Here is a 259,880-nt window from a genome sequence, read left to right on the forward strand (position 1 = left end):
GCCATCTTGTGACTAAGTCTCAGGAGTCACTGCCCCGCCCGCCACGTCCTGTTCATCGGACACGTGACATGAAGTCCAGCCCCAGCCCCGCGCAAGGGGAGGCCGGGTGAGCTCCCTGCCTTGGAAGGAGGGTCACAAAGAAACTGGGGCATCTTCACGTTTCTGTGAAAGTCTTCCTGTATTTTCTCTATGCTTGCTTACGCCTATGGATGTAAACATCCGTGTTTTCAGAATTTGGCTGTGGTCCGATCTAGACTGATTTCCCCAGCCGTGCCAGGGGCAAGGTCCAAGGTCTGTGAATAGATACTTGTCACTATTTTTGCCCAGACGCGGAGTATTTCAGGTGCCGTGGTGGCGACTAGGGGCTTATTAGCTCTTTGGGTAACGGACACATGTCTGGTGCACCAGGAAGGGCACTTAACGTGCACAGGACGCTGAAGCGGGAGTCCATGCGCCGTCGGGGCAGAGTGGCTGGGGCTCGACTTGTGTTTTCTTCCTGCAGGGCACACACGTGTCCCAGGTGCCCTTGGGTGGGGTGTGACCACGTGCCAGAGTCTGGCCGATGGCACGTGAGAGGCAGCGACGTGTCTGCTTCCAGTCGGCCGCCCCCCGTCTCTCCTCTCCACGGGCTGATCTGGAGAGGAGGGCAGTGCCGGGAAGCATCTGGACCGCGCGTAGTCACGTGCATTGCTGTGTGGGGTGAAGGCCCTGAAATGTGGCTGCTGCCTGCCCCCCACACCCGAGGGCCCTTGTCCAGTGCTCTCCCGAGTGTCCTCCACAGGCCTGTGTGGGGACCAAGGACACGTGCATCCTCAGTGTTGACACAGTCACGCTGCCTCCACACGTGACGGCTTGTCCTCCGCCCCAGGGCTCCCTGTGGCCGGGCCACCAGCCCCCGCACGTGCCACAGACGAGGCCGGGGTTGGCGCTGAGTCCCACCCTGTCCTCAAGGCTCGGGGCCGTCGCCTCCGACCTGGACTGTGGGTGCCCCGGAGGCTGACGGGCCCTGCTCAGCACTTGCCCAGGGCCTCGGTTTTGAATAAGTGAACAAGGAGCCTGCTCCGTGCCCGTCCTGAGGGGTGGCCATGCGGGGCTGCCTGGCGCTCGAGGCCGGGGCCGCCCCACCCCTGCTATGGCCCCACCACGTTCCATCCCACCGTCCCCTGGACGCTGGGCGTCTGGGGGGGCAGCTTCTGCTCAGTCCGACTCAGCACACAGCAGGTGCGGGTGCCATTTATGTGTGAAGGAAGGAAACCAGCACTGAGTGAAGAAACGCACGGCCTGAGGGCGATGTGATGGACCAAACGCTGTCCCCCAAGTTCCCCGGTGTCGTCCTGACCCCCCGGACCTCAGAATGTAGCTGCACTTGGACATGGGAACTAAAGCCATGATCACTAACATGAGGCTGTGGGGACGGGCCCCGATCCAACGTGACTGTTGTCCTCATGGAAAGGGAGATTGGGACGCAGACACGGAAGAGGGAGGATGGCACTGTGAGGACGCAGGGTGAGGACGGCCGTCTGCAAGCCCAGGGGCGGGGCCGGCAGGACCAGCCCTGCCCACGCCGGGTCTCGGGCGTCGGCCTGGGGGACGTGCAAGCTGCCGGCCGAGGCGCCTTAGTGCTGCAGCTGAGCGGGCCGGCGTGGGGCTTGTGGAAGGTGCTGGCAGGTCGCGTGGCCGAGGCAGGTCCAGTGGGACGAGGCGGGTTGAGGTCAGGAGGCTCCAGGGTGGTCCCTGTCACCAGTTCCAGTAAGCATGGCCCTGGAGGCCGCCCCCGCCTGGCTGCGTGGGCCGGGGGCTGCCCTGCCGGCACCCGTGATTCCGGTTTGGTCCCCAAGCCCGCTGACTTGCCCTCATTAGCTGCTCCGGGTCCCATTTTTAGCAGCTGCACTCCCACACTTGACACCGCGTGTCCCACTTCCCTGCGAGCCCGGCCCCCGATGGCCAATTATCCCCGTTCGGAACGCCGTCCTCAGCAAGGGGGCCTCACGTGGAAAGTGCCCCATTTTATTTCAGGCAACTTGGGAGAAGTCATGCCCAGGATGGGCTAGTGGGAGGGGTGCACGTGTGTGTGAGACCGCACGTGTGTGAGGCCGTGGGACGTGAGACCACACGTGTGTGAGACCACGGGGCGTGTGCTGTGCACGCATGTGAGACAGCAGGGCGTGTGTCTGTGTATGTAACTCAGGCCGGGGATGCCCTCTGCGTCACGGGGCCTGTCTGCTGTGACGGGGACCTCTCGCTCTGGAGCTGGGGACGCTGTGGGCTGACTCGGAGCTCAGCCCCCCGCGTGACCAGGGTAAGTGACCTCACCTGTCTGGGCCTCGGCCCCCCATCTGTGAGGGGGGTGGCAGCCTCCCTGCAGGGGCAGGAAGAGCCCTGCACCGCGCCTCCCCCTGTGGCTGACCACCTGCGCTGTCATTGCCAACGCCCGTCCTTCTTGATGAGCCCGTGAGGTGGTGGGAGACCCCGGGCTTGGGCACCCGTTATGTGGAGGAGAAAGTGGGGTTCAGCAACACCGAGCGGGGTGCTGGGCTGGGCTGGGCTCGGGTGCTGCGTCTGACCTCACATCCGCTGCCCTTCAGGACGTGCAGGACGGTCCCCAGCTCAGACAGGTGGCAGGGAGCCCGGAAGCTCCCCACGGGCAGCGCGTGGCCAGCCCAGCATCTATGGGGAGGCTTTCTTCCTGGCGTTTCAAGTAAGGCCACGCTGTCGGCGCCTTCCTGCTCTGAGCGGCTGCGGGCCCGTATCTAAGGCCATTTATGCGCCTCTGTGGGCAACGGCTCTGGGTGACAGAGGCAGCCTGTGTTTATTGTGAGGCCGGCCCTCTCCGAAGGGCTCCATGCCGGGGGAGGAGCACAGAGGAGAAGGCATGACGTGAGGCCGTCACGTGTTTCTCTGCGGAGCACGGTGACCTGCAGCCCCATTGACGTGCGGCTCGCAGGAGCACAGGTGCCGTGGTGGGTCCTGGTGCCACAGCCTCCCTGTGGGTGTCCGGGGCAGGTGACCAGGGGGGGTGTCTTCAGGGAGAGGAGGCCCCTGCACCAGGCCCCGGAAGTGGCCCTGGCTGTTAGTGGGACAGAAGTGGCGATAATTCCGCCGCCTCCCTGTGCTCGGAGCACCTCTCCAATGCCGCTGGAGACCGCCGCTTCCGTTTGCTCGGTTGAAGTCTCAGCTTTTTTGAGGGGTCGTGCATCAGCAAAAACCACACACATGGGATGGGTGTGTCCTGATGAGTGTGGACAGAGGCGCACACCATGAGCCCATCCCCCCAGAGCTGCCGCGTGTCCTCTGCTGGGTCCACGCGCTGCTGCAGGAGCGCTTTGCACGGAGCCCTGCAGTTCGCAGGGTGTGGGAGGGCGGCACGGACGCCGGGGCTTCCTCGGCTTGCGGAACAGGAGCTCACACCGGCGAGCGTCACTCCCCTGGGGAGCCAGCCAGGGCTGCAGGCGCCTCCCTACGAGTGGGACAAGTGCTCACAGGACCCTCCCCTGGGCAGAGCGCCCTGCGAGGTGCACAGGAAAGACCAGCGTCCAGGCCTGTCCGTGGGGCCTGCGGGCCGGCCGGGAAGGTCAGGGCTGCCGGAACATCCTTAGTCACCAGGAACTGCGTGTCCACGTGCAGGAGCCGGGGGCGGAGGGACGGTGGGGGATGGGAGGCCCCGGGCCTGCAGGAGGGGCCCCGGGAGCTGTGGATCCCGGGGGCCCGAGAGGCGATTCGCTGAGTAGCCAGGGCTGCGTCCCCAGGACGTTTGCGGCGGCTCCACTGGTCTGGGCTCCCCGGTGTCCCAGACTTTGGGGTTTTCAAAGCCACAAAAGACGTCCTCTTGAAAAGTCTGTCCTGTATTTCTGGTGGTAGGTGCTGTGATGTTAGCATCTTATTGGACCTTCAGGAAGAGCTCTAGACAAAGAATCAGAAGTCCCAGGGCCTGGTCTCAGCTCAGCCACCAGCCTTTTCTGTGTGACCCCGGTCACAGCCACCTGTGATGTCACCTGCCTGGTGAGGAGACCGAGAGGCTGCGGCAGTTGGTCTCAAGGGTGGGCCCGATGGAAAGTCCTGCAATCGGATGACACAGAGTGGCGTTTAGGCCGGTCGGGGCAGCTCGGCCTGGATTAGGGGGAGCGCTGCTGGTGGCTCTCCCCCCATCTCCCCCCGACTCTCCCCGACTCTCTCCATGTTGGGGGAGGCCAAGGAGGCCCTTCTGATGCTCTGCACACCTTCCAGGCAGCTGGTGGTGGCATCGGCTGTGCGCTGGCCCGAGACGCCACGTCAGTCCCCCGGGCGTGGGCGGGTGAGCGGAGGCCGGGGGTGGGGGTGGGGTGGCACACAGGAAGCAGGGAGCAAGGGCTGTCAGCGGCCGCGCCCAGGAGCAGAGACTCTGGTCACGTCCTTTCAGCCAAGCGGCTTTGACAGAAGCCATCAGTGGGTCCGCAAACCGGGCTGTGTCACCGCGCCTGGGAGGAGAAAGGTCACCGTGCCCTTATCTGTCAGCATGGCTCTGCAGAAAAGGCCCAATTACTGATTAAAACCTGCTTCTTGGGTTGGAATGCTAGTCCTATATCTCCGCAGGCCTCCATCCCGCCTCTCCCGGGGAAGGGGGGGAGGAGCCCTGGGGTTCCTGATTGGCCCTTCCTCGGCTCTCAAAGCCCCCGGAGCTTGGGGAGCTGAGCTTCCCAGCTCTCTTCCCTGGGGCCACACCCAGGAATGGGGTCCCCGAGGGGCTCGGGGCCTCTTCCCTTCCATTCGCCTCTCCCTTCTACCCAGGGAGTGCAGGCCTGGCTGGGCCAGGGCCATGGGTTCCCTCGAGGGCCCTGCAGTCTGGGTGTCCCCACGGGCAGTCCTGGGGTCTCCTGCCTCAGTTCCCCTACTCTGCTCACACATCTGGTCCCCAGGACCCTGCAGCCAGGGCTGGCAGATGAGGGTCACTGAGGGTCTAGAAAAGTGGGTTTCACAGGCTCTGTGGGGCTGTGTGAGCAGTGAGGTGGGGACCCTCCCAGGGGGGCCTGGCTGAGGGTGGCCAGGGCTGCTCAGGTCACTGCCCGAGATGTCTGGGTAGGTCAAGGTTGGCACGAGCCTTGTCATCCCCAGCCCGGCCCCGCGCCACCTCCGGCCTCGGCACCTGCCTTCCACCTGCCGGGATAAAGGGACTCTGCCCTCTGTGGGGCAGAGCACGCGTGTCTTCCGCTTTATGAAGGGCAGGGCACCAGTTTGGCCTAAGCGTGGATTCGGCATTACTGGGCTTTCAGCCTGTTTAAGTGGGCTTTACATGGGAGCCAGGCTGCCCAGCCGTGGGCGGCGGTGGGTTTCTGTCGTGTGACCTGCCTGGGCTGTGTTACTGCCCGGAAATGCCCTCCGGCACCAGGGCCCTGGGTTGGTCCGACCCCCCAGGGTAGCTGTGCCGGGGAGCTGGGAGGCCGTGACCTGGGACGCTTGGAACTGGCATGGGTGCGGTGGCAGTCTGGCCCGCTGTCACGCATGTGCCGGCACACCTCGTGGGCATCGGCAGCAGCGGCAGTGCCCAGCGGACTCCGCCCTGGGGTCCCCACCACCTGGGCCGGTGCGCTGTGTGGCTTCCGACAGGGGGTGGTGGGGATGGGGCAGCGGCTTCTCCAGCAGCGCGCCCGGCGTGGAAGCCATGGCTGTGGGGCAAGGCCACCATCCCAGCGCTCCCGGCTGTCCCTCCCTCCCAACCTGCCGGCCGCCCTGCCACTCAGGCTCCACAGCGGGCTCCGGGGCGACAGCCTCCCGTGGACCGTGCCGCCAGCTCCCGCAATGGCATCAGGGCCAGCGGCTGTAATCAGTCCTTTAAATCCGTCTCCTGGCGGCCCTGCTCTCTGATCAAAGACGCGCACAAGCCTCATCCCGACACAGTGAAACCCCGCTCCCCAGTGCAAAGGACAACAAAGAAGTCCTCTGTGGTGTGCAGCTGTCCCCAGCAGAACGGCGACTCTGTCTGAGGCCAGCAGACGGGCCGCTGACAGAATCACGCAAGGACACCCTGTGAAATTCATAGAACCGCCTCTACCCTTTGAATGCACGGACCAAGGCCCCATCCAGACCTGCGGCAGCTCACCGCCTTGGGACAGGCCCACGAGGGCCAGGCTCCACCAGAGCACATGTGTGTGCGTGCACACAGCCAGCACACATGTGTGTGCATGCATGCCCAGACCCAGGTTCAATGGCCGGAGCAAACGTGTGTGCATGTGTGTATGCACAGAGAATTGACCAGAGCACATGTGTGTGCAGGGATGTGCACATACCCAGGCTTGATGGCCAGAGCCCACACGTGTGCATGTGTGCATGCATGCATACCCTTGCACACAGAGACGCACATGCAGACACATGCATGAAGATGCACAGCAGCCCCATTTAGAATTTTAACTACTGATGGGAGAGTGGCTCCTCAGGGGACTCCTGGTGGACGCCTGTCGCGCTCATTGATACTTTAGAGCGCAAAGAGCAGAAGACCTCAGAGAGGTTACTCCGCCCTGCCTTCAACAGGGAAGAAAGATACGACCCAGATGGTGGCTCCTTCCCGGGGAGCAGACTTCAAAGCTCAGGGTCAGGGGTGGCAGGGGACACGTGCAGAGTGTGGGTCTTTCTTCATGGAGCCCACAGCGCGGGCAACACCTCCCGTGGGCTGCTCCTTCGCCGCCTCCCTCCCTCCTGCCCGGGACCTGGTGTGGATGCTCCAAACCACAGTGTCCCTGGCTCAGGCCGTCGGTCCGTCCCGGCTGCTGCTTCTGCGACAACGGCCGAGCGGGCAGAGCGAGACTGCGACTCCGAGGCCTGTGGCGGCTGCATCGGCGGGCCACGCTGTCAGGTTGCAGCGGCTGGCAGCCCCGGAGGGACAGGGGCCATCACGCTGTGCTGTGGGCTGTGCCTCTGGGCTCCCGGGGACACCCGGCGGGAGAGTGTCACTCTGCAGCCCTGCCTCCCACTCACCACCGCGCCCAGACCGCACCCAGACCGACGGCCACTCAGAGTCTTGCGGCGCCATGGTGATGCCCCACTGAAATGCTTGCAGTGAACTCTGCGGTGAGTGCAGGAGTGTGTTAGAGCGCAGAGTGGCAGAGCAAAACGTGTCCACGTTTTAATGAACCGAGGTTACCCTTCATCTCGCAGGAGCATTGTTATCTCCAGTGACAGAAGCCAGGGCTTGGAGCCAGCTCCCGGGTTTCCGGGGCCCCCAGCCTTGCGCCAAGGGAGACTTCACCCCAGACCCAGGTGTGGGGTCCCTCAGAGCTCAGACGAGTGACAGTACGCACCCCTCTGCCTCGCTGAGCCTGCCTGTCCCCTGCTGTCAAACGCAGGTCCCGAGGCCAGTGTCCGTGGTCCTCTAAGGCGTGGACACACGGCAGGGTCCCCAGGGCTGTGGGGGGGGGTAGGACCTTCGGGGTGTGCAGTGTGGGTGCCACCAGCCTGCACTGCTGCTGGCTGGCGCCTCGGCCATTGAGGGGCTGCATGGAGGGGCCCCTGGCAGAACTTAGGAGTTCGGGGCTGCATCCACCAGGTGGCCTGGGTCAACCCTTTCTTACCCCGTGCCTCAGTCTCCCCTTTGTGCAGGAGGGGCTCCATGTTCTCTGAGGTCCAGATCAGCTCTTAGAGGGGCCACGGCCTCTGTTTCCCCAGGAGGGGCCCAGGGCTGGCAGCCTTGCCCAGCATCCCAGGACCCGGGGGAGGCCACCGAGGGGTACACAGTCTGACGTAAGAGAAGACAGGCTCCGTCCAGGAAGACCCTCTCTGCCCACACTGGGGTAACGCGACCTCTGGGCTCGGAGGATCCAGTCTTTATTCCTGGAAGATTATCCGCAGAGAACCTCAACGCGGAGCCCAGTTCAGACCAGCGCTGCCCCCACCCCCAGCCTGGGAACGCCCCCCCAGACCCCACCCTCCCTGCACCAGCACTGCCCTCCCTGCCAGGCACATGGGTCCCCTTTGGTCTTTGATGGCAGGTGTAGGGTGTCAGCTCCGGATTCTGCGTCAGCTGCTGGGGGTGGGGAGCAAACGAAAAGTTTAATTTATCGCCCGTGCCCAGAACCAGGGGAGAAATAATAATAATAATTCTGTCCCGAGCGCCGGGAGAACAGTATTTACAGCCTCGCATGGCCACCACGGAGCGCACGGCTGCTGGGCCCCACCGGGGAGGCAGGCGTCGGGGCCGAGAGGACTTCGCCGTCGCTGCTCAGGGAGAACAGCGAGACGGGCAGCGTCCCGAGGCTGCCAGTTCCAAACGCGGGGACCGGAGAGGAGGCTGCTCTCTCTTCACTGAAAATAACCGTTTTATGGGGTTGCGGCAACCTGGCCTGACGGGGCTGCAGCCGCCACCGATGCTGCGCTCACGAGGTGACCGAACGAGTCTCACTAGGCTGTTCCTAGTCTGCGCCCTGCAGGGGCCGGGGCCGGGGGCGGGGGGCACAGCTCACTCAGTTAACCTGCGATGGCACTGCTGGCCCCGGGACCGAGGTGATTAACAATCAGCCAAGAACAGCTCTGACGAGGACAAATATTCTCCATCCCTGAGACTAATTGTGGCCTAGCGGGTGGCCCGCAGCCGTGCGGGGACTTCGTTACCGCAGTCGGCAAGATGAGTCTGCTCCGCCTCCTCTCAGGGGGGACAGTGGCGCCGCAGGGCCCACGGCAGGTTCCTTCCGGGCGGAGATGGAAGGCGTTTCAGCGCCGGAGAGCGTGAGTGGGAGCAGGGGGAACAGAAGCCCCGAAGCCGCAGGCTCGGGGCGCCCGGGGGCACAGAACGGCTCTCAGGCTGCTGGGAAGGAGTGAACCTGGGTCCTCCCTGGCTGGCAGCTGAGCAGCCTCCGAAAGCCCGTCCCAAAGGCGGGGTCAGCATGGACACCCGCAGATTTGCTTCCGCGCTGAGTTCCCACCGACTCCCTGCAGGTAGCCCCAGCGGGGCCTTGTGGACACTTCCTGAGGCCCCCACGCTTCCCTTTCTGAGGCTCTCGCAGGTAGGCGGGGCCGGAGTCCTGACAGCATCACTGATAAGCGGGTAAGCTTCCGCCAGGTGAGGCTGGACAAGAAGGGCCCACACAGAGTGCAGGGACAGTCCCCGTTTGTGCAAGTGGACATCCTGTAACACCTGGTGACCTTCAAGGGGCCCTGTCCCTCTCTGGTGCCCTGCGGTCCGACTGGAGGCCCGGAAGACAAGGCAGGCACCTCCCAGACAGCTCACACAGCCCGGGTCCCAATCCGGGTCCCCAAGCTCCGTGGTGACTGCATTTCTGGGGGTGACAGGCAAACAGCGTCCTCGAACGAAGCCTCGGTTTTGTCACCTGGAAAGTGGGGCTAATAATAGGACCTGCTTGAAAGGTGAGCAGTGACCCCCCCTTGAGCATCCGTGGGGCTGGCAGGTGCAGGTCCGCCCCCTTCCTCCTCCCCATCTGCCCCAGCGCCCCGTCTGCTTTCTGTGAGCAAGGCCAGGCCTGCGCCGCCGCCCTCCGGCCCAGAGCAGGGGGAAGCAGGTGGGACCGCCCTGGGCCCCTGCTGCCGTTTGTCAGCTGAAGAGGCCCGAGGTCCAGACTTGCAGCCATGGAGCAGGCCAGGGAGATGCCAAAGGGACGGGGTGGGGCCCTCAGCTGGTCCCTGTCAGCCTCCTGCTCCCACTGCATCCATCACTGTCAGCTGCCAGGTAGCTCAGTGGGGCCCACGCGCCCGCCCACAGCGGTGCGCCCTGGGGGGACCAGGGAGCTGGCAGGGAGGGCCCTCAGGGACCACCAGCAACAAACGCAGCTCCCACTGGTGGGCAGGGCCCGGCAGCATTCCGGAGTCCCCAGGGCCCCCTGCAGAAGGGGCGGGGGCCGGGCCTAGGGTCAGGGAGGTGTCCTGACGCAATCAGCTACCTCCCGGTCCTCGGTGATGCACGCTGGAGAAAAGGGGGAGCCCTCCAGGAAAGATTAAGCTTAATCAGTCTTGAAGAGAGAATGTAAATTATTTTAATCAAGTGATTTTCTGCATCCACTCAGCTGAGCTAAACCAGAGAGATTTCGCTGGAGGGAGCAAACCTAATTTGAAATTGGAGCCTTCCAGGGAGAGGGCCCCATGAGGATGCTGGAGCTGGTTTGGGCGGCGGGGTGGGGGGTACCAGGGGACAGCGGCTATGACCTGAAAAAGGCAGGGTCTTCCTTCTTGCAGAGCTGCGGTCGGAGGCCCCTCCTGTGCCCGTTGGCTCGGGCGCCTCAAATGAATAAAGCGGAAGGAAGGCACCCCCGCCCCGGGTTTCGAAGGTGAAGAGAAGCAGTCAGGTTCTCGGTGCCGCCCCAGCCAGCCCTCAGTGGGTGGCCCCTATTACTACGTCGCTGTGGATGCCCTTTATGTCACAGAGGGCTGGCACCTGCCTGCGGACGCGCGGTCAGTGGTGGGGCCTCCGTTCCACAGTGCCTCGTGTCTGAGGTGCGCCCGGGCCACTCCAGCCATCGGCAGGCTCACAGGGGCCAGGGCGGCCACGACAGTCTGTCCTTGCTGTCTGTGCAGGTCAAGGGGCGATTCCAGGGCTGCCCGGCCTTGGTCCTGAAGGGGAGGAACTGAAATGTCCCAACATCTGGGCTGGGCTGGACCCAGGACCGCCTCCATCGGGAAGGGGAGCTGCTGTGACCACTCCCCTCCCTGGTCACCCTTAGAAGGACGTGTCAGAGTGGGGACCCAGCAGTGGCTGATATTGAAGCATGTGGGACCCCAGATGTTAACTGCGCTGCTCCTGGCCGGCCACCCTTGAAAGAGGAACTTGGGCTCCGGTTCCCAAAGGGCGGTTTCGGTTTAACCAGGGGCTCAGGCGGGGGTCCGCACTTGGCCAGAGTAACCCCAGGCCGCCCTCTGACCCTGTTTCAGTTCCTGTTTGTCGTTCCTTTCTGAAGTGTCTCTTCTTGAAGCTCTTTGTGGGGAAATCAGCCAGATGAAATGCTCGAGAAGCAGATTATGACTTCCTCACCCAACTCTTTAACTTTGGAAATTTCTAGATGGATTCTTGAGTTTTAGAGTGACCCACCTCCTGGTCTGGTGTGCAAAGGACTGCAGGTTTTCTGGGACATGGAACTTGGCTGAAATGGGGACAGTGCCAGGCAGAAGAGACCTGTCGGAGCCTTGCTCAAGGTCCCTATGCTGGCCCGGCAACACCCCCCTCCCCCACCTTTACCTCCATCATGATGATTGGCAAGTGGCCAGCCAATCAGAGGCTTCCCTGGGATTCTTCACTTGGAGTTGCTGGGTCATACTCTCTCTGTCTCCCCAGTCACAGAGCAGGATGGCAGTGACTCACCTGTGACCGTGGCTGGTTCTCTCTGCCTCCCGGAGAGCTGTCCTCTGTAGAAGGTGGGGAGGAACCCAGGCAGGGCCCATGCTTGTGTGAGTCTGGAAACTCGCCCTCCTGCCCTGCCGTCTCTCATCACTGGGATGACAGGGTTAGGGGTGCTGGGAGGATGGAAGGAAGCTCTGTCTGTCCAGACCCTGTGTCCCCCTCCCCTGGGCAGAGAACCTACTACACCAGGTGATGCCCGGAACTGAGGGAGGCTAAGAGAAGGTGCTTACGTGCAATAAATATTTCATTGCACCCCGTACTTCTCCCGTGGCAACGCGTATCCGGGACTAGTTTTATGCACCCCACCCACACCCGGGTGCGCTCAGCAAGGCTAATCCTGCCCTAATGCGGATTTAAAACCGAAACCCACGGCTGTGAGCAAATGCGGGCAGCTGCGGGCCGCTCTTCTATGCGGAACATGTATGTTTGCACAGTGGCTCTGGGAACAGAGCCGCAGAGCGGATACCGAGCCCGTTCAACACAGTGGGGTCCCCGCACGTTCGACATGCCAGTCCCGGCCTGGTCTCGCCACATGCCGGCCAGCGGGCAGCGGCATGTTGGCAAGACCAGGAGCAGAGCAGACTGTGAACAAAGACCAGGGGACGGAGAGGGGATTTGATGAACTGGTTTAATTGAGGTCAGGCTGTGTCTGGATTTCTGTAGTCTGTTCATGAGCTTTAGAAATACACTCCAAAACTAAACCCCCACACACACCCCAAATCTCTACTTCCTGACACCTTTTCTGAGTTTCCAGAAGGTGACAATGACCTTTCTCCCGTGCAAATCGGGAGGATGATGGTGCAAGATTTGTTTGCTCTCGGTGTTCCGGGGCTCAGGGGCTCAGTTAAGACGTGACAACAGGACGTGGGTGAGCAGGTCCTTCCGCGGAGCGCTGCCCCGTGAGTCTGCACATGGCCAAGGGCTCAGGCTGTGGACGGCAGGGAGCTCCGCAGAGACGATCTGCCTCCTGAGATATAAGTTCCAATTTACGCTGACATAAGCTATTACCCCGTGAACAGCTGCCATCTGTCACCAGGCGCCTGGCGGGCACTGCTCCACATGGTGCGTTATCTCAGGGAAATTAAAACAGGCCTCCGGGAGAGGGGTGCTTCCTGCGGAGCCCCAGGGACTGCGTGTCCCCCACTGGCCTCCAGCCGCCCGATCCTGGGTTTCCTGCCCCCTCTCCGAGCCGGGGGGCCGCACAGAGAAGGGGCTGACGAGCCTGGGAGGAGCGTGGGGAACAGGGAAGAAGCAGGAGTCTCCTCACTCAAAACTCGAGGCAGGACACGCTCCCTTCTGGGTCTCTGGGGTCCCCCCACCCCTGCCGCCCATCTAGGGGTCTCCGTGCCACAGCCATCACCTTCCTCCCAGCATGCTCTCCTCCTTTTATAAACAGCCTCACCAAGACCCAGCTCACGCCTCGTGAAATCGCCCATCTCAGGAGAGTGCGCAGCTCAATGGCTGGGGCGCCTTCACGGAGCGGGGCGGCCACCCCCGCATTCTAGCCTCAGGACGTTTCACCCCCTCAAAGGATACCCACGCACAGTATCTCCTTTGTGTCGGAGACCACGACGCGCCCACGGCTTTCCCGTCACTGGCGCGGGGCGGCCCCTGCCCCTGGCTGTTGGGCGCAACGCTGCCGTGAACATGGCGCACGTGCCTGTCCTCCCCACCCTGGGGTGCACACAGCCAGCGGGGCTGCCTCCCCAGCAGTTGGTATTTGCTTTCGCCTCAGGTGTGCAGACAGGCCACCCGGGAGCAAGAGCATCTCTCACTGGACCCCGTTCCTACAGAGTTTAGGATGTTTTACCCCAAACAGGACCCTGATACAAGAGCCAGGGAGAGCTAGGTGCCCGGTGAGGCCCTGCGGAAGGAAGGCTGGGGACCCTGGGCGGAGCCTGCGGCCAGCTGTGCTGGGGCTGTGGCGGCATCAGCTTCAGCAGACAGGGTCTGAAGGGACATCCAGTTGGGGGAACTGAGGCTCGGAGAGGGTGGGGTGTCCTGGAGGCTGCAGATGAGCCTGGACAGAGGGACAGGCACTCAGTCTCTCTCTGGGCCTTCCCCGCAGCGCTGGCCACCTCCAGGAGGATCCGAAGTGCAGGGAGGCGTGTCCTCCAGAGATGTTTGCCACCAGGGCCTGGGGACGTGTTCTGCTCTTGCCTTAAAACCCAGCAGGCCCCTCCCTGGCCACCCCAGGAGGAAAAGGGGGTGTCAGGTGCTTAGGCAGGAAGAAGAAACGCAGGCAAAGTTCATCCCTTTGCTATGGTGACTGTTCAGATGCGTGTTCCGGCCAGTCCCAAGCCCCAGGAAGACAGGAGCCCACCCGGTGTCCCGGCGTGCGCAGTTGGCAGGTCGTGTGCTGTGACACCCAGCAGGACCCTCAGGACTCTGCAGGCAGAAGAGAAAACGGTTGTTTCACACACGTGTGCATGCATGTGCGTGGGTGTGTGCACGTGTGTTCTAGAAATGTTCTCGTTCTAGGAGGAAGGGGACTGGGCTTTTTTCATCCTCATTTTAGTGAGTTTCTGAGGTTCCTCCTGATCAAATGGTTTATCTAGAAAAAGGCCGATAGAATCAGCAGACACTTGGGGCATCTGTCGGCCGCCTTGGCCTCGTGAGGGTCAGTCGCGTTCATTCTGGCCAGCAGCAGTCAGTGGGAAGACGTGCTTTTCAGAAGGCCCCGCTTTCGGCAGGAACGGGAAGTCCAGTGTCTAGGACTGAAGCTAATGAAACCCTAGGGCCCTGGCACGAGGTGCAGGGGCAGCCGGAGCAGAGACATGCCCCACGCTTCAGTGATAAAGATGTCGCCATCTCTGATGAAAAGCAAGGACCTACAACCAGGATTACTCTATCCAGCAAAGCTATCGCTTAGAATGAAAGGGCAGATGAAGTGCTTCCCAGACAAGGTGAAGCTAGAGGAGCTCATCACCACCCAGCCATTATTATATGAAATGTCAAAGGGACTTACTTAAGAAAAAGAAGATCAAAACTATGAACATTAAAATGACAACAAACTCACAGCTATCAACAACTGAATCAAAAAATAAAAACAAAATCCAACTAAGCAAACCAGAATAGGAACAGAACCATAGGTATGGGATCATTTGCAGGGTTATCAGCTGGGAGGGGGGAGAGAGAGAAATGGGGAAATGGTGCAGGGACTAAGAAACATAATTGGGACTTCCGGCCAAGATGGAGGCCCAGGCAGACATGCTAAGAAGGAACACAGCTACCTCAGAACTAGAGACAACCAGAAGTTCCAGAAAATCGAGCTGCATGGAAGTCCAGCAAACAAGGACATAAAGAAGAAATACTCACCCAGACAGGTAGGAGGAGCGGAGCCGGGCGGAGAGGACCTGATGTGGTGGCGGCAGGAGTGCGGGCCCGGGGGAAAGCGCAGTCATACTTTTTTTTTTCTTAATTTTAATATTATAATTTATTTATTTATTTGTTTGTTTACTTACTTTTAGAGAGAGGGGAAAGGAGAAGGAGAGGGAGAGAAACATCACTGTGTGGTTGCCTCTCACTCGCGCCCCCAACTGGGGACCTGATATGCAACCTAATCATGTGCCCTGACTGGGAATTGAACCAGCAGCACTTGGCACACAGGCAGATACTCAATCCACTGAGCCACAGCAGCCAGGTTATACATTTTAAAAAATTAGTAGGAACACCTGGGGAGCACTCCCAGGACTAGACCAGACCCCGCAGCTCACGGTCCCAGCCCCGGGGAAAATCAAGCCTCATTGCTTCTGACTGTGCAAACCAGTGGGGGTCGGGGCGGAGGCAGAAACTGCCGGTCTCTCAGCAGAATCTGCTTGTTTAAGGGCCCCCACGGTCCTAGAACATCCACAGACTCACCCACTCTTGGAATGATGGCCAGGGCAACAGCTAGAGTGGTGCCAGTTCTATATGGAAGTGGGAGAAGTGCCTGGAAAAGGGGCGAGTGCTGAGCAGGTGGCATTGTTTCCTCTCACCCCTCCCCCACATGCAGCACCACAACGTGGTGAAATGGGTCACCCTGTACTGACGAATCCCTAAGGCTCCGCCTCTTACAATGGAACAGGTGCGACAGCTCTACCTAAGATATAGAGACAAACACAGGAGCCTGTCAAGATTAGGAGACAGAGAAGTATGGCCTAAAAGAGGGAACGAATCAAGGTTCCAGTGGGAGAACTAAGCGACGAAGAGATAGCCAACCTAACAGATGCAGAGTTCCAAACACTGGTGATAAGGATGCTCACAGACTTGACAGATATGCTTGAGTATGGCAAATGCATAAGGGAAAAAGTCAAGGCTATGCTAAGTGAAACAAAGGAAAATCCACACAAAACCAATAGTGAAGGGAAGAAAACTGGGGTTCACATCAATGATTTGGAACATAAGGAATAAAAAAGTAGTCAACCAGTGCACAATGAGGAAGCAAGAATTGAAAAAATGAGGAGAGGCTTAGGAACCTCTGGGACAACTTTAAATGTGCAAACATCTGAATCATAGGGGTGCCGGAAGGAGAAGAGGAAGAACAAGAAATTGAAAGCTTATGTGAGAAAATAATGAAGGAAAACTCCCCAAATTTGGTGAAAAGAATAGATGTACAAGTCCAGGAAGCACAGAAGGTTGCAAACAAGCTAGACCCAAGGAGGACCACACCAAGACACCATTAAAATGCCAAAGTTTCAAGATAAAGAGAGAATCTTAGAAGCAGCAAGAGAAAAGCAGAGAGGTACCTAAAAAGGTGCCTATAAGACTCTCAGCTGATTTCTCAAAAGAAACTTTGTAGGCTAGAAGGGACCAGCAAGAAGTATTCAAGGTGATGAAAAGCAAGGACCTACAACCAGGATTACTCTATCCAGCAAGGCTATCACTTAGAATGGAAGGGCAGATGAAGTGCTTCCCAGACAAGGTAAAGCTGAAGGAGCTCATCATCACCAAGCCATTATTATATGAAATGTCAAAGGGACTTATTTAAGAAAAAGAAGATCAAAACTATTAACAGTAAAATGACAACAAACTCATAACTATCAACAACTGAATCTAAAAAATAAAAACAAAACCCAACTAAGCAAACCAGAACAGGAACAGAATCATAGGTATGGGGATCATGTGGAGGGTTATCAGCTGGGAGGGGAAGGGGGAGAAATGGGGAAATGGTGCAGGGACTAAGAAGCATAATCGGTTGGTACAAAATGGACAGGGGGAGTTAAGAAAAATATAGGAAAGGGTGAAGCCAAAGAACTTATATGCACGACCCATGGACATGAACTAAGAGGGGGTGGGATTGCTGGAGGGAAGGGTGCACCAGGCAGAGAGGCAAAGGGGAAAAATTGGGGCAATTGTAACAGCATAATCAATAAAATATACTTAAAAAAATAAAGGCGTCACTAGAGGTCAAGATATCCTCACAAATGCAGGAGTGACACCAGGGACGCTGGCCGGGGGCTGTGGGTGGGGCCTCGGCGCTCTGGGCACAGCCGAGTGACTGCAGGACCAGGGACACACCCGAGGGGAAGGCCGTGGTTGGCCGAGGGTCCTGGACGCTGGCCCATGAGGTAAAGGATAACGTGGGGGCCCTGAAGGGAGGGCCACACTGAGTGCCACCGACAGCCGAGAGGCACGTGAGTGAGCTCAGTAAACCCGACGCGGGGGCCCTCCTGGACTGAGGAACCTGACGGTTTCCTGGACGAAGCTTTAAAAGCAGAGGCGATAAGCTCGGCACTTAGGGGCGGAGCTCGTGGAGAGCTCGCCAAGCAGAAGAAGACACCTGCCACCTCTCCGACCGTCACCACGAGGAGGCAGCCGCCCCCGCACCTGGGAGGAGGCGGGACAGTGCGCAGGGCGGGGGGAGCGGTGGGCCCGAGGCGCGGTGACTTGTTATTCAGTCACAGTGAGACTCGCAGTGCCCACGGCCGGCATCTCTCGGGGCCCATGCGGGGAGGTCCTCCCAGGTGCCCAGGAAGATGCCACGGCAGCCCTGGGGGCCAAGGCAGAGAGTGAGGCTCCGGGCCGCCTGGATGACGGGCGTGAGGATGGCCAGAGATGACGAACCCGCACTTTGAACGTGACTTGGCATTTGAAAGCACAGACTAAACGGAGATATATGTCATCAAGGCGATGTCGCTCAGAGTCCCACCGTGCACACACGCCTGGGCATACACCTGTGCACACACACCTGTGCACATACCCACGCGCATCTGCACACACATGTCCATGCACACATACCTGTGCACACACATGCCTGTGTGCACACACCATGCACACACGCCTGGGCACAAACCCACACACACCTGCACACACATGTCCATGCACACATGCCCTACACACGCACACCCATGCACACACACCATGCACACACGCCTGGGCACACACCCACACGCACCTGCACACACATGTCCATGCACACATGGCTGGGCACACACAACCACACACACATGCCTGTGTGTACACATCACGCACACACGCCTGGGCACACATCCACACGCACCTGCACACACATGTCCATGCACACATACCCGTGCACACACACCTGCACACACATGCCTGTGCACACACCCACGTGCACCTGTACACACATGTCCGTGCGCACATGCCCTGAGTGCACGCCCATGCGCACACACCCACGCACACCTGCACACACATGTCCGTGCACACATGCCTGCACACACACCGTGCACACATGCCCGTGCGCACATGCCTGCTCACACACACACAACACGAGCTTTGTGGAAAAGGCGGCGTTCAGACTGAGCTGCAACAACGGCCCCTCACCGAGGCTGGGGGCACAGGCACAGCACTCTCTGCGGGAACACGGCCACCACGGAAAGACGTCCGCGGAGCACACAGACAGCAGGGCAGGCGGCGACCCAGGAAGGAGCGAGGCCGAGAGCCCGGCTGGGACCGTCCCGCCACGTCCGCGCCCGTTGCCAGGGTGCGCAGAGCCCCTGACCGCGCTGCGGGAGGCTCCCAGGAGCGCCTCAGGACTGGCCCCGCTGGGCTGCCCTCAGGGCTGCAGCCTGTAGGGAGCGTGGCTGCGGTCACACCTGGGCCAAGACGCCCTCCAGGCCACGGGGTCCTGGGACGGTATCCTTCTCCCCGGGAGAAGCTTTCTGTCGGCGCCAGCTAGGACCCTGAGGGCGCTAGCGATGGAGGAAGACCCTGACGGGATTCTGGAAGCTGAGTTTCCCCTGGGGACCCTTAGATGTCTCAGAATCAGCCCACAGGGTCCACGTGGGGCTGACTCCTGATGCTTCGGCCTTACGCTGAGCGTGCAGCCCTCAGCCCCATCCCCAAACCCACCCCCCTGACAGGCCCTAGACCCCAACCTTTGACCTTCAGCATGGCAGAATTGTCAAGGCAACTGATCAGCCCCTCAGCTGTCTTTGGCGGCCGGCCCAGAGAGACCCCAGGGGCTGGTGAACCCTCTTCAGATTTCTATGCTCCAACACGGTGAACCTGACTACGCCTTCAAGCAAACCTCTTCCTTACCGTTTGTAGGCTCACACGCCCAGGACAGACGGCCCCAAATGCCTAGACTGCCGTCCCCAGAAGTCAGATGACCTTCCCTGATCCAACGGTGTCAATCAGTTGCTGTTTGAACTTGAGAAAACCTTGCATTCTTCCATCCTTTTAGGTCCACCTCCTCTTAGGGACATTAAATTGCCATCTGATGGACTTGTCAACATCGACCTGATATGCATCGACCTTGCTGTCTCAGTCCCTGTCCCGCCTGCCACCAAGTGAGCCCACCCGGAGCGGCTGCCTCCCATGCACGAGGTCACACCCACGCCGGGGACAGGCTGTGCCCCAGGAGCGCAGGGGACTCACCGGCTCCCAAGGCGGTGCGCCCTGCTTGCTCCGCTCTCTCAGTAGGCGGGAGTAAAGTCTAGGGTCACTGCGGTGCCCGAGGAGGGGACCTACGGCCCCCTGTCCCCTCTGCCCTGGCTGCCCCATTTGTCTCCTCCTTGGGGACCATGAGTGGCTGGGCTGCAGCCCCTCTCACTGGCCCGGAGGAGTTTTGAGCTCTGTTTCTCCCGTCTGGTCGCACCCTCTTCTCCCCTAAGTGACCGCTGCTGCGTGTCCCGGAACCCCCACCCACAGTGTGGACGAGCTGTGACGCGCAGCCTCAGGGGCTCGAGGGAGCAGGACACGTCCTCCGTTCGGGTGTCATGAGCAGCCCCAGGACCCCAGGGCTGCAGGCGCCCTGACTTCGATCTCTGCCCCTGAGCAGTTCCCACAAGGCCACCCCCCACCACCACAGCCCGGTGTCCGTAAGGCTCAGGACGTCCTGGGGGCTCAGCCCAACGACTGGCGCAGACCTGGAATATTCTGAAAACCGGATGAGGAGGGTGGTATCTGCAGCCACCCTACGCTTCCCCCCGCCAAGGCCTCGGGTGTTGTTCGGGTTAGGGGGCCAGTGAGGAGGGGCCAGGCTGGGCCTTCCTGAGGCCACGGGCGAGGCAGACCCTGCCCGGCCGAGGGTCCGGGGCCCTCCCGCAGGCACACGGGGTGGCCTTGCTTGGGGAAGGGAGCCTGTTACGTGGACATCTTGGTGGGGCCCAGGGGAGGGAACACCCTTCTTGACCCCGCTGTAACCCGAGTTCTTAGGAACTGGGCGTCGCCCTGGGGGTTGGGAAACTGGCCGGCGTGGGGCTGACTTCCCTGCTCCAGACGCTCTTGGAGGCCAAAGACGGGAGGACATGTCGCTGAGCCGGGTCGCCCTGGCCCTGGGGCCCGCGGGCCAGCTCCTCCTGCTCCTGTGTGTCAAGGCCCTGGCCGCGCAGCAGGCCGACACGTGTCCAGGTGAGACGGACCGAGCGCCCCGGTCCCGGCTGCGGCCGCTCCACGCACTGCCCACTTACAGCGCGCGGGGTGCGTCTCCACACACGGCCCTCTCTCAGGCGGGGTGCCGGCGGCCCGAGCTCGTGTAGGTGGGAGGGGGAGGGGCAGCGGGCGTCGGGGTCTGCTGGCCCCCAGGCCCCTGACAGCCCCACGGAGCTTTGCTGGTCTCAGCGGCCACCAGGAAGAGGGAACTGCCTTCTCGGTGGCCTCCTGGGGCTTCCTGCTCAGGTGCCCTGAGACTCCAGCCCAGGGGCTTCCGTGCTTCCTGGGGCTGTTAATGCAGATTTCTGGCCCCCAACCCAGACTCCGATCCAGGAAATTCAGGGTCCAAAGGGAGCGGGGTCTCCCTCTGGTTCCTGGGCAGGTGGAGTGGGCCCACAGCCCACGAGAGGCTGCTGCCGAGGGCAGGCCCGCCCCCGAGGGGCGCCTGGTGACATGGTGGCCTAAGGACGGAGGCACAGCCGGTGCCCTCCAGCTTCTGCGCGGGCAGAGTAGAGGCAGGAGGCACCGAAACCAGCAGCGGGGTCCCCGGTGAGGCACTGCGTCTCCCCGAGTCCCCAGCTCGTCTCTCCCGAGGCCATTTTAGTTGGTGAGCCGCACACGCAAACTCTGAGGAGCAGGCAGAGCTCTGGCTCCAGTTCTGCCGGAGCTGGCCCCGTGTCCTTGGGTCGGAGGGACCTGGGCGGACCCCTCCCAACTCAGGCGTTCCAAGGTCACGTGCCCAAGCAGTGAGAGGAACCCAAATCCCCCAACTTCCTAATAAATAATTGCTATTTATTGGAAGTACCTACTGTTTATGAAGCTCTTCCTAAATGCCCGGAAGGTTACTAAGATTTGGAAATCCTGCATCATCGACTCCGTTCCTCCCCAAAGCCTTATTTCTCTTCTCCTGTTGCAGCCCAGGCACGGAAGCCCTGAGGGGTGGGTGACTTGCCTGAGGACACCCAACCCCAACGTGCAGGGTGGGCTCCAAGGCCAGGGCCCAGCCCTGCGTCCCCTCCTTGCCTGCCCAGCAGCCTCGGCGGGAGGACAGACCAGTCCTCAGTGGGGGCGGGGCACCTCACTCCCAGGCTGACCCTCCAACAGAGGCAGGTGGCTCTGGCCACAGCCGTCTGCCGGGGCCCGAGGTCGCCATGGTGGCAGACGCCCCCAGACGGGGCCTCCCGTCACCAGCTCCGCAGGTGCTTGGGCCCGGGGCAGACACACCGACGGGTGCACTGTGCTTCTCCGCAGAGGTGAAGCTGGTGGGTCTGGAGGCCTCCGACAAGCTCTCTATTCTGCGAGGCTGCCCAGGGCTGCCCGGAGCCGCAGGGCCCAAGGGAGAGGCGGGCGCCGCTGGAGGGAGAGGTGCGTACTCGGGATTGGGGGTTGGGGGGGCGGGCCCCGAGCCCTCGTCCTTGCCAGGTTAGACGCCAAGCTGGTCCGTGTCCCTGCAGGTCTTAGGTGGGGCCTTGGGACCCGCCCTGCTCAGAGCCAGCGCCCGCCCGGGGTCTGAGAACAGGCCAGGCCTTGGTGTCCTGTGGGCTCACGTCTGGGCCCGTTGTCACAGGACATGTGATCCGGTGCTGGCTTTCCCGGGCCTGGGCGGGCAGGGGACAGCAGCCGGCAGGGACTTCACGTTGGAGATGGGACACATGCTCGAAGAGGCGTCCAGGCTCAGGGGCCTCCACATGGCCCGTGGCGTCTCTCTGGAGATGGATAGAGCCCCCACAGGGGGCCCAGGGGCTCGGACAGAGTGCAGAGCCGGCTCCTCCCTCAGGGACCACCGTGGTGGTGGGGGGGGCTCGCCATGTCCTATGGAGACCTGGTGACAGGGTCTCCGAGGCCGCGCTCCTTGTCCCAGGTCCCTGACTATACAGTGGAGCTCTGTGCAGGCGGTGGCCCTGGGCTGGCACCCAGAGGTCAAAGGCCGGAACCCTGAAGGGACCCCAGGTTGCTGGCCGACGCCCTGGGGCCCGAGGGCCGGTGCCATCCTGCTCTGCACTGTGCAGCCGGCTGCTCCGTCACCACCAGTTGGGGTCTCTGCCAGGCTGTCCCCGGGCAGCGATGTGAGGGTCACGGGGGCTGGGAGGGATGGGTCAGGACTTCACCCCTGGGAAGATTCTCAAGGAGAATTGTTCGCTTGCCTTTCCCTCAATGCTGTGTGTTTGGAATTTGCAGGAGAACGGGGTTTCCCTGGAGTCCCCGGGAAGGCAGGGCCCCTGGGGCCCAAAGGTAACAACCCAACCGAGAGCCACGACCCCTGAGTGGGACCCCTGGAGTCTGTCCACAGGGAAATGAGAGAGAAAGACAGACCGAACACAAAGAGAGAAAGAGACAGACAGACGGAGTGTCAGAAAGAGAGACAGAAACTGAGAGGACGGAAGGAAGGAGGGACAGAAGGGGAGACAGACAGAGGGACGGCAACCTGGCCTCAGGGTCCCCGTCCAGTTCCCGGAGTTCCTGCCACGTTAACACCTTTGTAGCCAACAGGGCGACGAGCAAGGAGCAGCAGGCTCGGGGTCCTCTCCACGCACCTCGAGAAAGCAGGGCAGTGGGGGGCGGGGGGGTTCCTGGCTGGACGGTCTGGGTCCCACTGAGCAGGTGCCCTGGGCATCAGCGGCCCTCTCGTCCTGTCTTCTGCAGGAGATCGCGGGGAGACGGGTGCTCCCGGAGAGAAGGGTGCCCGTGGAGAGAAGGGTGCCTGTGATGAGAGAGGTGAGCTCCTCCTGCCGTCCCGGGGGCTCCATGGCCGGCTTTGTGCGGGGAAGGCCTCCCCAGGAGCCTCAGTCATGTCCAGCACAGTCCCCTGGGGGAGGGTTTCAAGTCCCCGTCCCTCCAGGCAGTGGGGGCGGGGGCAGTGGCTGGGGAGACCTTGGGGTGACCCAGTTTGCTGTCACCGTCGGTGAAGGCTCCGAGCCCAGCACAGACCCACGTGATTGCCTGAATGTGGACAATTTACTATTTATTTTCTGATTCACGCTCATGTATTACACATTTTATGAAAATCAGAAAAGGCATCTCCTGCTCTGTCCACAAGTAAAAAGTGCAAGGTTGGGGCCAAATGCCCGCCCCCAGTGCTGTCCCCAGCAGGGACTCTGCCGGACTCAGCGCTGAGCTCGGGTGGACCAGGGCGGCCCTGGACATGATGGCCGTCCCCCGGTCCGGGCCCTACTTTGGGGGGCAGGGCTGACGGTCAGCCGCAGGCCACCCCAGGCTCAGCGGGCGGAGCTCAGGCAGGCGGGGCCTGACTCCCCCAGGGACAGAGTCCGTGACCCGCTCGTTCGGTTGGGTGCTGTGTGTCCCGGGAAGACCTCTCTCTGTCGGGTGTTCATGGAGCCGTTGGGGCTGAGAAGGACGGGGACCCTGGTTTCCATTCGTGTGACTTGTGTGTCCTCTCCTCTCTCACAACCAACAGGAGACCCCGCGCGGCCCGAGTCCTGCGCCACAGGTGACTGACCTGCCACTGCCCGGTACCTGAGCTGGACCTGCTCCTGGCTGGGGGGCGGTCTGTCAGAAGGCCAGCTCACAGACAGACGGGGCAGGACCCCGATGACCCACAGCCCCGTTTCCTCCTCAGCTGCTTGAAGGATAGGCCACACGTGCTTAGGAACTCTGGTGTGGTCCAAGGACGGTTTCCTGGAGGCGCCATTAACATTCCCCGGTGGCCCATGCCCCAGGACCAAGATGGGGCGCCCTAGGGGTGGGGTGGCCTGGGGCGGAGGGGGTCCCTGTCTGTCCCAGGCCTCAGAGTGCCCCTGCCACAGCAGCCGCGCCCCGGTCCCCTCCCCAGGCCCTCGGACCTGCAAGGAGCTGCTCACCAGGGGACACGTCCTGAGCGGCTGGTACACCATCTACCTGCCCGACTGCCGGCCGCTGACCGTGCTGTGCGACATGGACTCCGACGGCGGGGGCTGGGCTGTGAGTGTCGGGGTATCAGCAGCTCTGCGGGCCTGGGGCCGTGGCGGCCGTGCCCGGGGCCCTCACTGACAGGGTTCTGCCTGGTGGGAGGAGGCGCACTCTGTGGCCTTTGTCCAGCTGTCCCATCCCCTTGGTCTCGGCTACCCCCCTTTCACCGTGAAGCCAGGCCGCGGGGCGAGGCCCGGAGGGAGCCTGTCCCCTCCAGCCGTGTGGCTCTGGGAGTGATCCCCACTGTCTCTGAGCCCCCACGTCCTCCTGTGTCACCTGTGGGCACCGCCTGAGCACCCCCGGTCTGTGCTGAGGCCCAGGCGGCCGCAAGGTGGTGCTCCGCGGTGCTGGTCAGCCACAGGCGGCCTCCTGCTCCCCGGCCCCGACAGGTGTTCCAGCGGCGGAGCGACGGCTCCGTGGACTTCCAGCGGGACTGGGCGGCGTACAAGCGGGGCTTCGGCAGCCAGCTGGGGGAGTTCTGGCTGGGCAATGACAACATCCACGCCCTGACTGCCCAGGGTAGGCCCAGGGCCGGGCTCTTTGGGGGTGCGGGGCCCTGAGACCCACGTGCTCTGACCTTAGACCTGAGCCACCTGGGACGGAAGACAGCCCCGCCTCCACCACGCATGCTTACGGGGACAAGCTGGGATGTGGATTCTCTTAGACGCTGACTGTCCGTGTCAGAGGCTGTGGGTTTTGGGGGTTCAGCCCAATGCCTAGCCCTGACCTCACCTCCCACTGTGTCTCCTACCCTGAAGCGGGGGCTCAGGGGGAGGGAAGCTGCCCCCACCCCATCCTGCCAGCTACTAAGGGGACCCACCTGGGAAGTCTGGAGCCAGGATAGCGTCTTCAGCCTCTGGCTTATGTGCCAGGGTCAGCGTGTCGCTAGGCCCGTCCTTTGCTCCCTCCCCGCTTCCCCATGACCCTGTCCCAGGATAGCACTCCAGACGAAGGAAGAGCGGTTTCCCACACGGGGCCGTGAGTGACGTCACGGCCCCTGTGTTTGCGTCACCTTCTCCCCAGGGACGAGAGTGGGGACTTGGGGGCCTGGTGAAGGACCCGTGGGAGTAGGAGTCCACACTCCCTTAATAACCAAGGACTTTCTCTATGACCTTGAGGACCCTGGATGCCAAAGTCAAATAGTCCCTAGAAACGCAGCCAGGTTCCAGAGGCAGAGGGCGCCTCGTGCGGGGACCTGAACACCTTTGCCCGCAGGAACCAGTGAGCTCCGCATTGACCTCCTGGACTTCGAGGGCGGCCACCAGTTTGCCAGGTACCGGTCGTTCAGGCTGGGGAGCGAGGCCGAGAAGTACAAGCTGGTCCTGGGCGCCTTTGCGGAGGGCAGCGCCGGTGAGTGTCGGGCCGGGCTGGCGAGGGCCGGGAGCAGAGCGAACGCCGCTCGGGGTCTTGGCTCTGCGTCCGCTGGGCGGTGCTGGGCGGCAGCTTCTGCTCCCCACGGCGTCTTCATCCACCGTTAGGGCAGCGTGGCCCACGCCTGCTCGTCCCCACGGAGACGGCCGGGGGTACAAAGTCCCGTAAGGAGGGGTGTGACCCTTCATCACCATGGAGGATGATGATGGAACAGACGATCAGGCAGTGCCGCTCTGTGTCCCCTGAGCGGCCTGGGGCATCTCGGGCAGTGTGGCCTCTCCTCTAAGAGGCAGGGGGCCCGCTAGCGGGGCCACAGGCCGGACAGGCGCTGCCGAGGCCGCTGTGCCCCTGGGCCACAGGAGCTGCGCCCCGGACTTGGCGACGCTCAGCGCGCACGGCCGGGCAGCCCGGGCCTGGACTGGCACCCAGGGCCTCCCAGCGCCGCGTGCAAAGGCCCCGCTTCTCCTCCTGGGCAGGCGACTCCCTGACGTACCACAAGGACAGTGCGTTCTCCACCGAGGACCAGGACAGCGACGGGCGTCCTGAGAACTGTGCGCAGCAGTACCAGGGAGCCTGGTGGTACAAGGACTGTCACGTGTCGAACCTGAACGGCCGCTACCTGGGGGGTGCCCACGAAAGTTTTGCGAATGGCATCAACTGGAAGTCGGGGAAAGGGTACCACTACAGCTACCGCGTGTCGGAGATGAAGGTGCGGCCCGCGTAGCGCCGGGCCGGCCTCCGGGAGGGCTGCTCTGCCCCCCAGCACCGCGGCTCTGGGAGCCTCCTTCTGTCCCCAGCAAAGGACCCGACCACACGTGCCTGCGACCCCTGACTCCGCCTCCTCCATGTAAAACCTGCCCCGTCTGAGCCCCCCCCCCCCCAGCCTCCCCAGAAGGAAGAATCGTGGTTAGTGAAGCCTGGCTTTCTCACAGACTGGTTTCGTGGCTTTTCTCCTGGCTTTAACCTGCATTTCTTGAGCGCCGGCCGCTTGGAGCGTTTTCCCCAAGTTGCTCAGCAGCAGTGGCACCCGCCCTGGCTCGGTCAGGGACAGTCGGGGGGGGCCCCGGTCGCAGCTGAGACCGCTGGTGTCCCTGAGGGCAGGTGGCTTTTCCAGGGACGACCTTAGTTGACATGGGGCAGTACTTCCCTCGCCCCAAAGTCCCCTCACCCCTCCTGACTCACAGCATCTCCACACATCTTTCAAAGGGTCACAGTGCGAGCCTGGAAGCCTCTCACTAAAGAAGGGGAAGTGGCCCTGACGGCTGGGGCTCAGTGGGCTGGGCCTCGTCCCGCAAAGTCAAAGGTCGCGGGTTTGATCCCCCGTCAGGGCACAGGCCCGGGCTGTGGTTTCGGACCCCGGTCCGGGTGTGTGGGAGACGTAACCAATTGATTCCTCTCCCTCCTTTTCTCCTTCCCTTCCCCTCTCTCTAAAGATACATGAATGGGTAAAATCTTTAAAAAACTTGGTGGGGGGCATTAAGCAAGGACATTTAGGGTTTCCTCAGGGCAGAGTGGGTGCTGTGGGCCCGCTGCCCCCCAAGAACACCCCTCTCCGGTCCATGTGCGCTCAGCAGCGGGGGGTCCGCCGGTTGTCCGCAGCCAGGGCGCAGCAGCAGCCCGGCCCCGCACACGCCTGGGTGCGTAAAGGTGACCAGGCCAGCCGGGCGGCCGGGACAAGTTCCCAGTCTCTCTTAGCCGGGACTTCAGAACCCTGGGCGCCCAGGGAAGGATGGACGCACTTGACCCCATGAAAGTCAGAGCACCTCCAAAGACTCCAAGGAAAGTCACGGAGGGAACAGATCACTCAGTGACACCTCCGGATCCATTTCCCGGGGCTGCCGCAGCTCATGGCCGCAAACCCAGGGGCTCCCACGGACTGACATGTGTTAACGGCTGGGAGTCTGACATCGCTGGGCTCAGAGTGGGCTGGCTCCTGCCTGGGGCACCTGTGGGCTCGGTGTTCTTCCCCTTCCCACCTGGGAGGCCTTGGCTCGGGGCACCCCCCTCCAGCTTCCAGGCTCGCGACGTCAGGCCTGCAACCCCGTTCTGCGGCCACGTCTGCCTCTGAGCATAGCCGGGAAGGGGCCCGCAGTTCGGAGGGCTCGTGGGATCATTGGGGTCCCAGGGCCACTCAGGCTCCCCCCTCTGACTCAAGGTCCCCGGATGGAGTTACACTTGCCGGTCCCTTTAGCTCTGTGAGGCCACACCCCCAGCTCTGGGGGCCAGGGCAGGAGGTCTCGGCAGAATGTTATTCTGCCCACCACACCCTGTTCTTTCACTTTAAAACTACAGTTTCACACCCAGAATAGCTGAAGAACTCCAACAAGCCCATGAAAACTTACGACAGCTCCGTAAATGTGGAGAAGATGTAAACACCCTGCACAAAGGTGATACCTGCAGGACCAACACATTTTTGAAAAGCTTCTCCGCTTTATCAGTTCTTGGAGAAATGCAAACGGTCACCAAACGAGAGGCTTTTACATGGTCCCCTGGGCGGCTAAGACTAGTGACTGACCCCACTGAGCGCCGGGGACGCCCCGTTCAAGGGAACTCCCATCTACCTCCGTAGCCGTGGGAATCAACGTTACTGACGGGGAAAATAGTTTGGGGCTCTTATTATTGAAGAAGCGCACACTCCCACAACCTGGCCCGTGGGCTTTCTGACGTGAAAACCCCTGATGTGGGCCCATGGGTGTGACCAGGCTCCTCGCAATAGCCACACTGTGACCCCCACCCTGATGCCATTGGGAAGAGGGTGGGCGTCAAAGGCCAGGACGTCCAGGCAATGGACCGCCACCCAGCGACGCCCAGCACACGGTGGCAGCCACGCGCGGGGCGGGGCACCTGGAGAAGCCAGAGCCAAGGGCGTGGGATGCTGACGCCCCTTCCCACAGAGTGGTTCTCAAACATAAAAATAACCCGCAGTATTTAGCCCCTAACCAGGCAGGACAACGGGAGGGTGACTGCCTTTGGGGGCAGACAGGGGGTTCCATGACCAGGAAGGGGCGCAGCGGGCCTTGGGGTGCTGGCACTGTGCCGTTTCTTTTTCTGGGTGGTGGCTACAAGAGTGACGGCCACGTGGCGATGAACACCTTCCAGCGATCCACCTTTATGGGCCGGTCATGCGTGCAAGTCACAAGTGACGTTTCAAGGGAGAGGATCTGGGGAGACGGGCAGCAGAGCGTCTCATCCTGGCGTCTGGGGTACTTGACTGGGGGGCTGTGGGGGGGGCAGGGAGGACCATACCCCCGGGGCCCATGGCAGAGCTTTTCTTCCCTAGCAGACAAGCGTCTCGTAAATGCGGGAGGACTCAGAGGTAAGCCCAGAAATGGGGAGTGTAATGAGCGTCATAGATTTATGGCTTTCGGAGTCAGGGATCTGGACAGGCTGGATATTTTATAGTCTTGTAATGTTTAAGAATCTGGTCCGTTACAAATAAGTCTCATAAATCTGATTTTAAATTCGTTCCTGACTGACTTGGTCTTGTGTTATGTGGCTGTTTCTAAGATTTTTCTTTTAAAAAAAAAAAATATATATATATATTTCATTGATTATAAAATCGATGGAACCCCCTCCGCCCAGTACCTCCTTCCCCCCAGAAATCCCACCCCCCTTAGTTCATGTCCATGGGCCGTGCATGTAAGTTCTTTGGCTTCACCCTTTCCTATGTTATTCTTAACTCCCCCCTGTCTGTTTTGTACCAACCGATTATGCTTCTAGTCCCTGCACCATTTCCCCATTTCTCCCCCTCCCCCCTCCCAGCTGATAACCCTCCAAATGATCCCCATACCTGTGATTCTGTTCCTGTTCTGGTTTGCTTAGTTAGATTTTGTTTCTATTTTTTAGATTCAGTGTTGAAGGTTGTGAATTTGTTGTCATTTTAGTGTTCATAGTGTTGATCTTCTTTTTCTTAAATAAGTCCCTTTGACATTTCATATAATAATGGCTTGGAGATGATGAGCTCCTTTAGCTTTACCTTGTCTGGGAAGCACTTCATCTGCCCTTCCATCTAAATGAGAGCCTTGCTGGGTAGAGTAATCCTGGTTACAGGTCCTTGCTTTTCATCACATTGAATACTGCTTGCCAGTCCCTTCTTGCCTGCAAAGTTTCTTTTGAGAAATCAGCTGGTATTCTTATGGGAACTCCTTTGTAGGTAACTCTCTTCTTTTTTTCTCAATGCTTTTAAGATTCTCTCTTTATCTTGAAACTTTGGTATTTTAATTATGTCTTGGTGTGGTCCTCTTTGGGTCTAGCTTGTTTGGGACTCTCTGTGCTTCCTGGACTTGTATGTCTATTTCCTTCACCAAATTAGGGAAGTTTTCTTTCATTATTTTTTCAAATAAGCTTTCAATTTCTTGCTCTTTCTCTTCTCCTTCTGGCTCCCCTATGGTTCAGATGTTGGCATGTTTAAAGTTGTCCCAGACGTTCCTAAGCCTCCTCATTTTTTTAAAAATCCTTTTTTCTTCTTTCTGTCTTGGGAAAATTTTATTTCTTCTTTTTGTTCCAAATTATAGGTTTGTATCCCAGCTTCCCTTCCATCACTGTTGGTTCTCTGTATATTTTTCTTTATTTCACTTTGTATAACTTTCACTTCTTCCTTTATTTTGTGGCCATACTCAATCATTTCTCTGTGTGTCCTGATCACCAGTGTTTTGAACTCTGCATCTGATACGTTGGCTATCTCCGTTTTGTTTAGCTCTTTCTCTGGGGTTTTGTTCTGTTCTTTCACGTGGGCCATGTTTCTTTGCCTCTTCAATTTGGGAGCCTCCCTGTGTGTGTTTCTGTGTATTAGGTAGAGCTGCTCTGATTCCATGTCTTGGTTGTGTGGCCTAATGTGGTAGGTGTCCTGTGGGGTCCAGGGGCACAGCCTCCCCTATCACCCAAGCTGGGTACTCGAGGTGCACCCTTCATGTGGGCTGAGGACACCCTCCTCTTGTAGCTGAGCCTTGGTTGCTATTCACAGGTCACTGGGAGGGATTTACCCAGGCCAGGCAGCTGCAAGGACTGGCTGTGACCAGTGACCACCAACCTCCACCCTCGGTGGAGGATCAGCTGTGCAGGGTCAGGGCGCTGGTGCTCTGACGTGGTCTGTAGCTGCCCACTGGGTGTGCTGGCCCTGGGGTTTCCCAGGTAGTGCAGGCCAAGGTCAGGCCCCACCTGTGTTTTTACCAGGGTACCCTGCCTGAGCTGTAAAGCAACCTGAGATGGCTGCTACCTGTGCTGGGTGTGGAGGTTCCCAGGTGAAGCCAGGCTGTGAATCTAGGCTGGCTGCTGCTAGTGCTGGGCCTGGGGCTCCCTGAGGCCAGCTGTTGCTTGTGTGAGAGGATTTAGGAAATTGTGTAGCCTGAGCCAAGACCAGCCATTCATAATAAAAAGCAGCTTGGGTGGGCCCATTAGTTGGGTGGGGTGGAGTCTCTGGGGATCTCCAAGGTGGGTGAAACAGAGTTAGCCAGGTTGATGGAGCCTCGGATATGGCTCCAGCTTGCTGGCTCTGTTTGGGGTGGGGAGGGTTCATAAAAGGGACAATGGCCTCTGCTTGCCTTGATGCCAGACACTTCAGTTCCTCCCTGTGCACCACTGGGGCTTTATAAGCTGCTACCCTTGCGCTGGAGCTCAGAGGGAGTGAGTCTGAGCAGGTGAGTCCGTGTGCGGGCTCTTTAAGAGGAACTGCTTGGGGCTCCTGAAGTTTCTTCCACCAACCCAATCCCCGCTGGTTTTTGCAGCCAGAATTTGTGGGGACTTATCTTCCTGACACTGGAACTCTGGGCTGGGGCTGGCAGACCTGGTTGGGGCTGGGACTCCTTGCTCCCGAGGTACCCCTCCCAAATCTTTATCCGCCACACGTGAGTGAGAGACCAGCCTTCCACGTCTGCGCCCCTCCTGCCCGTCTGGATGGGTGTGGTTTCTTTAATTCCGTAGCTGGCAGACTTCCATTCAACTTGATTTCTGATGGTTCTGAGTGATGGTTGTTCCCTGCTTTAGTTGTATTTTGATGTGGTTGTGTGCAGAGGCGGCCGCGTCTGCCTGCGCCGCCAGCTTGACCGGATCTCTGTTTCTAAGATTGCTTTCGACCTTGGGGGTTCCGCCAGGACAGGTCCGGGCAAGGCTGCCTGTGAGCCTGGTCCTCTTGCCCCGCCCCCAAAGAGTCACACACAGGGGCACGTGGGTGTTGTTACCACGCCCCATGTCTCGCCTGCTCTTTTCTGCATTTTTATTCTTTCTTTCTGCTCCACGCCAGCCTGGATGCGGTCTACGCACCTGGGAAGCCGGTCGCCAGGGAAGCTCTGCCGGCCGCGAGGCTGCCCCCGCTCCCGCCCGGCCGCGGCGAAGAGGCCACACGCACCCGCCTCTGCTTTCTGTGTCCGCTACGCCCTGCCCTGGCCATTCCTCTGTCTCCTGGTCGCCCTGAGGGCTTACCAAGGGGACCTCTGAGCTTGGTCCATGTTTTGTTTGTTTCTACAGAGTTCAGTTTGGTTGTGACCGGAACTGTAAGCGCACACGTCCAGTTCAACGGCTCACGGGCTGGCCCTCCCACGTCCCCGGAGCCCGCACTGTTAGCAGTTTTAGTGCCACGTGGCACCTGTCTGAGGAAGGAAGTGGTCGCACTCCTGGGTCGGGCGCTCGCATGAGCGCTTCTGTGTGCCAAGCTTTTTCCGGCCGGTGGAGTTTTCTCTAGAAGTAAGTTCCCCAGTGAGCCTGCCAGCTGGAAGGGAGGGGACTTTCCTCCCGACAAGGGACACCGTTTGGGGAAAAGGAAAACCCTGAACCTCGCCACCAAGCAACAGTTTCTTTAAGGCACAAAGAGGGTCGCTGTCATTAACCTGATGCCAACTCGGCGTTTTCTTGATCCTTGAAGTGACCTTTGATTTGGGTTGTCCGTGTCTGGTCCTCTGCGGAGTGGCTGGAGGAACTGCGGACAGGGGGCCCACGGAGGCCTGGACGTGGGGCTGGGGACAGGCTTGTTTGTCCCCTCCGTTCGCTCCTCCTCTGGCTCACCGTGAGCGGCAACAGAAAGCCTTCCCAAAACGGATCCTTGGAGTCGCCCGTGAGGTTGGGGTTTTGTGGGCCTGCGACGGCCCCCGGCACGTGCTGCTTTCTGGGCCTCGCAGGTGGTTCTGATGGGTGGTCGGGCTCAGGAACCACAGGTGGGCTGGTTTCAGGGCAAGCCCGGGATGGCCCGGACCCTCTGGCCCGTCGGAACCACACGGGCGTGAAAGACGACGGGGTGCTGGGAGCGAAAGGCCGCCGAGCGCAGTGGTGCAGACCAGACTCGCCGCTCACACCTCCGGGAGACACGGGGCCGCGGGCCCAGCCCCCGTCCGCTCAGGCAACAGGACGACATCAGGCCACGGAGGACGCCTGAGCTGCGCACACACAGGGAACCCCGAGCTACGCAGCCGCTGTGCGGGGGGCCTGCTAGCCTGTCCCACACTCGGCGGTGGGCCTCTGTTTCTGTTCCGTGGGTTGGATGCGTCCCTGACCGCCCTGCCCTGGCCGCGGGCCCAGCGGAGGCCGTGCTGAGGATACGGGGACAGCAGCTTCCTGCCGACAGCTCCCGCGGGGCAGCTCCGACAGGAGGAGGAGCTGCCGGTGTCCCTGACCAAGCCCCAGGCCGCCCTGCACAAGCCCCAGGCCGCCCTGCACGCTGTCCCCGATGGCAGCGACTTCTCATGCCCTCGGGGCTTTAAGCAGGGACCCACGGGACTGTCAGGAGCTTCGGAGGCGCGGTCCCCGCTCTGCAGGAGACCAGGGCCCGGCAGCTGCGCCTCATTTTCTCTTTCTCAGATTTGGTGATCGATGTTCCAACAAGAACAGCCCTCCGGCTGTGGACGGCGCGGGGCTCCGGGGGCGCTGAGCTTCCTGCGTCGGCAGAGATGGACGGCTCCAGATGGTCCCTGGCTCTCACGCCTGCCTGGTGGGACTTCTGCCCCCGCTGGGGTGGGTGGTGAGCGTCCCCGCCGTCTCTGAGCTCCGGGAACCAGATCGCTGTCCACGCCCCCACCCACATGGCCGGTTAATCACCGTGACAGTGACAGCCCAAATAAATAGCTCAAGTGGGGCTCAAACAATTGATGGGGGCAAAGCTGGCTCAGGCCAGGACGAGAACCCAGGTTTCCGCCCCCGCCCCCTCCCCGCATCCCGGCCCTTACCTAGGCACCTCTTTGTGAAGGCCAGTGACAGCCAGCAACGTGACAAACAGCCCTCACATGTCAGGGCTGGAACACAACATGGGCATGCGTGTGCGTGTGTGTGTGTGTGCGGAGGTCGCGGTCCGCTGCGGGCCCGGGGTGGGCCCTCCTGCCGCCACCCGGCACGCCTGGCCCGTCCCTGTCCTGGCTCCTGGTCCCCTCGTCCCCTCTTCTGAAGATGTCTCACCTGGATTTCCTACTGATTTACCCTGTCACCTCACGAAGGCTGGCAGGAAGGACGGTCACCTACCAGGGGAGTCACAGTACTTCTCGGCCTGTGTGATGCCAGGGCTCTTGCAAACCCCACCTCTCCCTGTTTGGGGTCCCGAACTGTTCTGGAAAATTCTCATGCTGCAAGACCTCGGCTGCCTGGATTCTTTATTTTTCCCGCTTGCGAGGGGCTCCGTCCTCCCCAGTCCTGCTTTTCCGGGTCAGATGGCGCAGACCCCTCCGCCCAAGTTCTGGGTCCCAGGCTCTGCCTTGCATGGGACGGCCAAGTTATCGGAGACAACACTTTTTTTTTTTAATCCCCACCCTGAGGACGTCTTTCATTGCTTTTAGAGAGAGAGGAAGGGGGGGAGAGAGAGAGAATCGATTGGCTGCCCTCTCACACGCCCCCAACTGGGGACGAAGCCTGCCACCTGGGCACGTGTCCCAGCCGGGAACCAACCCCACACCTTACGGCGCACATGACGGCCCTCCCGCCCGCAGAGCCGCACCGGCCAGGGCTGGAGGCCGCGCTGCCATCCCGCGGCCACCCTCCACCCTCCCCGCCCTCTGGCTGCCAGGCCCCGGCCAGTGATCGTAGACGCGACAAGCAGGGCTGCTCTCTGACATCAGTTTTTGTTTAAGACGCGTGCGTGGACGGCCATAGTCACAGCAGCCGCAGCACCAGTGTGGCCCTGAGACGCGGCAGCCACGCGGGTCGGCCCAGGGCCTGGGGTCTCCCCTGGGAGACTGCACGGAGCGCTGTGGGCCGTCCTACGGGGCGTGGGGGTGGGGTCTGCGCAGGTTCTGTCAACGTCCCCTGCACTGGCCCTTCGGTGTGGAAGCCACTCAACCAGACGGGGCGTGAGGCGGTGCCGGGGGAGCCGGGCGCCCACAGAGCCTGTGTCCCAGGCCTTGCGGAAGTGCCTCGTTCTCCGGTGAGATGGGGGGCTCCTTCTGAGGGCAAATTGATTCACCTGCGCTCCAGAGAGGGCTTTGCACGCTGGGCGCCCCCGGGGCAGGGGGTGTGGGCCCTGTGTCTTCTGTCTTCATCGGCTGAGTGAACAGCGCGTCCCGTGACAACGGCGGGAGAAGGGCCGCCTTGGCCTTCCCTGCCTGGAGGAGAGGAGGCGCGGATGTGGGGACCTTCTCTGCGGCCAGCGATGGGCTGCTGTGTTCTCAGTGACTGAGGCTCCTTGCGGAGGCGTCCTGCCTGGAAGAGGCGTCTCACACCTGCACGTCTGAGCTCGGCCGACGGGCAGCTTCGCCCTGGACACGCCCAGCCAACCGGGGTCTCGCCCTCACCCTTGTGCTCGGGGCGGCCCTGCCTCCTGCCTGATTGCGCTTCCGTTTCTGTGGTGAGGGATTTGCAGACACGTGGTTTCCTTTGTACCACGTCTCACGGGGGAACCGGGGGCCTGGGCGTGTGGATCTGAGAGAAGAGCCGGGGTGGCCAGGAGGCTGAAACAGGACCGGACACCTGGCTAGGACATAACTTGGGTCCTGTGGTCACATGGTCCCTGTCTCTGATGCTCTGCTCTGCCTGCAGCTGGAGGATGCCAGGGACAACAGATCGCAGCCACGGGCATGGGGACACCATGGTGGCCGCGTGCCCTTGAACTTCATTGGCACACAGGCACCATAGGCCCCGCTTTGCTGACACCCGTCTTAGGCCACCAGAAACTTCCTACGGTGCCACATCACAGGGGGACACAGACGCGTGTGCGGACATGGGCCCATGACCAGGGACCAGCACAGTGCGATTCGTGACGGCACCCGCGTGTGCCCAGGGAGTGAGCCAGCGTCTTCATTGAGAACCGGTCGTGGGCTATCCGTCCCTCTGATCCTGGCAGGCGGGGCGAGGGGGCTTGCAGTCTGTCAGGGGCGTGCGCTGAGGGTCCCTGAGACAGAGCAGGGAGCAGGATAAAGCTGTTCATTTCCGCGGGGAGAGGGACCCAGGGCCTGGCGCCCCCTTCCTCGTGAGGGCTGGGGGCCTGGTCGAAGACACACCAGCCTCCTGCCTGCGCTACGCGGGCCGCGCCTTCATCTCCGACACCCGGTAGCTGTAGTGGTACCCTTTCCCCGACTTCCAGTTGATGCCATTCGCAAAACTTCCGTGGGCGCCCCCCAGGTAGCGGCCGTTCAGGTTCGACACGTGACAGTCCTTGTGCCACCAGGCTCCCTGGTACTGCTGCGCACAGTTCTCGGGATGCCCGTCGCTGTCCTGGTCCTCGGTGGAGAACGCACTGTCCTTGTGGTACGTCAGGGAGTCGCCTGCCCAGGAGGAGAAGCGGGGCCTTTGCACGCGGCGCTGGGAGGCCCTGGGTGCCCGTCCTGTGGCCCCCGGGGCACGGCGGCCTCGGCAGCGCCTGTCCGGCCTGTGCCCCCCGCTAGCGGACCCAGAGGCGGATTTAACGGCGGGAGCACCGGGTGCGCACCCTGGGCCCCGACCTCTGAAGGGCCCTGCAAAACCCCAACTTCACACCTTTTTCTAATGACACCAAGTTTGGTTTATTATGTGCATTTTTAATTACATACAAGTTTACAATTGGCGGCAAAGCCTGATAGTATGTTTGTATTCGCTTATTCTCATTATTTCATGACCACGCTGCACACGATACACACACTGCGCTGCGCAGGCCCCGCGGCTGCACGAACGCTCATCGGAGCGATGGGCTCGCATTTGCCACTTTGTACGCACAGAGGCTCTCCTGTGGTGCAGACTTGGGGTACATGCAAACACGCAGGGGTGCACGTTAGTCTGTGGATCCCTACTTGTTTCATTTACGGCTTTAAAAATAGTTTTCTGTGTGTATAAATAAATATTCAGGTAAGTTGAAATTATATTAAAATAAAATTAACTCCTATTGTTGAAATTACATAAAGATAAAATTAATTCCTGTTGTTACATCAACAAGAAAAAATTTATTTAAATATTTTCACATTTGTAATTTTAATTTCCAGTAAAATTCTATGATATTTTTGTTCAAATTTCTGATTGTTACTCCTATTATACGTATACTATCATTAATTATAATTATACTTTTACATCTGTTCAATTATTAGTTTGAAACTTTGTGATTATTATGATGCTATCGTTAATTACAGTATACATAAATTTATTCAAATTTTATTGGAAATAAAACATTAATAGTACATAATATTTTTTATTTATTTAAAAATATGGTTAACATGTGTTTTTATTTTCCCTGTCTCTCTCTTTTTTTAAGGGGCCCAATATTTTCTTCTGCGCCCGGGGCCCCGAGTGACTTTAATCTGCCTCCAAGCGGGCCCCCTGCCTCTTAGAGGAGAGGCCACACCACCCAGGATGCCCCAGTCACTCAGGGGCCACAGCGCGGCGCTGTCTGATCGTCTGTTCCATCATCATCCTCCATGGTGGTGAAGGGTCACACCACCCCTTGCGGGACTTGGTACCCCCGGCCGTCTCCGTGGGGACGAGCAGGCGTGGGCCACGCTGCCCTAACGCGTGGCTGAGGACGCCATGGGGGGCTGAAACCACCGCCCAGCACCGCCCAGAAGAAACCATGGTGCCTAAGCCTGAGCGGGCAGTCAATGGGTCCTTAGTGAATGAACGAATTTTCAGGGTAGGAGGGGGAGGTGAGGGCAAGAAAGGCAGAGGGGGAGCAGGTTCCCTGCAGGAGTCCCTCTCCGGGGGAAGGCCCCAGAGCTGAAAATACCCCTCCCCCCATCCCCCCTAAAAGGGGAGAAGATGTGGGGCTCTGCTCCCCCAGCAGGACCGCTGGCGTCCCGGGTTGCGTCACCAGCCTATCCTGGACCCAGACCCAGGGTCCCTGACTGGCTGAGGCAGAGACGTTCCCCACGTCTGTCTCCCATCCAAAGGGAGGCACCACCCAGGGCAGGCTGGAGGCCAGGGTCCCGGCACATGGGAGGGACCCACCCGGAGGGACCCACCCCGACACCCGGGGCCCAGGAGCCCCAGCTCTGCAGTGACAGAGGCCCCGCCCTCCCGCCTCCCAGGCCCAGCCGTGCGCACACCTTCCTCCCCCTCCCCCTCCCTCCTCACTGCTGTCACTGGAGGACACCCCGGTCACGCAGCCCCCAGGCTAAGATGAGGGCCGCTGAGGACAGCTTTTCCGACCCGGGAAGGCTGGGCTAAGATGGAGGACAGTGAGCCGCCCGAGGGGGAGCTCCCAGCCCGCCCAGGGCTCCCGAGCCCCGTGCTGTGAGCTCCGATACTCAGCCCCTCTGCAGCGGGGCCTGGGCCGGGCACCCTCCCGTCTCCCAGGACTGGGAGCAAAGGCCAGGTGTCACCTCAACTCACTTCTCCAGAAGACCCGGCTCCGGACCTGGGCGGCGGCAGGCGCTTGGTGAGTTCTTGCTGGCCAGTCGCCGGGGACGTGACGGTGGGGACAGGAGAGCGGCGCCCGAGTCCCGCTCCTCTGCCCGGGTCCCGGGGACACCCCCGCGTGAGCACACTGGGCGCCGGGCCGCCCCGCGGCACCACACCTGCAGGCTCTCGGCCTCCAGCCCCGGTGGCCCGTGCTCACCGGTCCTCACCCAGGCTTCCGGGGGAGGGGAGACGCACGGAGACTGGGGGCCCTGCAGGGCCTGGCGCCGGCGGGTCGCCCCGAAGCCCCTCCATCTCCATGTCCAGCACCACCCTGCCCCACCCCCTCACCTGAGGTTGAAGCCGCAGCACCTGCCCCCAGTAAGGGGCTGGGACCCCTCTTCTCAGGCCCATCACCCTCATGTGCGGGGCAGCAGCTCCGCGGCCTGTGCCCCTGTGACGGTGACAGCAGGCGCCCAAGAGCCCCCGACCCTGCGGCCAGGCAGGGACTCTCTCTCCCGAAGGCAGGGCGCCCCGTGCCAGGCCCAGGCCACGGCCCCCCGGCCCCCACGGCCCCGCCACTGGCTCCCTCAGCTTCTCACGGCCGCCGCCACGCCTGCCCGGGTTGGCTGGGAGAGCCACGCCGCGACCGTCTGTCCATCAGACGCGCCAGGCTGAGCTTGCACTGGTGCCGGTCTCTCGAGGCGTCTCTGCTTCCCCTTGAGCCGACGATGCTGGGGGTGGCTGTCTCTTCCGGGCCAGACCACCCTCCAGGCTGCGGATGCTGCTTCCTTCCGTTCCGGCCAGTCCTGCAGGGGCGGTGACCGGCCCGCTGTCACAGGTAGCCAATGGCCGTCTGCCCACGCGTCTGTCCTGGGGGTGGGGAGCCCCCCTCCCCCTCCCACAGCCCCGCCCTGGGCCTGACCTCAGCATGGTGCCCACTTCCATCCTGTGGGTGTGCAAGCTGTGTCCCGGTCTCGGTCTCCCCGCCGCCCCTCCTTCAGGGTCGCCTAGGCCAGTGGCCCTCGGCCCTGAGCATGACCTCGTCAAAACCCAGATGTCGGCCTCCCTGGAGTGTGTGGCTCAGCAGCAGGCCTGCAGCGGCAGGGCCCAGGGACCTGCCTAACGAGGCCGTGCGGGGCTGCCAGACCCTGGGCCCCATCGAGAAGCACCGGCCTGGGCTCCGCAGCAGCGACGACTTCCCCGCCGGTGGCTTCAACGAACAAGAGTGTCTCCCCGTGGCACTACAAGTCCATCCATCACAGGGAGGCCGGGACACCCTCCGGGACCCCAGTGGGGCGCAGCCACTGTGTGGACGTGGCTGGTGACATGCAGGAGGGAACTGCCACTTCAAAGGGCCACGCGTCACTTCTGCGCGGGGTCATTGACCTGGACAGCCACACACACACACACACACACATGCACACACACACACACACACACACCCCACTTAGCAAGGGGCCAGAAAGTGAAATCGTACGATGTGACTGGACAGTGGGGCAGGATTCCCCTGGGGACACGCTGGCCCAAGGCACCACCCTCGCCCCCAAGAATGAGGCAGCCCTGGGAACGTGGGAACTTGCCAGGGAGCCTTGCGCTGGCGCCCGGTCACATGCTGAGGACACCCAGAAAGCCACTGTGTCCCAGGCAGGCCCGCTGCCGCCACTCTGGGGGTTGAGCTCTGTGGGCAGCTGGCCTGGGCCACGCCTGCCCTCCTCTCTGAGTGACTGTTGTCAGGATTTGAGTGTCCACGGCCCAGAGGCGGGAGTGGCCCTGGTCACGCTGAAGAAGACAGCCAACCGTGTGTGCTTACAGTGGAAACAGGAAACGTGATTTATTAAAAAACTACTTCTCTTACATGGGCTTAAAATATTTTAAAATGGCTTTCCTGCGTTACCAGGTAAAATGTGCGAACACGTCTACTGGATGTCTGGGAGAGGCACGCCACCGTTTGACATTATGTCCTAAAGGGCCCGGCGTCCCTGAATTGTTACCACGGGTTTTCTGTTTCCCGATTCTCCTTTGTGTAAACATGCGCCCAATGACACAGATCAGGAGGGGGAAACATCACGCCAAAAGAATTTCTGCAAATATAGAAGTAATTTTATTGCAATATACCGTAGCTAAGTGTCTGGGGAGAACGAGACATGTCTTGACTTCAGTACAAATTACAACAGCGTGGGAGAGACCCACAGAGGCGGGAAGTGACAGGACAGAGGGGGGCGGAGGAGAACTCCACCCGGAACCACATGACCTAGAGAAACCCACGGTGCGCAGGGCAGCCCGGGGCGCGGCTTTGCTTTCGAAGGGGTGAACGTGGCCATCGCTGGGGCGTGCTGGGTTCGGGAGTCTCTCGAAGCCAGACTTTTCTTTGGCAAGAGCGGGGCTGGGTTTCCACGGGCGGTCGGGAAATCCTTGTGGGTGGTGGTCTGTTTCTCCGGGCGGCTGCACCATGGTTTCTGAAGCAGGGGCCACGACTGGCCAGGGCGGGGTGGGTGGGGGGGCAGCACCAGCCGTGACCCATCACAGCTCCTCCCGAGGGGCCCCCGCTGGTTTCTGCCACCGTGGAGGGAGGGCAGCGTTTCACAGTTAAAGGGTGCCTGTCCTCGCCCACAGAAGGCAGCCCCTCCGGCTTGTCCAGGGAGAGGGGCTCCAGGGCAGCCGGGGCCGCGCCGGGCTGTTGCAGACGGAAATCCCAGTTGTGTTCGTGGGCCGGGCCCCGCCGAGACTCCCCGGGTTCATTGCACGAGTCTCTGTCTGCGGAGGCCACGCCGGAGCTGCCGCCGGGCGGCACAGGGGACCGCTGAGGGGCTCCGAGGCCGTTCTCGGAACAAACGCAGAAGTTAGCACCACAAACACGTGGCAACCGAACACAACCCGCTAGGCTGACTCTGTGGACGACGGGGAAGCCTCCTGGTGTGTGTGTGTGTTTTCAAACCACAGAAACACAACCGAGTCCTGGTCACAGGCCTCAGAGCGGCCACACCGCAATCCGCGATCGGGGGCCTGGCGGGAAGGGAGGGGCAGGCACTGATCTCAACGTCCTTGGCGGGGCCCGGGCTGTGGCGGGAGGCGGGAGAGGGGGGCGCGGCCAGGCACCCGGTGTCGCCTCCAGGTGTCGGAGCAGGTAGCACCACAAAGCGAGTGTAAAGTCAGCACCAATCTTCACGTCGTCATCATCTGCGGGACGCGCGTCTCCTGGCCGACACTCACGCGGCAGGAAGACAGGCGGGGGGAGGAGGCCGGCCCAGGCCACAGCCCGCCTTTAATCTGAGCGCACGCAGAGAAGGCGAAGTGGGAAATCCTCTTCTTCCTCCCCATTGAAGAACCCAGGGCGCATGGAAAAGCTGTCGGAAGAATGGGCCCCGACACCTGCTTTTCCAACGCCGGTGTGAATTCCCGCTGCTCTGGGCAAATTTCCAACGCAGGGCACCTGGGTGGGGGCGGGGCCTCCCTGCCTCACCAGAACGGACTGCAGCCAGAGGGGACGCCCACCCCCCGTCCCCTGCGCCCAGGGCGCCAGGCTGGGTTTACCTGCATGATTGAAAGTCGGGGACACTGAACATCGAGGACAATACAATACAATATTTACTTACGACTCACAAAAACAGAAGCACCGTCAATTGATCAGAAAGGCACATGAGGAAAGACATCTGCCTGTGACTGGATTGTGTTCTGGGGTTGGAGGCTCGGGCGGGGGCGGGGGTGTCCGTGACACGGTGTGCCTCGGAACATTTTTTGAATGGGGGATACACGTCTTTAAGTAGAATTTTAAAAAACAATAACTCCAAATACTGCAGCCCCTCGGCCCCATGAACCCCCCGCCCCCGAGCACAGCTGGCGCGTCCCGTGGCAAGAAGTGGGGCCTGTCCCCACCCCCGTGGGGTGCCGGGCAGGCGAGACAGGGCTGGGGACAGCAGCGTTCGGGCCCCGCAGCGCTGGGACATCTAGGTCATGTGATTCGGCTCCGGGGTGAGGACGTGGCTCTTTCCCTTTGCTCTCTCTGGTTTGGGTGCGGCCCAGCGGGGTGCTGAGGTGCAGATGAGGTCGGGGGCGGGGTGAGGGGCCCTCACTGTCCAGGACACCCACAGGCGGCGTGCTGAGGTCACGAGGTTGGTCGCAGGGCCGGGGCCGTGGCTCCTAGCCCAGGAAGCAGGCGGGCCCCACTTCAAAACCGAATTTCTGGGACGCCTCCCCGAAGTCGTTGAACATGATGTCCACGACGGGCACCTGCTCCACCTTGGGCGTGTCGATCTCCAGAATCGTCTTCTGGTAGCCTTTCCTGGTCTGGGAGGGGCAGGAGAGGCGGCGTGTCAGAGCGGCGGGCCCTCCCCGGGTTCCCCGGAAGGCCACGCACCAGCCCGTGTCCCATCCCGTGCCCCCCACAGCTGCGAGGAGGGCGGTGAGAGGGTCTGTGGCCGTTTGGACCGATCCCCTCCCCTGCCAGGCGGGACACCCCCGGTCGCACCAGAGACCTTGCCCAAGGCGACCCCTCCCGGACGATAGGTTCCCTGAAATCAGGGCTCCGCATTCAAACACTAAGGGTGACGGCTGCTCCCCAGCCCTGTCCTTGGCCACTCAGAAGGGGATTCACAGGCCAGGAGCGGAGGGGGCCTGGCCAGCCGTCCGGTCCCAGGAGGACCCAGCACACGGAGGGCAAGGGTGGCACGGGGCAGGAGCAGCCTGCTGGGGACTCGGCCCCTCCCCTCACCCGGGCCGTATGCTCCGTCCTCTGTGCTCTGACATGACCCTCTCTTATCACCCGCAGTCCAACCTGACCGACAAGTTGGGGGAGCCTCGGAGCAGTGACAGGTGTCCCGGGAGAGGCCTCTTCCCTCCCCGGGGCCGCGTCCCAGAATACAGGCAGGGAAGGCGCAACTCCGCCTGGTCCCGAGAGCCACCCCCACTCAGGGTGAGGCTAACCTGGCCCTGCCCTCCTGCCACTGCCCCCGAAACCAGGGTCCCAGGCACGGCAACCACAAGCCGCTGAGGTGCCCACCCGCCTCCTGTCCTGGACAAGCGGCTTCCCGCACCGGGGACAAGCCCGAGTTACACCGTCCGGTGGGCCTGGCCCTTGGGTTGGTCTCCCTCCAGCGCGCAGGCCCCAGCGACAGGGTGCCCGGGCGCAGACGCAGGGCCTCCTGGGGCCTCACACCCCTCCTGCAGGATGGGCCGCGTGCCCTCCCCGGAAGGCCCCGACTGCCACCTGGACGGTCCGAGGAGCTCCGGGTGCGGCACGCAGGTGCGGTGCTGCTAGGTGACCTGGATTCCGTCCGGCCCCCCACCATCGGGGTCAGTCCCGTGAAGAGGTGTCCGGGGGGTATGGCCTCCTGAGGGGCGTCCTGAAGCCGACCTTCTACCCCAGCTGCCACCTCATGGCACCCCGTCAGGGGCTGAGTGCCGCGCCCCCCCAAGTCCACATGTTGAAGCCTGACGCCCCCATGAGGGGTCCGGAGGTGCAGCCCCTGTGAACGGGACCGATGCTCTTAGAGAGGCAACTTGGAAGAAGCGAGCTGTCTCCCCGCCGTGAGCGCCCGGCCAGAAGGCGGCCATCTTCCCCCAGACCAGGGGCCCCACCCGTCCCCACCACGCCGACACCCGGGTCTGACTCCCAGCCCCCGGAACCGAGAGGAAGCAGTGTGCGCGGTTTAGGCTGCCGGGCCGTGGGGTCCGATGCTGAGCCCCGCAGCGGAGCCACACCGGGTTCCGACCCCCAGACACGGAGTCAGACAGCAAACACCTGCTGTTGGAAGGACCGAATGTGGGGTGACTTGCTACAGGCCACAGGTAATGAGCGCTCCCTGCAGCTGAGGCTTCTGACCTGGAAGTGGGGTGGTGAGAGGAGGTGAAGCCTGCTCCATCCAGGGCTCCGGGGGGGCTGCCACCCTGTGTTCCATGCCCTCACCCCACAGACTGGCCCCCCCCTTACTTAGTAAGACGCGCTGGGTCAGGCTGGGCTTGTTTTTAAGCGGGACTGGCCCTTCAGAGCCCACGCGCCCCCAGCGAGCTTGTCAGCACAGCGTGAGCCAGCGCCGCCCAGACCGGGGCTCAGGGGCTCAGGGGCGGGGTTCACAGCCCGCCTTGGTCACCGGCATCTCAGACCACAGTGATGTATGTGGGGCACAGCCGCCCTGTGCGGGCACTGCCTGCGGGACCTGTCACGGAAACTCAGCAGCGCAAGTGCCGACAGCCTCAGGCAGTGTGGCCGCGGCCTGGCAGGGCACAGCGGGGTGGCCGCTCCCGACGCCGCCTGCGGGGCTGCTGCCGGGCCCAGAGGGGGTGTAAGGGCCGCACGCACCCTGCGGCTGCTGGGAGGGGCTGGGAGGGCAGCAGGGGCAGGACCCAGTGTCCGCAGAAATGACGGCCACAGGCGCCCCTTCGGGAGTGGCGCCCTGCGAGACAGCGGACCCCTCGCCCCTCCCCCAGCCAGGCCAGCCCCCCTGCCTGCGCCCTGTCTCTCTGGGCCTCGCCCCTCACCTGTCTGACCACCGACCACCGTAGATGATCAGACAGGACGGCTGGCTGGGCCTTTGCTGTCACAGGGAGCCACGCGACCTCAACGTCTGAGCGGTCCCACACCAGCGAGCTGACGAGCAGGGCAGCACCCAACTTCTCTCCTCCCCACGGGGAGGGCGGGCATGTAGGCCATTTGTGGGGCCAGCACCCACCTCCCCTCCCCACACAGGGGACAGGGGCGCTTGCCGAGCCGGCAGGGTGGTTTCTCCTGGATTTACAGGGCTCTGCCACTCCAGCAGTCAGAGCGCTTGCGGGGGCGGGCGCAGGGTGTGCATTTAAGCAGGCCGCGCACACGCGGCTCCGTTGCCCCGTTACTATTTCTGAGGCATAAACAGCCATCACAGGCCAGCGATGGTCCCCAAGGGCGTACAGAGCTGCACAAACAATGGATTTATGTGACGCAGCTCAGGGGCCTCTTGCCCAGTGATACGAGCCTCTCCAGAGGCAGGGACGCTGGCGGCCGTCACTCGGTGACACGGCCACCGGAGGCCTGTGGGGGAGTCCCCCATCTGTTGGCCCTTGTTACACTGTGAGCCCAGCAGGCCAGGGCCCAGGCAGGCCCCTCCGCTTATTACACGGCGGGGTGGGGGTGGGGGGACGGGACTCCAAACTGTGGCTGAACTTCTGGGTCGGGGTGAGCAGAGCATGGGGCGCTCCCGGCCCAGTCACTGCCCCTCCTCCATGTCGGCCCACCCAGCCCGGCTTCCCCCGCCCTCCGAGTCCCCACTCCAGTCGGCCTGCAGGACCACGTTCTCCATCAGCGGGTCACGGTCCGGAGTTGTCACCGCTCCACCTTTTCAAAGCTGGACTCCGCCGCCTGTACCAGATGGCGGGGACGGGCCAACCGAGGGCTGCCCTTCGTGCCCTGGAAGCCGGGAAGCGCCAAGGCAAGCTCCAGGCTGGGTCCCCAGGGCTGCCTCTCCTTCATGGGCTCCCCACTTCCCTCTGCACTGCTGCCCTTCCGCCAGCCACCCTGCTGCCTAAAAATAACCCCAGGAGCAGGGATTCTCCTTCGGCGTATCGTGGGCCGGGTGCACCTCGCGGCTCCTTTGGGGCGTGACGGGCTGAGCTCCAGAACCGGCCTGGGAGCAGGTGCTGTTATTATCTTCCCTCGTAGGAGGTGAGGCGCAAGGTAATTTTACCGCTGCCGCTCGGTGTCTGGGGCAGCCTGGGGTGCGGGTCAGGAAGAGGGACGGATGCCGGGTGACTTCGGGCGCCTTTCCCAGGGACTGGGTCCCTCTGACCTCACACAGGGATAAGTCCTTGGTCAGATGTGAAGAGGGGGCCTCGCAGACCCAGGCCATGGAAGCAGGGAGCAGAGGCGGGCCCTCCACGAAGACTGCTTGGCTGGCAGCCAGGCCCCGCGCTGGCCCCCACGCTGGCCCTGTCCACGGCCACCCACCTCTCACCCTCAGGGAGCCGTGGGGCGGCCGTAACTAGACACTTTCATGGGAGTTTCTCTGGGCTAAAGGGCACAGCTGGTCCCAGGACCAGTCAGGGGACCCTGGGCCCACGGGGCCCTGCTCTTGGCACCCACCCTGTGCCAGCCCCCTGGGTCGGCCCTGCCCTCCGGCCTCCACCTGACCCTGCCTGCCCGAGGACCTGCCCCAGAACACGGCCTGGCCTGCCTGCCCCAGACCGCCCTCGCAGACACTGGCCGGGCCATACACCCCCGACCTCCTTTGTGGACAAGAAGGAGAAGCCCTGCCCAGAGGGCATCCTGCACCTGCGGTGGGACCCACGGGAGTGGGGGCGCCGGCTACACGGGCATGTGGGCGTGGCTCAGTGCTCGGGACACCCCTGGCCCGGCATCACTGGTCTGTTGCTTTGCTCCTAGTGGGTGGGGGGCACCCAGGACCCCAGCAGCCAGAGGGGTCATGGCTGGTTTACTGCTCTGGAAACCCACAAGAAGGGCCTGCCCGGAGCTGGGCTGGTCGTCAGAGCATCCTGGCCAGGTGACGACCGGCCCAGTGCCTGCAGAGGGGTGGCCCTGGCCGGGCCCAGGCTGGAGCCACACAGGCCTGTCCCCTATGGGATCTGGCCTGGGCGGGGCCTCTAAAGAGCAGGTAGTGAAGAGAACCGGGATCCCAGGTCGGGTTGGGACAGGAAGACCCACAGACACCGACTCCATCCTTAAAAGGCCACATGAGGGACATGTCTAAGGATTTCAGTAGGACTTGCAGACATAACTCTGACCTGGAGGTGCAAACCCGAAGGAAGGACCCTGGGCTGAGAGGGTGCAGCCTGGCTCTGGGGGGTCACACATGGGGTGCAGAGCTGGGCAAGAATACCCAGGGGCCCAGGGGCTGCAGAGTGAATAGGACCCAGCCCGATGGCCCCTCCTGCCGGCGGCACGGAGGCCGGGGAGGTGCCCTAACATGGGCGGGGAGGCCCGGGAGTCTGTAACTGCAGCCGTCGCGGCTGCTGCTGGAACCCCAAGGCCGCAGGCCGCTCCTCAGCATGGCCGCGTCCTCAGGAGCAGGCCCAGTCTCAGCTTTGGCCACTCCCAGAACGAGCCTGTCTAAGAAGAGGGAGTCTGCCTCTGGAGCGGACGTCAGGCCGGGCTGGGCTCATGGGCCCCGGACCCCTGACCCTTCCTGTCATGTCTCAGCTTTGCCTTCCTGACCCACCGTGGGGTGGCCACGTGCTGAGAGCAGGTGGCCGGGGCCACGCCTTGTCTGGAGACTCCCGGGGCACCTGGCGCACAGGACATGTCCAGTGAATTCGTGTTGACCGAATGAACAAACCCCTCGAGGTGTGACCAGATCGCGCCGCCCAGTGGCGAGGCCCCAGTGACACTCACAGCACAGCCGTCCACCACGGCGTGGATGTAGGGACTGTTGTCATAAGACATCTCCTCGTCGTTGGAGCCCAGGAAGCGAATGGCCTTGTCGTAGCTGCCCGTGGCGGCGTCCTGCCAGGCGACCGACTGGTAGCAGTTGTAGGTGATGTTCTGGTTGGCGGAAGCGCTCAGCAGACGCAGGAAGGTCATCTGGACCACGCCCACGGGGTTGCCCTCGATGTCCACGTAGGAGAGCTGCGAGGGGACAGGAAGGCGGGCGCTCAGCGGGGCGGGGACACACAGCACACACAAAGGCCCTGGCAGGGATCTCACCAGCATTATCTATGAGTGCGCTCCTCCGCAGCACGAGCCACGTCAGGGCCGCTGCCTGGAAGCGGCCTCGCACCCGGCCCCAGAGGCCAGCATGCACTGGCTCTCAAGGGGTGGGGGTTCCCAGAACAGAGGGAGCCATACCTCACTTCTTTCAGGAGCCTGAATAACTCACCCACTCCTTGTACCTGGCTGAACCCTGCTCATCATTCAGGGCTCAACACATGCGCCTCCTTCTCCAGGAAGCCTGCCTGGGTTAGGTGTCCTCACTCCCGACCTTGGCCCGTCTCAAGGTCCATCTTCCCTACCAGGCTGTGCGGCCCTTGGCACCAGCGCTGGACCCCAGGGGCATGTGTTGTAGGTGCCTGGACTGGGATCACCCTGAGGGCAAGTCCACTCCTGAAACTGCCCCAAGGCCGGCAGGAATGCTCGCTACGGTATATTAATAAGGGAAAACCAGTGATGTGCAAGGCCCTGGCCAGAGGCCGTGAGAATGGGGGTAGAGGGGGCAGGGCAGGAGGCCCGGGGAGTAACTCAGGCCAAAAGCCAGGAAGGCTGGCCCCAGCGACCATGAGCAGGATGGCTGGGGTGACCAGGCGCCCTCCAGGAGCCTCAGGGGAGCCCTGGGATGGCACCCAGCACAGCTGTCCCTGCCTCTGCCGGGGACCCGGCACCCAGGGCAGCGCAGAGAGGCCTTCCTGCAGCCGGGGTGGCTGGCCTTGCCCATGCAGACCCGTGCAGCCGGGCTCCCAGCTCTGCCCACAGACCCAGGGCAGGGTGCCAGGGAAGGAACATGTGCCTGTTCTCAGGAGACCGCTCCAAAACAGGGCTCTGCAGCTCAGCGGGGTATCTGTTTCTCCATCTCTTTGCAAACCCCAGCTTTCTGAACCCTGGATGCTGCCCAGGGACACAGCTGCTTCCTAACCCCGAGATGGTCCATCTCTCCTCCCGCCCAGGCCCCGCCCCGAAAGCCCTCTGCAGGAGCCGGGCTCTCCTCCTGCTCAGACACCTGCTGGGACAGAGCAGACAAAGGTCAGGGTCTGAGGCCAACCTGGCCCACCCTGAAAGAGCCACACGGAACACTGGAGGAGTTTCCGGGGACCCCGCCTGCTCCTTCTGTGTATGTCATCACAGGGCTGAAGGTGGCAGGGCCAGGCCTGGATCGGCCCTTCCCCGGGCGCAGGGGGAGCCCGGGGCCACCGGCCCATGCCAGCCGTTCATGCGGTCACTGGGCCCCTTACAAGGGCCTTGAGGAAGAGGACGGAATACCAACCGCAGCCTGGGCCATCAGGTGCTCCTCAGGGAAGACACACGACTGACTCGAGAAAGGACGCATGCAGGCAGAGGCAGCGGGCGGGCTGGGCACAGAGGGACCTGAAGCGCCCGTGCTGAGCGGGACCCGTGCTGGAGCCAGACCCCAGCCTGCCCTCCAGGGCCAGGCCTCTACACTACTGTCACATGGCATGTCCAGGGCCATGCAGCCCAGATGAAGCCCCTATTCCTTCAGGGGGCACCTGCCTCTCTGTCCCATCCACCCACGATATCACAGACGGCCAGAAATAACAAGTGGGAAATACACAGGCACGCTGAGGTTTTTCCCGGGCTATCCCTTCCGCTCCATCCTCGGAGGGGGGCTCGTGGGCTGGGGGCTGGCACAAAGGCTCCCCAGCCTGGGTGGCTCCCCCCGACCTCTGCCCACCTGGCTCGAGCACCTGGGTGCCGGGCCCCGCCCTGTGTGGGCCCCCACTTCAGGTCCCCTACTTCAGGTCCCCTGCATGCAGCACTCTTTCTGAAGGAGCACTAGAGGTGGAGGAGGGAACAGAGTGGCAGAGACAGGAAGCCAGAGAGGAGGCCTTACAGACGTGGCCAGGCGCGCGCCAGCCTCTGGGGTCTGCAGGGACCCGGGTGACTCAGAAGCGATGACACGAGGGCATGAGATGTTAATAATTAGCCACGAAGGGCCATGAGGTTTAGAAACAAAGGTCTTCAGAGGTGTGACAGGGCAGAAGCCACCTGGAAGCCACCGCTCCCAGCCCGTGGGGGACCAAGGCCTCTGTGCCCATGTGAAGAGGCTGGGGGTGGGGCTGATGGCGATGGTCGGGTCTGAGGCCATGAGGCCTGGGGGGCAGCTTCCCAGTGACAAAGGACCTCCTCCTTCAAGGGCCACTCAGGGCGGGACGACCAGACCCGAGGAAGTGTCCACAGGAGGCCTAGTGCGGCTGTAGCGGCCCTGCAATAGGTCACGTTCTGGAAGCTCGGTCGTTTAACTTGCTGGGAAGGGGGCACAGAACTCTGCACTTTGTTCCAAAAAAGGGCTCCGGGAGCCGGAGGGTGCAGGGCCAAGTGCTCCACTGGGCGGGGACAGCTACGGGGCTCACGTGAGCAGACCGGCTGCCCCCAGCCTCTCTACCGGCTGGAAGAGTCTTACTCTGATCTTTCAAAGGATGCAACCAGTTTCAGGGAAGGGCCACTTAAGATGAGCTCCCGTTTAAACAGGGGCTGATGCAGACATTGCGGATGCAATCAGAACAGCCCCTCGAGCCAGGGAGGGGCCTGCGGGATGTGTCCATGAGCCCCATGGTTCAGTGACCTGGGACCTGCACCCCGGACCGAGCAGGATAAAGCCCTCCGCTCCCACGGGGCTTGGTCTCAGCGCCCGGCAGCTGCGGCTCTGGGGGCCCCGCACGCCAGCCAGCCCGCGCCCTAGACTGAACGGAAAACCATGCGCCTGCTTCCAGGCTGAAAGGCCCTGTCGCGGGGGTGGCGGGGTGGGCACGATGCTGCGTCCGGCTGCCATGTGCCGTGGAGCGGTTTGGTCAGAGTGGCGAGAGCAGGTACGGCCACGGCGGCCACCAGTCCCATGCAGAGCCACGAGCCAGGCCGTGCGGCAAGCAGGCAGCGCTGGCGGCACTTACCAGGGACCCTCGCTTGTACTGACTATACCAGGTGGAAGGCTGCTCTTTGGGCCAGCGGGCCATTTTACTCTGTAAGATAGGAAACGGGCGCGTTTGAAGGACAACCGCGGGGGGGCCGGGGCCGCCTTACCAGTTTACCGCGCTTGAATTCACTGAACCAGGAACCCGGGTTTTCTTTGGGCCAAGAAGTGATTCTGGCCTAAACATGGAGCAGGGCAGGTGCAGAAGGAGAGAAACAGAAGGACAGGGTTACTTATCCTGCCCCTGCGAGACGCGCCCCCTCCTGCAGACACGCCCCGTCCTGCGGGCACGCCCCTTTCCTGCGGGCACGCCCCGTCCTGTAGCCACGCCCCGTCCTGCAGACACGCCCCATCCTGCGGGCACGCCCCATCCTGTAGCCACGCCCCGTCTTGCGGGCACGCCCCATCCTGTAGCCACACCCCGTCCTGCAGACACGCCCCGTCCTGCGGGCACGCCCCTTTCCCGCGGGCACGCCCCGTCCTGTAGCCACGCCCCGTCCTGCAGACACGCCCTGTCCTGCGGGCACGCCCCTTTCCCGCGGGCACGCCCCGTCCTGTAGCCACGCCCTGTCCTGCAGACACGCCCCATCCTGCGGGCACGCCCCATCCTGTAGCCACACCCCGTCCTGCAGACACGCCCCCTCCTGCGGACAGGCCTCCTTCCCCATGTTAGCCGCTTGCCCAGCACTGAGGACACTGCCTGGCCTCAGTGACTGCTGAAAAGTGCGTGTGGACTGAGTAAACCAGTGAACGCATGAGCGAGTGGGCTGTCACCGGCTGGATGACGATGACGATGATAAGAGGAGCCAACATTCGCTGACGGGCTCAGGGAAGGATGAGCGTGCAGCCCCTCGTTGGAGCCCTGGCTCTGAAGGCTGTGGCTCCGTCTGCAGGGCCTCCCGCTGGGGACAGCGTGTCGGGGGACCGCAGCAGGACCGGAGGTGGACCCCCAGGTATGAGGTGTGGGTGTGCGCGCTATGTGTGCACCGTGTGTGCATGATGGAAGCGGTGTGTGTGGCGGGGCGCCAGCATTGCTCTGTGGGCTGCCATGGACCCCTGAGGAGCTAGCACGGAGCAGAGGCGTCCTTGGGAGGGGTGGCACCTGTCCCCCTGCTGGGAGGGAGGGGCCCCATCTGGGGTTTGCTCTCTGTGGGGCCGGAGTTCTGCCATGGAGTCGATGAATGGTGGGAGGTGGGAGGGGGGGACACCCTGGAGGAGCCGTGCGGCCGTGTGGCTCCAGAGCAGAGGTGCCCAGCTACGGCCACCGTGTGCCAACCTGCTGCAGGACAGAAACCGGGCCAGCCTGTCCCCAGGTCCCACGGGCCTCTGCCTGGACGCCAGGTCAATATTCTTGTCCCCGTCCCCTGGCTCTTGAGCTGGCCTTGGGCAGGGGCTGGGAAAAGGGACCCCCCGGAGGAGGAGGGTATCCAGTCCGCCTCCTGCCCCCTGGACTCCCAACCCTCTTGTTTTCATTTCCAAATCTGTGGCCGTGGTGACAGGCTCAGAGGGTGGTCTCGTCAGGGACAGAACCAGAGATGTGGGCAGGTGCTCACCTTGCCCAGCTTCTGCCTGGAACCCAGGTGACCGGGCAGAGGGTTTACCTGCACATGGCTGTGGCCGTGGCCTGAGCCCAAGGCGTCAGCCCGTGGACGCCTGGTTGGACAGCGCACGTGCAGACGAAGGGGGCGGGGCGGCGGGGTCACCCAGCACCCTGCCTACTGTCGGCCCCACTGCACTACCTGCTAGGGCTCCCGCGTCAGAGGGTGTCCTGCTAGCTGTCTGGCAGTGAGGCCGTTTGCAGAGGACAGACGGTGACAACAAGGGCAAGAAACAGCATCTTTTGCACCTGCCTTTCCTCCTGGGCCTTTGCCAGGTGGAAGCCCTGAGGCCGGACCCCAGGCTCTGCTGCTGGGAGTGCAGGTGACCAAGGGGCTCAGCTCCCACGTGGGGGAGCGCACCTGCGAGAGGCCCTCGCGTCATCTCTGTCCGTGCGGAGCCGCTGTTTCCGCGAGCTCCCCGCGGCTATGGCAAGACTTAGGGCTGGGACCCACCCGGGAAGATGGAGCTGCTCTTTCTGCGGAGGACAGTGCATCTGGGCGCTGAGGCCACCAGGGAGCTGGGACAGCAGGCTGCTGACTCCTGCCGGCCCGAGCCCTAATGGCACACACAGCTTCCAGGACACAGTCACCCCTGTCACAGGACAGCTAGCTGTCTGAGAGGGACATACGGAGGAGGGTCTGTTAGGCCGGTGCAGAGGGCACTGTGGCCGATGTCCCCATGACCTTCCTCATTAGAGCCCCTGCCCTTCTCTCCTGTCCTGGGCCAATGTGGGCCCAGCCTCAGACTCACACTTCACAGAAAGCAACACATGTCTACCTGTTTATGCACATGCACACCACCCACACATCTGTGTACTCACCATCCACATGTCTGTGCGCACACCATCCACATGCCTGTGTGCATACACCATCCACGGGTCTGTCTACACACGCACACCACCCACACGCCTGTCTGTATGCACACAAACACTCACACATACATATTCCCATTGTCCACACTCACCAACTCCCAGCAGGTGGGGCTTTTGAAAAACCAGAAGGAACATAAATTCACATCCACAAACGAGCAAGGGATCTGAACCTTGCTAATGAAAACATTTTACTACACAAAGTCCTGAGCTCTGACTGCACTCAGGGGGACAGCAGCAAATGGTACAAAAGTAACTGACAGGTGTCCTGGCTGGCGTGGCTCAGTGGATTGAGCACCAGCCTGAGAACCAAAGGGTCATTGGTTCAATTCTCAGTTAGGGCACAGGCCTGGGTGGCAGGCCAGGTCCCCAGTTGGGGGCGCGCGAGAGGCAACCACACACTGGTGTTTCTCTCCCTCTCTAAAAAGAAAATAAACTTAAAAAAAAAATTTTTTTTTTAAAGTAATCAACAGGAAGCATTCAGGCAGACGCTCTCTGTTCAAAGGTGTGCTGGGGCCACTTCTGCCCCAAAGTCCTCCGGGCGTCACTTTAGCGGGGAGCCGGCCCACTGGGATGGGGCCCCAGTCGGCCTCCAGCCACTTCCCTAACCTGGGCTGTGTGAACCCCATCCCTTTGATAAACTTTCTCCTAAGGCACCTGGAGGGTTCCTTGTGGAAGAAAAACCTCCTTTTAGCAACAGGCCCCTTTCCGATTTGCATTCTGAAAGCCTACTGACCAGATGAACCCCAACTGACTGTGGGAGGGCTGAGCCCTGGGCGGGGCCTCTGCAAAGCAGGGGCGGGCGGGCGGGCACTTACCCCCTCGGACTTCTTGTCTGGGAACACGCACGTGGCCCCTCCGGCTGTGAAGTTGCAGTAAACCTTGAAGGAGTCCCTGGAGCAGCCTTGGTTTGGGTCGACCCAGTATTCACCTGCGGTGTGGGGGCGGGGAGCGTGAGCACTGTGCCCGACAGTTCCAGAAGCAGCTGCCATTTGAGGCCGGCGGCTGAAACGCACACCGGGCCCACGTGCCGCCGGCACAGCCTTCCTGGGGTCTGTGGGGTGCGTTCTGCTTTTCCGACTGGGCCCCTAAAGGCACGTGGGCAGCCCGGCCCCAAGAATACGGCCGGACGTGGGCCTGTGGGGCGCAGGCCTGGGGAACCGGAGGGCAGGGTCCCTGTGCTGTGGATAGAAACGTGGGGACGATCCCGTGAACTCTTGGGAGTTCACGCAGCTGGGATCGGAGCTGCCTGACCACGGGATTGTCCAGTGTTGTAGGAGAGACGGCAGACTCCCCAGGGGGAGGGCAGGCCGGGCGCTTCCCCTGCCAGCGGGGGGCAGAGTGTGGCTTCACGCGGTGAGAACGGGAGTGGTTTGCGGGTGCACTACGCTCTGCAGTTTAAGGGGACACTCTCAAGCGCAGCGTCTAATACCGACGTTAACGCCAGCGCTGATATCAACAATGATCCAGACGCCGACAGCAGCAGCCGCGGCCGACACTGAGCACAGGGCTGGCTGTGGCCCGGGCCAAACGCATTTACCCAGCACCTCAGGCCATCTGTCCCCTGGTGTGTAAATCCTCCCACTGGACAGACAGGGACATGCGGCTCTGGGTAGAGCCTGCGAGACCCCCCGGCCTCGCCCCTCTCCCAGCCTTGCCCCACAGGACCCAGTGTCGCCTCTCCTGGTGTGATGTCTCCCTCTGGTTACAGGCCAGAGCCCCGGGCACCCCCACTGCACGGACGGAAGGCTGAGGCTGAGCGAGGGCCGCGGTGGCCCCAGCCCGCCCTGGCCCGCAGGCCCCGCCGCGCCCCTACCATCGGGGAAGTCGGGGTGGCAGAGCTGCAGGTCCTTGCAGGTGCGGGCGGGGTTCTCCTGCGTGCCCAGGGGCCGCTTCATCTGCTCGATCTCCAGCTTCAGGGAGTTGAGCGAGCCGAAGATCTCCTCCATGCCGTCCGCGTAGTCCACGTAGCTCTCGCCGTCCGCGTCGTCCATCAGCTGGCTGGCGTCGATGTTCCGCCGCGTCCTGGACGCCTGGATGGGCAGGGGCTGGATGACCTCGCCCGGGGGGCCCTGCGGGCGGGACAGGACAGAGGCGCCCATCTCAGCGCGCTTTTCTTCCCTGCCCCCGGCCTCTGGAGCATCCCAAGCCCACCCCCACTGCCAGGCCTGGTGCTCGCCTGTCTGTCCCCTGCTACACCCACGGCCCCCGGACCTCCTCTCGCCTCTGCTGCCCAGCCTGGCCTGCACACGCGGGGCTTCATTCACGCTGGCAAAGTGCAGAGCCTCGGCCTCCTGGGGCCGTGTCACAAGGCCCCAGCCAAGGATGACAAGGAGTCCAGCTGCACTGCCATGGCACTCACCGCCACCCACAGGATCCATCCTGCACCTTAGGGCACTGTCTGGTGTGGCCCACCCCATGCGTGTGTGACACACGCATGCACGTACACAGGTACACATGTATGTGTGCGCGCACACACACGCGCCTTCCTCCTCTCTCCACGCTCCCTACCCCGTCTCTTGGCCAAGCAGACTTCCCAGGAGCTAGCCTGGGTGACACGTCCTTCGGCTCCATCCCAAGGACAAGGCCCCACCCTGCTGCACCCAGGGGCTCCCTAGAGCTGCAGATCACGCCCTCAGGCCCTCAGCATTGGGAGAGACCCCGCCCCCACTTCCAAGTCTTCCAAGGCTGCTCACCGGCGGGCCGGGGGGGCCAGGGTGGCCTGACTCTCCCTTTGGGCCGGTGGGACCCTGGGGGAAGAAAGAGAACCAAGTCTGAGCACCGGGACCTGCTGTGACGCCAGCGCCCCAGAGCGCTGAAGGGTCCCTGACAGCCCATGTGGAGAGGACGGAGGGACAATCCAGCCTGCTCCCCTCTCCCCTCCGCAACGCCCTGCGATGGGTCCTTTCTGTGAGGCCGGGGGCCGCAGCCCGAGCCCTGGGTCCAAGACAACAGGCGGGAGGTGAGCCCGGTGAGAGAGGGGAGCCGGGAGGCCCCACCGCCCACCAGGAGCCAGGGAGGGGGGTGTGCAGGGCGGGAGTCGTCCAGGGGGCACATGCCCTCCCCCGAGGCAGCAGGGCCCCTTCAGGGAATGGACCACCTACCGAGGAGCCCTTAGCGCCTTTCGGGCCAGGGGGACCCTGCAGAGAGAGGGACGGAGAGAGGGGCAGAGCGTCAGCGGGCTGGGCCCCTCCGCCCCGGGCGTCTGCCCGCCTTTGACCCGTGTGGGCCGGGCCTGGTCCCCACCCCTCCCCGCACCCCTGTCCCCCTTCCCAGGCACCCACACTGGCACTTGCTTAGCTGGGGAGGTGGGGAAGGGCCTGGGAGTGGCGGTGCTCGCCCATCCACACCGAGGCCGGCAGGTCCTGTCCGCCCAGGCTACCCCCCACTGCCCCACCCAGGAAGTCCCAGTTCAGGCAGCCAGTGTCCTGGGGCAGCGAGGGCGGCTGGCTGCAGGCCCTGATGCAGTGCCCCTCCGGCCCCTGCAGGTGCTCGCAGCGGGGGCAGTTCCAGACTCTCCGGGGACATTCTGGCCATGTGGACCCAGGCCCTGGCCCTAGTGGGCGTGGAGGTTGACTGGGTCGGGCAGGTAAAGACCCCAGGCTGTAGGGATGATGCTACCGCACTGGGTCTCCCACCAACATGCGGAGGCCTGGGCTGGGGGTCCCAAGGAAGGGGCCCAGCTCCTCGTGTCCGGGCCAGGCCAACCCTGCCTGGGTGACAGGAAGGCTCATACCCCTAAGCCTCCGCAGGAAAAGCCCTCGTTCCCTGAACGTCCAGAAATGGGGGTACCCCAGCCCTGCCCCGCCTCCTGAAACCAGGGCCTGGGACCCGACTTCCTGGCTTCACCTCTCGGAACCCCCATGGGGAGCAAGTGAGCAAATCCACTCACTGCCCCACTCCCTCGGGGTCCCACGCTGCCCTGGGGTTGTCTGCTGCACAGGGGCCCACGTGGCCCATCCCCCTTCCCTGCTCTCCCAGCAACAATCGGGGTTCACACACCCCTCCCAGATACACACCGGCAAGCCGGGAGGGCCCGGGGGGCCGATCGGGCCGGAAGGACCGGAGATACCCTGTGAAGGAGCAGAAAATGCAGTCACTGCCAGGAGAGGAGGGGCCATGGAACCCGCATCGCCGACCACGGCTGCGTCTCTCCTGACAGCTGCCCTCCGACTCCGATGCAGGGCTGGCAGACCTGGGAGAGGAGACCCCCCCAGTGTGAGCCCGCAGGGCCCGAACGCCACCAGGAGGCTGACCGTCCCCAGGCCTGCTGCCCAGGCCGGCTGGAAGGGTCTTCTAGCATCGACAGGGCCACAGGGAGGTGACGGCGCATGAAGCCGTCCCTTCTGACATGGCAGTTTGGGATCCGGACGCGATCGCTCTGACATCCTGGCCCGGTGCCCTCGGGCTGCCTTCTGCCACCGGGTGGGCCTCCCCACTTAACAGACCCCAGGGGATGGGGACAGCACGTGTTCTGGAGTCTTGTCTGTCCATCTGTCCTGCCCAGCCTCTAAATGTGCCTTTCCCATGCCTGGAGCCTACAGCCTCAGGCCCACTCTCCCTGGTACCTATAGCCCTGATGGCAGGGTCACCCGCTGGGCGGAAGGGAAGGGAGAGGGGCCTCTCCTGGGAGGCCAGGGCCTTCTCCCTCTATGGCTGTGGAGCAGGGAGTGGGTATCAGGGATGGGGATGGGGCATGGGCAGACGGGACATGGGTCACTGTGAGAACCCAGACTCTCTGGCAAGCATGGCCCTCAGCGATGCTGCCAGGACCTCCCTGGGCTGAGGGCACAGAGCGGGAATAATGGTGGCAGATGAGGCTGGGGTTCCCAAGGACGCCACCCCAGAGCCGAGGACAGTTCTGCTTCGTTCCCTGTCCCACGGCTCTGCCCCTCCAGCCTGTCCCCTTGCAGGCCAGACAGGGCACACCCAGGGGCCTGCGTGTGCTCCTGTGACTGACAGGCAGGGACGAGGCCTGTGGCTCTCACGCTGCTCCGCCTGGGCCACTGGGCCTCCCGCGGCTCCTGGTGCCAGGCGGGGCGGCCCTCACAGGCTACAGCCCCTTCCCTGCGCTTTGCTGGGGTTGCCAGCTCCAACCAGCTGCGGGGCTCCCCGGGAAGGGCAGGGCCAGGTGCGCACACCTGGGTCAGGGTGCAAGCCCGCCACGTCCCTGGCAAACAGGGCTGAGAATCGCCATTGACCTCCTGGGCAGTGAGCTACGTCAGAGGCTCCTGCACACGGGTGGCGTGAAAGGTCTGCACCTCTGGGGCCATGGCGGCCACGCGTGGCACTCCGCCGCAGTCAGGGCCCGGGCTATCCTGCGGGCCATCCCAGTGTTCTGTGCTCCGGGGAGCTGTCCTCAGCTCTTCCCGTCTGGACTGCATGGACATGAGGATGTCCTTCTGTCCTGGCTCTAGCACGTTGCCTTTGGGCACAGAGGGCTACCACGTGGAGCTTCGCTGGGACGGCCACGCCACACACCTGTTCTCCCTTAGGTCCGGAGGAGCCCTGCGGGCCGGGGAGGCCACGATCACCCTTCTCGCCCTGCTCCCCGGGGGGGCCAATGAGTCCGATCAGGCCTGGGTGACCCTGTTGGAAAAAAGGGTATGAAGGGCCGCGGCCGGGGCAGCGCCTCGTGTCCAGCCATGCGGGGCAGCCCGCCACGCCCCGGGATGCCCCCGGCCACCAGCCAATGTCTCCTGGACAGAAAGGGCAGGTCAGGGGGCCCAGCAGCTGGTCTGATGTGGAGAAACCCTGAGAAACAAAGCCACAGAGCCAGACCTCACGGGTGAGGGCCCCGAGTGACAATGTCACGGAGGCACATTTTCCAACACGTCCGTGGTGGATGCACGCGAGCACGGGGCAGCATCCGTGGGCTCAGGTGGGAAGAGTTTCAGACCATTGCAGAGACCACCACTGTCTTGATGTGTTTTTTTTTAAAGAAAACCCCTCTGCACACATTCCCATGAGATGGTTTGCTGTCTACGGGCCCGCAGAGAGTTCTGAAAGGGCCCCTCCAGCTTCCGCTACGTTGTGGGCTGGGTTGGGCGTCGGAGTGGAAGAGAAAGACCCCCCGTCGCCTTCTCTCTCAGCCATCGGGCTTGCCAGAGAGCCTTCCGCTTATAAATGAGTCACCGTCAGCTCAGGAGTGTCAGCCCCGAGAGGGAAAACGAGGTGCTTGCCCCCCAAGCTCCCCGCAGGCTTCCCGTGGGCAGGACCAGAGACCCCGCATCAGAGCGAGCGAGCGTCTCCTCCTCGGGCCCTGGACGCCCGTCAGCAGGGACCCCCGTGCTGCGCAGTGGCCCAGTCCTGCTGCGTCTGAAGCCATGGGGGGCGGAGGGCCGCGAGCAGCCACGCAGCGGCACCTGAGGGCACTTACCTTTTCCCCTTTGGGGCCAGAGTCTCCTTTGAGGCCGGGGAGTCCTGGGGGACCCTGCAGGGGGAGGGTTAGGGTCAGGCTCTCTCCCAGCCCCACCCCCCGCCCTCCTCCAATGCAGGGGGATCCTCGGGGACGTCACTCACCATGGGGCCGGGGGGGCCATCGGGGCCCGGGGATCCCGGGAGGCCTTGTTCACCCTGAAACACAGCCGTCCCCCCGTGTGAGTCCCGCGGTCCCCATGCCTGTGCCCACGCCACCCCCCGCCCCGGCCTCCCGGTTCACTCACCACGGGGCCAGGGATCCCTCGCAGGCCGTCCGGCCCGGGTTTCCCAGGGGCCCCCTGGGGGCCGATGGGGCCAGTCTTCCCAGGAGGGCCTTCCAAGCCGGCTTCCCCCTGCAGGGCGGCAAGGCCGACAGAGTGGGGTCCACGTGCTGACGCCGGGGGCACCCTGGCCCAGGACGCTACTCAGAAACCCCGGGGAGTCCTGGGGCTGCCCCGATTCCCCACGTTCCTGTGGAAGCGGCCTGGCCTGCTCTCCATCCCACCAATTCCCTCTGCCAGCTGGGCTCCCCGTCCCCAGCGATCACGCCACGACACTGATTGTGGCCACCACAGCAGTGACAGCCGGCCCTGAGCAGACATGGGGCCCAGTTGTGACGGGGTGTTTCCAGGAGGAGGCTGACGGGGCACCGGGGTCCTGGGGGAACGGCCCCACGGGTGCTCTGGGTGCTGGCTGCCAGCGCCCTGCGTGGGGGTCCGGCACCCGCCTTCTCAGCCCCTCGTGGGCACTGTCGTCACCTTGCCGCGCAGGTGAGGGCGCAGAGGGGTGGCCAGGTCAAACGCCAGCGCCAGGTCACACAGCGCCCCATCGCCCTGACACCCGCGCCCACTCCCCATCCCTCGGGCGGGCGGGACAGACTCTGGAGCCCGGCACCCACGGCCACTGGCGAGCCGCTTCCAATTTGGAAAAGACCGACTGGCCCAGGTTTGCAGGGACAGCCAGGCCTCCAGGGCCCATGGCTCCTCCCTGCCCCCAGGACTTTCCAACGTCAGCCACGCCACCTCCCACCCAGCCCGCCACCAGGCAAGCGGCTCTCTCTGGACGTTCTATACGCACAGTCGCGGCCGGGCTGAGGGCACGTTACCTTGGCTCCCTTCTCTCCCTGTCGGCCTTCAGGGCCTGCGGGCCCGGGGGGACCCTGGAACAGCGAGAGAGACACACGCGGTGAGTCGGCTGTGGAAGCCGAGGGGCGAGCGCAGGGTCTGCAGGGGACGGGCCTGGGCGTGGAGGTCGCGTCTGGGTCGTGCCGGGCCCCGGGCCAGCGCACCCTCAGAATGAGCCAGAATGACTCAGAGCTGGCAAAGGCCTCGGGGTCCACGAGGGAGGCGCCCGGGCTGCTGTGAGCACCGGGCCAGCCGCCTCTCCTGCGCCTCCCACCCACAGCTCGGTTTTTGTGACACCAGCAAAAGGCTAATGAGTCAACATGCAAAGGACTTCCTGGCAGCTTGTGGTGACCTTTGTGAAGGTCTGGCCCTGGGGACCGGGCGTTTTTCAGCTCCGTGGGTGTTTTCCTCCCACGGTGGCCATTGCGACGGAGCCAGCACTCGGCTTCTCCTGAGAGGCAGAGGCGCATGGGCCCGGCAGGTGTGGGGCTCGATGGTGCGGCGGGAAGGCGCGTGGAGAACGCACTTCTCACCGACGCACCTCCCGGGGTCCGAGCCGAGGGTGGGGGCAAAGCAGGCTTCATGCGGCAAGTTGGCGGGAGAGGACGCGTCTGCAGAATTATTTACCCTTTTTCCTGGAGGCCCAGATGGACCGGGTTCACCAGTGGGGCCCGGGGAGCCCTAGAGTCAGAGAGAGAACACGGGACTGAGGGGTCGGGGTCTGCGGGCCTCAGGCGGGCAGCTCTGGGCCGGTCCGTGGCTAAGAGAACACACTGGGTTTCCACCAACTCTGTCCCCGCAGCCCCGACCCTGCCCCCTCGCCCCGGTGCTGGCACCACGGGGTCCAGGTGATGTCATCCTGCAGTTCTCTGCTTCGACCCCCGTGCATTGTGGCGCCCGGCCGCGGCAGCGTGGGGAGGCCGGACCCACGCCCCGCCTGCTGCAGCGTTTGGGGGAGCCCTGGCCCACTCATCACAGTCGCCCTGACATCCGGTGACGGGCTCCAGCCACACCACTGCCCGCGGGCGTCACCTGTTGCAGGCGTGGATGCTGAGGCAGAAGGAGGACCCGTGTCGTCCCGGGTCCCAGGCCAGGGCCTAGTGGTGGGGACCCGGCCGCAGAGCTGGTGTCCCTAAGCTGCCTCTGCTCACTGCTCCCCTCACGTCAGTGACCCTGCGTGGCACACCCCAGCAGCACTTGCCAGGTAGGTGCAGGGTGGGGACCGGGAGAGCTGTGAGGACTCAGGGTGGGCCCCACGGGGCACCCCACACAGGGGCTCCATGGGGTCTGCTCCACCCCAGGGACACTTGGCCTGAGCCACATTTCAAAAACCCAGCACGAGGCGCAACAGGTCACGGCAGGTGTGATCTCAGCTCCAAGTGGGAAGAGCTCGTTGGAGGAGGGACATTCAGGCCGCCGGCTCAGCAGAAATAAGCTGCCCCTGCGGGTCGTGGGTGGCCACTGGGGCGGGCCAAGGACGCCCGGGCGAGAAAACTCTGGGAAAACGGTCCCTGCTTTCAACAGACCCTCAGAGGAAGCCCACGGCCCGTCACGGTCACGGACCAATGATACAAGGGGACTGGCTTTGGGTCGTCCTCAGACAGGAACAGAGCGAGCCGCAGACCCCCAGAGTGCGTCCTCCCCCGGACCCCCGAAGGGCAGGGTAGGCTCACCGTTTGCCCAGGCTCGCCGTCGTCCCCTTTGTCACCAGGGGGACCATCTTGACCCTGTGGGGACGAAAGCAAGTCCCTTCAGCCTCCTGGTGGGCCCGAGTCCAGGCGCTGACACCTCAGTCCCGTCCCGAAAAGCCAGCCCCACCCAGTGGGGCCGGGATACAGCGTTCGAGGTGTGGACACGTTCCCCAGCAGGTGCCCAGAACGTGGGTGCCACGTGGGAGGACCCCGTGCCCCAAAGAGCGTTCGTGAAGGAGAAACCCCAAGAAAGCAACAGCGCTGGCAAAGGCGGGTCGGCACGCGGGCACCGGGCGCCGCGGCCTCGGGCACCTACCGCGGGGCCAGGCTCTCCGGGGGGCCCGGGATCTCCGGGAAAGCCGACAGGGCCCTGAAACGACAGAGAGGCACGTCCATCCACCCGCGCAAGGCCCGGCGTCGCTGCGCACAGGCCGCCTCCCCGCCAGCCCCCCGCGAGAAGACCGCAGCACCCGCCGCAGCCTGCGGGCCCTTCCTGGGACAGCGTCTCATCTGAGTCACGCGCCAAGCCCTGAAGCGGGCAGGCAGGACCTGTCCTCTCGTGCTCGGAGGCCACACTTTCTGTCCCCGAGCTCGGAGCCAGGCCGGCCTCAGGAGTGGGGTGTGGCACGGAGCCCGTCCCAGCGCGCCGCCTGTCCCCACTCAGCCCCTCCGCTTGGGCTCAGCAGCTGCGTGCAAACCTCCAAACTGGAAATGCCCCCGGGGTGCGGGGTGGTCAGGGCGCTTTGGTGCCCTCAGGAGAACAAGGCCGGTCTAGACGCAGGGCCCCCACCCCACCTTGGGCGCTGCAGCGTCCTGGAGCTACTCACGGGGCTGCCCTTGGGGCCGTCGTCTCCGGGGGGGCCTTTGGGTCCGGGGGGTCCGGCAGCACCGGAAGGGCCCGCCTCGCCCTTCTCTCCCCTCTCTCCTCTGGGTCCCTGCAGGGAAAGGCCAGTGCCCATGTGCCCAGAGCCGACCTCGCTGTTTCCCAGAGCGAGGCGCTGGCACGCGTGTGCCCCGTGGTGGCAGCCCTCTCTCAGGTCACTGGAGCCCGGCTGTGGGCCAGGTGCCGGGCAGGTGGGGCTCAGCAGCTGCCTGCGCTGCCCCTGAGAGCTGGGCCCTGCTGGCACTGCCGGGCGGCCTGCAGCGCGCCCTGGCTTCCTGGGGCCTCTGAGGCCGAGACTCTGCCTCTGGATGGGCTGGATGGCGGGCATCGCGGACCCTGAAGGGGGGCCCTCTCTGTAGCGCACAGGTGGAGGGAGCCGCTGGATGCCCAGGAGGAGACCTCTGTCCATCAGAGGCCTGGAAGAATTCGCACCTGCCTGCAGGGCTCTGAACACTCCGGGTCTGGGCTGACAGGGGACAGCGTGGCCCCCCATTTACGGCAGCCTGCGAGGGGCCCGGGCGCCACAGCCGGCAGAGCCCCCGGCAGCCACGGTCCTGAGCGTTCCTTGCTAACGTGATTTGTGTGCACACACGTACACACGCAAGGACGCAAACACACACACACGCTCACAAACACACAAACACATGCATGTGCGTGCAAACAGGTGCACACACGCACACACAATGTGAGTGCGTGTGCACACGTGCTCCTGTTTTGCTGTGTCCCATGAGGTAGGCCCCAGAGGACATGTGGCTCCCATCCCATGGGTGGGAGCTCTGATGCAGAGCGGGAGCCGCTCGCCCAGCCCCCCCCGCGCAGGGGCCCCGCCCCCAGTGACCACCACTCACCGGGGGGCCCCCTTCTCCGGGAAGACCAGGCTCGCCAGCTTCGCCGGGCTCACCCTAAGGGGGAAACACAGTGGTCACGGCGGTGACGGGGGCCTTTCACATCCTCCCTGACGTCGGCCCCAGGGCAGGGGACCGGGGCTGAGACAGTGCTCGCCGCCCTCCGGGGGCTCCCGGGATGGGAGGAGAGGCAAGTGAGGAGTCCAGCGGTCACGGTCAGGGACAAGGCGGCGGCACGGCCGGACGCAGGAGCAGAGTGCACGGGGTGCCGGCGGCCCCCCCGAGCGAGCGTCAGAGGACGGCCATGAGGTGCTGGGGGCGGGGCAGGGCCACACCGCGCGTGGGGGGACGGCCGGCGGGGCAGAGAGAAAACCACACGGGGCTCAGCGACGGGGCCATCGGACAGGGTCAGGGGCGCGTGCGGGGGCAGGGCTCCGGGACACGGGCTGGCGTGGGGCTGGGGCACTGAGAGGAGGACGCGTCTGAGCAGAGGCAGCGCACGTGACTGGTCTGCGCTCGCAGAAGATGGAGCACTTCTCAGTGTAATGGCTGACGTCTGAAAGAAAGTTCTGGAAGTGGTGTCCAGGGAATGCAAATGGATGGAAGCGCCGTTCTTCCTTTCAGCCCCAGGAGCGAGGCTAAGTGCTTTGAAAGCAGAGCGAGCTCCTGAGCGTGTAGTGGAGCAGATTTGAGCCCCATTACGTCCACCGCACGCACGTGTGAAGAAGCGTGCACACGGGTGTGCGCACACACGAGCAGGCGGGCTCAGGGCCAGCCCCGGGACCAGTCGGTGAGGCCCTGGGCCACGGGCTTCAGGGAGCACACACTCCTCCCTCTCAGGCTAGGTCCCGCGCGAGGCAGCCGGCCCCTGCGGCCTATCGTTTGTGAGTTCTGCACACGCTGCCGTGCGGGAGCTCACAGCCCCTGTCCCACTGCCCGCGCCTCCGAAGCGCCCCCTGCCCAGCACCGCACCTGCACGTCTCCATGGTCCCGGCTGCACGCACACACAGGAGCGCACACATGGACACCCCCCCACCCCAGGGTCTCACACACGCACGCGTCGGTCACAGGAACAGGTTAAGGGGTGTGAGGTACCTTCTCTCCCACGGCACCAGGATTGCCTATTCCGCCCGGGGGACCTTGTGGCCCGTCAGCTCCTGGCGCTCCAGAGGGTCCCCGGGGGCCGGGAGGACCCGGCGGTCCCTAGGAGGAGGAGGAGAGCCATTGAGCAGAGAGTTAACACCCCCTTTTATGGAAATGGACATCAGCTGGGTCCTGGCACACTTACCATCTGGCCCACGTCTCCCGTCTCGCCCTTCTCTCCCGGGGGTCCCGGCAGGCCCTGAGAATGGAGGGGGCCAGGGCTGAGCAGGGCAGTGCAGCCCCCCCCCCCCCGGCACACACAGCTCTGGGCTCCCCGCACCACACCACCCACGCCCCCGCAAGCATCAGGAGCTCGGGAAGGCGCTTCCCAGCGCGCCGTGAACCACGAGGACACCCTGGGACTCCAGGTCTGGGAATCGGCCCGAGGAAGGACTGAGAGGTGCGTGAAGGCTGACGGGCACCGTGCCCCGCGGCGCCCGCCAACCAGTGAACCCGAAGGAGCCCGCGGTGGTGGGGTGTCTGCAGTAATTCCGGCACCAACACACGCCGGAATGCTACGCAGTGGCTGCGAGTCATGTTTCCAAAGGTAAATACAGACCGATGTGGGCAGGGAACAGCGAGTGACACTGGCCACGCCGCACGGCGCGCAGTGACGTGGGGGAAACAGGGCCAAGCTTCCCGCCCACACGCAGGATTATGCAAAAACTAAAGCGTCGCGGGCGCGCACACGTGGAGCTATGGACGTGAGACGTGCCCAAACGTGTGCGGCTGCCATTCCTAGGTGACGTGTTTAGAAGTCATTTTTGTCTTCTTTTCTTACAATTTATCAGGGGTTGCCAATGTTTCTACTATGACCACGGAAATAAAGGTCACAGATGAGAAGTTATCACGGGCACATCTGGGCCTATGGGAGTTTGCGGCACCTCCGATTTATGGGGGAGCCCAGGAGGCCCCTGCAGCCCGGCCTCTGTGGCCTCATTCTCAAAAAGACGAGAGGAAGGAAGGCAGGGGAGAGGGGGCGAGGGTGGCGGAGGGGGGTGGGGGGGGAGGGGGAGGAGGGAAGGGCGGGGGAGGGGGAGGGCAGGAGAGGGGGGAGGGGGGAGGGAAGGGCGGAGGAGGGGGGAGGGCAGGAGAGGGGGAGAGGGGGGAGGGGGAGGAGGGAAGGGCGGGGGAGGGTGGCGGAGGGGGGAGGGTGGGGGAGGGGGAGGAGGGAAAGGCGGGGGAGGGGGGAGGGCAGGAGAGGGAGGAGAGGGGGGAGGGGGAGGAGGGAACGGCGGGGTAGGGGAGAGCAGGGCCGGGAAGGGACAAGCACAAGCACAGGAGCCACGGGGGTCGGCCACCAGCCGCCGTCCAAGCTCTGCAGTCACCTGCAGCCCCACAGGTCCGGGGGGCCCAGGAAAACCTCTCGGACCTTCGTCCCCTTTCTGCCCAAAGAGGCCCTGCTGGCCCCGAGGCCCTGGCTCTCCGTCGGCTCCCTGCAGGGGACAGGGGAGCAGGGGTGAGGACTGGTTCCTGGTGCCACCAGCTCCAGGGGCGGGCTGCACGTGTCCCTCACCCGATACTCACAGAGGGGCCTGGCTGTCCGATGGGGCCTTGGGGACCCGTAGGCCCAGGCGGACCCTGCGGGGAAGAGGCAGACACAGTTGCACACCGAGTCCCAGTGTGGGCCCAGCGAGGGGGGCTGGGTAGAGCAGCCGGCCCCGTCCTCGGCCATCAGTCCAGTCCCCACTGGCGGCCGTCTTGCAGCTCTGAAGCCGGTGACACTCTCGGCTCAACCCTGAGCAGTGGATGCCACCAAAGTCCTGCCGGAGGCCACCAGGCTGCAGCGCAGCTGCCACCACACGCCCACGACGTGGGTCATGGGGGCTCCGCCTAACAATCGCGGACAGTGAGCACGCAGCTCATCCGTGGCTGAGCTGGGGCCTGGTTCCAACGTCCAGTCCTGACGCCGTGACTCCCTGTCCCTGTGTGTGTCCCCAAACGCAGCTCACTGTCAGCACAGGGAGCGTGTGAGGCAGGGAGGCGAGGGGGACGGGGCACGGCCATCCTCGGGACCCGACCGGCACCTCCGGAGGCCCCAGCAGGGACACGGCCACCCACTGCCAGGGGACAGATACGCCAGGTGGAGAGGACCGAGGACACAGCAGGCAGGACAGGCCCACGGCCCCGGGAGAAGCTGGCAGCCGAGGGACAGATGAAACAGAGACAAGAGGGGGAGGCGGGGAGGCGTGCGGTCACACTGAGCCTCCGTGAGGTCCCGGCAGCTCAGCGTCGGGGTGTCCTCGCGCCCACAGACCCACGAACCTCACACACAGGAGGGCTCTGCTTCCCCTGCTGCCCGGGACCCGCGAGGGCCTGCTGATCCTGTGTCAACAAGGGGTCCACGCACGGACAGACATGCGCACACAGCTGTGTGCTCACATGTACACAGGTGTCACACATGCACACACACACACACGCACGGGGGCTGAACAGAAACGAGAGGCGTCAGCTGTCCTGTCTGTTCTCAGCTCCCCGTGGCGACAGTAATCACAGCAGCTGATGTCGGCAAAGACGGCCCGCCACGCCCCTGTGCCGTGACCGCCCCGCCACGCCCCCGTGCGGTCCTCACCTGTTCTCCTTTGTCCCCCTTGCTCCCCTTCTGTCCCGGCTCCCCGATCTCTCCCTGCGGGAAGACGCGGAAGGTATCAGCCTCCAGACCACTCGGCCCCGATCTGCTCCCATAATTCATTTCTCTTGGAGAGGAAGAGCCCTGCCCCTCCAGGGAGTTCTGCAGGCTTCCCCGGAGGAGGCGCTTCCGTCCATGAATTTGATTTCCTTTACGGAACTCGAGGGGATTTGAAAACACGGTGAAACCGTGGCGAAAATATTTGCTTTGTCTGTCAACGCAGCCGACGAGGACAGACACCACGGTCACTGTGCTTCCAAAGACGCGGTTCCCGTCGCCCCGCGTCCCCGTGGAGCGGGGCCGGCTCCACCCTTGGAGGCCTGGCGTCCTCTGCCATGAGCTGACAGCGCCGGAAATGCCACCAGGGTTCTTGTAAATGGAAAATTAAACCGAAGAGCTTAATTCGGTGTCCTCATGAAGCCAAGCAGCAAACGCCAGGTGCGCAGGGATAGTGCTGGACTGTGAGGCAGGTCCCCGCGACAGGGCCCTGTGGGCTGCAGTGGGACGTTTGAAAACAGCCGGTGAGCAAAAGCTCACTGAATCGGGTTCCGAATTCGAAAGGATTTGGGGACCAGCTGCGTTCCCCTCGCTCTGCCGCCGACGGCAGGAGCCCCCGCGAGAAGGAAGCGAGCAGTTCCTTGGTTCGCGCACGCTCATTAATCAAGCGGACGGGGATATTTATTACGACATCTCGTAAGTGGGAGAGGGCTCGTTTGTCACCACTCCTGCGTGAGCTGCTCCAACACCATCCACGAACACGGGGCGCGCAGAGCAGGCGTGGGGGCGCTCTGTCCCCGGAGCCCCCCTGTTACCCGCACCCCTTGTTTAAAGCGACCGCCAGCCTGGCCGGCACCGTTCGCAGGCAGCAGGGTGTCTGGCTCCCCTCACCTTGTCTCCGTCTTCTCCGGGGGGGCCCACGGGGCCGGCCGGGCCGGGCAGCCCCACGGGGCCCTGGAGACCGTCCCGGCCAGCTGGGCCTTGCGGCCCTTTCTCGCCCTAAAGAGGAGAGAAGATCTGTGATCAAATGTGGCTGATCCCCCAGGGCAGGACCCTCGGGCCGGAGGCTGGCAGTGTCCAGGGGGTGACCATGTCCGCTGTCCCGATGGATGGCAGCCAGACGCTCGGAGCCTGCCCTGCACCACCCACGTCCTGCATCGGCGCGTCCCATCCACGTCCGACCCAGGAAGCGCTACAATTACGGGGAGGAGACTGACGCACAGGGGGGCAGTAGAGCCAGCACTCAACCGCACCAAACGGGTCCCTGAGCCGTGAGCAGGGCCCTCTGAGGCAGAGTCCTGGCCTCTGCACCTTCATGACCCTCAGCCCTCTGCAGACACCTCCGTGCCAAACACACACATGCACACTCACACGCCACACACATGCACACCAACACACACATTACAGCCACACTCACATGCACACACACTCACACATTACACACATGTACACCGATACAGGCATTACACCACCCACATCCACACATGCACTCACATGCTACACATGTGTGCTATGCACACATGCACGTTTCAAACAATGAGCACAACATATGCACGCTCACGCTCATCACACATGCGCACATGGATGCACACAGCACACACTCATACATGCACACATGTCACATCCTCATGCATGTGCATGCTCGTACACACATGCACGCACACACTCAGACGTGTGTACTTACATGTGCATGTTCTTGAGTATGCATGTTTGTGCACACACCCATGCACACACATGCACCCACCGATGTGCATGCATGTGCTCACGCGCACACACACAAACAGACCCTGTCCTCCTTCCCTCATCACCGTGGCTCACGGCTTGGTACCCGGCCCGGTAACACCCCTCACTAAGCTCCCGCTCCGCTCAGTGCTCCCGGTCTCCACGTCATGCTGAGCGGCTGGGATGCGCGCACCTGAGCTGATCATCCCTTTCCTCCCGTGGGCGTACAGATGAGGGGGTGCGCGCTGGCGTGGGGACGCGGGAGAGGTGGCGCCCACTCCGTGTCAGGGCTCAGGGCCGCGGCCCCTCCGGCACGGCGCTCCCCCACGTGAGCCCCTCCGCCCGTGCAGCCCACGCCTCACACCCGCCTCCCATGGAGCGGCTCTGCCCCCTCACTGAGCCCGCGACGCCGGCCCCTGTGCTGGGGGCCCTCCGCCCCACGACACCGGTCAGGCGGCCACGCTGGGAGACACCTGACCTTCGCCCAACCTCTTCTCCTCTCTGCAGCTATTCCAGGGAACGACACGCTTTCTGTGGGTCCTGCTGTTCTCGAGGTTTCTGCTCCAATAGTTACTGCATTTGTGTGAACTCAGTGGGCTCCGAAGGCCCGCCAGACGCCAGGTTTCCAACAGTGTTGGGGGGACTGGCGTCCCTGGGCGCCTCACCAGAAATGATCAGGCGCCATCAGACTGCCAATAACACGCACATGGGTCCTCGATGGCCCAGGAGTCCCCAGCGTGGTTCAGTGGGGAGTTCTCCCCGGAGGAGGTGACCCGGGCCCTCAGTCCACCCATGAGCCTCGCAGAGCAAGATGCACGAGGAAAACGCCACTTTTCTAACCAAATCCATTGGCACGGGCACTGTCACTCCGGCGGAGACGGGTTGCGTTGACATTTGCCCGTCGCCCCAGAACCCGGCCCGCTCTGGCATTCTGAATTCAGGAGGGACACTGAGCTGAAGTCTGTCCCCACAGCTGACTGCATGCGCGGCAGGTGGCAGAGTCAAACGTGGGGCTGAGTGTAGCTCAGGGAAGTGAGGGTGTTTGTGGGTCATCAGTGGGGGGCAGGGGAGGAGGGGCTGGCAGTGGGCTCCCCAGGAGGCATCTAGGCAAGAAGGGGACTCCGTCTCCTTCATGGAAACTGAGGCTCAAGAAGCGCCCACCCCTGAGGTCTCGCAAAGCCTCCGCACTCTTGGGGTTCCCTGGGGCCATGGTCATCTCCCAGCACATGCCTCCCATCCCTTCTCTCCACGCCTGTCCCCGGCCAACCGAGGAAGCACCTGTCCCAAACATGCACCTCTGTCACACACAGCAGCCGCTGTGGCCCACCCACAAGTGGCACCCAGAGCCTGGACCAGACGAAGGCCGAGGCCACGCTGGGACGCACTGTCCCCAGCCCCTCCCTGTGTCTGCACGTGCCGGGCACAGACGCACAGACGCGGCAGGCTGACCCTTGCCTGGGACGCTCCCAAGTGCCCCTGCAGCTCAGGAGACTCCAGGAAGAACCTGGCCCACTTGGGGAACCCGTCCCCTGGACCTCAGCCAGGACTCTGGGAACACACACGCTTCCCTGGAGGATGGCCTCACACTTTACCTCCTCCCATGCCCCGTAAACTCCCAGGGAACCATCCGTGGTGGGAGCTGGGAGCAGGTGGGCAGGCACGGGCGCAGGAGTCCCCACCGCCCTGTGCAGTACTTACAGGCGCTCCTTTCTCCCCAGCAGGCCCTGGAGGTCCCTGCGGCCCGGGCCTCCCTGGAATTCCGATGGGCCCCGCAGCGCCGGCCGGACCTCTCTCCCCCGGAGACCCCTGGGTGGGGCGAGGAAGAGGTTCATTTCAAGGCTCTCAAACTGCACCAGTGTGACTTCCAGAGCCCCGCTGGTCGGTGCCCCCCACCCGCTCCCGCTAGCGCCCACAGCAGCCACACAGGCCCTTTGCGAGAACGAAGTGCTTGGTCCTGCATCTGAGCCTCCGCGTTTCTGACACATGTGTGCCCCCATCCCGAGTGACTGAGACCGCTCCTCCTTAGGAGCATCCCGGGAGCGAGTCTTCCAGGAACTGACCCCCCCCCCGCCCCCATGCGGGGTTCACCCGCCCACCCAGCGCTCTTCCCGCCAGGCTCCTGCAAGCTTTAGGGGGCCTGGCCCCGGAGCCCTGCGGACGGGTGGGCATGGCCTGGTTGCAAGGCATCGTCCTACACACGGCCTCCGTCGCAGAGAAAGGTGACATTCCCATTTCCAGCCGCCTTCCGTGCCACTGCCCCTCAAATGGCCGTAAGGGGGCTAGGGGCGGGGCGGGGTGGGGTGGGGAGGAGCTGTTTCCTGTCCTCTCAGTCCCAGCCAGGGGCCGGAGCTGCTCCTGAAGCCCCGCATCTGTGCAGCTGAGCGTGGCTAAAGCAGAGGTTCAGTTTCCATGAAGCATCAGCCAATAACGGGGGTCCGGGCCGGGCCTCCTGAGGGTGGGCGTAGCCTCCCGTGGCCCCCAAGTCCGAGACCACAGCCAAGGGTGAGGAATCGTAATGTTGGGGGGGGGCCATTGAGGTTAATAGCAGGTAAGCAGACCCTGGCCCACAGCTCTGGGTCGGACCCCCCACCCAGGCTGGCTCACCTGGGCCCTGGGCGTGTGAACAGCCCCCCTCGGAGCCCCGGCTTAGAGGCCACGGAGAGCGCCACTGCCTCTGGGCTGCTCCTGGCCCAGACCCCGCTAAGCGGGCCAGGTGCTCCCTGACCCTCACAGACACACAGGGCACTCAGCCCTCCACCCGCCGTCCCTCACACAGCCTGCTCCTGGGCCCTTCGTCACCCTGACTGCCAGGGCGCACTGCCCACACCCCTCTGCAGTCCACGGCCTCCCGAGGACCCAGAGCGGGACCCCGTCTCCCCTGCAGAGCACGTTCTGGGCTAGAGGCTGGCGCCACTCACCGCAGGGCCTGGCGGGCCGGGGGGCCCCTCGCTGCCTTTCAGTCCAACTGCGCCCTGCAAAGCAACGAGATCGTGGTCAAGGGCATCTCTGGGCAAGGCCTTGAGGGCTGGGAGGGTCCCACTCTATTCCCCGCCTGGCCCTTCACTCACCACTGGGCCAGGGAGCCCTCGGTCCCCAGGGAAGCCGCGCAATCCTGGAGGGCCATCTTTCCCAGGGAGGCCGACGGGGCCTGGGTCCCCCTGAAATCAGAGCCACAGGTTGGTTTCTGAGCGATGCCCAGCGCCGGGGTCTTTGGAGCAGGGTCGGCGTGGGGCTTCCTGGGCGCTCGCTTGTCGAGGATCTGAGTTCTGACTTGACGCGCTGGCTGGAAGTGCCACGCGCTGAGCTGGCCCAAGCTCATGCCTGGGAGGCCTGTGTCAGGCTGCTGTGTGTGCTTCTGGGGACCGGCTCCATCTGCGGCTCTCCCAGAGTCCTTCGGGGCCGCGGAGGCGGCATGCAGCTGAGGGCCGGGTGCCTGCTCTGCCCCGTGTCTGCCTTCTCAGGGACGTGGGGCCCCCGGAAGGGGCTCCACAGCCAAAGGGTTGGAAGCATTGCCCTAAATGGCACATCACTGGGGACCGGTGTCTCAGCCCCAAAGCACATTTGCAGAAAAGATACACCACCCAAGCCTGCACCTTCTGGGAGGTACATCAAAGCCTTGGTCTCTTCTAGTATTTTCTCTGGGGCCCAACACGGCAGCATAGGGCTCCCCAAACCAGCATGACCTGGGCCTCCTTCCCAAACTCGGGGAGGTCTCCTTGGGCCTGGGATCTATACCTGCATCTGGATCCACCTGGGGACAGTGTCGGTTTATATATCCTACGCACACACACGTCTGTTTTTCAAGTGTATGTGTATTCAAATATACGTATACATATAAGCACACATATGTGCGCATACTTTTTTCAGTATTTCCTGATTGGCTCTGCTGTACTTGATTGTTAAGTTCACTGTGTGGGGCCACACAAAAGGCTGAGCGCTTATACGTCCTTTGTCTCTTACTGAAAAGCTGAAAAGGGAAGGACGACTCATTTGTATGCTGATACACAGGAGTAAGGACCCAGCCTTCCAGAGGGACAGAGAGGGGACACAGAGCTGGTACTAGGAGGTAAGATGGAAATGCATCCCTCCTCTATTTTTATCACTTATTTGTTGTCTCTAATGGTGGGGAATTCTTTTAAAGGTTACTTTCTAGGAAACACAGACGTATGGAGTGTCAGAGCGTTTTATGTGTTTCTAAGAGCAGGTGTGATAGCTGGGGAAGAGTTGGGGACAAGACAGGGCCCCGGGGCAGGAGGCCAAGGACAGTCTGATCCCCACACCCTTCACACCCATCCCTGCAGTGGGCCAGCTCAAGTCCTCTTTCAAATTAGGCAGAAGTGGAGCCAAACTCATGGTGGGGCAGTGGGTTGGCACAAAAAGTGTCTGTCTGAGAAATTACACGTTCACCAGCCCAGAGCAGCGGAAAACAGAGGCAGTACCAAAAGGACCCCCAAGGACACGTCAGGCCTGGCGTGGAAGGTCTGAGTACTCACCTTTGTGCCTTCTTTCCCGGCAAGGCCCGGGAGCCCCTGTTCACCCGGGGGGCCTGGAGGCCCAGGGTGGCCACGCTCACCCATCGGGCCGGTTTCTCCTGTGGGACCCTGTGGGGAAGGTCAGCGTCAGCCACAAATTTCAAGGGACATACAAGGGAGTAACCTTTTGTCCCTGAACGAAGGGCAGCCTGGCCGCGGCAGCGAGGGGCCCACAACATGCCCGCCCCCTCCACGTGGCTTTGCCCGTCTTCCCCTTCTGGTAAAAACCCAGGACGGAAAAGATCCAAGCAAACTGGGAGGACGTGTCCAGCATCCGCCGCCTGGTGCCACACCCAGGTCTGCGTTTCCGGGTCTCACAGGGAAACGAGGGCTGCAAGGGGCAGCCACGTCTGCACAGGAGAGGCGTGTGGCCATGTCTTCCGCAGCCTGTGCCCCCAGTGGGTGTTTTATTTCCCACGCCACCAGGTGTGAGCATCCAGGAAACAGGGTTACGGGCCCGCCTCTTGCTCTAAGCCGTCCGTCCTGGCGGCCAGCGACCCCTGACGGGTCTGAGGGCTGGCAGAGCCACAGGCCCACAGGCGCTGATGGGACCCAGGGTGACAGTGGGGTTGCCGTGGGCACCAACAGCAAGAACGCAGGCACAGACAGCCGGGCCCACGGGATGGAGGCTGAACTCCGAGGCGGCCCCCTCCAGCCCCCACTGCCGGCTCGGAGCACGTCTCTGAACGCTAATGGGCATCGCCAGGCTTTAGCGTCTCTATGAGCAGGACTGACGCCTCTAGGATCCTGGGGCCGCTGACACCTAAGCCACGCCCCTTCTCGTGTGCATGCAGGTGACACAGGATGACCCGTGAACCCGGGACGCTGTATCTCACCTGCGGGCCGACCACACCCGGGGGGCCTGGGGGGCCGGTCTTGCCTTGGAAGCCCTGTGAAGAGAGAGAAGGCTGAGCCACTGTGGCGGCCCACAGCACCCCCGCCTCTGCGGTCCCCATCCCCTGAAGCCCCAGACTTCATCGGAGAGGGCCCATTTCCCTCGCTCCGTTTCCGTGTTCAGGCATGAAGGTAACGAAGCCAGACACGCGGGCCCCACCAGCTCACGCCCACCGCTCCGCTTCTGTGCTGAGAAACGCGCTTTAAAACGTTCATCTTTAGCGCTTCCCTGAGGGCGTCCGCTTTCAGAGCAGGCGTGGTGCCGTTTACAGCGGCCGCAGCTGGACTTGGGCGCTTCCTCCAGGCTGAGTCTCCTTCGCGACTGTCCTGTTCACGTCACCAGCACCGCAGAGGCAGGACAGGCGGCTTCGCAGCGCGCCTCCGCACGCGCTTATACCCGGACGGTGGGCGCAGCTGCTTTCCTAACACGGCGCCGGGCGTGTGCTATTAGCTCAATTCGGTGGGATTTCCTGTTTCTGCTGTGTGCACGGCCTCCTAAGCAGGCACCCCGCTTCAATCCAGCACCGGCGGTGCCCACACCCCCCTAAGCGGAGAAGGTGCCCCATGAAGCTGCAGAGACACACGGATGCTGCCCAGTCTGCGGAGGGACGCGGTAGCTTTACATCCCCCGCCGGACCTGGAGGGTGAGTGGAGGGGGCTTGGTGTCCCCTGGGAGGATGGCCAGCGCGCGGGCACGGGCGGCTCCACACTCAGCCAGTGGCCGGTGCGGCATCTCTGCCTCTCCAGGAGGGCTCCCCTGTCTTGGCCCCACGGCACTGCACGCACTGGGCGGAAAGGGCCACATTTGAGGCAGTGTTCTCCGTAGGCAGCATTTACAGGGACAGAAACCCGCAGCTGGACGGGCCAGGGAGGAGGCGCCTGCGTGGAGGCAGGAGCCGGGGGGAAGGCGAGCGGACCCCGCGTCGTCCGTGGTCAGGGACCACCCGTGGCTGCTGAGCACAGGATCCGTCTGTTGCCGAGAAAGGGGCTCTGGGCTCGGGAGAAGGAATGACCTGGGCTGCTTCCATTTTAGAGGCGGGACCTGGGGAGGCCTTTCTGGACCGCGTGTCTGGTTGCCCGCGGAGGAGGCGTCCGCCCCACCCGGGTCTGGAGATGGGTGTCCTGCGTCTGCGGGACAGCGGCGTGCACAGGTGGCCAGAAGCACCGCGCTACTTCCCCGCAAAGACAAGCAGCACAGCTACCCTGCCGGCCTCAGTCCTGAGTCGGAGGAAAGCCCAGCTATGCCAAACCTCCCATCTGTCTCCTCCTCGGAGCAGCATTAGGGAAAAACAGGCTCAGCTCAGATGAAATGCTTTAATTTTTCTCTATAAACAAAGGAGCAGAGCAATCTCCATGAATCAGCCGCGTGAGCCACGCGGCAGAACACGGGGAAGGTATAATTAAATGAGGTTCCGTCACGAGGAACCAGAGAGATAAAGGGATATTTTTTAAAGCCGGCACCAAAGAATATATTAAATACGGCATCAAACCTCCCTCCAGGAGTGGGCTGCTTCTGGGGGCCCCTTCAGAGAACTGGGACCCAGGGAAAGTGCCTGCAGAGACGAAAGTGCCTTTCTGTCAACGCCTGCCAGCGCGGTGGCTAGGAGGTCACCAGGCCCCGTGAGTCCAAATGGTCTCAGCCTGGAGCCTCAAGGTCACAGGTGTGTCCAAGGTCACAGGTGGCGCTGACACCCATCCCCAGGACACGGGGCAGGAAGTGATCCCACTTCCGATAAATGCTTTGTCTTAACGCCAGACCTGTGAGACTCTTCCGACACCCAGACACCGAAGCCCACCATGGGCGTCACTGAAGGCAAGGTCGGAGGTCGGCTTGGGTGGCCAAGACGCTGGGCAGGGGCACGGCTGGTGCCCACCGTCCCGCCCGACGGGCCGCCTGTCCTCACTACCGCAGAGGTGGGTGAGGCAGCGCTCAGAACCCCGTATGGTCAGCCCCGAGCCGGAAGGGCCGGCTGGACACAGCCAGGGCGCGAGCCAGGCCCACGTCCCTCCTTGGACCGGTCATAGCCTGAAATAGCCGCCCAGCTGAGCCGGAGCTGGAGGCCCTCCCAACTGTGCAGTGAGGAAGCTCGAGGGGCCGCACCCAAGGTTATCCTGAGGGGAGGAAGGTGGGCCGTGCAGGACTCAGGGTGCTGGTGGCGTTTCGTGTGCACGTCACGACGTCTTTACATGTGACCTTTGAAGCTGGCACCTGGCATCTGCACAGATGTCACATGTGCGGCCGGCCTGCAGGGCTCCCCCCAAGCTGGCAGGGCAGCAAAGGCAGTGCCCACGTGTGGACAGAGGCCGACGCCAATCCACCCCTTGCCCCCCGCGCGGCCAGTACTCACGGTCTCGCCTCTCTGTCCAGGGTGTCCCGGGAGCCCGTCCTTGCCCGGAGGACCCTGAGGAGGAGGCACAGGAAGGACGTGACCTTCCTTTCTGAGAAGCACGTGCCCTTGGGCCCTAATGTCACCCGGGCAACAAAACTGCCACCTCGTTTCTAAGGTGATCACTGCAAAGTCCTGGGGACCACGTTCCAGTGGAGCCCGGCTCCTGCCACACCTCCTGGAACCCCGGCAGCCACCGGAGGGCCACGCTGCTGTCACCCTCGTCTCCCAGGGGGAGGAACAGAGGCAGGGGGTGGCCGTCCGCTCCCCGAGGTCCAGCCAGCGCAGGGCACGGGGCCCGGGGCCGCCGGCGTCGGAAGCCAGCTCCTTCCTAGGCACTGCCCGCGAGCGCGCCCCGTCAGGCAAAACCCCGTCAGCTGTTTCCTCCTTCTGGGGAGGGAGGCCCTACCTCCAGCGGCTGGTCACAGACGCCACGTGAAGGCGCAGGCAGAGGTCAAGCCAAGGACCGCCAGCACCCCTGGGAGCTGGGACAGGGGCATGGCACAGAATGCCCCCGAGCCTCTGAAGGAAGCGGCCCTGCCTCTGCTAGATTTTGGGCCTCTGGCCTCCAGACTGTGAGAGGGAACCTTTCTTGGTGTCAAGTGACAGGGCTCATGGTACTTCGTAATGGCAGCCCCAGGACCCGAACAAAGGACCCAGTTAGAAAACGGGACGGCCCAAAGGAGGAAGGGGTCCACGCTTCCCAAAGCGCGCTCCTTCCCCAGCACGGGAGGGTCAGGCAATGACCGCGCCGCAGACGCCGGAGGGCAGCGCAGCCGTCCTGCTGACCCCCTGCCGCCGTGAGGAGGCTGCCCGGGGCCCCTGGGGAAAGACAAGCGTCTCCAGAGAAACCCAGTGTCAGGGGAGCCAAACCAGGACAACGCGTTACTTACAGGGGGGCCCTTGGGTCCAGGAAACCCGGTGGGTCCTTGGGGTCCGTTGGGTCCCTGGGAACAGAGAACGGCCAGTTGGAGGGTGGAAGTCCTCTCGGCAGCTCCCCTGCGTCCCCCCGAGTCCTTCTCCGAGCACGGGCCCAGCTCCCCACTGTCCCCGGGACCTCTGCTCCCCTGGCTCCAGCCCCTCCCTCACCAGAGCGGAACGGGGCGGGGGGGTGTTGGTCAGGGGCCCCAGGAGGCCAGGACACAGGACACGGTCCCTCGGGCAGCACGGGGCTGAGGACCTGGGTTCCCAATGTCTCGGCCACGCCCACATCCCCAAGCCCAGGGCCAAGAGGACGGGCGGCCATCCTCCAAGACAAGACCTGACTCCCAGTGTAGCTGCCACTGCTCCCCCTCCAGACTTTGGGGGGACCTTCCCTGTGGGCAGAGGCCGTCTCTCCAGCCTGCCCCGCAGGAAAGTGGTGGTGCTTACCCGTTCACCTGGAGGGCCAGCCGGGCCATCCCCTCCAGAGTTGCCCTAGAGGGAGGGAGAGAGGAGGGAAAGCTTCTTGTTTTTGTTGTTATTTTAAAAGACTTTATTTATTTATTTTTAGAGAGAGGGGAAGAGAGGGAGACAGAGAGGGAGAGAAACGTCACTGTGTGGTTGCCTCTTGTTTGCCTCCAACTGGGGACCTGGCCCATAACCCGTGCCCTGACTGGGAATTGAACTGGCGACCCTTTGGTTTGCAGGTCGGTGCTCAATCCACTGTGCCAACCAGCCAGGGCTGTTATTATTATTGTCACTGTGTCTGAAGGAAGACTGGTCACACCGCCCTGTGCCCAGCTGTCGGACCCCATACAATGCACCGTGGCCTCCAGGTGGGTACGTCCGGGTAGGGAAGGGACAGGCCAGGCCAGGACCTCAGCCAAACAGAGGTCCATCTCCTTGGCAGGACTACGTCCGGGATGGGGCGGGGGCCGCGGGGCTGAGGTCCCCTCCACACTGACAGTCGGAGAAGTCGGTGTCCCTGCCCCCGGACGGGGCAGATGTGGCTCAGGCGCTCACTCGCGATAGTAACTTTCTTTAGATTTCGGGCAAAGACCTCTCAGCAGCTCTCAATCCCCTTTTCGGGAAAAGAACTGAGGCCTCCGCACCAGCCTGGACGGGGCATTTGTCCAAGCCCAGCTGGCCTGGCCCGGTGGGCCCGTCCTGTCCACGCCTGGCCTCGGCCACGTGACGGGCCTGACCCAACTCGTCCGAAGGCAGCTCCTTAAACACTCTGGGGACACTTGGTGCTCCCTTCTCCTTCACCCAAAAAGGCCCTGATGACTGTGGGCGCGCCTGTGGGTGCCGCTGCGGGGGTCCACACCTCTGCCCCGAGCGGAAACTCACCTTGGGGCCAGGCTTCCCGGTGATGCCCCGGGGGCCTCTTTCACCCCGCGGACCCTGGACAGAGGGAGAGAAGAAAGGTCGGCTCAGGCCGTCCAGACTCCCCGAGACCGCCTTCCCCTTCCCCCGGGCTACTGCCTGCAAGTTACCGTTGGGCCTCGCTGCCCCCGCGGTCCCGGCTTCCCCGGTGTGCCCTGGAATCAGAAAAGGAGGTCAGTCCCTGCGCATCACAGCCGGCACTGCGGCCTCCCCTGGTTTATGGAGCGACGGCTGGGAATCAAGCCAGGAAGGACCCCTCCTCATCTGTGTTTTAACAGAGACTTTTTTGGGGGGGAGGGGGTCACTGCGCCTTCGCACACAGAGCTGTGTGTCCCGGGCTCCCACACGCGCTCGCTGAAATCCAATTTTCTCTCTGCATCTGATGGATGCTCCCCACCCTCATCTGGCTTCTCTCCTGGAAGCTTCCAGCCTCCCTCCACCTCCCTCCTCGTCTCTCTCTCTCTCCCTCTCACCAGGGGTGGGGAGTCATTATTGCAAGGAGAGAGAAGAAAGTCAACCGCCTCATACATAATTTACTTCTGCTACAGTTAAGAATATTAGCCATTAAATTTTCAGCAGGCTCCGCAGACCAGCAAACTCGCAATTTAATACATAAACCCTCCATCCAGGGGCTGTGCGCGTCTCTCCTAACGGGCCCGAGGCTCCTTTGCTGTGGTCCTGCGTTTTCCAAACCACAGAGAGGGCACAGGGGCAGCGCTCCGTCCTCTTCTGAGGCAGCGCCGTCCGAGCTGGCGCAGGCAGCTGGCCCACGGCACGCGGGGCCACGGACGGCCCGGCCCCCCGACCGCCACCACTTCTCAGGTCCTTCTCCAGGACTTCACTCCGCCTGAGACGGGGCCTCGTGCTCAGGGCCCCCTGCAGCACCTCCTCTCCATTCGCTTCCAGAAAAAAACTGTCTTCTAGTCTCCCGTGTTGAAAGAAATGGAATAAAACTGTTTGTCATGATGAGATAATTATGTTGCTCCTTTGTTGTTTTTTTTTTGAACAATGCAAGATCCTCTGGCTTTAAATAAATATTTGCAGAGAAAATTAATGAGGATTCGCTTCCTCACCTGCTAGACTTCACCGGCGGAGACACTGTGACCCACCGTGACTCCCTGGCATGTTCCGGGGAGCGTGGCTCCCACCCTCCACCAAAACCCAAGCCCTCAACCCTAAGCTGGCGCCACCGCGACCCCAGATCAGTTTAATCCTGCAGCGTGAACGGCGCGCGGTTCCAACCGACACCCACTGTGCACAGGACAGTCTCAGCCACGACTCGCGCCTGGGGCTGCCACCTGGCTCCTCAGTCTTCTCTGTAAACCAACCCAAACCAAAGAGTCGCGGGTCCTGGTGACGGACGCTGCTGCACAAAGCGCCCTGACCCACACTGCCTGTGAGCGCCTGTCCCACGTCCTCGCAGTCCCGGAGGTGGCCTTGCTCAAGACAAGACGCCACATGCAGGTGGAGAAGCCTCCTGGTCACCAGAGGGGATCCGACAGGGGCTGGGCCTTCCGGGGCAGGGCCGCTGGGCCCCTGCCGAGGCCCAGGGCAGTGGCGGGCCACCATGTGGCTCCCACTATACCGGCTGCATGGGGACACTCAGGCCGCTGGTGTCTGTCATGCTGAACCCACAGTCGGCTGTCCCAGAACCTGCACCTCAAAGCCAGGACGGGGCCAACATAAGGGAGCCTGCCAGCTCATGGCGACCCGCAAACCAGAGGCAGACGCACACCGGTGAGTGCACACGCCATGGGCCAGGCCTGGCGTCCCCATCTGAGCACAGCACCCCAGCAGAGTCCCCTGGAGTACAGCCCGCGCCCCACATGGGGACCAGAGCTACTTTAAGAGCTTCCCATGTCCCTTCCCTGTGCTGGGCTCACACCATGAAGGAGTGCACAGCCCCTGCCAGGCTCTGCTGCCTTGCCGTCCCCTCCGGAAGCCCTGTCTCCAGCCAAGACATTGGCTTGCAAGGCTTAGTGCCACGTCTGCCTCCCCTACAACTTCCCCTGCCCGCCCTCCCCACCTCACCTATCCAACTTCTAGCCCTCCTTCAGGCCCCACGGAATGTCACCGCCCCCAGAAAGCCCTCCCTGATTGACAGGTTAGGCTCCTGTGAGAACTCCTGATTCACCCTGTGAGCCTCTCCCCTCTCAGACCCATCATTTTCATGAAAGCAGGTCACTGGCTGCCCTCTGTGGCCAGTCGGGTCCCCAGTGCCGGGCACGCTGCGGGGACTTTGGAAGCATTTGCTGTAGAGGTGAGTGAGCATGGATCCCCAGTCACTGAACTCCAAAGCCAAGAGCAAGAGGAGGACAGCAACATCCAGGAGGCTTCGGTGGGGTCACCAGTTCCCCGGGGCTCTGAGGAGAGACCTGCATCCGAGGTGACGCTCTGTGGACCCGGGCTCCTGAGCAGGAGGCTCGGGAAATTCCGATGAAAGGTGATGGTGGCCACTCCATGTGGTGTGCAGATGCCACTGTCCTGTGCTGAGGGGAGGGAGGGCCGTGCCCTCGGCCGGCACCCACGCCGCGTTCGGGCCAGGAGCACGGGCAGTGCCCCAAAGTCCCCGATGCAGCAGCCAGCTGGGCCCCATCTGTGGGGTGCCGGGTGCCGGGAGGGTGCCGCAGGTCTGGATGACCCAGGACTTCTGTTTTGCCTCCAGCCACTGTCCGGCAGTTCCCTGAAGACTGAGCCATGGCGACGCCAGCGCAGGAGGCCAGCCGAGCATCCCTCCAACCTGAGTCTGCTCTGGGGCCTTCGGGGGCCTCTTGCGGGGCCGCCCTCCTCCTGGGCGGGGGTCGGGCTCCAGCACCTGGGCCATGGGCTTCTTTCTGGTCCTTGTCACCTTCCCCGCGGTCCCCACCCAAACGCCAGGGATACCCGTCTGGGATTTCTGGGAAGGACGTTTTAAATGCGGCCTGGCACCTTCAGTCGGGGAAAAGACCTCGCCAGCTGCACGGGGCAGCTGTGAATCCTGGGACCCCACACCACCGGCGTCTGCACCCCACCGGGCACCATCCCGGCCCCGCCCACAGAGTGTGCTTCCTTTTTTGGGGCGACAACAAAGGGAATGAAGGCATGTCACACCCTGAGGGTTCTGGGCAGAGGCAGCGTGGGAATGGCTTCTGGAATTGAGACTACAGCATTAGTGAGCTACACGCCGAGTGAAAGCTTCCCGTTTTCCCTCCTTTTAAAATTAGCCTGGAGGAAAAGTCACTGAGGAGGGATGCAGCCGGGTTCGCTTGTGTCCTGCGGGGGCTGCAGACCAAGTGTGTACCAGGGAGCTGACTTTCCCCTCTGCCCTGACCCTCACCTGCTGCCCTTCCCCCCGCATCACCGTTGGGCCGGGCAGAGTCACCCCGCTTAGTGTGCCGTCCGCCAGCTTCAGGCCGGCCGCTCTGGGGAGCAGTGCCAGCGGCCCAGCTGTGAGGAGCCAGCACCACCCTGGGGAACATGCCCACCGAGTCCCAGGGCAGCAGAACAAGCTGCCACCGGGGCCAGGCTGTCCTTACCCTGCCGCCCTTCTCGCCGTTGGCGCCGGGAAATCCGGGAAATCCGATAGAGCCCTGAAAGAGGGAGTGAAGGAAGGAGCGTGAGTGCCGGGCCGCAGGACGGGCTCTGGTGAGTGGACCTGGGGGGTGGGAGCCCGTTATGATTCACAGCCTCGGACACTAACTCCACCTACTCATGATCGGTCCGTCCATCCATCCACCCACCCATCCATCCATCTGTCCATCCATCCGTCCATCCATTCATCCATCCATGATTAATCCATCACCTACCCTCCCTCTCACCCTCCCACCCACCATCCAGCTCATAAATACATCCTTAGCATCTCAAAGACTCCAAATCTAAAAACCAAAACCAAGACTTAACGACATCCCCCTCCCACCCCCGATAGCCGTGTCCCCTGGGAGAAAAGGGAAGGTGCAGGACCAGAGCAGCTGGAGACAGAGTGCGTGACCCGCACCCGGGGCCGGCGGCCCGCTGCGCTGCTGCTGGGTTTGCTGTGCTCCTGGGACAGCTCTAAGCAAAGCCAGGCAGCTCGCCAAGTCGGCAAGGCATGGGCGCCTGCGCCCCGACTGGCGGCCCGCGATGACACCAGAGCCCCACGAGGGGCACGTGGACAGAAGCAGCCCGAAACTTCCAACTCGCAACCGCTCAGTGCCTGCTGGGGGTGCTGCCGCTGGCGTCCCACTGGCCGCGGACGTGCCTGCTGTCCCCCGAGGCCGCTGCTCTCGGAGGCGCTCAAGATCCTGACCTGAGCACGTGCGAGTTCCCAGACTTTGTACTTCGCACCCAGGCGCGCCCTGCCATCAGACAGGAGGCACCCCAAGGACACCGGCGTGCAGGTGCCACCGTGCCCTGCTCAGGAGCTGGGTCAGCACCGTGCGGGACAGCCGGCTGCGTCCTGTCCCTGGGGCAGCGGCTGTCCGGGTGCCCCCTCTGCGACAGGGCTGAGCACGGGCCCGCACGCGGCCGCCGAGGGCGGCGGAATCGCAGGTGCAGCCCTGAGACAGGGCACGGCTCTCCTTCCAGGTTACTTACGTCTCTGGTGCAGGCCCGCGGTCATTTTTTAAGGAAGGGCCATGAATAATAAATGGTGAGATTTTAGAAGGAAAATCGGTTTTAAAGGGTTTCCAAAGCCTGACAGAGCTGTTTCACCGAAGCAGACTTCGCAGGAGGAAGATTTCGTCCTCGTTTATACCAGTTACAGGCAAAAGGCCTCCCAGTCTCCAGGGCTGTCCAAGCCGGGACGGATCCCGTCATGAGTTCCGGGTGTGGGAAACCCGTGACCAAGGCCCCGAGAACCCTGGGGGTGGCCCGTGGCTCAGGCGGGGGGTCCCCTTCTCTGAAAGGTTCAACTAGCTGCCACATGAACGCCGAAGTCTCTGCAGAGTGCGGACGGGGCACAGGGTGGGGAGGAGCCGGGAGCATCCCGTCGTACGTTACCTTTGGCCCTTGTCTTCCTGGGTATCCCGGTAACCCTGGGACTCCGAGTTTTCCCTGCGGAGAAAAAAGGAGTTGCATCACGTGGCAGCATGGCGCTCTCTCCCCGAGGGACACGGTCATCACCGGGGCCCTGCCTGTCCTCCCGGGGGGGGTCTCTCCAATATCCCCCGCTCGCCCCGCAGTGGAAGTGGCCCGAATCCAAGACTTCTCTGTGGGTGAGACCTTGCTTCACCGTGTGGTAAAACAGTTCCAGTCCCTTTCCTGGGCGGGGCCGAGGGGGGGGAGGGGCAGGGGCAGGGGCAGGTGTCAGAACTGCACCGAGAGAAGCCGGTGGGAGGGTGGCTGGGCTCAGACCCCGAGCTCTGTAGCTCCTGGAGGAGGGACCCCGCAGGGGACTGGCAAAGTGCTCCCAAGGATCACACTCGGGACAAGAAGGGAGGAAACTGTCAACAGATTTGCTGTGCGCGCGCGTGTTGGGGGGCAGCAAGAGTGTCAGGATGAAGCAGATGGGACAGAAGCCCGTGTCAGGCACCACAGTGCCCCTCACATGGAGCTCAGCCGACCGAGTCACCGGCCTGGATGCCTGAGGCCCCCGGGAGCGGTCTGTCCCCAGGAAGCGGTCGAGCACCCTGTGTCACGTACCTTCTCCCCAGTGGGTCCAAGAGGACCAGGGTCGCCATTCGGGCCTCCGCGACCCTTAGGGCCTTCGGGGCCATCTTCCCCTCTGGGGCCAGGTGGGCCGATCTCCCCCTGCAAGTCAGCGAAGATGAGGGAGACAGAGCCAGGCCTCTGGGCCCCGGGCTGCCTCTGGCTGCGGAGAAGGTGCCCTGCGGCCCCAAACGCCCCGGCCCCTCCCGGGCCCAGAACACTCACCCGGTCACCCTTGATGCCCATGTCGCCTTTGAACCCGGGAAAGCCGTCTTCCCCCTGGACACCGGGCGAGAGAGGGAGGGGCTGGGCTGAGATGGAGAACCCGCCTCCCAGGGGCTGCCCCGCTCGGCACGCAGCACCCACCCCCCAGCCCAGAGCCTCTGGGCCGCGGCACAGCGCCGGGCACGTGGGGACGGAGGGCCCGGGGGCCGCTGTCTGAGGTGGGGTGACTTGGGTCGTGTCCAGCCAGCCGCCGGGCCCGCGGGCCTCATCCTCGGTGCCCAACTCACCAGCAGCGGCCGCAGGGACACTGAAGCCCAGGGACATGGCCCCTCCCCTCCCCCACCTCCTGGGGCCACTGGGGGACAGAGCAGTATCTCTTCTGGCCAAGAGGGGTCCCCCATGCCACCCAACCCACAGTCTCTCTGGCAGCCCTGTCTCAAGCTAAGGGACAAATGTTACAAGATCAACGTGGCCAAACTGGGGCTCTGGGAAGCCAGCTCCCACAGGACAAAGGTCCTGGGACCAATGGGTGGGGACCTCAGGGACCGGCACCTGTCAACAGCCCTGCCAGTCGGGACTGTGTCTGCCCCGTAGGGAACGTGCGTGACCGCACCCGACAGGTTCTCTGTGGAAAGCAGTGTCGGGGGAGGGGGTGGAGGCAGCCCCAGTTCCCCCGCTTCCCGAGTCTCCCAGAGCGAGGGCGGCTTGTTCACAAGCTGTGCTCAGGGCTCTGCCTGGCTCTGGGTGCGTTACGGCGGCAGCTGAGACACTGTGCGTGGGGGTGGGGGTGGGGGTGGGGGCTTCTTCCACAAAGTGCCGACTGAGGACGGAGACCGGGACAAGGATGCCTCACGCACGCCCTGGCGCACAGACTGTCCGGCTTCTGTGCCGAACCAGTCAGCACGGCCACCTCGGGAACGGCGGGTTCCGTGGACCAGGGTGTGTGCCTGCCCCGGCCGGGGGCCCGGGCGGCCTCCCCCTCCTGCCTGGCACTGCTGTGGCTTAAAGGCTGCCCAGGGAGAACTGCTAACAGCTAAATCCCAAGAGGGGAGCAGGGAATGTCTGCCCGCCCCTGCAGAAGAGTGTGGGGGTTGTGGGCTGCATACAGCCAGGGGCGTGGCCTTGGGCAGGGGCGCAAAGCCCCAGACCTCGGCCCACCAGGGGATGCACATGTCCTCCTTGACTTGCTGTTTTCCCTTTGCAAACAGTGTGTCCCCCGGGTGGTATCAGTCCCCTTACTCAGTACACAGAGGTGACACCCACGTCACCTGGCGTTGGAGCAGACACCAAATGAGCCCAGCTCTGGGCCGGGCCGGGCCGCCACGGGGTCAGGGTTGGGGGGGACTCACCTTCTCGCCCTTCGTGCCCTTCAGACCACGGATGCCATCGGCCCCCTACACAAGCGAAAGGGGAAGTGAGCACTCACAACTCTGAGCCCTGGCGGGGGTGGGTCCAAGCCCCCAGCACCAAGGCAGGCTGAGGGCTCAGCGGCTGAGGCGGGAGCCCCATGGGTCCCCGATGCAGGAGGGGGGAGCCCCGCGGGCTGGCGGAGCCGCCTCCCGTCCCCACACCCACAGGTCTGCCGCCACGTCCTCCTGTTCCTCCGAGGCTTGAGGAGCACAAGGATGAGGCCTGAGCCTGTGCTCTGGAGCCAGCCGGCAGGCTCGGGCCCCGGCCCCACTCAGGGGCCTCCGGCAACGTCCCCGACCCCTGCGAGCCCCTGTTTCCTGGTGGAAGGGGACCATGCCCAGCACGTAGTAGGTGTTCAGTAAACAGCAGCGACGTGCCATCTGATTACTTTCATTCTCGTTATTATCAACGCCTGGCTGCACAGTGTAATGTTACGAACGACTAATTGACTCCAACAAGGATTGTGAGCAGCGAAGTCCGCTCAGGGCACGTGTGGTCCCCACGGGGAACAAAAGCCGTGAGGGCGGGACGTGTCCTTCCTCCGATGCCCCCCCTGCACCAGGTGACTCAGCCCCCAGATGGAGTTAAGCAGCGGCCCCTCCCACCTCCGCCAGCTGGGGGCTTTCTCAGGCCACCTGCCCATGGCTCCAGGGGCCCCAGAGAGAGGCCAGCCTCCCGATCCCGCCCAGCCGAGGCTGCAGCCGGGGCGGCAGGGCCACAGCCAGGCCACTGAGCTGCCAGCTGCCCTCTGGTGGCAGGAACTTGGAGTGATGGTGCGGCTCCGAGCCTCTTCCCGCGGAAGATGGACCCAGACAGACGCTGAGAGGAGTTTGGCCTCCACCTGGGGCCACTGTGACCCCACCAGTGCCCTGGGCTCGTCAGCCCTGGTGGTGAGAAGCTTTGGGACAGAGGACCGGTATACAGCCACCCTGAGTCCCAGAACCCCCGAATCCCTGAATCGCGGGGCCGCAGCACCAGCTCCCCCCTTTCTTGTCGGGCGGGCTCCCCCTGCCTACGCCCTTCTGAAAACAACAGAATAAGACAGAGAATCCCTAGAATCCTCCCCGACCTAAAGTTCTGCCATTTTCTGCCCCACATCGGAGGCCAGGGCCGCGGGACCCACCAGAGGGCGTCTCTCGGCCCTGGCACTGCGGACACCTGGGGCCAGCGTTTCTCACGGCGGGGCGGCCCCGCGCGCTGTCCCACAGTGAGGAGCGCTGAGCAGCGAGCATCCCTGGCCTCTACCTGTTAGATGACAGTAGCCCGCACGCCCAGCTGTAACAGTCAAAGTGTCTCCAGGTGTCCCCAGGTTGAGGACCCCTGGACCAGGATGTCCGCAGTGGCCCCGGTGGCCAGCGCTGGGGCCACAAGAATGAAGGAACCAGTGCCACCAAGCGGATGCGGGAGCCCAGGAGGGACGGGGCTCCACCCCTGGCCTTGCGTGGGTGCACACTTGCAGCCCCCCCAGCCCACGCTGCCGCTGCGGCTCAGTGCGGGGCGGCTGGGACCTGCAGACACTCAGGCCTAAACGGATGCCCCCAGGACAGGGTGAGACGGGGGCTGGCAGAGGGTGCCTAAGGGTCAGGGAAGCCACAGGACAGCAGGGGGCCCCTTCTCCGGAAGAGGGCGGGACTCCGCGCAGGACTGCTCCCCGCCACCACCCAGGGGCCGCAGGTCCCCTGGAGACAGCTCGCCCCACCCCCCGCATCACCCGCTCCCGGGCCGCTGCTCGCTCACTGATCTCGCACGCACAGAGGATGAGAGTCTGGTTCTTCAATGAGTACATCACCCAGCGCTCCCCCCCCACCCCACTTCCAGGCCTAACGGATTGCTCACGCCGTGACTGCATTTTAATCAGACACACGAGAGAAGAACATTCCTCATGCGCATTTCACAGCAGAGACACTTCAGCTGGCAGAAGCAGCCCGTGCCATCAGCCATGCGGGGGGCCCGGCAGAGGCGTTCGCTCTGCCGCAAGAACGTGTAAAACAGACGTGCACGGAGCCCACACATTGGCAGTTCTGGGGAGCTATCACCCCCGCAGCCCTCACAGAGCGCCCTCGGCCAGGGTGTGGGGCCTGCCCGCTGCCCAGAGGAGCCAGGTTGTCCCCGGCTCCCACCAGGGACTCTCTGCAGCCGCTCATGAGCTCCTACCAGCCCGGTTCCGGGGAAACGGAAGTGGGGCCACCTGGTGTCCAGGAGGGACACCGGGTTGGAACAAGCAAGTCTGGGCGGGGTCCTGAGGGCGGCACCGATTATTATAGGGGCGTTTGGGGCACACCACGGAAAGCTGAGGGCTGGGCCCTCCGCCCCCGTCCCTGGGGTGGCCACACACAACCCTGGGAAGGCACAGAGCACCTGAGCTCCGCAGCGGGGGCTCAGGCACGCAGGGGTGTGCACACCCATCACTACACTGTTTCTCTTCTTTACGTACATCCTTACGTACTTTCCTTTGCAGCCAGGCAAGTCATTTTGAAGGAGAGATTCCTCACCAGCTTTCTCAAAACTGCAGAGGGACCGAGAGCTTCGGGCCTGGGTGCAGGCCCACCCTGGAAGAGGAGCCCGCCCCTGCGCGCGTTCCCTGACATCTGCCTCCCAGGCCGCACGCGCCCGGCGCATCCTGAGAGCGGCCTAATGGGGCGGGTACCGTCCGCGGCTCCAAGCAAACCCAGTTAGCGCCGCCGGGCCCGGCAGGCTCCGTGCTGGGACACCGTTCCGGAGCTCCGCGCCCGAGTAGCATGATCCCAGGAGCCATTCACACGATCATGAATAAACAGACGTCTCCCACGGACGCGTCCCTCCGCCTGGGGCCTGCCCAGATGTGGCCGATGGGCCGACTCTCACTCTGGGTGCGCAAACAGCCCGGATGGAACACTCCCCGGGAGGACGCCGGGCTCTGTGCCGGCTGAGACCCCGGTTTGCGAGGGGCCGCCAAGTGGCAGGAAGCTCGGCAAGAGGCGACAATAGAAGCCGCAGGGGCCACCGCCCTGACACCTGTGTCGTCACAGACTCACTGCAGATGGTCCCCGGCTACGATTCGCCTCCCTGGCTGCGGCCGCTCACTCCCTGCTCTGCTCAGGCCCTCGGACCAGGACGCAGCGTCCCCCATGCAAGCGGGGAGGACCAGGCCCGTGCCAGACTGGGCAGCAAAGAGAGAACTCCCGGGGGCTGGGCACGCCCTGCCCGCAGTCCCATCCCGACCTCCAGAAGACCTGCAAGAACCTCACCTTCACGCCTCGGGGACCGGGGTAGCCGATGGGACCCTGGGGACCAGGTGGACCCTGAAACCAAAGGGGGGACATCGTTAGCACCTTCTTGCGGGTGGAAGGGGCGGGGACCGCTGTGATGTCCAGGCCCCTCCAGGTCCTTGCCCACCAGTGGGAAGCTTGCTTTCCACCCGCAAAGCCCCCTCTCACTGTGAGCAGAGGGGACATCCCAGGTAAGACCCTCAGAAGAGACCACCAAAGGAGACAGGAGGCCCGTTCCCATGGGAGGGCACACACCCAGCCCCACGCCAAAGGCGTGAGCTGGCCGCATCTTCACGGGGCGGGGAGGGGGGCGCTGGGGCCAAGCTCCCCACGTGTTGGGGAAGCAGTGAGGTTTGGAAGGGCTGTGTCGCCATTAAATACACGCGTTCCCAGCCGAGGGACCTCGAGGCAAAACAGGTCAGCTTCTGGCTGGAAGGAGGGGACAGGGCTGGTCGCCCAAGGAAGGGATGTCCTTTAACAGCCAAAGGGTCTTGCTGACGATGGTTCACGGCTCCCCAGGGTGAGTGGGGACCTGGGGGGGCCGGGAGCAGCAGGCAGGCAGACGTGGACTCCAGCCGCAGACAGCACAGCAGGCAGGGTCCCAGGAGCTCGGGGGTGCCGGGAACTCCAACGGCTTTGACCCCCCCCGCCATGTCTTGGGCCCAGAGCCCACATGTCAATGGGTCAGGAGGAGCCTCGGCCCAGAGCCCACAGGGCCACCAGGTTCTGCTCTGCCTGGTCAAGGTCAGGCTGCGGCCACGCCCCCACGTGCAGTAACTGAGGGGGGGCAGGGTCCAGGGACCCAGATGGGATGGGAGGACCCGGCTCAATGGGGGAATGTCCCCACGGCACAGCCATCAGGAAAGGGCACAGCTGCCCCAGCCCATCCCTTCTGCAGGGGTTGTACCTGGAGCAGAGACAGGCAGACAGGCCTGAGGCCCATCCTGGGGGAGTACTGGGGGGCCGGAGCGTGGCTGCACTCACCTGGGTCCCCTTCTCTCCGGGAGGTCCCTCTTTGCCAGGGTGCCCCTGTTGAGAGAGAGAAGGCCTTCCGTCAGTTGGTGCCCATGGTCGTGAGGCTCCCCGACAGCGGGCCTGCAATGTGAGTGGGAGGCCGGGGTCCCGCCCAGCTCCTTCCCGCCCACACACAAAAACGGGGAGAGTGCGAAGTGAGGACAGCCGCTGAGCCCGGATCGGTCCCTCCCAGCCACGTGGCCCGAGCGAGTCCTGTAGCCCCTGACCCTCGGCTGCTTCTGGGCCAGGGCATCGTGCCAGGCCTTGGCAACACCTGGAGTTGACCATGGAGGGGACCGTGTTCCAAACCCACAGGGCTCTGTGTCGCCTGACTGCCCTCAACTGTGGTCAGCGAGGGCGGCGACGACAAAGGCATTTGCTCAAGGTCACCCAGCAAAATGCATCTGTGGCCGAACGAGGAGCGTGAAGTGGGGCCGGGCCCCAGGCACCCTGCTTCCGGGCCCAGCGACCGGGGTGCTTGCTGTCTGCAGACCAGTGTCCTCTGCTGGGGAGGGGATGAAGGCAGGTGTGCGTTCCTTGTCCTTGTCACTGGTCGTGAGACTGGACTGGATGTGGGAGGGTGGCGAGCTTCTTTGTGGGGTGGGGGTGCGCTGGGGGAGCCTAGAGGCGCTGGCCTATGCGGGAAATCAGACACGGGCAGGGCCACACATGCTTCTCCGGCCCAGAGGGGACACACTGCTCCCCCTGCCTTCCATAGACAAGGCTCACAGTGCCTGCCCCTCATGGTGGCGGGTGGGACCCAAACTGCCCGGGAGAGGGGGTCCTGCCTGGGGGTGGCCGGGAGGGAGTGGAGCCCTGCCCCCTCACTGCCACATGGGTTTCGGGGGCCTTTACTGCAGTTCCAACTACAGACACTTTCCTGTTCCGGAACTGAGGTGGAAGGGAAGGCATGGCGGCCAAGCCCCAGGGTCCGGGGGACACCCTAGGGCACAGACTCCACATCCCAGCCACTCGGGGGGCAAGGGGCCCTCCCTGTGGCGGTGTCCTCACTTCTGGGGTGGAGTCACCAACACGCCTGCTGAGGGCGTGAAAAGAGCGTGTTGGTGAGACCCACTCGGGATGGCGACGCCCATGCCGTGAGGGAGACAAAAGTTAGCCGCCGTCACAGGCTTGCTGTTGTTTGACGCCCAGCTTCTTCACATACGTGTGAAGTCGTGCATATGGGACGTGAGCGACTGTTGGTGGGGCGAGGACAAAGCTCACTTATTCAAGACGCTTGAACAGAATGGACTGGAAGGAAATGCACCAGAGCGAGGTGATTGCTTTTTCTGCAACGGAAGGACAGGTGGTTTCCCTTCTCTGTGCCGGCCTGCCTTCTTCCAATATTCTACAAAGAGCACCGCCTTTATAACGGAAAACTAATAAAGCTGAAGTTATCGGTGTTAGCTATTTTTCTGATTAAAAAGGGAACTAAAACCCCTCCTAGGCTACCCCGCGCAGCGCGACGGCCCGCTGTGAGGCGGGGCCCCTCTGACCCTCTCTGCACGCGGGCCGGCAAGATGGGCATCATGGGACGTAGTTTTCCTTCAACACGACATGGTAGCCGTTCCTCCTGCCACTGGGCACCGCTGGAATTCCATCCTCCTGGCCCCAGAAGGCTCCTCTGGGGCAGAGCACACTGCCGGGAGCCGTGTGAGCCGGCCCGCGCCGCTGACCGCTCGGTCTGCCTGTCTCGGGCCGGCTCAGAAACACCTGGGACGTCTCACGGGTGTTCATAAATCTTCCTTCCTTGCCTTCTTAAGCCAAAGCCAAAACCAAACCAGACCAACGGGGCAGGGGAGAACCTTCCCTTTGAGCCGTCAGCCGTAGCTGCCCTGGGAGGAGAATGTTTAAACCTCTTCCCCCGTGAGTCCCCACCCGGGGCTGCCTGTGCCTGGGGCTGCATGTCCAGGTCCCTCCTGGTCCCTGGCTTTGAGCGCCTCAGGGGCTGGGCCAGCACCTCTTCCACACTGTGAAGTTTACACGCTGGTGGGCGGACCCCGAGGGCGTGAGGCTCAGTGGGACAAGCCCGGCGGGGAAGGGGCAACACGTGGGATGTGAAGACCAAAGCAAGCTAACGGCCCCGAACGAAAGCAGACTCACAGCCGCAGAGGCCAGACGGGAGGGGCGGGGCCCGGCGGGAGGGGCGGGGCCCGGCGGGAGGGGCGGGGCCAGACGGGAGGGGCGGGGCCCGGCGGGAGGGGCGGGGCCAGACGGGAGGGGCGGGGCCCGGCGGGAGGGGCGGGGCCATATGGGAGGGCGGGGCTGGGGGAAAGGCTAAGGGCGTGGGAAGCACAGGTGGGTGGCGACAGAATCGTCCCCGCGACGTGAAGCCCAGCACAGCGAATAGAGCCCGTAATGCTGGGGTAACTGTTTGGGGCCAGGCTGTGCTGGAAATACCGAGGGAGCCCCGTGTCAATCCTATAAGTTCTAACCACCAGGCCGGGCACCTGAAGCTAATGTAATACTGAATGTCAGCTGTGATTGAAAAGCAAGAAAACAACGTTTGTTTTTTTAAGTAAATAAATAAAGTTTCAGTGTTGGCTTGGGAAGACACACGGGGTCTGTGAGAGGCAGCCTGCCAGCTCTCCGGGAAAGGGGTCCCCAAAAGGCCCGTTTCCCCTTCAGGGACCCCAGTGCGCTGGCGGTTTCAACGTGGGGAGGGGGTCCCGCGGGGGTCCTGAGGTCAGGGAAGGGGGTTCGGGCGCCCCCCTCCCCGAGCCCGTGTCCTCCCTGCAGGGCCGCCGGCCTGGCCGCTGAGCGGACACTGCAGGACACGCCTCCCGCGCCCTCAGCCACTTAACTCCCGGGGCGGGATTGGGGAGGGTTTTCACTCGGGTGTCATTCCGTTTACCCCCTAATTTTCCACGACAAAATGTGCTGCTTCATCATCAGAAGATGCCATTAAGGACGTAAAGGACGTGTGGCAAACTGCCTGTCACTTGGCATCCAAACTCCCAGGAGCCACCATGGCCGCTCCCGCGGGGACGGAGGTGGTTGGAACCTGCTGGCCCAGGCCCAGAGGGGACAACCCGTGACCGGTGACCACGGAGCCCAGCGCCACTCAGCCGTGTGAACAGAAACGGACAACCGCGTGTTCAAGTCAGGCATCAATTATCAACGTGGTTAAACTTCCCCGCTCCGTTCTTAATGGCGTCATTAAAACAATAAAGTGCTCCGTGTCTGAAATAACTAATCTGGCTCGTCTGCGTTTCCAAAGTAGGCTCTCCATGTATCAACTGGACACTCCAAAAAACCCCAAACCCACTAGCAACTGACAAAGAGCAGCATCTGCAGACAGACCCTGACGCCCCCACCGCACCCCCAGGCTCGGAGCCTCGTCCCCACCCCCTCCTCCATGCAGATCGGATCTGTCACGAACTCGCCGTTTCTAAGCGGCACCCAATCTGGCTCCACAGCTGTGCGTGCACACGTGGCACACGCGTCTGTTAATGCCCCCCTTCTTGGCACGTGAGCCCTAAAAATACACTCGGCGCACGCCGCCCCGGCCTCCAAACACCGGGGACACGTGCGCTCGCTGGAGCCCAGCCAGCAAGGCTGGGTTCCAACAACCAAGCCGCGCACCCTAATAACCAATAACGCTCCCGTGCGAGCAGTCGCTACCCTTCATGGAAACATGTTCTGGGATCATCCCTGGGCAGCCGGCCCGAGCTCTCAGACGGGTCTTCGCCAAAGCAGGGCGAAGGCAGTAAAGGCGCCACAGAAGCACGGCCATCCCTAGAGCCGTCCCCGGGGCGGCCACGGGGCTGGGAGAAGGGGTGAAGTGAGCAGGGTACTCACCGGGGGTCCGTCAGCGCCGGGCATTCCTGGGAGGCCTGGTTTGCCCAGGGGGCCCTAGAACAAACCGGACTCTGTGAGCAGGTGCCCAGGGCTCCCTGGGCTGCCCATCTGCTCCCTACACCCCGCAGTTACTTCCCAATGTTTCTGCTCAAAGAACGTGTGTTGAGAAGGATGTTCAGAGGTGCCCCACCCACTTGGCTTGGAAGCTTCCAGCACCTGAAGCACCAATGAGGCGCTGTTTCCAGGGCCTTCAAGTTTTGTAATGGAAACAAATGTCCCGGCCAGGTGAATACAGGACCGGCCAGGTGAGGACAGGACCGGCCAGGTGAATACAGGACCAGCCAGGTGGGGACAGGACCGGCCAGGTGAACACAGGACCAGCCAGGTAGGGACAGGACCGGCCAGGTGGGGACAGGACCGGCCAGGTGAACACAGGACCGGCCAAGTGAACACAGGACCGGCCAGGTGGGGAAAGGACTGGCCAGGTGAACACAGGACTGGCCAGGTGGGGACAGGACCGGCCAGATGAACATAGGACCTCGGGCCCATCGAGCTGTTGGAACAAGGCCCCCAGGAGGCCATGTGCACTGAGAACCACCCAAGAGGTCACTCTGCTCGTCCCACCCAGCGCTCCGTCCCCAGCACCTAGGGCTCAGGTGCCCAGGACATAATCAGGGTTGCCAAGTCTAGCCTAAGCAGAAGAGATAGCAGCAAAAGAAGATGCCCGGTTACACCTGGGTCTCAGCGAGCACAAGGAGCTCAAACGTAAAGAAGCGCCGCTGTTCTTTCCCCTTCCTAAGTCTGGCCGCCCTGCGCCTGGCGGGAGAATGAATCAGTGAATTTGTAAATCACTGGGTGGCAGAGACCCACGACCTCCCTCTTGGGCCCTGTGCTCAGCACTTTGCCTCTGGACCTGCCCCACTCGAGGGAGCACAGAGGCTCCACCCCAAGCTGCCGACACTCAGCGCCCCGCCAGAAGGCAGGGGTGCCCCCGCGCTGGCTCAGCCCACCTACCTTGTCTCCTGGAGGACCGATGGCGCCCTGGGGGCCGGGAAGACCCTGGGAGGGGGGAGAGTGGGGCGGAAAGGTCAGGAGCTGGTTGGCCCCGAACCTTTCCCTGCCACCGTGCCGTCTCTCATCCCGGCACCGAGCCGGGTCCCACGCAGGGGCCCCTCTGGGCCGGCCCGCCACTGAGGCAGCGCTCATTGGCGGCTCAGGCCCAGGGCACCGACATGAAGTCCTGCGCCCACCGCTGCCCACTGCCCAGACACCCGCACCCCGCTCACGTACCTGGGCACCTGGATTACCCTGCTGTCCTGGGGGGCCAGGCTCCCCCTGAGGGCCCTACAGGAAACAAAAACACAGGCACTGCAGGGGGGCTCTGGAAGGCGGGCAGGGGTGACTGCACCCCCTTCTCAAGGGGCCCCTGTCCCCCATCCTGGCCTCCCGTCTGTTTAAGCTGCTCTCATGCCCGACCATCGCCAGGGGAGGCTGGCCGGTGGGGAAGGGCAGGGGGCACAGGCAGAGCGCGGGCCAGCCGGCCGCCAGGGAAGCACGGGAAAGGGACGGAGCGGAGGACACCCCATGGGAAGAAAACTCCCAAACCTTCCCGCCACTCACGTCCGCCAGCACCCTGAGAGCCGACGGGCGCCCGTGGGGCGCTGGGTGTATGCTCACAGCCCCACGCAGCGAGGAAGGGCATTCCTCCACGCCGGACAGACACGCCCGTGGACTTGGGTGGGTACCATGCCCCCGGAACCTGGGGTTGGGGCTCAGCCACCTCCCACACGCCCCCTGGTTCCGACCATGACAGAGCGCCCCAGCATGGGGTCACCGTGAGGCCGGCAGGTAGCGGAACCCCGAGACTCACCACGTTTCCTTTTGGGCCCGGCTGGCCGTCCATGCCCGTCACGCCCTGGATGAGATTAGAGGGGAGGACTGAATGCTGAAGAATGAGCACGCAGGAGGGAAATCCCACTCAGCGCGGCTCGGCCCTGCCCACAACGGGTCACAAGATGCACCACTCTGGGGGAGGGGCAGGGCTTGACCCCAAATAAACCCCAAAGCCTTGATCGGCGAGGGGTTAACGGAGGTGCCAGGGCCTGTGCTGTGTGGGGCAGGCCCAGAGTTCCGAGGAGGGTGCACAGGGGCCGAGGAGGGTGCACGGGCCACGCCCGGCCCTGGGAAGCCACCCGCTGGGATAGAGCCCCGCGGGGACCATAGGCTTCTCCTTCCTTCCAGAACTTTCCAGAAGCTGCTGGAAGTGCTTTCAAGCAGGGAGGCCATGTGGTGTCTGGGTCACTGGAACAGCATATGCTGTGGGCCTGAGAGGGGAGAGCCGGCAGCCTGCACCTGCAAACCCGCACCTGCTGCAAAGCCCCTTCACGTGGGAGCCTCCGCGCCCCACTGGGCAAGTGTGCGCAGCGGTCAGTGCCGTGAGCCACAGGCGGGCTGCGGGGTCTCAAGGGCAGGGGTGGGGACAGACATGCAGACCGGCGACAGGACTTACGGGAGGTCCGGGAGGGCCCGGGGGACCCTTCGGCCCCAGCAGACCGCGCGGTCCCTGAAAGAGGAAAGAGCAAGGGAGACTGAGATCCTGCGGCCCCACTCTGGCCCCCTCCGTCCAGGCTCTCCGCTGCCGCACAGGTCTCCACGTTTGCCAGCGAGTGCGGCCAACAGACACTCCTGCCCTGGCTCCATCTCCCTAGCCTGCCCCACCTGTCCACCTGGGGTCCCTGGAACGGCTGGGGGGCTCAGAGGGGAGACTGCAGGGCGCCCTGAGGGCAAGGGAGGTCCGTTGAGCAACTGGTGCCTTTCACAGCCGCCCAGGGCAGGCAGGCCCACAAGCCCCCAGGCGGACACAGCTTCGCTCTGCTGCACGGGGCACCAGGGTCCAGAGCTCATTCCCAGCTCGCCCGGCCACCCCTCTGTCCAACATCGTGTGGCTGTGTCTGATAGCAGAGCCCGCAGGCTCAGGGAGGACAGAGGGAGCAGAATTAGGTCTCGTGGGGGCGTTGTGACCACACGTGGGAAAGGGACCCCGAGCTCAGACCTTCTCTGGGACGGCTGCTGTGGCTGGAGCTCGGCCCCCCGCCCCAGGAGGTGAACGGCATGTGTGGGAATAGGCACTGGGACAGGTCTGAGATCCAGCGGCCACGGGAGCCCACAGCCGTGACGCTCATGCCCACCCCGCCTCCCAGGAGTCATGGAGCCTTTGCCCGAGACCCAGTGACTTCAAGAGACTTAATTCCAAAGGGACCTTTTCAGACGCGGAGGATGAGCAACGCTGCGCGTGCGCTGCACTTAAGTGCGGCCTTCGCTCTTTCACCACCTGCTCGTGTAACTGTTTTTTAGGAGCTAATGACCTAGCGGGGACGGCTCAGACACGTGTTGAGGGGGGGAGCGGGGCTGATGGATTCTCCTTCGTGACTAATCAGACATCGAGGGTGTAATTTAGTCCCAAATGAACGAGCCAACGCCGACCCCCGCTCTCCTCCACGCGGCGTTCACAATATTTCTCCCCAATTAGCATCGCCCGAGGCGTACGGCCCCGCTGGGGTCGATAAAAAGAAATGAGACGTTCGAAGAGTAACAGTGAGTGAAAAGTAATTAATGTCCTTTGTTGTACAGGAAATTGGTGGCTTTGTCCCGAAATAGAAACGAGCTTTGGGAACAGAGCTCTCTGACGCCCGGGCGAGGGCCGGCGACAGGAGGGCTCCTTCTTAGAAAGTGTGGCCATTGGAAAGGGTGGCCGGCTGGGCAATCCGGGTCCTGCAACTGCCTGCGGACGCCCTCCACCGCCCTCGGGACCCGAGCTGCCTCCTCCAGAAGCTCAGATCGTCCTTAGAGTCGTCCCACCAGCCTCCCCGCGGCTCCTCCTTTCCCTCCCAGGGACACCCCCAGATTCGTTTGTGGGTCCCAGCGGCTGAGCCTCTCACGCCGCCCGTCCCCACGGCAAGAAGACACAGAATCCCACGTGGTCAGCAGACTTACGGGTTCCCCAGGCAGCCCTCTGGGCCCAACTTCTCCGTCGTCACCCTGCAGAGCAGAAAAGGGCAGGGCTTTAGGGACAGGCTCCCAAGCCTGGGTGCCGGGGGACGCTTCCTTCTGCCGCGCACAAGGGCCCTGGCCTGGGGCTGCTTTGGCTCACTCAGCCAGGGTCACGCGTCCCGTGCCCATCGGGAAAGCCCAGGTGCCCTCGCTCCCAGGCAGCTCAGGTAAAGGTGAGGCCTGGGGCTCTGTGACACGGCTCAGGGGACGCTGCTCAGCGGCCCACAGACCTCGGCCCCAATGACGGGGAAATGAGCAAAGCACTGAGGACAGACACAAATGACAGAACAATCAAGGGACACTAGACAGAGGCAGAGGACAGACGCAAGATGGACAGATGGATGGACACGCAGGCAGGTGATAGACTGGACTGTGAATGATTAAAAACGGGGTGGGGAGGAATCTGGGGAGAATCGCCATGTCCCCTGGCCCAACGCTGAGGGCGCCTCATGTCTCTGCCAGGGCCCTAAACACGGCTGGACAGCAAAGCAAGACCCGACTCTGGCTCTGGAGGGAGATGGTGCCCTGGCCAGACTGGGTCCGGGTCAGGGTCAGGGTCAGGGTCAGGGTCAGGAGCTGCTGGCCGACCCTCGGCCTCTCTCTGTCACACGCTGTGCCCTCCCTGCCTTTCACTACATGTGTGTGCATCCACACAAACACATCGTGCCCACACATACATGCACAAACACATCCTGTCCATCACATGCACACACATGCACACCACAGCAGCACACATGCACATATGCATGTATGCGTGCACGCAGAGGAAGCCCCTCGCTGTCCCCCTCCCGCAGGGAGCTATGCCGAGGCCAGACAGGAGGTGCCCTGACCGTGCCGACCTGGGAGCTGGTGAGGACAGAGTCGCTGCCAGGCCTGGCCCCGCCACCCAGCCCGCTCTGTCCCCTGCACCAGGGCTTCCACACCTTTTCCTCCAAATACCCCAGCAACAGGGAGACTGCCCAAGTGAGCCAGATGTGTGGAGGGCGGGGGTTCAGGTTCCCCACTGCGGTCCCTGCTGCAGGGTCCCTGCGCTTTAGTCTGAGGATGGCACATGGCCGGCGCCCAGGATGACACGCCTGACTCGGCCGGCTCGGGAGCACGGCCCGCCGGAGCGGCCACCTCCGGCCCAGGCCCCCAGCACCAGACAGCGGGCCCTCACTGTCCCCACACCCAGTCCCTCTGCCCTCCCACCTCTGGGGCTACACGGTCACCTGCTAGACGCTCCCCCCAGGCTCTGCCCCACCAGCTCCGATCACTATCCCCTGGGGCACCCGTTCCTGGAGTGAGAGGCCCTCTTTCTAAGTCCTGGGTGGGTGCAAGCCACCGCGTGGCGATTTGCTTTGACCTCAGAGTCTGGGCGGCCTATCTCTGCACCTGCCCTGCCTCCCCCTCACTGCCCCGTCTGCCGGCCCACCCTCCACACGCCGGTGTTGCCACCGCCAGCCGTCCCCCATGCAGTTTTCCAGCCAAACCCCGAGACACACGGGCTACGTACCCTTTCTCCATCTTCTCCTGGAGGACCCGGTGGGCCAGAAGGGCCGGGGTCACCCTGGAAGTCAACCAGAGCCAGGATTAGCCACGCGGAGCAGGCCACGCACGCCTGCGCCAAGTCCCCTTGGGGTCTGTCTCTAATTCTGAGACTGAACACCCCGGACCCGCGACAGCCATTCCTGGAGTCACAGGCCACCCATCGGAGACAGTACTGGCTGTAAAGGCTGTCACCTGCGGGAAGCGGCGTCCTGGGGCAGCTGTGTTAGACCAGGCGCCCAGCAGGTCACCATGGCGGGGTCGGAGCTGCACCCCACGGGCCCTCCCCTGCCTCACATGGCTCCCCCGAGAGGGCCACCGCCCTGAGGGTCGGCGCTGGCCCACCGCCCGCCCCGCAGCTTCAGGCCTCGCACGCAGCTGCTGCTCCACACCAGCTCCTCAGCCAGACAGCTGGACAGGCCCAGCCGCGGCGCTGCCCCCTTCACGTCCCGCGTGGCTGTGGGCGGACGTGGGCCCAGTAGCTCTGCCGAAGTTGCAACAGCCATTTTCAGTGTGTTATGGAATGTGACAGGCAAACCTCACCGACACGCATGTGCGTGTGCATGTGTGTGCATGTGTGCAGTATGTGGATGTGCATAAGCAACGCATGTGTGTGTAGAGTGTGCGCAGACATGCTTGCATGTGTATGTGTGTGCTTGTGTGCATCGACACGTGCATATGCACGCACCAGGCGTGGTTATGCATTTACACAAGTGCATGCACGTGTGCTTTGCATGCACGCAGTGTGTGCAAGCATGTTGTGTGTGCACATGTGCTTGTATGCATGTGTACGGTACATGTGTGCACGCGCACATGTGTGCGTGTGCACATGTGTGCGCGCTGGGTGAGTTGCGTTGTGTGAGTGCATATGTGTCCTTTGTGTGTGCATGTGTATGGAGCATTGTGTGTGTGTGTGTGCGCATGTGCATGTGTGTGCGCATGTGCCTTCGTGTCCTGAATGTGCCGAAGTACAAGAGGTATCACCTACATCAATGGAAAAAACATGCCTAATGGCTGTCCACACCCATCACATGGAGCCCACTCAAGTGGATGGAGATCAAGGCCAGGCCGCCAGGGTCCAGCCGCAGCCGCTGGCCTGGCCCCATCTCCCAAACTGGCAGCTGTGGGATTCCCGAGGCCGTGAAAGACCCTGTTCAGCAGAACCTGGGCTTCCAGAGGCGCCCGCTCCCTGCCCCGTTCATGCCCCCCAGCGACAGGCCCGCTGGCCTCTCCGTCACCAGCTGCAGAGACAGACTGCTCCTTTCGGGCCGACTTTCCATCCCCGCCATCACGTTGCGTTTGCTTCCACCCCAACCCCGCCCTCAGCCCCGGGGGCTCCTTTCGTGGCCGCCCAGGAGACCCGAGGCGTCTGGAAGGGTCCCCATCAGGACCGGGAGGCCGGCAGCTCTCACACGGCAGCACGTACCCTGTGGCCCTTCTCTCCAGGCAGCCCGGCCAGGCCATCAAAGCCACGGTCACCCTGCAAGGAGGACAGAGAGCTGCTCAGGGCCAGGCCACACACAAGGATGGCCACCCTGCCTCCTGCCATGGTGCAGGAAGTGTCACGCACCCTGGGCCCCAGGACCCCACGCGGGGCACGCAGGGGCACCTGCCCGCCCCTCACCTCACCTTCTTCCGCCTTGGGGCCACATCCCCACCTCCTCTCCCCCAGACACCAACAAAGGGTCTTGTCTCAGAGGCATCCCCTCTTGTTCCCCAGGCACTCGAAAGAAGCAAATGTGCCCCCCAAACTAACCCCACTGTCACATGTGCTCACGAAGTTCGCCCCGCCAACCGCAGACTTCACACCAGCATGCCAGAGTGGCCCACACGGAACCCCCGCCCCCCAGGGTCCCACCCCCAGGGCGGGCAAGTGTCGTGATGTTGTGACTTGTCGTCACAGCCACATTTGTCATTAGAACCATTGTGGTGGCCACATCGTCACCATGAGCAACGACGGTGGCCCTACCTTGGGGCCTGTCTGCCCGGGCATCCCTCTTGCTCCATCACTGCCAGGCCGCCCCTGGAACACAGGAGAGCAGAGTCAGCACAAAGCGGTGGCTTCCCAGGAAACCAAGGGGACAGTGCCCAGCCCGTGTGGCCAGGATCCGGGGCCGGGGGCTGCGGGACGCCTTCCACACGGCTCTAGTCTTTCTGGGCCTCTCCGCCTGCACTGCCAGGGCAGGGAATGCACGGGCCCCTTCCTCTGTGTGATCAATGACGGCAAGAGGTGGCAGGCGAGACCCCACTGGAGGACCGTGGGCTTGCGGCTCAGGAGAGAGGGTGGCCTGACCTCCGTGCACCCCACTGTTCCTTCCACCACGCAAAACTCATGTCCAAGGCTGGGTCATCGTTACAGGGCGAGGGAAAGCAAGCACCTGCCTGAGGGGGAGACTGAGGCCGAGGACTGGCTTGTCTCACTGAGGCCACACGGCCAACCAGAGGCAGGTCCGGGCTATAAGCAAGACACTCTGTCCACAGCCACCCCACGGCCATTATTTCCAGCTGTGGACACAGCCAAGGACAAACCCACAGTCCCCACCTGCCAGGCCACGGCTGCCAGGCAGGACCCGGACCTACCAGTGTCCACTATAACCTCCCCACAAGCACCAGGAGGAGCCCAGCCAGGCTCAAGGCCACCTTGATGGGGACAGGGACTCAGCCAAGAGTCCACTCGCTGACAAGGAATGTCAGCCAGCAGAGTGTAAAGCCTTGCCCAGATCAGCGGCGTCCCTCTTTGCCACAACCCGTGTGCACCTGAACAAAGGAAGCTGTCACCCAGTGATACGTGACAAGCAAGGACAAGGTCTGGAGAGCGGCTACTTTGGGTCTCAAAGCCCTGCAGACAATAAGGGCAGCACCAGGAGAAAAGGAGCCAGGGGCCCAAGTGGACCACAGGAGGTGGTCTGTGCACCACCCCCCCCCCCCACTGAAAGGTTCCCGGGAGCTGCCAGGAAGGAAAAGTCATCTCAGGAAAGGCGCCCAAGCCACACAGCTCTGGGGGAAATGCAGACGTGACACCAGGCAAGGGGGACACGAATGGGGAGCCTCTCCTCGAAACTCCACATTCAGAAATCAAGGGAAACTGGTCAGAAAAGTTCACACGATGTCACAGCGTCAGCAGAATATCCAGATGCCCCTGACACGCACAGTGACGGGCTCCTTGCAGGGCCCCAGCAGGGAAGCGCAGACCCTGGGGATGCCCAGCCCCCAGCCCCTCCCCCGCGGTCTTTTCTGGATCTTTGGCACAAAGGTCACAGCCCTGGGGCCGTAGTTTAAGGCTACACCTAGTCTCCTCACTAATCATCCCTCTTATCTTTTCTCTTCTCAGTTTCTACCTGGGCTGAGTACTTAGATGCACAGAAAAGCTTAATGAAATAAAAACACTTTGCAGAATGAGATCCAAGATAAACCACCTATTTATCCACCAAGGATCACTGGATCCTGGCCTTGCGGGCACATTTAGAATGGTCTGGTCCAGCCCTGGCCTGGTGCCTGCAGCCCCGATGGGCCGGCGTGAGGACACCGCGCTGGGCCGTGGCTCTCTGGGTCACCACCACTCACTAGGGACACTCATCTCCAGAAGGCGAGCGTCCCTAATGGCTCAGGACTCCCTCCTTCTTGGGTTGGGTGCCCTGAAACCAGAACAGGAGGGGGTGGCTTACGCAGACAGCGCCCTTGGAAGAGGTTCATCCTAAATAAACACTGGTGAGGGCGTGTTGTGGGTTAATTAGGATTCCCCGAGCTCGTCAGGATGCTGTTCATGGACGCACGCTAACTTATAATGCAGACCCTCTCTCCACGGCCGTGGTCTACGGGAACAATGAGGTCCATCCACTGAATGCCAAGCAGAACCCAGGCGGCTGGGACGGCGGGTGAGCTGGCCCTGGCCGTGCCCCCCAAACCCAGGCCACTTCTGTAGAAACGAGGCTAAAATACAGCCCACTGATCATTTTGTCTTCTGGACACTCGCTCCCAAAGGGCCTGGGGACCTGCTTTAATTAAAAATGTTTTTTAAACTAAATTAACGTGCTCAGGACGGAGGCCAGGGAGGCAGAGTGGCTGAGTCCCGGGAGACAGCGCCCACGGGCTCCTCTCGCCGCTCACCCTTCCGTGGAAGGGGGCCCAGCCTCGGCGACTGACGTGCCGCTGGTGGCAGCAGCAACCGGGCTTTCCGCCCCTGAGCCCGGTCTGCACGGAGGGCATCGGGGTGAACCCACCGCAGACTCCCGCCCGTCGGGGCCCCTGAGGTCACTGGATGGAGGGACACTCACCCTTCGTCCGGACTTCCCAGACGGGCCAGGCGGGCCCTGCACGCCGCGGGGACCCTGTCCAGAATCAGAGGGCAAAGGGTCAGTGCGCGACTGTGTGGCTCGGCGGCAGAAGCACAATCTTGTCCCGCACTTGCCAGCCCGGCCTGTGGCTCGTCCTCCCCGCTGCCAACTCGAGGGCACCCCCGGGACAGAGCATGGGACCCGCTGCCCGGAGGGAGGGCCGGGCACGGGAAAGCCAGCTGGCGCCCGCTGCGGACGCCCGTCAGCTCCGTCCTGCCCCAGCTTTGCCTTCAGCAGCCATTCCCACTGACGGCCTTGGAGAAATGCAGCTTTTGGGGCACCACCGCCCCGAGTCACAGCCTCCCGGGCACGGAGACGCCCCCCCAAAGAGCAGAGGTGAGGTGCCGACCTACCTGAGGACCCATGTCTCCCGGCTCACCCTTCAAACCTCCGGTGCCGGGAGGGCCCTGGGGAGACAGAGCTAGTTAAGGACGCTCCGCAGGGAAAGGCCGCAGGTGGCCAGCGCGGGGACCATCGGCTGGGCAGGGCCCCCACTGAGGACGCTCAGCACCCCCGCCTCGGACGGGGCAAGGGTTTATGGTGTGGGTCCCCTCCTAGTTTTGAACAGTTCTGGACAGTGGGGGACGCGAGAGCCACAAAGCTGTGTGTCTCCCTCTCCAAGAAGAATGGGAGGTGGTGGCACAGCCCGCGGCTCGGGACAAGCGTGGACATCCTCTGGGCCCGTCGCAAGGCAAGATGCCGGAGGAGGACAGCCCAGAGCACACGGGGTGGGGGGGGGCAGGGGGGCTGACTGCAGTCCCGTGGTCAGCAGTGGTGGGGATGCCGGGCGTTTAGGTCCTCCGTCCCCTTGTAAATTGCCAGGGACTCTCGCAGTCCCTCGGGGTCCCATTTGCAGGCCCCATGCCCGGCACATGGTGCACCCACAGGTGCCGCAGGGCCAGGCAGGGAGGGCTGGCAGCCTGGTCTGACCCCCACAGTGACGCCCCAAAAGGAAGAGGCTCTGAGCCCCTGCATCAGGAGCCAAAATCGCAGGTGTCGGGAGCTTCCCAGCCCCCAGGCCAATGCAGGCCCCACCTGCCCAGTGACAGAGTGAGTGTGAGTGACAGCAACATCTTCAGGCGTGTGCGCCCCTCTCCAAGCTGCCGGGGGATTGAAGGACAGGAGACCAGGGGACGCCCCATCCCTCACCACACGCCCCCCAGCTCCTGCTGCTGGTGACTCACCATGGGGCCAGGTCTCCCCGTCAGACCCATGGGGCCCGCCGGCCCGCGCAACGCCAGCTGCGAGGAAAAGAGGGCAGGCTGAGAGGCGCCCGGCGGCCAGTCCGACAGGCAAGGCACGGCCGGGCCAGGAGCCGCCGGAGGGGGCCCGATGCAGCCCGGACCCCCCGCTCCGCGGGGCTCTCAGCGCCAGCCACGACCGGAACAGAGGAGGCTGCAGTGGCGAGGGGCGCGCCGCCCCTTGGGGTGCTCAGAGCCTCGTGCTGACCTCCCTCCTGGCTCCCCAGCCCTCCGCCCCTTGGCATGAGTTTGCAGCGTGGCCTCCCTGGCGGGGCTGCGGTGGGGAGTGTGTGTCACAGGAGCAGGAGCTGAGGACCACTGTGTCCTGAGCAACAACACTGTGTCCTGAGCAACAACACCGTGTCCTGAGCAACAGCACTGTGTCCTGAGCAATATCACTGCGTCCTGAGGAACTCTATTCCGATCAACGCTGTATTCTAAGATGCACGTCTGGCGCTCCCAGTGGCTGGGGGGCCCTGCTGTGGGTAAACGAGTCCCAGAAGAGCAGCCTGGGAGCCACCACCAGACACCTGCAGGGGCGCCCTCGCCCACCTGCGGGGCCCGTCCCACCTGTCCATCCACAGGGTGGCCGCACCTGCCACAGCTCTGTCAACCTGTGCTCCTAAAGCACCTGTTCCGGTCCCTGCATGCAGCTGCGTCACCCCCACCATCTGATGCCTTTTCGCTTTGGAAGAATTCTAAGCCCGCCACCCACCTGGCCTCTGTTAAAATGCACCCAGACCAATAGGCCAGCGGGCAGGCGCTGTCAGGGCATCTCGGTAGTGGGGTTTGTCACACACTGCATGGCATGTCACGGTGACTCGCTACTCTCAGCAGTCTGGCAGTGACCCCGCACTTGGATCATCGGGGTCACTTGGCTGGCTGGGAGCCACACAGATACTGCGAAATGAGGGCTGATTCATCAGCTTCTTGCGATGCCCCATTACGGGCACCCCCACCCCCACCCCCACCCCCACGGACCAGGGTGGCAGCTCACTCATCACGAGCCATCGACACTCGGGCCTCACCAATGAGAAACTCAGTTCACTAATCAGCTATCGTGCAGAGCGCAGCCGCGGGGCACAAAGGCTCCCTGGGACCCCGGGCCTCGCAAGCTGCTTTGGGGCCCACGGGGGCTCTCAGGGCTATCCAGCTGGGTCCCAGCCCATCACAGGGACCGCTCACCGTGCCTGCTGTCCCCCCGGGCCCCACCCCCCAGGACCTAGAGCCCACTCACCCGCGCCTGCTGCAGGATGGCTTGCGCTTGGGACTCCTGGGCTGAGACCATGGGGCCTTTGGACCCGGCATCGCCACCCCCTCCAAACCGGAACTGTGGGTATAAGACAGGGTCACCCAGGGTGCACCAGCATCGGTGCCTGTGCTGGACCCCAGGGTGGAGGCACCGCCATCTGCCTCTTGGGTGACAGCGGAGCCTCAGAGGATCTTCTTGGGCAGCTTCTGGCCCCCATCCCTGCCACGCGTGCCGCCCCATCATGCCAGACAATATGGCCCAGCCCCACCCACCGCTTTCGGCCCTGGGGCCTTAGGAGACCCTCCCGTGTCTGCAGCCTGAGGCCCACGGCCTCCCATCACTGCAAGGAAAAGCCAAGGGCCCTGCAGATGCCTGGTTCCTTGCCAGGTGACCCTGAACTGCGTCCTGCACCCCAGGCATCAGACAGACAGACAGCGTGGGCTCATGGGAGCTGCTGTCGGTCAGAAGACTGACGTCCAGACCAAGCACATACTCTTCTCCAGGGCCTGGGCTCCCGTGAAGGACACAGCCCGTGACCTTCGTCCACAAGGTCATGGGCAAGACAGGCTCAGGGAGGGACCCCCTGGCAGGCATGCTGACTCAGGGGCCCGAGTGGCGACGGTGGGGGTCTGACAGCAGGCAGATGACAGGCACACAACTGTCCTTCAGGTAGCCTGGCCTCACGCCCTCAGGTGGGCCAACCCTGGGCGCCGGTGGAGAGGTGGGGCCTCAACCACTGGGGTCCTCATCTGCAAAAGTGGGGCACCCTGGAGGAGCCTACCTCTATGACATGGTTGCCCCAGGTTGGAGCGAGTCTGTAGCCAGGGAATTGTGCCCCTCGGAAACAGAGCCTAGGGCCCCACTGCCATCGGCCACCCCCCAAAACACATGGGGATACTCACGGGCAGCATTAGCATGGTTCCGGGGGGGCCGGGCAGCCCGTCAGCCCCAGGAAGACCTGGGCGTCCAGGGGGACCCTGTGTGCAGAGGGGACGAGAGGGCCTGGTCAGAATGTGGAGGGACGAAGCTGGCTGGGCCAGGAGGGGGCTGGGAGCCACAGCCCAGCCGGAAATACACCGGACAAGCAAGGAGTGCAGGACTCCGTGGCCTGGAATGTTCCAGAACCCAAGCCCAGAAAAGGGGGCGTCGCTGGGGGATTAGGATGAGGACAAGCTCCTGGGGGCTTGGGATGAGGAATCCTCCGGGGGGATCCAGAGGAATCCAGACAGAAGGAAAGGTGGGGGTTACAATCCGAGGGCAGAGGTGACCTCCAGGACGTGAGCCGGATGCAGCGTCGGGCGCCCACCCCACCCAGGTCTGCGCACCACCCAGCTGGCAGCCCCGAGGAGCCAGCCCTGGCTGCTCACGGCCCAGGTCCTCTGCGGTCAGTGAGGGGCCCCTCATTGGCCCCACCGATGCCATGTGTCATTGCTCAGAGGGACAACTGCTCAAAGTGTCCGCTGCTCAGACAGACGCAGGATCCAGAGCGAAGGGACCAGGCTGTGGCCTCCCATGTTCTGCTGGCCTCTCTCTAGGGTGGGCCCCGTATAGACGTCCCTCCTCATTGGGTTCTCCAGGTAATTCTGGCCGGGCCAGGCCTATTCGCTATAAGCCTCTCCATGCGACAGTGCATTTCCAGAAGATGCCGTATCATCTCACTCACGCAGGCAGACGCTCAGCAAGCCTGAGGCCAATGGAGTTTGTTTTGCATCTGGACGGAAGCTCAACATGCCGTCCTGAGGAACAGACCCATCGCCACGCTCCGGGGAACTCGGGTCTGGGTTCCATTCCTCCACGCCTACGGCAGCATGCGCTCACCCTACCGAAGCCGGGAGACGGGACCGATGCCCAGTGCCCAGCCAAGAAGACCAAGAACCAGGCGGCCCTCCTGGAACCATCCAGAAGGGCGTGGAGCCGTCTGGGCCGGCCCTCACGCGGCCTGCTTTTCCCTGGAGAGGTGTTTATTCCGGAAGCGATCGCTGTCCTAGCGACACCGTGAAGGTCTGCTCCTGTCCCGGAGGTGAGCCGAGCTCACGGTCTGTCGGTGCAGAGGAAGCCGGGTGCACACATGCACACCAGCCCCACAGGACAGGATGTGGCCTGGAAGGCAGGCCCCCCTTTATGAGACCAGCGTCTGCGGCTGTCCTGGGTGCCTTGGCCCACCTCTGAGCCGGCCTCATTCCGCATCATGGCCGTCCAGTCTCCCACGCAGGATGACTGGTCTCTGATTTACCATCCCCCACCGAAGCACATTTGGGTCATCCCCACGATTCGGCACACCACCCACTGCTGCGCTGAACATCCGGGCATCGCCTTGGGTCGGGCCCAGAGGCGGGCTACTGGGTCCACGGATTACTCTTGTCTTCACCGCTCATGGGTCCAGGCCAGTGGTCCTCACTGGTCATCTTGGAAAAAGTTCTCAGAAGATAAAAAAAGTTGTTAAAAAAAAAATCTGGAACACATTCTTCTGCCCAGGTTTCCCCTTGGAAATCCATGCCGACGACGCTCACAGCTGAGCTCGCTGCCGCAGGGTTGACCCCAAATGAAATCCCCCCCAATTTGAAACTAGGGGTCCAGCCCTGGCTGGTGTGGCTCAGAGGATTGAGCGCCGGCCTGCACACCAAGGGTTGCCAGTTCGATTCCCAGTCAGAGCAGAGGCCTGGGATGCGGGCCAGGTACCCAGTTGGGGGCGCACAAGAGGCAACCACACATGGATGTTTCTCTCCCTCTCTGTCTCCCTCCCTTCTCCTCTCTCTAAAAATAAATAAATATTAAAAAAATGTAAAACTAGGGTTCTGCGCCTCCCAGGGATGGAATACCATCCACGTGGTGTCTGCGTGGTGTACCCAGTGGCGCTGGGAGCCAAGAGGGACAGGGGGCAGCCCCACGCCTCTGAGTCCATCCTCAGGGGTCCTCACCCTGGCCTCTTCCTCCTGCTCTTTCTAAGCCACCGTGGGGACACGTCAACCTCGGGGACTGCAGACGCCCTGTTCCCGTCTGCACAGGGGTGGGTCCCCCATGCGGCTCTGCCAGGGTGCCTGGAGCACTTGAGGGCACACGGAGAGGGCGGATCCGCACAGATGGGGCAGCAGGCCAGGCCGCGGGGCCCGAGGCTGCAGCAGGGCCCCTGCCACTGGCCTGAGAGGCAAGGACGAGGGCGTTGGAGTGACCCTCTGGTCATGAGCATTCATAGCTTCAGTCCTAGGCCTGTGGCTGGCCCTGTGCTGGTGGACAGACGGACGGACAGACGGACACTTGAAGCAACACTGGGCTGAGAGAGGTCAGCCAATGTCTGTGCCATGCACAGCGCAGCGTCCTGGCCCACATCGAAGAGGGAAAACATCATCGGCTGTGCCGTGTGGTCCCCTCTCCGGGACGTGTGCACGCGGTCACGCTCCTGCGTGCACCTGGTGGCGGCTCCAGGGGAGGACGTGGCGGTCGCCCCACCTCACGCAGACCTTCAGAGCGAGAAGAGTGGAGGCTGCAACCCCCACTGAGGTGGGGCGACCAGTGGCTCCCACTGCTTGTCTGGATTTTAACTGCGGCAGGGGGGTGTCTGCGAGGACCGGGGTCCAAGTGGCCAGCCGAGTCCCTGCCACGAAGCGAGACCCAGCTGCTCTGGGACCTCAAAGCCACCGGACGCAGGGAGACAACGTGGCAGAGAATCCTGTCCGAGGCCCCATCTGGGCTGAGGTGGCCCAGCACCCAGGTGCTCCATCTGCGGGCTCCAGCCACATCGCCGGACCCCCCGGGAGCCCCCACCCGCAGCCCCTTCCACACCACCAGCCCCAGCCATCGACCACCCCTGCCGGCAGGTCCCTGCTGTGCTCCAGGCTGCGCCCGCCCGGGAGGACACACGCTCCCGGCTTCTCTTGTCCACAGCTTGGCCAGCGATTAGCTCTTCATCCGGGTGTGTTCACGGCCGCACCCATCAGACCAGCAGGAAACAGCCCCGAAGCCCAAGCGGGACCGGCACCCAGGCTGCAGTACCCCGAAGCCCCACTAGGTGCCAGAATGAAATTGCGCGTCCTGGGTCCTGCCCTCATCTCTGCTGCAGGGACTCCTGGTGCGTCCCTCTGACCCCAGCCACATCCAGGTGCGTCCCTCTGACCCCAGCGACATCCAGGTGCATCCCTCTGACCACGGCGACCTCCAGGTGCGTCCCTCTGACCCCAGCGACATCCAGGTGCATCCCTCTGACCACGGCGACATCCAGGTGCGTCCCTCTGACCACGGCGACCTCCAGGTGCGTCCCTCTGACCCCAGCGACATCCAGGTGCATCCCTCTGACCACGGCGACATCCAGGTGCGTCCCTCTGACCACGGCGACATCTAGGTGCGTCCCTCTGACCACGGCGACTTTCAGGTATGTCCCTCTGACCACGGCGACCCTGAGGTGCGTCTCTCTGACCACAGCGACCCTAAGATGTGTCCCTCTGACCACAGCGACCCCAGGATGTGCCCTTTTGCTCCAGAGCAAGCTCCCCATGTCGTGGCTCAATTCCGACAAGGAAGGGCACTGAGGGGAGTCTGGACGGAGGAAGCGTCCGCGTAGATCCCACGTGACGCACGCACGGCACCACGCTCCTTGGCCACAGCAGCTGCCGTCGTCACTGTCACATGGACGCCAGGCTGCGGGCTGACCCCTGGCAGCCCCCGTGGGTCCCAGCCCCACTGGCCTTGCTCCTGGGCTGTCCCCTGCCCCGGTGCAGTCAGGGCCACAGCCGGCCTCCCTGAACACCTGCAGACGGGGCACGGCGAGGGGTCCCCTGGAGAAGGCAGTCACGGCGCACGTGTGAGGACAACACCCGTCACAGAGCAGGGGGCACACGGAAGAGCCTGCAGAGCACGGGGTCCCTTACCCTTTCTCCGGGGTCACCCACTTGGCCAGTGGGACCCATCGTTCCTGGAGGTCCCGGGAGACCCTAGAATTAAAAGTAAAATCAGAGCAGAGTTCAAAGATGCAGCCACAGACAAGGCCCCTTCCCACCTGGCTGGGCCCCGGGGTGTCTGCAAAAGGCAGCGAGCGCCCCCGGTTCCGTCCAGGGGTGTGAAGGGGCATCCCTGAGGGCCCACCCCTGAGCACCCCCCGCACGCCATGCAAACAAAAGGGGACACTCACTGCGGGGCCTTCAGGGCCGGGCGGCCCCTCCAAGAGCATTCCCTGCAAGAGAGGGGGGTGGCGTCTGAGTCTGGGTCCCCCCACCCCGAGGCCTGGGTCAGCACCCCCCATCCTGGTGGGGGCCTGCCGTCTCTGTGACGGGGGATGTGGGGGTCCACAGTGACCATCCTCTGGCACGTCCAGGAACAGCAACAAGCCCAGGACAGTCACCCACAGGCTCCCTCGAGAGCAGCACGAGAAGCCCCTCACAACGCCGAGAGGAGAGCGGGGGACGCAGACCCCGGGCGACGGCTGCCTGAGGAGGAGGGGCCCCAGGCCCAGCGCAGGGGCTGTCGGGACTGACTGCTCGGATGGGCAAAGGCTGGCCCCCCGCCCAGCAGCCCAGAGCAAGTGGGCCACACGGCCGAGTCCACGGACACCCGGCCGCCGCCTGCTCCAGCCGCGCATGCGGCCTCTGGCCCCACAGACCTCACTGTCTTTACCCCCAAATGAGGACAAGGCCTCCTGTCCGCTCTGTCACCTGTCCCCAAGATGGGGTGTGGGCAGGAGAAGGGATAGTGGGCTTCAGCACCCTGCCGGACAGAGCTCCCCGGTCTGGGTGGCTCCCCACTCTCGGGCCCCCATTTCCAGACCCCTGCCCCAGGCTGGATTGCACCCCTGTCCCATCAGAGCCAGGCTGACCCCCTCAATGTCCTCTGGGACTCACGCCCACCGCGGGGGGGTTCTGAGCTGATGCACAACCTTGCAGGGAAGGAAAGGGTCTCTCTCCTTCAGGGACCACCTAGCTGAGGACGCAGTGGGGCTGGTGTCTGGGGTTCACCCGCAGCCCCCTACCCCGACCCCAGGAAGCACAGTAGCTTCTCCCTAGGGTGCTCAAGGCCATTGTGCCCTGGACTTGTCTTCAAAAGGGGCTTGTCCTGTTGTGAAGCCGACATTACTTTCTGGGAGTAAGGGGTCAGGCCCCGCAGGGCAGGGGGTCAGCCCTGGTGCCAGCCCCGTGGGCGCTCCCGGTCAGGAGGTGGCAGAGCCCGTCCGGCCCCCTCCCCGCCCCATTAGAGCTCCCCAGCTGCTGCGAGGACGGGCGCCGTGTTTACACAGATGCGCGCACAGAGAAATATTTGTACGTGGGGCCTTACACGGAGCCCGTGCAGACAGCTCTGCAAAGGCCGCCCGCCCGTCTCCCATTGGGACGAAGGCGGCTGGGGAGGCTCAGACACTGAGCTGGGATTAGGAGAGAAAACACCGGCCGCTGCAGGGCCGGGCACTGCAGTGGGCTCCCCAGACGTGCCGGCTGCTGTTCTCGGGGCACTGGGCTCCCCTGGCGGGGGTCTCACGGGAGGGATGCTGGGGACCGTGGCATCGGTGAGCCCAGCACAGGGTGCCTGCGCTCTCCCAGGCAAAGCCATCAAGGATGTGCCCAGGGCCACCACCCTCCAGTGCGGTGAGGACACAGAGGGGGGCCTTGCGGTGGCACCCAGCCCCGTCTGCACGCCACCAGGGCGGAGGCTCCGATTCAGAGTTCCGCCGGGGAAAGGAACCGCAGGCAAAGGCCTCGGCCCGCCACGCAGAACTGTGGATGGAGGCCCAGCCCCGTGCCAAGTAGCACCTACAGAAAACCGTGCTGGTTCAAGTGCAGGGGAAGCAGACGCAGTGACTTGTTGGCCTCTGGCGGCCGTGCACAAGGCAGCGAGACACTGATCTGGGGCATCCCGGTCCCTGAGGTGCCGGGGCGGCCGGGAGCCCCGATGCCCATCACCCCAAATGCTCTGGGCCGAGCGGATTCCTGTCCTTTCACGGAGCCTCTGCCATTGCTGACAAGTCACCAGAAGGAGCCGGGCCTGAGCGGGGATGGCCAGCCGGGTCCCTGAGGTGGCGCGGAGACGGAGCTGCTTCCCAGGGCGCCGTCAGCAGTGAGTCACGTCCCCCCAGACGGAGGTTGCTGGGGCCGGTGGGGGGACAGGAAACCGCCGCCCCTGCCTCCACGGGCCGGGACGCCTGCACAGTCGGCAGGGAGGCCACGTCAGCCTCTCCCAGGACCCGGCCATCTGCTGGTGGCAGCTGAGACTCTGAGGACACCTGGCGAAGCTCCAGGTTGAGAAACTCCAACTGTTTACACGGTCCCTCGGGGCCCGCGGACACTCCGAGCGGGCGGGGGACTGGGCTGGAGAGAACACGGGCCTTCCCTAACGGCGTCCAGATGGCCCACGTCCCCCTGCGGACACGCTCTGTGCTGGACAGCCCTGTCTTCTCAGCCCACCCCCACCCGTGGGCAGGGAGCTGACCCCCCACCCCACCCAGGAGCGGGGACACACGGTCTGTGAGCAAACAGGAAGCCAACCCAGAGAGAGGTGTCAACCCAGCCCCCCAGAGCGAGGGGACCGGACCTGGACTCCACACCAGGGCACGTCCCTGGCTTCCCTCTGTCTTCCAGGGCAAGACGCCCCTTTTGCTGAAGCACTGGGGGCAGCACACAAGGCACCCCAAGTCACCAGCAGGTTCACCTGGGGACCAAGACCATCTGGGGAGATGTCCCTGTCAGGCCTTGCAACCCAGTAGGATAAGCCCAGCTCGGGTGATGGGGGGGCCACACCCCGTTATTCCGCGATGGTTCCCAGGCTCCTCCCCAATGAGCTGTCAACACTCGGTGTCAGGACTTTTCACGTGGCTAAGCGAGGGTCCACCTGGGCTTGGCGCCTCCTGGGCACCTCTGCACCCTTCCCTGCCCCCCCCCCCTCAGACCCTCAGAGAGCACCGGAAAGGAGACGTCCCAGCCCAAAGAAGGGATGTGTGTCCACCACGGGGAGTGGCGGTCCCCGTCCCCGGACAGGCCTGTGGGGAAGCGCAGAGCCGCACAAGATGGCCTTCGCCCCCTCGGGTGCTTCCCCGGCTGGGAACGGGCCACGTGAGGGAGCTCTGCCTGCTGGTAGTTGCACCCCGAGATGGGATACATCCCAGCTGCCCTGGTCACGGGGCCCGGGCCCCTCTGGGGAGACACGGTTTGCCACATGCCGGCAGTCAAGATTCTGGAAGAGCCCCTGGCTCCCCAGGAGGATGGAGGCCACTGGGACCCCCCGCCCAGGAGCCCACGGGCAGATGGGCCCTGGGAACTCAGCCAGAGGAGCCCCGTCCTGGCAGCAGAGCCGCAGCCCAGCCCCAGCCTCCGGACCGGCCTTGCGGCAGGACATGCCTACCCACTCGGGCACTTGGAGGACGTGGCAGGGTGGACCTCGGCCCCCAGCCCCTCCCACTCTCTTCCGGGCCGGCCCCCCAAACCCAGCACATGCAGAGCAGGGGACCTGCCCACCCAGACACTCATGGGCACCCGCCACGGGAGTGGGGGGAGCTCAGGGCCCAGGCAGCTCTCAGGCCACAAGGTACACCGGGTGCCACCAGTCAGGCCCAGCTCCCTGAGGTCCGGGGACGCCCCAGTGCTGAGGGGCCCCCGCCAACCCCCCCCACCCCACAAGGGGCTTCAAGACCTCCTCCCTCTCTCCCGGTGGCTCCATGTGGGGACGCTGTGATCTCGTAGCCTGGCCTGGCTGAGCTTTACTCAATGGGATTTCGGGGCTCTGTGATCTAGGAGATTCCCCGGGCAGGTTTCCTCAGCAGCCTCAGGGGCCCCGCGGCCGTGGAGGCAGAGCCCACGGTGGACTGTCCCTGCCACTGGCCCCCGGTCCGCAGCGCCCGGGGCCCCCGCAGTCCTCAGTGACCCTCCAAAGGGCTCTGCCTCCCTCTCAGGACGGCGGGACGCACGGGTCTGACAGGGGCGGGGCACGGGGTCCCGGCCACTTGAAACCCGTGCAGCCATGGCCCTGCCCCCGCCAGGAGCACTCCCCACCCGCCTCTCAGCAGCGGCGGTGGGTGTGCCATCCCCGAAGTCATGGGGCTCCTTGCAGGGGCCCAGGGCCTGGGGCACAGCGGTCCCACGGGTCTGGCCGCGTCCCCTGAGCTGCGACGCTGCGCCCCCACCCCCATTCCCGGGAGAGGATGCGAGGACGTCCTTACCGGTTCGATGATGGCAGGCTCTCCCTTTTGACCTTTCTCGCCCCGTGGCCCTTCGATCTGGGGGTGAGAAACGCAGAGGACGGGGAATGAGAGGGAGGCCAGGGCCGGGCTGACTGCGCGTCTGGGACCCTGGCCGGCCCAGGAAGCCGCCCCACCATCCCCGCGCCCGCCAGCCCCTCACCCCTTCGAAGATGGTGTCCTGGTTGGCGGGCATGCCCGGCCCGATCTCAGACGGGGAGGCGGTGGGGTCGTAGTAGGTGTCATAGTAGCTCTCGTCCAGGTTCTTGATGGTTTCCTCGGTGAACTCCCCCTCCAGGTCGTCCTTCCCTTCCCCAGGGGGCGGAGCCGGCTGAGAGCAAGGGGGGCCCAGGGTCACCCCATGGATGGACGAGGGTGCCAGGTACCTCCAGGGCCCACACCCTCGGGCTCAGGGACGGGGGCCTCCCAGGAGCCTGGAGGCCAGTGTGTTGGGGGACCGAGCTCCTGGGGTCCCCGGTGGTCTGAGCACACAACTCACTGTCACTACAGGGAGACTGTCACCCCCCTCCCCACCGCCGAGACCCATGGCTGGCGAGGGCTGGGCTCAGGAGGGTGGTGCCACTGGGGTCCACCGTGGACCTCAGGCTCTGCAGATAACATGTCCCCCATCCCACGGCCCCCGGCAGAGGGGTCAGGACCTGTCAGAACCCAGCCTGTCCCCTCTGCGGCCACCTAGAATTCAGCCACTTTTAAGCTTTGACTACATGTCTCCTGTTGTGCTGAATTCCTTCCTAAGCGGAAACTCGGTAACATCCCCAGGGCGGCACAGCAGCGCCATGTTGTAAATGACAACACTGAGGTCGCCGTCACTGGGGGAGACGTCAGGCCAGGTCCGCCAGACGGGAATGCCCGCATCACACCCCAAAGTGCCCGTCTCACGGTCAGTCAGGTCCCCAGCTCTGCACCCACCGCCGGACCCCTCCCCGACCACATGCAGGGACGTGGGCTGCCAGCACCTGTCCTCATCCACGTCCACCTGAACCCGGACACCGGGGTGCCCTCTGCCCGCTTTGCAGATCCACCAAGACCCACCGGGAAGCGGCCACCCCGGGAGCCCCGCGAGGAGAGGTGGGGGTAGGAGCGGCGCAGGGGGCCCGACCCGGCCCGCGCAGAGGGGAGCAATTACGTTGGAGGCATTGGATGCGCCGGTGGTGCCGCTGGTGGGGGCCCCCGCCCCTGCGCCGTGGTCGGGGGGCTGGTCAGGGTCCTCCACGCCCTCCACGTAGCTGATGTCCTCGTAAGGGGGCGGCGTGTAGTAGTCCTCGATGGGCACGTAGTCGTAGTCCCCTATGCTGGGGTCCACCTCCTTCCCAGCCCCCTGGCTGGTGTCGGGCCCCGGGGCGGCGGCCGTGGGCGGTGGGGTCAGCCCCTGCGGGCCCGGCAGAGGGACAGGGCATTGGGGAGGCCGCGGGTGCCAGGCGCCGGGCCTCAGGCTTCCTCTGCCATGGAGCGGCCCCCTCAGCCACCCAGGCGCCCCGTGGACTCCGGGGGCAGGGCCACCTCGGTCCCCCAGGAGGGGGCAGCCCTGCCTGGGGCGGGGGCGCTGCCGATGGACTGAATCCCCCGACTTATGCACTTGAAAAGGGTGACTGTACCTCAAAACCTTGTTTAAAGAAGAGGACGCCCCAGACAGAGAAGCCAGTGTCCCAGCCACCCTTGGGGGGGGGGGAGCGTGCTGCTCCCCCTCTGCATCCCCTGAGGTCACAGGTCACCACAGACAGCCTTCTCCCAACATGCCCCCCGAGGACAAATCACATACGGCCCCTCACTTCCCAGCCGGGTCCCCACCCACTGCCCCCCAGGTGGCCCCCACATTCACACTCCGCACAGCTCCCTCCCGTCCCCCGTCCCCCAGCAGCCCGCAGGGACCCGCGCTGGTGGCCCCCAGACCTCCGGGATCTCCGTGGTCTCTTCAGCAGCTTCCACCGGCTTCCTGGTGGCGGCGGGCTCCTTGCCCGGGTCGTCCGTGTCCTCGTAGTAGGGGTACTCGTAGTAGTATGTCTCGCCCTCGCCCTCTCCTTCCGGGTACTGGGGGGACACCCGGCACGTGAGGGTGGTGGGACAATCCGGGGACCAGCCTGCCCTCTGCCCCACGCGCCGGACTCCGTGGGAGATGTGGGCACCAGAGAGCCGTGCCCAGCATCCCCGAACGCCCTGGCCCCATGAGACGCCCCAGGGAGGAACAGGGTGTCCCTGGTCCCCTTCAAAGAAAGTTGAGTTCTAAGAGGCACAGATGTTCTGACCCTTCAGAACCTGAGAGCCGGACACAGCCCGGAAACTCTGGCCCTGCCGGCCGCGCCCCGTCACTCCGCCTGAGGGACTCCACAGCAGCAGAGGGGACGCGCTGGGCCCGGGGATACTGGTGTCGGGACCCAGGAGGGACCAGCCAGGAGGCCTCGGCTGCAGGAACTCGGGGGGACGAGACGGGCCTGCCGGGCCCCTGCAGCTTCGGGAGGGAGGTGCCCGCCTGCCGTCGACCAGCCATGAAAGGCGGCCAGGAGAGAAGGGCCAGGACTGAATGTTACATAAAAGAAACGGGGGTTCATCGGAGCAGAGCTGGGAGGGGTCCCCACTGGAAGTGGGGAAGGAGTTGCAGAAAACCATTAACCAGGCTCCGCTGGCCTGTGAGGGCTGGCCCCAGACCACAGCAGGTCGCCGCGAGGGGGCGAGGCCTAGGACCCACTCCTGGGACACACGGGACGAGGCCGCTCCGCGCGCTGCCGCGCTGGGGACAGAGGAGAGCCATTCTGCGTGGACGGCCCTCACGCCCCCCTCCTGGGCAGGCCGCGGGCAGCTCCCCCCAGACTCAGCCACCAGGCACCTGCGGCATCTCTGCTCGGACAGCCTGTCAGGTCACAGCCAGAGCGCACAGCGCTCCTCGCCGTTATCGCCCAGAAGCTTGTTTGAAGCTTAAGGAGAGGGTTCCTGCCGAACGCCCCTTGTGGCTCAGTCCATGTTCTCGCCCGGGGGGAGGGGGGGGCGATATTTAAAATGGAGGTGTCACAGCTTGTGTGTCCCTCCACCCTCACCCTGCCGGCCTGACCCCAGGGCCCCCCACGCACCCAGCCAGTGCAGACTCACGTATTCATCGGGGTTGGGGTCCTGGGACTGGGGGGTGTCGGGGACGGCCGTGTCACAGTCAGGACTGTAGTGCTCGCAGTAATCGTAAGCCGCCCGGGGGTCTGAGACGAAGAGCAGCTGCTGGATATCTCCCTGCAAAAGACAAAGCCCGTGAACAGGCGGCGCACAGGGACCCACGCGGGGACCCGGGAGACCAGCCTGATACCTGAGAGGAGACGCCCGTCCTCAGCCAGCCTTCCCCTCTGGAGCTGCTGCCCCCTAAACCTCTGAAGCTGGGCTATTCTGCCCACCCATCCACCATCCATCCGTCCGTCCGTCCGTCCGTCCATCTGTCCACCCACCATCCATCCATCTGTCCATCCACCATCCTGTGCCAGGAAGGCAGAGACATGTAGGAAGGAGCAGGTGTGGTCTGCCACTCCAAGTTATCGAGTGTGGGTCCTCGGACAGCCTCCTGGGGTGGGTGAAGCAAGGTGCCAATGGCATGCAAACCCTTGGGGAGGGGATCTGTCACCTTCCCCCAACCCCGAAGGCTCTGCGGGAAACCTGGCCCAGAGACGGGATGAAGTGGGGGCCACTCAATGGCAGAATTGGGTGACAGTCCCCGAGTCCAGACGAGGCCCATTAACCCTGGATCCCGAGGCATGGTTCCACACATGTTCCCCTGCCTCCCGGCTTGGGTTTGAAACCCCGGAATGATGAGCCCAGAGCTTGAAATTCCTCAGGCAGACCCATCCCCCGGTGGACAGCTCTCCGGACCAGAGATCCTCTTGCGGTCACCCCACGGATGGCTCTGCCTCTGGCCACACACAGATGGACCCCCTCCACCTGTGTCACTGACCGCAGCACCCGCAGCCCTCGGCCATGCTGCCACCAGCCTCCTCCCTCCTGGGGCCGGCAGGGTGCAGACCAAGCCTCCTACAGCCACCCGGCCCAGGGCCCACCGCAGCCGACGGGGCCTCACTGCGCAGCTCCCTGCCCGGCTCGCCACCGGCCCCACTCAGCCAGTCCCTGTCATTCTCCCGGCGTCAGAGGCCCTGGCCCACAGCTGAGCTCTCCCGCAGAAGAGACCGTGACAGCAACAGTGGATCAAAGCCACGTGTTTTATTAAGGAACACGGCTCCTGGTCCGAGTTTCATCCAATTCCAATAAAATGTGCTCTCTCCACTGGCAGCCTGACACGTGAATATACCTTCTCCAAACGCAGTTACAGGAAGGAAGAGGAGGCTCGGGGGCCATCGGGGGGCCGCCGTGACTGCCGGCACTTGGCGAAGGCCTGCACATGTCCCGCATGTCTGGCTGTCCCCGTATCCTGGGGCGCCAGCCCAGCACCAGGTGACCGGGGGGCGGGGCCAGGCGCGGGGGGGATGCGCCTCCCTGGGACTCACCCTGGGCTCCAGACCCAGTAGCCCGACCCTCAGCCACCTGGCTTCCCACCTTCCCCACCACGCACTCCCCACGATGCAGCAGACTGAACACGTGACCAGCCGAGGGCCGGCCAGAGCCACCCTGGAAGCATGAAGCCCCTTTATTTCCGGTGCCGACCCTCCTTGAAAAACGCCAGTATTTGTTTAAAATCACTTTTCCCACCAAATCTCCAGGTGGGTTTTCACACCACGAAAGCCTGCCCACCTGTTCCGTGAATACTCAGGAGGCGGGGATCCAGCCACTGCCCCCCCACTGTGGAGGAGGGGACACTGAGGCCCGGGTGCTCAAGACCCACACACCCTGGTCATCGGAATGTGCAGCCAGGGCTGACGTGGCCCCGTGGTCCTCACCCGAGCTCCCACCTTGCGCTTTAAGCCCCAGGTGGCCCCTTAGAAAGCGCCCCTCCTCCCCTCCCCAGGGCGCCCTCAGGAAACCCTTCTGGTCCTTCTGAAACGTCCCGTCAGAGCCAGCACACTGCTGTCCGCGGCAAGAGGCACATGCAAGACTCTCCATCCCAGCCGCCCCCAGCCCGGCGACCCCAGACGGGACGCCGCCTCTGGGAGCCTCGGCCTCCCCGCCTCCTCCACGCTCGTGGGGACCGGGCACAGAAACACGCCCTGCCCCGGTGACACTGCCAACCCAGACCCTGAATGGCTCAAGCGCCCTCACCCAGGGGCAGCACGCCCCTCGGCTGGCCCCAGCCGGACCCATGTCACCTTTCAGCTACGGAACAGAAATCGCAGCTTCGTGATCCCTTCGAGCGCATTTTCACGGTGCCTCCTGTGATGTGAACCCAAGCGCCCAATGACGGACCCTGAGACTCACTCAGGGAGCCCCCTCTCCTGGTGGGAGATGCTGGGGGCCTGGAACAACGCCCAGGGGCCCCGGTCAGCAGGACGGCCCTGGGCCCGGGGGCATCGGTGTTTTGGCAGACAGGGCAGAAGGCTGGCGCCCAGGGCCGGCTGAGACGCTCACCTGCAGCTGCAAGGACCGCCCACAGCGAGACCCCCGGCCTGCAGCCTCTGACGCTCCGTGAGGCTGGCCGCAGGTCAGCGCCACTGCTGGACAGAGTCTGACCCTCCCAGAGGGCACCCCAGGATTTCTCTGATGCAGATGGCCTCTCAGGGAGGTCTGTGACCCCCTGGGAACCCTCTAGCAGCCTGGCCTTGACCTTGGAAGGGCCTGTTGCCCCCTCTCCCAGAGGCAGCCTTACACCCCCAAACTCGCAAGCCTACACCCCACTTGCAGGATCTGAGGTTGTCTGGTTTGTGTTTATATGAGTGCATGTGTGCATGTGTGATATGTGTGCATGTGCATGTGTGTGTGGCGGTGTGCGCATGCACGTGTGTGTGTGTGTGGTTTGTGTGCACGTGTGGTGGTGTGCGCACATGCATGTGATGTGCGCACGCACATGTGGCAGTGTATGCGCGTGTACGTGTTTGTGCGTGTGTGTGGTTTGTGTGCACGTGTGGTGATGTGCGCACATGCATGTGATGTGTGCGCGCACATGTGGCAGTGTATGCGCGTGTACGTGTTTGTGCGTGTGTGTGGTTTGTGTGCACGTGTGGTGATGTGCGCGTGTGCATGTGATGTGTGTGCGCACGTGTGGCAGTGTGTGCGCATGTACGTGTGCATGCGTGCATGTGTGAGTGTGTGCGTGTGCACCCATGTGATGCACAGGACTGTTGCTGGGCTTCCTGCCCTGAATGGCCCACAGCTGGATGGGAACAGGAGGGGGCCCTGTCCTTGAGCACCTGCAGGACAAAGTGAAGGGGACACCACCCCTGGCCAGCCTTGGCTGCTGACCTTGGAGCGTGCAGGGGCGACACACAGAGGCCTGGGACTGCGTCCCTGCGCACAGCAAAAGCCCACCTAGCCCTGGGCTGCGGGCACAGACCCCAGTGCTGGCCTCCTAAGGGCCACTGCCCCGTGCCCCTCACTGTTCCACGTCTGCCGCCCACATCCTGTCTGGCCTCACCCCTTCTTTGTGCCACACGGACAAGTCCCAGGCCTCCTCGCAGCCTCTGCATTTCACAGACGCACAAAGTGGGGCTCCCTGGGGAGCCCTCCTGAAAGCATACAGAGTGGGGCGGCTCCTGAGTCACTGTCTGCTGTCCCCACAGCTGCACCCCACAGCTGCCTGGTCCCCTTGGAGTCAAGTCCTGTGTCCTGTGCATCCGACAATCTTGGGCTCCCAGTTCCCATAAATGACCCATCACTTCACCTGGCAGCCCTCGGCGGGGGGCGGCACCAGCCCAACCGGCCTCAGAAACTCAGGCTGCACTGACCCACCTGATGCCCGGGTCAAGGCCGCCAACAACTCAGTCACGCTCTAGTCGGCCCTTCGCAGTCCCCCTGCGGCGGCCCGAATCGCCGGCCCGGAGGAGCAGGTGCCGCGGCTCACACCATCCCTCGCCCTGACAGTGCCCAGCTCTCTCCTTTTTCATGTTTATCTCTGACCCTGCCAGGCCAGTGGGCTCTGCTGAGCCCCTGGAAGCTTCTGCCGCCGTCCCCGGCATCCTTACGGCCACTCCGCTCGGCGGCCCAGCCCCGCCGCCCGTGGTCTGTCTCCCCGCCGCAGACGCCGGGAGGCAGCAGGACACACGCTTTCCTTCCTCTCCGGGAGTCAGTTCTGCCTTTTCCGATAACGAAATCTTGTCCGGCCTACACTTCTGCTCTGGGCAGAGCAAGGGGCAACGCACTCACTGGAGAGCTTTGTGACCTCGGGGACGTGGGGACAGACATCCCAAATCAGGGCACGTTGTGCCTTTGCCCTTCGGCCCCCCTCTGTGCCATTTGATCCCCCATCCCTCCCCTCAAGGGAGCCCTGCCCGCCCCGCCGCACGGGCCCCACGCTCGGCTCTTCCTGGGATTTTATAGCCTCATTTTCGCCGGAGCGCTTCACACGTGTGAAGGGAAAGGCACAAGCTGAGAAGAAGGCGCTTCCTGTGGAGGCCACAGAAGGCGTGGTCAGCAGGCGTGCAGCCGGGGAGCGGAGCAAGCCCGGGAGGAAAGCACCCACTTTCCTGCCACCCGCGGGCTCTGGCCACAAATCCGCACGGTCGCTGCCAAAGGCAGCCCAGTGGAGTCAGTGTGCCCACCCACGGGCCCCGCATGGCGCCCAGGGACGGGAGAGGGCGGCGGCAGGAGCGTGGCGGCTCTGCAGGCCCACGCACCTGGGTTACCGGCCCCGCCAGTGACACTCAGAGCGGTCCCCAAAGCGTGGCGCCACGGTGTCCTGGTCTGTGAATGCGGGGGAGCCACACTGGCGGGGGGGCCGCTGGGGGTGCGGCTGCAGGGGCCGCTGGGGGAAGCCACACTGGGTGGGGGTGGGGGTGCTACAGACGCTGCTGGGGGCTGGGTCCGCCCGCCTCTGCTCACGGGAGCCGGCGCAGGACCACAGCACCCAGGGTCTCAGCAGCGCGGGCTCAGGCCGTCCTCATCCACCCAGCAGAGCTTCCTCCAGGGTCCTGGCGGCTTCGGACAGACGTGACTGGGGCGCAGTGGCTGGGGGATGCCAGGCCCCCCCTTCCGTGAGCCAGTCCCTGACGTTCTGGGAGGTGACTTCACACAAGAAAGGCCACCCGATTCCCCTGCTCAGGTTCTTGCAGCCCAGACCCATCACATTGAAAACCTGGCCGGGACGCTGTTCACCCATGAGTCACACGCTGGAAAAGCAAAGGCTCTGCCAGACCAGGGCGAGGTCACTTTTTCCGTGATTTCTGGGGACCCCGCAGAGTCAGAGAGGGGGTTCAACGCTACGTACACGGGTGTTGAGTGTCTCCACGGGGTCAGAAGCCACTTCCTGCTGCACCCCGGCCCCCCCTCCCTGGCCCTGTCTGTGGCCCCCCCACACATGGCAGCCTGGGTCCCCATCTGATTCTCACCAGCAGGCGGTGGACGCTCCAGGGGGCCTGGGGTCCCAGCTACTCACGCCTGCGCTGCTGCAGGCTGCAAAGTGCCTCACCGGAGTCTCCCCGTGGGCGGGGGCAGAGGAAGGGGCTAAGGGCACTGGGACAGGATGGGGGATGGTCAAGTCCCAGCCTCACTGCACCCTGAAGCTGGCTGCTGACTAAAGGGTCAGCTGAGCGAACTGGGGGGGGACATTTCGTCCTCAGATAGAGGGACAGAGCAGCAGAGCCAGGGTCAGGGGCCGGCGGACAGGGGTCCACCAGACTTTGTAAGGAGCTTGGGTCTCAGTCCCCTCCCTGTCGGCTGGCCGTGTGGCCCTGGACATGTAGATGACCGGCCCAGACAGACACGGAGGCCCAGCCTCGCCGCCTGGGCAGCACAAGAGGGAAGCTGCCCCGCCCTCCTGCCCTCTGAACCTTCAGAGAAGCAAGCCTGTGGGGACACAAACTTTGAGACAAGCTCCACAGAGGAAGGGACACAGACCCGCCTCGTGACGGAAGGGAGAGGCGAGGCACGGACCGCAGTGGCCTGGCCCTGGACGCCCCCGTCGCAGGCTGGGGGGCCTTACGTGAATCACTGGGTCCATCCCGGCCTCCAGCGGTTTCCTTGTAAAGGGGAGAACAAGACCCACCTGCCGGAAGGATCCCAGGCTGAGCATGAGGGTCTGTGCAGAACGCTCCACGGGCCGTAAACATAACGAGGCGAAACAAACAGCAACTGCCACCACCACCGTCACCACCATTGTCACCGCTACTGTCACCACTACTGTCACTGCCACCATCATCATCATCACCAACACCAACACCATTATTGTCACCAGCAACATCACCGCCATCCCTCCCATGTGTACACCTATGTTGTTAGTTACGTAGGTTTCAGAGTGTAGAATAGACGTAAGGTTCCTACGTCACGGGGCGTCTGGAACATCATACCCGCGGTAAGTGAGGGGGTACTGCATTGCCGTCATCACAGCACCTCCACCACCACCACTGCTCCCACCACCACCTCTACCACCACCACCATCACCAGCAACAGCCCTCGACCCCTGACAAGGGCTCGCCAGCCCCCCACATGAAGGCCATCCGCTCTGACTGTTCGTTCATTCGCTCACTCACCCAGTACCTGTAGCCACTCTGACGAGTCTTGCAGGCACAAAGACGAGTGAATGAGTGATCCTGACCTCAAGTCTCTACCTCTCGGTGGCCCCTAGGGAGGCAGCCCAAGTGACCAGGTGACTACATGCGTAGGACAGTCTAGGAGGGCATCCTGGCGGTGGTGACCTCAGAGCTGGGCCCTGGTAGGGGAGATGGGCGCTACAGTCCACCTTCATGAACATCTGCTCCTTGTGTTCACTCTGCAACCGCCTCATCCTGTCCCCTGGGCTAGACACCCCAGCCTCAGGCACCGCCCCACCCCCATCCTGCCCTCCTCGCTGAGGCCAAGACTCCAGGTGCGTAAGTCAGCCTCAGCTGGGCACGGCCCAGACCCCCGGTCACCTGCTGTCTGTTCTGAACCCAGTACTGCGAGGCCTGCTGCATCCCACCCACGACCCAGCCCCTACGTCCTTTCCGTGGGAAATGCTTCGCCCCTCCCGCCTGCTCTTGCACAGCGGACCGTTTTGAACCAGGTGCAGAAATTCACATTTATCCTGACTGAATTTCATTTCCTTAGGACCAGAGCACGGCCTCGGCCAGAAAGCCCTTCCTGAGTCTCATCCTGCCAACCAAGACAGGGACTTGGCAGCCGTGACCGTCAGACCTGACTCGGGGGGTCTTCCTGCAAACCCACGCCACGGCCACCAGAGAGGTTCTCACAGCCTGTCACCTCCCCCCACTGGGGGCCTCGGGGTTCTGAGCCAACGGCGGCTGGGGCCTGGACTTCTCGGGATGCGAGGCTCTAGGCGCCTGGCCTTCCCAGGGCCGAGGCCAGCACAGCGTGGGCAGGACCATGGATATGAGAAGGATTTTCCATGTTCTCAGATTGGGACTCTGAGCAGGACCAGCAAAGACCGCCAACAAGCAAACGGCACAGCTCTCCGCTGGGCCCTTCCCACCCGGGACACACACTCAGGGGCGGCTCCCCAGGGCCACCAGAGAGCTTCCACGAGGGTCCAAACCGCGAGCCGGGACTGTCCCTCGGAGGAGGAGTCCCATCACAGCGCACACACTCCCACCTGACACCTGTGACCCGGCACCTGCAGGTGAGGCTGAATCCCAGCTGCTGCCCCTCCCGGTTGAGCTCGCAGACCTCGCGAACCTCCCTGCCGATGAAGCAGAGGCACCAGTGACAGTAAGCGAGATCACTTGTCACTACAACTCTCCCACGTGTGGTCAGGGGAGCCCGAGAGTTCACGGTGACCCACGGGCCACGCCCAAAGGCCCCGTGCCACCATCCACGCTCGGGCTCGCCGCCTGCAGGCCGGAGGCTCTGCCTCCTGTCGTCCCCCAAACAAGCCGGCAGCCCCGTTTTCTGGACGACGGGCCCACAGCACAGCTCCTGGGCTCAGGTGGGTGGGCTCCTCTGCACCCCACACCTGTGCCCCCCACCACTGCAGGCAAGACCTGGGATCACCGTCCAGAGCGTCAGGCTGCTCCTCTGGAAAGCCGGCGCCCTCCCCACCTCCTGGTCCCACCCGGCCTGTCCCTGCGTCCGTGCCTTCCCTCCGGGGCCACAGAAGCATTTCAGGTCACCACACAGTGACACCCCCTCCTGGGCCCTGGACGCCAATCCTCCCAAGGGACCCGCAGACCAGGAAGCCCGCAGGACCCGGCACTCGTCAGCCCATCTGGGCCAGGCCACGGGAGGTACCGGGCCTGGGGGCTCTGTGGGGTGTCTCTGGACCCCCTGGGTGGAGACAGCCCCCCGCGGCTGCCGGGCCCAACACGGACCATGAGCGCCCAGCCCCGCCCCGGCCGGCACAGGCGCATCTGCAGAGCCCGCCGCTCGCCCTGACCCCCTGAGGCGCAAGGCCTGGGAAAAGCTCCGCGGCACAAACAGCCATGGGGGACCGCGCCGTGGCCCCGCGCCACCCGCTCCCACCGGCCTCTGCTGAGCAGCTGCGCTCTCCCGATGCCCAGATGCTCGTGGGCCTGAAGCCGGCCCTGCCAGCCGCCTGCCCCGGGCAGAAGTCCAGGCCGCGGGAAGGTGAGGTCACCGGCCACACAGGGAAGGCCAGCTCTGGCGGCCACTGTCCCAGCAGACAGCTGTGCTGGCTCTTCCTGGAAGGTTTCAGGGCTCCACAGACCCCCGAGGCCAGGGGCACCTGCAGGCCTTCAGGGGCAGAGTGGCCGCTGGGGACCCACACTGGCCAGGGAAGGTCACAACCTGGTTCCTGGGGCCGCGGTTTCCTTGGTCCAGTGGACAGAGATGCACGGGCCACCGTGACCGTCGCACCCGAAGTCCATCATGAGGTCAGGACAGGACCGTCCGTCAGGCTCTGGGCAGCCGCGGGTCTGGGGCCCAGCCCCGCCCGCTGCCGTCTGGCTGGGTGACCTTCAGCAGGTAACCCACCCTCCCTGGTGCTGGCTGCCCCGGCGCGGGAGGACGGACGGGGTGCCGCGCACACGGGGCGCGTGTTGTCGTGGACCCCACCGGCCGGCACGGACCCTGACTGGCCTCCCTCCCAGCTCTGCCACCGAGGAAACACGACCCCCATCCCCTCGTGCCTGGTGCCCTCACTCGCTCCCTGGCAGCCCCGCTGCGTTTCCACAAACACGATGTTCACTGGTTCCCAAGCCCTGGATGGAAACAAGGTGCTTCCCACCCGAGAGGCTGCAGGGGCTTCTGACCAGGGGTCTGGAGAGCAGCTCTCGACCTCACCTGACGGCGGCCCACGGCCCGCGGCCCGCTCAGCACCTCCTCCAGGACACACAAAGTCCCGGGAGGAGCGACACGGTGGCTTTGGAAGGGCCTGGAAGGTCCAATGTCCCCCGTACCGCAGGGCGGCCTGGTCAGAGCCCGCGTCGCCCCAGGTCTGGGGAGACCAAGCCGGCGGGGGCTGCCGCTGCTGCTTCAGCCGCACACCCCGGCCCCGCCTGCACCCCGGCGGCCCCGGCGCCGTCCAGCTAAAACTGCGCCCTGCCCTGGGGGGCGGCGCCGGGGGCCTTGCCAGTCTCTCTTCCCAGCTCGCTCCCTCCACGGAGCTTCACTCCAGACCAAGGGGGCCTCGGCGGGGCCCTCCACACCCCAGGGCCAGCCCCAGGGCCCCCACGGACTCTAGCGGTCCGCAATTCCTGCCTGGAACAGAACTGAGCACAAAACTCAGTGTCTGCTGCCAGACGGACTGGCCCGCCACCCAACCTCCCAGAATCCTTCGGGCTCCCGCTCCCGGAGCGGCGGGACCAACTGGCTCTGAACGAGGGGGGTCGCCCTTCCAGGGGAGGAGTGTGGCTGCTGCAGAAGCAGTTTCCAGCGGCACCAGCCCCTCCTTTTAAAGAGCTTCCTCTAGGAGCCAGGCGGTTAAAGCAGGAAGTGTCGCCATTTGGGGTCTGCTGGAAGGTACAGAGTTAAACCACTTTTATTTCAAAAAAGATATCAAGTCTGTCTCACCCGCTGCAAGACAAAGGGCAGCTGGGACTACGAGGCCAACCCACCAGCTTGAGCACATGCCCTGTGAAGGAAAAAAGGGGGAAAAAAAACTAAAAGATGGTCTAGGAGCCCTGGCTGGTGTGGCTCAGTGGACTGAGCACCAGCCTACGAACCGAAGGGTCTCCGGTTCAATTCCCAGTCAGGGCACATGTCTGGGTTGGGGGGCAGGTCCTCATAGGGGACACGTGAGAGGCAGCCACACATGGATGTTTCCCTTTCTCCCGTCCCTCCCCTCTCTCTAAAAATAAATAAATAAAATCTTATAAAAAAAAAAAAAAAAGACGGTCTAGGGCCACCGAGGACGTCACGGGCTTCCAGCCGCAGTCTTCACTGGGAAAGCCGGGCCACAGTTTCCAACACAGACCAGTTGAGGGTCAGCGGGAAGGCCGGGGCTAGGAAAGCATGTCCCTTGGACCGTGAACAACGCGTGGTCAGCACACGACTCCATCCCTGGCAGGGCAGCCACTCTCGCGCAAACTGAAGCAGCGACCGGGAAGAGCGGCCCTCCAGCATCTGGGACCGGTTCCTATCCTGCGGCCTGGGGCCGGCCTCAGCCTCAGATGCGAGGCAGCGGAGGAGGAAAACAGGCTGTTCAAGTCGAGATCCATTTCTTTTAGGAAATTATTCATGGTTTCCCTTCTGGAATGCTGGCTGTGGGCCGCGCACACACGCCTCACACGCCTGCCGCACGGGGGAGGCCTTGTGACCGTCCCCATCGGACAGATAGGGACAGGCTGGTGAACGGCGGAGCTGGGTCCCACCAGCCCGGGCCCCTGCGGCGCCGCCTGCCACCGTGGATTCTTGGCGCATTTGTCCTCAGGGGAAAGCAGCTTTCCTGGCTCAGTTAGAACATCAAGGAAGCAGAATTTCTTTAAGACCTTAACTTTTCAACGTCGCTAAAGCTTTTCCCCGACTCTTTCCAATAAAAGGCGCCGTGCAAGCACACAAGGCACGAGGAACGGCCGCCATCTGGCAGAGCAGAAAGGCTGCTGCACGCTGCCGACCCAGCAGGCCTTCCCACCCCCAACTCAGGACCTCCGCAGCAGAAGGATGGGCGGCGGCGGCTGGGACCCTGACAGTGACCTCGTGCCCAAGCCGAGCGCTTCACGGGTGAGCCCAGGTAAGCGCCCCAGCACCTCTCGAAACGTCATAACTAGTCTCCCCGTTTTACGCACCAACGCCCCCCGCTTTATCTACACCAGCAGAAACTCCATGCCCGTCTGTGCAACCCCCAGGAGAGCCCTGAAGCCGCCCCGCAGTGCACCCGGGGTCTCTGGTCAGACGTGAGCTCAGAGGCACGTCTCCACAGCTGGCAAAGCTTGGCAGAGCCGGCAGGATCCAGGCACAGCCCACCGTGCCATCCCATGGGCTCAGGTGCCCTGAAAACCCACTCCACGGGGGGCTGCCAGGCTTGGCGAGACCCACAGACCCACCTCCCAAGCCTTCAGCCGGCGCCACGCCACGCACAGGTGACTGTTCTGATTGCTCCTCGGTTACCCGCGCCAGGCTCCATCCCCCTCGTCACCCACTCCCAGGGACGCTGGGTTAGTAACGAGGACAGTCAGCGAGCGCTTCCCTGGAGGACGGCAGTGGCTGCGCAGATCACACCAACATCACGCATGTGGGCCAGAACCCTGCGAACCTGCCGTATGTGTGATCCTGTTTCACAGGCGGGGGAGCTGAGGCCCAGAGAAGGCTGTGGGCCCCACGTCCAACACATGAGAGCGCGGACTGGGGCCCTGGGGACCACACTCAGGCCGGCAGTGCCCCCGGACGTCTGGGTCACAGTTACGTCCCCGGCCCCGGCATGACTTAAGAGAAACACGAGGCTCTGGCAGACCCTGGAGTCCGCAGGACCTTCAGCACCGTTAACGCAGACGCGGAGCAGTTAGCACGTGTCCTCGGTCACCCAGTGCCCACGGCAGGGCCCCGGGGTCCGGCCAGCGCCTGTCCAGCCTGGCAGCCCCTTGCCAAGCAGACTCACGGACCCAGGGCCCCACCTCTGTGTGTGCCCCGGAGAAGCGGGGACTGACTGGGAGCAGGTCAGGCCACTGCTGCATGGACACTCGAACATGACTGCATGTGAGCTGGTTGGGGGCTGATGCTGGCCCTCAGGGGCTTCTGAAGGAAGAGCTGCCCGTCCTGCTCCATCTCTGGGATCCGAGAGCTAAGGGAGGCCCTCGGAGACCACCTTGCCTCCTCCACAGCCCGGTACATAAAAGCCAGCAGAGGGGTCCTGGCCATCACAGCCCTGAGCCGGCGGGATCTCTGCTCACTGAAGTGCCTTCCGGAATGCAGGTTCCAGGGCCTGCCGCAGCCCCTCGGGAGGCATGGCCGAGGGATCTGACCGCTCACAGGCGCCCAGGCTTCTGGGGCGCGCCCAGCACCTGGGAGCACCGAGTACCTGGGGCGGTTGCCCCGCCCTGGCAGTGGGAGGGAGCTCGCCAATGCTATCTTATGCTGAGCCCAGTCAGGGAAGGAGAGGTCGCGGGCCTCCTGGGGGTTTCCGGAGTGGGGGTCCCAGGGCCCGCTCCCTCCAGCTCTGGAGGCATTGCCCAGGCGCGGCAAGGCCCAGGCTGGGCACGATGGGCACTACTGAGATAGAGCAGCTGTGAGCTGTGGCCACACGTGTCTTCCTGAAGCCCCCACTCGCTGGCCAAGCTCCGTGCCCCACGTCACCCTGAAGGCCCCCGGATGTCGGAAGGGCAAAGTCCTTCCCAAGCTGGCCACCAGGAGACACGGATATTGAGCCCTTGGACGAGAGAGGCCTCCACTGTCCCCACGGGGCTGCTCCGTTCCCATAGGCCAGCAACGCCCCTTGGGACGGGGGCAGAGGCCTCAGCCCGACAGGAACCATGGCCACATCGGAACGCCAGCCGTCGCGGCGGAGGAGACAGGCCTGCCCCACCTGGGCCGTGACCACCTGCCAGCATCCCCCCCAGGTGGCGTGCGGGACAGCGGCCCCTCCTGCTCACCTCAAACACGTCCTCGTCTAGAATGCGGGTGCCGAACACAATGATGCCGTTGGTGTCTATCATGGGGTGGTCACTGCGGTCCAGTAACTGGGTGACCTTCTTTCTACAGTCCAGGATCAAAGTGACGTTTTTCCTGTGGACGCTGAGCGCGACTCTGTGCCATCTGCAAAGAAACAGACAGCCGGGGCAGGTGGAGGGGGGCGTCAGGCGACTGCGCTGCCCATTACGGGGGACACGAGGAAGGAGCCCTGTTCCTCGCTCCGTCGCGCTGGGGCGGAGCCTCCGCACAGGTCCCAGCCACACACCACGCCCCTGGGGGCCTCCGGCATCCAGCCTCTCAGCCCAGGTCAGTGGTCTGAAGCCAGGGCCCTGAAGCCTCCTGCAGTGGGCTCGCCACGGGGTCCAGGACAGGGACACACAAGGGTGTCGCCTTATGTGGAGCATCTGAACCCCAAGAGCGAACAGCAGGCTGCTACAGCAACCAGGTTTGATGGGGGACGAGGGAACCAAGGCAGCGACATGAACCTTGGCAAGAAACCCAGGCGCCGTACCCTGGTCATCCCGGCCCAAGGCCTCAGACGTGTCAGCCACCAATGGGGCGACCCCCAGCTCTCCGGGGTCTTGGCATCCGCCCCACAGAATCCTGGGAAGGCCCGCCTGATGTTAAGTCATTCCTTCTCACATCTCACGTGTCTGTGCCTGTCAGGATTCCTTAAATCCTTTGCGGAACAAGTCAGGTACAGTCACACGATCGCCTGCGTCCCTCTGAACTCGGAGGCTGGCGTCTGACATGTTTCTGTGCACGGTGTGAGGGGAAACGGGGCCCAGAGAGAAGAAAGACCGGGGCCCAGCTCCCGGGGTCCAGCTCAGGGCTCGCTCCACCTGGGGCGCACCTGGAGGCGTCAGGGCCCCTGCCGCTACAAAGCACAGCCAGCTGGCACGCCCCGGTCTGGCCCGCCCAGACCCCACGGCAGGACTGGGTCGCTGAGAGGTGCCCACTTACTTGCCATCGGACAGGTTGATGCCCCTGAAGAGCGGGTAGTCTTCAGGCCCCGGCTTCCCCGTGTGGTCCTCGTAGAGAAAGACCGGAGAGCGGCCCATCTCCAGGCCGATCTGCTGAATGCCCTGCTCATTGTAGATGGAGACCAGGAAGGCCTGGCTGCCCTTCTTGGCTTTCACAGTGGTGAGGATGGAGAAGTCCTCAGGAAACGCGGACGCTGCATGGGGGACGGAGAGGAGAGGTGGTCGGGAAGCCCCCGGCCACGCCCACCGCCACAAACAAGCCCGCTCAGCGACCTGGCGGCCCTGCTGCGTGTGAGGCTCCCAGCCATCAGCTGCACCGCCGCCCCTGACCCAACGGTTCCTGCAGCCCTGGCTGGCCCCACACAGCCAAGCCCGGCCCCTTTGAGGCTCAGGTCAAAGGCAAGGCTAACCCAGTCCTTCCAGCTGAGAGCCTTCCACGTGGGCCTCTCAGTTCCTACACTTTGAGACACCTGTGTAACCCAGGAGACCCTCCTAGAACGTGAGCTTCCTGAGCAGGGCTGTTTCCGGTGCATCTCAGGACGCACTGTCGTGCCTAAAGCTGTGCCTAGCGGACTGTGTTTTATTCGGTGCCCTCGAGGGCTGGGGTGGGCGGCGAGGGGCAGGGAAAGACTGGAAACTCACTTTCTGCCACTTCCTGGTGGACACACAGAACAGAAAAGAAGTAGAAGAAACAGACAGAGAAGCACGTGAGCTCCGTAAGAGCCAGACCCCAGCGGCCCTGCCCCGTGCACTCCAGACCTCTCCGAACTTCGTCCCAGGAAACCCGTCCATCTTCCCGCCGCCGTGTGCAACCTGCCGTTCCGCCGGGAGCGCGTGCCAGCGGAGCACCTGGAGCGCGTGGGCTCGTCAGTGCAGCCGTGGGCAGCGGGCTTCTCAGCCCCGGCCAGAAGGAGCGCGTCCACAGCGGGGCGGGGCGCACACTGAGCGGGGGAGGGGCAGAGCCTGCGCGCAGCTGCTCGCGCTCAGTGGTGTTAGCGAGGCCCGTGGACCTGGCCCAGAGCCTGGAGGAGGAAGGATCCGTTATCAGCTGCTCCTTGCGGAAGGTAACAAGGTCAGCCAGACGGCCCAGACGCCAGCCAGGCAAGGAAGCGACCCCTGGGTGCCCTCTGCTGGTGGCACTGCCACATGGCTGGGCTGCGGGGTGCCCCGCGAGGGAGAAGGGGGCGTCCAAAGCACCGGGCCAAGGGCGTCCTAGGACCTCCGAGGGGCGGAGGAGAAAACCTGCCGTGACCCCTGCATCCAGTGCAAGACCAGGGTAGAGAGATCTTGCTAGGGCGGGGAGGGGGTGGGAGGGGACACAGATGCCTCACAGGGTGACACCAAGTGTCCCTGAACGGCCAGCGCGGAGAGCCGTGGGAGGGCTTGAGGCTGAGACAGGCAGGCTGAAAACTCCCTCCCGTGGGCCCAACCCCTGGCCGAGGGGCCAACACGGACAGGCCCAGGCTCCTGCGTTAGCGGGCGGGAGGCTGGGGTCTGCTTGTGCTCAGTGCCACGGCCTGGCCCCCGGGGGCCCGCTCCAAGCCCCCTGCCCCAGTGCTAGGGACAGCTCCAGGTGGCAGGTGGCAGTGGCCCGCATGGAACGGACTCAGGCTGCCTTTCCACTGCCGGACAGGAAGCCTTTGGGGAGAGGCTTGTGGAGGCCACTTAGTATCAGTTGCACAGGGTCTCTGCAAATGTGGGTGCGGGTGGGGGGGGGGACCCAGAGATCGTGGCCTTGGCTGGACCACCACGGGGACAGCAGGAGCCGCCTGGCAGGCTACAGGAGGAGACCCAGCCGCCAGGCCCGCGCGGCAGGGCTTGGTGGCTCCATCTGGTCCCTGGGGAGGTGTTTGACCTGAAGCGTCTCCGAGGTCACTGTGCACACATGTCCAGGATGGGCTATGTGACTACGATCCGAGTCAGGGACTCCCTGGCCCTCCTTTCCAAGGGTCCCCTGCCGCCCACCCTCACCCCGTGACGACGTCACGCCCCACTGGGGTCATTGTCCTGTCGTCAGGAGCCGAAGCAGCCACGCTGCCTGGGACGGTGGGCCCATCCCTCCGCCACCTATTCACGGGCTCCTCCGAGTGTCTATGTCCCCGTGGTAGCAAACTTCTCAGCTCAGATAACCCAAAAGGGAAAACTATATTTAACATTCCTCTCTCTCCTGGCAAAACAACAAGGGACTGATGGTCCCTCAAGAGAGGGTCCCCTCCAATCGTGACGTGAGCTGCGTCACCGCACGGGCTGGGGACACGGAGCTGCCACCTGTCACGGCCAGTTTTACTTCTCAGAGAAATGTCACAGTGGGGCGCGGGCTCGGCAACAGGCCCGCTACTGCTTCCGTGCGTCACTTCCCCCCAGGCCCCGGAGCAGCTCCGGGGTGCAGTAGGGGCTTCACAAGCGCACGCACGTGCCATCGCACTGAGTCCTGCTAAGCCAGGATGTCCGGCTGGAGGGAGGCTGATTCCAGAGCCCCGGGCCCACCATGGAGGGAAGCCTGGGGTAACAGAGACAGGGGCCAGGGGCGTCGTCACGTCCCGCCGGCCTCGGGTGCTGAACAGGAAGGGGGTGTCAGCGCCCCATAATCAGCAGGAGGAGGACGAAATAGAGAGAGGACCTCCATCCTTGACACTGGAAGAGAGGAGTGGCCACTGCGCCCCTGGCCATGTTGTGGCCACCAAACCACTCCGTACTCCATCCCTCTTCTGCCCGGCAGACACGGGCGGGCCCAGCGCAGCCAGACTCGGCCGCCCTCCGGCAGACGGGCGTCACAGCCAGCAGGTGGCCAGTGGCGTGTCATTCCGAGGCTCCGAGGAGCAGAGACGCTGTGTTGTTTCATCTGGTCCCGGGGACCCGGCATTGCACTGCGCGGCCCTCAAAGGGGGTCCTTCCCCAAAGTTCCCTGACTCAGCAGCTGGGGGCCTGCCGAAGGGCCCACAGAAGCGGCCACGTCCACAGGCCCAGAGGGGCCCGCGTCTATGGACCCGTTCTGCCTCCTGTGCTGACTATGCCCGGACAGCCCGGCGAGAGGCTTCTCCACTCTTTGGGTCGGACCGAGTTCCTAATTTGGGAGCGCAGGGAGAAAGCGGGCTTAAACTTCCTGTCGCCCCGCCGGGAATCCCCCCAGACCTCCAATAATCAGCCTGTATTCTGAGAGCCCAGGGCCCTCTGGCCACAGTCTAATGCAGTGGGAGGCGGATATACGGACACAGAGCCCAGTGACTTTGTGGTGCCTCCGCCCCTGAGCCAGGGACAGGGTTCCGACTAAAGGGATCGTCAGCAAAGGGACTCTAGGTTAGCGCCAAGGGAAGACACCTCATGTGTGGCCTTTTAGTGACAACCTGGTGCGGTCCTCGGCCGTCAGCACCCTCCATCACCCCAGGACGGGAATTCTAAACTGGGGACATGGGGCAGGAAGCAGGTGGCACTGGCCAAAGCCACAAGGGAGCCCGGGAGGTGAAGAGGTGCTTGGATGTATGAAAAATGAGACCCCACGGTTGTCTGTGGGGAGTGAACCCCGCCCAGGACCTCTGTCAGCACGTGAACGGCTGAACCCGAGAGGACAGCGGGGATGCAGAGCCGACTCGTGGGAGGACGGGTCAGAGGCGGCCCTCACGCTGCCCCGGACACAGTTGCCCTCCAGGGACCTCGTGGGGACGTGGGATGAACAGGGAAGCGTGACTTGTCCAAAGAAGCCTGAGCACTGTCCAGGCCACCTTCAGGGCACCAGAAGTCATCACAACACCTGTCCCGAGGAGGACAGTCTGCGCCAGGTCCCCTGGTCTCTTTCTGATCTGAACCAGCAGACGGGCTCGTATAAGGCACAGGGAGAGGCCGTCCATCCCTGGCCTGGTTCCCCGGGGCCAGGTGAGCCCGGAGCGTGTAACTGACTCTGGGTGGGGGGAGGGGCTGTCATGTACCGCCCAGCGGCCGGGTGACAGGGACACCGGCGCGCCCGCTCTGGGTGGGTCATGGGAAGCAGAGCTCTGGCACGTGGCCATCGCTTCTCCTGAGAAGCCCGTGATCTCTCGCTGGGAGTCGCGATGGGAGAGTCACGTGTCCCTTCGTGTCACTGCCCCCAATTAAGCTTCTGTCTGGATGCGCTTCCTTTCCCACGACCCCGAGGGTTCCCTGAGCCTGGTCCCCGGGAACCAACCTCCCCTTTATGCGCTGGGTGTCCTGGCAGCCGGTCGGCACTGCAGACACACCTGCCTGGCGGTGCGGCGGGGACACGAGGCCCCACGCATCCACCATGGCTGCCGGGCTGGGCTCTCCCTCTCTGGAGATGCAGCCGGGCTCGCTAGTGGGGCTTCCTGGAGAAGCAAGCATGTCCTCACCGCACGCAGGCTCTGGCGTGGCTCCCGGCCGGAGGCTGGAGGGGGAGGCGCACCCACCCGCCCAAGCCCCCAGCGCACACCGCCGTGCGTCCTCTTACCCGGGTACAGCTGCTTGGTGGGCGCGCTCAGCTGGGCATCTTTCGTGACCCTGTAAGCAACATCCGGGCCTTGGGAAGATCGCCGCGTTGCGCAGAAGCCTGTTGCCTTCGTTATTCCGTCGGGCAAGTTGTGAAAATCTAGAACCTTCAGGAGATCTGCTGGCTGAGCTGAAATGACAAAGGGGAGTTGAGGGTTAGTAGCCCCAGCCTTGCGCAGGGGCCCGGGGTGGGGGTGAGAGGCTGGTAGAGGCACCGAATGCCAACTCGGAGCCGCCTCAGAAGCCCTGCCGGGTGGAGGCGGGGATCCCGCTTGGGAGAAACGCAACATCCGGGCGGGCAGCCCGGGTTCCCTCCTGTCGCAGGTCCACACACCAGAAGCAGACCCTTGTGTGCACCGTCCCATGGCCGCCGCGTCCGAGGCTGAGCCGACGCGCTCAGCTGGCAAGTGCCGCACGCGTGACCCCGGCTCCAGACGCCTCTTCCCATAGCCTCAGAGAAGGCCGCCCCAAACCGCTGCACGAAGGCCGGGGAGACCCGGCTGCGGAGGGAGGCAGCGTGCAGAGGGCCAGCTTGGGACCCGGGAGTGATTGGCAGGTCACAAAATCAGTCCTGCCGCTTCTGTGGGTCTGTGCCTCCCAGCGATGGCAACGGAGACCCGCAGGCCAGGCGCAGTTTATCTGCCATTGTGACCCAAGGAACACGCAACATTCCCCCAACAGTTTACAGCAGCGGTTTCAGCCTTTTTCATCTCACGCACACAGACTGCTAAAACTGCAGCCCAACGAAGGATAGGTTTTGCCAATGTGACAAAAAAAAAAAACAGGTATAGTTTTGATTGATCACAAAAAAATAATAATAATAGTACCTCCCTATCCCCTTTCCTCCAAAACAACTTTTTTAAAACCCAGGTGCCTGTGCTTGTGTATAAGGGTCTCTGGTATCAAGAGTCCACCAATCAGACGCAACCTCATTACGTGGTGGGACCACCGAGTGCAGCTCCGTTACGTGACCTGTGTATTCATGGTTAGAGACAGGGCGTGCTCACTGGGCGACCACTGTCCTGCTGGCTGCTGTCCCCGTTTTCTTAGAAAACCGAAGGGAAGAGCGCTCAGCGCTCCTGACTGAACAGTCAGGTGCAGCGTGTTTTAGAAGGTCCTGCGGCGCCCGGTGGGCCATCGCCGGTTTACAGCAAGGTCCCGGTCCCGCCTACACGAGAGGCAGTGCGGGACCACGGGCAAGAGAAGAGCCGGCCCCTGCACCCCTTCCCGGAACTTCCTGACCCTCCCCCAGGGCTCCCCGGAGCCAGGCAGGGGAGACGCTGGCGTCCCGCAGAAGACACGCGTTGACTGCCTCCCCACCCACCCGAAAGATGGCCTCCGTGCGCCCGCCCCAACAAAGCCAGTCTCACGAGGAAAGTTCAGCTGATGTCACCACAGACAAGAGGCCCCTGGGAGTCCCGGCCGAGAAAATACACTCACTCTTGGAGTCAGAGTGGTGGAGCCCCTGGGCCGCTGGGGAGCTGCCCTGAGTTCCCGGGGAGCCCAGAGGCCAGCACTCACCCAGCTGGCCATGCCCCTCCAAGGGGCATCTGAACCTCGCCGGGCCAATCAGAGCACAGCACGGCCCTGTCCCAGGTGGCTGGCTCAGGGTGGGCAGGAGCCTGGGCCAGGCCGAGGAAGCTCCGTCCTAGGACTTCCTGTCTGGGAAGGAGGAAGTCCCTGAGCGCTGCTGTTGCCCTCAGGGACTCAGAGCCTGGAGCTTCAGGTGCCGTTCCCCCGGGGCGTGGGGAGGACCCCTCGAGAATGAAGAGACAGACTCCGCCACATCGTCTGGGCTCCTGGATCAAGCTGTACCTGAAGAAGGAGGGTCATCGGCCCAGGCCAGCAATGCTTACACCAATTTGTGCTAAGAGTCTGACACCTGCCACCAGAAAGCAGCGCCCGCTGCCCACGCAAGTTTCCCTTGGGTCCCTGACTACCTTAACTCTTCAGATGACCAGCTCACCAGCCTTTCTGTACGCCCAGGACTCACTTTGTTAACAAGGACGGAAGATCGGAGGTGAAAAAGGACCCCCAACGCCAGTCCCCTGTCATCCGCTTCTGCCAGAACCCCGCAGCCAGCTGCTGTCCCCGGAGCTCGGCATGGCCGCTGCAGCAGGTGTGGGCACAGGCGGCTAAGCAGCCTCAGTGCCTGTCCAGACGGAGGCCCCGCGCCTCGGAGGGCTGGGCTGGACAGGGACCAGCACTGCGGACGGGCCAGAGGGCGGTGCAGGCAGCACCCGGACAAGCCGGGAGCAAGGGGAGCACGCAGGCTGGGCCGTGTCCAAGCGGAGACCAGGTGGAGGGGAAATGTAGCTGCTGTCGTCTGTCACAGAGCACAGCCCCGTCTGCAGTGCCCTGGGTCCCAGGGGCCTGAGTCCCCTGCTACAGCTCGACCCAGCTGCCACCCTCTGTTACTGTAATCAAGAGACCAGGAACCTGGGGACAAGGATCCCCCACCTCGGTAAGGAAGCTGTCCTGTAGGATGGGGGGAGGGGCAGTGAGAGCGCGGTCCAGGCTGGCCCCACACATGCTGGTGGCCCCTTTGATCTCCCTGGGGGGGTGCTCAGTTCCTGCCCCGGCCACCCCACCCCCGCGGCGCACGGCGGCACTCGCCAGAAACGTGTCCCCTTGACATCAGAAGCAGAGCCCAGCGCAGGTGCGCGGCACAGCCGCAGGCCTGGACTCGCCCGTGGGAAGAGACGGCCGTGCCAGTCGCTGGCTCACCTGCCGCCGTGTCACCGTGCCGAGCGCTGGCGCGTCTCTGCGAATCGGCGCCAAGACTGGCGGTGGCCAGGGAAGGGACCAAATATCCGGCCGTGATGCCCTTCCCAGACACGCAGGCTCGAGGACTGTTTTCTCAATTGCTGGAGGCAAAGCTGTTTCCCAGGAGCTCGGGGACCTGTTTATAGGCCGCTGTTGCAACAACTTGAAAAGGCCACCCAACCTTCCCAGGCCCAATGCCACCCCTCCTGCCAGCCAGGGGCTCCCTGGGCTAGAGCTAAAGGTAGTTTTACATTTTATAAAAGGTGCAGCGGGCCCTCCATGGGCCATCCAGCCCTGGACGGGGAGCCCCCCGCCCCTTCAAGGGCGGTCTCTCGAGAACCAGGAGCCTGGCTGCTCCAACAGAATGGAGCCCCCCTGGGAAACACCCGGCTTTGGGACGGGCGTGCACCTGGGTCTGAGCCCAGCGTCACCCCCACGCAGGTGCTGGGTCATGTCCTGCCTGAGGCCAGTGACAGGAGCCGCACACGGAGCCCCTGGCACCCGGAGCTCAACCAGCAGGGCCTTCTTCGCACTCTTGTCCCCTCGATGGCCGAACAGGGACATCGGTCACCTCCCCCGGGGCTCACTGTGCGTCCAGACTGCTCAGCGAAGACAGAAAAGGAACTGACCCTGCAGCCCCCCACGCCCAGCCCAGGGCGTCCTGTAGCAGAGCTTGGTGCTGCCATGGGACCCTGCCATGGGCAGAGTCCCCCACGTTGGGGGACAGGTCCCCAGCAGTGGTGGGCGCTCTCCTGGGCTCACTCAGGCTCCAGCTGGCCCCCTTTCAGGCTGTCCCCAAGTTCTCCTGCTCTTCAGGGCCTGGGAGCTGGAAACGGGTGCCTGACCCCTTTGCGGTCAGGTTTGGGGGCAAATGCGTTTGCACCAGGCGGAGTCCCAGGGAGCTGGTAGGTGAGAGGGAGGCCTCCTCGCTGCAGGGTCTGGGCTGTGTGCCAGGATGGGGACCCACATTAAGGGGCCCAGAGGCATCTGCTGCAGAGACGTCTTGACGTCTAGGTGCCCGCTCCCTAGCTGGTGCCCTGTGACCCGCCTCTCGGGCTCTCCCAGGGGCTGGGCAAGCGCCTGTCTCCCGGCGCTGCATCTCTGCCCCTGAACCAGCATGCTCCCTCCTGGGTGCACTAAGCCTGCCGGTGACAGGGACCGTCCTCCAGGGGGAAAGGCCAGCTCCCCAAATTACGGGGCTCCACCCCCGGCTCCCAGAGTCAGGCACCTGCGCGTGGCCTCGAGGAGCCCAGGTCTCCGGAGCACGCCCAGGGCAGGCCCCTTTCCCAGTCCCAGTGGCGCAGAGCTGGGCGCACTGGGCTCGGCCTCGGCACCAGCTTCCGCCTGCGGGGCCGGGAAGGACGGGCGCGGAGGCCGGCTTCAAGGCAGGCGGGAGAAGGAATCTGCAAATGTACAGCTGAGGACCAGGGCATGAAGACCCCAGAAGGACACCTGGGAGGAGCTCAAACAGAGAAGCGTAGGACAGACGGACAGATGGACGGGTCAGTCACCGACCGCACAAGAAAGGCCTCCGCGCCTCGCCGACAGCCGTTTGCAGTCACCGCTGAATGCCAGCTGGCAGAACGGAAGGACGGGGCTCCATGTCGCCCTGGGGCCTGCCACCCTCACTGCATAGCCACAGGACACGAGACGCTGACATGGCCACACAGAGCGACCGACCGCCCCTCGGCCACCCCCAGCTACTGTGGCCCAGAGGGCAGACCCGAGCTGCAGGACCAAGACCACGCCGGGGGGCCCGGGCAGCCAGCGCACAGCCCTGCAGAGGACGGACCCCAGCCCGTGGCACAGCGGGGCCCCAGGGAACCGGGCTTGCTGCTGGGGGCGGGCCCAGCACCGGCACCAGGGCAGCCATGGAGGGCGGCAGCTATGTCAGCAGGAACGTAAGTTGGGTCTGGGGTCAGCTAGCATCTGGACGCCCCTCCTCAGGGCTCAGAGCAAAGAAGGACGACAGCGGCCGGGGCTCCCCTCGGGCCCAGCAGCCCCGTCCTTGGCAAGCGGAGCCCCCGCTCCCAGGGCAGACCGCTCCGCTCCTCTGCCGACAAGCTAAGCCCCAGTGGACAGCCTGCACTCAGGACAGAGGGCCTGGGGTCTCCGCCCTGAGCGACAAAGGAGTGTGGCCAGAAGGAAATTAAAAAGCCCCAACCAGCCCTCCAACCATTGCCACTTCCACACGGCCAGCCCCAGGGACAGCATCGCACAGGGACCGGTGATGTTCGCCGAGGGCTGACCTTGGTGCCTCCGGTCCCCGGCCCTGGAGCCTGGTGCCTGGTGCCAGGGAGCAGGAAGCTTAGAACAAAGTGGCAACCAGAGGACCCACCCAACTGCACTTCCAGGGTTCAGTTATTCACCCTTCAGGTCCCAGCAGGGGCCTCAGGCAGCAGCAGAGGGGGCGGAGCCTGCCGTGTGGGCGGAGCCTTCAGGTGGGCGGGGCCTGTCGTGTGGGCGGAGCCTTAAGGCGGGAGGGGCCTGTCGTGTGGGCGGGGCTCAGCCTTCCGCCATCACACACTGGCACTGGGCAATGATAGGCGCTGGGGAAGTTCGAGGACTTGAGTGGTGCTCCAACTTGTCCGTAAGAGCCCCACCTCACCTTGGCGCTGGGAGCAGGGGAGACGGGGCCACTCCACCTGCCCGGGAGGAGCTGGGTTAGAGGCCCCGAGACCATCACGCTCCGCCGGAGGGCGAGCCAGGACCTGCCTCAGGTCTTTGGCTTGAATTCCACTCCTTTTTCTGCTCGTCTCTAAATAAACGATGCATACTCTTAGCCACTTGTGTGGGGAAGGATGCCTTGGACGTCCAGGCCACCTGTCCTGCCCTGCCAGACGGCACGCAGGGTGACTGCTCCCCCCACCCTGGGGCCCAGGCGAGGAGGTCGGTGGCGGTTTCTCAGAACCCGCTCTCTGGGCTTCGGAACCCAGAACATTCCTCTGGATCCCACTCCTGACCGGAGTCCCAACAGGAGGTGGCAGTGACCTTCCCCTCAGTGCCCCCGTCCATCCCGGTGTCCCCTAAGCCGGATCGATGCCCCCTGCTATCCCACAGTCAAGGGGGCCTCTCCCAGGGCTGTTCCTCTCCCCGCCTGCACCAGACCCTGGCACTGGAAGGGTGAGGAGAGGCTAACATCACCTTTATTGCTCCCCCAGTGACTCAGGGTCTCCAGGGAACTGTGCTGATCTGGGCGGGGTCTGTCTCTGCCCTGTGATCACTGGTGCAGCCCCCCTGTCCACACACCTGCCTGCGCCACCAACGCAAAGCCAGGACCGTTGTGGCACTCACAGAACACTCAGACCCGGGTTCCGAGCAGCGCGGCCAGGTAAGCGGAGGCAGGCAGCTGGAGGCCCTGGCACCCCAGAGGAACGAGGCTGGCTCCTCCTTCGGGGACTCGGTGGCCGCGCTGGGACCCCCAGTCCTCCCCGCCCCAGAGCTCTGTGGCTGGTGCTACAGGAGCCGCAGGACACCGGAGCCCAGAGCCAGGTCCCGCCGAGTGCATGTGGGCTCCGGAGCAGAGTGAGCGAGGCGGCCGACAGCGTGAGCCCCCCGGGGCGCAGGAGAGGGGTGTGTCTGCACGGTTCAAAGTCGGCATCGTTACCTTCAAGAAAAATTTAAGAGCCCGCTAAAGAGCCACCGAGGTGTCCACCTTCAAAATTCTCAGGCCCGTCTAACTTGATCTAGAGCAGCGGTCCTCAACCTGTGGGTCGTGACCCCTTTGGGGGTTGAACGACCCTTTCACAGGGGTCGCCTAAGACCATCGGAAAACGCACATATAATTACATATTGTTTCTGTGATTAATCACTATGCTTTAATTATGTTCAATCTGTAACAATGAAAATACATCCTGCATATCAGATATTTACATTACGATTCATAACAGTAGCAAAATTACAGTTATGAAGTAGCAATGGAAATAATTTTATGGCTGGGGGTCCCCACAACATGAGGAGCTGCATTAGAGGGTCATGGCATCGGGAAGGTTGAGGACCACTGATCTAAAGGGTCATAAACTACGCCTGGAACAAGAGCCGCGTGGGAAAGGAGGCGCCCACGCATGGCGGCCAGCGCAGAGCCGTCCTCAGCTGCTGATCCACCCGGTCCTGACTTCCTTCCGCTCGCACAGTGACGGGGTCCCCAGCAGCGTCCCACTGCCTCACTGGGCTGTGACCACAGGCGGGCTGGGGCCCAGCCTGGCCTGGTGCCCGGCAGATACCCACAGGACCCTCCCCGAGTGTGTACCCATGGGCGCCCGCCTGTTTTCCCTGCTGCCCGTGTCAGTCCTCGTCTTTTGCCTCTTGGAAGCAGAGACAAAGCCACAGCTCTGACAGAATGGGGGGCCCAGGGCCCCACCCCCACCCCAGCCTCCACGTGGCCCCATCTGGGAGATCAACCCAGCAGGTTCACAATGAATGGATGGTGGACGGATGGACGGGTGGATGCACAGGGGGACAGACGAGTGGACTGGATGTGGTGAGAATGGCTGAGTGAATGAGAGCCATCACCCTGAAGATCCAGCTGACAGATACACTCATTTCTCAAAGGTTTCGGCCCAATCACTCACCGGACCACAGCAGAGACGGCCCCTCTCTTCCTGTGGGCCAGAGAGTGAAGGGCAGGGGAACGCCCGTGTCCTCCTCCATGGCAACTGCAAACTGCCGTCTGGCTTGGTGCCTTTCGGGGGCCCATTTGGGGTGACATGCTTAGCGATTAGACATTCTCAGGGTTCCTAGGCCCCCAGGGGCAGTGAGGCAGCTCAGGATGGATCAGGAGGCAGGGGCGACAGAGGGGGATTGCTGCCCAGCCCCCGCCGCCGGCAGGGCCTGGGAAAGGGGCCAGCGGGCCCTGTCCCGACGCCCGGGTCGGAGAACTGGACAGGGTCCCGAATCACCCAGCTCCTCGTCCTTGGCCTCACCCAGCCTGGCGGCTCTCCTTCCTCCCTGGCCACAGAGGCAGCAGCTCTGAGAGGCTCTGACAGGTGGCATCCTGGCGGAATTCTGGCTGACATGGGCGGGGAGCACCACCCTTCCTGTGAACACACTTGCCCAGGAAGGGCCGCAGCGGGGTGGCGGGTCACTCTCCCCGTCCCCAGGTACAGAGCTGGGTCTGAAACTTGTTCCCCTAGGCCACGATCTCCCACCCTCACCTGTCGTTCAGGTGGCCTCGAGCGTCCAACACCTGGCACGTCCACGTGACCCCCACACTGTGGCCAGATGCTGGCCAGGTACCCTTGCAAGGCTCAGACAGATGTCCCTGCCACCACCTGGCCAGAGGCCACCTACAGCCCAGCCTGGTGACCCCTCCACGTGCGATGAGAACCTGCCGCCCGCAAGGACTGACATGAGGGCCAGCGATGTGGACAGAGCCCCTCGGCCAGGGCGCTGCAGGAGGAGCAGAGAGGAGCGCAGGGCACCAGGGGCTGCTGGCAGCCGCACGGGGTAGCGTGGGGCCAGGCAGGGACGTTCCAGACTCGGGCAACGCACCCACCCGGTGGGGCAGCGCAGAGTCCCAGTCAGGGGAGCCCACACAGCGGCCTGGCTCCTGCTGCCCTGGTGGCCGTGGGTGCCACAGACCAGACCAGGACCCCACGCTGCGAACCGGGAGGAAACGTCACACCGAGGGACAAGGGGGGCCTTCTGACCAGCCCCCGGAAGTCAGGGGTGCGCCCAGCTTCTCGCGGTGCCCACTGGGAGCCGTCGGTGGCCATACGTGCCGCCCGTCTGCCTTTCTGGAGATGAGTGACTGTGTATGTCCTTCTCCCTGTCATCCCTTCGAGGGCCCCAAACACAGCAGAGCGCGGCCACCCTGCAGGCGCCAAGACGCCACAAGCAGGTGGCGGGCGGGCTGGGCACAGGAGCCGCCAGCGGGTGCCAGGCCGGGCACAGCGCCCACGGGCGTGATGCAGAACCAGGTGACAGCTCCTCGGGGGCGATGTCTCTCTTTGTTCTGGAGGAAGGGGCGGGGACGGCACAGGTGCCACCTTCTGCCGCGCTGGTGTGGCTGTGGCACAGCCAGCTCCTCACGGTCCGGCCCGCTTCCAGGAGGCCCAGAGGGGGGCCTGGCCGCCATCGGGCCGGCAGGGGTCAGACGGGCAGAGGGCCCGGGACATCCAGGACCTCGGCCGGGCCTGGCGCACCCAGGGAGGGAGGGCGGGGGCACGAGACAGCGCCGGAGGACAGGCGGCCCGGCTGGCCAGCCTGAGCTGCACTGGGAGCTGCACTCGCTCCTTCGGCCGCGTTCCACGGGGCCTGCTGCGCTCTGAGCGCTGGGGCCACGCCGTTCCTGGGCCAACGCCCTGTCACTCCAGGGTCAGGGCAAGCCTGCCTGCCGGGACGGGAGCCTCCACAGCAGGCCAGGCCCCCACAGTGGTGCAGGCTTCCTGCCCCTGCCGGCGGGGTCTTCAGGCCTCAGAACTAAACAGACTGGCATGCTTGACAGAAGCAGGCACCGGGATACCCCAGAGCCACTGGGCCTCAGTTTCCCTGCCATGGCGGGGGTCTAACGTCAGGGGGAGCCACGGGCAGCAGATGAAATTAGAAGCGCTGACAGCTTTGGCCTCTCAGGTTCCTGCCTGTCCCAAAGTTACAGTGACAAGTGGCCCCCACGAGAGGCCCCTTCACTCCATGAAGCTCGAGGCCAGCAGAAGTGCCCACCAACAAGCAGCACTGGGCCTCTATTTCCTGGGTCAGCCCGGCACCCACCCCAGCCTGCCCACCCCACGCCCTCCCCCTACACTGCCTGGCAGGAGGGGACACTGGGAGTGACAGCTAGGCCCACGGTGGACGTCAGTACAGGGACCGACTAGCATTGCATTGCATCTGCAGGTCAATTTCGGGGAAAATGGTACCCCCCATACCGTCTTCCTTTCCATCGGAACGGTATGTCTGCCCACGTTTTTCTCTCTTCTTTAATACGTCTAAGCGGAATCTTGTACTTTTCAGGCACAGGTATTTTGTCGGATGTGTCTCTGAGGAAGTCCTACGCTGGGGCTGTTCTGCCGGCTGCCTGACTTCCTATTTCCAACTGATCGCTGCGACTGCCTAGGAGGACGACTGACTTCTGTAGATGGACTCCGACTCCCGTGACCACGCTGGACTTCCTTATTAGCTGCAGACGCTTCTCTGTAAGTCCCTCAGAACGTTTAATAGGGACCATCAGGCGGTCTGCAAAGAAAGACAGTTTTGCTTCTCCCTCCCCCGTCTGCGTGCCTTTACTTCCTTTTCTCGCCCTATTGCGGTGGCTGGGAGCAGCCCGCGAGGCGGGGCCGGCGCAGGGCGAGCAGACACCCGCCTCATTCCCATGGGCGGGGAGGCCTCACCGGGGTGTCCTCCCTCGGCTCGGGGACGTTCCCTCCGACACCTCGCTTACTGGGAGGTGCTCATTACACTTTTACGTTCAGAGCTATCACCGAGGAGCGTGGGTGCCCCAGTTTTGTAAATACAGACAGAAAGCTAACGCTGGAAAGTGAGTTAATCAGCGCGTTCGGTGAGGAGATTCTGTGGCTGCACTGGACAGACATCAGCAGCAGCGTCATCAGCACTGAACAGAAGCCACGGTGTGGACAGGAAGAGGATTTAGGATGATTTTTTTGTTTGTTTTTTGTTTTTTGTTTATCTATTTATTTTTAGAGAGAGGGAAAAGGAGAGAGGGAGAGAAACATCACTGTGGTTGCTGCGTATGATGAATTTTTATGTTCTTTGTTATACTTTTTTGTAGCTGTTAACATTCCTATCATGAATGGGTGGCTTTTGTAACAAACTAATGGAGTAATAAAAGCCAATTAACGTCCCGCAGGAGACAGCGTTCCATAATTGAGCAGCTGTCCTCTGCACGTCTACCTGAAATGTCAAGAGAGTCACCGGTACTTGGGTCTTGGTCTTGGAAGGGGGCGGCCTTTAACGGCCTCTCTGAAAGGGAAGCGCCTTGTCCACGCCTCCCAGGGTCTGACGTCTGAGGGGGGCCGCGCCACGCCACGCGTCCTCGCCAGGCCCGCGCCCACGCACCCTTACCCTTTAGGACTGAGCTGTGGGCGAAGGGTCCGTGGGTCTGCTGCCTCGGTGCCCTCCCGGAGCCGGCACCGGCCGGCGTCTGCCCTGAAGTCCTCGTTGGAAAGGACAGCTTCAGAAGCAGAAGGAAACCGGCCGCTGGCGACGGTTTCAGAGCCATTAAATGTCACGAAGCAAACGGCGCGACAGATGAAGTTTACAGGAAAGCTTCCTGTTAGCCATTCGTCTGTCTAACCCTTCCCTTACGAAGGCCCGGACGCAGCCCCACCTACAGCGCCCGCGGGCACTGCGCTCAGGGCCCGGCTGCGCGATGACCCCGGGGAGCGCCGTTGGCACTGCGGATGCGGCTCTGACGTCACTTGAGTCCGAGAACTTCGCACTGGCAAGCCGCCCGCCCTTGGGAGGGGCGGGTGACATCACTTTCGCCCTGCACCACAGGCGGTATCAGTGACGGGCGGTGCAAGCGTCCAGACACTCTGCCTGGGAGTCAGAACCAGCCGCGTGGGCGTGGAATGAGCAAAGGCCCGTAAACCCCCTGGGGGGGCACTGCACACGGGGTCACGGGCAGGACTCATCACCGCCTTCCGCGGCGTCACCGCGAGTCCACGCCACGTGCCCTGGACCCCGCACTCGATAGGCTGAGGAAGTCCAGGTCCCGGGTGTCCTCCGGGGTGGGGGAGCCACATGCACAGAACCCCCCGTCAGCACCCCCGGACCTGCTGACGTCCGGGCGCGCAGAGCTCCGAGTGGCCCTGGTCACAGCTGCGTGGTGCATGAAGCGTCCTTTCGGCTGCCCCCAGTGACAGCAGGCCCCCCACCCAGCCCGGAAAGCCTCAGACTCGATCCCTAACCCCTCACGGGGGGAGGCTCTGAGCCCACTCACCGGCATGACGACCGCCTTGGTGGGGAGACCCTACTACAGTCAGTGGGACCCCGATATCACTGTGCACGCAGCCGGCCACAGGGGGGACGCAGTCAACACACAGATGACCAAAGAGAGGGAGGGACGGGCAGAGGAGACAGTTAGCATCTACTGATTGTCTACTAGATTCTAGAAGATTCCCTTTTGTTCTCTGTACCTCTGACCTAAACCTCCAAATGCTTGTGTTATAACTGTTACTAATAATCCAATGTCTGAACACCACGCCATGCGCAGGAGTGTTGCTCCGTCTCCAGATGAGGAAGCTGGTGGGACCCTGAAGACCCAAGTGACCTGGGACAAGCCACCAGCCCCCGTCAGGGCCAAGCCCAGTCCCAGGCACCAAATGAGAGCTCCCAGCTGGCCCCCAGGAGAATGGGCGGAGTGGCCGGCTTACAAAGCGTGGCTGGCCCCATTGCATCACACGAGGTCCCCCGGGGTTCAGGCTAACAGGACGCAGGTGGTAACTGGTGGCTGGAATGTGACCCGCAGTGCTGACCCCACAAGTCACCGTCTCGGAATCCACCCTCAGGAAACAATCAGAGGCAGAAACGCTGACCAGGAAGCTGTTCCTCCAAGGGTTGTTCCTAACAGCAAGGGACTGGGCACACAGGGACAGAGAAGTAGGCTCCAGCGCGGGCACAGCGGGGGGTCCGTCAGCATGAGGACCATGACAAAGGCTGGAGTGACACAGAAAGTGTGTGTGACAGAGGCAGACCCCACACTGCTCCTGACCATGAGCTCGGCATTGACAGGGGCAGCTGTGGGCTGAGTGTGTGTCCCCCCAAAACCCGGACGGTGACACACCAACCCCAGAGCAGTCCCCACCCCTCCCGCCCCCTCCCCCCAGCCACACAGCATCTGCGCTCAGACGCCCGCCTCCAGCATGTGAGCGATCCGCCGCCGCTGGTTATAAGCCACCCGTGTGGGGGGTGTTGTCACAGCAGCCGAAACAGACTAAGGACGGACAAGGAGAAGGCATCTGCATGTCTCAGGTTGGCTATGATGAGAACGCTCTACTTTTGTAATTCAAGAAAAGTTAACAAAGGTATTTGGAGAATTAGCAGAATCTCTGACTCTGTAACCAGATATCCTGGGATATCCTGGTTCCCCAATGAGTGTATCTCAGATTTTACTGCCAATTAGGGAGTTTCCCTTTCTTCTCCCCACTCCAGGTCCAAGCTCTGCTGGGAGCCCCACTTTCCCTCCCACATCCCCAGCCGGGCCAGAGCCATGGGCCTCCCCCCTCCTCCGTCAGCACCTCCTTGTGATCCTGACTGTACTGCCTGCTGTCACTAGACTTACCCTGCACACACGCACGCGCGCGCACACACACACACACGCGTGACCCGTGGTGCAAGCCCACAGACACAGCTGGGGACGCGAGCGCAGCCCGCCACCGTGGCCAGCCCAGCAGAAGCCGCAGTGAACCGGCCACTCCTTGCCCTCGGGGAGCTCTGCTGTCAAGAATGGAATCTGGACACACGCCACCCTGAGGCCAAAATGGAAAGGAAGGAAGGAAGGAAGGAAGGAAGGAAGGAAGGAAGGAAGGAAGGAAGGACAGATGAGTGGGTGGGTGGGGGATGAATGAGTGGATGGATGGGTGAGTGGATGGGTGATGGAAGGGTGAGTGGGAAGATTGATGATGGGAGGATGGATGGATGGATGAGTGGGTGGACGATGGATGGATGGGTGGACACAGAGAGCGATACATGTTTGCCGGTTTAAACCAAATTAAACGCGCCCAAGGCCTCATCTGTTGCCATTCCCGCACTCCTGACAGCCCACTCCTACTCTGATCTAGTGAAGCTAAACCCCGCGTTCAAAGAGCAAGATCACACAGCATCAAGGCACATTCAGTCAGTGCCCTGTACTTGGGCCCTCCTGTTCCCCCGAACTCCACTCCTGGCGAACCCCTGTTCGCCTCGCGGACTTCAGCTCAGAGGGCACTAGCTCCGGGGAAGACGGCCGGGACCCCCCAGCATCAGGGGACCACGTCTGACCCACAAAATGGTGACTGCACACGGCTCAGCCACACGGCCTGACCCCACACATGTGTAACTGTGTGATCCCACCAGGACGGGGGACTCCAGGGCAGGGGGCCCGTCCATCCTTCAGTTTCCAGGAACTGCCGTGATTAACCTGCACCACCACCTGCGAAGAAGAGATCTCAGGCTTCCCCAGACCCTCCCAGCTCTGCGTCCCAACAGCAGAGACCAGCACAGAGCAGAGTAACAGCAGCTGAAGTCTCGGGGAAGCTCACATTCCAGCAGGGACCTCGTGGACCCAAGACGCCAAAGGCCCTAGGGAACAAGTGGGGGCTTCAGTCTCTTTTCTGGGACAGAGAAATCTCCATTGTCCCTAGACCCCACAAAGGCCCTGCCCCGCCTCCACACCACCACTGACTGTCAACATCTGAGGTCTTCCAGGCAAAGGACTCTCCAAGCCTCAGTTCTAGGCTGGATTTCCAGAAAGGGGGGTGCTGTGAGCAGGGAATCAGCCAGTGAGGGAGGGGAGAGGACCCCTGTGACTTGGAACTGTGGGAAGAGACCAGCCTGGTGACCGAGGGGGCCTGCCTCTAGACAGCCAAGCCGGAGCCAGCACCCAGGATGACCTGGACAGCGTCAGAACAACGATGCCCTGCCCTGGAGATGCTGCCCTCAGAGTGACTGCCAAGCCAGGGTGGGGCTTACAGGGTCAGAGGTCACAAGGCCACACCCATTGCCAGTCCCCAGGTGTTGGGCCCCAGGGTCACCATCACCACACAGAATCTCTCCCAGTCAAACCTGTCATTTCAGGAAGGCCGTCTCTTCAACCACCCCCTCGGCAAAGCCATGCCCGGTGCCTTCAACCAGGCGGCAGCAGCCCACCAGAGTGCCTGCGGGAATAACCGGGAAGCAGTTATTTCCAGTACATTCCCAGCCAGGAGCCTCCCAGGGCGGCAGGCAGGGCCCGCAGCAGGTGCACGCGTACAGGTATGAGGTTTGGGTCACCCACAGCTCCAGAGTTCAGAGTCACAGATTTGGGTGCAAAACTTGCGGCCCAGAGAAGACATGACTCGTGACAGATCCAGGGCTCCGTTTCCCAGCCAGAGCGGTTCCCAGGAGTAGCTCCTTCCCACCCAGCTGGCAGCTCCCCAGCTCCGCTTCCTTTGCCCGCGGGTCCGGGAACAAGGCAGAGGGGCGCTGGGGGCCAAGGGGTCGCCACAGCATAGGATCCCATGAGCTCTTCCAGCAGGGCTGCATCCCACGTCAGCCCCGACTCCTGCCCCGGCGCCCAAGGAGCGTGAATGTCCCCGTCGGGCAGGATGCACAGGCCCCGGGCAGCAGGCGCGGCGCACCTGGCCAGCGGGAGTCGGAAGGCTTCCGAGAGCTGCGCCCGTCCAGCTGGCACCGACGGGCCTGGAAGCACCAGCCCGGAGCCTCCCAGGGCGCTGGGAAGACAGACTGCAGAGGAAGGATCTGGACAGCAAGACAGGCAGAAAGCAGTGAGTTGTCCGAGAAAAATGTGCCGGGCCTTAAGCCCACCATCGCCGGAGGGCGGGGGCGCGCAGAACAGCAGCTGCTGGGGCCCATCGCAGACACCGCTGTCGCGGGCGCCGCCGTCGCTGGCTGCGTCGCTGCCGCAGAAACCAGATCAGGAAGTATTTCAGTAAGTGACTGGAAAGAGACCAGACTACCCCAATTCAGAGGACCGTTTTTTTTTCTCTTGTTTTTGGCCAAGATACTGACCAGGCATCAGGTTTATGGAAAAAGGCACATGCCTGGAGCCCAGTGCTTTTGCTGGGGCTTAAATTCAGCATCGGGAAGGCTAGATCATGGAGACTCAGAGGCAAAGGAGTCGGCCAGACCCTGCAAAGCAGCCACGCCAGGAGGCCAGCTCCGGGCAGCAACGCCGGGGACCCTGGCAGCGGCATGCCGTGGGGGGGTGGGGGCAGCAGCCCGGAGGAACCCGTCGCCCCCTGGGAGTTCTGGAGAACCAAGCAGTTCCAGGTAAGAGCTCAAAGCGAAGACAGGATCTGAAGAAGAGCAGGCGGAGCCGACGGTATTCAAGGAATTCCAAAACATGGCTGGAAGAGTTTCTGGAAGTTATCTACAGGGTAAGATGATGAATCCTGGGATTAAAGGAGCCTGAGGCAAAGGGCCTGGAAAGAGTCATCTGGAGACATTACGGCCAAGGAGCAGGGTGACAGCTGGGAAAATTATCTGGAAGACCAAAGGGGCCGAGGGGTGGCAGGCGGAGGTGGCCCGGGATGCTGCAGAGGGGATGACGTGAGGGCCACAGGGAGACACGTTCGACTCTCAGGCCCACTGCCTTGTTAGCTGAGTTACATGGACAAACCGTCCGCGACTGCACGGTGTCGCTGGATAGGGTAGGAAGTCGCGAGTCTAAAGCAGCCAGCGCACAGGGGGCCTCCGTGCCTCAGCCAGCGGTGGGCCAGGGAGCTGCAGACACCAGAGCAGATGGGGCCTCACACACGTCTCTCACACGCACACGCACACACCCTGCCACAAACGGGGGTCTCCTGAGACGGCCGGGTGGTCCGGGCTGCTATGTGACGACCGGTGCGTGGCACAGCGTCGGGCCCGATCAGCGTCTGTGTGGGACAACTGGCGCCCTGAGCCCAGACTCCAGTCCACCCAACACTGCTGGCCACGCTCCCTGGACCGAGCCCCCTGACCAAATGCCAGCGTGGCCCTGGGCACATCCGCAGCTGCCTGTCTCCCCTGGCCTCTCCAGGGACACCAAGTCTGGACTACCCACCTCGGCCAGACAGGGAGGCACCTCCTCCCTGCCCAGAATGGCCCGGCCTCCTCACAACAGCCCACCCTGCATGGGGGGCCAGCTCAAATCGGGTCGGCTGACACCTCAGAGTTTAAAAAGCACCTTCAGCTCGACTGCACAGGTATTCATCGAGCCTCTCCTATGCAGCAGGCACTGTGAGAGTCAAAGGAAATCCAGGCAGACCCTGTCATTGTAGAGGTCTCCACTCTGCCCCTTAAATTCCCCACAGACTCCCGGCCACAATGGAGGCCTCGACAGACATGCCGCGTCTCCCTCCGCAACTAAGAAGGGACACAATCACCTCAAAACTAGAGACAACCAGAAGTTCCAGAAAATCAAGCTGCAAGGAAGTCCAGCAAACAAGGACATAAAGAAGAAATACTCATTCAGACAGGTAGGAGGGGTGGAGCTGGGGTGGAGAGGACACGGTGTGCTGGTGGCAGCAGCGGTGGCAGCAGCGGGCCAGTGGAAAGCGAAGTCACATGTTTTAAAAAGTTGAGAGAAATACCTGGGAAGTTTTCCCAGCTCCTCACCAGACATCCCAGCTCACAGTCCCAGCACCGGGGATAATCAAGCCTCATTGCCTCTGACTGCGCAAACCAGTGGGGGCTGGGGCAGAGGCAGAAACTGCCGGTCTCTCAGCAGAGTCCGCTTGTTTAAAGGGCCCCCACGGTTCTAGAACGTCCACAGACCCACCCACTCTGGGAACGACAGCGAGGAAAGCAGCTAGAGGGGCACCAGTCCCATACGGAAGTGGGAGAGGTGCCTGGAAAACGGGAGAGTGCTGGGCAGGCGGCATTGTTCCCTCTCAGACCCTCCTGCACACACAGCGCCACAACTGGTGAAACGGGTCACCCTGTACTGACAAATCCCTAAGACTCCGCCCCTTACAACGTAACAGGTACGACAGCTCTACCTAAGACACAGAGGCAAAGAAACACAGAAGCCTGTCAAGATGAGGAGACAGAGAAGTAAGGCCCAAAAGGGGGAACGGACCAAGGTTCCAGTGGGAGAATTAAGGGACGAGGAGATAGCCAACCTCACAGACGAGGAGATAGCCAACCTAACAGATACAGAGTTCAAAACATTGGTGATAAAGATGCTCACAGGCTTGACAGATATGCTTGAGTATGGCAAACGCATAAGGGAAGGAGTAAAGGCTATGTTAAGTGAAACGAAGGAAAATCCACCCAAAACCAATCGTGAAGGGAAGGAAACCGGGGTTCACATCAATGATTTGGAACAAAAGGAAGAAAAAAACAGTCAACCAGTACAGAATGAGGAAACAAGAATTGAAAAAAAATAAGGAGAGGCTTAGGAATCTCTGGGACAACTTTAAATGTGCCAATATCTGAATCATAGGGGTGCCAGAAGGAGAAGAGGAAGAGCAAGAAATAGAAAGCTTATGTGAGAAAATAATGGAGGAAAACTTCCCAAATTTTGTGAAGGAAATAGACATACAACTCCAGGAAGCACAGAGTCCCAAACAAGCTAGACCCAAGGAGGACCACACCAAGACACATTATAATTAAAATGCCAAAGGTGAAAGATAAAGAGAGAATCTTAAAAGCAGCAAAAGAGAAGCAGAGAGTTGCCCAAAAAGGGGTGCCTATAAGACTATGAGCTGATTTCTCAAAAGAAACTTTGCAGGCAAGAAGGGACTGGCAAGAAGTATTCAATGTGATGAAAAGCAAGGACCTGCAACCAGGATTACTCTATCCAGCAAGGCTATCATTTGGAATGGAAGGGCAGATGAAGTGCTTCCCAGACAAGGTAAAGCTGAAGGAGTTCATCATCGCCAAGCCATTATTGTATGAAATGTCAAAGGGACTTATTTAAGAAAAAGAAGATCAAAATTATGAACATTAAAATGACAACAAACTCACAACTAACGACGACTGAATCTAAAAAATAAAAACAAAATCCAACGAAGCAAACCAGAATAGGAACAGAATCATAGGTGTGGGGATCATTTGGAGGGTTATCAGCTGGGAGGGGGGAGGGGGAGAAATGGGGAAATGGTGCAGGGACTAAGAAGCATAATCGGTTGGTACAAAACAGACAGGGGGAAGTTAAGAATAACATAGGAAAGGGTGAAGCCAAAGAACTTACATGCACGGCCCATGGACATGAACTAAGGGGGGGTGGGATTGCTGGGGGGAAAGGGGGTACTGGGCAGAGGGGAGCAAAAAGGAAAAAAAACTGGAACTACTGTAACAACATAATCAATAAAATATACTTTAAAAAAAAGTACCAATAGGCAGTTACAGAATAGCCATGGGCTATAAAGAACAGTATAGGAAATGGAGCAGCCAAAGAACTCACACATGTGACCCACTGACATGAACAAAGGGGTGGGGATGGCCTGAGGGAGTGGGGGGTGCTGGATGGAGGGGGGCAAATGGGAAACTTTGGGACAACTGTAACAGCATAATCAATAAAATATATAATTTTTTTAATAAAAAGAAATTCCCACCACAAACCTATGAGGTGGACGTTATTAGCTCCAACTGACACGAAGAAACTGAGGCACAGAAGAAAGGTGAAGTTTTTGAGGTCACACCCAGGCTTTCACAATGTCCAGTAGAGCTGGGATGCAATACCACTCCTGGCCTCTAGGGGAACCACTCCCATCTCTGGTCTTGAAATTGGAGGCATCCCTGTCATTACAGTGAGCAGAATTCCCCACTGTTGGCTGGGCATTCAGCCTAGTGACGTGAGCAACAACGTCTAGGGCCATATATGCAGAAGAAGCCCCATTCCCTTGATTTGAAATACTGAGTAAACTGAAATTCCCTAAGCTTTCCCAACAGAATCCATCTGGGCCATGCAGTGCAAGCTACCAGAGTAGCGAGATTCCTGAGGGGTCTCCAGCATTCCCGGTCCTTTCTGAGGCTCCTCTGAGCCACTCCTGGGCAAGCCTGCGGGCTCTGCCTGGCTCTGCGGACACATCACAGGCATTTTGCTCCTAAGATAAATGGCAGACTCCAAAATCAGGCCTCGGGGTACTGTTTCTCGGGGGGGGGGGGGCATTTTTCTTTTCTGAAATGCTGATGGTTAAAGATGTGGATCACGTCTTGGTCCGGCTTCCCTCTTAACCACCTTAGCCTTAGCTCTGGGAGCACCTGAGACGGCTCAACCCCACCCTGCCCTCCGAGCGGGGCTCCCCGACGCATTCCACACCCTATCTCCCACACGCGGCTTGCTGGCACCCACGTGCATGCATCGCTTTCATCGTGTGTGAACTGGTATTAAACAGGAAAGACCTACCTGGCTCTAACCCTCTGCTATCACTCGTTCCTTCCCACTAAAATGGAAAAAATGACTCAGACCACAGCGGCTCACCCCTTAGACACACAGTCTGCTCCCAGCTGCGTGCAGGGCTCAAGATCTAACCCCACAGACATCAGCTAAGACACGTGAGGAGGACTTTGCAAAGTGGGTCCCGAGTGGCAGGGACCGAAAACACTGCTTCCTCATAAGACCAGGCCCCGGCACACACCACCAAGGGGCCCAAGGAGACGAATGTGGGCAGGGAGGTCACCCGGGGAGGTCCCCAGGTCTCACCTCCCCCCTCCTCTCTCAGCCCCCTGCTGCCAGGATGAAGACCCTAGAGAACAAGGAAAAGGTGACCGTGCCTCCGATGGGGCCAAGACCCCACCTCACCCAGACTCAGAGCCTCATACCTGCTCCCAAGAGGCTAGACAAACCACGTTTCTGTGACTCAGAGGCTCCAGCCCTGCTACGCACGAGCTGGGGGCTTCTGCGGGCCTCGGTCTTCCTGCCTACAGCAGGGAGTGACGCCCCTTGCCTGGGAAGATGCAGTCAGGATAAAACTGGATGTGAAATGAAAGCGCTAAGGGTAATGTGAAAAAAAGGAAGAGCCCTAGAGAATCTTACTCTTTACCTTCAAGCCAATGGTGCCGCTCGTGAGTCATGGGCTTTCTACCCCAATTCACATTTCACGCGTTATACTCAGCAGCGTGTGCTGGGACCCCCAGGCCCAGAGCCTGATCATCCCTCAGGTGATCTCCACCCGATCACACAGTGGTGAGTGGGCCCAAGAGCCTGCAGGACAGTCAAGTGGACTCCTGTCCCCACTTCTCCCAGCTCTCCAGGCTACAGAAGAAGCCCCCACGTGCCTTCCAGCCCTCGGAAAACAGCCTGCCCGATGTTTGTAAAGCCTGCTCCCCGGCCAGGCAGCTGTTTGTAATCGGCCAGGCCCTGCCCCGGGAAGGGGAGGTGGGAGCCCGTCCACTAGGAGGGGCCCTGGGGCCCAGGGCGCTGCAGGGCGTGTGAGGACAAGCTGATGGGAAGGGGGGTCGGAGTCAGGCCTGGCTTGTTCTGCCGCAGTGACGGCCTCGTCCTGAAGCTCGCTTTCCCCACCTCCCGGGCCCCTCGCACAAGAACCGAGTCTCCCTTCTCTTTGGAGAAGAGAGACCTCGGCCCACGGGCAGGAGAGGAAAACCAGGGCAGCACCGCTTCTTGCAGCGGGGGCTCCCCCTCTTCCCGCCTTGCAGGTGCCCTCTCACCTCTCAACATTTATGCTGAAACCTGCAGTCTACCAGTTTCACGCGAGGGAAGACGGTCCTGGGAGGACACCGGCTTGCCTCGCACCTGGCCTCCCCTCTCTTTGGTCTCCGGGTCCTCCCATGGGCACAGCAGCGTCACTCAGCAGGGCTGGCCCACGGCCCCGCCCACAGCCCCACCCACAGTCGTTGCTCCGCCCACCACCCTGCTCGCCGCCCCGCCCCCCGCCAACAGCCCCGCCCACTCCGTTCACCGCTCCGCCCACCCGCAGTCTGCGCTCCGCCCTCAGTCACCGCCCCGCCCACAGACCCGCCCACCCGCAGTCTCCGCTCCGCCCTCAGTCACCGCCCCGCCCACGGCTCCGCCCACACCCCCTGCGCACCCGCCCTTTCTGGATGCGGGCACGACCACCCTGAGCGCCCGGAGTACGGCTGATACCCAGCCATGGCCCTAACGGTCCTTTCTGTGTCAAATGGCCATGATGCAAACTATGAACCTAGTGACAATAATAACTCCCCGGAGCTCGTTACATTTAGGATTCCCGTTTCCTGCATTGCATCCCGCCTCCTCGCGGGGAACGCCTTCTAAAGGTGTCAGGAGATGCAGGGTTCCTCTGCCCTTCTCTGCACAGGAGGAGAACCCAGAAGCAGCACAGGAAAGGAAACTGGAGGCCCCGGCCATCTCAGCTTCTTCCCAAAGGAGACAGAAACGGAGGGAGCACAAGAAGAAAACTAAAGTAAACGCGGACCACGGCACCTTCACCCTCCAGAAGGGCCATGAGGACGGGAGAGACCATCTCCCCAAACGCTGCTCCAGCCCCCAATCAGACTGATCTCGGGAGGCGGCTTCCTTCCTGCGCCCGCCCGTCTCACCGAGCCCCCCGAGCAGGGCTCCGGACCAGCCAGCTCTCCCCACGTCACTCACTGGCCCACGCGGGCCAGGGCCACGGTGTGCCACTGTCCCCCAGGAGAGGAAGGCCTACACGTTTCCTAGACAGAACCAGGGAGAAGAGGCCAGCTCCGGCCGCGGCCCCGGCTGCCCTGGGGAGCCTCCCACAGCAAACAAAAGGGGGGGCTGCTGTGGAAGCCCCGCCCCCGGCTCTGAGCCGGCAGCTGGCATCAGTGTGCGCGTGAAGGGGGTGACCTACACCGAACACGGCGTGCTTCCCACTGGGAGGGGCCGACGGCCGTTCCTTCCCGCCAGCTGGGCCCGAAGGGCTTCCACCTGCGTACCTGCAGGATGGGACCCACCCACCTGGTCCTGGGCTGGTGGGAGGACCGTGAGCACTCCACAGGTAACACCCCAGAGCGGGTCAGCGAAATACGCACAGGAGCCGGAGTAAGTACACACGGCAAAGTGCCAAGAAACGCCTCCCTTCAAACTCACCCCAGGGGACCCCAAAAGCCACAGGCCCTGGCACAGTAAGCTCATCTCAATTGGCCAGCGCCCCATTGATGCTAGCAGCTGCCTCCATCTGATTGGCCAGCAACGTATTTGGTGCTGGCTGTTGCCTCCCTCTGATTGGCCAGCACCCCTTTGCGCTGGCAGGTGCCTCCCTGTGAATGGTGGCCCAGGGGCTCACTATGGGGCTCCCTCGGATTGGCCAGTGCCATGCCCAACCTGCTGGTAAATGTTTCTCTTCCCCCGCTTTGCCCTTGACTGGAGACCATCGCCTATTCGGGGGTCTGACACCCCCACTGCTCCAGAAGCTCCTGTGCGGCGGGAAGCTCACCGATGGCCCCCACCTGTACACTTGCTACGCTCAGCACACACTTGACTGGAGTTAGAAGTCCACAGACATTTCGAGCCCAGCCACTGTCACTCCTGGGTTCTCTACACAAAAGCCAGCCTCTCTTGTATTCCCTCTGGAACCTTCTACAGGAAAGAAACTCCTAGAAGCAAAGCTCACCACCCCAGGCCCAGCGCCCCTCCCACCCTGGCCACCAGCAGAAGGGGAGACCATCACGCCCACCTTCCGTTGCGGTTAAGACTCTTCTTTATTGTGACGTCACTAGTTTTTCAATGCAAGGGCCAGAGTCTTTACATCTCGGTCATACTGTGATGTACACACAGTTTGATGTCATTTTGTGGTATTTCCTTTTTTTAAAAATAGAGCTGTTATTAGAACCCAATGGCCAAGGGGTTGGCAGGAAAAACAGAACAAAAGAACGAACTTCCCCCAAATAACACATATCTAGAAAACAAAACAGGGGAACCCCCATTTCCTGCACAGAGACATCGCGGGACGTGGGCTGGGCATCTGTATAAGGAAATCTGGAAAGAAATGGGCCAGGCTGCGGTGCCATTTCTGAGGTCTGAGTCACCAAAGAGTGGCCACACTCACTCCGAGTGTGGGGTCATTACTGATGTTGGGAACCTGCCAGAAGAACTTGCGGGCGAGTTGTAGCTGATGAGAGGACGGCTCAGACTATGTGACATATGTGACACCAAGTGGCCCCATCACAGACGCCACGCACCCACACCCACCCATCCATCCACCCATCCATTCTACAAACTTCTCTCCAGACACCTGGGGCTGGGCTGGCTCAGAAACAGCCACGCCCCCGCCGGTGCCCCCCTCTGATGCATCAGCCATCACTCCGGTCACGTCCGGGAGGTGGAATGTGGGCAGGTCCACTCCCATGAATTCCTCCTTATGAAGTGGGGGTGGGCTGAGGACAGGGAGGGGCACGGGCAGCGTGGTGTGCCCACAATTGCCCAAGGATGTGTCCCATGCCCAAGCTCAGAACCATAGACGTCACAGTGAGGGCTCCAACAGTCGCACCAAGGGACACTGCCTGTGTCTCCTCTTGTCACGCTTACCCTGTGAGGGAGGCACTGGTGTGACTGTTCATTAGACAGCGAGCGACTTCCAGGCCCAGCCAGCAAGCACAGCCGGGAGCTCGGTGCCTGTCCCCAGGTCCCATGCCTTGTGTTGCCTTGGGGCCCAGGAAGGACATAACTGACAATGGGGTTCACTCTGCGTTTCATACATGTTGTGTACTGAACCCTCAAAAATCCTTCGGAAGTTATAATCGTCACTCCTTTCTTACAGTGGGCTGGATATCTGTATAATGAAATCTGGAAAGAAATAGGTCAGACTGCGGTGCCATTTCTGAGGTCTGAGTCACCAAAGAGTGGTCACATTCACTCCGAATGTGGGGTCATTACTGACATTGGGGACCTGCCAGAGAAACTGAGGCCCAGGGGGCTGAATGCACAGCCAGTAGGAGTGGGGCCAGGACCTGGGCCCTGGCCACCTGCCCTTGACCATCGCCCCGTACCCTGGTCTTCATGCCACGTCCCATGGTGGCAGCAGCTCTGCCCATGAGAAGGGTCAAATCCGGTCCTGTCTCCAGATCCCTGGATCCCCAGCTGGGCCAGAAATCCTCAGATTAACACGTGGCAGAGGGCTGCCACCAGGGAAGAGGATTACACGGAGAGTATAAATAGAAGGGAAGGCAGAAGCCATAATATAACATCGCCTTCCTATGAGTAAAAAAAGACAAATTATCGGATCCAGCTGGCCCGGCTGGCCCGGCGGGGTGGGACCCACAGCCCCGTGGTGGCCCGCAGGCTCCGTGGCCACGTGTCACGTCCCCGTCGCCCTGCGGGCAGGGTGGGGCACGGTAAGAGGAGAAAAGTCGCCTTACCTCGGGCTCCCAAACAGCAGGCCCTGCCTGCAGGAGCTCATGCCTGCATGTGCCTGGGTGTGCACAGACACGCTCGTACACGCGTGTACCTCCAAACCCGCACATCCGCACATGCGCATTCTCACAAGCGTTCACGTGTACAACCTAGAATGGGCGTGTAAAACCTTTCCATGGGTGTTGCACAGGACCCCAGAGGCAGCGGCCCGCCAGGCAGGCGAGGGGGCGGCCAGACCCACGCGGCTGGTGGACGGCGGAGCCCTCGGGTCTCGCCGGCGACCCGAGCCTCCAGGATGCCCGCTCCCCAGCTGCGGTCCCCCGGAACACTTGTATGGAAGGAGGTTGTGGCAATGCGGTGCATTCCCCTTTTGCAAAGAGGCCAGTGGTCAGGCGCTCACGACACTCTTTGCAGGTGTCACCTCAGTCTTCACAACTGCTCCTCGGAGGGAATCGCGGGATCCTCTCCGTTTCCCAGAGGGCAAGGCCGAGGGTGCTGAATGGCTGCAGCCCAGCCACCCCCAGGCAGCGCCTCTCAGAGGAAGGGAAGCCCTTCACACTGACTTTGCAAAGGCCCACACTGCCCGGGGGGTTGATATCTGCTTGCCAAGGACCGTCCCCTCCCACACCCAACTGCCTGTCACACAGCACACCTCACTCTCCCAGCCAGGGCTGCCAGCATCTGTCAGGGACCCCCCAGCCCTCCCTCTTTCTCACAACAGCCACTTCTGCTCGCACAGCACTCCCAGGACAAGTGGGCCAAGCACGGTGCTGGGGGCGCCCTGCCAACCGAGCGAACGAGGGGGCTTTCTGCGCAAACGAGGGGCTTTCCTGCCCAGGGAAGCAGCCCAGCCCAGGAGAGCCCAGGGGCCGAGCCTGCACGTGCTGCCCGGCAGGAGCGAGGACCAGACTCAACCCAGAGGAGGATGAGGGCACCTGCTAGGCAGACGCTTTGGTGCGTTTCTGAGATAAAAGGAAGTGGAAGATGAGAAAGGGCACAGCCAATTTTAGTGTCACCACCTCCAGGAAGCCTCCCCAGATCTCCCCAATGGAGTCCACCCTCCCAGACTGCTTTAAATGACCCTAGGCATGAAAATGAACAGGGAGATGAGCCACGTCCATGTGCGTGCCTCCCATCTGATAACAAGGTCCTGGAGTGGGGGCCTGCCACGTCCACCAGGATCTTTGCGAAACCCCTAGGCCAGGGTGCAGAGCCAAAAGCCTTCAGGGGCCAGCAGGTCGTGCAGGTGGGAAAAGGGCCTGGTTAAAGACAAGGAATGGGGACTGCAAGCAGCTGGTCTCCTGGAAGGCAGTCCCATAAAAAAGAAAGGAGGAGGGGAAGAGGGAGGGGAAGGAGGGAGAGGGGGCAGCAAGGAAGGAAGGAAGAAAGGAAGAAGGGAAGGAGGAACTGAAACCCTCTGCTGGCCAGACGGAATACCTCACTTACCCCAGGGCCATACTTGGGCTGGGCCCCAAGGCTGGGTTGCAGCTCAGGGCCCCCACTGGGCCTCTCCCAGGGGCCTGCTGATGCTACAGAGGGGTGCAATGAGAAGGTAAAACCCCAACAAGTCACAGGCACTGAGGCCTGGCCGTGCAGGGCAAGGAGGAGGGAGAAGGTCACTCAGGGCCCAGGCACAGCGGTCAGACAGACCCAGAATCGGGGGTCCCTGCTCCCTGCTTCCCAGGCCTCTCCGAGCACCAGGCAGCCCCTCCCTGACCGCAGGCTGCCTGAGGATCCCATGAGACGCTGTGGGCAAGGGCTGAGCGCAGCCAGGCGAGGGCCAGTGGGCTCCTTACAATTGTTCCCATGTGTGATGGTCTTACAGAGGGCAGGGACCCTGCCCTGTCCTTCTAGGCCAACCCAGGACCCCAGGGTGGTCTCAGTAACAGCGCCCCAGGGGTCTGGTGACTCATCCTGGGCCTGGGGGCTCGAAGCCGGTCTGTCACACTGTCGCTGTTGAAAGTGGGGGTGACAGCGGTGTGCATATGTTCCCCACCTGTCTCTGCCCCACCCAGAAAGGTCTGTGACCTGGGGAGGAGGCAGGGACAACGGGAGACAAGGGCAGACGGCAGGGGCGGGGCAGCCACCAGCTGTGTCCTGCGAAGGGCATGGCCGCGGTGAGAATCCAGAAATATCCGAAGGGCGGGGTAGTGGGCAGGCTCTGGCCAGCACCCCAGGAACAGCCCCGAAGCAGCAACATCAGAGAAGAAACCGCGCCTCTGGCCAGGGGGAGAAACGCCTGCCGGGGCCGCTGCCGGGTGGTCACCGCTGCTGGGCAGTGGCCACAGCTGCAGGCCCTCCAGCCACCGAGATCCGGAGCTGATGAGGGAAAGGGCTTCACACTGGGCCAGGCTTCCCCGCTCCTCCCACCGACTGTTCTTTTATGGGGAGGAGAAGGGGGAGGATGGAAAGGGTGTCTGTCCAGCCAACTTGACTGAGTCAGAGAAAAGTTAACCATTTGGTCTCGGTCAAGTCCCACCAAACTTGGACGATTCTTCCCCCCCAATTATTGCAAAAAGCGATCACGTGACTGGGGCCAACCAATGACATGTGGAGGAGATGACCTCAATTTCCAAATATTGGGGTCATGTTTCATTTCACATACTCTCCTTTTGCCCGTTACAATGTTAAACGGCCCCAAATGCAAGCTTACTTTTCATTCCTACACACGCTGGGCCAAGAAGAAGGTAGGAAAAAGAACCGTGTTCAGGGAACGCTCAGGAAGCATCTGGCACACCCCAAAATGGAGAGAAGAAAAGGCGCTGCTGATGACCCGGCCCGCCTCCCCACATCTCAGGGGGACAGCCGCCCTCTCTGGCCACGCACTGACAATGGCTCCCAAACGGTCCCACCCTGGGCGGCAGAGGGAGGTCTGTGGAAGCCACCAGGGAAGTGGCTTCTTCACATGCGTCTAATGTCATTTTTGACAAAACGCCCAGCTCCACAGCCAGGGTCCGCCTCGGGGCGTCAGCCGCCCCGGCCACCCCTCCGTGAGGAAGGGGGATGGACACGGAAGCAGAGGAGGTGGGCAGGGGGCAGAGATAGGGAGCCAACAGCCAACCCCAAATCCAGGCAGTGCCCAACCCCAGCTTTTTGGGGTGGTGACTCCCCTGAAGAGTTCCTGGGAGAAAGCCTATCAGAGGAGCTGGGACAAGGCTAAGTCCCTGGGTGACCATGGGGTCCCCTGACCACATCCCCCACCTTCCTGGAGACCCAGGAGAAACACAGCCAACTAGCCCAGGCTTACAGGCACGGTGGTGGCGGCCCAGGGTAAGACCCCAGGTCCCAGGGCCGATGGGCTGGGTCCCCTGGGTCCTGCTCACCCCTCTCGGCCCAACGAGTACTCCGTGCCAGGAGAAAGGGGAAGAAAACCTTCACTAGCAAGTGAAACATGGAAACTCGTTTTCCCCACATATCTTCAAATTACGACGGGGGGGAGCAGGGGGGACCGTGAGGTGACCCCTTCTCAGGGGCGAGCTGGCTGGCCCTGCGCCCACTGCCCCGTCCATCTGCCTGCACTTTCCCCAGCATCTCTTAGCCTCGGCCCCCCCACCTGTCAATAGAGACTTGGGGGACTTTCTGGGGCCTTGGGAGCCTCCGACGTTGGAGGGAGTGTGCAGACCCAGCCCACAGGTGGCCACCAAAGGAGACGCGTAGACAGCCAGTGTCCCATCAGGAAGCGGGGTCCGCGCTGCCAGGAGCTCAGCAGGCATTCGGTCAGTGCCATTCCCGGGGAGAAGGCTCCTGCTAAGGGCAGACCTCCGGCAGAAAGAGCCCACGAGCCCAGGTCTGCACAGTATCTAAACCACTCACAGTCCGGATTCCAAGCCCAGCTCCTGGCTTTGCTCCACGAACCCATCCCAGGGGAGCAGTGGGGGCAAACCCGGGTCAAACTGCCTCCCAACGAGTCAGGGATTTCGGCGTGGGATTAGGGGCTGGGCTGGTCGACCCCCCTCCAGGGCTCCCAGGACCCCTGAGCGCTTAGGTGCCCGGGACAGGGAGAGGCCCAGTTCCCTGGGGAAGCAGAGGGACAGCTGGGTCTAGAGGCAGAAGGAGAGGATGCTTGGGGGCAAGTGCAGGGCTGGGGGCTCAGGCTCCTGGGCTCCCCACAGCGCCCCCCACCCCAAGAATTGATAGACTGTGACTCTAGGGGGCGACCCTTCCCGGTTTGCAGGAAAGGAAGTTCTGCAGAGCTGTGCGGGCCAGAGCTGGGATGGGGGTTAGAGAATACAAAGTTCCGGGACAAAAGTTTGCCGGCCTCTCGGACAACCCTCTGGCTGCTCCCACACGCAACCGGTCGCAGCTCCAGAGACAGCCCCACCCGGCCGGCGCGTCTGGCGCGCGCGGGGCATTGTGCTGGCGCGTCCCCCTCTCCGGGGGCCCCCAGCTCATGGCATTCGGAGCCTCGGCCGTGCATTCCACATCCAAAGGGGGGAACGCCGGGCAAGCGCGGGAGAGGGCAGCGGCCGGCGCCCGGGTGACAGCCGCACCCGGCCCGCGCGCGCGCGCGCGCGCATCCTGCGGTCCCGCCGGCACCCCCGCGCCCGACCACCCTTACCTGCGCGGCTCGGAGGCGGCGCCCACAGCAGCAGCAGCAGCAGCAGCAGCGCCGGCGGCGGGGACAGCAGTAGGGCGCCTGGACGGAGCGGGCTGCGCGCTTTCCAGCGGGTGTGGACGTCCATGCCGGCGGGCGCGGGTCGGGGCGCACGGGGACGCTCGGGGGCGCGGGGCTCGGCCCAGGCAGCGGACTCAGCCGGGCTGTCGCGGCCTCAGGAAGTCATGGGGAGCAGGCGCCGGCCGTTCTCTTTGTGGCGGTGGCCTTGCGGCACGGGTCGGCGGGCGCGCTCGACCACGGGCGGGAGGGCTCAACCTTGGCCCGCGGGGCGGCCGGGACCCCGTTCGGTTCGCTTGTCCTCACCTCCTCCAACCCCTCCAACTCCCCGCTCGTCTCCCCGGGCTGCCGCCGCCCCGCAACCCGCTCTCGCTGGGGGCTCCGCTCGAGTGAGGTCCTGCGCGAGCCGCCGGGACGCGGAGTGCCGACCTCGCCTGGGGCGCAGCACACTTTTTCCCCGGTTCCTCCCTCCCTCTCTCCTGGAAGGCAGCGCAGAGGCTGTCGATCCTCGGCGCCTGCAGCAAATCAGAGCTCGGCGCTGGGCTCGGCCAGGCCGGCCCCCGCCTCCCACTGGGCGCCGCGGGCGAGGGGGTGGGGACAGCGGGCGAGTGGCAGCGAGGAAGGGGCCGGCCCGGGCGGAGCGGACATGGGCGGGCGCGGCGCCCCCAGCCCGCAGCAGCGAGCGCGCGCAGCGGCAGGGCCCGTCGCCGGGTCCGAGGGCCCCCTCGGGCTCCCACTTTTCCTGCCCCAGGTGCCTGCACCTGGACCTTGTGGAGGGGCTGGACTTGATCGTTTCACGTTTAAAAAAAGTTACAACTCGCCCCGCCTAACTTTTCTTTTGCGTGGAGGTCTGAACTCCTGGGTGGAGGCTGAACTTCCAGTCCAGCCAGATCGGGGCGCCCAAGACTGCAGCCGGGGCTGAGGACCCGCCCTCGCCCTCCCGCGAGTGCAGACTGGGCTTCCACGTCAAGTTAGGGCCGGAGACCCAAGAGGTCCCGGCAGGAGACGGCATGTTGCAAATCTGGGATGTTGGGCCCTACCCCCCACTCTCCCCTGCTCACTCGGGGGACTCCCTAGACGCCCCTTTGGAGCTGACAGCAGGCGAGGGAGTGAGGGATTGGGGTCCCTGGGGACGGCGACTGGGTGCTGCCCCTCTGCCCTCGCCTCTCTGCGCTCCGGTGAGGTCTCCCTCTGGTGAGTCCTGCCGGGCCGCTGTCGGCACGTGGGACCCCACCACCCCCAACCCAACCATCAGGCTAGGCTGCCTGGGCAGGGCCGAAGGGCCTCCCGCAGAGCGTGCTGCGGCCCCATCCCAGCCCTTCTGGGACCGCCAAGACACCGGTCTTTAAAACGGGGAGAATGGAGGTAAAGAAAGAGGGCTTTGCAAACCCGAAGCCACCCCTTCCCCTGGGCACCAACAATCCAGACAGTGGTGCTGAAATGGCCGGAGTCGGGCCCCTGTCTCCAGTTACGTCTGCAGACTGGGCGTGAAATTCCTCGAATGCCCTTCAATTCCCATCACTCTGGAAACAGGACCGGAGGGGAGGGGCTCCGGAGCATAGGCTTGCTGGGGCCACCTGCAGCCTCTGGAGCTGGGTGGTAGGTGGCTGGTGCTACCCGATAGGTAGGCTCCCTGTCCGTCTGCCCCCGTTCTCTTAGATATCACATACTGCCCAGGAAGGAGGCGGGCTGCACACGGAGGGGCGATGTTTGAGATACATTAAGTAAAGCCAAGATTGTTTTCTAGTTTTCTTATTTATTTTTTTACAACTTGCATAAGTCATATATGTGATCAGGAAAAACACATGTTGGAGTTGCATGCATGTGTATGTGTGAAGTGTGTGTGTCGGGGGTGGTTAAGCTAGAGATGTTGGTCCTCACTCTCCTGTGTGCTTGATGAGCGGGAAACCCCACGTGAGGCTCTTGAGCCCCCAGCACCACTGCCCGGCCCCTGGGGGGCACCCCCCAACCCGGTGGGAAGGCCAACTTTGCCCCTGAAGTCCTGGGGGCTCTGGCCCAGGTCAGCAGCCTGGGTATCAGAAGCCAGGACAGGCCCTGGCCGGGTAGCTCACTTGGCTGGAGTGCTGTCTCAGTGCTCCAAGGCTGCGGGTTCAGGCCCCGGTCAGGGCACATATAACACTCAGCCAACGATGCATCAGGAAGTGGAACAACAAATCAACAAGTCCTCCCCCTCTGCTTCCTCTCTAAAATCAGTAACATAAAGAAGAATTTTAAAGAAGAGAGTGCCGACATTCGGGGTTCCAACTTCTCCCCAGGGACGCGGGGGGCCCCTCTGACAGTCACCTGTGCCGGTCGCCAGCCCTTTCAACCCTCGTCCTAGTCCAATGAGAAGCAGAGGGACACGTCTCTCACCCGCTCGCCCAGCAGCCCTGGGCCTGGCCGACAACGCTGCCAGGCGTTCCGACATCGCAGGAAGCGCTGCGCTAGCGCGGGAGGCGAGGGCACAGCCCGCCAAGCAGGCGGAGGAGCCCAGGCGTCTGCTTGCCCTCCAGGAGCTCACGGGCGCCGGGGCCCAGCAGAGTGAGTAGCTGGAGCCGTCCGCACACCTGCCCTCGGGTGCGGGCCGCCTTGGTGGAGTCCCCTTCAGCTGCCCTGGGAGGATGCTCCAAGCCTGCATCTCGCACCTGCCGCTGGTGACCTGGGGCAGGCCGGCTCTGCTAGATGCCACCGGCGGCAGCCAGGGGCCGTGGGCAGGTGAGCCCTCACCTCCAGTCCTGTGCTTTCCTATCTGTGAAGTGGGGACAAGGAAGCCGACCTGACGGTCCCTGCGGAGCCTGGCGGGGTGAGCAGACAGGCCAGGAAGGCCTGGCCCCTGCAGGGCACTGGGGGAACGGTCCCCGGCACCCCGAAGCTGAGCCATCCTCCTCTCCCTCCAGGCCTCTGTCCCCGTTCCTGTCACCTCACTCAGCAGAGCAACAGCCCTCCCTCCCTCTGAGGCGGGACAGGAGGCTCAGAGAGGAGGACCTGCAGCATGTGGCCAAGCCGGACTTCAATGTAGACCTCTTCACCTAGGCCCTCTCTCCCCATGTGACCCCCCAGGCCACCCTGCTGGCTCCAGGAGCCCCCACTCCACCGTGCCCTCCGCCCATGTGGACTGCTGCCCACAGAGCCAGGTGGGGCTGCCTCCACGCTGGGGAGGGGGCCGGGGGTCTATTAATCCCAGTGGATACCTGAACAGTTAATAGCGAAAACCTATCACTTCAAAGGCCTAGGACAAAGCGTGCCCCCCATCACCCAGTCCAGGGGGGTCGGGGCACAGGGGCCAGGCTGCCCTGCACCCCAGGCGACCTGAACAAATGATCCCAGGCATGGGCAGGGCTGGTCCTTCCTGAGGCTGCGCTCCTTGGCGGGCAGGCGCTGTCTCCTCCCTGTGTCTTCATGGGGCCGTCCCCCGTGTGTGTCTGTGCCCAAATCCCTCCTAAAGGAAGCCGGGACCTAGGAAGAATCCACCCTAAAATGAACGTGACTCGAGTTAACCTTCATCGCCTGTCCCCAGACAGAGCCACACTCTGAGGTACTGAGTGTCAGGGCTCCAGCACAGAAGTTTGGGGGCACGGCTCAGCCCGCAGCACCTTGGCGGTCCCAGTCTGCGGGAACAACAGGGGCATTCTGACACCCGAGGGGGTGGGGGCGGGACTCTGTCCCGCAGGGGGGATGCGCTGGCTGTTTGTCCAATAACCTCACTCCCTGGGCACGTGGCGTTGAGCATCTGGCCGGTGAGATGCCCACGCCGGCTGCGAGCGTGGGCACAGGGTGAAAGGTGGCCCACGGGCACCTCCTGCCGAGGCTCCGCTTGAGCCCCCCTGCCTGCAGAGACGTGCCCCTCCCTTTCTGAGAAGCAGGAGCCCCCAGGTCCAAGTCAGGAGCGCCCGGCAGTACAAGGGAATGGCCACAGTCTCGGTGACGACTGTGTGTGCATCACGGGGGTGGGAGCCCAGCCTCCGACAGCTGTGTGGTCGGTCGTGTTCCGCCGGCCTCCACCTCCAGCCGGGCGGCGGCCAGGCCTGACCTTGGTGTGCAGACCAGCCCACCCACGGCCTGGGCTGAATCGGGGTTTGCGCAGGGTCGAAGAGCATGTGGGGCTGAGCCGGAAAGCGCGGGCATGACACAGAAGTCAGGAGCCTCGTGCCCGGGTCCTGACTGCCACCCTGAACTCCAGCGACCGTGAGTCCACCTGAAATTCTGTGGGTTTACTCGAGTGGTGGACCCACTGAGCACCGTCCCCCATGTCGAAACCTCCACAGCTTCGTGAAATAAAGGCTCTTTCTCCACCCCCCCACCCCCCCACTGCCCACCCAGAGCCCAGCTAAGGAGCCATCCTCCCCCCAGAGCTCGCATCCAGGGCCACCAGCCCCACGCGGGACCGGCCAACAGCCTGCCAGCGGCATCATCCAGACAGAACACACAGCTACCGGGGGCTGCACTGTCATTATGGCACAGAGTGTCCTCAGAGGCCAGGACGCAGGGCTCCTGATGGCCAGGGGTCACCCCAGGGGGTGCAGGAACAGGGCAGCAGCTGAGCGTGCCCGGGACGGCTGCGATGAGAGGTGGGGCTGCGCCTGGCCCTCTCCCTGCCCCCGGCACGGCTCTGTCCTGATCTCAGCCCACGAAGGCTGCTGGACAGAGCCTCCTGTTCCACCAGGGGCCTTCGCAAGGTAATGAGATTTCCAGGCCGAGCGGCCCGTGACAGGCGCGTCGGACTTGAGAGCGAGCCTGCCATGGTTCGCGGCGGAGCGGACGCGCGTCTGCCCGCTGGGGCGAGCCAGGCAGCTTTCCCGCAGGATGATGCTTTACAGACAAAGGTCGAGTTGGCAGCGCAGGAAGAACGTCAGCTGGCAAAGTCCTTGTTGCTAACTCTTGTAAAGGATAACTGGGGAGCGGGGAGCTGCCCAGCGGTCAGCGGGCGGCTCCCCAGACTCCAACAGCAGTTCTAGGGGGCCTGTGACGCCGCCCCACGTCGGGACCCCATTGGAGCCTCCCCACGGGCCCCAGCCCCTCGTTAGAAAAAGGGGGACAACAGAGCCCCTCTCACAGGCGGGTGATACGGCACGTGGGCTGTTCTGGGCCCAGGGCCCCTGCTCAGCGAAGTCTCCATCCATTTGTCCCCTCACCTCACGGCGGGGGCTTCACAGGTTACCTGGTGAGGAGAGGCACGGGGGGGCCCCAGGCCCACATCTGACGCGTGTCCCACGGCCACAGTGCTTCATGCTCCCCTGAGGTCTGTGAGCACAGACTGGGGACGCGGTACAAGGTGACGCATGTGTGAAATAGTAGCCCTTCTAGTAACGGTGAGGGAGCTCCGCTCCCCTCTGCAGCAGGGGCTGGGGTGTCTCCCAGGCCACCTCCAGGATCCTGACTCTCCTGCGTCCCTGCGGGAGTGTTGGCGGCTACAGGCCATAGCTGTGTCCCCTGACCCCACCCCGTCCAGGGGAAGCCATCCTGATGCCTGGACACACCAGTCCACTCATTGAAACATCCATGCTTAGTTTTTAAAAAGCCTCAGTCCTGTGGCCATTACAGCTTCTTCTTGGTCCTTCTGCTAGTGTCCTGGGGCAGCTGTAATCAATGACCACAGACAGGATGATTAAAATCACAGAAATCCCTTCTCTCCGAGTTCTGGAAGCAGGGGTCTGAAGTCCAGGTGTTTGTACCATGTGACTTCCTCCAGAGACCCCGGCGGCATGGGGGGTGTCCGTCCTGCCTCTCACAGCTCCCGGGGGCCTGAGGTGGCCATGGCTTGTGGCCGCATCACTGCAGTCTCTGCCTCCAGGGTCACACGGCCCCTCCACTGTGTCCCTCCAAGGCCTTTCTCATCTAAGGACGCTGGGATGGCCTTTAGCGCCCACCTGGAGAATCTAGAATGACTTCTTCATCTCAGCATCCTTAACTAATTATAGCTGCAAAGACCCTTTTTCCAGATGAGGTCACATTTATGGGGGGCCACTATTCAACCCACCACAGTCCGGGACACAACAGACAGGCCTCGGTGCCTGGGACACCCCCAGTCTGAGGCCGAGGGGAGGCCGAGCCAGCGCGGCTCAGAGCGGGGGCCGGGGGCCGGCGAGGCGGGCAGGACGGCGCTCGGTGGGGCCGAGTGCACCAGCGCGCTGCTGGCGGTGCCCAGGCCGTCTGGGATTACGGCTTTTTCCAGCAGGGTCTGGTTTTATTTGTTTTCATATTTAGCATTAAACTAATATTTTTAGTGGAACGAGGTCCCAGATTAGATCTTCTTCCATAAGAGGAAATGACGGGGACTATAGAGTTTAAAATGAGTCTCCTGAACTGGAGCTGAACCCAGAAATCAAATTCATTTGTTCCTCAAAATCTGTCAGCACAGTCCCTGGGCTGAGCCCCTGAGAATGCATGTGGCTCGGGTGCCACCGTGGGGGGCGGGGAGGGGTGACTCGGGGTGCCATGGTGGAGGGGTGGGAAAGGGGTGACTCAGGGGCAGAGCAGTGACTTGGGGGGGGTGCCACGGTCGGGGTGGTAGGAAGGGGAGGAGGCAGCTGCCTTCACACGCATGACCCTCGCTCCTCAGACACGCATGACACAAAGAGGGTCCCCAGCGTGGAGACAAGAAGTCAAACTCGGGGCCCGGGGCCACGGCTTTCCCACGCAGAGGGCCGAGGATGGGTCCCAGGCCTGCCCGCCCCAGGGTGCACACTTCCAGCAGAGACCGATCAGACCTGCGCTGACCCTCGGAGCCCGTGGGGGTCGGGGGGCAGGGGCACCAGGAAGGAGGGTGCCGGGTGGGTGCGGCTGCCAGAGGCGGTCAATGGCTCACCCCAGACAGGCCCCGGCTCTAACCCCAGAACCTGCGGCTGTGACCTTATTTGGGCAAAGGTCCGAGCAGATGCACTGCGGTTAAGGCCTCGAGATAAGGAGATTGTCTTGGTTTAGCCGGCTGGGCCCTAAACACCACCCCAGAGTCCTTAGAAGAGGAAGACAGATTACAGAAGAGACCAGCAGGACAGGAGGCGACAGGAGGGCTGGGGCAGGGGCTGGAGGGACACAGCCACAGCCAAGGGGCACCTGGGTCCCTGGATCCCAGACCTCTGGCCTCCAGAACTGGCAGAAAACGAAGCTCTGTTTTAAGCCACATGGTTTGTGGCCTATGTCATGGCAGCTGCAGGACCCTAATGCACTAGCCTTCTGAGGTCTCCAGGCCAGGTGGGCAGGCCCAGAGCACAGGCACCTGGAGGGAGACTGAGGGAGGTGGGACCTACAAGGTGGCAGGTCTAGCTGGACCCCACGGCCCTTAGCTGAGACGGCCCCATGAGTCAGGTCCCGGGGCACCTGTCCCCGACTTGGCCGGCGGGGTTGGGGCTGGGCGAAGGCACCAGGCCTGGGGATCTAGCGTCCACCCGGGAGCCTGCTGCCACCCCAGGCTGGACTTGTGGGAGAGGATGGGCCCAGAGACGCAAGGCTGGGTCCTAACCCTGATGACAGGACTCCTTCGAAGAGTCACAGGGGAGGCAGGAGGACCCTCTCCTGGAGCCTCCGGAGCAAGTGCGGCCCTGCAGAACCTTGATGCCGGACCTCTGGCCTCCAGAGCTGAGAGCGATTAAGTTCCCGTCACTTTAAGCCACCTGTCTGCGGTCCTCTGTGCGGGAAACAGACACACGGCTACCTGAGGCAGGCTCCGCCCCTGTTCCCGCAGAGGCCCCGAACTCCACGGTTCGAGAGGCCCGCCGAATTCCCACGGCAGTCCCGGTGGGTGGGGGGGTGCCCGCCTGCCCGCCCGCCCGCCCGGTGCCCGGCACCAGGGGCCCACCTCCGTCGCTGGCATCTCAGGCTCGCCAACCTGTCCGTGCCCAGAACACCTGGGCCGGGCGGCAGGGCTCCTGTGACCGCCCCACCTCTCGGCCTAGGAAAACCCAGACTCCGTGCCAAGGACAACGAAACAGGACGTGTGCGGCACCGCCAAGACCCTGGGCTTGGGCATCTCCGGGCCGCTGCCTGGGGGCCCTTCCCTCGCCCAGGCGCCCCGCCGAAGCCCTACCTGGGAGGAGCTTCCCCCTGAAGCCCGCGGGTCGGTGCCAGCTTGGAGGATGGGACGCAGCTCCTTGCGGGAGATGAAAAGCGACGTGCCATGGGCCAAGGCTGGCGTCGACCCGGTGCTCTTTATTTTTGTCAACAAGGAGATTAGTTTTAATGGGAACCAGCGGAGCTGGGCTCGCAGGTTTTCCACTCCCGCAGGTCCTAACAGCAGCGCCCGCTCCCCGCCCGCGGCGGGGCCGCTGCGAGGTCTCTGCACGCTGATGGAGGAAGGCGGGGCAGGGTGGCGGCGTGGGGGGGGGGGGGGACATCCCGGCTGAGTCTCTCTCTCCTGGCCCCCAGACTCTCCCCATACCTCACCCCCTACTCACTGGCCCTCAGCTGTGGGCACCAAATGCCACCGCGCCCGCCGATGCTCCTGCCACTGCAGTGGCCACGAGCACAGAGCCGGACCCCTTTCCCTGACTGCAAGGGGGAGGCGCCGAGAACAGACGCCTCATTTAATTCAAATGAAGATAATGAGCTTCCCAAGAACGTAAACTACAATCCAACTCTGGATTCTGCTGCAAAGGGCTTGTATGAAAAGGGATATGTTATCTTGGAGAAGTGGAGAAAATGTGTGGATGGAGTACCTTGCACCCATCATGGGAGAGAGAGGACCTTCCCTCCCAGGGCATGCTGAGGCCTTTGGTTTCATTTATATCATGGCAGAAGCAATGAGGATGAGGGATGCAGCTGGCAGTGGGTTGGCTGATATGGTCACGTCCCCATCACAGAGCTGGCGGGAGCCCAGGCCACCCACTGCCTCTCTGCTGACTCGGGAGGATCTAAACTTGACCCAGTCGCTTCGTCTGAGGTCTGCCCGCTCGCCAGACGCTGGGAGAAGCCCCGCGGGGGGCTGGAGCTGGCTTTTCCGGCTCAGAACAGCTGGCCACGTGCTCTGTGTTCAGGGACCTCATGTCAGTGCCTTAAAACCAGCTGTGGGGTTGTGGGGGGCAGTATTTACACCATAGAAACTGGCCGACGCTTCAGTCTGGGCCTTTCCCCCTCAAAGCACCAGCCACTGACACCTACCAGCACCCCACTGCTCCACCCTGAACAGACCTGGCCTTGGTCCACTCCTTGAGGCCAGGGGTGGCCGTCCCCTTACCCGCCCCCCCAAAGCCCTTCAGTGACATGTCAGACCCAAGGGGAGGACGGGATGGAGGATCTTCCCCTTATCCCTGTTCAAAGCCTGGGTTCCCTGTTGGGGCGACCCTCTCCTCCCTCAACAGCGGTCGTGGCCCAGAGGAGGGCAGAAACCCACCGGCTAGATACTTGGGGAAACAGCTCCCCCTTTATTCCACGGGTGTCTGAGAGCCACGGGACCCCTCCCAGGGCTCGTCTGGTCTGATGGCTCCTTGAAGCAAACGCAGCACGTTTTCAGATCAAGGGGTTCATGTTATCGTGAAGGAACCCCTTCCTCCCCCCACCCTCATGTCCAACTGCCAGGCGGTCCTGCGTCCTCTGGTCTGCATCCCAGAGGGACCCAGGAGCGTGTCACCGGCCCGCCTGGCCCGTGGCAACACCCGGTGCACGGCGACCGCCAGCCCTCCTGGCAGAGGTGGGCTACGTGCCAACCCTGTCACTTTAGCGCCCAGGAGGGCTGGGTCCTCGTCACAGCCCAGACCTGAGGCCCCGGGCGGTGAGGCCGCCGTCTGCTGTCCCCGGGGCTCTGGGCTGTGTGTGCGAGCAAACCGCGGGCTTCCACTCAGACCAGCAACCAGACACCCTGGACGCAAAGCACACTGGGGTTTTGTTCCCTCTCCCAAACAGAACGATGAGCGCGAGACTTCTAATTGGGCTGATAAATGGTCTTTTCTGGGGGGACGGGCAGTGATTGCCTTTGCCTGAAGATCCAACCTCAGTTCATGTCATAAAAGGACAGGCACTTCCCAGGGACTATGGTTATTGTTTCAATTCGCAGATGGTTCACAGTTTGTATAATGCTTTAAATACGCAAATTATTTTTTTTTTTTTTTTTTTTGTACTTCACAAGAAACTCACCAGAATAAGAAGAAAACCAGGAGGAAGCCAAGCCCTGCCCCAGATCACAGAGCCACGGGAGCAGAGCCAGGGCGAAAGCCCGGAGCCCCCGCTGGTTCTCTGCCCATGGAAACGGCTGCCTCCAAGATACAGAAAGGATGGGGAGTCACACACCCCAGATCCTGGGCCTCGTGCGCCTGGTGTCTGCCAGGCTGCACACGTACATGACCCACGGAGGCGCACTTTAGTCTTGCAGCCCCGGAACACAGATGCTCACCTGTACTTTCATGCGTGAAACTGAGGCTTCATGACGGGAGGGACACGCCCAGGGCTGGGCTTTGGGCCAAGGCTCCCCAACTCCACGGCTGTGGCCCTGACTCAGTCCCTGCCTTCACGCCCCGAGACCCTCGTCGCGCGGGTCCCCTGAGCTAGCTCTCTCCTGCGCCAAGCCCCTGTGGCGTGAGCCGGCCTCTGGGAAGACCACGGGGCTCGCTCAGGAGGGAGCTGCAGGCTGGTGTCAGATGTCCGCGCAGGGGTGCCGGGGAGGCCGCTGGGTCTCTCTGAGAAGGCGTCAGAGGCAGGAGGGCCTGTGGGGTCAACTCACTGCCTGGTGCACGTGGCTGACCTACTTTCTCCTCCTTGGGGTGTGACTCGCTGCCCCAGAGAGGCCGCTGTCCCCCAGGGTGAGTACGCCGGTGGCAGGAAAGTCTCAGTCACCCTCAGCTGGGGCGGCGGTGTCTGCGGGCACCGGGGCGGCTTCGCCCTTGGCAGAGAGGCTGCCTTCGGTGTCTGCACACGCCCACCCCCAGACACGGCTCCCACCCAGCCCCACCGCGTGGCCCACCGGTGGCGAGGCTGCTCGCGGTCCTGCCGGTGCTGAGGCAGGTCGACCCTGAGCTGGGAGAGGCTAATTCCGAGGGAGGCGGGAACCGAGTCAAGTTGACCAACATCTGAGCAGAATGCCAGAGGGTGAACTTGGACGGTATCGGCCGTTCTGAAGCCAAGGAGTGACTGCTAGAGGGCTTCTGGAATATCATGGAAGCATCTGGAAAAAGGATGGTCCCACTGGGTGTAGATGCTATCAGAGGTGGACCAGACAGCCAGAGGATGTTTCAGTCCCATCTGTTTTCTGTTTTTGGTTGTTTTAGGATTTGAAGGGGTTTTTTTCCTACTTTTTTGATTCTAAAGAAAAAAATCTCTGAGAAAATCTGAATGCCCAAATACAAAATAATTGCCTGTTCTTCCTACGTTGCAATGGGAATCTCTGAATGGTTTTAGAGACAGACTCCTACATGGAAATCCTGGCCAATCCTCTGACCTTGAGCCACTGACTTATCCCCTCTGAACTCCAGTGCCACCTCCTGGGTCATGGATGAAACAAAGCCGTCCCCAGTGGGCCCTCCTGCAGCACCAAGCCCAGGTCTGTGAGTCACAGCTGCAGCTCACACCTGGCCCATGTTCGTGCTGCGGAGGCCATGGTCCCAGCAGCTAGCCACACGTGGCTGCTTGAATATCGACTGAAAATTCATTATCATTCAGTACAATTAAAAGTCAAGTTCCTCGGCTGCACCAGCCACACTTCCGACGCCCAGCGGCCACAGGTAGCTGGTGGCTACCTCGTGCACAGCACGAGCATGGACCTTCTCCATCCACGGAGTGCCCCAGGGACCTGGACAGGCCCGCCATCAGCTAGGGCGCGGGTTCAAAACGCAGACCCTGTGCTTTGTCCCCGGGGATTCTGCCCAGAGGAGCCCAGACCCTGGAGCCCAAGATCTGCACACTGAAGAAGCTGCAGGGAGGCTCTGATGAGCAGTGTCCTAAGCAGACAGACCCTCTGTACAGATGAGACATGGAGGCCACGACCCCGGCCGGGGGTGGGAGTGGGGACACTGACCACGCCCCCGGCTTCTACGGCAGGGCCCCCCTCGCCGGCCCCAAAGGCCCCATCCATCTCCCATCTGCACACTGGGGACCCCCGTCCACACCCTCGCTGCCTCCGGCCGCCCCGCACGGCACTCTGGGCCCCCAGCGTGAGAGAACCAGTGGCTCAGGAACATGGCCACTGTCTGAGGCCTCAGCCCTCCAGGATGTGTTCATGGAAACAACTTTCAAGCAGAGAGAACGGACGAGGCAGCCAAGAACTAGTTTCTTGAAAACGAATCATGGAGCTTGGCTTGAGCCAGAACTTGCTCTCCTCTCCGTCCATTCAGAGCTTGTAAAGTCTGCTCTGGATTCTCCCGAGTTCTGGAAAATCCATCACCCGGAGGACGGCTCCAAACGCCTGTCGCTGCCCCTCCAGCCCAGGGCGGCCCTGCCCTTCCTCCCACGGCTGTGACCAGCGCCAGGGAACCTTGCCCCCGCCATCCGAAGCCAGCCTCTTTCATCTGCCCGTACGCTGATCCCACATGATGTCACAGTGCCGCGGCTCCCATTCAGCCATCAGAGGGCGAAACCCACCAGCCTGCCGGGGCTGGCAGGGGGGCCGGGCGGCACTCCGCACCACAGCCGCAAGTGGGACAGCCCAGGCCCTGCCTCTGGGGGCTCCCTCCGCAGCCACTGTCAGGCACCCCGAGAAGCACCATCTTAGAAGCTTGTGCAAAGTGAGGTGTGTACCCCAAGGAGACCGAGACCAATTCTGGGGGTAGGAAGAGGGAGGGAGGGAGGGAGGGAGGGAGGGTTTCAGAGGAAAGGCCACCCGGGCCGACGAGTGACTGGAAGCATGAAAGGACCAGGAGAACCTCCCGTTGCAGAGGAAGCGAAGACAGCCGTCCACGGACCAGGGTGGACGTCTGTGTCTGGAGGGCGGAGGGGGCGGAGGGGGCAGAGGTGGGCACGGGCGCCGCTCACCGCGAAGGGCCTGCCTGCCATCGCCGGCGTGGCTTTTGTCCCCCAGCTGTCGTCAGACTGAACCTGAGGCAGAGTCCGGCTCCTCTCTCCGCCCCGCTCCTCAGAGCCCGGCACACAGGGGCCCGAGCAGCGCCCTGAAGGCTCAGGGAGGGCCGCACACCAGCTCCGCACCCTGGGGCCTGGGCGCTTCTGCCTGGCCCCCGACGGGTCTACCTCCCGCCCTGCACATCCCCCCCGCCCACTCCTGACGCAGGTGGGGCCTCAGCCCCCCACGCTGACATGGGGGCCAGGTCAGTCTCTGGTGGGGGCTGTCCGGCAGCACCCCTGGCCTCCACCACTACATGCCAGCAGTTGGCATCTCCAGACACTGCCCCGTGTGCCCTAGGGGGCATGGCTGTCCTGGGCTGAGAAGCTCTGACGTGCATGGATTTGGGGGTCCTTGGCAGGCCCCTCTGGCTGCGTGCAGAGGTGGGCACCTGGCTTTCTTCCTGGGAGATGCTCACCAGGCCACAGCCCTTAGACTCAGACCCGAGACCTAGATACATTGGGACCCTTTTTAGCGATGGGTGAGGCAGCACCTATTTTCGGCTCCGCAGGCCACAGGGTCTCCGCGGCAGCCACTCGGCCAGGGCTGAGGGTGAGGCCGTGCTGAATAATAATTAATGATGGGCGTGGCTGCGTTCCGCCTCAACTTTATTTATAAACCTTGACATTTGCATTCATCTCGTTTTAATGTGTCATAACAGAGTCTTCTTCTCTTTCACCGAGCTTTTTGAAGTGGAAAACCGTCGTTAGCCTGTGGGCTGGGCAGACGCAGGCGGCCAGTGTCGCTGGCCCGCGGGCCGGACTTTGCTGACCCTGCCCAAGGCCAAGCACGTTCCTCTGCAGATGCGACAGTGGGTTCACCCCCTTGTGAAGCCACAGTGGCACCCCAGGGACCACAGCCCAACGCGGCGTGCCCCACCCCCACCTCGGATCACAGCCCTGATCCTGGGAGGGGCTCAGCCCAGTTGGCTCCCACCCTGGGCACACTGGAAGTGGGAGAAACCATTCTCTTCTGGGAAAGGGAGGGGCGTCCGGTGAGCAGGGGGCCGGGATGGACACGAACGGGAAAAAGCTGGATTAGTCAGTGCCCCGGGTTAATCCCGCTCGGTAAGAAAAGTCACCAGAACCTGACAGCAGCGTCAGGAAAGCCTGGTGGCAGCAGGCGCCGCTGAACCCGGGCCCCCCACCCATCTGGGGGGAAGGCTCATCCTATCTTGCGGCCGGGCATTGGCCAGGGCCTGTCTCCAAGGTGCAGCCCCGGCAGATCCTCCTGCCAGGCCCAGGCCGCCCCATCTATAGCTCAGCCGGTGCTTTGTCAAAGTGGCAATTTCATGCCCGTCCATAAATCTACAAACTGGTACTTGCAGGACAGCGGAGAAGGGCCAAGAACCACAATTGCTGGACGCCCTCTGGGGCTGCTGAGGCCAGGACGCAATTAGGATCCCAGGCGGACAGGGGCCTTCGCTCGAGGGCAGGACACGCTGGCTGTGGGTGAGGATGGGGCCGGGAGGTCGTGTGGGTGTGTGGGTGGACAGCGCAGCCTCCAGGGGGATGCCAAGGCAGCCCGGGTGAGCTCCTTTGGCCAAAACCCAGACCAGGCACAGGGACCCAGGCTGCCCTGCCCTGACGGAGCTCCGGTGTGGGCAGTGCTGGGCCAGAAGCAGGCACTCCCCAACTCCCTGTATCACAGAGATGGATGGACGCACCCTCCACTTTACCAAAGGGGCCGAGAGTAACATTGGTCCCAGTGTCCCCGTGCCTGTGCTGGGCCACTCCGGCCTCTGGACTATATGGACAGGACGCGGGGCCTCTTGACAAGGACCTCCCTGTCGGCACGAGGAGCTAGACAGCCACACACTCACCTGTGTGTTTGTCACACCAGAGAAACCCCAGGGGCGTGGGGACAGGCGAGAGGCCCCAAATGCAGGCTGGGCTCCCGGGGTCAGCTCAGCCTGACCGGAAGTCAGGCCTGGTACCGTCCCAGCCACCAGCAGGCTGGGGACCGTGGACACGCTGGTCGGCTGTTCTGGGCCCTCTCTCCCTCGATCACAGAGGAGGTTGTTGAGCTACATGGTTCTGGGGTTCGGTTACAATCCAGCCCACAGAGCGCACACGCGACCCTCCGCTGGCCCGACCCTGCACACTGTAAAGACTCATTCCGGACGCTGGGGCGCCTGGTGAGGGAAGGAACGGAGCAGCTCTGGGTTCAGACCCTGGCTGTCGTGCATCCCACGGGACCCAGCTCCTTCGTGAGCCTGGGACCGAAGACGATCCCGGGGCCGCAGCTGCTGAGCTGGCACGGGCTTGGCCCTCGGCCGAGCCTCCGGTGGCCCCTCTGTGCTCCCCCGGGAGGGTCTGGTCTTCATGAAGCAGCGCTTGTCCTAATCCCCCAAGCGTCAGAGGTGCCCCTGACGGGTTCCGGGTCGCAGTCCCAACACTGATAGGTTATCTCTCCGGTGATGACCAGACACGGCCAGACACGCAGGCTGCTCGGTGGGTGGCACAGACGGAGGCCGCCCTCAGACCCCACGCAGGCTGGGGGCCCCAGTGTCACTGTGTCCTGTGCCGTCGGATTGCTTTGGCGATAAACAGAAAGGGGACCGCAGACACTGTGCTACGACATCCGTGCCCTGGTCTCGCAGGATGAGGCCGGCACTCAGCCTGGGACTGAGTCCTCTCCCATCCTCACCCATCTTGGTCTCCAAATGCCTCTGTCCAGCTCCTGCGTTCACAGGTCTGTCACCCACCTGGAATTCCAGGTGACAGAATGCAGCTCCCACCCATGAGGGGACCTGTCGAATCAAGGAGACAGGTGTGGGCAGAGGCATGAGTCCCGCGTGATGGAGAAGGCAGAAGGGATCTGTGGGCACCCGTGAGGCCTGGTGTACCCCGACCTGTCCCTGACCACAGCAGATGGGGTTTGGAGCAGCAATGGCGCAGACTGGCGGGAGAGCGCGGCGCAGCCCTGGGCCAGCGAGTGCCCAGCACAGAGCAGGCTGCTGGTGGCGGGGGGAGCCCAGACTAGGGGGCCGCCTCGCACCCTGCACGGCCGAGCCTCCTGCCCACCAGGACCCCGCCTTCTCCACAGCGCCTCCTCGGCCAGGAATCTGTCTGAACCCTCTTCCCTATGTGAAGAGACTGGGGACCCCACAGGTATCCTGAGCTGCCGTCATGAGCAAGGCAGGCGAGGGGCGTGGTCCCTGCATGGGACTCACATGGCCTCCCTGTCCACCCCGGTCACCGGGGCCGGGCAGGCCGGGCACAGCCCAGAGTCCCGAGGGAGGGACAAACGCCGATGAACCTGAAGCAGCGGGAAACGGGAACTCTCTCTGGAGCAGAGCCAGAGGCGGGCAGTGCAGAGCCACGCAGCGTCGGGCCGGCCGCCGGGCCTCGTGGCCGCGGGCATAAGCGTGAAGGGTGGAGGGGACAGGAGCTGGTACCCGGTGTCCCTGCCTGGGAAACAAACCCGCAGCTGCAGGCCCACGGGAGGTTCCCTGAAGCCAGGTTCCCACCGGCAAGCGAAGCAGGAACCAGCCTGAGGAGGCAGGGGCCAAGGAGCGCGACCTTCCCCGGGCCACCACCGGGGGTCTCCAGGGACCTCAGGGACAGGGAATGAGGGTCTGATCTCTTCTGCATCTCCCGAGACCCGCCCCCAGCGGCAGGGAACTGGAGCTGAGCTCTTGGGCCCAAAGGAGACCAGCAGGCCACGGGCAGGGGCCCGACACGCGGAGGGAGGCCTTGAATGCGCTGGGGAAGGGGCAGGGGACCCCGCACCCTGGATGGAAGTAGATGACAATTCTGCCCGGGCCGCCTGGAAGGGGCACTGGTCTTAGCGCTGAGGGGCTTTGCAGGCAGTCACAGGACGCTAAGAGCCCCGGGACTGAGGGCGGGCAGGGCCTCTGGGGACAAGGACGTGCTGAGGCCTGGCAACTGCAGGGCGGGTTGACCACAGCCGGGGGCACCCCCCAACACCCCAGGCCACGCTGGCATCACACTTTACACAGCCACGTGGGGGGCCTTCTGAGGACTGTTCCCAGGGGCACCCCTCCACCCCCCTCCCCAGAATTCCCCTCATGGCCCTACCCCAGTTGCCGGGAAGAGACCAGAGGGCTGGGGCTGGCTCACGTGAGGACAAGTGCCTCACTCGGGGTGCTCTGCAAGTTGCCTGAACATGTGCACACATCTGCATACATGCACATACATGTGCACATGCATGCACACTTGGGAGCTTGATTGGAGTCACATTGTCAACAGATAAATTTGGGAAGAATTGACATGATACTCTGGCTTCCTAAACATGAGTAAATACCCACTTATTTCAACTTTCTTTAGCCTCTAAAACATTTACCATTTTTTCTACATAAGGTATTATTATTGCCCAAACTTTAATAGATTTGTTTCTAAGAATTTTATATTTTTACGTTATTATTAATGGCTTTTTAACAGTATTTTTATTAAAGTGTCATTAAAAAGTGTAAAATGCAAAAACCTTAGGCAGGCGTCTCAGTGAATTTCCCACGCTCACCCCCAGGGCGAACGTGCCGCGTCCCGTCACTCCAGAAGTCCCGTCCCGCCCTTTGCCGTCGGCGCGCCCGGGGTAACTGCTGCCATCCATTTGATCGCTGAGAGTGAGTCTTGCCTATTCCTGAATTTCAAATAAATGAAATGCAGTCTGAACTCCTCTGGGCCTGACCTCTGCTCAGGGTAACGTTCTGAGATGCACCCACGTGGCCGTGCGTATCCGTAGTTCGGTCTCTTGTGTCCCTAGAAAATGTCCGTGGAAGGACACTCCATGATTTGTTTCCAGCTGGAGGCCACTGTGAACAAGACTCCTATAAATGGTGTCATGTGGGGGGGGGGGCTGTTGCCCAGGAGTGACGGCGGGGGCTCCAGACCAGAAAGGCGGGTGTGCGTTTGCACCTCATTACGGCTGGTGTTCACTGCCCTGGTGACAGCGGTGCTGCTGGTGTCTACCTTCCCCTGTGCCTGCTGTTGGCAGAGGCAGTGACTCTGGTCAGGAAGGTGTTCGTCATCTTGTCAGTTTTTAGACTCAGGCTGTTTACCTTTTTATTAATGGGTCATATGAGCTCTTCATATGTTCTGGTCCAAATTCTTTGCTGAGATGTGGATATGGATGGGGAGGTGGATGGGGATTAGATAAATACATGGATAGAGTTTTCTCCTTATCTGTCAACTGCCTTTTCCTAGTATTAACAGAATTATTGGAATACCAGAGATTTTAAATTTTGATTGTATCGCAGGTGCTCCTTCTCAGTTTTACAGTTAGTGCCTTCCGGCCCTTCCGTCAATGGTCTTCGCCTTCTCCTGGGTCATGGAGACCTTCTCTGACATCAGCTGTGGAGACTTCAGCTTTTACGATCCACGTCCAATTAATTCTTGTTCATGTGGGGCCCTAAGGGTCCGGAGCCCATTTCTCAAACACTATTTATTGAAAGGAATGTCATTTTTCCCACTAAGTTCAACTGGCAGCTTCGTAAGTCTTGTCCTAGATCCTCCGTTTTGTTCCCCTGGCCTGTCTGTCCTTCCACCAAAGTCACACTCACCTGTCTATTCTTCCAGCAAAGTCACACCGTCCCAAGGACTGTTAACTTATAATATGTCTCGAAATTTGGGAGTATATGTCCTCCAACATTTTCTTCTCAAAAATTACTTTGACCATTTATTCTAGGCCCTTTGCATTTCCATTTAAGTTTCAGAATCAACCTATAAATCTCTATAAAAATTCATTTGTTAGTCCATTCTCTTCCGATGTCGACTGACTGTTCAGTGAAATGAATATGTTAAAAGTTGCAGTACAGACCCCCATTTATTAAAGCCTTGTAGGCGCATCACAGTCAACTACTCGAAATCCTAGCTGGGGTCTGAAACACGGCCGGGGCGGGACGCAGGGAGGCACCCGACCCCCGAGGGGCCGTAGGCATGACGGCAGGCAAAGACACAGGAACCCAAAGGCCGTGGAGCAGCTCCACAGGCTTAAAGGAAAAAGTGCCGACGTGAAAGTCCGTCGCCAGTAACCGTATCTTTCATGAGTGGAGATGCCACCAGCAAGTTTTCGCACAAGGAAAAGACCTAAAGCATTTGTCACCAGTGTGCACACACCATGAGGGACAGTAAGTGACTTCTTTCAGCTGAAGGAAGACAGTCCCAGATGAGATCCCAGGACTGCAGCAAGGAGGGGAGAGAGCGCCAGAGCTGAGATGTGGGCAAACAGCAATGAGCAGTGGCTAGTTAAGGTGGCATCAGCGGTATTACAGCGTAGGTCAGAGCAGTACGTAGACCCTGGCTGGTGTGGCCCAGTGGACTGAGCGCCAGCCTGCGGACCAAAGGGTCGCCGGTTCGATTCCCAGTCAGAGCACAGGCCTGGGCTGCGGGCCGGGTCCCCAGCTGGGGGTGTGAGAGAGAACCAATGGATGGTCCTCTCCCTCCCATTCTTCCTCCCTCCCCCGCTCTCTAAAAATAGATAAACAAAATCTTTTTTAAAAAAGAAAAGTATATAGAGGGTGCAAAGCTCTTGCATTTGGGGGAGATTATGCTAGTGAGTTGTTTTTTCTGTTAAAGTATATTTATCAGATATTAATGTAACTATCATGTTATTGTTAGTATGTAATAGGTCTATTAACTTTTATCCTTTACTTTCAACCTCTATGGAGAGATAGATAGATACCGTTAAATAAATTATAATTACATTTTTTAAAGTGTGGTTTGGCAATTTTTATCTTTTAACAGAGTTTTTAGTCTATTTATATTCATTTCAATCACTTTTACATGGGTTTAGTTGCATGATTTATTTTACCACTTTAAATTTATCTTGCCTCCTTTATTTCTTTTTCTTTTCTTTTTGACTTCCTTCTGATTAAGTGTATTTTTCTTCCCATTTTCCCTCCATAGTTATGAACAAAATTTCTACTGTTAATGCCACCATAAACCTTTTCCCATGTATGCTGAACTCACCAAAATGCCAAGTCAATCATTATATTTACCCCGCCCCCGGGCTTTCACGGTGTGAAGCACTTAAACTCAAACCATCTCTCTCTGATTTTTCTATTAATTGTAATTTTTAAAACTCCCTACGATACTTTTATTGTTATGCAGAGTCAGTGTCTAATTGCATCTGAAATTCTTGGCATCTCACCTCCTGCCTGAAATTACTTTCATGTTGCCTGACTTACGTCCCCTAGAATTTCCTCCAGGGAAGACATGTTGGTAGAGACATTTTCCTTTTCCCCTTATGCTTGAAAGAGAGTTCCTTTGGATACACACACTCAGGGCAGATCGTCACTTTATGCCAAGAAATAGGTGACCCTGCTCCCGTCCGGCTCCCACTGCTGATGCCGACGAGGCGGGCGGCAGCCTGACGCCCCTTCGTGGGAAGTCTGCCTTTCTCTTTGGCACTTTTAAGTTCCTCTCTGATTCTATGGGGTTGTCTGTATTTTCATGTTTATGTCTATAGGTTCAGAGTCATTTTTTCAATCCTCATGCAAGAATGTGTTTTTTAATTAATTTGAGACGGGGGGGGGAGAGGGAGGGGGACGTGACAGAGGAACATTGGTCAGTGGCTTCCCGTCCACACCCCAGCCGGGGACAGAACCTGCAGCCTGGGCAGGTGCCCTGACTGCTCATGGAACTCGCAACCTTTTGGTGTACAGACGATGCTCCAAGCGGCTGAGCTGCCCAGCCTGGGCTGAGAGCCAGTTCTTACATGTTTCTGTCTGTCTGTCTGTCTGCCTGCCTATCTATCCATCCCATTGCCCGGCCGGTTCTGTTTGTCTGGAGACCCCTTGCGTTAAAGCTGCGATAACTTCAAAGGATTGGCTCCAGCTCCTGTCACGACTGGAGGTCAGTGAGAGTGACCCCAAGGGCCAGCGGCTTTTCAAAGCAGTGGCGGCTGAAAGAATCAGCCGCTAACCAGTGGCTGCGTCACTGCTTACTCGTTCAGGGAAGTGGTCAGTTAAGGTTCCATCTCACACCCCAAAAAGCCAGCACACAGCGGGTGCCCACAGACTACAGCACCATCACGCAAACCTCCCAGGGTCACCAGGGCCTGCAGAGGGACGCGGGGGTGGCGGCAAAGAGGGAGGTCGCCAGGCAACGGAGGAAAAGGGAAAAAACTGCATTTCCATTGAAAACTCTCCCCCTCTCCCTCATGCCCCCCATTTATTTGTCCACTCACTCAAGCCCCTATCTGGCTTCCCAAGAACGTTTCTTGGGGACACAGCCTTCACCCCGGATCCCCGCTCACTCTGCCAAGGCAGACCCCTCGCGCACCGGACGGGGCGCCAGCCACGCTCAGTTCCCACGGCGCAGCCCCCCCGCCGCGCCAGCCACGCTCAGTTCCCACGGCGCAGACCCTGCCGCGCCAGCCCCCGCGGCCTCCGTGTTCAGAGCAGAAGCTGACCCTCTGTGGCCGCACAATGGCCACCTTGTTGCGCCCCCGACAGCCCTGGGGCCCAAGGAGCGGTGGCTTCTCTGGCTTTATCTCGATCGCTCTGCTCCCGGGCCGGGGCGACGCCGCTCGGGATAAAGGGCTCAGGAGAAAGCGATGTTTCCATGGGCACCAGCCAATCAAGCCGCCACTCAGCGGGCTCTGCCAGAACAGGGGTCCTCCCGGGGGGTGGCCGCGGTGCCCGCAGCTGGGACATGGGCAGCGCCGTGGCATCTACGCACTGGCCGGCGCACTCATCCCCTCGGAAGGAAAGCAACAGAGACGGGGACGAGAGATGACCCCGACCTCTGTCACGAGGGACCATGTCGAGGCCTATGAGTGTAGATAACTAGTGCCTGTCAACTACGATCAGTGTGAGCGCACCCCAGGGCCCGCTGAGATGTGGGAGGCATTCGGGCCACAGCCCCCACCCCCACCCCGCCCCGGCGGGGACAGCCCCATCCGGGAAGAACAAGGTGCCTGCCCCCAGCTTCCTCTTCGGGCGGGGGGACCTCTCAGAAGTACAGACGGATTCCTCAGCTCTCTGTTCTCAGAAATTCCACACGTCGGTCTGGGGTGTGAATCATGCTTCGGGTCTGGAAAAAGTTGCAGAATCACAGCTGACGGCTGGGGGCCCACCCGGACGTGGCGGCAGGCATGGGGGCTGCTGCTTTGGAGGCCGGCCAGGCGGCGTCCCTCTCGGCTCCATCTAGGTGTCGGGCTGCAGACAGGACTTAGTCACAGGCCAGCTTTCCCAGCAGTCTGGACTCATCGGGGCGGCAGCTCAAACCACAGCAGAGCCGTTGCCTCTTCAAGTTCTAGAATTCTCAGGAGTCCTGGGCCATTTCTAGAGGTGTCCTGAAGTTCCCAGAACTGTTCCTTGAGCAGGTACACGAAACCCCATGGCGGCCTGTGGCACAAAGTGTCCCAAATGGCGGTGAGAGACCAGGAGGGGGCCGGAGGGTCTCCTACCATGGAGAGAAACAGGGTCCTGGGCATCTGGTTACAGGTCGGAGTGGCCCCCAAGACACGCAAGGTGAGTCTTCCTTTTACAACTAGAGAAATCGAGGCCTGAGCAGGGAAAAGGACCCTTCCCCTCACAGCCGGTCCCAGGGTCTCTCTCCCACAGCACACACCGTGGGACTTCCGTTATCAGGGTCACTCCTCCAGGGCACTGTGAAGACATATGTGCGCTTCTCAGTTCTCTAACCAAGCGAGCGAGAAGTCACGGGGACGGGACGTGCCTGCCACCCTTGCTGTCACGCGCAGCCAGGCGGCCCCCTCGGGATGCCTTCCCGGAAGACATGCCACCTACAGGAAGGTCCCTTTCTGTTCCCAACACACACGGTCGACGGTCGACGGCCGGCTGGGCTGAGAATTTACGGTCACAACCTTCATCTTTCCAGGTCTCAAGGATGTGGCTCCCCTTGGCACCTCCTATTGCAGAGGAATCTTGAGACCAACTTGTAGGTGATGACCTTCTCCACCCCACGAGGGCCAAACCATGAGAAGAGGGCTTGCTTTTCCCACAAGACACTCAGAGCAAATCAGCCAGACGCCCCCCCAAGCCCACCCTTAGCTCCCAGGGTCGGCTTTGAGCCGAGGGCCAGGCGTGCATCAGGCCATCTCCACTTTGCTACTAACTGGCTGGTGACCTTGAAAGGGAACGTCTCCTCCCTGCATCTGTTAGCACGGACGCAGTTCTGCTGACTAACAAACATCCCCGACGCCCTCAGGTCTAGAGCAGGAAGTGCTCCTCACTCACGCTGAACATCACTGTCCCCACGGCAGGGAAATGACGCATCTCTCCCACTCGAGTTTCACTTGCCAGAGCAAGTCACGTGGCCCCCCTCAGCTCCAAAGAGGGAGGAGGTGCTGTCTGCTGCCCAGGGGTGAGACAGCCCTCCCAGAGACGGTGGGAGGAGCCAGGAGACGTTGGGGGGACCCCACCTGTGTTGACCACCCCCACCCGGCCCAGTGGCCCTTCTGGGACAGACACAGGGAAGCTGGGGACTGAAGGGGCAGAGCCGGCATGTTCCTGAAAGCAGCATGCGTGTTCCAGAGCTCAGCATGTGTGTTCCTGAGCTCAGCATGTGTTCCTGAGCTCAGCACGTGTGTTCCTGAGCTCAGCACGTGTTCCTGAGCACAGCACGTGTTCCAGAGCTCAGCACGTTTGTTCCTGAGCTCAGCACGTGTGTTCCTGAGCTCAGCACGTGTTCCTGAGCACAGCACATGTTCCAGAGCTCAGCACGTTTGTTCCTGAGCTCAGCACGTGTGTTCCTGAGCTCAGTATGTGTGTTCCTGAGCACAGCACGTGTTCCTGAGCTCAGCACGTGTGTTCCTGAGCTCAGCACGTGTTCCTGAGCACAGCACGTGTTCCAGAGCTCAGCACGTTTGTTCCTGAGCTCAGCACGTGTGTTCCTGAGCTCAGCATGTGTTCCTGAGCACAGCACGTGTTCCAGAGCTCAGCACGTGTGTTCCTGAGTTCAGCACGTGTGTTCCTGAGCTCAGCACGTGTTCCTGAGCACAGCACATGTTCCAGAGCTCAGCACGTTTGTTCCTGAGCTCAGCACGTGTGTTCCTGAGCTCAGTATGTGTGTTCCTGAGCACAGCACGTGTTCCTGAGCTCAGCACGTGTGTTCCTGAGCTCAGCACGTGTTCCTGAGCACAGCACGTGTTCCAGAGCTCAGCACGTTTGTTCCTGAGCTCAGCACGTGTGTTCCTGAGCTCAGCACGTGTTCCTGAGCACAGCACGTGTTCCAGAGCTCAGCACGTGTGTTCCTGAGTTCAGCACGTGTGTTCCTGAGCTCAGTATGTGTGTTCCTGAGCACAGCACGTGTTCCTGAGCTCAGCACGTGTGTTCCTGAGCACAGCATGCGTGTTCCTGAGCACAGCACTGTGATCATGAGCACATCACACGTGTTCCTGAGCACAGCATGCGTGTTCCTGAGCACAGCACTGTGATCATGAGCACATCACACGTGTTCCTGAGCTCAGCACGTGTTCCTGAGCACAGCACGTGTGTTCCTGAGCACATCACATGTGTTCCTGAGCACAGCACACATGTTCCGGAGCACAAATGTGCCTGGCGCTCAGGAGATGCCGCCTGAGGACTTGCTGAACGCGAGACGGAGCCGTCACGGGACCTTCACAGCGTCAGCCTTTGAGCAAAATCACGACGTGCGTCTGCTCTGATGCGCTCTGTGCTAAGCCCTGGGAACCAACCGAAGCAGAAAGAGGAGATGGGGGCAGTCCCCACCCAAGCCGCCATTGCCCCTGCGGGAGGAGCAGGGTGCGCAGAGGCCAGCAGGTGTGAGCAGGTCGTTAGCAGAGTCTGGTCTGTTACTCACTGGACAGCAACAGCCGCCCCTGCGCCCCGTGCGTGGGTGGAGGGTGGAGCCCCAACTCACCAGCGGCCGGGCAGACGGCGGCAGTGACCACGGGGATGATGCAGGTCCGCACAGGAGCAGGACTGCAGGGAGGAGTGGTGGGGCCCCTGGGGGGGCCTGGTGAGGAGGGGCCCGCCAGGCGGGGGGTGGGGCGGGCACATCTCTGGGGCGGCAGGTGGACGATGGCCTGCACGCAGGTGTCCGCCCACAGCCAGCCTGCCCTGGCCCTGAGCGCAGATGCGAAGGGACCCTTGTCTCCCAGGAGCGCCGCGGGCCCCAGAAGACGTCCAACTGACCAGGAGCAGCCTCCAGAACCAGACGGCCGGCTGGCTCAGCGCCCTACGCAGCGTGTCTACGTGGGGCGGCCTGGGGTGGGGGTGGGGGCCCCAGGGGGTCTCGCGGCTCTGCCGGGATGGGGCGGTGAGGCTTGCTGGGTGGTGTTTGCCCTGCAAGTCACAGCCAACATGGGGGTCCCGTTACTCGCCACGCCTCGGCCCCCTCTGGCCAAAGGGAGGCCCCAAGGGGGGGCAGGGAGGGCCGGCCACAAAGTCCTCGGAAACGCGCCGTCCGTGGCCGTGGGCCAGTGTGCGTTAGTCAGCCTCTGAAATGAATACAGTTTGTCTGGTTCTAAGGACCCGCGTCACTTCAAACAGCCGGGCCGAGGGCCCCGCCGCCCGGGCGTCTCGTGGGCAGGCCTGGAGCAGCAGGTATAAATAACTCGTTTCAGGGCCTGGCCCGTGCCGCGGGCAGAGGGTCGCCGTCACGGGGCCCCGACAGCCGCCCTCTCAGGCCGGGCCCCCTGCAATCTCGGGGTCATCGGGTGGCTTTGTGGTAACTACAGGCACAGAGCCTGTTCAGCCAGCGGCTCGGCAGGACTCTCACGGCCTCTGGGTCAAGATAGTGGGTCCAGAGTGTCGGGGACGCCAATGGCCCTGCCAACAGCTTGCTCCCACGTTGGCTGCACCGTTTCACCAACAGGAAAAGAAAAGAAAAAAAGAAAAAAAAAACACTCAGAAATTCTCCTGTGGCTAATTCATTCCAGAAGGCACCGGACTGCATAGCGCTACTGTACATAGACTTCTTCATTATCTTGGGCATGTTTTTGGCCAAAGGACGAAGGGAAAAAAAACAGGAAAGAGTCAGAAAGTGTCTGGGCTCCCAGCAGGCCCCCAACGGGGCTGGCGAGCGCCCTGTGTTCCCGCGGAGGATGGAGCCTGTCGGGCGGGTTCGGCACGGCCTGCGGGCTGGGCTGTGACGTCCCGGCTGCGCATCCGTGAGAACCGAGTGGCAGGAGGCTGGCGCTTGGACGTCCACAGGGGCTGTGTTTCATGATCGCATCCAGGATTTAATTTATAGAGGTGACCCAGGGGTGACGTGGGGAAATCAATGACGTTGAAGCCGAGTTTATTACTTAGTTTTCAAGAGAAGAGGCCACCCGTGCAGGGCCACACGGGGAAGCCCCAGGCAGGCCGGGAGGCAGGAGGAGGGAGGGGAACGCAGCCCGAGTCTCCCGTGGTTTCTGAGGGACGGGCAGGGGAGGCGGGTCACAGCAGCTGAGCAGTGGCAGGTTCGCCGAGTTCCGGCGGCTCCGTCTCCACCGTCTGGGTCCTAGTCCCCGTGGCCTGGGTGGCGGAGCACTGGCTCGTGTGAGAGCCGGACAGGAAGGGGGCTGGGCTCCGGGCTCTGGGTGGGTGGGTCAGTGGGTCAGTGTCGGAAAGACGTGAACGAAAGTGAGCTGTTTGCTCTCTCTAGGATCTAGCTCCAACCTCGGAAGGGACGGTCTCTTCGCAGACAGCGAGGTCCCCAAGATGTCAAAGCACCAGAAGATACAGAAAGTTAAGACCCTGAGGAGCGCGGCGGAGGGCACGTCCCTGGTCTGCTGCTGCGTCTCCTCCAGAGCAGCTGGCACAGCCGGTCCTGGGGTCGCCTCCGTGGACATCCCTCAGAGCCAGGTCTTGGGTGGCTTCTGCTTTCACTGCGGGGATGTCCCGGGACAGGCATGGGCTGAAGGGGCCCCATCCCCACTCCCGCGGGCCCCTCTCCCGAGCACCTACCTGACACGCACCTGCCCCAAATCTCTCCCCCCATGTCATTTTTTCCAGTGACTCCTATCTCCGGGAATAGACCCTCTGACCTCTCCGTGGCCTGAGCCACAGCCCAGGACTGTCCCCTTCTCTGCCCCTCCGTGCTGCTCCGGGCCACACAGTCTGCTTCTGACCCTCCGGGAGGCACCGAGGGCCCCGCAGGGCAGTGTGAGGCCTGGGGTCCCGACCTCACCCCTCACCCCTGGGAGGCACCCCACCCCCCAGGCTGGCCCCCACAGGAAGCCGGGCCACACCTCTCAGAAGTCCCCCTGTGCGGCCTCAGGGTCTCAGGGGAGGGGATGCGCCCCCACCTGACCTCTAGCCCCGATCAGCATCTCCGCCGCAGGCCCCTGAGAGCCCCTCCTCCTCGTGGTGACCAGGAGGGACAGTTCCCTGGTGCCTGGGTGACTGCACTCACCTGGGCCAGGCCAGCGCCCCACTCAGAGCCCTGCCCACCTGCCCGGGCCCCATCACTCTCTCCCTAGAGGGCGGGACGGTGCCTCTGGGGCCAAGCGTGGTCACCGTCCAGAAACAGCGTTCAGAGTCCCCAGGGCAATGCCAGGCAGGGTTCCAACTGGATGCAGAATCCGTCTGCCTTCACTGCCTGAGACGAGGCCAGCCCGGGCAGGGGCCTGGGGAGGAGGGGTCTGCACACCGGAGCCCAGCGCGGCCCAGGCTGGGACGCAGAGGGGACTGCTGGGCAGAGCCTCCAACAGACCAGGGATGGAGACGCCCGCGGCCGTGCCGCCCCGACAGGCAGGCCCCCCGCCCTCTCCTCTCCTGTCAGCGGGAGGGAGCCAAGGAGGCGCGCCCACAGGGTCCTTGGGGACGGGAAGGCAGGGCCCAGGACGCCGCCCGTCCACGGCAGCCGGTCACCCACACTCGCTGCCCCTGTGCTCCCTGGGCCGTCTGCTGCGAGGCAGCTGTCACTCGCATGGCCGGTGTGCCCAGCGGTCCCACCAGGCCCTGTCCCCTGTGCCTGCTGAGGTCTGGCCACGTCGGGCCACTCTGGGGACATTCCCTGAACAAATGAACGAGTCAAGCAAGGGAGTGGGTTTCCTGAGAAACGTGTCTGCGCTCTCAGCGCCCGTCTGGCTTCCACTCACGGACGGCTGCCCCGTGACACGGTCCCCGCTCCTGCGGTCCTGCTCCATCAGCGGCACAGGGGAGCTCAGAAGCCCTCTCGCCACCCCTCAGCAAGGGTAACCCATGTCCCAAGTCCCGACGCCTGGCTAGAGTGCGCCCGGATTGACTACAGGTAAATACAGTCACGCGTGTTCGTCTCTGCCCGCAGCTTCTCCCTCCGCAGTCCGAGAGATGCCGCCACGCCAGTCTGGGCAGCAGCGGTCTGTGCGTCCACACGGCGGCTGGTCTTCTCCCGTGGAACCCAGCGGGTCACTGGCCCGTGCTGACGGTGACGGGCCTGGGCTTGCCAGTGTGGAGCCACCATACGAAGGCCGTGGGGAGCCGTGTCACACAGGCATTTTGCTGGGCCCATGGGTGCGTTTCCAGTGGGCCCACACCAGGGAGTGACACTGGTAGGTCACCGAAGGAGAGGCAAAGGGGACCCTCGCCCTGCGCCCCGTGGGAGACACACGGACGTCCCTCACCCACCCCACTCACCCTGGGAACTTCCTGGAGGACGAGGAAAACCGTGGGTGAGGTGGTCAGCCAGAAAATGGCCCCAAAGAGTCTGATTAATCACTAGAGCCCACGTGGGAACCCTGCAGGTACAATGAAGGGTTTTTTAATTAATTAATTATTTATTTGTAGAGAGAGAGGAAGGGAGGGAGAGAGAGAAACATCAGTGAGAGAGAGAAACATGGCTCTGTTGCCTCTCACATGCACCCCGACCGAAGACCTGGCCCGAAACCCAGGCCTGTGTCCTGACGGGGGATCGAACCGGCGACCTTTTGCTTTGCGGGGCAACACTCAACCCACTGAGCCACACTGATTAAGGGTTTTGAGACAGGGGTTACCCTGGATGGCCCAGGGGGCGCAATGCATCCCAGAGCCTTCACGAGAGGGGACAGGTGGTCACAGTCAGAGCAGGGACAGCGGTGATGTCAGAGCAGAGGTCACAGTGACGCGCTTTGGAGACGGAGCAGGGGCCGTGAGCCAAGGAGCGTGGGGGCTGCAGAAGCTGGGAAAGGCCAGGAAACGGACCCTCCTGAGCCTGCAGGAGGAGGCAGCCCTCGGGACCACCCTGATCGTGGCCAGGCGGGGCTGAGCGTGGACTTCCGGCCTCCAGGACTGGAAGGGGCTCAGCGTGTGCTGTTCTTTGCCGCTGGGTCTCGTTCCCGTGGCCACAGGAAGGCCTGCGCGGGAGGGGCGGCAGCACCGGAGAGCGGGCTGTGGGTCCACCCGGGTTCCGGGGGCGGGCGGCGTCCACGTGGCTCCCCAGCCTGTGACCCAAAGGGAGAGGGCCAGCTGGGCGCTGCAGACACGGCACACACGGCCACCTCGCACGGACTCGCGAGGAGGCTCTGACCGCGACCCCAAGTGGCTGAGTGTCCAACGGAATTCCAGCTGACAGGCAGTTCTGCCCGTGGCGCCTGCCACCAGGCTGGGAACCTGGGTGAACAGAGGTCCAGGGACCTGGTGCTCAGGGGCTGCCACCTGCTCGTGGGAGGACGAGTGACCGTCGCAACTCCAGGAATGACGGTGGCCCCTCACTGAGCACCGCGCAGTTACGTGCCTCCCGGGGGCGGAGCGCTCACGGCGGCCTCTCACGCAGGCCTGGCTGCCCCATCGCACCCGTGAGCCCCTCAAGGTCACACAGAGGATGGACCTCTGGTCCCTCATTGCCAGCCTAATCCCCTGGTGCTCTAGCCTTTTAATCTCAGCGGAACAAAACCACAGACGCGCACGCACTGGGCCAAAGTTAATTCTGATTTTGAAAACCTGGGGCCTTTTCTTAACCAGCCACTTCCCCGCGGGCAACGCGCGTCCCAGCACCAGCGCCCGGCCGGCCGTCGGAAAACCTGCGGCAGCACCGACGCTCTCAAACCCCTCCTGGCCGCTCGCACAGGAGGCAGAGGCAGACCCGCCCTGCTCCGCTGGGCTGTGCCATTAAAACGCTCCAGGCGACGGTTTCCAATCGCTGACACCATCGGCCCGGCAGGCTGCTCCGGCCCATAAAGCAGCACCCACCCCAGCCAAGCTCCGGGCTCCGGCCCGGCCGCCTCCTAACTCACTCCAGCGAGGGATGGGGCATCCAGCCACCCCGTCCGGCTCCAGCCAGCCTCTCCCCACGCGGGCCACCGTCTTCGGCGTTGTGGGCCGAAGCCCCAGGGTGGCCAGGACGCCGGATCCGTGAGGCTGGCCGGTTCCTCTCTGGGCAGCTGCACCTGCTCCCGGCGCTGACGGCCCCGGTGGGATGGCGCCGTCACGTGGGGGCTGAGCGGCACCTTCCTGGAACTCTCGGGCCTCACCCCCCGGGTCAGAAAGAGGAGGCCGGGAAGGGCCAAGGCCACTCCGGGAGACACCCTCAGCCTGTCCCCCCATGTCCGCCTGGGCTCAGCCAGGCAGCGGCGCCCTCTCCCAGGGTGAGGTCGGGGACCACCAGGTTTGGGGGTGCTATCAGTCAGTAAGTTCTTTTTTAAGGCAGAAGACAACCTAGAAATTGCCAGTGTTTAACAACCATTTATACCAACCTGAGAATGTGCGTATTGACTTCAGAGAGCGGGGAAGGGAGGGAGAGAGAGAGAGACATCAAGCGGCTGCCCCGTATGTGCCCCGACCGGGAACGGAACCCGCGACCTTCCAGTTTATGGGATGACGTTCCCACCAGCTGAAGCCCCGGCCAGGGCGACCTTTTTCTTTAAAAGCACACAGCCCTTTGTTACGCCTTCCAGGCCCGGGACCGGTGTGTGGGAGAGCCAGGCCGGGGCCAGCGTCTGCCCTACAGCTAGCCTGGTGGGGCGTCACTAGGAGCGGGGGTCTCGGACAGGACTCGGGGCCGCAGGGTCGCTGGCCACACTGCCCTCCACGGCCGCCCACATGTGCAGGCCAGCGTCTGACTTGGCAGCTCAGCTGACACAGCCGACGGGGCTTCCTACGCCAATACCTGTTCGGGCGCCGCGGCAGAAAAACAACACCCGAGGAAGTGTTTGGGAGCGGCCGTCACAAACAAGAATTTGGGAGAGTGTATGTTTATGCTTATTTATTTAAATTTCAATCAAAAAGGCTAAATCCACTTTTCGGTCTTAGGATTGGCTGGGGTGGCCCCTTGGGGTCGCGGGATGCAGGCTCCAACGATGTCACACATGTAAGAAAATGTCTCATTTGGAAATAGGCCGTGCCTGTCCCACTGCCCGTCCCTTCCTTGCCGTGAGTTGGAGCTTGGCTGGGGTCCCCCGCCCCAATCCCAGGAGAAGACTTTACACTGCTGAGCGCACACGTCCAGCGGGGCCCTGCGACAGCTGAGGACACCGAGTATCCCACCCTGGAGCCTGGGGCACGACCCCCTTCCTTTCTCCCAGCTGTTCAGACTGTGCTGGGGGGCCCGGTCACTTGGTTCCCCACTGCTGAGCGCTCTGCTGAGCCCGGGCTTTCCTGCTGTGGGCAGCGCTGTGGTGAGCGAGGCTCTGGAGCAGCGTGAGGGGACAGCGACCGGGGGACCCCAGCAGGGCCTTCCCCCTGAGCCCTCTGAGTTCAGGAAGATGCACGCATTTCCTTCTGGAAAGATGGTACCAGTCCAAGCAGCGAGGGGCCCGGCTTCACGTGGGAGCGGAGGGCTGGCTCAGGCCGGGGGCCTGGGTCCCTCAGACCTCGTCACAGCGCCCCGCTGTCCCGTGTGTCCTGCCGGCAGCACCAGGCCCCGCGAGGGGTCGGGGGCTTCTCACTATGGGGCTCCGAGGATGGGGCTGCAGGAGCCGCTCCTCCCCACCTGGCGTGCGGCAGACCTCACCCCCGACTGTGACGCTCAGGGGAGCTCCTCACGGGGGTGATTCCACAGGCTGCAGCCCCAGCGGTGACAGGGGCGCCCGAGCGAGCACTCAGCCCGCGCACGGGGACACTGGGCTGTCTGACCGGCCAAGGACACGCCCGTGGCCACAGCGTCCCTCAGGATCCACGCTTGGCAGAAACTAACGACTCCTGTTACCCAGGCGTGTCCGGCCTGGGCCCCCCCTGCGCCTCCTCCGGGTTCCCAGAGGCACCCAAGGACCTGGGACCCCGTGAACTGGGGATCGTCTTCCCTGCGACCAGGCTTTGTGGCCTCAGGGGCAGCCTGTGTCCCGGGAGACCCCGCCTCCCCTCAGCAAGGACCCGGAGCTCCTGGACGTCACCCCTGCACTGCCTCAGCCCTGGTCCGAGGGGGACGCTAACTCCGCCCCTCACAGGGAGGTGGCATCGGCGTCCGGGTGGTGATGTCACTGCCAACAGGAACGGGTGCCATCAGTCAGGGCTGAGTCTGCGCCAGGTGCTGGGCATGGCCCTCCAAAGTCCACGCGTCTGTCCCCATTTTACAGACTGGAAAACTGAGATTCTGAGGGGTCCTGCGTCTTGCCCAGGGCCTTACGTCTGACCAGTAGCAACACCAGGCTCCCAAGCCCCTTCCGTCTTGTCCCAAAGATCCCCCTCTTTCTCCACACGCCCATGCCCCTGGGACACAGGCCCGGGCCTGCTTCCGTTATTTGCTAGGACAGCTTCGCGAGGGCGGTCGCGCAGGCTCAGCGCCCCTGTTGTCTGGAATGTCGGCGTTACCCCAGCTCTCAGGTGTAACCCGGAAAAGAGCGCCGACCTCCTGAGGAAGCAAACGCCCGTGGCCCCGCCACCGGCCCCGACGCAGGCCGCACCCACACCGGCTGCGCCCCCCCGCCCCCCGCAGCGGTAATTGTCCCCGTCCTGTGCCTCTCCTGTTTCACTGTCTAATTACGCCGCCCGCACAGCGCAGCTCAGTTTAGTCTGTGTCTTCACGTTACCGAAGTGAAATCATACAGTAAGTGCTCTTTTCTGTCTAGGGTCCCCCCCCCAAAATGACATTTTGGGGTTTATCTGCGTTGTGCCGTGGAGCTCACTGATTCGCCTGTCGGGAGGGGGGTGCCATGTGCCATCTCACAGCCTGAATACTCCCCGCGCTATGGAACCGTCCACGCTGCGTGGGCACCTGGGCTCCGGCGCAGCTGCTCTGAGCCCCCCTGGCCGTCTCCTGGCGCCCGGGACCCAGGCTCTGCGGGGTGCTCCAGGGCACGGAGCCTCCGCTCACAGGCAGGGGGTCTCCCGCGTGGCCCGACCGCCTGCCCCATGCGTTTTCCCAGCCCCGCACATGCCGGCAGAGGTTACGTGTTCCCGACACTTTGCAGTCCTGCCGCCGCCTGATACGGACAGACACGCTCATTTCCGCCCATCCGCTGGGACCATCACGATACCACAACGCGATTTTCTGCGCTGCGACATTTTAAAGCCAATCTCCGAGGGCACGATTAATGAGCAAACAGTACCCAACGGTGGCCCGTCCTCCGGACGCTTGGTGGGGTTCCAGGGCTCCTCCCTGCCTCCTTCTGTTTCTGGCCCCGTCCCCTTGAACGACGAGGGCCGTGTGGGGAGGTGACATATCCATCTCTTCTGATGAGGCCATGGGGCGAGGGGAACACAGTGAGTCTGCCCTGTGACACCCGAGCCTTTGACCTCTGCCCCCGCCTTCCACAGTCCTGGGAGCTGACCCGGGTGAGCGTGGCCACGCCATCCATGAACGTGGGCCTGGACGAGACCATGTTCACGGGCACCTAGCCAGCATGCCCCCGAGCGCTCCGCCCCGCGGCCCGGTTGTGATGAAGGGGGGGTCAGGCACTGCCTTCACCCTTCATTCCCCCCACGGCCTTGGTCACGGGCCGGCTGCCGAGGAACGACACCGACCCCCGGGAGCAGCCCGCACCGTGTGCCCGCCGCTGTCCTCAGCATCCACAGCTCTAGCACAATTGCTCCTCACGCCACACCTCACGAGAGAAAAGCACCAGGGCACAGAGAGGCTGAGGAAGTGATCCAAGCTCACACAGCTCACAGGCACCGGAATGAGGGGTCCGGTGCTCTGAGCTGCGGCTCTCCAAGCGTCGTGTGCTCAGGGGACCCGGAAACCATCCCCGTCCCCACCCTCCTGAGGGACTCGCGACGCCAAGTTCAGGGTACACTAGACAGCGACAGACCATGTGATCACAAAAGCCTAGACGCGGAGAGCCCAGAAACAGAGCCGCACACGGAGACGATTCCCAACGGCTCTGTAAATACCCTTTAAGTTTCAGGATCGTTTTGCCTTTACAGAAAAGTAGCCAGAACAGTGCAGAGGGTTCCCGCGGCCCCGGCCCCCCGTCACCCCCACCGGGAGCCTCTTCATGGCCACCGCGGAACGCTGGTCAGAACCCAGAAGCGACCTTGGAACGCGACCCAGCAAACGGGCGGTGGAGCCATTGAGTCAACGCCGCACCTTGTTCTGAGGTCACCGGTTTTCCCCCACGTCCTTTCTGTGCCTCTGGATCCCGCCCAGGACACCACTTGACTTCGAGCCGTCGCGTCTCCTCAGCTTCCTCCGGGCCGGGACGGTTTCTCAGACTTTCCTTGTTTTTGATGAACTTGGCCGATTGGAGGGCTGGTCTGGGATTTGAGAGAACGGCCCTGAACTGAGAATTGTCTGGCCTATTTCTCAGGGTTAGGCTGGGGGTTGCGTTTCAGGGGGAAGGCCACAGAGATGGGGGCCCTTCCCGTCACACCGCGTCAAGGGTCTGCGTTGCCTTCGGTCACCTGGCTAAGGTCGCGTTTGCCAGGTTTCTCCTCTGGGAAGTGACATTTTCCTTTTTCATTCTGTCCCTGTTGGAAGGAGGCTGCCGAAGGCTTCCCGCCCTCTGGGGGGTGGGGGTGGGGGGCGGTGCTGCAGAGAGGAGCAGCCACACCAATCGTCTGGAGCTCGGTGCTGAAATTTTGCCTTTTCTCCTCATTTATTTATTCATTCAATCATTTGTTTATATCAGCATGAAGTTCTAAATATTTACTTTAACTTTGGGTTTATGTTCCAATTCTGCCTTAACTTATCTCGTTGCTGGCTGTTGGCCACTGGAAGCTCTTCGATGTGCCCCCACCTTTGTGGTTTTTTGGGGGACACATTCTTACATGCTCTAGGCTCGTTGCAGGGATCCCTGTCCCAGCCTTAGGATCAGGAGCCCCGGCCCCTTTACTGGAGGAGCGTTAGAGACCAAGGTCTGGGCCCCGGGTGTGCTCACCGGCACGGGGCGGCATCGCCGCGCCCAGGCTCCCTCCGCTGACACAGCCAGGAAATTAATCTGTGTCTGCACGTGCAAGTGCTCGGACTCCGCCCGCCTCTGGCTGCAGGGAGCTAACGTCCCCAGCTCTAACCCAGTCCCAGAGGGTTTCCCTCGCGCACCTGCTCCCTCTCCCCCCGGTGGGGAGCCTCCTGGGTTCCCCTGGTCCCCGCGTCTGCACTTGGCTGTCCATGAACAGCAGCGTCAGGACCGTGAGCCCCCCCATCCCCCCGAGGAACAACCTCACCAGCCAGCACGGCGAGTCGGCCCAGTTCCTTTTATCTGCAGCCTTACAGTTTTCAGTCAAAACACCACCCCCCGCAGCTACGTCTGTTAGCACCTGGTCCCCACGCCCCTCGGCGATGCGACATCACACGTGTGCGACACAGTTAGAGTCTTGGCACGTGGTCTGCCTTCCACCCTGGAATCCCTCCCCTTTTGGTTTTTTCAAATCTCACACACTGAGGTCCACCCCTTGGGCCGTCACGCTGTGGGAGTTTGACACACACACACAGGGTCGCGTACCCACCAGGCAAAGGACCCCCCATGCCTGCCCTTTGCAGGAACCGCTCCCCCACACCCGACCCCGCCACCACCGGTCTGTTCGCTGCCTGCACAGTGTGGCCTCTTCCAGGGGGTCGTGCACACGCTGCCCTACAGTGTGCGGCCTTCCCGGCCTGGCCGCTTTCACTGAGCGAAATGCACGTGTCCCTGAGGTCGTGTGGGTTCACACCACGCTCCTATTCACTGCTCAGTAATACTCCGTTGTCCGGACGTACCGGGCGGAACTTGTTCCTCCTCCTACCGACCCACGTCACGCCTGCCTCCCGTCTCACGGTTCTGAAAGACGGACTGTTGTCAGCGTTCACCCGTGAGCTTTCGCGGGGACGTGAGTGTTCAGTTCACACCGGCATGTGACCCTGGCTCGTACGGTGGGTCTGCGTTTCCTCTAGGGAAGCTGCCAGGCCGCCTCCCCGAGCGGCTGTGCTTCCGCGTGCTGCTCCCACCAGCAGTGGCTGGGGCCCGCGGCCCGCCCCACGCCCGCCAGCACCGGGAGGGTCTGGGCCCCGGATTCCGGCCGTCCCGGAGGTCTGGTCTCCACCTGAATCTCTCCGCAGGGGGCTGGGGGGCCCCTCTCCCAGGCTCATTCGCCCTTTGTCTTCTGGGGTGAAGTGTTCACTCCGATTGCGTGCCCACTTCAACGGGGTTGTCTGCTTGTTGCTGGGCTGCAGGGGTTCTTAACAGTCTCTAGGTCCGAGGCCTCTACTGCATGGAAGAGGTGCGGATGCCGTCCGCTGCCCCGCCTGTCCCTTCCCCGTGCAGTTAGATCTCTGAGCGCGTGCACCGGTGTTCCGTCCTGCGCACAGTTGATTAGGTTTATGCTTAATCGACTCTCTGACTTTGACCGTGAGGTAAAGACAGTTTGATGAAGGAAGTACTGTCTTTTCAGCAGTTGGCACTATAACGCTCGGCCATCAGCATGGGGGTGAACAACACGTATCTCTCACTAAACAGAACAAAACGTCTCTGAAGTTCCACATGAGCCAGCCCGGGGCTGCCGGTCACACACAGGAGCCCGGCCGCTGGGTCAGGGTCCTGGCCCCGCCACCCACCGTGCCTCAGCTTCCCCAGCGGCGGAACGAGGACAATGACGCAGCAGAGGGTGGGCTGCCGTGAGGGGGACATAAGCGAACACACAGGTGACAAGGACAGTGTCTGCCTTGCGCCTGCGCTGACTCGGCTTCAGCTTCATTACCGAGGTCACAGCCACACTGGGACCCCTGTCTGGGCTCCGGCCCCCACGGCACGGACTCTCCACTAGGGCCTGGGGGCGCGAGCTCCAGGGGGCCGCGCGTGTTCCCAGGTGGGGTCCTGCCACAATCACAGTGGGAGGCCTGGCGCTGAACGCGGCTGCAGCCCACGGCCACAGTCCTGACGGAGACCACGGGAGGACCTGGGGACGGGGCCCGTGAGCTGCGAGTGGGGACTCCAGCACAGGGCTGTCCCTGCCTGCAGGTGGCACCGCCTGGCCTCATGGGCCAGGAAGCAAAGGGCACAGTGCCCACAGCTGAGTGCTGGAGGGGCCGTGTGTCCCCAGGGGCACGGAGGGCATCTGAGGCCACCGCCTGGTCCTCACCCACGGCACTGCGTGCTGCCGGGATAGGCTTTATTAACTTTCCGACACTTGGGCCAGCTCTGCGTGGGAAGGCCTGGGCCGGGAGGCCACACTGCGGGGGACACAGGAGCCCCATGACGGGGTGTCACTAAACCTCTGACCTTTTCTAACAGAATCCTGCAAATCACAGAGGCTTGACGTCCTTGCTGACGGCCAGGAAAGCAGCACAGGAGAGAGATGACTCAGAGAGAGGACACGCGAGGGACCCACGCGCAGGTGCTGGCGGGGGACTCGCACTGAGACGCCAGCGAGCAGCGAGGCTCTGGGACAGGAGGGAGACGGAAACCCTGGCCGCCTTCTGCCGCACTCCCCGCTCCCGCCCACGGCCCGCCCGTCCTCCGCACACGCCGTGACTGAGAGACCCCTCCTCATTCCGGCCCGAGACAGACACCCTGACCTCCGGCGGGCGCCCCTTCCCTGTGGGGCACACCTGGGTCCACACTGCCGCGCCCTCGCTCTCGTGCAGCCTGGGGACGTGGCCCTGCCTGCAGGCCTCTGTGTGTCCCCGTCGGCAGAGTGGGTAGGGAGGCCCAGGGGTGAAGGCTCGGGAGGCGGCCGCCGCTGCTGGGCAGTGCTGTGCTCCCTGCCCCCCGAGCCCCGGCCCCGCCATCTGCACCCCCAGAGACCCCCACCCAGCCCCTGCCCGGGCACCTGACGGTGTGAGGCCGCCTCCCCTTCGGGGGGCAGGACCCCCAGGGAGCGCAGACTCACAGCCTTGTCCTGAGTCTCTGAGCCCCCGACAGGGGCCTGCACGCAGGCCGAGCCCTGGAGGTCCCCGGAGGACTCTGCCTGCCGACGTCAGCCCTGCCCTGGGAGACAGGAGACGGGGAGCTGTCTGAGGGAGGAGTGGGTCCCAGAGCCGGCCCCCCGGATGGCGGTCAGGCCTCGTGACAGCTGTCTGGGCTTTTCTTCAGAACAGAGCCCACGTCCTGGGCCCTGGGAAGACCCTGCCTGCTCTGTGGCTCAGGCTCACCTTCCCTTTTGAAGACAAGGGGTCAGATTTCACCTGCCAGCCCACCCTCCGCCCAGAGCAGGTGGCTCATCCACGGGGCTCAGAATGTCCTCCCCACGAGCGGGTCTGGGGCCCAGAGACAACGCCTGTGACCCTTCCAGTACGGCCTCCCGAGCCTCCCAACACGTCCCCACGTCACCATGCCGCGGCTGTCCATGCCTCTGGGCCGTGTTAGCAACGGCTGGCCCAGAACGCAGCGTCCACCGAGGGACACGTTTGTAACAGGGGACGGTGGCTCAGAGGGAGCAAGCGACCCGCCCCCGGCCACACAGCAGACTGGCCACGGGCCACAACCACCGGACACTGTGTCCTGCAGCCGGACGCGTGGCCTGTGCCCCCCCCCTCGCGAGCCCAGCCACGGCCCAGCCCGGCGCGGCAGTGAGCGCTCAGGCTTCGCATCTGCTCTCCAGGTGCCCGGCCCCAGACAGCGCTGATCCTGCCCCAGAGCGCTCATTCCTCCGAGTGCTCGTCCTCAGAAGACAAAGGCCACACGTCATGCATGCTCTGCTGTCTGCCCTGCAGGGACTGTGGCCTGTCTGGATGGCCAGTGCGCTGGGGCGGCCGCTGGGGCTGACGGGAGAGCGGGGCGAGGTCAGCCTCCCATTGGGCAGGAAGGCGCTGGGGTGGGCAGGTGATGCACCACAGACGGAGGCCAGGATCACCCACAAGGGATGGAGGATGGAGGCGACACCCAGCTCTGCGGGCATCTGTGCCCCTCCAGAGTGTGTCTGGGGCGGAGCAGGGCCCTCGCTGGGCAGCCTCCAGGACCCCGCCCGCACACGCAGACGGCTCCCCAAGGCCGACCCCCCACCCCCGGGGGCTGCTTCAGCCCTTAAGGGGCTGGGCTCTACTCAACGTTGTCCCCCAAACTGTCCCACTCGATCCTCACCGCAGACCGAGGAGCAGAGCAGGAGGGGTCGGCCCCAGCTCGGCTGAGCACTGAACCCCGCGGCCAAGCGCCAACCCAAACCTCTCTCAGACCCAAGAAGGGGGGGACCTGGCTGACCCCCACCCTCCGCCAGCCTGGGCTGGGCCAGGCCGGGGCCCCCCCTCTGTTCTGACACCTCGTCTTATCTCCCTGACCCCTGACCCCTGACGTTCGCCTCCTGCCGCTGCCCCCCACCCCGTCTGCTCACCTCAGTCCCTGCAGGGCACCTGCCCACCCCCACGCCTGGCCTGCAGGACTCAGCTCCCTGGGGGCCCCCGGCCTGCCTGTCTTCTCCAAGCCCCCCGAGTGGGTGAACTGGGCAACCCATGGCCACGTGCGCTGTCTTAGGTCCATCACGAGCCGGTCCCATGGAAGAGCGCCCGGTCAGTCCGCCGTGGCCACCCCACCTGCTCCTGAAGGACCTCCACGTGTCCGGGTGCCCAGCGGACCCAGGATGCCCCCCAGCCAGGCTGCTGGATGCCCCCTCAAGCCCCGTCCTCTGACCCCCAGGGTCAGCAGAGCAGGGCAAGGCATGGCGGGTGGGGGCAGGGCTGGGTGGTGACCCCGCCCTGCCCCTGCGCCCCTCGGCCTAACGGCTGCCCAGCCTTCCCTCTGAGCGCCGGCTCAGTCATCTCGGGCAGCTGCCTTTCTCATCTGGACAGGGGTTCCGCTCCAGATGGCTTCCCCCTCCGTCCCCCTCCCCTGGGTCTCTTCCAAACCCCACCGCTGAGGGCAGGGAAGGAGCCGCCGGGGGCGGCGGGCAGGCCGGATGGCGCTGGCGGCCGCGCGTGCTGATAAGGGCCGCCCTGTGCACAAAGGCCTGGCCCAGCGAGCCCCCGCGGGTTCCGTTCACTGGGCTTGGTGGCCGCAGCTACACCACAAGCGCATGTTCAGACTGTGAGTCAGCTGCTAATGGCGATTCATTTAATCACCCGGGAGGGAGGCTGTCCTGTAGCTCTTCCCGCTGCTGGGGTGCTCGGCGGGGAGGGGCCCCGAAAGGAGCGAGAGGGGTGGGTCGGCGGGAGAAGCCTGGGCCTCTAGGTCCGTCTCCAGGAGCCGGCGGGGCCCCGCAGCGGAGGGCAAGGCGGGCTCGGCTGTCCTGTGGAGCAAAACGGCGCCCCAGGGCCACGACCCGCTTCCACCCGGGCTCCTCCCACTCGCTCCTCAGCCCTGTGTTCGACCGAAACCACACCGCTCCCGGTAGCTGCCTCTCCGCGGCCCTGGCCGGTGCCAAGCCTCGTGGGCTGCCTGGTGGCCGAGGCAAAGCAGAAGAGGCAGCCCGCGGGAAGAGGAACTTCCTGTCCACGTGAACGTTTAAACCTGGAAGCACGGTTACGAGTTTAAGACAAACTGATGACAATTGCCAGGAAGCAAAACCTCAAGGGACAGAGGACACGCCAGTATCCACTGAGTGGACGGAGACAGTGCCCGCTGCCGAGGGCGGGACTCCACGCTCCAGGGCGGTGTACTGCCCCCGGGCAGCGTCCCAGGACCCGACCAACCAGAGACGAGGGTCAGTGGCTCACAGTGCAGGTTACTACGTGGAGGGGAGAGAATATAACCATCCCAGTCCCTGTGAATGAGTGTCCCAAACTCCAGAAACTCAGAGACACAGAGGAAGGGCATTTGGCCAGAATCCCTGCAGAACCTTCTGGAAGGCCCATCCAGGGACGTCCCCCCAGAGAGCACCCCCTGCGGCCAAGGAAGGCCTTCAGACCCACGACACTGCCCAGGGCAGGTGCCCCCCAACTCTGCTCCTAGCTGTTGTGCTCGCAGAAACACGGGAGAAAACCCAATAAAATGTTCTTCTCCTGAACAACCACCTCAGTGCTTTTCGTGACGTATCAGGAATCACGCTTCAGTCATACACGGGACACAGAAACAAACAAAACCCACACACGGACGACAGCTGGGGGGTTACCCGCAGGAGGCGGCAGGCGGCGATGGGCGGGGACCAGACTCCGGCGCTGCCCACACAACAGAACAGACGTCAAATCCGATGGACACCTGACATTGACTCGAAGGTAATTAAAATTTCGGTTTTAAAAAACGAAGCATCGGCGTCCTGGGCTGCGTCCTTCCGTTGATTGCAGCCCACCACGGGGCTGGGGCTGGCTCTCTCCCACCAACGACCCCCGAGGACTGGCGGCCACGGCACTGTGGGGCCACGCAGCCCCTCCCAGGGCCCAGCCCCTGTGCCTCCTCTGCACTCCCCCCAGCCCAGGCTGGCACAGAGTGGCACCCCGGCGCGGTGGGACGCCCAGCGACAGCCGCTCCCTGAGCTACAGGACTCCCTCCTGTGTGGCTGGCCTGTGACAGGTGGCGCTCCCGGGACCCGGGTGCCAGGAAAGTCCGTGAGACCTCAAGACGTCCCGGCGCTCCCCACTGCCCGGTGCCCACCCTCCAAGGGGCAAAAAGTTGTCCAGACGAGGAGAGACTCCTGGAAGAATGGCTTCTACCGACCTCCGCGGTCAGAAACGGCCAAGTGCAGGCAGACGGGGCGGGTCTGCAGTCAGACACACCTGCTCTGAAACTTCCTGCAGCGCACTGGTTGACAGTTGCTGCCTTCAGTCGACCCTCTGCCCACGAGGCTCAGCTCCAGGTCTCGGAGCCCAGGGCTGAGGGGGGGGCACCCACTAGCAGTCCCAGCAATGAGCGGGGGAGCCTGTCTTCCTAGAGGCCTGGTGTCCAATCACATAACTTCAGGCTCCTCCGGCCAAGAGGCCAACAGGTCAGGGGATAATCCCAGCAGGGGGTCACGACCCGCTCATGGGGGGGCCAGGGTGCAGTCACTGAGTGACAGGTCTGGGTGCTTCTCTGGCAAACGGCAGCCACAGGAGGGCGGGTGTGACAGCCGTGGCCTCGACCCTCCGACTTAATCCCGGGCCTGCAGAGCAGGCAGCCAAGGGAGAAAGGCAGTGAGCTGGAGGCGGGGGGCCAAGAGGGGGGTTGGCACCATTGCATGGCATGAGGAGGGCGCAGGGTCCTGTCCTCGCCCCTAAGCCGGGAACAGGGCTCGACCCAATTCCCGGAGCAGCAGTTTTCCGGGAGGCCGCCCCTGAGCTCACTGTCAGCCGCCTCTCCTGGTCTCCAGGACCCTCCTCCAGCGGTTCGGGCGGGGCGCCCTGAGCCCTGTCCTGGGGGTGGGGCTGCTGCTGTCCCCACCCCCTCGGAGCCACAGGTGACCCTGAGGGAGAGGAGGCTTGTCTGCCAGGCCCATTGTGACGCGTGGCGAGCGTGCTACCAGTCAGCTGCACAAACGTGCCGGGTGTCCACTGTTCATCGACTGCCCTTCGCAGGGATGCACGTAAACCAGCATGGAAAGGGCGAAGCGTGCCTCCGAGCACGTGAGGAAGCGTGCCTGGGCCCCTCGGCGCAGCCCGGAGTCAGCCCGGTCCCCCACTGGGAAGTCATCGCAGAGGCTGCGGGGAAACCGGCGTGGACGGGATTCCGTGTGCACCCCGGGCCGCCCTCCTGTGGAGCGGCTCCCGTGCGCCTGCCAGGCCTGCCTGGGAGGACCCGGGCCGCAGACGTCTTCCAACGTGCAGCTCAGGGGCCTGAGAAACGGACCCTCCGGGCTGGACCCCAACAGTTTGGCCGTTTTCAAGCTATTTTCTGGAGCCCTAAGGGGTTCACTGAGCACTCCCAGGGGCTGCCCCGGGGAGGAGTTGAGGGGTGCTCCCCAGGCGTCACCCCAGGGACCCCCTCTCAGTCTGGTTCACAGCCTGGGCTCCCACGTATGACTTCATGGGACAGAGGGCCCTGTGGCTAAGGCCGCAAAGGCTCTCACATAAGTGACGGCGAGGTCCCGGCCAGAAACACAGAAGCAGGACAGCGGCGGCTCTGCGGCCTCCTGTCCACTGGGCCCCGGACCGCCCGGCTCCACGTGGGCAGCGTGCCGGGGCCGCCCGGATGGGGGCGGGGACCGTGGCAACCTCTCCCCAGTCATCGCTCAGTGATCCTTCCACAATGTACAATCGCTCTGTTTATGGGAAGAATGCTGACCATATATTCTGGTTTTCCATGCACAATACTTCACTAGGAAAGAATGCAGAACCCACCAGAAGGAGCACACGCTGCACTTCGCACAACCCGGGCTCTTCCCCGTCCTGGGGGCGGTGACGGAGGGGCTGCTGCTCTCCGGCCCTGCCGAGCCACTGCCCACAGCCCAGTCCCTGCGGGTCAAGCCTGGGGCCCTCCCACCGGAAGTCCTCCTTGAGGCAGAAGGGGCATCCATCCATGCGGGCCGCGGGTCCGGAGGCTGTCATCGGGCCAAACCACCTCGGCACTCACTCGTCAGAATGAAATTTCAACCCAGACTGAAGCCTGGGGGAGAGTTTCTCGTCTCCCTGGGAGAAGCCACAGCGTTTCTTTGTGACTTCAGCTGGGCGCTGGTTCTCTGGGGAAAGACACACACACACACACACACACACACGCCTTCTGGCAGCACAAAGTTCAAATTTAGGAGGGGAAAGATCAGTTTCAGATGCTGAAGATAATCTTCTGGGACTTTTCAAGGAAAAGCGACGGCCCCGCCGTGGGGCCCAGCTTCGGAGAAAGGCTTTCATTCTGGATTTCGGTCTTTGATGGATGGGGCGGCCACGTTGTTGGTATTCGAATGTGGCCTGTCACTTCCTGCGGCCTGGAAACCCAGATGTTTCCCCGTTTAGACTGTGCAACTCAGAGAATGAATTTCAGTAAAACACACACTGAAGTTTTTTAAAACCTTTTTTTTTTTAATGGGACGCACGTCAGGAAAAACTGCACAGGTCGGTGTGTGGCTCAGTGAACGATCACAAAGCCGTGCCCCAGTGAGGACGTCCAGGGCCAGAATTCCTCCAGGACCAACTCCTGGGCACCCCTCCCACCTTGCTGCCACCTGTCCCCAGAGCGACCTCCACGGTGCGGTCCAATGGGCCTTAAGGCAATGGCCGATGCGGCTCCTTTCCTCGCGCAGCACGCGGGAGGCTCCCCCACGCTGCCCCTCACACGCGGCCCAGCCTCAGCAGGAGAGGAAGCAGCTGCGGGCAGCCCCCTGGGCGGGATGGCCTCCGTGGGCTCTCTCAGCCCCGTCCACCATGGGTGACAGCCGTGTGTGACTCACGCTGCTGGCATGTCTCAGGACCTCCGGAGCAGGGGCAGGAACTGTTCCAAAGGCCAATGACAAGCGCCCCCCTGCTGCTGGTCAACGTGGGAAGCTTTTCCTTTCGCTTCGTTCATTTCCAACTCTTCTTCCCAGAACATGGAGCAGAAACTGGCTGAGGACTCAGAAGATAAGCAGTGCCCTCCTGTGTCCCCCTTCAGATGCCCTCCTTTCATCAACCCAAGAACCGTCCTTGTAGACAGGGTGGGACACAGGGCCAGGGTGCTGCGGGCTGCGCCGGGAGGCTGGGCACCCTGGGAAGATGGGGGCCCCAGGAGGCTGGGGGCCCCGGGAGGCTGGGCGCCCTTGGAGGATAGGGGCCCCGGGAGGCTGGGCGCCCTGGAAGATGGGGGTCCCGGGAGGCTGGGCGCCCTGGGAGGATGGGGGCCCTGAGAGGATGGGGGCCCCGGGAGGCTGGGGGCCCCGGGAGGCTGGGCGCCCTGGGAGGATGGGGGCCCCGGGAGGCTGGGCACTCCGGCCTGGGCCTGCTCGCAGAATCAGGGTACAATCGCCAGCGGCTCGCCTATAAAGAGACAAGCCAGCAAGGACACACGAAGGATGCACGGCACCCACCTGCAGAACAGTAAAAAGCTCCAAAGCAAGTCCCGCGTGAAGAAAACATGAAAACCGAGTTACACAGAACAAGACGAACAGGAAAAAGGAGGGAACTCCTCATGGATAAGACACACATTAAACATAAAAACTTCCATTTCCTCCTTTAATGACCCGTTAACCCAACTGAGTCCTCCGGATTAAAACCCCAGGACTGTGCCCTGCGCTGGGGCTGGGGGGACCTGACGCACCCATTTTGAGCTCAAACAACATAACTCCCTCATGCGATCAGACCAGAAAACTCTGCCGCTGGGATGACGTCCCCTCGGGAGCCCTGTCTGACGTCAGAGCCACCACACCGAACAGCCCGGTGCCGGACACGCGGGCCGCTCAGTGGGACCGAGCAGCTGCAGGAGCGACCCCAGGGAGACCGGTGGGATCTGCGCACGGGCTCAGCTGGACGGAGGAGACGGGACGGCCTGTAAACTGCGGCAAACGACCGCTCGCTTGGAGCAGAAAAGATGAAGGAAGAACGAAACTCCGCCCTCCCTCCTTCCACCGAAACAAATCCCGGGCGGAGAGAGTTTAACCATGAAACGTAAGCCATAAAAAAGTAGGGAAAGCTCCACGCGGAGGAGGACAGTCCACTCCAGAAGCGCCGGAAAAGGTGTCTCAGGAGCTACTGACTCAAACACACCGAACTAGAAAGTTCTGCACCACACACACACACGTGCATATAAAGCTGGGTAACATACCAATGTTCAGACGCCGTGTGTGTGCATGTGTGCGTGCGTGTACATACACATATATATGTCCAAATACAACCCATGTATGTTCAAGCATGACGGTAACCTGGCCAGAAAAAAAAAACTTGCCCCAGGCCAGCCTGAGGCTCGGTTCCTTAATAAACCAGATGAATAGGACGAACGGCGCACAGAGAAAAAGGAAACCGCCTACAATTACATAAAAAGATCTGCAGTCCAGCTCGTTATTTTCAACCCGTTACGTGGGCAACACGTTTACACTTTCAGCACCTGGTGCTGGCAGGGGCACGGGTGGGGGGTGGTGGCCATCCTGGTGCCAGGGCAAGATGCCCGCTGGTGTCCCCGTTGGCAGGGCAGACCGGGCCTGTCGGCTGACTGCAGACCCCGCAGTGAGTGCGCTCATTTTCCCAGAAGCGGCTGAGACGCACGCAGGATGCATCCAGCCTCACTGCCTGTCAGGCGAACGGCGGGCGGCCCTTTGGCCATCACCAGGGCCCCCGGCCTTGGGAGCTGCTTTCGGTGTGCTGGGAAGGTCGGCAACCGCCCTGCGAGGAAGACACCCTCCTCGCCCTCATGCTACAGACGAGCGCGGCTCAGAGAGGTGTAGTCACTGCCCAAGTCACCCAGCGCAAAGTGGGGGCGCCTGCCACGGACGCGGGCACCTGGCGGGGGCCGTCCCCAGCAGCCAGTGCCGGCCCTGGCATGGTGAGCACGGAGGATTCTGGTTCACGCTTTATTTATTGGGATGATTCACATCATCCTTCCAAAAAGTCTGAGGCCACTTCTGCTGACCTAAGCACTCTGAGTAACAGCAAATTGCAGGGTGCACATGACACGGGTGAGCAGTACAGCAGCCCAGCGGGTCCGGTGACTGAGGGGTCCCAGCAGACGGTCACCATCCTGGAGACCGGGGGAGGTCCTAGGGTCCTGAACAGGAGCCTCGGGCCCAGAGCGCCCAATGTTTGGCCAAGCAGCCCACAGCCAAGCGTGGCCCCCTGCCCTGCAAGAACACCGCTCCCCGAAGAGACCACGGGGCTGTGAGCCGCGCTCGGCCGTTTCTGGAAAGTTGTTTGAAGCAAGCCATCGACACTGGGAGCGTTCCCCTGCTCTGGGTTCCGGCTCCGGGGGCCTTCCAGGCACACCCCCATGCCCTTGGCAGCGGTTCAGGGCGCTCATTCCCTCTCGTTGAACCAGGGAATCGATGGGGGTTTGTCCCACAGATGAGGTGGTGGGTCTCTGGGTCACTGAAGGCCAGTGTGGAGGTCACTGTGGGGAGGTCACGGCCTCAGCCACCCGGGCAGCTGGCACCAAGACAGAACAGATGCCTCCGATGTCCACAGATCTTGGGTCTCCCGTCCCAGCCCCAGACCATCCCCAGGGTCCGCCCAAGTGGAAAGGGAGGCCACCAGGGACATTTGGGGGGCCCGAAGGGGAGGGGCGCAGCTCAATGGCAGGGGCTTCCTCTCCAGACAACTGGGCTACCCTCCCCACTGCACTGGCCCTCTCGTCCCAGGAGACGAGGGCTTGCTCCCAGCCCAGGGATCTCCTCCCAGGAGAGAGACCAGCCCCAGCTCTGGTGGGTCAGGGTGAGCGTGTTCCAGGGAGGCACGGGGGCGCAGGGCGCCACTGGGAAATGGGGAGCAGACGATGCCCTGCTCCTCCGACATGGGAACAATTACCTAGAGTCACGCGTGGTGCGGCATGACCACCTTGTGAGTCCACACCGATGTCCCTTCAGAAAAACAAAGTCAAGGCCGGGGAGAGGCAGGGCGTGGGGGGGTGGGAACAGAGCACCTCGAGGTGGGGCCTGGACACACCACTCACTCTGGGGTGACCTGGGCAAGCTCCTGCCCACTCAGTCCTCAGCTCCCCCACATGAGGGGCCGCCCGCACCAGGGTTCGTGTGGGTTCTTTCAGCGGGAACTCCAGACCTCCGAGGTCTCCCCGCACATATCCGTGGGGTGGTGGGACACCCGGGGGGGGGGGAGGCTGGTGACAAAGCCCTCGAGGGACAGGGAGGAGGCAGAGGAGAGGGCAGCCGTGGGCTGGGAGGGTGGCGGGGGAGGGGGCAGGGGCAGGCGCCCATTGGGGGGCGTCCGCAGGCCCCAGGCCGGCAGCTTGGAGGCAGGGGGAAGGGGAGGCCTGGGCCGAGGCAGCCCCGGGCCCCGGGTGTGGCCAGGAAGCCCAGTGAGGAGCGAGGAGGACGCCAGAGCCCGGCTGGGTCCCCTCTCCCTGCACAGCTGGGCAGCAGCTGTTCCCTCCCGACACCGCCACCCCTCCCCCCACATCCTTCGCTCCGAGTGCCTTTCACTCCAGTTGGAATTCCGCTCCGAATGGTAAATATTTTATTTCCATCTGCGAGGCTCCGACACAGATGACTGACCCGGCTCGGAAAATGCCCCTGCCCTCCAGGCAGCTCAGCTCCGGGGACAGGGCACTCGCCGCGCAGCCAGAGGGCGGGCTGCTGGCAACGAGGCCCCGCGCCATCTGGATCCAGATAAACCGGAGGACTTGGCTCCCCTGCCCGCCCCTCAGGGCCTGCTTTGGGGCCGGGAGGTGACATCATCAGGGCTGGAAGCAGGAGCCACATACCAGCTTTTGTTTCAGTCTGGCTCAGGGCGGCACCGCGCTCCGTACATGCTTCACCACACGATGTGCAGTGGTTACCAGTGTACCCGTGGGGACCCACTGCCCCGCTGGGCGGCCCCAGGGGGGCTCCTTCCCTCTCTAATCCTTGCTCCCCCTCCGTAAACTGGAGGTAAGAGGGGAACCCACTGCGCAGATTGTTGCCAGCACTGAACACAGTGAGGCTTATAAAACAGCCCACTGCTCGGGCTACTGCAGCAGCAGCAGCTAGAAAGAAGGAATGCTAGAAATTCAGTCTAAACACCAGCTTATGGACGGGGAGGTGGCGCCCCAAACACGTGGTCAGCTACTGACTGAAGGAGGGGCTGCGGGGCGCACACGCCGTGTGTGGTGCCGGCCGGTCGTGCCCCAAATCTAGTAAAAGACCAGCCGCTTGGGGCGTCCGTCTGCTTGGAGGACTCGCGGTGAGGCTGTGGCCCAGCGAGGGCCTTCTCGGGTCTGTACCCCAAGCAGCACGTTCCCAGGGTTCACTTACAAGGCAAGATGGACGGGGTGGGGCCCCTCCAGCTCCCCCTGGACGCCGGTCCCTCCACAGCGTTCACACCCGAGAGCAGCTGCCTAGAAAGGCGGTTTTCATTAATTCCCTGGAAGATGGTGCCTGAACTTCCACGTGATGGGTCCCAGGGGTGGGGGTGGGGCCGGGAGCAGCGCTGGCCCTCCTGCGGGACCCGGCGCTTTATTTGTTTGTCCTCACGCGGTTTGTGGAACCCCCTACCAGCCTGTAGTTCGGGCCTCAGAGGACAGGAGCAAGCAGGTGAAAAAAGTCATGATCACTTTTTCAGGGGGCACGGAGATCCCACAAAGGACAGCGAGGACCTCCCGAGGGGTGGAAGCCACGTCACAGCTCGAGAACGTGCTCCGAGCCTTTCCCAGGGGAAGGACCACTGCAGACCCTGAGGCCGGCAGGCGGGAAGGGTGCCATTCGAGGGACGCTGTGTGTCCATTCCTGGCGCCAGGAGTCGCTTTTCTCTTGGCCTCCGTTAAGCCGCTAATAAGGAACAGACGACCCGGGGTCACGATCCGTGTGGAGCTGGGGCGTGGCAGCGTGAAGTCACGCTCCGGGGCTGCAGGGACCCTGGACACGCCCCGGTGCAGCCCACGTGAGCACCGCACATGCAGGCAGGGCCGCCTCACCGTCCCCACGGCAGAGGCTGAGGACCACGCGAGGCCGGGGCACGCCCCCCAGCAGGTGAGACGCGTTAGGAGATGCTGGATCAGATCAGCGTACCAGCAGCGTGCGTGGACTTGAGCGGAGCCCCTCCCGCACCCTGCCCGCCCACCACAGACCGTGTCACCCACGACCTTGTCTGCCTCAATCCTCTCGCCTGTGAAGGGAGACACGTAAATGTGCGGGTCCGATGGAAGTGTCACGCATCACACGAGCCAAACCTGCGGCGCTGAAACGCCGCAGAGGCACAGGCAGGAGCCGCAGAGCCCGGCTGAGTCAGGACGGGCACGGGCGGGGGCGGGGTGCCCTGGCCCTGCACGAGGCCCGGGGGCCGTCTGTGTGACAGACAGGCATCCAGGAGCGGAGACCCAGGCCTCCAGGGCCTGCTCGGTGGCCCGGTGGGCCGGGCGCCTCTGTGGAAGGGACAGCAGCTCAGCGCCCGCTCCCCAGCAGCAGCAGCGCCCCAAGGGGGCAGCGGGAGGGCGCAGAAGCCCCCACCAGGCTGCAGTCCTGCTCTGCCTCCCCTCCGCGGCCCAGGACAGCAGCCATCACCAACGGCCCAGGGACTTCCCAGCTCCGGCACCCAGAGCACAGGGTGTCAGAGCAGCTTGTGTACCGACCCCCTCCACCATGGGCCGCCCGCACCCCCAGACCCGCCAGCTCAGCCGCCCCACTGCAGAAGCTGAGCCCCAGCTTCAGAAGATGCGCATCAGCTCAGCCCGCACCGGGGCCCAGCAGCCGGCCCCGCTCCCCACTCAGGCCCCAACACGGCCTGCTTATGTTATTTCTTCTGAGGCTTTTTAGGGCATTTTTTAGAGCGTAAAATATTTTAAACAGACCAAAAAGTACACAGCAGCCCGTCCAATAGAATGCTCAGTGACAAAGGCTGTGTACGCCCGCCCCAGACCCGCGAGGCCGGGGCACGGGAAGCGTGACCCGTGTGCCCGAGGACCCGCATCTGAAGCCTAAGCCGACCCCCACGCCCGCCCGCTGGCGCGGCCGCAGGCACGGAGACCGCCATGCGGAACAGCTCAGGCTCGGAGACAATGACTCAGAGGCAACAAATCCCAACTGCTGTGGAGCTGCAGCTTTTTCCCAGAACAGACCCTAGACGGGGATTAGAGGACACGTTTGTTTGGAGCATGGAGATAACATGGGGGCGGGGGGCGCCGGAGAGGGAAGGCCACCCACCGGGAGAGGGGCCCCTCCACGCCTGGGTGCACGCCCGGAAGAACAGCAGGCAGGACCCGAACAAGCGCACGGTCACCCGCGGTCCCCACAGCACCAGCCACGTGGGCCAGGAGGCGGCCCCAGCCCAGCGCCTATCCACCGATGGGGGTGGGGAGCCCAGGGTGGTCCTGCCACCCAGCGGGATGTCGCTCAGCCATGACAAGGGGCGCGGCTCCAGCACGCGCTCCAATGTGGAGGAACCCCAAACACGTGCTGCTCAGCATCAGAAGCCAGACACGCAAGGCCACGGGTGGCGTGGTGCCCGCTATGTGCGATGACCAGAACAGGCAGACCCACAGAGGCCGGAAGTACAAGGAGGTCGTGGTGGCCGGGGGCTTCGGGGAGGGAAGGAGGACAGAGCGATGGCTGACGGGGACCAGGTTTTACTGGGGATGATGGGAACGTTCTGGAACCAGAAGAGCTGGTGGCACAGCACAGTGAGTGCGCTAAAGGCCACCGACCCGTTCACTTTCAAAGGGTTCACTTCCCGTTATGAGACTTTCACCTGAAAAAACAACGAGAGGGGAGGCTGGTCCCCACAGAGGGTGGCAGTGGGTGCCATTCCCACGGGCACCTGCAGGGGGCCGTTGGCCCTGCTTTCGGGCCCTGGTATTATAAGCGATGCTCCTTCTTGGCTCATAAAATAGTCCAGAACGCCCCACCGAGGGGCAGAGCTGGCCGGTGGTGACGGGGAGGTGTCACACGGCACAGAGATGCGGCCCCTGGGCTGAGCTGGCTGAAGGAGGACTCTAAGGGGGGCGCAGGCGGGGGGTGGGCCCAGACTCCGCCAGGTCCTCACCACAGGAGTGCTAACGACCAACACGGCCCAGACTGGCGACGTCCCCGCGCACCTCCCGGCCCTGCCTTCCTCCCGAATGCCACCTTTATCAGTCCCTTGGGTGCTGGAGAAAATAATGCCCCCGAAGATGTCCAGATCCCCGGGCCCTGTGACGCGGTGACCTTGCACGGCCAAAGGCTTCCTGCAGAGGTGGTCGAGCTCAGGGGTTGAGATGGGAGGTGACCCTGCACGAGGCTAGTGGGCCCAGGGTCATCACAGGGGTCCTTAGAGAGGGAGGCAGGAGGTCAGAGGCAGGAGACGTGTGGGGGGAGACAGAGCAGAGGGCGGAGGAGAAGACGCGGCTGCCTCGAAGCTGGAGGGAGGGGTCACGAGCCAGGAGCCTGAGGCCCGTGGTCCTGGGGAAGGCAGGGCAGCGATGGCCCCCAGCGGGAACCAGCCTCAAAGTAGGAGCCAGCCCCCAGCAGGGGCAGGCCCAGCTGACCCTCTGACTTGGTCCCTGTGGGGCTGAGGTGGGACCTCTGACCCCCAGCCCCGTGAAAGCGTAAGCGCGCGCTGTTGACGGCGTTCAGTGCCACACCGAGGGGGCCTGCCGCAGTGGCACCAGGAGCGGTACTGACAGAGCCAGCACTGACGACGACCTGTCCCCTCCCACTGGGCTTTCCCTCTCCATCACGTCTGACTGCGTCCCAATGAGTCGCACAGCCGCCGCTCCCCCGGGGTACCGCACGTAAGACTATCTGTCCCGGCACCTGCGGAGGGGCGTTTGCGTCGTCCCCAGGCCCCGGGATTGTAAACGGTCCTCGGGATCCATTCTCTCCTGACTTCCCTGTCTCATAAACAAGCTTTCCCGGGACTTCCGTGTCGCGCTGGTATTTACCCGGCAACCACTTCTGCAGCAGCTGTGCGCTCTGCTAATTACGGGGGCACAGCTGGGTTCGCCAGCCACACCCACGGGACCCAGGTTCACTGCCAGGGCTTCCCTGGAGCCCTTTCCCCACAGAGCACCCCGCGGCTCCCCCAAGAAACCAGCCTCCCACACACACCAGGCAGGTGAGGCGTGACTGGCGGGTGGGGTGCCAGCCCCTGCGCCCCAGCCTCCAAAACAAGAGCAACGTGGAGCTCAGCAGTCACGTCCCCACCCCCAGACCCGAGGCATTTTCAGGCCGACGCTGGGTACCTTGGTGACGTATCGCACAGGTGCCAGGAACCAGGTCACCGCAGAGGCTGCTCGGGGCCTCCCCAGTCTGTGCCAGGCCAGGCGCGCCCCTCTTCCCAGCGTCGCCCACGTGGGCATCGCCGCGAGGTTAGTACCGTCCGCGTCTTACAGAGACGCCTGAACTTGGAGAGCTGAAGTCGCTGCCCAGGTGAGCCCTGGGCGGGCGGAGCCTGGACCTCACTTCTGAGACTGCAGGGCCCTCCACCTCCCGGTGGGACTGTCCCCTGCACTCCCTGTCGGCCTGGCTCCTGCTGAAGCGGGAGGCCTCCTACGGAGACGGGTCTCCCTGCAGGCGGGACGGGCCAGGCGCAGAGTCCGGTGCGCTTAGACACCGTGGGACCCAACCTAAAGAGTGAACTCGTTCATTTCTCCAAGAATACCTGCTGAGCTGGCCATGTTCTGGGCTGTCTGTCCGTCTGTGCGTCCGTGCGTCGTGCTCCTGGGGCGGGAGCCACTGCGCCCCCAGGGTCGGGACGATGGAACCGGGCTGAGCCCCCGCCCCCACCCCGGGCGGGTGTGCGGAGCGCCGCGGCTACGGGAGGGACGCTCCACGCCGCACGCGCCACACTCCACGCCCCACGCCCCACGTTCCACGCCCCACACTGCACGTTCCACGCCCCACACTCCACGCCCCATGCCACACGTTCCACACCCCACGCCGCACGCCCCACATTCCACGCCCCACGCCGCACATTCCACGCCCCACGCCGCACGTTCCACCCCCCACACTCCACGCCCCACGCCGCACATTCCACGCCCCACGCCGCACGCCGCACGTTCCACGCCCCACATTCCACGCCCCACGCCGCACATTCCACGCCCCACGCCGCACGTTCCACGCCCCACGCCGCACGCCCCACGCCTCACACCGCACGCCCCACACTCCACGCCGCATGCCCCACGCCCCACGCCGCACACCGCCCTCGCCCGCCGGGCCTCCCGCTCCCTCGGTCTCCCCGACCCCGGTGCCCCCCCTGTCCTCCCCAGGCCTGTAGGGAGGGCCCGCGGGCACGCGCCGGCCCCGGGTGGCACGCACTCGGCCCCCAGTATTTAAAGGACACTCAACCGGTCCGCGAGCGGGGCTGACGGTGGGTTTGGAGCGCGTCTCTCCTTCCGCGGTCGCTGACAGTGTCGTCAGCAACGCTGTCCTCCGACAGGAGCCGCCCTTCCCGGAGTCCGGCCACCAGCGAGACCTTCTCCTCGCTCTGCGCACGGCTGGCCGGGGTGCGCCTCGGGGGCTCGCCGTCTGCTCCCAGCCCCGGAGTCTGAGGACGCCCGCCCTTCATGCCTTTTAGACGCGCTCAGCCGGATCCCTTCGCGGACCGCTCCGCCTCGTCTCCTCCAGCCCCTCCCACGGTGGCCAGCCCCCGCGAGGTCATCGCAGCCCACGGAGGGCCTGGGCCTGTCCCAAGGAACCCTGAGGGTCACCGATCCACTTCCCTTTAGTTAAGCGGTTCTCAACCTTCCTGATGCCGCGACCCTTTAACGCAACTCCTCGTGTTGTGGGGACCCCCAGCCATAAAATTATTTTCGTTGCTACATCATAACTAATTTTGCTGCTGTTATGAATCGTAATGTAAATATCTGATATGCAGGATGTATTTTCATTGTTACAAATTAAACATAATTAAAGCCTAGTGATTAATCACAAAAACAATATGTAATTATGTATGTGTTTTCCGATGGTCTTAGGTGACCCCTGTGAAAGGGTCGTTCGACCCCCAAAGGGGTCGCGACCCACAGGTGGAGAACTGCTGGTCTAGTTGCTCCTGTGCACTCGCAGGGACACTTGCAGGCAGGTTACGCAGAACCTGTCAGTGTCGGGGGGGGGGGGGTCTCAGGCTCACCTCCACGTGAGCCTCACCGAGGAACACACGTGACGTGGTGACAGCCAGCAGCCCGGCCACCCAGCCCCTGCGAGGCCACGGGCAGCCGACAGTGTCTGAGCCTCGGCTCCCACAGCTGCCACTTCCATTCTCTCTTCTCCAGGAAGTTTCTGGAACATCTGCAGCATCTTGATGTCTCCCTGCTCCTCGCCCTCTTTCAGGCCTTAATGTCTTTGCGCTGCATCATTGTCAACCTCCCCCTCGAGTGTCTTGATTCATCCACAAATCACGGTGCCAGGTTCTGGGCCATACGTGGTCCATAGCCCCGTCCCCTCTGTGTGGAATTTTCCAGAAGGCCCACTGCCCGGAAACAGAGGCCCCGCCCCGCCCTGTGGAACTCACGTGGCCGTCCTCAGGACCTGGGACGCCTGTGTAAGGGGCTTCCTCCGGCAATGGGACAGACCCCCCAAGGGCTGGGACCGTTTTGGTCTCATGTTCAGCATGTGTCCCCCATGCAGGGCCTGCCACACAGCAGAGGCTCAGGGGACATCTTCAGAATGAAGATGAATGTGCTTTTCTCCCCCTTGGCTGCTCCCGGGAGGGTGGGGTGCCAGCCGCAGGCATCACAGAGGCAGGGAGGGCCACGGGGAGGGAGCTCACTTCCGTTTCCGCCCCTCCCAGGTAGTGTCCCAGGCCCTGAGTGCTGCCTCGGCTCAGCTTTTTATCCTGCGGCAGAATGCACACAACGGTTACCGCTCAGCCCCGGCCGCGTGCACAGTTCAGGGGCGCTGAGCCCACACCAGGCCGTGCACCCGTCACCGCTCCCTGGCTCCGGAACGCGTGGCCCCGAGAGTGCCCGTGTGCTCGCACTACAATGTCCTGCCCTCTGTGCTTCCTGCGCGCTGGCTCAGACCCTCACGGCACGACGCCAGAGTTCCCTTAAGAACACACCCGCATCGCAGGGACTACGTTGGGGCTCCTTCCACCCGGGGGCCTGAAGACGCCCAACTCACTGACGAGCGAGCGGAGGTTCCCGGGGCGGGCGCGGCCGGCTGTGCGGCTCTTTCTGAGTTCTGGCGGCCCAGGGTCTCTCCGTGGGCACCGCTGACGGCAGCCCCGGGCTCCCGGCCCTGGGCGGGGCCCGCTCCCCGGGAGCCACAGCAGACCCCGCGCTTCCCGTTTCCCTGGGTTACACATAGAGGTTTTGTCCTCTTGGCTCTGCGCACGGGCTCTGTGTCACACAAACGGACACCGCCAAGAGGAGAGGCTCCAGCCGGCACCCGGGACCGGTCTGCGGGTCCGCGGCAGCCCTGCTGCCCGCTGCTGTGATCCAGGGGCTGCCGGAAGGACACCCACACCCCACGGCGCGGCTGCCCAAAGGGCGGCAGCCCCTCTCACTGCCTCGTTGAGGCCGTCACCTTTCTGCTGTTGTTCCCCACGTGGCGTCTCTGCCAAACACTGAGTGGAAACGTCTGAGACGCTCTGGCCGCGGGTCAGGGCAAGGGTTCAAACATGGTGACCTTGTCCTTGTGTGCGGCTCAGGGTGGCCTCCTCTGGGAGAGAAACGAGGTCTCGGACGAGAGGCCCCGCTCTGCCTTCTCTGTCGCACATCTGAGCCCAGGTGGCCTCCCTGGAGGAGGCAGAGGGGGATGGGAGTAAATAGGAGAGGCCTTAGAGATGGAGATGGCTCCTGGCCCTCTTACGGCTCCAGCTTTGTTTTACCTGTGACTTGATCATCACAGCCACACGCTCATCCGGTCACAGCGCCCATGAGGCTACAGGAAGCATAAAACAAGGGAACCCCTCAGTCCACTGCCCCCCTCGCCCCTGCCCCAGGCCAGACCCCTCCACTGCTGGGGGTGTCAGGAGAGCAGCGAGGGCGCTCTGCAACCTCCCCTGTGGCCGGCACGGCACTGACTGCGTGCGCACTGTAGGGCGCTGGCTGTGGCGCAGGGGTGCCCGCCGACCTGTGACAGGGCGGCCCGGGCTCTGAGCGCCCCTGGGATGGGAGCGAGCTCTTTCTTCTCCAAACCTGGGGCCCCCGACCTGTGGGCTGGGACGGGAGTAGCTGCTGTCTGGGACCTGTGCAAGGGGACGCTCTGCACTTTGTCCACGTCCTCGCAGGCCATCCAGCTTGTCCCTGGCCCGGCCACTGTGCATGGCAAGCGCTTGTGGAAAGATGCTGCCAGCTTTAAAGCAGCCCGCGGGCCTGCGGCAGGACTCGGCCGCGGCGCCTGGTCAAGCAGAAAGTGCTCTCAGCGGACACTTTCCTCTGAACCGCACCCAGGCTTTGGCTCCAGGGAACAGGGAACGCGACCCCCGAGGAAATCCATGCTAGGACAGTCTGGGCGACCCGCTTGGTCTCCAAATGTCACCGGTGGGAAACCATGAAGGAGCGGTACGTTCTCCAGTGAAAGCAGTCGGAGACCTGCCCGAACGGGGCGTGAGAAATCACAACCTGTGCCCGCAGCCCAGAAGCCAGAGGTCCGTTCTCGGACAGCTGACGGAACGAAGTGCAGGCTGGACCGTAGCCGATGAGAGGAAGCGGCTAGGGTCTAGGGTGCCGGCGAGGTTTTCTGCCCGTGGGAAAAGCGTCCTCCTTCCTGAGAGACGGTGCCAGCAAGCTCGGAGGTGAAGGGTCAGGATGTCTGCAACTCCCTTTCAAATAGCTATTAGGCCAGAAAAGGGGGGGGGGGGAGAAGAGGTTGGGGGAGGGGGACAGGCACAGCTCAGTCAGGACCAGACAGAGAGTACCGTCAGCCTAGGGGACAGAGGACATTCGTGAAGGGACTCATCACAGCGTCTGGCCAGGGTGTGGGGGGTGCCAGCCTGGGGGGGCGCAGCCCCGTCCCCAGATCTGCAGGGTGAGGCTCTGAGGCTGTGGCCATGTGGAAAGGGGCCGCCACCTGCAGCAAGGCGCAGCCTGCCCCCGACCCCGCCCCCACCCTGCGGAGGGACCAGGTGAAGCTGCCCTGAACACATTCTGAAGTCGGGGTGGCGGCTGCGTGGGCGCCTGTGGCTCTGTGTTATTTGCATTTTTGCTTAAAATGTTGAATGTTTGAAACTTTCATAATAAAAAGTAGGCAGGGGGATGGAAATCCAGAAAGAAGAGGGGTGAAGGCAGACCACCTGGCCGGGCCAGGGGGCGCAGGCACCAGCTCGGAAAGAGACGCATCCCTGCGGCCCCGGGGGGCTGAGCAGGAACGTGCCTGGTCACCCCAAAATAACTGGGTAAATGTGAATAATGGGGGAAAAGACGGCATTTGGGGCAAAACCAAGCTCCATTAGAGGTGTTCCTGCTCGTTCTACGGTTTAGCACTGATTTTGTTTCGAATTCCGTGGTCGGGGGAGTTCCGCAGGCTGGCTGGTGAGGCTGACCCAGCCAGACCCTCCCACCCACAGCACCAAGCAGCGCTCGGGAAACTCGGCAGACCCTCAGATCAGCCCAGACAGGGTCCCCAGAGATCAGGCCAGCCCTGTGGCTCTCACACAAACACAAGGACAGGCCAACGGCTGGCCCCGATGGGAGCTGGAGCATCCCAGAGCCACCGCAGGCCGCCAGGTGGGCCGGGGCCTGAGCCGCTCTCTGCAGGCAGGCCCACGCTGTCTGCCCCACAGCAGCGCGCTGGCGGCTCGGGTTTGTGTCTTCGTTGCTTAGCACCAGGAGCCATGACCTGCTTACCTCATCGGCATGGAGAGAACACGCAGCCCCTGCCTCTGGGGGTGCCACGTGAAAGGACAGGAGGGGCTGAGGGACAAGCCAGTGGGAGGTACTAGGAAGCACCTGTCTACTAGGAAACAGAGACTCAGAGGGCAGGAGGGACCCACCTCACCCACCCCGCACCCACGGTGAACTCCACAGGTAGACGAAATGGGCTGGGAGCATCGCCCAGGGGTCAGAGAGACTTGCAGTGGGACCCTTCTGCCAGGCTGTGCGCCCTGGGCAGGTGACCCAGCGTCTCTGAGCCTCTGTTTGCTGCTCTCTAAAAGGGGCTCCCTAAGCACCCACGACAGAGGCCCTGGCAGGCAGCACAGGAAAGGCAGCGATGCAGCCCCTTGCCCCCACGAGTGGGCTGACGTGGTGTGTCCAGGTCCCAGATGACCACAGCTGGTGCCTTCAAACATCAGACATTATTCTCTCCCTGTCCTGGAGGCCGGAAGTCCAAGGTCAAGGTGTCCCGGGGCCCTGCTGCCTGCGGATGCTGTATGGGAGGGTCCTGTCTGCCTCTCCCAGCTCCCCTGGGGACCCCGCTCTCCTTTGCCTGCAGCTGCATCACCTCATTCTCTGCCTCTGTCCTCACACGAGCCTCTTGGGGTCTCTCTGTCCTCTTCCTATAAGGACATTGGTCACTGGAGTTAGGGCCACCAGCACCCAGGAACGCTCCACACCGAGATCCGTACCTAAGAACAGCTGCGAAGACCTATTTCCAAAGAAGGCCTCCCTCTGCGGTTCCGAGGGGACGTAAACTGGGGGGACCCTGTTTAACCCGTGACTCTCAAATCAGGTGTGAGGGTCGCAACATCACCTACGGATTCCACGTCAGGAGCGTGGAAGGGCTATTGAGAGTGTCTGGCAGATGAGGGGCGCTGGGTCTGAGGGGTGAGGGCCAGTGTAAATCTGCTGCCCGACGCTGGAGCCTCCCTGTACGTCCCAGCAAGGCACGTAGAGGGGAGCCCCCCCAACACACACCCCCGCCCAGAGCCGAGGGGCAGGGGGTACAGGGCGGAGCAGCAGCCAGAGCTCTGGGTTCACCAGGTCCCACCGGAGGGACAGGAACAGCAGCTGGTGCAGTGGCCGCCCAGGCAGGGCCCGGCCTACAGCTCCGGTCCTTGAGGGCGCCGCCCAGGCAGAGCTCCTGGGACAGGAAGGGGCCACCTAGAGGGCCAGGGCCTTTGGTCGCTCCCTTCTGCACCCAGAGTTGCCCGCCTCACCTCCCTGAGCCCCAGCCAGCCCGGCCCTCCTCCCCAGTGGAGGCTTCGGAACCACCCCCGTTTGGCTGGCGTGCTGGGCACGGGGAGTGGCAGGGCCCGGGGCGCAGCCCCCTGACTGCGGCTGCGAGCTGGCGCTTCCCCCAAGGGAAGAGGGGGATGCAGACCCAGCGCGGGTGGACGCCTGTGTCCTCAGGCGCATCAGGACGGGGTGCGGGCGGGAGGCGCCGGGCTGACTGTGGGACCCAGGCAGCCGGTTACCCAAATCAAAAAGGCAAGAAACGTAGGGGAAGAGGAGACGGAATGGTCCCCCCGGTAATAGTCGGAGCAGGACGCGCAGGCCACAGCCTGGGCACCGCGCGCCCTCTCGCCCCCGCCCCTCCCCCACCCGCGTTTGTGAGTCTGTCTACAGCCAGAGAGCCGAGCCCTGGAACGGATCCCGGTCTGTGACACCCCGAGGTGCCTGAGGACACGCGGAAAGACAGGCCCTTTCAATCCGCCCCAAGGAAAGTACAATTTAGAGGAACGGGGATGGGGTGGGGTGCTCTATGGCGAAGATGCTCTTATCTGAGCACGCGGTGGGCCACATGGGTGACGTTGGTCCCAGGGTCGTCGTCGGCAGCCGTCTGTCTCAAGAGACGATGGTGTAGCTTCTTAAGAGTCTTATCTGCACCGCCGAGAATGGCTGTGCAGTCCGACTCGGGAGTGACACGGTATCTGTCTCCTCCCGTGTTGAATCGACATCTTGCGATGATGCTGGAGTGTCCTCTCCAGTGAAGCTGAAGCTACAGAGCCTGGGCAGGGTGATATGGAGGGTCTGCTGTTGCCCATGCAGCAGACCCCCCCTCTCTTCGCAGCTGAAGGGTCCAAGGGAAAGATGGAGTCAATACAGCTTGGCTTCAGGTGCGCCGCAGGAGTTGCCGGTGTTGACTACAACGTCAAACCGCCTTAGGGACTCCGGCTCCGGAGCCGGAGGTCCCAGGGTACAAACTGAAAAAGAAAAACATTTTCCTCGTAACGAGAGGGAACGCGTGGACCGAGTCGCGGCCCTGAGTCAGACCTGGACGCACACCCACCTCGGGGCGCCTGCTCCCTCCCAGCCACAGTCCGCGTGGGAGACGGAGGCCCCCACGTCCCGTCTGCGCCTCCCTTTCCCCGGGTCTCCGGGCAGCACACAGAGAGCCCACGAGCACCCGTTCGTCCAGCAAGCGTTTCCTGAGCACCTACTAAGTGCAGGCCCTGCGCTGGGTGCCGAGAAGCCAGCGAGCCCAGGCTGCAGAGAGGAGAGGGACCGGTGCGGCCAGCGACGCTCCGGAAGGCGGAGGAGAAGCGGGGCAGCTGAGCCGCGCTGGAGGAGCCGACGTCGGAGAATTTTACAGCGCTGATGAAACTCGCCACCAACAGAAAATCCCCCAAACTCCCAACGAACCCCAGGGAGGGTGATACAGAGGTGTCCATACCTAGCCTCGTCTTAGTGAGGCTGCAGAAGGAAAGAGGGACATTGATAAAGCAGCCAGAGAAAGGGGCCAATGACTCCCTCCAGAGCGGGGACCCCGACGGCAGCGGGTCATATTCGGCCACGGGGACCGGAAGCCGTGGCAGGATCTGGAAGAGCGCGCACCCAGGGACAGTGCTGTCCCGGCACGAGGGCAGAGGAAAGGTGTGTCCGGGACAGCAGAGACTGAGGGCGTGCAAGGGCATCAGCTGTCCCCGCAGGGAAACCGCATGGTGACCCCGGGGGCGTGTCCTGATTCCGGATGTCGGGCCCCGCGTGAGAGGGGCGTGAGCGGAGGGCGTGGCCGCCGTGGGCAGGTGGGCGCTGAGGGCAGACGGGGGTGAAGCGCTGGGTTACAACACAGCCAGGGTGCTCCCACTGCAGGGCCCAGTCAGGCTCGGTGGGTCCTGCCCTGGGGGTTGGGTGGTGTCCCCCCAAAATCACGTCCACCCAGAACCTCAGAATGTGACCTCACTGAGAAACAGGGTCATTGCAGATGCAATGAGCTGAGGATGGAGCAAAGTCGCACTGGATGAGGGACCGGTGTCCTGGCGAGGAGAGGAGAGGCCCCAGGGCCACGGGGGCAGAGGCGGGAGGGAGGCAGCTAGGGGCCTGCAGCCGCCAGAGTCCGGCTGGGTGGGCGGCGGGGGGCCTCCTGGGCAGGCAGCGTGGGTGTGGGAAGGGGCGCTGGGCTCTAGGCTCTGACTGTGCAGCGTGAGGTGCGGGGGACCTGCGCCCTGAGGGACGAGGGACTTTAAATGCCCTCGTCAGGCCTACATGTCACACAGCCCATGGTTCCCATGATAGAAGTGCCTGCCAGGTGCGGAGAGCGGAAGGCTCAGAGGCCACCCCACAGGTGAAGGGGCGCCGCTGGGTGTGGGGGGCACGCATGTGCATGTGCACGTGTGTTGTGCATGTCGGTGCGTGTGCATGTATGTTTGTGCGTGCCCGTGTGTGAGCGTGTGGCGCGGGCTCACAGCCAGCTGCCTGCCACCCAGGGCGGCCCACCGCTCTCAGCAGAGACAGCAGCGTCTACACTCAGAAACTCTGGGACCTTGGGCTCCGCCACTTAACTCCGGGGAACCTCGGTCTCCCCACCCCGGGCCATTGTATCAGGAGGGACCGTAATGTTCTGCATCCGTGCGGCCCACACAGAGGGACCGACTGTCCCACGTGCCCAGGACCTCCTGGCTTCAGCGCCCAAGGCTCATGTCCCCGGAAACTCCTGCGTCCCAGGCAGTGCAGGCTGGAAGCGGGGAGGGCTGCGCCCACACTCAGCCGCCCCCATCGCCCCAGCCTGCAGTCCAAGACGGCCTTTCCCAGGGAGGGCGACAGGCAGGAAGTCACCGGACCCCTCCCCTCGGTCCCCTCCCCGTCCCAGTTTGCAGCAGCACAGGAGGTCCCCAAGGCCCTGTGGACAGCTGGGCCCCTTTCTGCTCAGCTCCCGATGAATCAGCCCTGCGGGCGTCCCACAGGCAGGCTCGTCCCCACCTCCCGCCCTCCACCAGCCAGCTCTGCGCCCCCAGAGGGTGCCGGCCCCGCAATGGCCTCCCCACTGCGGCCCGGCCATGTGCAGCAGCGGCAGGAGCCTGGCGAGCTCCGGGGTCAAAGGCAGGACACAGCTCGCCGGGCCCGGGCCATGGCTGCACCCCTGACCATGCTCCTCGTCTGCCCTCCCAGATCCGGCACACCCGTTGGTGCCAGGGTAGGCTCTGGGCCACCAGGTCCTGGCTGTAGGGACACAGCAAGGAGCAGTCCCACCTGAAGGGACCTGTTCTCAGGGGTCCACAGACCAGAGACGGGGCACCATTTTGAGAAAGGAGGAAAGAGGGCTGAGGGGCGAATGCTCCCAGCGGGGAGATTCGCACATGGCTTCCTCTCCCCAGCCCCCGGCAGGGTGACCTCCCCAGCAATGCGTCCCCAGGGCAGGTATGGCTGAGCCAGGGTGCTAACAAGGCTGACCGTGCACATTTTACCTGCAAGCCAGTGGCACTGTGAAGGCGGCTTCAGAAAATAGCTCTACTCAATAATAAAATGCTTGCAAAACTGTGACCCGTGTCTGCGCACTTCCAAGAGAGCGAAAGGCCACACTTACAGGTCTGTATCAGCCCGCCGCGTCACCAGCACGGAGCCGCACGCGCCTCGCGGGGCCGCTGGGGTCCGTCTTAACCTGATCTGATTTCTTATTTTTTTAATGGAATTGCTGGGCAAGCGTTCCGGTTTGTTAATCCATTTGAATTGCTGAGGCTCTCCGTGGCCCTTCCTCCTTAGACAGTGATGCTATTAACATCTACTCCTGAGAGGTGTTGAGAGACTCTGTAAGCTCGGAGCAGTTTCCGATGCGTGGGGCGTGGTCACGGGTCTAGGGCATTTCTTTGCAGGGGTGAGTGTGTGTGGGGGGTGTGTGTGTGTAGTGTGTGGGTGTGTGGTGTGTGTGTGTGTGTGGTGTGTGGGGGTGTGTGTGTGGTGTGTGTATTGTATGTGTGGTGTGTGTGTGTGTGTGTGTGTGGTGTATGTATGTGTGTGGTATGTGTGGGTGTGTGTGTGGTATGTGTGTGGTGTGTGTGTGTATGTGTGGTTGTGTGTGTGGTGTGTGTGTGTGCGTGGTGTGTGTGTGCATGGTGTGTGTGTGTGGTGTGTGTGTGTCGTGTGTGGTGTGTGTGGTGTGTGTGTGTGCGTGGTGTGTGTGCGCGTGGTGTGTGTGTGTGGTGTGTGTGTGTCGTGTGTGTGTGGTGTGTGTGTGTGTATGTGTGGTTGTGTGTGGTGTGTGTGTGTATGTGTGGTGTGTGTATGTGTGTTTGTGTGTGTGTGTGTGGTATGTGTGTGTCGTGTGTGTGTGTATGGTGTGGGGGGGGCTGTGGTGTGTGTGTGGTATGTGGGTGTGGGTGTGGTGTGTGTGGTGTGTGTATTGTATGTGTGTATGTGTGTGTGTGTGTTTGGTGGTTGCCTTGCTGTGCTTTGCTTACATGCTGCAGCCCAGATATTGTCCCAGGTGCTTGGTTCGGGTCTGAGCGCCTTTGTTCAACAAATCTGTTCATAAGGCAGAATTCAAACAGGTCGTCCCTGCACCCGATTCTCCTGAGTGACTGTTTCAGTCGTCAGTCCATGTAGTTTCAGAATAAAAATGGATCCAATGGAACCTAAAAGCACCATCAAAACATTCTTCCCACAAGAGCAACTTTCCAAAGCCCGATGGCACGCTTTTGAAGTTAAGGCCTGCCCACTGCCGAGCCTCCCCGTGGCTTCCCCGGGGATCAAGGCAGAGCGGATTCCACTCGGCAGACCTTGTTTCCAGTCTTAGAGTTCTTAGAGGTTCAAAAGCTCAAGTGCGCGGTGCTCTGACTGTCAGTGAATCTGCGTCAAATCGTTTGGTTAAAACTCGCCAAATGAACTGAAGTAAGACACAACCAGAGCGCGGAGCCTCGCTCTCAAAGCTGTCCTGCCCGGCTGCAGGTGCCGGAAACGCACGGCTGGGGGCGCATGATGCAATCCACCCCCCACCCCAGCCTGGGACCCAGAGGGGCAGTCCAGTCGCTCTGCCTGTGAATGCAAATTCGCGCACCTTTCCCCCCGTGGGCTGGTTCCCATGCGATCAGGAACTCCGTGTGGACCCCGACCGGTCCCCACACAAGTGGCTCCCCATTTACTCCACTGCTGGGCTTGTGTCACAGGGCAGCGGCGACCCTCCCGAATCGTTCTTCTCATCATCGCCACTGAAACAAACACAATGTCCCTGTCAGAGGTTCTTTCTTTTCTCGCTGAGTTCACGGCACATCAGGGTTCCCGTTGGAAGGAGGGAGCTGCAGTGGCCACCTGGACCTGAAGTCCCACCTCAAGCTCGCCTCATGCGTCCTGGAGACGAGACAATGGCGGTCCCTGGACGTGGCACCTGCAGACACCACGCGGCTTATTTTACAATGGAGAAGTGACAAACAGGGGACAGTGCAGAGGACACCAGAAGAGAGGCTTCAGACTGGACTCTCCTGGCAAGCCGAGAGCCAGCCCCTCTCCAGGTGCCGACCCCGTCCCTCCTCGTCGGCTGCACTGCTGGGGCTCCGTGTCCTCCTGCCACCTGGGCCAAGTCCCCAGCCCAGGTGTGACCCCTGAGAGGATGGCAGGTGCCCCGCCCCCATGGCCGGTCCCTGCAGTCAGGGGAGCGTAACCACATGCCACCAGATTCCCACCTGCCCCACGCTCTGTTCCCAGCTGAAATCCGTCACTGCTCACTGGGGCTGCTGGGATAGGGTACAAACGTTGAAATCCTGCCTTCTTGGTCAGTAAATAGGGACACTCCGTACTCCCTCATCCCTGCAAGTGCCAGGATCTCTCAGAGACTAGGGATTAACCCCAGGAACCTGCTCCAGCCAGACTCTCCACCGTCCTCGTTAGGCTGGCCTCAGGGACACCCGGCCCTGCCCTGCACACACACCGCCCCCTTCCTCAGCCCCTTTGCTCCAGTCTCTGAACCCTGGCACTGCCACACTCCCTCCTACCGCGGATCACAGCCTGTCCCCTCCACCTCACTAAGTCCTCCTTGCCAAAATTGGACTCAAACGCCACTTCCTTCAGGAAGACCCCTGAACCCCAAGATGAGATCTGGCCAGTCGCTTCTTCCCACAGTGCTATGCACCTGGTCTCTCACTGTGGTGATTATGCTCAGCTCTTGGGGGACGTGGCTTAATCTCTCTTCTCTGCATGGCCAGCTTCTCTGGGAGATGACCTGGCTGCATGGCTTTTTCTTTCTCAACATTGTACTGAGCAGGAACTCACAGCTGTCTCATAAGAGAATGGATGGGTGAGTGAATGAATAAGGGCATGAATGAGTGAGTGAATGAATGAGTGAGTGAATGAATGAGTGAATGAATGAATAAATGAATGAATGGATGAATGAGTGAGTGAGTGAATGAATGAGTGAATGAATGGATGGATGAGTGAGTGAATGAATGAATGGATGGATGAGTGAGTGAATGATGAATGAATGGATGGATGAATGAGTGAGTGAATGAATGAGTGGGCGAATGAATGAGTGGGCAAATGAATGAATGAGTGAATGAATAGTGCATGAGTGAGTAAATGAGCAAATGAATGAGTGAATGAGTGAAGGAATGAGTAAGTGAGTGAAGGAATGAGTAAGTGAATGAATGGATAAGTAAGTGAATGAATGGATGAGTGAATGAATGGATGGATGAGTGAATGAATGAATGGATGAATGAGTGAATGAATGGATGGATGAGTGAATGAATGGATGAATGAGTGGATGAATGGATGAATGAGTGAATGAATGGATGGATGAGTGAATGAATGGATGAATGAGTGAATGAATGAATGGATGAATGAGTGAATGAATGGATGGATGAGAGAGTGAATGAATGGATGAATGAGTGAATGAATGAATGGATGAATGAGTGAATGAATGGATGAATGAGTGAATGAATGGATGGATGAGAGAGTGAATGAAAGGATGAATGAGTGAATGGATGAATGAGTGAATGAATGGATAAATGAGTGAATGAATGGATAAATGAGTGAATGAATGAATGGATGAATGAGTGAATGAATGGATGGATGAGAGAGTGAGTGAGTGAATGGATGGATGAGAGAGTGAGTGAGTGAATGGATGAATGACGGAGCAAGCGGCCCTCCAGTGGACTCTGCACCCCTCCGCCGGCTCCCCATGGCCACTGCCAGCAGCGTGGCTGTCCCATCCCTCTGGCTCTCAGGAATGCTTTAGCAGCACAAAGAGTTCTGCTCCACACCCAGACTGGACATCTTATCTGAGAGGACGGCGCAAAGCCCTGGAACCCGCTTTCATCCTGACCATCCCTTGGACAGCATGCGAGTCAGCAATGCTCAGCCGCAGGGTAAACTCCCTGATCCTTAATCTGCAGCAGACACCGGGTGAGCGCAACGGCTTCTCTGGAACACACAGCCGCTCCTCCCTGCCGGCGTCCACATCCTGCAGAAGCTGGTCTGGGCTCACTGGCTGCACGGGCCCCGCTGGAGGGCTAGGGACATGGCCCTGCTCCTCCGGCCGCCTGGGGCTTCGGGTGGGGTCCATCCCTCCGCTAGGCTGCCGGCTTCATGAGCCAGGGTGCCCAGAGCATCTCAGACATGTCTAGGCCTCCAAGACACCCACTGCCGTGACTCCAGGACTAGGACAGAGTCTTACACAAGTTTGCAATGACTGTCTCCCGTCCCATCACTGGGCAACTACTAGCCCCGTACTTACGTGGAGGGAGGGGCTGGGGAGGGAGGGGACAGAGTACCTGAGGCTGTGGCCACAGAGGAGGTGGGGGCACCAGAACAATGAAGGGGAGGGGTCCTTGGACCTGGGCGTGGGTTCGAGGCCCCCTCCCCACTCTGTCCCTCCACGGCCCCCGGCAGGCTGCTTCATCACCACGCCGCAGCTCCCTCGTCTGTCATACAGGGGGAAACGCCCTTCCCCCGGGGGGTTAACAAGCACACACTCGGCACTCCGTGTTCGGGCAGGGCTCTATTGGGTGCCTACTGTGTGCCGTGTGCCGGGCTCCTGGCAGCCCCAGGATGGCCCCTGTCCTGGGGCCATGTTCCTGCACGCAGCGGAATCTGCTTTTGGCCGAGGTTCCCATGAATCCCCCTTGTCGTCTGCAGAGAGGACACAGACCCAGGTGACAAGCGTGCAAACGAGAGAGAAAGGGCCGCATGCTCATGTGGGCAGCACCGCCCCTCCCGGGAGCAGGCGAAGAGAAGCCTCTGTCCTTCAGGGCTGATCAGAGGCCCTGCCAGACGCACGGCTCCTCCGGGGGCCCCGAGTGAGAGAGGCAGAAGGAGCAGCCCCAGCCGCCCCGCGGGAGCCAGGACCCGAATTTCCCCTCGCCTCCTGGCACGACCCTGGGCTCACCACCCGTTCTCTAGCAGGGTCTCCCACAACCCAACACAGCGGGGACCGTCATCACCCCAACCTCCCAAACAGGGGTTCTGAAGGACCGTAACTTGCCCCGGCCCTGGCTGGGTGGCCCAGCATCAGCAGGTCGGTGCGTCATCCTGTACACCAGAGAGCCGCAGGCTCGGTACCCAGTCGGGGTGCGTACGCGAGGCAACTGGTCGATGTCTCCCTCTCTCTCCCTCTCTCTCTCTCTCTCTCCCCCACCCCTTCCTTTCTCTCTAAAATCAATAAACATAACCTCGGGAGAGAATGAAAAAACCCCGTGACTTGCTGGGGACCCCAGGAGGTGAGGCCAGGACTTGAACACAGGCCGGCTCACCCCAGGGCTCAGACCCCGACAGGACCCTGTTCTCCTTGACACCAGCTGGAGGAGCCCAGTGATTTGTGGGGACAGAGAGGTGGACGTTTACCCTCAGGTCCCCACGGCCTGTCCCTTCTAGTGTTGGGTGTGACGCGTCTGCGTGGGCCTCAGAGTGTCCTCCCGTGGTTTTCTTGCCAAAGTGTGGGCTCAGCCATTTGCAACTCCATTGCTCCCTGACTTCCTGAGCGAGGGACCCCTTCGCTGCTGGAGCTCTCAGGCAACAGCGCCCACATGAGTAACCTCGCCCCCCGCCGCACCGGATTCGGAGCTGAGAGGGAAGAGCGGCTGCCGCCGGAGGAACAAATTGGGCCCCTTCCACGGGCGGCCTGTTTGCGTCGCTCCAGCTCGCTCCTGTGTCAGCCAGGAGGGTGCCCCCTCCTGCTGCCCTGGCCCCCGCGCAGACGGAAATGCAGGCGGGCGGGAGGGGCAGCGGGCACAGGAGGGCTTGCTCACCCACCAAGTCCAGCCCAAAGCCCAACGCAGCCCCGTCCCCTCCGCTACCGCGGCCTGAAATATAAGACCCAGCAGTTCGGCAGGCAGGCCAGAGCCGTGCCCACATTATGATCGTCTGACTGTAAGTCACCACAAAACGGATGAGGTCATAGGTGGTTCAAGTGCCCCTGAGGCAGGGCTGGCGGCCAAGACGCGGTGGGCTGGGCCTGTGGCCACAGTGGCCAGCTGACCAGCAAGGGTCTGACTCTTTCCAAGGTGTGGAGTCATTGCTGGGAAGCCGCTGCCCCACTGGGGCACTTCCCGGCCTCCCTTGCGGCGGGCAGAGGTGAGGGGACGTGCAGGCAGAAGGGTGGCCGGGCAGGGAGGCCGGGCTCTGCCCACCCACGGGGGTCGTCTGCCCAGCCAGCTCTGGGCCCAGGGTTCACGTGGGGCTGCCTGGGGGTCAGGTTGGGCGCGATGCTGCCTCCGGTCAGAGTCGTCTGCAGTGACCTGGATCGGGGGAGGCTCTGAACGGGGCATCCATTGCAAATAAATCTCAATTCCACCCCAGTGTCGCTTCACAACTGGGTGCGCCCTGCCCGCCCCAGGCCGCTCTCTCCATGGGACCCGCGCGGGGCTGGAACGGAGGCCCGTGGTCCTGCCCGGCCCCAGGAACCCTATGATTTCACGAGCCCGGGGTTAGTATCCCGGGATAAACTCTGCCGCCCGCAGGGCCGTGCGCGGGGGCGTCTTTCCAGAGCCGGGAGCTGTGTGGGGCCCTGCGCTCACACCCACCGTGCCAGGCCCGCTCTGGCGCGGCGGTGCAATCCCCAGGCCTGACACGGAAAATCCTGTCCAGAGGCTCCCGCCATCTGGGACTCGTTAGGCTCCGGGCCCTGAGTCTGAGTGCGGCTTAATGAAGTCTTAGGCCGGTGAATTTATGCCTTCCCTGGCCGCTTTGAAGGAGCCCAGGACCGGGGCCAGCCCCGCCGTGATCTCCGGAGCCAGAGGCACAGAAACGCGTCCGTCCGAGGGCCCCTCGGAGCGGGGGTCCCAGCGAGGCCCGAGCGCACGTGGGCCGGGCGCTGCCGCCGGCCAGGGTCTCCCTCGCTCCGCTTCCACACTGTGAGCGCGGGCCCTGGCTCCCCCCACCTTGGTTCGCTCCTCTGTCGAGTGGAGTGTGTCTGTTAAGGTGACGTGTTGCCGCCTCCACCCCAAGGCGCTCTCCACCTTAATACCCTTGGGGTTGGGGCTTCTGCATGTGAATTGGGGGGCCAATGTCTCCCCCACCACGGACAAGGGCGTCTATCCCGGACTTCCCCTACTTCCCTTGACAATAATGTTGTCAGAACACTTCCAGTGCCTCCCACCAAACACCAGTGTGCACACAGGGTCACAAGTGCTTTGACCAGAAAGGCCACCACAGCAAAACAGGTTTGGGGTGACGGGTTACACCAGGTGGGACACCCTCTCCGGGCTTTGCCACGTATGAGCAGAGCACCAGCCCCCGGTTGGGGGTGGGTCACCTTGGATGGACGGCTGAGGGATGGGCCTCTGGCCCAGACACCATGTGGCCACTCCCCCTTCCCTGTCCAGCCACCAAACCGGGTTACGCTGTCCCCAGGTGAGTCAGAGTGGGGTCAGCAGACAGGTGAGCCCCAAGGGAGCCCCGCCCAGGTCAGCACCATGTCTCCCATCATCTGCTGACACTTCCCGAAGCCAGTCCCCGCCTCAGTCACCCTTTATTGTCTGAAAGGTCCCTTCTGCCACCCCACGAGCAAACTAAGACCCCTCCTCTTGGTGTTCGAAATAGCACCCGGGGGGGCCTCTTCCTGCACCAGCTCCTGCTCAGACCCCTCACTCCTGGCAGCCGGGCTTGTGGGCAGAGACCAAGGAGGGGCCTCTCCCTACAGGGCCAGACACGACCTCCTGGGGTCCCTCATCGCCCCCTGCCTCTCAGCAGCACCTCCCGCAGACCCTGCCCTGGGGACTCAGAGGGGTGTTGGAGACTGAGCCCCGCTGGGATGGGGACCCAGCCAGAGGCGTGGGGGTGGCCACGCGATGCCCCGCTCGGTGCTCTTTGGGGAAATAATCAGAACCTGGTGCATAGTTGGCACTCGAGACAGAGACGCGGGGCGATGCCCAGACGCAGGGACAGCAGCAAACCAGGGACGCCACCCCCGCCGCACGGAGCCGCCAGCCCTCCGGTGGAGGTGCAGCAACGGACGTCGCCCTCCGTCCACCGGCCGGTCTGTGGACGCCCTCGTCACACGTGGGACCTGGCTTTCAGCGCCTGTGAAGCAGGACGGGGAGTCACCTGTCGGAGAGTGAAGGAGCCCCGAGGTCTCTGCGGGCCAGTGGGGAGCGCAGGTCCACCAGGGTCCTGGCGAGCACCGGCGCCCGGCCTCCAGCCGGCACCTCCTTCGGTTCATCCTCGGCTGTGGTGCCTGAGGTCACGTCCTTTCCCAGCCAGGAGGACGCCGGGGTGCAGCCGTCGAGCGTGACGATGTTGGGTGCTGTCACAGCCACACCCCTCCCCTCCTGCCCCCCAGTGTGGTTCCCTCATACACACCTGCCCCCCAACTCCGGCTCTGCGTCTGAGACAGGGGGTCCCAGTACCCAAGAAGGCAGGCCCTGGGCGGGGTGTGCGAGCGGGCTAAGCTGGCCTGTGGGGGCGCCCTCACCGGGGAGAGCCGGGAGGGGTGCAGCCGGTGGGGACCGAGGGGCTGCATGGCCACCATGAAGTGCGCTGATGATCTAGAGAAAGACAAGGGACACCCGAGGGCCAGGAACAAGCCGTCGAGCCAGGCGTGAAAGACTGGAGGCCCTCAGGGAGGTGGCAGTGGAGGCTCCTGGCTGGATGGAGTGGCCAGAGTCACAGGCAGCCACACACCCCACAAGGCAGGCCTGCTGAGCCAGGATCAGGGGCCTGACGGAGAGAACCTGGACCGTCACGCCTGGGAATGCCGCACCCGGGGCTGCCACATCGGAGATGGGCTGCCTGGAGATGCTCACCCCCGGCTCCTCGGAGATTTTGAGGTGACAGTCGGAGACCACCCAGCGCTGAAACCGCTCCTGCAAGAGACAGCACGTGCTGCCCCACCTCCCCGCCAGATGCTGGGCCTATACCCCCGTCAAGTCACGTCATAGCCTGATCTTAAAAAAGGGACAGTGCTCAGGGAGTGGGGAGACCAGCGGCAGGTGTTAGGAGAAACGGGGTCCACGTGGACTCGAGTGCACGGAGGCTGGAGCAAGGGGACGGCCCTGGGAGGGACAGGGCTGGCGCCTCCGGCGGGGGAACCGAGGCAGGACCCGGGCTACAGCGCTGCCTGCAGGGAGAACTAGGCCCCGGAAACTGCTACCCACACAGACTGCGGGCCGGAGCGCGTGCCCTTGGACAACCCTGCGGAGCGGCACCCCTGGGTCTGGGCGAGCAGGCCTGAGTGGCACATGCCCGGCCCCCTGGCACCCTCCGCTGTGGCACAGCCCCTTCCCACTGCCAGCTTCTGGGGGTCCCACATGAGGGAACCTCAGCGGGGTGCAGAGGGAGTCAGCTCAGCATGAGGGACAGCAAGTTCACTGCAGCCCCGCGGCCTGGCCTCCGACAGCAGGAAGACCCGCCCCTCCCGCCCGGCCCCACCCAGGGCCCCCGAGAGGGTGGGTCGCAGGGGCCCCCACACAGCCCCTTCACTGGCCCACTGGGAAAGCCAGGGCGCTCAGGGGACTGAGACTCGGGAACCCGGCCTGGCCCTTCCTCAAATACTGAAGAGAAAGAAAGGCTTTCAGAAACTGCACGCAAAGCACTTTTCATCCAGGTCACAACTGCCGTAAAACCAGAGGCGGCTAATTCTGTCCACCTGGTTCGGCATTTCCTAAATGAAACTTCCCGAAGACCTGAAATTCTTTCCCGTCCCGAAGTGTGCTCAAGAGCCCATTTACGGGGGCGGGGGAGTCCAAGTGTGCCAGCGGGGGGGAGGGGAGAAGGAGGGCAGGAGGGAGGGAGAGGAGGAGGGAGTGGGGGGACAGACAAAGAGAACATGTGTCTGACTCCGGGAGTGGGAAGCAGCCCTCACCCCGCTCTGACTCTGTCAGGGCCCCAGGCTCGGCTCCGGCCGCTGAGACCCTGCGCGGCCCCGCCCCCGTCCACCCGCACGCCCCAGCGCTCAGGCTCCCGGGCTGAGTCAGCCGGCGCGGGGACACGGGGGGCCTCCTGGCCACAGCTCATCCCAGACTTGCTGAGCACAGCCTGTCCCGGGGTTGACTCCCAAGAAGTGGGCCGGAGGCAGTGAAGACATGGTGACCCCCACGCCTCCTCCTTCCAGGGCTCCGTGGCCCGGCGCCAGCTCCTTCCCCGCACGGCCTGGCCAGCAGGCTCTAGCATGTTCTACCGATGGCACACCAACCTCCAGGCCGCAAGTCCTCCCCATGACGGCACAGTTACTGAGCACCCGTTTGGTGGGCGGGGAAACTGAGGCTCAGAGCTGCAGCCAAGTGGTGGCCCAGCGGGGACCCAGGCCCTCTCCTGTCTCCACCAAAGCTGGTGTCCTAACCCACATGCCTCATCTCCACTCGTCCTGACACCCAGCAGCGCCTCGGTGCAACCTCTCGTCACACAGACGGGTAAACTGAGGCCTGGAGGGGCAGCACCAGGCCAGCGAGTCCTGGCCAGCTCTCAGCACGGGGTGCGTTGAAGAGGCTCCAGGACCTCTGGGAGTTTCCAAGAACCCACCCGCAGAACATGGGGGCTGGAGCAGCAGAGGACCCTGGCTGTACCCCCAAACCCAGGCTCCCAGCAAACCCACACGTGCCCTGGGCTTCGGGGATCAGGGGCAGGCAGAACCGGGGTGTGGCCTGTGTGGGAGCTGGTGGGCAGAGGGGAGATCAAGGGCTCCCAGCTCTGCCCCGGCCCCCCAGGCGGGGGCCCTGAGTAGCAACTCCCCGGCCAGGGCCCACCTCCCCACCACAGGCCCGCCTTCCTGGGAAGCCACCCAGAAGAGGAGGAAAAGTCCACTTCCTGAGCAAGCCTGGAGGAGACGAGGGTGTGGGCACGTCCACGTGGCCGTCCCCCGGGCGCCCACAGCGCTTCCACAGCCTCACCCGGCAGGGTCCCATCCCCCCCCAGGGGCCCTCACGCTCCTGCCCCCCCCTGCGCCCACCTCAGACCCGGCCCCTCTTCTGCCCGGGAACCTCACTGTCTGCCCAGAAAGGAAAAGGGCCCCGAGGAGCCAGTGGGGTAGAGGCCCCGAAGGTGTCTCCCACGGCAGCAGAGGCTTCCTGGGGCCCAGCTCTCCCTCAGGGTGCAGATCCACAGCCCGGTGCTAGGCCTGCCCGGCACCCACAGGGCCCAGCCTGAGAACAAGACACGCACCTCTGGTTTGGGTCCCAGCGGGGACAGTGACTAACTAAGCCGGCACACAGGAGACCCAGGAAGGAGATGGGGCCTCCTGAACGGACCACGGGGGGAGGCCCCGCCCCACCAAGGGCACCAGAGCAGGGTGGGAAGGACTTCGGAAGCCTCCAGGCCGAGGCTGGGGCAGGAGTGGGTGCAGCTGGTGGGGGTGGGCAGGAGGCTCTGCAGTGGGGAAGGAGGGAGGGAGGTCACTGCGTCCGTCTGGCCTCCTCTCATCCGACGGGGGGACGACACCTGCCCTGGCCATCACACTCCCGGCATCGAGTGCCGGCTGCATGCCTGGTTCTGTCGGGGGCTCTCCTTCGGCAGCTAGTGTCTCAGCCGGGCAGCGGCAGGGGCCCCCCTCTGGCAGTCGCTGCTCCCCCACCTCTGACATGAGCCTCACTGGGAACAATGACAGAGCCATGATGGGACCTGGAAGTGGCCCATGGGGTCTGTGAAGGCCTCCATGCAGAGGCCCTTGTTGGGGGGGGGGGCTGCCAGGGTTGCTATGGAAGCAAGTGTTTGGGGGGAGAGGGGAGTTGGGGTGCAGCTAACAGGCACTCAGAGCCCACTCGCTCCCCAGAGAAAACACGGTCCTTAATCCCCCGACCCCGCCAGCCCCAACTCCCTGCCTGAGCCCTCCTCGGGGGTGACCCAAAGGTATGGCTGCTTTGGTCGGGGCTGGCTCCCAAATGCATGTGACCTCAAACAACCCAAAGCCCAAGCCAGGGACATAGCTACCCCATGGGGAGTTACCCTCCCCAGTCACACAGCTCCCAGGTGCACCGTCAGGCTCAGCCAGATCCCCAGATGCAAAGCTGGTCATCAGCGCCATGCTGTGCACCCGGCAGAGAGCAGGCCATGTCAGCGCCTGATTGTCCCAAGACAACAGCAAGTCAGCCTGAGTCAGGGCCTCTCAGAGCTTCTCCCCAAAGGTAGTCCTGCCCCAGCACCCTTCGGCCTCACCAAGATGTAGCTTGGAATGCAGACTCACCGTAGGGGTATCAGGGCAGGCTTCCTGGAGGAGGTGAGGTACTTGGCTATTAGAGGAGGAATGGACATGGGAGGAAAGCTGAGCGGCCTCCCTCACTCCCGCCGAGGTGCTGGCCTTGCCTACGTCCATGTGACCGTCTCCCACCTTGCCAGCCTCAAGGCCACCCGGCCAGGACTCCTCCTTCCCAGGCATCAGTCCAGGTGAGGAACCAGAGTCCCAGCGGGGTGGCTCCAGAACCCTGTGAGGGTCAGGGGTGTGGGTTCCCAGAGGACACATCACTCGATTCCAGACCTCACAGCGCTGACATGGGCATCACCGTACGGGGCGGGGGGGGGCACCCACACTGTCTTAGAGGAAAAGCTCAGGGCACCCACGGCAGCTGCGGGGTTGCGGGAGAGAGAAAGGAACACACGCCCTCATCCCCTCAGAGCGCGACGAGACCCCGAGGATAAGGCTGAGCCCGGCCTGCGCTGTGCGGCGCCCCCGCCCTGGGCTCCCCCTGAAACACGGGGTCTGGCTGTCTCCCACTGGGATGGCATTCGCTCACCCTGCCCCCTCCCCCACCACGAGAAGAGCATGACCCTGGGTCCCAGGCCCCAGCTCACCCTCCTGAGCCACTGGCCTTGACCTGGGGCCTCGCCTGGGAGAGAGGGCACGGCCACCCCCCACCCCAGACACAGGAACCCCAGGGCCTGGTGCACACCCCGCAGGCACCCCACTCCCCCTGATGTTGGCCCAGAGCCTGCAGCGAGCCCGGGCCCGGCCGCAGTCGGACGCTGCTCATCCTCTCACGGCGGGAAGGGCCGGGAAGGCGTCATCAGGCCACCGGCCTTGTCCAGGGAACAACCGACAGTGGGGCGGGGGACCCTGGGGAGCCCAAGGCCCCTCCCCAACTTGGGTGGACTCGAGGGTCCAAGAGGTCCCCAAGGTCCTCAGCCACACAGCATGGCAGCCCCAGAGCCCCGTTGGAGAAGGGACCCGCCCAGGTCGCATTCTGGCCACTCGGACCCGGGAGGGCAGAGCCTGGCACGTGCTGGGTGGGAATGAGGGGTCTGTGGAGAGAAGGACCCTCAGAAACCCCCTGGGTGCCAAGGGCTGCAGCTCTGCTTGGGGAGGGGCTTAGGGCCCTGCCTGGGCACATGTCTCTAAAAGTGTAGGGCCAGGCCCGACCCGTTTCCAAGAGCCTCCAGATGTCTCCTCCGAACCCGAGGCCCAGGGCCCTACCTGAGAAAGGATCCCCCAAACCAGCGCAGACCCCCTTCTGCCCCCAGGCTGCCCTGGCCAGGCCCCTGCGCAGTGGCCTCTTCTGTCCCGTAGCATCAGAGCCCTGGGCAGCTGTCAGGGGTCACAGCGTCTGCTCCCCCCAACGGAGCCAGCCAGGCAGCAGCAGGCCTGGGCTTCCGAGAGGGTTCCTTGTGAGCCCCACAGCCCCCTGCTCTCCCTGCGGCCACGCGGGGGGGTCTGAGCAGCCGCAGTGGGGCGCCAGGTCAGCCCCCCGCATCCCAGCCACGGCCCACGGGCTGGTGATCGGGAGGCCACACTCGGGCCGCGCACTGCCGCTCTCCTGAAATTCCTTCTCACGTCTGAATGGGGAGCTCCCTGCTCTCACGCTGCAGGTTACAGGGAGCCAGGCCCCCCCGCCCGCCCCGTCCGGCCCTGGCTGCCTCCCTCCTGAATGGGCTGATGCCCAGTTCCCAGGGCCATGTGCGGAGGGGCAGAAAACAGAGCGGGGGGGGGGGCAGGGAGGGGAGGGCAGGCCATCCTTCCAGCCCCCTGGACAAAGAGGGGCCCACGCGGTCCCGCTCTCTCCCCATTTGTCGTGGGCGTCCCTCCCTTCCTCCCTCCCTGCCCAGCGCCCCGCCCTCACCCGGGAGCAGGGAGGACTCGGCCCGAGTCCCGTGGAAAAGAAGTGGCCGCACATTTTCCGAGATGTTTGAAACATTGTTTTGGCAACACGGCGGCTCCTCCTCAGCCAGAGCCACCCCGACCCAAGACAAGTGGGGCCGGCGTCTGGCCCAGGCCCCCGCCCTCCTCCCGGCGGGCCCCTGCCCCGGCTCCGGGCTGCTGGACGCTCTGGACACCCCCGGCGGGGGGCCAGCTGCCCTCCAGAATGGCCTCTTTTTAGGGCCAAGACACACCTTGCGATGAGTCGGGTCCCGCTCAGCAGCGCCGTTCCTTCGGCGTGGACTTCGCAGGCCAGCCGCGTAACCCTCACGGCGCCCGGGGCGAGGCTGGGCCCAGACAGGCGGGGGAGCTCGGCCTGGACCTCCGAGCAGGTGGCCGAGCAGGCAGGTCCCAGGAGTGGCCTCTAACAGGTGGCCTGGGCCGCCGAGCGCAGGCCTCGGCCCAAGGGGCTCTCTGAACGTCACCCGCCCTCGTCGGCAAACGCCAGGACGCGCCTAAACCCCGGGACCTCCTCGTACCTGAACTGCCTGGGCCGCAGCCTGACCCACGGAGGGCAGCCAGGTCCGGCGAGGGCTGCCAGGAGCCCAGCACTCAGCCCCCTCGCTGGGGCCCGGCCACCATCTGGTCCCGGGGTGGCCAGCACCGGGTGACCTCCCTGCCATCTGCAGACCTGACATGAGCCCAGGCCAGCAGGCCCACCGGGCCTGAGGTCAGGGGTGGGAGCGGAGCCCAGGAGCGGGACGGAGCAGAGCGGCCGGGGAAGCAGAGGGGCCTGCACGGAGGCCACGGCCCTGCCTTCCCAGCTCTGCCCCCGAGAGGCCACTGGGCTCCCTTCCTGCCCAGGAAGCTCCTGTTAGGCCCCAGACATGAGCGTCCGCCCTACAGGCTGGCCCCCGGGTGTCGGGGCACCACCAGCACAAGACATGGTGCGAACCGTGCGACGTTTGGGCGCTGGGCACCCACCTGCTGTCCCCCGCCTCTCGCCGGGAATGCAGAGCGTCACCAGCCAACCTCCGTCACCGAGACCTCCTACAAGGACCCAGACTTCCTCCCCAGAACAGGCGCTCTGCCTACACGGGGCTCTCTGGGGCGCAGGCTCCCACAGAAATAACTGGCCTCCCTGGCCTCGGACCGGCCGGGCCAAGACCGAGGACAGAGCGCACCAACGGGCGTTAGCGCTGCCCGAGCCTCAGCTGGGGACGCCGCCGGTCTTACGACTCTCACCTGGCCCACGGGCCGCCAGCTCACGAGTCCTGGCCGCCCCGCCTCCGCCCCTCCTCCACCGGCGCGGGCCTGCCACATGTCAGAGCTGTGGGCCCAGCACCGCTCAGACGTCCGTGGGACACCCGTGCTGGTCGGGGCGGAAGGGAGTGCTTGCACTGTGGCCCGCGCGGGGCATGGGGCCCGGGGACGTGCAGAGGGCCGCGAGCCAGCCGGGAGTCGTGGGGTCTCGGCAGCGCAGTGAAGGATGAGGAAGAGGGGCCAGGAGAGGAGAAGGCGGGGGAGCTCGAGGCAGGAGCTCAGGGAGGGCCGGGGCTACCCGAGGGCAGCAGCCGGGGGAGCGGAGGCCCAGCCGGACCCACGGCTTAAACACAGCATTCAGGCTGGGCTCTTCCTGTGGGTTTTCAGCAGAGGGGCCAAGGAGCAGGCGGGCTGGCTCGCCGTGGGCAGGGGACAGAGTGCAGAGGGCACGCTGGCAGGTGGGTGGTGACGGTGGCCTCCTGTGGGTGGGACATGGGGACGGAGGGGACTGAGCGGAACGGAGGCAGGACCCCCCCGACGCCCTTCCACAGCGGGGTCGGCCACCGCGCGGACCCTGGGTACAAGGCTGGTCTCCTTTTACAACCTTTCCGTTCATTTTTAATGAAGCAAAGCATTGAGCGACCAGGAATGAGGCTGTCGCTATGGCGACGCGCAGGCCTGACTCCAGAGCAGTGACCTGCACAAATATGGAACCTTCTGAAACATGGGGCAGGCCGCGGTGACACGCCCACGGACTGACACCAGATGGCCCGGGACGGCCAGAGGCTGCCCTGTCACAGCCACCGGCACCTCCTGCTTCATCGGCAACACATCTGCCAGGCGGGGTGTTGGGGGGCCGGGCGTTTGACGGCTGAGTCATTTGGGTTTATTTCCTCCCCTGCTCCATCCAGCAAAATCGATGCCCTGGCTCCTCAGACTGGCGCCTGCCTTCAGGCAGAGAAGCACAGCCGGGAACTCTGTGTCTGGCTTATCTCTGCACGAGGAGGCAGCGGGCGTCTGTGTGGGGTGACGAGGCAGAAGGCGCACAGGAAACCCACGCGCCGCGCTCGCTCTGTGGCTCACAGACGGTGCGGCCTCAGGAGCCGGCTGGTGGAAACAAGTCACGTCTCTCCTGACACAGCTCTTAGGTGACCAGCAGGCCCAGCAGGCTCCTCGTGAGCATCAGGGTGTGGAGGTTCCTGCTGCTGGACCCAGCAGTCGTGCCTCTGAAAATCCGTCCTCCATCGGCTGGGCCTGGGGCTTGCACCCTCCATCCCCGTGTGCTATGAGCCCATTTCACAGAAGGAGAATCGGAGGCTCAGAGCGGTGGGCAACTTGCCCAAGGCCATGCAGACTGTGGGTGGCAGAGCTGGGAGTCACACCCGGGTCTGTCTACCTGCAAAGCCCTGTCTGGGCCACATGCCCGGCCCCCATTCTCCCGTCAGGAAGTTCAACTGGCGCTTTTGGGCGCCCTCCATGAGCCAAGCCTTGGGCCTGGCCTTGCCCTGTTCTCCAGAGAGAAGACACAAAGGTCAGACTTCGCAGTCCACATGCAGAACCAGCAGAATCCAAGGGAGAAACAAACTCAGGCAGGCAGGGTGGCTCAGGAGGGCTTCCTGGAGGAGGGGGTAGGGTCAAGGATGGTCCCAGAGCTCCCCCTGTAGGAGGCTCAGGGCCACATGGCCAAGACCACTTGGGGAAAAGTCACGTTGGGTTTTTCCTTACCTGCACCAACCAGGAGGCTCCCACCCCGGCTGGAGTCCTGCTACCTGAGGTCATCCTGCCCTTCACGCCAACCCCCCCCCCAAAGCTGCAGCCGCAGACCACTGCTCTTTCAGGAGACACGAAGACCCGCTGCCCCACAGCTACAGTCCCTGTGCCATGCATGTCCTGGGCCCCAGGGGTACCTGAACCGCTGCCAGCGTTTTCTTCGGTGGGGGTACGAGGCTTCAGGGGGCTTCGGGGAGGTTCAGGCGGCTTCCGACCACCCACTTATAGCCAGGGCCCCCAGCAGAGAGCTGGCCCCAGGAGTGCCACACAAGGCAGGTTGCTGCCTCCCACCAGGGCTCCGGTGGGGGTGCCGGAAGAAGCTGCTCCCGAAGTCAGCAGCGTCTATAAGCACCCAGTGACCTCCCCACTTGGCCCCACTCTGTGCAGCCCCGGCCCGGGCCTCCCTGCCCGCCCCCAGCTTCCCCGAGGAGAGTTAACGAAGGACTCAGGTTTGTCCCCTTACAGCCAGGGCCTTGGAGTCCCTTGTCCCATCTCACCCCACAGTCAGGGGCAGACGGAAAGCAAACCAAGGCTCAGAGGACAGGCGCTGGCAAGTCAGGCGAGGAGGACCAGCCGAGGCCCCGCGACCGGGAGGGGCCGCAGCTCCCTGCTAGCAGACAGCCAGAGGCTACTTTCCATGGAAAAAATGTCTTCAGACCCCCCGAGGCCAGGAGGCCCCAGCCCGTGGCTCAAGGCCGTGTGGCCGGGGCTGAGGCTCCCCAGACAGACAGCCTCGGTCCGGGGCCGGGCTGTGCCCCCGCCAGCACCCACCCGCTCTGGCCTCAGCCCCCCCCACCCCCCCACCCCCGCCAGGTGCCATGTCCCCCGGCAGCCCCGCCCTCGGCCCCACTCCCACCTCGGGCACAGGCCCTGCTGTAGGTCATGACATTAGGCTAGGCCACCTGTGCAGACCCCTGGCTGGGTCATCACTGGAGATGGCAGCTGGGACCGCTTTACAAGTGGCAGGCAAGGCCCTTCCTGCCCTGGGGGCCCTGGCTCCAGGAGTGGGAGGGGTCTGAGGACGGAACACAGGTGAGGCTGCGGTGGCCTCGGCCTGGCCTGAGTGCTGTCCGGGTAGAAAGTCCCTGGAATGTAGGGGACAGGAAGTGACACCCTTTTCTGGGCAGCTCCTGCCATGTTCCAGGACCCTGGCTCAGGGACACACGCACTGGAGACTGGGAGGAGGTGCTGGGATGAGGCAGGTCCCAGCCCAGGGACCTGAAGCTTCCTCGGGCAGGAAGGACAGAGTGTGTGGGAGCCAGGAGCTGGGGACCTGGTGAGGGACACAGCCCTGGCCCCACGCTACAGGGCAGACTGAGGACAGTGCTGGAGGCTGGGGCACAAGGCAAGCGGGGCGGTCTGAGGGCTGAGCTGCCCCAGCAAGCCCAGGGGACCCTCCCAGGCCCGGGAGCCCCACCCCGTGACCCAGGGGCGGAGCGCAGAGCAGAACAGGCTCTCTGGCACTGGGGCTCGCAGTGGGCTGATCGACACCGAGCCTTTCGGGAGGAGCCACGGGCTCCCCTCCTGCTCCGCGGGGCCAGGCCTGGTGTCTGAGACCAGACAGCCCCGTCAGTGCAAAGCAAGGGACCCCTTCGGCCCGTACCCGCTTGCCTCCTTCTGAAGAAGACCCCACAGTTCATCAGCTGTCTGGTCGCATGTTGCGTGTGCCGCGAACCCACCCCGGCTCATAGTTTCCCACCGACGTCAGCAGCGTGCCTTGACGCTGAGGTCAGGAGGAGAGCCCCAGAGGCATGATTGCAGTTGTCTTTGCAAAGTGAAATCAGATGGTTTTTCCAAAGCTCCCCCACCCCCGTCCTCCCCACTGCCTCGCTAGCGCGCTCTTTTTTTATTATGTTCCTTGGACCGCAGCCAGGTGTTCCTGCAGCAACAACCCTCCGACAATTCACAAAAAGAGAGGGAGCGCTTGCGGCTTCCTGCCTGCTGGGCTGGGGATGGCAACGTGGCGGGGCGGGGGCGGCCGGCCACGTCTGCAGGCCGGGGAGGCGTCAGGCTCTGGCTGGATCTGAGTGCTCGGCCACCCCCTCTCCCTGGTCTGGACACCAGGGGAACACGGCCACAAGGTCACCGCCCGTCACCCTGGGTGCCGGGGCCCTGGCCCGAGCCGTGGGCCGAGCAGAGGCCGTGGCCGGGAGACCAGGCCTGGGCTCGGACAGACCTGCGTGTGACTCCCAGCTCTGCTGATCACGCTGTGGCCGTGGGGAAGCCATGTCTCCTCACGGAGCTTTAACTAAAGCATCCCCTGCCCAGGGCCGGCATCAGGCAGTGCCTCCCCCAGGCCCGCTCATCTGGAGGCAGGTGTGGGCTGAACACGGGGGGCAGGTCCCCACGGACCCACGTTTCCCCGGGCAAAGGCGTGCCAGGCAGGGAAAGCACTTAGACCAAAGACTTGGGTGGGCAGACCCCGTGCTGGGCCCGAGGCCCCGCTGAGAGGCTGGCATGGGGGCCCTGAGAGAGGCCGCAAGGGAGCCCCGGCTGCCCAGGCTCCCTGGGATGCCACCAGCGCTAACAAGCCTGTCACTGCACCATCTGACCCCCACATCCCGCTGCCTGCCTCAGCCAGCAGGTCCCCTTCCGCGGGGGCTCTGCCACCTGCAGTGGTTCCGTGGTCCCTGGGGACGCTGGGGTGCCCGAGAAGACAGGCAGAGAAGGGTGTCAAAGGCTGTCAGCAAAATGGCAAAGGTCTGGCAAGGCACCGCAGGGGCCCCCTGGAAGGAAGGCCTGCTGTGTGCGGCAGACCTACAGACTCCTCTCCCCTCGCCCGGCTCCCGTCCCGCGGACACTGCAGGTCCAGGGCCCCTAAGGCCCTCCAGGCGCGGTGCCTGCAGGAGGGACCGCTGTCCTCACGGCCACGGTCACTCCAGCGAGAGGGCAGAGGTGCGGTCTGCAAAGGGAGCGGCACAGGGCAGGGTCTGGGGCGGCCAGGCTCCGGTCCCCGGTTCTCCCCTCCCAGGCGGTCACGTGGGTGACAGTTCTTCCCAGCGATGTGTGACAACCTGTGTGACGTGTTGCCAGCCAGGGAAGCCCCCCCGCCCCGGGCTTCGGTGTCCAGGTTCTCACCGGGAGTCTGTCGCATAGACATGGCCGGCCACCGACACGGTGGCCTTGCGCTCCTGCCCCTCCAGAGGTGGGACTGTCCCATGTGGCCCCGGCCCCAGTAAATGTTTCATTAACAGAGACTCTCCAGCTTGGCCTGAGGCCCCAGGTGACACAGACACTGTACAGGCAGGACGCCCCCAGGGCTCAGAGGCTCCCTCCCGGGAGCTGGGCCAGGTCCCGACCTTTCTTGGACAAGCCCGTGGGGTGTGGACATCGAAGGTCTGCTGAGCTAACCCTGGACTCCGGCGGGCGTGGGGCCCCGAGCTGGGAGGCAGTCCGCCTGAATGGGTCTCCATCTTATAGGTGATGGGATGGAGGCTGCGTGGGGGCCACGGAGCTCGAACCCAAACCCACCTCTCGCCGCAGCCCCCGCTGCTGGTCCAGAGCGCCAGCGGGCCGCGCCTCGGGCTGCTCGGAAACTGGGGGCTGCGGTGGCGCTGTGGCCCCGCTCCCCCCGGCCACTATGGCAATTCCCTCCTCGGCTTCAGGTGGTACACCCTTCCCAGGACCCCCTGCTGCGCCCTGCTCACCCCTCCCCGGACCCCCAGAAGACCAAGACAGGGCCACGGGCAGTAGGTGTTTGCGGTGGGAAGGGTAGTGCCTGACCCTCCACTAAGGCCTGATGCTCAGATTCCGGACAACAGAGGAGTGAGGTTTGGGGGGAAGCCCTTGCTGCCCCCCGCCTCCCAGAACCACAGAACAACCCCCTCTTTCTACAGAAGAAACAGCAGCACCCTCAGAGTGCAGGTGGGGCCTCTTCAGCAGAGTCTCAGTCCTCGGCCACCTCCCTCCGGCCACCTTTCCTAAGATGATCCCGATGTGACTTTAATCTCAGGTTCTTTGTGGAAACATTCTGGAAGATTCATGTCTATGGTTTTTAGGAACAGGGCGGCTTTCCAGGCCTGTCCCTGAGGACAGCGTGCTGTGCAGGTGACAGAGCAGCCCCATGAAGCAGCCTCACCTGGGGTCCCACAGCAGCAAGAGAGATTTCAGTTAGATCCAAGGAGAGTGCACAGGCAGAAGCTGGGAGACCATGCCTGCGCCTCCTCCCTGTGACACGTACACGAGGGCTCTGGAAGGCCCGCAGAGGCGCACGATGGCCTTGTAAACAGCAGCAGGGCCAGGAAATGCCCTCCGGCAGCTTGGGCGGTCCAGCTCATGATTCATGTCCTGCCTGCTAGTAGCTCAACCTATAGACCTGAGGGCTTGTAACTCAGTGACAGAAACCGTCAGCAGTGGCCCGGGGCAGGAGGAGCAGGACTCAAGGCAGCGGTTCCACGGGACACCCTGGGGGGGGGGGGGTCACTGGAGGTCCTTGATTTCTTCAGACCACCCTTGATTATCATGAGCCCTCCCCAGCATTCCAGGAGTGACATAGGGAGATTTTCTTTTCCCTATTCTTTACCCAGAGAATGCCTAGTCATCCTTCAGTGCCCAGTTCAAGTGCCACCTCCTCCAGGAAGCCTTCCAGCCCCTCCCCATTGGCTGCTCCTTCTCTGTGCTCCCACACCACCCTGAACATGGCCTCCTCCTGGCACAGATCAGTCTGCATGCAGCCCCATGAGAATGTTCTACACTTTCACTGCACAAAATGCCAGGCACTAGCTACACGTGGCTTTTGAGAACTTGAAACGTGGCGTACACCAGTGGAGAGCAGCTGTAAATGTAAAACGCACCCGATCTCATAGACGTGGTACCCAAATCATGAATGCAGAACAGTCCATTAGTAATTTTTACATTGCTTGCATGTTGAAATAATAGTAGTTTGATATATTGGGTTACATAAAATAGATTATTAAAATTCACATGGCTCTTAATGTGGCTTCCAGACAAATCTTAACCACATATTAGCCCAGATTATATTTCTATGGGGCAGACTCTACGCTGACTCTGCTTTCTGCAGAGCCAACACAGGGCCTGGCCCAGGCGGTTTCCAGGCCGTGTTTGGTGAGTGAATAGATGGAAGAAAGGAAGGAAGGAAGGAAGGAAGGAAGGAAGGAAGGAAGGAAGGAGGGAAGGAATGAGTGAGCAGGCAGGTGCCTGGGGCCCAACGCCTTCGTCTCAAGCCTCCGACTATTGCCAGCATGACTTCCCTGTCAAAACAGTGTGTGACGTTTCCTGAACCACAGCTCCCTCCTCTGGGGTCTGCATCCAAACCACATGTCATGTGACCAGCCCCACCCGGCGCCTGGCCCTGAGCTGGGGTCTCAGGGGACCCCTAGGAGAAGAGGGAGCTCCGGTGAGTGAGCAGCTGCAGAGGTTTGCAGCTGGCTGGACCGAGAGCGGGCACCGGTGGCCGTGAAAAGCTGGCGGGGAGCTGAGAGTCATCTGAAGCAGGGCTGAGAGGAGGTGGCGGGACGCTCAGGTGTCTGTGGGCCTGCGCACCCTGACCTGCCCCGTGGGCCCCGCCTCCCGCCCCTGAGCCTTCCCACCTCCTGTTCCCTGCTGGGATGTCCTTCCCTGTACCCTTGTGTGGCCGGGTCCTAGGGGGGCCGCCCTGACCGCGCTGCACCGTTCTCCCGACCGCCTCCTCATGCTCCCCAAGTGCCCTGCCGGGCTTAGCTGGGACCCCCACCCCGCCCTGGCCCCAGATGGGGGCAGCCTCCCCCTGCCCCGCCCCGTGCAGGCTTGTCCACTCTGAATAGCGAAGGGGCCCTCCTCAGGGTCTCTGCAGGTTTGGGGACCGCTGGGGTGTCACACTGGGGTCCGAAGTGGCCAAAACTCATGTCTGCACTCCTGAGAAGGTGTGGGCCCCCGGCGGGGCTCTCGCGGACCTTCCCTAGAACCAGCGGGGCGGGTGTCCCAAGCGCCCGACTTCCCCGTCCCCCGGCCGTGAGTCTGCGCGCCCTCGACCCTCGGCAGCAGGCGCCCCCTCCTGCCCGTGAGATGACCAGCCGGGGGCGCGGGTGGCACACAGGGGGCCACAGGACTTCTCTGCCTTCGCGCCTGGCTCTGAGAGCCGCCCCCCCTTCCGCTCCGCGTTTCCAGAGCAGGACGCGGGGGAGACCAGCGCTGGAGGACGAGGAGGACCCCTCGGCCAAGGTGAAATCAGAGATGCTGGAGCGGGGCCCCTGGATGCCGCCGCCGCCGCCGCGCTGCGTGGTCCTCGGCCCCGGCGCGAGGCCCCGCCCATCACCCCGGCCTGCGGCGGTGGGCGGGGCGCTGCGAGAGCGAGGGCGGAGGCGGTTGCCAGGGAGACGGCAGGGCTTAGCCAATCCGCGGGGGCCACCGGACAGTGCGGCGGGATGCGCTCCGCGAGGCGATGCTGCCCCCTAGTGGCGAAAGCGGGCACCGACAGCCCGGCCCGGCCTGCCGCCCTCCTTGTCGGTGCCCGGCCGCCCCGGCCGCCCCGCACCGCTGACCGCAGGGCCTTGTGGACAGAGCTATGGAGCGCGGCCTTGACACGAGCGGCTCTGTGACCGGGGTCATCCCCATCCCCACACACGGATCTCTGCTGGGGAAACTGAGGCTCAGGCACAAGCCACAGGGACCTAGGAGGGGGAGAGGGAGGGAGGGGGAGAGGAGAGGGGGGGAGGGGGAGGGAGAGAGGGGGGAGGGGGAGGGGGAGATGGCGGAGAATCAATCCGACAGCGCCCCCAGCACCCACCGGACCCCCGCGCCGCCCCCTCTCCCCCTCCCCCACCCCCTCCCCCACCCCACTCTCCTGAACGAGGGACATCAACAAAGGCTGCACGTGGGCTCCTTGGAAAACCGAGGTCCTTACAACAGCCGCGCTGTCCCCCGAGGTCCTCGGTCAGCAGCTGGTGTCCACAGCACATACTTAGGCGACCGACTGTGACATTTCTTATGAACACACTCTGCTTTCACTTCCTAAGTAACCTCGTCCATTTCAGAACCCTTTCAGGTTGACCAGAGTCACAAGAACAGCAGGGCGCCCGCAAGGCCCCGCAGGCCCCGCCCCGCCTCCTGGTGCGCACATCGCAGGTGAGCCCGGTGATGAGCTCATGAGCCGAGGGCGGGGTCGTTATCCACGTCCGCGCCTCGTTCGGATCGTCGAGTCCCAGGGCCCGTCCAGGACCCACGGCCATCGGGCTCCTGGGGCTCCCGTGGCCCAGACCGTCCGTGTTGTTAGGAACAAGGACATAGTGACTCCCAAACCAGGAGAAAGTCATTAGTGACAAAGGGCAAATGTAGTTAGAGGGTCTCTGAGAAGGGAGCTGACAGCATTACCATAGTCACAAATCACAACAGGGGCGTTTAGATGACCATGTTAGATTGTAACTCCCGAGTAACCAGTCATGGAGAAACGGGGAAGGAGCGGGGAGGGGGAGCTAGTTGCGTTAGGGCGGGGGAGCTGATCGCTCTCACTTTAGGGCAGAGAAGATAATCACTTTAGGGTGGCAATTTCAGGGTGGGGAAGCCGAGACTATAAAACCAGTTTCCTTTGTCCACTTGGTGCGCACAGTCTCCTGGCTGTGAGGTGCGCCCGGCTCTGCAGACTCGTGAATAAAGGCCTCGCTTTACTGCTCAAGTCCTGTGTCCCGGTTTTTATTGTGAGCGTTTCTCACAGTGTTTCTGACAGTTTTGAGGACTGGTCACATCCGTGTTGTGTAGAGGGTCCTTAACTGGGATTTGTCTGGTGTTTCTTGTGGTTAAACTGGGGTGGGTTTGGGGGAAGAAGGTCATAGACTGAGGGACCCCGGTCACCCACCACCCCCTTTAAGGGCCCACGCTGCCACCCTGACTCATCACTGTTGAGGATGACCTTGGTCACTTCCTGCGGCATGTTCTCCAGGTTCCTCCCTTCCCCCTGAAGTCCCCCTTTTCAATACTGTCCACTTTATAAGGAAGTCCCTGTGCCCTGGGCCCGGGAGGTGTAGGGCGTGGGGGGCCACCTCCCCAAGGGTGGAGTGCTTTCCCACAGAATTCTTCTGCAAGGGGATGTGCCCCCCCCCCCCGCCCGTTTATGGGTCTGATCATCTGTTTCTGAGTATGGACTCATGAATGTTCATGCAGTCCTTGGAGTTACACGCCAAAGCGACTTTCTTCCTTTCATTCCAGCTTGGGCTGGCTGCCTCTGCGTCCCTTCAGCGTCCGCATCATTGTACCTCTGTCCTTCCTTTCACTTTCTAGCCCCTCGAGAAGCTTGTCCTGCCCGGCCCTGGAGCGGCTGTGTCCCCAAGAGCCCTGGTCCTCCCATGGCAGATGGTGGTAGAGGCCAAGGTCTGGGCACCGGTGGGCTTGCTGCCCTGGGGGTGCCACTCCCAAGTGCTTGGCCACAGAGCGAGGGGACATGTGCGTGTGGCATACGCAGATGGACAGAGATTTCTGTGTGTGGCCACCCGCATGAAGCTCAACATCATGTCTCCAGCTTGAACCCTTTATCACGTGAATTATTCTAGCCTCCCCCTGCTTATCCATCACCCGCACTTCTACAGTGACAGGCCTGGCTGCCACCGTGCCTACCTGTTCCTTTCCAGCATCTCCACTGGGAACCTTCAGCCCTGGGACCAAGTGCAATCTCCCACACAGCCCCCGCTGACCTCTGCACTTGGCCCCGCCCCGCTGACCTCTGCACTCAGCCCTCGCTGACCTCTGCACACAGCACCCCGCTGACCTCGAAAACCGCCAGGCCCGCGCCCGTCCCCTCTGCCCCTCTGTGACACAGGCAGGCTGCTTCGTCCGTCAGTCTGCACCCCGTCCTGGGGTTCCCCTGACCCCCTAGGTCAGCTGCACACTGACACAGCGAGGTACCCGCTGTGCACAAAGGCGCAGTGGGTTCTGGCAGGTGCCCCGTGTCCCGGACCCACCAGGGTGCTGTCACACCAGCCAGGGGCTTCCACGGCCTTGTGGCCCATCCCCCAGCTCTGCCTCTTCCAGAGCAACCCACGGATGGACAAAGCCGCACGCGGCCTTTCTTCTTCCCGGGTGAGACGTCTCTCACCGAACCATGTGCCTCTACTGCTCGTCCTCCTCCTTCCGTGGCGCAGCGGCTCTGCCTCGTGATGGCGGAGAGTATCCTGCCGTCCGTTATCCGTCCGTTATCTGTCTGTTACCCAACCCAACTGGATGCCTCTGGGCTGCTTCCAGTTTCCACCGATGGTGAGCACGCTGCCGTCAGTGTCCCCACCCAGGTCCAGGGTGGACATGGTTGCAAGTCAGCTGCTTCTGCATGAACACCTGGGGATACAATCGCCGGACGACGTCCCGCCTGGTGAACACGGTCACGGGCGGAGTTTCCTCCACCCCACTGTGTGCGAGCACCATGCTGCCCAGGCCTGGGGTCCTAGACCCCACAGCCAGCCCCTCGGGTCAGGTCACAGGGCCACCGAGGGCAAGACAGGGCCTGAGGCTCGGCCGTGGACAGCTGTGCCCCGCCTTCCTGCCCCGGTGGGTAGCCAGCCCCTCAGGGTGGTGCCTGACAAGCTTGTCCACTGAGGGAATGGATGAGTGGACGGACTAGGTCCGCCCTCCGTGGTTCCCATACGACCCCTTGAGCAGCTCTGACCTGTCCTTGGATTTCCACCTTCAAGGGTAAAACCTTCCTGGTCCCTGCCAACGCCACCTCCCAGGCCCCAGGCCCCAGGCCAGAGGGGTCCCCAGGAGAATCTCCAAGGCTCCGGGCCACACCCCTTGCCAGGTCTCTGCATGAAGGCCTCTTCGCACCGAAATGAAGCAGGAAGTGGCGACTTCAGAGCATTTTCTGAGTGACCAAGGCCTTGTACACCTTCATCACGATGGCCCTGGGACATGGGGACTTCTGTCCTCGTGGGGACAGGGAAATTGAGGCCCAGAGAGAACAGTACCTGGGCTGCCTCCCACCCCAGTGCACAGCAGGGCAGTAGGGCCCACTGCCAGCGTCTTCATAAAGCCCGGGGCCAGCGGCCAGGCCTTCTGTTCTTGTTGGCCTGGGGTTAGGGCCCCGAAAGCTCTGGGTGACTCACGCCCAGGGGGTCAGCCCCCTGCAGCGGCCCTGCAGGAAACTCCTGCAGACAGGAAGGGATGGGAAGGGACAAGAGGGGACCAGGGTGGCTCTGCCCCAGCGTCACCAGCAGAGGGCAGTCCCGCCTCATACCTGGGGTGCCTGGCACCAGGGCTTCTGTTCCCAGGGACCCAGGGCACCCTCCGTGGCCTGGGGTTTCTATGGGGGTCCGTCAAAACCAAGGGGGTGGCGGGTCGGGGGGTGGGCCCATCTCCGGCCCAGGAGTCCTCCCAGGGGTCTGCAGGCAGCAGTGCCAGCCCGGGGGCTGCGGCCCCTCCCAGCCTGCCCAGGGGTCTCTCTGGGCATCCGAGGTTCTGCGGCTGAAGCGGGGGTGGAAATGTTAAATGGCCAGTCCGCTCTGACACTTGGAGTCTTAGGTCACCAGCGGTTGGACGCCCCCTAGGGACAGAGTGTGCCCACTGTCACGGTGTCGTCCTGGACCAGGGTTAGTCCTTACCACCACTGGGGAGCCCCGAGTTTGGGAACAGACGGGACTGTTAGGGCATTAGGGGGCTGGGGACTGAAACATTTACATGGGCCCGTCCTGCCTGAGGTCCCCAGGAGTTCTCTGACCACGTACACTGGGCTCCTGTCTGTCTGGGTGCTGCGGCCCCTTGGGCCCGGAGACTGCACCCACTGCTCTGACCTTCGCATCCTCTGCCTGGTCCCAGGGCCTCTCCCCAGGATGCTCCCCATCTGCCACACACGCCCCTTCTGGCTGCTGGACGCGGGGCAATTTCTTTGCTGGTGCTGGGCTCCGGACCCCCCGCACAGGGCCTGGGCTACGGCGGGTGCTCAGCAACCTCCCACCCAGAATCCCCCGGCCCCAGCCCCATCTCCAAGGTTATGAACCCCAAGCCCTGCTCCCTGCTGTCAGCTCCCGCCAGTGAGAAGCCTGCCATGCTCTGTCAGCATCCCTGGTTCAGGGGGGCTGTCCTGGGCAGGCATCGCTGTGACAACTGGAGGCAGCCCGGGTTGTCTGCGTCACTGGGGGGAACTCAGCACGGTCTCCAGGGGCTGGTCAGGGCCCCTCACTGCAGGAAGTAGAGCCCCTTTAGGCTCCCAGGTGTGGTCCCTGGGGGTCATCTTGGTCACTGTCCTGCTCTGGCCTGGGCCACCCGTAACTGCCAGACAGATGTCACCTGCCCAGGGCCCCTCCACATGCTCACTAGGAAGACGGGGCTCTGCCCTCCCAGCACCAAGCTCAGGACCTCAAGGACCCTCCTGTTCCCAGAACTCCCCAGACCCTGGGGCCCCTCCTTGCCCTGTTGCTGTCAGCCTGCTGTCCACAGGGTCACTCACCCCAGCCACCCTCTGGGCCCTGCCTGCGGCCTTCCCACTGGGCTCACGTGTTCACCCCCTGGAGGCTGTGCCCGGGGCGGGGGACACCCAGGGGGCCGGCGTCCCAACAGGGCACTCTGTGGGAGCTTTGGGCACATGGAAGGCAGAATGAGGCCCCGCGACCAGGAGGCAGTCCCCCAATTCTCCAGGCCCCCAGGAAGGAGCCCAGGGCTGGTACGTGTGAGGCTCCATGACGGGAGAGCAGGACAGGCTGGTCCCCCGGGGGGGGTGCGCTGGAGGAGCAGGGCCGGTGCCTCAGAAGGCTCCCTCCTGTCCCCTTGGTCCCACAGCCAGTCCCGTCCAGGAGGTCCTGGCCGGTCCTGGTAGGTGAGGCCAGAGCCCGGATGGGGGCGCGGGGCAGTGCACGAGGCCTCTGAGGCCCGGCAATCAGCAGTGGGCTTGGCCAGAGCCCCCGCGGGCACCGTCACCCAGCCAGGCAGGGACCCAGAGGGCAACAAGAGGTTCCGGTGCAGCTGCCACCAATGCGCCCTGCGGAGGGAACGCAGGCGTCCGTCCGCACCACGGGAGGCCTGCTCGGCCCTGCCCCGGGCTTGCCGAGGCCTGAGGGGCCCCTCCACCCCCACTGCTCTCAGACCGTCCACACGCCATGCCCAGGAGGGAGGCGCGTGGGAGCGTTGTGTGAGAGCATGTGTCCGCCTCGGTGCGTGTGAGATGGTGTGCACGTGTGTCCGACATATCCCAGGGGAATGGCAGGGAGCCCCACCTCATGGGCCGTGTGCTAAGGTTCACCCCTCCCGCTGGGAGCGGCACCCACCCTCAGGGCCCTCTGTCCTGCACCCTGGGGCAAGACCCCGGCCCACAGCCCCGCTCCAGGGTGTCTGCAGGGCCCCACCCCCAGAGGGCGCCCTCTAGGCAGAGGCACAGGAGGGCTCGGGCCCAGCCCCGCCCTGGGCAGCGTGGGGACGGAGGGCACCGGCAGACAGGAAGGAGCAGGTGGAGCTCCGCTTCGTGTCTGCAGGGCAGTTAGAGTACACCCTTCGCTTTGTGGCACTGGGGGCCGCCTGCCCGTTCAGCCAGTGTGGGTGCTGGGGCCAGAGCTGCCCGGCTACGCCGGGACCCGTGGGTGCCAAGGGGCCTCTCCGGAGGCCGCTGCGCTGCCCTGGGCCCC

General features: G+C 63.0%; 2 protein-coding genes across 3 annotated transcripts; one reads left to right on the plus strand and one right to left on the minus strand.

Annotated features, from left to right (window-relative positions):
- The first annotated feature begins 19,950 nt into the window (after positions 1–19,950).
- Positions 19,951–26,333, plus strand: LOC150013912 (ficolin-1-like). Its single transcript, XM_090276040.1, has 9 exons — positions 19,951–20,104; positions 21,377–21,490; positions 22,304–22,357; positions 22,769–22,804; positions 23,541–23,573; positions 23,916–24,043; positions 24,421–24,550; positions 25,247–25,381; positions 25,879–26,333. The coding sequence occupies exons 1-9, from the start codon at positions 20,002–20,004 to the stop codon at positions 26,124–26,126; spliced, it is 981 nt and encodes a 326-aa protein (XP_090132166.1). The 5' UTR covers positions 19,951–20,001; the 3' UTR covers positions 26,127–26,333.
- A 15,339-nt stretch (positions 26,334–41,672) lies between these two features.
- Positions 41,673–167,785, minus strand: COL5A1 (collagen type V alpha 1 chain). Of its 2 annotated transcripts, none has more exons than XM_090274986.1 (66): positions 167,285–167,785; positions 138,028–138,195; positions 133,570–133,783; positions 132,567–132,729; positions 119,665–119,796; positions 118,474–118,611; positions 117,710–117,952; positions 116,726–116,893; positions 116,545–116,601; positions 112,540–112,581; positions 112,280–112,342; positions 108,320–108,394; positions 107,403–107,495; positions 106,109–106,165; positions 105,278–105,331; positions 104,865–104,918; positions 102,560–102,613; positions 102,017–102,070; positions 100,559–100,612; positions 99,007–99,051; positions 97,523–97,576; positions 96,884–96,928; positions 96,304–96,357; positions 96,028–96,072; positions 95,014–95,067; positions 91,183–91,227; positions 90,178–90,231; positions 86,890–86,934; positions 85,541–85,594; positions 85,310–85,417; positions 84,668–84,721; positions 83,227–83,280; positions 79,822–79,866; positions 79,676–79,729; positions 78,776–78,820; positions 78,298–78,351; positions 77,366–77,419; positions 74,960–75,013; positions 74,085–74,192; positions 72,660–72,749; positions 72,510–72,563; positions 71,290–71,397; positions 68,761–68,868; positions 67,816–67,869; positions 66,771–66,824; positions 66,572–66,679; positions 65,389–65,442; positions 65,196–65,303; positions 64,104–64,157; positions 63,200–63,307; positions 62,689–62,742; positions 62,355–62,408; positions 61,309–61,362; positions 60,663–60,716; positions 59,803–59,910; positions 59,660–59,713; positions 59,517–59,570; positions 58,619–58,726; positions 57,157–57,210; positions 56,242–56,277; positions 55,834–55,887; positions 54,954–55,209; positions 53,956–54,068; positions 50,651–50,719; positions 47,427–47,660; positions 41,673–42,394 (listed from the first exon to the last, which is right to left on the minus strand). In XM_090274986.1, the coding sequence occupies exons 1-66, from the start codon at positions 167,406–167,408 to the stop codon at positions 42,248–42,250; spliced, it is 5,535 nt and encodes a 1,844-aa protein (XP_090131112.1). In that variant the 5' UTR covers positions 167,409–167,785; the 3' UTR covers positions 41,673–42,247. The 2 variants fall into 2 exon arrangements, with proteins under 2 accessions (XP_090131112.1, XP_090131111.1); XM_090274985.1 differs by lacking the exon at positions 50,651–50,719 and adding an exon at positions 50,781–50,849.
- Positions 167,786–259,880: the final 92,095 nt, after the last annotated feature.

Source organism: Furipterus horrens, unplaced genomic scaffold (assembly GCF_987537825.1).
Source record: "Furipterus horrens unplaced genomic scaffold, mFurHor1.1.pri manual_scaffold_4, whole genome shotgun sequence".
Lineage (NCBI taxonomy): Eukaryota > Metazoa > Chordata > Mammalia > Chiroptera > Furipteridae > Furipterus > Furipterus horrens.

Excerpts from the sequence above, each read along its gene's own strand:
- LOC150013912 (XM_090276040.1), top strand. The coding sequence starts at position 20,002 with ATGTCGCTGAGCCGGGTCGCCCTGGCCCTGGGGCCCGCGGGCCAGCTC. Across the intron at positions 20,105-21,376 it reads GCAGGCCGACACGTGTCCAG|AGGTGAAGCTGGTGGGTCTG; the intron begins GTGAGACGGACC and ends GCTTCTCCGCAG. Across the intron at positions 25,382-25,878 it reads CTTTGCGGAGGGCAGCGCCG|GCGACTCCCTGACGTACCAC; the intron begins GTGAGTGTCGGG and ends CCTCCTGGGCAG.
- COL5A1 (XM_090274986.1), bottom strand. The coding sequence starts at position 167,408 with ATGGACGTCCACACCCGCTGGAAAGCGCGCAGCCCGCTCCGTCCAGGC. Across the intron at positions 138,196-167,284 it reads GCCGCCTCCGAGCCGCGCAG|CTCAGCCAGCAGATCTCCTG; the intron begins GTAAGGGTGGTC and ends TTGTCATTTCAG. Across the intron at positions 75,014-77,365 it reads CTGGACAGAGAGGCGAGACC|GGCTTCCAAGGCAAGACCGG; the intron begins GTGAGTACTGGC and ends CTCTCTTCACAG.